The 249,253-nt window shown below is 43.6% G+C and overlaps 6 protein-coding genes, 1 long non-coding RNA gene and 1 pseudogene across 14 annotated transcripts; 3 read left to right on the forward strand and 5 right to left on the reverse strand.

Moving 5' to 3' along the window:
• Positions 1 to 27,216: 27,216 nt before the first annotated feature.
• SYNC (syncoilin, intermediate filament protein) lies at positions 27,217 to 43,927 on the forward strand. 2 transcript variants are annotated; one of them, XM_058718207.1, is made up of 5 exons: positions 27,218 to 27,527; positions 32,817 to 33,957; positions 40,242 to 40,366; positions 40,544 to 40,620; positions 42,188 to 43,927. In XM_058718207.1, exons 1-5 carry the CDS (start codon positions 27,475 to 27,477, stop codon positions 42,196 to 42,198), a joined length of 1,407 nt encoding a protein of 468 aa, XP_058574190.1. In that variant the 5' UTR covers positions 27,218 to 27,474; the 3' UTR covers positions 42,199 to 43,927. The 2 variants fall into 2 exon arrangements, with proteins under 2 accessions (XP_058574191.1, XP_058574190.1); XM_058718208.1 differs by lacking the exon at positions 40,544 to 40,620 and having other exon boundaries at positions 27,217 to 27,527.
• RBBP4 (RB binding protein 4, chromatin remodeling factor) lies at positions 43,376 to 64,761 on the reverse strand. 2 transcript variants are annotated; one of them, XM_058718213.1, is made up of 12 exons: positions 64,599 to 64,761; positions 63,866 to 64,013; positions 59,009 to 59,154; positions 52,184 to 52,357; positions 51,717 to 51,832; positions 51,439 to 51,599; positions 51,216 to 51,342; positions 51,001 to 51,078; positions 49,108 to 49,184; positions 48,944 to 49,001; positions 48,743 to 48,853; positions 43,376 to 44,367 (listed from the first exon to the last, which is right to left on the reverse strand). In XM_058718213.1, exons 1-12 carry the CDS (start codon positions 64,612 to 64,614, stop codon positions 44,302 to 44,304), a joined length of 1,278 nt encoding a protein of 425 aa, XP_058574196.1. In that variant the 5' UTR covers positions 64,615 to 64,761; the 3' UTR covers positions 43,376 to 44,301. The 2 variants fall into 2 exon arrangements, with proteins under 2 accessions (XP_058574196.1, XP_058574197.1); XM_058718214.1 differs by lacking the exon at positions 64,599 to 64,761 and adding an exon at positions 64,155 to 64,173.
• A 226-nt stretch (positions 64,762 to 64,987) lies between these two features.
• On the forward strand, positions 64,988 to 88,339 carry ZBTB8OS (zinc finger and BTB domain containing 8 opposite strand). Of its 4 annotated transcripts, none has more exons than XM_058718216.1 (7): positions 64,994 to 65,497; positions 75,993 to 76,017; positions 76,542 to 76,663; positions 76,886 to 76,968; positions 77,944 to 77,996; positions 79,985 to 80,021; positions 82,974 to 85,062. In XM_058718216.1, the coding sequence occupies exons 1-7, from the start codon at positions 65,365 to 65,367 to the stop codon at positions 83,058 to 83,060; spliced, it is 540 nt and encodes a 179-aa protein (XP_058574199.1). In that variant the 5' UTR covers positions 64,994 to 65,364; the 3' UTR covers positions 83,061 to 85,062. The 4 variants fall into 4 exon arrangements, with proteins under 4 accessions (XP_058574200.1, XP_058574199.1, XP_058574202.1 ...); XM_058718219.1 differs by having other exon boundaries at positions 65,391 to 65,501; XM_058718218.1 differs by having other exon boundaries at positions 65,421 to 65,497; positions 76,521 to 76,663.
• A 7,077-nt stretch (positions 88,340 to 95,416) lies between these two features.
• ZBTB8A (zinc finger and BTB domain containing 8A) lies at positions 95,417 to 166,353 on the reverse strand. Of its 3 annotated transcripts, XM_058718210.1 has the most exons (5): positions 166,239 to 166,339; positions 151,804 to 151,907; positions 109,940 to 110,763; positions 105,802 to 105,971; positions 95,417 to 99,485 (listed from the first exon to the last, which is right to left on the reverse strand). In XM_058718210.1, the coding sequence occupies exons 3-5, from the start codon at positions 110,760 to 110,762 to the stop codon at positions 99,153 to 99,155; spliced, it is 1,326 nt and encodes a 441-aa protein (XP_058574193.1). In that variant the 5' UTR covers position 110,763; positions 151,804 to 151,907; positions 166,239 to 166,339; the 3' UTR covers positions 95,417 to 99,152. The 3 variants fall into 3 exon arrangements, with proteins under 3 accessions (XP_058574193.1, XP_058574195.1, XP_058574192.1); XM_058718212.1 differs by lacking the exon at positions 151,804 to 151,907 and having other exon boundaries at positions 166,239 to 166,353; XM_058718209.1 differs by lacking the exons at positions 151,804 to 151,907; positions 166,239 to 166,339 and adding an exon at positions 114,068 to 114,118.
• LOC131491258 (basic proline-rich protein-like) lies at positions 165,364 to 180,469 on the forward strand. Its single transcript, XM_058693935.1, has 2 exons — positions 165,364 to 166,375; positions 180,301 to 180,469. The coding sequence occupies exons 1-2, from the start codon at positions 165,364 to 165,366 to the stop codon at positions 180,450 to 180,452; spliced, it is 1,164 nt and encodes a 387-aa protein (XP_058549918.1). The 3' UTR covers positions 180,453 to 180,469.
• A 6,762-nt stretch (positions 180,470 to 187,231) lies between these two features.
• On the reverse strand, positions 187,232 to 188,351 carry LOC131505089 (proliferating cell nuclear antigen-like; annotated as a pseudogene).
• A 25,051-nt stretch (positions 188,352 to 213,402) lies between these two features.
• Positions 213,403 to 237,590, reverse strand: ZBTB8B (zinc finger and BTB domain containing 8B). The gene is made up of 4 exons (XM_058718205.1): positions 237,509 to 237,590; positions 230,458 to 231,473; positions 218,546 to 218,724; positions 213,403 to 214,865 (listed from the first exon to the last, which is right to left on the reverse strand). The coding sequence occupies exons 2-4, from the start codon at positions 231,431 to 231,433 to the stop codon at positions 214,548 to 214,550; spliced, it is 1,473 nt and encodes a 490-aa protein (XP_058574188.1). The 5' UTR covers positions 231,434 to 231,473; positions 237,509 to 237,590; the 3' UTR covers positions 213,403 to 214,547.
• A 7,650-nt stretch (positions 237,591 to 245,240) lies between these two features.
• On the reverse strand, positions 245,241 to 245,943 carry LOC131493591 (uncharacterized). The gene is made up of 2 exons (XR_009252773.1): positions 245,772 to 245,943; positions 245,241 to 245,653 (listed from the first exon to the last, which is right to left on the reverse strand). It is a non-coding gene; the product is annotated as an uncharacterized LOC131493591 (long non-coding RNA).
• Between the last annotated feature and the right edge of the window lie 3,310 nt (positions 245,944 to 249,253).

Here is a 249,253-nt window from a genome sequence, read left to right on the forward strand (position 1 = left end):
CTCCGCAGGCTGGCGATTGAGAGTCACCCCATCGCTCCTTCTCCCCAACTCATTGCACCTTCCCCCAGTGTCAACCCTCAACGTGGAGCTGGGATCCATGCTTCGTGGGTTCTCGCCTCACCCTTTGGTGAGGGGAATGAGGACAGTGGTGCCTCAGTGTACCTGTGCCTAGGTTTACCCTTGGACTTCGCTGTCAGGCCCCAGGGCATCCCTGCCTGGGCCTGGATTCCCACGGAGATGCTCAGCACAGAGCAGGGCTGATCTTGGGCTTGATAAACTCACAGTTTCCAAGGTGCTTTGAGATCTGTAAGTAAGAAGTGTGACTAAGGGAGCTCTTAGGGAAGAAAGCCTTTAAGAATCATGAAAATGCTGTGCTCATTTCCTCCAGGCCCCTGGCTCTGGCTCTTTATTATAGCTGACCCAGCACTTTTAAATCATCTGATCCCATAACAAGCTATGAGGGAAACAGAGTGGGGAGTTTTACTCCCAAAGTACAAAAGGGAAACTGAGGCCAGGAGGGGACAGTGATTGCCCAACAGCATAGAGATGGTCAGCAGCAGAGGAGTCAGAACCAGCAATCTAGGTCTTGTCTCTGCCTGGTTCCTAGGACTAGAAATTGCCTGAGGTCCAGCCATGGGTTCAGTGGTCTTGAAGTCCCTCCTTGGGCCTCAAGAAGGGCATTGTGGTGCCTCCACCAGTTAGAATTTGTCTTCATCCACCCAACCTGACTCTGAACACATAGCTTTCTCCTGATCCTAGTCTCCACGAGGGCAGAGATCCATTTGTTTGGGCCACCCACTCCAGTCAGCCCTGGCATGGTGTAGACAGCACTCACTCTAACATTGAAAATAATTAGAGTACAGAGTTTGGCCTCCCTAACCTGCCTTAGCCCCTTGAGTGACCCCAGGGGCTCAGCTGTGGCAAACGTTGAGGCAGATAACTATCATTGCTAGGCCTCAGTTTCTCAACTAGCCACCATTCATTAAGGACCAGCCCACATCCCAGAGCACCCCTTCTGGGTCAGGCACTGGGCCAGGCACAGGGATCACACTGGGCCCTGTCCTCATGTCCTCTCTGCCCAGCCCAACGCTAGCCCTAAGGACCCTTCCCCTCTCTCACTTGGTAAGAATCAAAGGAGAAGTGCTGTAAGCAAGGCTGAGACTCAGAGAAAGAGTGATGCACAGGACCTTGGCCTGTTGGATAGTCTAGAAGCATTGGGAAGCATAGGGAGGGGAGAGGAAGGCAAACATACTCTGGCTTTGGGAAGGGGCAATCAGGAGAGGAACATTGATCAGTCTTGCCCCCCACCAACCCTTTCAGCACCTCCTTCCCGGTGGCCAGGACTGGCAACACAGTTTGTAGGGGCCAGTGCAAAATGAAAATGTGAGACCTTTTGTTAAAAACATTATTAAAAATTTCAAGAAGGCAGGACACCTGGCTGGCTCAGTAAGTGGAGCATATATGTGACTCTTAATCTCAGGATCCTAAATGTGAGCCCCACCTTGGGCCTAGAGCTTACTTTAAAAAAATCTTTTTCAAGAAGGCAACAGCGGGGGCGCCTGGGTGGCGCAGTCGGTTAAGCGTCCGACTTCAGCCAGGTCACGATCTCGCGGTCCGTGAGTTCGAGCCCCGCGTCAGGCTCTGGGCTGATGGCTCGGAGCCTGGAGCCTGTTTCCGATTCTGTGTCTCCTTCTCTCTCTGCCCCTCCCCCGTTCATGCTCTGTCTCTCTCTGTCCCAAAAATAAATAAAAAACGTTGGAAAAAAAAAAAAAAAAAAAAAAGAAGGCAACAGCAGACCATTCAACCAAGTGTGGGGCCTTTCTGACATCAGGGCCAGGTAGCGGGGTATATGAAGTTGGCCCTGCCGGTGGCTCTTGTAATTCCCCAGCAAAGTTTCCCCTCAAACCACAACTTCCCCCAGGGGCGCTGGCTGGCTCAGTTGGAAGAGCATGCAACTCTTAATCTTGGGGTCTTGACTTCAAGCCCATGTTGAGCATAGAGCGTACTTAATTTTTTAAAAAAAAACTTTTTTGAGAAAAAAAAAAACTTAAAAAAATACCCACAATCCCCAGGAGTCCGCTCAGAGATTAAGTCCCCGATTTGGAGGTGGGGAAGGAGAGGGTAGGGAGAGGTCAGGGTTATTTTTCTTTCCCTGCTGTTAACTCCAACAGCCAGACATTCTCCCTTCCCAACTCCAACCTGGGCTGCCCTTGGACCAACAGCCCCAGCTTTCCTTCTTGTCTCCTGGCCTAATGGACAGACATGCTTCCGAGACACCCAGAGAGGACTAGCCTAGGAAGGGCTAGCCTGCAACCCTGGCTTCTAGCTTCATGGCTACTCAGCTCAGCTACATTTCTTTGCTGGCCCTGTTTGCAGCTAAGGAAACAGACTTCCCAGCAGCCCCTGTCAGCAGGGCCCAAAGTCCATCCTGGAGCCAGTCTGTCACCTGACCAGGCAGGAAGCTGCAACCCCAGGGAGGAACCAGCAACAACCAGGCTTGGGCAGCTGCCCCCAAGGCCCTCCAGCTTTGCCCTCTCTGTTTTGGGAAAACCCAGAACCACCCTGATGTTGCCCTCATACCCACCGAAGACTCCCTCACCTCCTCCCCACCGGGAGACCTGCCTCCCTTAGGCTCCAACTCTGTCCCCTGCTGGGCCTGGCCTTCTCACAAACTGGAGACTGGGCAGCCAGGCCAAGGTGTGGCTGAGCCTGCCTCATTTTACAGGGGACACCAGGAAGGAAAAGAGCCTGCAAATCGCACAGCCTAGAATAGGAGCACCTGTGGCTCCCCTCAATCCTTAGACCAATTGGAGGGGCTGAAATTATAGTGCAGGGAGGAGAAATTCTGCAAAGTCAGGATGTTGGGTGGTTCATAATATTTCTATTCCATGGACAAGACAGCCAGAGAAGAGATGGAGTCACTTGCCAACAGTCACACAGTTACCTCTGGGCAGAGGTGGAGTTTAAAACTGGCTTGAGTCCACGTGTGTTTGTTTGCGTGTGTGTTTTCTAACTGAGCACTTGCTTTATGTCAAGCCTCCCTATCCCATGCCAGCTGCTTGCAAGGATAGGCAGCTAAAACCCCTGGAAAAAGAAAAGTACTTATCTTGGGGCCTCCAAAATGTTCAGCTTAACTTTGCCCTTGGATGCGCTTTTCAGGAGAAAGGTCCACAGCTTTAACCAGATTCCCAAAGAGGTTCCTATTTCAGAACGAACTAAGAATCCACCTTTGATGCTTTCCAGTGGGAGGATAAGATAGAAAGAGGCTCCCTGCCTGATGCCCTCATCCCCTCTCCTCCCTAACCTGGGGGTGGGGGTGGGAGGAACCAAGCAGGTCCTGTCCACTGTGGGCATTCCTGTGTCCCCTCCTCTGGCCGCTGGCACCTGAGGCAGCAGAGGTCTTCTTTGATCTTCCCAGGACCTCTTAGAATCGGGTCCTAAGCCGATTTGCACCCATTTCCCCTACTGGCTTGAGAAGCGAAATAACACCCAAGGTGCTTGTGATGGGTGGCTGGAATGAGACAGAGCCTTGTGGGATCCTCCTGGCTCTAAGTTGGTGCCAGCTCCTAGGAGGCTGAGGAGGGAAGAGGGGAGAGAGAAAGAGGAGAAGGAAAAGGAGAGGGAGTAGGGGAACAAGAGAGAAAGGAGAGATAGCTGTTGCTGCTGCCCAGGCTCCAATGTGGAACAAATTCTGATTCCCTTCATTCTTTCAACACACATCTCCTGAGCTCCAGCTGTGTGCTCCAGGCTCCCAGATGTGCCCAGTTAGTCTGTGATCTGATCACCGCTCTCTTTTAGCTTGTCCACAGTGTGGAAAAATGGTTTTCCAACTTTTTCTTTTAGCCTTAAATTTTTATTTTTCCCCTCAAACAAAAGCCACCTGAATTTTGTCTGAGAGATAAAATGGATAAAAGCAATGTTTTGTACGTATAAATTTAGTTTATAAATCAACTTATAACCTTTACTTGCCACGGAGTGAATCAGCGAAAACAGTGATGACATTGTGATGGACTAAAAATTTGAAACCCTAGTTATAAGTGATGATTTTGGTTTTCACTGACAGTATTCAACTTACTCCTGTGGCGGTTTGTTTTAATAAGTAATTAGAAAGTACTGCACCTCAGGGGCACGTGGGTGGCTCAGTCGGTTAAGTGCCCAGCTCTTGATCTCAGCTCAGGTCATGATCTCACAGTTCATGAGTTCAAGCCCCACATGGGGCTCTGGGTTGATGGCAGACCTGCTTGGGGTTCTGTCTCTCCTTCTCTCTGCCTTTCCCCAGCTTGTGTTCTCTCTCTCTGTCAAAATAAATAAACTTTAAAAATTAAAAAAAAGTTGGGGTGCCTGGATGGCTCAGTCGGTTAAGCATCTGACTCTTGATTTTGACTCAGGTCATGATCTCACAGTGCATGGGTTTGAGCCCCCACATCGGGCTCTGCGCTGACAGTGCAGAACCTGCTTGGGATTTTCTCTCTCTCCCTCTCTTTCCGCCCCTCCCCCATGCCCTTTCTCAAAAAAAAAAAAAAAAAAAAAAATTTACCCTAACCTTGTTCTGTTCTCAATCCTGCCACTAACTTGCTGGGAGTCCTCAGGTGAGACACTTGCCCTTTCTGGGCACCAGTTTCCCATCTGAGCGTTCTATTTCACCTAGGAAAGTAGTGTGTGTATGGAGTATTTGAGTGTGTTGGGGTGTGTGCAGGGGTGCTGTGCACATATGCGGAAACTTCATTACTCATCCTCCCTGCCTACCCCCTTCCCAGAGCTGGGCCTGAAGAAGGGTCCACAAAACCACTGAACTGCCCAAGTTCGAAGGCAGAGGCGGGTTGCCATGGAGACGTGCTTTGTTTCCCAACTGTCTGGCTGCATCTGACAAGCACAAAAAGCCAGACCAGATGGACACTGACCTAGGCCAAGAGAGCAGGGATTTCCTGACCCAAGATCCACAGGGCTCACTGCTTTCCAGGGAGAAGGGTTCAGTTCTCAGTTCTCACCCCCACAACGGGGGGATGACCAGCGTGACCTGCCAGCACATGAGGCTTCATGTAGGGGGCTGCTGGGTGGGGCCCTCAAGGTGTTTGCAGACACCCACTCCACCAGTCCTAGGCAGCAAGCCTGGCCCTGTGCCCAAGGGCTGGGCCAGGAGGGAAACACCCACACTTGGGGCCTTCAAGAAGCTGGGAGCAGGGTCAAGATCTGCGGGCAGAGGCTCCCTGCCGGCGATCAGAGGGAAACAGCCGGATGTGGATTCTCCGAGAAACCGCCCACAATCCACAGAGGCCTGCACACACTGAGACACACTGAGACACAAACACAGGTGGACACACCCGCACGCATGCCAGTTCACACCGGCATACCCAGATATATGGACGCACGTACTAAAGCACAAACCCAGACATACATTATCCAATCATCTAGGTACCCATAAACACTCAGGTACACTGCAATAGAACTGATGTCTAAACATACACAGATACAGAGACGTACTGAAACACAAATGGCTACACAGACGTATCACACACGTACACACACACGCACACGCGCGCACACACACACACACACACCCAAACACACAGACATGCCAATTCAGACACACACGGATACACAAATACACACATTCCCAGAAGCACAGACCCTCATACACAGACATCCACTGGCACAAAAACAGAACATTCACAGATGCTCAGGGGCCCATAAACCAGAGAGAGATATCCGGAAGGCCCTGTTATACAAATACAGATATAAAGAGATAAACAGTTACAAGTAGAAACACAGATACACAAATACCCAACACAGATCTAGGCAAGGGGAAGAGAAGGGAACTAATACCTGGTGAGGGTCAATTCTGCACAGGCAGCATGAAAGGAGTTTTATCTGCGGGATCCTTCAAAAATCCTTCTGGGAGCACCTGGGTGGCTCAGTCGTTTAAGCGTCCAACTTTGGCTCCGGTCATGATCTCGCAGTTCATGGGTTCGAGCCCTACATCGGGCTCTGTGCTGACCGCTCAGAGCCTGGAGCCTGCTTCAGATTCTGTGTCTCTCCCTCTCTCTCTGCCCCTCCCCCACTTGCTCTCTGTCTCTGTCTCTCAAAAAGGAATAAAAATGTTAAAAAAAATCCTTCCAACAACCGGTGAGTTTAGTAGCAGTATTCAGGCTCCTTACAAATACGATAATGTAGAATACGTAAGTGTATACAAGGCCCAAACAATGCGGAAGGAAATGGGATAAAATGGGAAACTGGCTCTTCACCCACGTCCCCCAGGCCACCCAAACACTGGCAATGCTAGTGGGCAGTGTATACTTTTTCTATGCACTTACCTACAAGCATGCAAAGATACTACAAGTCTGAACATTTTCCTTAAAACCAACTCAGAGAGGTTAAGAAATTTGACCAAGATCATACAGCTAACTTAGCAGCAGAATCAGGATTTGGATGTAGCTCTGTTTCACTCCAAAATGCTCTTTCTGCTGCCTCAGCCGGCAGACAACCACACGTTCACAGGCAGACAGATTCACAAAGGGGAGGCCCAGGCCCAGGGGCAGGGGGAGGGGTGGCACCTCTGGACTGGGGAGGAAGGGAGGCCCTACAGGCCCTCAGCCCCGGATTGCTCTGGGTCTTTTGGTCGACTCTTCGAGCTATAGGCGTTGTTCCTATAAATTTCTGTTAAGGAGCAGAGACTGGAACCTTTGATTCATTGACCTAGGTGAGCACGAGGCAGGTGACTAAGTGATACAGGGCTCCAACACCCAACACGATCAGATCACCCCAGCTTCCTCCAGTTTCCTGACCCCTGCCTCCAACCTCAGTCCCTTCTCCACATGCCCCCAGAGGAACTTTTCTTTCTTTCTTTCTTTCTTTCTTTCTTTCTTTCTTTCTTTCTTTCTTTCTTTCTTTCTTTCTTTCTTTCTTTCCTTCTTTCTTTCTTTCTTTCTTTTAATGTTTATTTTATTTTTGAGAAACAGAGAGTGGGAGCAGGGGAAGGGCAGAGAGAGAGTGAGACAGAGGATCTGAAGCAGGCTCATCACCAACAGCAGAGAGCCCGATGGGGGGGCTGGAACTCAACAGGTGGTGAGATCTTGACCTGATGCTTAACCAGCTGAGCCACCCAGGCGCCCCCAGGGGAACCTTTTCTAAGGCTAAATCTGGACTTTGTCCTTCCTCTGCTTAAATCCCTTCCTGTTGTCTCCAGAGTAAATCCCAGCCTCTTAGAAACATAGAGCCCTTCAGTTCCAGGACCCAACCTGCCTCTCCCCATTTTGCGATTTGGCAAAGCACTTCTCCTCAGGACCAGCTCAAATGCTGCTCGTGTTGAGCCTTCCCCAATGTCCCCATGCAGAATCCCTCCCTGCCTCCAGTCCCTACACCCACCCCTACTCCCACTCCCAACCCACAGAGTTTGCCCAGCAGACATCACCTCAAGATTTAAAATCATCACCAGTGGGGTGCCAGGGTGACTCAGTCTGTTAAATGACTTAATTCCAGCACAGGTCATGATCTCATGGTTCGTGAGTTGAGCCCTGCATCAGGCTCTGCGCTGGAAGCCTACTTGGGATTCTCTCTCTCCCTCTCTCTCTCTCTGTCCACCACCCCCCCCCCCCGCTTGCACTCTCTCTCTCTCTCTCTCTCTCTCTCTCAAAATAAATAAATAAACATTAAGAAATTTTTAAAAATCATCACTACTGATAGACTGACCAGCTTCCAGGTCTTGCCCTAAGTACTTTATATAATCATCTTCCTTACTCATTACAACAGCCCTAGAGAGATGAGTATTGTCCCCATTTTATAGATGGTTAAATGGAGGCCCAGAGATGTTAAGTCCCTTCCTTCCAGTCTGATTTTCCTGAAAGTCAGTCCTTGATCAAGCCACATACAATCGCATTATGGCAAACATGCTTATCTCTGAATCTCCAGTGCCTGCACAGGCTTGGTTGGCATAGTGAGGAACGGCTCAGTGAATGGATAAGAGACGATAGGAGACAGGTGCCTCAGTTGGTTAAGCATCTGACTTCGGCTCAGGTCTTGATCTCATGATTCATGAGTTCAAACCCCACATCGGGCTCGCTGCTGTCAGTGCAGAGGCTGCTTCGGATCCTCTGTCCCCTTCTCTCTGCCCCTCCCCAGCTCACGCTCTCTCTTTCTCTGTCAAAAATAACTAAGCATTAAAAAAGAGAGAGAAGAGACATGTTAGGGGGCTGGGACACCCAGGGAGGGCCGCTGCTAACTGGGATTCCCCAGGATGTCACTGAAGACAAGAGTTCCCTCAGGATCTAGCGGTGTTGCCCCTGCAGTCCAGGGACATCTGCACAGACCCTGCTGGGGGAGCAGATGTCCTCTGCCTCCTCCACATGTCCCTTCAGTCAGGAGTTTGGAGCCAGCATGTTATTAAATATTTACTGTTTCCCACTCTGCTCAGCTTGGTGCCAGGCCCTGGGCGGGGGGCCAGAGAGCAGGGGATACGGAACTGTTTACAGTTAATGATCACCTACCAGGTGGCACAGAATTCTCCCAACAGCCCTGCAGGTTGGGTTCTTCGGCCCTATTTCTGCAGCTGGAGAGAGAAGTGAGGCTCAGAGAGGGAAGATGCTGGTCCCCTATCACACAGCCAGCGAGCCAGCATCTAGAGTCAGGTGTGTGCCCATGTTCCAGGCATCCTGTACCCCACCCCCAGCAGGGAGGATGTGGGCCCAGCTCAGAGGAGACTCAAGGAGGCCATTTCTGAGGTGGGGCTGTGGCTGGAACACAGCCTGCCTGGCAGATTGTCTACAATAACAACAGCTTGTGTCTGTGCAGCACTTTCCCTTCCATTAGCTCGTTCCGCCCTCCCCAACATCCCCTTGGGTGCCTATTATTGTCTCCTTTGACGGATGAGGAATGTAAACTCAGTTAGGTCAAGTGATTTTCCCAAGGTTGCACAGCCTGTGCGTGGCAAACTTTTGAACACGAAGCCTCCTCGGGGGTCTCCCTGCTACCTCCACTTCTGCCTCCTCCCAGCAGTCCTCCATGCTGCCCCAAGGGAGCTCTCGAACGCAAATGTGAGCTTCTGGCTCTAAAGACACAGCCAGTCCCTGCCCTCTCACACACCACACTGCCACACCTTGGCCAGAAAATGATTCCTCTGCTCTCTTTTGTCTACTTTTCAAGCTCTTACTCAGCCTACAAGTGTCAACTCAAGCGCTACCTTCTCTAGGAAGGCTTCCTGGATTGGCTTCCTTCATACAAACCTCTAATACAGCAATTATCTCATTATATTTAATTGCTCGTCTGTCTCCCTCAGCAGACTGTGAGCTCCTCAAGGGCAAAGACAATGGTTTTTCAAGTCTCTTCACAGCATGGAGCTTTGTAGTCTTAGTAAGCACTTATTGAATGAATGGATTGGCATCCCCGAGGGCTGGGCCTGGGGGAAGCTGGTAGATCATTCATGGAAATAGGGACATCAAGAAGAGAACCTGATGGGATGCCTGGGTGGCTCGGTTGGTCGAGCACCAGACTCTTGGTTTGGGCTCAGGTCATGATCCCAGGGTTGTGGGATCAAGCCCCAAGTTGACCATGGAGCCTGCTTAAGATTCTCTCTCTCTTCCCTGCTCACACATTTTCTCTCTCTCTCTCTAAAAGAAAGAGAGAGAGAGAGAACCTGGTGTTTGGGGAGGAAAAGGAAAGGATGAGAGTTTGCTTGGAACCTGAGGCGTCACTAGGACATGCCTGGCAGTTAGGAGTTGGGAGTGAGGTGGGGACGAAAACTGGCCAGGAAGAAAGGATATTAACAGTAATGGAGGGGCGTCTGGCTGGCTCAGTGGGTAGTGAGTGCCTGTGACTGTTGATTTCAGGGTATTGAGTTGGAGCCCCATGTGGGGTGCGGAGATTACTGAAATAAATAAAACCTAAAACAAAACAAAACAGTACTCAATACTTGCTATGTGCCAGACCCAGTGCTGAATGCATTATGGACATTATCCCATTTGATCCCCAAGACCTAGGTAATACTAAGCCGTTTGTTGGAGGAGAAAATTGAGGCTCAGAGAATTTATCCAAAGTTACACAGCTAGTAAAGGGCAGAGCCAGGAGTGGAGCACAGATCCATATGAAGTCAAAGTCCATTCCTTCTCCATACACTAGACTAGGAAGGACTGAGCTTATACGACACACATGTTCATGGGGGTGGGGGTGGAGTGGGTGGGAGTAGGAAGCCCAAATGAGAGAGGGAACTGTCCAAGAGATAGGGAAACCAGCAGGGTGATGTCTCAGGCTAAGAAAAGAGCTCCAAGAAGGGCCCCAGCAGTGCCTACTGTTGCTGAGAGATCAGGCTGGGCTGGGTGCAAGATTTGGCAACTAAGAGACAACCTTCCAGATTGCTGCTTCCACGTGCTTCGAGGAGTCAGTAAAAGGACCTGCTGAGTGGGAGGTGAGGAAGTGGAGGTGGTTGGCTGGGAAGAGGAAGAGAGAACAGGGAAGGAAGGGAGCACCCTGTGGGTATGTGGATAGGAGGGTAGGGCAAATGGGTTGGGGCTGGCTTGGAAATGTTGGGGAAGGGTTGTGAGCAGGTGGAAGGAGGAGGGGGTGAGCAGGTGAGCATTTCAGGCTGAGCCAGCCACTCTCTACTCAAGGGCACTCTCAACTTCTTCCTCAACATCGTCCCACCCACCCCCATGCCCTCCCCAGCATGGCTTGGCCATGCTATCCTCATTCCTCCTTCTGTCTCCCTCCTCCACTCTGCCCCCACTGCTCCCCTGAGTTTGCTCAGGACCAGCCACCCCGACCTCCAATCTGCTGTCTCACCCTCCCTGGCCCAGCCCGGTGAGGCAGGCAGGGAGGAGTTTCCAGGCAGGAAAGGGCTGAGTCACTGGCCACACATCTGGTCTCAGATCTTGATACCCAGCTGGAAGGGGTAGGAAGGAAGAGGCTCCTCCCTCCCCCTCCCTCCCACAAGCTCTCCTCACGTTGCCTGCTGGGAGGGGCGGGCTGGGAGAGGAGAGCCCCTGGTCTACTAAATGACCAGAATTTGCTGGGCTGCTTTACTCACTCTGGATCCTTTACTTCTGTGACCACCTCTTCTGCACAGAACAGCCCTGAAAAGTAGGGTTTGTTATCTGTGTTTCACAGGTAAGAAGATTCAGAAACAAAGCGGCTTGGGCAGGGCCACACAGATTTGGAGAGCTGGTCTAGCGGTGTCCCCTTCCCATGCTCTGGGCACACAGAAGGGGGTGGTGTTTGGAGACAGTGAAAAAAAGATGCCCAGGGGGTCCGGCACACTAGTGGGTGATCATTGCAAAAGCTAGGCTGGAGGAGGCACTCAGCCCATGCTCCTGCTAAAACGGCCCCTTCCCAAGGGTGCCTGGCTGGCTAAGTGAGATGTGTGTGCAAATCTATATCTTTGGGTTGTGAGTTCGAGCCCCACATTGGGTGTAGAGATTCCCAAAAAAATTGTTTTTAACTTAAAATCAAACAAATAAAATGGCCCTTTCCCAAAGTCCCAGTGGAGGGAAGACCTTCCTTTCTCCCCCAGGCCCGGCTCTGTCCTTGGCTGTTGTTGGCTCAGCTCTGAGCCACCCCTACCTCATTCTTCTGTGTCTTTCCTTCTCTCCTCACTTCATAGGTGGGAGAATCATGCCAGGCCTCTGCACACGTCCCAGGCCGCTCAGAAACCTTCTCTGGGGTGCAGGCTGCTTTTTCACAGCACATTTAGTGTGACCTTGGGCAAGTCATTTCCCCCTAATGGGGCTTCCCACTTCTATTATTCAGAAGAACATGGAAATCAGCACTCTTCCATAGACCCAGACCATCCCTGATATTAACTTTTAATTGATTTAATTGTGTTTACTGTGGCTAGAGTCACAGCTGTGCCACTAGTTATGTGACTTTGGGGCAAATTTTTGGACCTCCCTAAGTCTTGGTTCCTTCCTCCTCTTTTTTTTTTTTTTTTTTTTTTTTTTTAATGTTTTTGAGAGAGAGACAGAGTGTGAGTGAGGGAGGAGCAGAGAGAGAGGGAGACACAGAATCCGAAGCAGGCTCCAGGCTCTGAGCTGTCAGCACAGAGCCCGATGATATGGGGCTCGAACTCACGAACCGTGAGATCATGACCTGCACTGAAGTCGGACGCTTACCGACTGAGCCACCCAGGCGCCCCTGTTCCTTCCTCTTTAAAATGGGAATAACTTGGGGCGCCTGGGTGGCGCAGTCGGTTAAGCGTCCGACTTCAGCCAGGTCACGATCTCGCGGTCTGTGAGTTCGAGCCCCACGTCGGGCTCTGGGCCGATGGCTCGGAGCCTGGAGCCTGTTTCCGATTCTGTGTCTCCCTCTCTCTCTGCCCCTCCCCCGTTCATGCTCTGTCTCTCTCTGTCCCAAAAATAAATAAAAAACGTTGGAAAAAAAAAAATTAAAAAAAAAAAAAAATAAAATGGGAATAACAGCAATAATACTACCTCCTTCCCAGGGTGATTGTCAGGATTGACTTAGATAATGCCTAAGGCAGGAACCGCATGGTGTTTAGGGGAAAAAGGCTATTATTTTTTTTTATTAAAATTTTTTTATATTGGGGCACCTGGGTGGCTCAGTTGCTTGGGCGTCAGATTTCAGCTCAGGTCATGACCTCGCGGTTCCTGAGTTCGAGCCCCGCATCGGGCTCTGTGCCGACAGCTCACAGCCTGGAGCCTGCTTTGGATTCTGTGCCTCCCCCTCTCTCTGCCCCTCCCCTGCTCATTCTCTGTCTCTCCCTCGCTCTCAAAAATAAACATTAAAAAATTTTAAAAAAAAATTTTATATTTATTTTTGAGAGAGACAACGGAGTGCGAACAGAGGAGGGGCAGAAAGAGACACACACACACATGCAGAATCTGAAATAGGCTCCAGGCTCTGAGCTGTCAGCACAGAGCCCCGATGCAGGGCTCGAACTCCAGACCAGAGAGATCATGACCTAGGCCGAAGTCAGACACTTAGCCGACTGAGCCACCCAGATGCCTCAAACTAGTATTATTATTAAGAGACTTCTGATTACAAAATGAATTCATGCTCAAAGAGAATCTGGGAAATGCAGAAAAGCACAAAGTCATTGATAAAAGTCACCTGCAATTCCACCCAGAGCGACCTTTTAGTGATGATTTTCTTACACGGAGGAGAATTGCCCTCCCTCACCCTCCCAGGGGACTGACCCATGTGCTTCTAGGATGGGCAGGTAGCGTCGGGATGGATATAATCTACATTTCCTGCATCCTCTCTGGGCCTCAATTTCCCTATCTGGAAAGGAAAGGGTTGAACTACTCAGGGAAGACAAATTTATTTACTTGTTTGTTTGTTTGTTTGTTTATTCATTCACTCATTCATTCATTTATTAGATGTTTATTTATTACTGAGCCACCCAGGCACCCCAAGGGAAGACGAATTTAATTGCACATGCTAACTGCTGCTCAAATGAGTGCGATGCTCAACTAATCATGTCTGCCATGGACACAGAAGGGGGTGGTAATCTGCAGATCCTGTGTAGCCGCGGTGTAGGGTCCAAGAAATCCCTAAGAATCACTTCAGTTTGGGGGCACCTGGGTGGCTCAGTCGGTTAACCATTCGACTCTTGGTCTTACCTTAGGTCTTGATCTCAAGGCTGTGAGTTCAAGCCCCACATTGGGCGTGAAACCTACTTAAAAAAAAAAATCACTTCAGTTTTTAACATTCCAAGAACATTTCCTCTTCTGGTTCTACTCCCTGCTCTAACTCCTGGCTTCCTCTGGGGAATGGGGAGAAAATCCTGGCCTCTTCTCCCACTCCAGGCCTGGAGGTCTAGTACCCAAATAGCTCCCATGTAACATTCTGCATTGTTGTACCTTCTGTTTAGAGCCCAGCTAGGATTCTCCTCAAGTCAGACTCTGAGCAGGAGAGGGAGGAGAGTTTTGAGTTTTTCCTCACTAAAAAGGAAGTATGCAAAATAGCCATTCCTCACCAGCCCAGGCTTGGACATTTGAATATTGTAAGATCCTGGAGCGCCTGGGTGGCTCAGCTGGTTAAGTGTCAGACTTAACAGCTCAGGTCATGATCTCACCGTTCACCAGCTCAGGCCCCGCGTCAGGCTCTGTGTTGATCAGAGCCTGGAGCCTGCTTTGGACTCTGTGTCTCCCTCTCTCTCTGCCCCAGCCCCTCCCCTGCTTGTGCTATGTCTCTCGGTCTCTCTCAAAAATAAACATAAAAAAATATGTATATATTAAATGATCCTTTAGCAGCCCCTTCAGGTTTTTAGACAATAGAACCCGAATGGATGGGCCCAGGGGTAATCCAGCCCTCCTTGCTGGTGAGAAAGAAAGGACAGTGCCTGAAACACTCATGTGAAAGATTTAAAACTGGCTTTATTTCTGGTATGACAGCTATGTGAGGAGGACCTGAACTCAGTAAGGGGACAGAGACCCAGAAAGAGCTAGGGACTCTCTAGGGATAGGGGCTGACTCAGTCAAGGGGGAGCGCCTCTGTAAAAGGGATGGTGACTCAGGGATGAAGAGGGTGTTGGGGAGGGGGCAGAAGGGAAGGAGTTTCCTGAGAAGTCTCAGGAATCTGCTATGTGGTCCCAGTGCTCATCCTTTTCTTCCCCTCCCAGTTCTGGAAGCTTGCCAAGGGTTGTAACCTGAGGGGCAAGAAGGAGCAGTCCTCGAGATCCCGGGATAGGGCCATCCCAGGATTCCAAATGCCTTGCTAGAAGTTGCTTCCAGCCTACAGAATCCCAGAGGTAGGAGGAAGCTCCCAGGAAGGTCTCCCTTGCCTTCCATGGCCCCAGGCCATTCCTTGCCTCTCTCTGGCTGGCTGCCCAGGGACTCACTCCCAGCCCTGGCTTCCTAGCCCCTACGGCCTCACAGTCTGGTGCTCAGGACTGTGGTATTGCCTGTCTGGGTCCCTTCCTGGCAGACACAGGTCTCCAGCTTTCCTCCAACTGTTCGGAGGAGTGCCTGGCACCAAGGTGCCCAGCCATGTCCCTCACAGTCATGCTGACTATAGACCCCAGGGTAGGCTCGGGGGCCTGAGCCACGTTAAGAAGGGATCATTGAGTTAATTTCCCTAGAGCCTTATGTACCCATTTCTTTTACCTCAAGCCCTCACTGAACTGCTCTCCTCTCACTGAACCCCCATCATCTCACTGGCCCCCACCCCCTCACTGATTCCCTATCTCCCTAACCTAACCTTATTTGTCAACCTCCAGTTCCCAGATGGGACACTGAAAGTGAAGCCCTGGGACCTGTGTCATGCCCACGTGGCCTCTGGCCATAGCCAAACCAGCCACATCCTGTCTTCATGGTCCAGGGTGCAGGTCGTGAGATGGAGGAGCTAGAGGCAAAGGGATCACTAACAGCCTGGAAGGAGAGCCCAGCTAAGGGCCTTCTCGGTCAGCTTCCACAGCGGCTCTGGGCCTGCTCCACCAGCGGAACGAATGCTGAGATGATGCTGTAGGCAGAGAGGCAGTTCACCCTTTGGCTGGCCAGGACCCAAGCCAGGGACTGGAACACAAGAGCAGGCATTGGTCCCTCCCTGATCCCCTGAACAAGAGCTGCACTGTGCACACCCCTCCCATTCCCCTACCCTGCCCCTCAGGCCAGGACAAGGTCAGACAGGGCCACCCATGGAGGCCGGAAACAGGAGGACAGCCAGGCAGCAAGGAACAAGGGAGAGAGGCTTTGAGTTCCAGGATCAGGGATACACAGACAGACCTGTGGGCAGAGAGAGTCTGGGGTGGCAGGGGTGGCCACCAGGTGTTCCAAATGTGTCCAGGACACAGAGGAGCAGACCCATGTGAGAGAGACCCAAGCCCATAGGTGCAGCAACAGGGAGGTTGATTGATTCTGGAGATAAGGACGACCCTGGACAAGGACACGGGATTCACAGGCCCCACTGCACAGCCACAGCCTTCAGCAGAGCCCCAGGGCTCCTTGGCTGACCTCATTCACTTGTCCATCAACTGAGTCATGGCAACTCAACACTGCCAGCCCCATGTTGGGCACTAGGGGGAAAGAAGTGAAAAGGCACTGTCCCCAGCTTCATGCAAGCAGCTGAACCCAGGATCTAGATTTAAGGGGGTTGTTTATGGGGCACCTGGGTGACTCAGTCGGTTAAGCGTCCGACTTTGGCTCAGGTCATGATCTCACAGCTCGTGAGTTCGAGCTCCGCATCAGGGTTTGTGCTCACAGCTCAGAGCAGGGAGTCTGCTTCCGATTCTGTGTCTCCCCCTTTCTCTGCTCCTCCCCTGCTCACACTCTCTCTCTCTCTCAAAAATAAATAAACATAAAAAAAAAAAAAAGGAAGGGAGCTGTTTATGCTTTAAGGGCCTGCCTTGCCCATAGTCGTCTCTAAGGGTCTCTTAGGTCATCACACTCTGAACCAAGTGACCTAACTGCCCTGCCAGTTAAGTGGACCAGAGGTGGCCAGTGGCCCCTGAAGAGGTCTGGCTGAAACTGCCCTCCAGGAATCAGACTCACTGATTTGGGGAGTGAGGGAAAGAAGGCTGGGAACGGGATCGTTTCATCAGGAGCTCAGGAACAAGCACAGCAATGACATGAGGCAGGAAGAACATCAGTGGAGACCCTGGACGATGGAGCCTCTGTGACCAACGGTGTCAAATGTGGGAGTATCGGGCACCTGCAGCCAAGGCAAAGACCAGGTGTCCGGGTCAGTGGACCTGTTCTGCTTCCTGAACACCCGTGGGGACACTGTGAAGCAGGGACATGAGGGGCACCGGCCATGTCCTCCTCAATTCCCCAAATAGCCTTGCCATTGAGCTGTCTCCTCAAGCACTTGCCTAAGCATTTCTCTGGTGCTTGTCATCCAGAGGAGCCAAAGGAGCATCGTCTCTCACATCCCTGCCTCTCTGGCCTCCTCCCAGCCAAGCCAGTCCTGCGATCCAGAGGAAGCCACATCTGGTAGCAAGAGCCCTGGACTTCAGTCCACAGATGAGATTCAAGTCCCGCTTTCACCACATACGCGTCTCTCGGAGCCCCTGCTTCCTCATCAGAAATGGGAGTGGTGCCTGCTGCCCCAGGGGCTGTTGGGAGAATGAAAGGAGATGGTGGATGACAAGAGGCCCCTCCAGCCTCCCCAACCTTCACGCTCCCTCTGGCCCCAGGACTTCCATCCATCTGGGACCTCAAGCTCCAACCAGACTCCCTCAGGCTGGGTTGGGGGCTCTAGCCACCTCTCCTAGAGCCTGGGGTTTTGATCTAGAAGAGAAGCCTCTGGGGGACAAAGGTCAGAGGCATTGTGGCATTTCAAACACTTGTGACCAGCCAGTGGGGAGGCTGCTCAAGTCTGGGTCCGCTTAGTCACATTTTCTGTCACATTTTCTGTCAACCCGGTGCCTCAGTCCAGGGGAAGAGGCCCCAGGCAGGGAGCTGGACTCTGGTTAGAACAGGAAGTCCTATCAGGCTCTTGTTGGGACTCACATGAGACTGTGTCACCTCAGCTCTCGGTGTGATGCTGCATAGGAACTGTCTCGAGCCACCTTTCCTCATTTCTACCCATATCTCATCATCTTTCTGCCTTTCTTGCGAGGACTAGTGGCCAGTCAGCCTGGTTGGCGCCCCCACCCAGTAACATGAGCTCTGGAGCTAGAGAGCTAGAGAGATCTGGGTTCAAACCCTAGCTCAGCTGCTTCCTAACTGTGTGACCGTGGACAAGCTGTCTCGCCTCTCTGAGCAAGACGGGAGTGACCAACATGACAGCATGGGAAGGGCCAAGCAAGTGGCTGGAGGGTTCCCTGAATGTCAGTTCCCTTTCTCCTTCCCAGGTCCAGGGCCCTGGGCTGGGGCCATCGGTGGGGCTGCAGGAGGCCGGGGGCCCCACCCTGAGCTTTAGGAATCATGGGATTAAACACATGTGCCCACTATGTGACCTCCAGCAGGTCACTGCAGTGCTTTGAGCCTGTTCTCATGTCAAGTGAAAGATCACTAGAACATGCGTGGCTAGAACTAGGTCCCCCTTGTCTGGTCGCAGAAGGCTGCCTGGAAGAAAGGACTGAGACTCCCTTTGAGTGGGAGGAGAGCAAACTGGGCAAGAGGGGGACTGCCCTTGAAGGCAGGAGGCCTGGGGCGGGGGCAAGGATAGCAGGGAGGTGAGTCACCAGGAAGTGGGGGGCGGGGGACTGTGCTGTTCTGAAGGTTGGGCAGGCTCTGTGCTTCCATGGGTCAGGGGTCAGCTGGAGGGGTCTGCTAGATGTGGACACAAAGGCTCACACCTATCCCAGAGGACTCTGCTAGCGACACACAGTCACACACACACTTGTCCACGTGGTCACACAAAGGCACTCTGGAAACACTCAAACAGGTCCACACACTCCTGTACACTCAGGGACATCCACAGTCACCCACAGGCACAAAGACACACACAAGAGACATTCACCAACGCATCCACATGCCTTTTACACTCAAGTATATCCACACACACGCACACATTGAGACATATTCACGCACGCTCCTGCACACAACATCCACAGACAGAAGGGCAAACGCACAGGCGCACGCACTTGGACCCCCAGGTGCACTCACACAGACACCGAAAGGGACACACTCAGACACAATCATACTCACTCCTGCACACCCAGGGCCACTCCCACAGGCACAATGGCAGCCACAAAGACGTGCACACCATTCACACACTCTTGCACACCAGCGTGTACACTTGAGTCAAAGGCACGCACCTATTGTGTACCTGCTCCTGTACACTCTGGAACATTCAGACATCATACACACAGGCTAGTACCGTCGGGTAGACTCACGCGGAGCCTCCCTCACCCACCTCTCCAGCCATTTCCCCAATCGGCAGCCAACTGGGCTCAGCCCTCTCTCCCCACCCACTTCCCACCGTCCTCTGGGGCCTCCGGGGCCTCCCTCCGGAACTGGGGGAGGGGACGGGGCGGGGCTCGCCCTGCTGATGTGGCAACTCGCTCACCTGCGTCCGGGCTGCACCCTGGCCAAGAAAGGCTTAATGGAGAGGGAATCCCAAGCGCTGACCCCATCCGGTCTCTGCCCTGGTTCTCAGATGCGGAAAGTGAGGCCCTCAGAGGGGGGGTCAGATGGTGAACAGGACTTGAATCCTGGACTCCAGTGCCAGGAGCCCAGTGGGGAGGGGATGCTCGTGCTGGGCACCGGGACCAGGAAGACTGGGCTCCAGGCCTTCCTCCTGCCTGCCCTGGCTGGCTGCCTGTGGATCCTGCCCCTCCTCGGTGTTCCCAGTCTCCCCAGCTGGCATTCCCGTCCTCTGGTCCTTAGGCGCTGTTTGTCTCCACAGCCGGTACCACGGTCCAAGCCAGAAACCTGGCCACGTGAGGCACACACGGAAAGTCACTGCTTCCTGTCAAATAGATCTCCCCGGTGTTCCTCAAACCTGGACAGGAGGCCGCCCGTGCAAGGGGGAAGGCCAGGTTTGCTACTTCCCAGCTATGTGACTTAGGGCAAGTCACTTGCTGCCTGAGCCTCAGTTTCCTAGCTGTAATATAAATGGGGTGATGGTCTCCCAAGAGTGGATTGGCGAGGGAATTAAGGAACATAATAGAGGCAGCATGTGCCAGGGCCAGGCCCAGGGACTCTGGACAGGTTTGGGGAGTGAATGGAAGACTTCTGATGGGATTACCAGGACAACTGATCCAAGCCCTCTCACTCCCCGCTGGAGCCTCACTGATCCTGCTGATGTGCAGTGTGGTCTGCTGTTAGGTTTGCCGCTGCTTCCAAAGCCCCAGCAGCCCCACCCAGCCCTAATCATTGTACCCTGGTGGGAGGAAGGCCTGGCTGGTGGGCAGGTGGCAGGGGTGGAGAGGGGTCAGGGAGAGTCAGCCATGCTCCTGGGAGCCACCAGTCTGATAGGGGAGATCCAGCTCAGCTCTGCTCCTGCAGCTTAATCAGATCCCATTCTGTCTTTGGGTCTCCAAGCCTCATTAGTGGGGGAGATACTGCCCTTGCCCCAAGGATTCCCAGTTGGCCGTGGGAGACAGACTATTCCAAGAGCTCTCAGGCTGGTGGGGAAGAGACTCCCTGGCCCAGCGCCCCAGACTAGTTGGGGAGATATAACACTTCCCTTGGGATTCCCAGTCTGATGAGGGGCAGGCTACCAGGCTGGTCAAGGAGACACGACATTGTTCTCAGGGACCTCAAGTCACAAAAGAAGAAAGTGAACACATACGTAGGATACAAAGGTACGTAAACACAGAAAAGCAGAAATGAGCAATAGACAAATTCAGCTTTGTGCATATGTCTCTTGTGTACGATTCTTTGTGGCTGTGCGTGCATGTGACTCTGTGTGTGACTGTTGCCTCTGAGTATGTGCTTCTGTTGCCGTGACTGTGCACATACCTCTGAGCTGAGGCTGCTGAGGAGGCTCAGTGAGTGGACCCAGCTGGGCCAAATCACTCATTCCCTGGACATGCATTTACTGAACATGCACTGTGTTCCAGCACTGGGCTAGGCCTTGTCGTACCATGGAGACCCCGACAGGGTTCCTGCTGAACCTTGATAGCTCCTGCTTTCAGGGCATCACTATGTAATGGGGGTAGACGGAACATTTAAACAAGCAGTTCTTTTATGCTGTGACCTGTTTAGAGGAAGTACAGGGGGCAGCAGCAACATAGGGGAGGGGGACTTCCTAGAAGGTGGGATATTTAAGCTGTGCCCTGAGTCACAGGCATTAGGGCTGGGGAAAGGGCTTGCAGGTAGAGGGAACAGCATATGCAAAGGGTGCTGACCTGGGGGGAGAGAACCCAGGAAAGATTTCTTGGAAGAGATGACTGGATGGGTTTTTGGGTTTTAGAAGAGCTAGGCAGGCAAGAGGAGGGCTGTAGCTTCAGTTGGAGGGTTGGGGTGGGGTGTCGTGGGAGTAGCCAGGGGACATTTTCTGGCCAGAATCTGCACCTGGGGATGGAAGGACAGTGTCCAGAGGAGCCTGGGGGTTTGAGGGGAAGGGGCAACTCCAAGGAGAGGAGATGCTGCTGGGTGGTGGGTTTAGGGATGAGCTCCTGGACTGGTCTCTGGGCTGTGCGAGGAGAGAGAGAGAGATAGAGAGAGAGAGAGAGAGAGAGAGAGATGGAGAGGGAGAGAGAGTGCACCAGGGAGGCCAAGGGAGCCTGGTAAAAGCCTCCCTCCTTCCCGTGGACCCTCAGTTTGTAAAGGGAGTGTAACAATAGCTCCTTCACAGGGAAGAGGTAAGGATTACAGTAAATGCACTTGCCCAAGTTGCTCTCAGTGAGCTCTCCAGAAGTTCATTTATTCCTCCCAAGAACTATATTATTATACTTTCCCTTTTGGAAGCTGAGGAAGCAGGTGCAGAGAGGCCCAAGGTTGCGAAGCATAGGGTGAGAGAGAGCGGGCTGGATTGGAACCTGGTCTGAGTCTAAACCTGGCTTGTTCCCTGGAGTCCCACAGCCTCCAGCACGCAAAAACGCCTCTTAAATCGGTAACCACTAGTTACCAGTGGATCTGGTGCTATTACTATTATTGTTGTTTATTGTTACTTATGACCTTGATGCCAAAAACATTTTGATTCAGCTGGGGTTCGGACCTCCCTGCCACCCGCGCGCCCTCATCCCCCAAAGCTCCGGGCCCAGGCGACCCGGCGCGGCCGCTGTGGGAACAGCCACCCCAGAGACCCGGGGTCGGTGTGGTGGCACCCCCTGGAGGCAGCGCTCGGAATCGCCGCAAGAACCCGACCCTTAAGCGCAGGTAGGTCCCTGTGGGCGCTCAGCACCAGACTGAAGACCCCCAGACAGCAGCTCCCGCGCGGGGAGGAAGGAGGAAATAAAGACGACATTTACCAAGCGACTCTTGTGTACTGGGCAAGGTGCTAGGCATTTCCTCTCCATTTTCTTGTGGCACACCCACTCAACCTCATTTCCCAGCAGTGGAAGCTGAGGTTTGGAGAAGTTATAACAACCAGGGATGCAGAACTGGATTTGAATCCAAGTCTGTGCCACACCTGGGCCCCTCCTGGGTCAGTATGAAGAGGAAAAGGCCACCAGACACTCACTGGACTCTAAGATCAGCCTCAGGAAGTCACGCATAGTGACAATGATGATGATAAAAAGTAATTCAAGTCATTAATTGAGGCAGTATACGGAATTGGACTGCCACCTTTTTCTGCCTGTGTGACTTTAGTCAACTAAGCTGCTAACCAATCTGAGCCTCAGATTTACCATTAGTAAATGAGCTTAATTACAGGCCTTCTGTCTGGGGCTGTCATTTTGAGATCCTTTGCAATAATGGAGATAAAATGTTTAGCTTAGCATCTGGCCTGTAGTAGGTGCTCAGGAAAACAACTAATATAATTTACTCATTTGGCCATTATTTACTGAAAACCTAGGGGGCTAAGGGATGCAACAACAAAGAAATATAGAGGGGTGCCTGGGTAGCTCAGTCGATTAAGCGTCCGACTCTTGGTTTCGGCTCAGGTAATGGTCTCATGGTTTGGGAGTTCAAGCCCCACATCAGGCTCTGTGCTGATGGTGCAGAGCCTGCTTGGAATTCTCTCTCTCTCCCTCTCTCTCTGCCCCTCCTACTTTCTCTCTCTTTCTCATTCTCAAAATAAATAAATAAACTTAAAAAAAAGAAAGATATTGTTTTGCTTTATTATTTAAAAAAATTTTTTTTAATGTTTTATTTAGTTTTGACTGAGAGAGAGATAGAGCATGAGCGGGGGAGGGGCAAAGAGAGAGGGAGACACAGAATCCGAAGCAGGCTCCAGGCTCTGAGCTGTCAGCACAGAGCCTGATGTGGGGCTCGAACTCACGGACCACAAGATCATGACCTGAGCCAAAGTCGGACACTCAACAGACTGAGCCACCCAGGTGCCCCAATATTGTTTTGCTTTAATGACTTCCTTGTCTCTATGTTCCTAGGATCTAGAACATTGTCTGGCTTAATAAATGTTGAAATGAATGAATGAATGAATAAAGGAATAAATCAATGAATGAATGAATGACATACTGCAGTAAGTCAGTCCTTGGTTGTAGTTTTGGGGAGAGTAAGAGGGAGAAAGGCGAGTTTTTTAAGACAGAGAGAGAGCATGAACAGGGGAGGGTCAGAGAAAAAGGGAGACACAGAATCTGAAAAGGCTCCAGGCTCTGAGCTGTCAGCACAGAGCCTGACGCGGGGCTTGAACCCACAGACCGCGAGATCATGACCTGAGCCGAAGTCAGACGCTCAACCGACTGAGCCACCCAGACGCCCCGAAAGGCGAGTTTTTTAAATAATAGTTAATATTTCTTGGACACTTAGAATGCATCCAGTACCAGACTAAATGCTTTTTGTGTTCTCAATTCATCTTCACAGCAAACACATCAGGTAAAAAATATTATCTGGTTTTACAGAGACGAAAACAATCTGTGAGGTAGAGTGCCTTTCCTAAGGTCCCACAGTGACTAATTGCAGAGGCAGGTTTTAGGCTTGGATTTGTCCCTGGGCTCCCTTGAAGCAGTGGGCTCCTCCTATCCTCCTCCCACCTCTAGATGGGAGCTCTTGGCACACAGAAACTCAGCAGAATGGCCTCTACCTGCACCAGTAATAATGGGGAATGTGCTACTCTCAGCTTTTGGAGCAAGTTCACTCCACCCGCTCGTGTGTTGAACCTCACATTTGATTGCTTTCCACAACAGTCCTGTGAGGAGGATATTAACTGACCGTTTCACGGACAGAGAACTGAGGTTCAGCCAGGTTGGCTTCCCAAGGTCGCAGAGGCACGCTCTGGAGTGTGGCGGAGGCTGCTGCCAAGACTCCGCCCCCTCTGCGGCCCCCTGGTGCCGCTCTCTACTTCCAAGCTCCTCCCTCTGCCAGGCATGCCTCCTCCCCTTCCTCCACTCTCAGCCCCCTCGCTGCCCCGTCCTCTTGGCCAAGGTAACTACCGGCCTAAGCCTGAGTAAGGTGAGCTAAGAGGGACCTCTTGGGTTAGGCTCCTGCCCAGGGTGGTGGCCAGGAGGTCACTGTTCACCTAGGATGGAATTTTGATCAGTTTACAACTTTTCTGATTCTGGTTTTGGTTGGGAATTTAGAAAGAAGCGCTTCCTGGATTCTCTGCCAAGGAAGGGCTCATCTTCCTTCGGTTTAGTTCTTTTTTTAATTTTTTAATGTTTATTTTTGAGGGAAAGACAGAGCATGAGCGGGGGAGGGGCAGAGAGAGAGAGGGAGACACAGAATCTGAAGCAGGCTCCAGGCTCTGAGCCGTTAGTACAGAGCCCTATGCGAGGCTTGAACTCTTGTGAGGCAAGATCATGACCTGAGCTGAAGTCAGATGCTTAACCTGGTGAGCCACCCAGGTGCCCCGGTTTAGTTCTTACCTTAGGGGTCTCAGCAGGAGAAAGGGAACACAAAACTTCAAATGGAAGAGTGTTTAATGAAGGAACTATTCACAGAGGTGTGGGCAGGAATGGTGAAGCACCCTGGGGCTCACAACTGAGGGGTGGTATCCACCCCCCCCCCCCACACACACACCCCCGCCAAGGACCTGACAGGCAAGAGGAGAGAACCTTGTTAATGAACCTGGTGAGCGCGTTGTACCCATGGGTGCAGGCTGCCGCACAGGAGCTGTGGCTCTCTGTGGAGGAACATAGTAACTGCCAAAATCACAGAGGGAGGTGGATGTTAGAAATATCTCAGTCTAACTCCCCTCCTTCGCACTGATCTTAGACACTGTCAGTGTCTCCTATTAGCCAAACTCCACCTGAAACTGTAAGGCAAGGGGGCCAGGTAAGACTGTCAGCCAGAGTCGGCCGCAGAGCAGAGAGGCATGGAGGGTGGCGGTTAGGCAAAGAGCAGCCAGCCCAGGGCCTTCTCTGCTCTTTCTGGACTTGGCTTTGTAAAGGGGCCGAGAAACAGAGTGGCTATGCCCGTCTTTCAAAGAAGCCTGTGCCGGACATCAGCACCCTTTCTCCTCCTTCCAGGTCCAGGTTACTCTGTTTGTGAGGTTGTCCTACTCCTGGAGTTCATCTGTCCCATCCCTGGCTTCCCTGGTTTTCAGTGCCTAGCACACCACTCAGCAACCTGAGTCGGGCATTATTCTCTGCATGGGTTTGTCTCCCCAGACAACCGTTCTTGCATCCCCTACACTGTGAGCTCTTTGCAGGCAGGGGCCTCGGCCAAATTAGGCCGTTTGCCCTGACACAGGCCCTCGCACAGGCCGAATGCCGCCGTATGCCAAGTGAAGTGAGTCCCGTGTCGTCACATACCTCTCTCAGCCTTAGTATGTGCAATCTGAGCACATGTGAATGTCTGTTTCCCTAAGTACACAGGGGCTTCTTGGTGGTGAGCAGCAGAGGCTTTTTTTTTTTTTTTTTTTTTTTTGAGATCCTATTATGTACCAGGCCCTGTGCTGGGTCTTGGGGACACAGCAGGGGACAAGACAATGCAAAGTCCCTGCTCTCATGGGGCTTCCATTCTAGTGGGGAAAGCGGAAAAGGAAGGAATGGAAAAGAAACAACATTATTTCAGATGTAATCCGTGCTGTACAGAAAATAAGGCAGTGGGATAAATAGTAACTTGATAGACATTTATGCTGGGGGGTGGGGACATCAGGGAAGGGTTTTCTGAGGAGATGGCATGTAAGCAGAGACCCAAAGAAGAGTAGAAGCTGGGATGTGAAGGGCGTTCGACAAGACAAGTGGGAACAGCATAAACTAAGGTATGCAGGTGGAAGTGCTTCTGGGACCCTGAGAGATTTGGGGTTGCAGCCTAAGGAAGGCTTTAGGGAAGGTTAGAAGGGGTGAGGAATTCGGCTTTGGGGACAGCCCAGGGCCAGCTCCTGGGCTGGGCGGGGGCGGGTGTTGGAGGGGAAGGGATAGCCCTTCTTAAGGCCACCCTTGCTGCCTGTTGCCTAGCACCTACAGCAAATAGTGCTGCCGCAGGCCTCACCCTGGCTCCCTCAGCTCCTCTCTGAGTGGCAGCAGCTGTCAAATGACCAGCAGCTGAGGCTTTGCCAACCTCCTCCTCTGGAATATTTTAGGGGTAAGTCAGAAAATGACCAGCCGCCTCCTTAAAACCCGGCTTTTTCTAATGCATGCCTTACAAGGGTGTATTTGGCTACCCTGGGTGTTAATCTCTCACCCCTTGCATTAGACAGAGAGATATAAATACACAGCCACAGGCGGCACCCTCAGATACACAGATTAGTGAACCTGTCGGCAGGCCCCGGGTCACACACAGAGGACACGCCAGGCATGGCCCTGTGAGCACCCACTCCCATACTAACACGCATCAGCCCTAGTCCCTCGAGGGCACACAATCACTCGCAGGCCCATACACGCGCCCCACAACACAGTCACAACAGTCCACAACCGCGGATCCCCACGCCTAACAACCACTCTCTACCCCGCGCCCCAAGATTATACAAGCCCCCAACCCTATGCCCCCACACAGACATGTACCCCACAGTCGTCACAGAGTCACACACGGGCACACAATCGCACCATCTCCCCCTCCACATACACAACCATGTGGTGTTCACACCGCCTGCAGTGGGCACGTTGATCGCAACACACAACCCACACGCATTCAACACCGCGGCACCATTGCCCCACACCCGCCCCACACTCAAGGCCTCTCTGATTAAACACACATCCAGCCCCTCGCTCTTTACAGTACACAGCATTCTTGTGCGGTTGAGTCAAAGACCTCCTCAGACAGAGAGATTAAGTGGAAAAAAGGCATCGGAAGGGAGAATGCCGGAGGCCCAGGTCTGGGAAGGGGCCGGCAGCTTCTGGCTTAGGGAGAAAGACTTCAGTGTTGAAATTTGACCCTGACTCTAATGGGCTAAGGCCTTGGGGGGAGGGGGCACGCCTCGGAGTGGACAGAGGAGCGGCTGGGTCGGGGTGACAGGTGGAGCAAGCGGAGGGACCCCAGGAAACCCCGCAGCGCGGGGGGTGGACATCGGTGTTAAATGTGGACTCGACCTTATAGGCTTAAGCCCCTCCCACGCAGTCCTCCCACCGCCCTTCCCTAGCCCCCGGCAACAGGCTCCCGACTATCCCCAAACGCACCGGGTGTGGCCGTGACCCCTCCTCCCCCAGCCCTTCGGGACAGCTGCGGGGCACCGCGCTCAGGCCTCCCCTCCCCCTCCGCAGGTGGGGCTCGCAGGACGCCGAGCTGCGCGCGCTGGAGTGCCGGGTCCCTCTCAGTCCCCCCACCTCAACCCTCTGCCCCGACCCCAGGCAGGGGAAGTGCTCTTCTGGGGCTGCAGAGCCGCGCCCCCCCCCCCCCCCCCCCCCCTGCAGCTGGGACCCTTGGAAGGAATGAGTGGAGAGAAAGAAGGTTCGGGAAGATCTCAGGGCCCGCGGGGTTGGGAGACGCCGATCGGCCACCCCCCACCTCTGCCCCCGGCCGCGCGGCCCGCTCCCTCCTCCCGCGGGCGGGAGCTGGGGCCAAGTGGGCGCGCCCGGCCCGGGGCGGGCGGGATCCGGTGTCGGCGGCAGCTGCCAGTGCGGCGGGCGCGGGCGCGGAGCGAGCGGCCGGCGGGGCCGGCTATTAATAACGCGGCCGCCCAGCCCGGGGTCGCGCAGCCATGGCCAGCCCGGAGCCCCGGCTCGATGGGGACGGCGCCGCCCAGGCCGCGAGGTAGGACCGCGCAGGGCCCGAGTCGCCGCGCTGGGGGGAGGGGGCCCTGGACGAGTCCCCCGCGATCACCTTTCGCCTCGCTGGGGGTGGTGGGCCAGCCGGGGTGCGGCGCGGGCACTGGGCGGAGCCACCGGCCAAGGGAGATGGGGGAGGCCCGGGGTCCCGGCACCTCCGTTTGTCTGTGGTTTTTTATAGCGCCCCCCCCCCTCCCCTCCGGGGCTGGGTGACGATTAACCCTTTCAGACTGGTGGGCATCCACCGGCAAATGCCACTGGGCCGGAGTGGCCAAGGACGCTACTAGCTTTCTTTCATTCCTCACCCCAAATGCGACTGGAGATGGAGGCCTCCAGTTGCTGAATTCGCTGTGTGGAAGGGACTTGGTGCAAGGTTGGGCAGCTGCCAGCTTGGAGTTAAGAGCCTGTTCTGGCAGCTTGCTCTCTCCGGTCTGAGGCCTGGAATGGGGGGTGGGGAGGGTCTTAGGAGGGCCTTGGTCTTTGGGCCCCCCCCCCCCCCCCCCGGAGAGAAGGCCCGCCCCCAACCATCCACTCTGTCAGCTTACCACTGGTGACGGGGAGAGGGCTGTGGCTCAGGGATTTGGGGCCGGTAGGGAGTATTTCTGCCCCAGGTCAGACCATAGCCCCGAAGAGGTGAAGGTGCAAACACACACACCCCACACCCCTCGCTGTCACACACAGCACAAAGCTGAGTACAGTTTTGCACATACAGTCCCCTGTGCTGCCATATGCATATACAGATACACACAGAGTCAGACACACACCAACTCATGCCTGCAGCATGTCACAGACACTCCTTGCCACAGCCTCGATGTGCAGAGTGGGAGCTGCTGGAGTCCTCTAGGGCCAGGGTCAGAGTGGCAGAGGGAGGCTGCTTGGAGTCCAAGGAAGCCTGAGGTCAGGGGCCCCAGTTGAGCTGGCTCCCTTGCCCCTCGACCTCCCATACGCTATTTTCCTCAGCCCCTTAGAGAGAGGCAGCTGTGTGAGGGCAGCACTGAGCAGAGGCCTGGCACTGTGCAGGGGGGGGGGGGGGGGGGCAACAGAGGCAACAACAGTGTGTGATAAGGGCGCTGCCTGGGAGTCAGGTGGCCGGGGTTCTACTTCCAGCTTTGCCACTTGACTTTGGGCAAAGTTTCCTCCTTGGATCTGAGTCGGTTTCTTGCCTGCCTTCCTTCTACAGAGCCCCACCCTGGGATACACAGAGAATGAGAACTGTACTTGTCCTTAGGAAATGGACTCTCAGGGGACACGGACACGCTCACTGCTGTAATAGCACTAAGTGCAAAGATGAGCTGCACACAAAGTGCCTTGGGAACGCAATAATGGGTTTGTCTGCGAAATGCTTCACAGGGGAGATGAGCGGGGCTTGAAAGACGAATAGAAATTTACGAGTAGGTAAATAAGTATATATATATTTTAACTTTTCATAATTAAAAAATTTTAATGTTTATTTTTGAGAGAGAGAGACAGAGTGTGAGCAGGGAAGGGGCAGAGAGAGAGGGAGACCCAGAATCCGAAGCAGGCTGCAGGCTCCTAGCGGTCAGCACAGAGCCCAATGCGGGGCTCAAACCCACAAACTGTGAGATCATGACCTGAGCTGAATTCAGACACCCAACCGACTGAGCCACCCAGGCACCTCCCCCCCCCTTTTTAAGTTTATTTATTTTTACAGAGAGAAAGAGAGTAGGGAAGGGGCAGAGAGAGAGGGAGACACAGAATCTGAAGCAGGCTCCAGGCTCTGAGCTGGCAGCACAGAGCCCGACGTGGGGCTCGAACTCAGGAACCGTGAGGTCATGACCTGAGCCAAAGTCGGATGCCTCACCAACTGGGGCTTAACCAACCCAGGCACCTCTAAATAAGTATATTTTGAATGCTATGTGCCAAGCTCTGTTGGACCTGCTGTAGCTTTGTACCTGTTTTAGAACTCATGCCTGTTCTGGGAACAGAGTGATAAAAGGAGCACCGTCCAGCTTTGGAGCCAGATGCCATCTTCTCCAGCCTCTACCACTTACAAGTTGTAGAACCTTGAGTGAGTTCTTTACTCAGTGCTCTGGTTTCCTCATCTACAAAATGGGGGTAACAGATGAGCATCATATACATGAGTATTCATGTAAAATACTTGGAATACTGCCTTGAACACAGTTACGTCATTCCAGGGTGGAGAACTCAGCAGGAGCCTGTGAGGGCCGTCTGCTGGGAAAGCAGGGGCTCTGTTGAGGATCAAGGTGGGTCTGGCCGGCTGAGTAGGTGCATCCTTTCTGGTGCTACGAGCTCTACCTTTCCAGGTGGTGCAGGATTGTTCTCTCATCAGATGGTGTACAAGGAGCTGTATTTTCTGAGCTGGATTCTTTAGACATAGTGGGCTAGGAGTAGGAGGTGTAAAAGTGTTAACACATGCTCTGGGTGGGCGGGGGCGGGTAGTGTGAGATGAGCCTGGAAAGGTATGTTGGGGCCACATCTTTAAGGGCTTTGAGTCTATGCTAAGCAGCTGGCTATTTGTGCATGAAGTGATGCGACACGGTTATGTTCTAGTGAGCTGTGGCACTGTAGGCAATAGGCTGGCATGAGAAGGAAGAATGCCCGTTACAAGGCTGGCACATGAGTGCAGGTATGCGATGACTTGGAGTAGGGCCCTGGCAAGGGGATGAGGAGGAGGTGGAGACTGGAGACTTTCTGAGATAGGTCAGTTCTCAGTGAGTTGGCCATGTGGGGGAGGAAAAGAGCTGTTTAAAGATTATTTGCCTCAAAAATAGAACTACCCTACGATGCAGCAATTGCACTGTTAGGTGTTTACCCAAAGGGGACAAAATGTAGATTCAAAGGGGTACATGTTTTTATTGTACAAAGATTCAAAGGGGTACATGCACCCCAATGTTTATAGCAGCATTATCAACAATAGCCAAACGATGGAGAGAGCCCAGATGTCCATCAACTGACGAATGGGTGAAGAAGATGTGGTATATATATATATATATATATATATATATATATGCAACGGAATATTACTCAGCCATCAAAAAGAATGAAATCTTGCCATTTGCAGTGACATGGATGGAGCTAGAATGTATTATGCTAAATGAAATAAGTCCATCAGAGAAAGACAAATACCATATGATTTCACTCATGTGGAATTTAAGAAACAAAACAGATGAACATATGGGAGGCAGGGAACGAAAAGAGAGGGAACAAATCATAAGAGACTCTTAATGATAGAGGACGAACTATGGGCTGATGGAGGGAGGGGGGATGGGCCAGATGGGTGATGGGTATTAAGGAGGGCGCTTGTTGTGATGAGCACTGGCTGTTGTGGGTAAGTGATGAATCACTGAGTTCTACTCCAGAAACCAATAGTGCACTGTATGTTAACTAACTAAAATTTAAATTAAAAAAAAAGGGGGGGTAGATTATTTGCCTCATCAACCTGCTGTATGGGGATGTGCTTCTCTGAGCTGGAGAATACAGGTATAGTGAGCCCAGGGAGAAGGATAATTTGGGAAAAGTTGAGTTTGAGGTGCTAGGTGACACCAGGTGAAAGAGATCAGTCTTTGTGGTAAAGTGATGGGAACAGACAGGGTGATGGTTGAGGCTGCCTTCAAGCTTTTAGATTTCGGTGCAGGTGCTTGGGTTGCATGAAGCCAGTGATGTCTGGGGCCTGGTGAAGCCACACTTGTGGTTTCCAGAGGGCCACCATGAGACACAGAATGGGGAGCCAGGGACTCCTGGGGTGCTAGAGAGGAAGACAGAGTGAGGACACAACGATTTAGAATAAAAGTAATCTGTAGTGGGAACTTGGAGCTGATATCTAGAGCTTAAAACCTGGACACAAGTCGGCCTTTTCAAGACAGATGACTTCACTGATACATGGGGCTTTTCATTTATGCTTTATATCTAAAATAATTTTCTTGTAAGCTACACTCACATTTAACTTGTTTTATAACTGGTGCTCATGGAGTAGGAGTTTCCTTGAGCAAATTACTTAATCTCTTTTCACCTCAGTTTCCTGATCTGTAAAATGGGGATAATAAGTATGACTACCTCATAAAAATGTTATGAGGATTAAATGAATTGGTATACGTAAATCATTCAGAACTGAGCCTGAATGATATTAGATTCAGATATTAGGACCTTTTTAAGTGTAATTTATTGTTATTATTTCCGTGGTATTTTATATTTTCAAAGAATTGCCCAGAGATCCAAGGTAGGTAAGATGAATTGAAACAGGAAGGACCAAAGCCATTTGAAGGCCAGAGAAGCAGGAGAATATTCCTTAACAGGAGCTGGTTAAATTAGCAGGCAACTGGCAGCTGGGTTAAGGAACTTCTCTGTCAGAATCACAGAATCTGAATTCAAGAGCCTTTGACAGGCCAGAGGATGGGCCAATTCTAACAAGATGAATGTTTTTACAGGAACAAGAGATGTGGTTTAAAAGCACTCAGTGTGAGGGGCACCTGGGTAGCTCAGTCGGTTTAGCATCTGACTTCAGCTCAGGTCATGATCTCGCAGTGAGTTCGAGCCCCACGTCGGGCTCTGTGCTGCCAGCTCAGAGCCTGGAGCCTGCTTTGGACTCTGTGTCTCACTCTTTCTCTGCTCCTCCCCTGTTTGTGCTCTGTCTCTCTCAAAAATAAGTAAACATTAAAAAAGTTAGGAAAATAAAAGTACTCAGTATGAGACAGTCTTAAAGGCCTTTAGTCAAACTCAGCATTTGCCAGTATGATTGAGCTGCCCTCTATTGGCAATATTGGCCTTATCAACAGAAACATACTGTCCAGAGCTCAGAACATACCTGGATACTGTTTCCAATACCCACCCCCAAGGGACAGTGACAGTTTGGAGCTGAGTCAGAAAGAAGTGACCCAAACGAGGAGGGCACTGGACACTTTGGCATGCATGGAATAATCGAAAGATGTTAGTTTTCCTTAGGTGTTTAAAGAACTTGGCATGGGAAAGTAGTTAGATTTGTCTGATTCCAGAAAGAGGAACCAAGTCCAGGTAAAAAATTGCAGAGAAGGTTTTACTTCAACACTAGAATTTTCTTATGACAGTGGAACGATGTGAGCTTCCTGGCCTTAAAGGTATGTAAGCAGAGGCTAGACGCTGACGTCATGGGGATGTTGTCAGGGGATCTGAGCCATGGGTGTATGGGGGTAGGCTGACGGAGGGGGAAGTAGACAAGTGCCCTCTGAGATGTGAGAGGCCGAAAAAAGCCCAATGGCTCCCGTCGGGAACCATCCCGGGATTGTGGCTGCCCTCTGACTTTAAGTCATTTCTCTTGCAGAGAAACAAGAACGGAAGCCAGTTCTTCTCTCGAAGAGAACTCTGAATCCCCGCGTGAGGTGGGGACTTTGAACCCAGAAGTTACTCTGTCTTTGGCGGGGACCTTGAACTTAGAGGACATTCTCTACCTGGGGGACACAGGTGACCTCGATGAGACACTCTACGTGGAAGAGACGGAGAAGCCTGAGGAGGCACTGTATATCGAGGAGACCAGGCAACCAGGGGAGGCCCTGGAGATGGACGAGCCTATGAAGCCAGAGGAGATACTATATGTGGACGAGCCCACGCAGCCAGGAAAGACCACAAGCCCAGAGCAGACCAGTTCCGGGGGAGAGACGGTCACGAGCGAGGAGAAACCCAGCCCTGAGGAGAGCCTCCAAGCCGGGCCTAGTCCCAGCACAGACAACCTGAGCATAGAGGACCTGGAATTGCTAGAGGAGCGTTTCCAGCAATGTGTCCAAGCTGTGGCCCAGCTGGAAGAGGAGAGGGATCGGCTCATCCATGAGCTGGTGTTGCTCCGGGAACCAGCCCTGCAGGAGGTGCAGCAGGTCCATCAGGACATCCTGGCCGCCTACAAACTGCACGCCCAAGCAGAGCTGGAGAGGGACGGGCTGAGGGAGGAGATCCGGCTGGTCAAGCAGAAGCTGTTCAAGGTGACGAAGGAATGCGTGGCCTGCCAATACCAGCTCGAGTGCCGCCGGCAGGACGTGGCCCAGTTTGCCGATCTCCGGCAAGCGCTGACCACACGGGCAGCCCAGCTCTCGGAGGAACTGGCCCAGCTCCGGGACGCCTATCAGAAGCAGAAGGAGCAGTTACGGCAACAACTGGAAGCACCTCCCAGCCAGAGGGACGGGCACTTTCTCCAGGAGAGCCGGCGGCTCTCTGCCCAGTTTGAGAACCTCATGGCAGAGAGCCGCCAAGGCCTGGAGGAAGAGTATGAGCCTCAGCTGCTGCGGCTCCTGGAGAGGAAAGAAGCTGCGGCCAAAGCGCTGCAGAAAACCCAGGCCGAGATCCAGGGGATGAAGGAGGCTCTGAGACCCCTGCAAGCAGAGGCCCGGCAGCTCCAGCTGCAGAACAGGAACCTGGAGGACCAGATCTTGCTCGTGAGGCAGAAACGAGATGAGGAGGTGCAGCAGTACAGGGTAGGCCCCCTGGGCACGGACAGTTAGCCTGGGGCAGGAAAAGGTGACCGGAGTCACAGGTCTCGCGGCCACTTTGAAGGAGGCCCTCCTACATGCAGGAGGACCCGCTTACTCCTCGGGGCGGCCGCTCCTTTACTCCACTCTTCATCCCACCAGGTTAGGCCGGCACTCCGGGCTGAGAATGTAGGCGGTGCCCTGACACCAACCGTCACCCGGTCCTCTCGTTAAGCCTCCAAATCAAGTGTTCTCACTTTCATAGATGAGGAAACAGGCTCAGCGAGCTGGTGGTCTATGAACCCTGGCCTGGCCAATTGTGAATGTTTCTGTGCACTTTCCACGGCACAGTTTTCCAATTCTTGGTGAATCATGCTTGGGTGCAGGGAGCAAGAGGGGGATGAGGCGAGGTGGGATTTTCATTCTCTCCCTCCCTGCACATTCACCCTCAAGTCCCACCTAGCTGATCTCTGCCTTGGAGCTTCCCAGTTTTAAAACTGGGACGAGGGGCGCCTGGCTAGCTTGGTTCAGTAGAGCGTGTGACTCTTGATCTCGAGGTCATGAGTTTGAGCCCCATGTTGGGCATAGAGATTACTTAAAACAAAACAAAGCAAAAACTGGGATGAAATCTATGAAGCTCTATTCCTCATTTTCCTTCTTTGTGCATTATCACCATTTCACTTGTATTCCAGTTACTTCTGATTAAGTGTGAGCCAGTTCTAATCCCTTTATAGAACAGGGTGGGATATAAATACAAAGTAAAAACACAATTTTGTCTCTCTCCCACGGACTGTGAGCTTTCAGAAGGAAGGGAGCATTGCTTTACTTTTTTCTGCCACTCGGGCTCAGAGGACATCAGTTAAATGCTGACTGAAGGGCTGCTGGCCACTATGAGGGGACCACGATGTGGTGGTTCCTTTCAGAGCAGTATTTTCATCTTTTGAAATACATGTTCCTTTGGATAAGCTTAAAAAGTTCCAGAGATTCTGATCCATCCTTCAAGGAACATATCCTCTGTTGAAAATGGCTGTATTCACTTCACTCAAAATTTTGTCAAGCTTTCTGTAGTTTGTATTATGAAAGCAATCCCCTCCCCCACTGCAGCTTTTTAATTGGTTCAGTCTAGTGAAAGAGGATCTTTTTATTTTTTTGGCATAAAATGTATCCTTAAGTTGTACTCAGACAGACATTACATTAATAATTGTAATCCAGGGGAAAGAGCAGCATGTGATTTAAAAGAGGTACAGGTAAGAGTGCTATAGGATAATGAAATTATTTTTAGTCATCCATTAAATCAGACAACACTCCATGGAAGAAGTGGTGTTATTTGAGCTAGGTATTAAAATATAGGCAAGATCTAGACCAGTGCTATCCCAAAGAAATATGCAAGACATAATATAATTTAAACCTTTATAGTAGCCATATTAAAAAAATTTAAAAAATAGGTGAGTAGTTTTAATATATATATTAACTCACCATCTGCAACCTGGCTGCATATGACAGGTGAAAAATTGAAAGGTGAGTTGAACTGTAAAGGTAGGTTGGGGCAGATCATATTGGGCTTTTTTTTTTTTTTTTTTTTTTAGAGAGAATGAGTGTGTGAGCTGGGAAGGGGGGCAGAGAAAGAGAATCTTAAGCAAGCTCCACACTCAGTGTGGAGCCAGACGTGGGGCTCAATCCCACAACCCTGGGATCATGACCTGAGCCAAAATGAAGAGTTGGGTACTCAATTGACTGAGCCACCCAGGCGCCCCAGGTCATGTCAGGACTCAGAAATCCAAACTAGGGAGTTTGGATTTCATTCAGTACTCAGTTGCATCAGTAAAGGTATTTAATCAAGCGAGTAACATAATTGCTTCTCTACTTTTAGAAAAAGTACGGGTGGCAGTGTGTAAAATGGGCTGGAGACCTAGAAGCTAGGGGACTAATCAGGAAGCTACTATAGGTAAGAGGAACCAATGTGGGAATACAAGGAAGGGGAAGAATGCAAGAACAAATGCAGGATAATGTGGCCACTGAATGAAGGGGGCAGGGGTGAGAAGTCACAGAGGGTGTCAAGATTTCAGATAAGGCTAACTGGGACAGTGGTACCATCAACAGGAAATCCTCTGGAGGAGTTTTTGGACATAATATTAGGGTTGCAGAATTGCCCCCGCCCCCCACCCGCCCGCGATTTTCATCACTGTGCTGGATTTCAGATTTGCTGATTGGTACAGCTTTCCCAAGATCATTCTATGAAAAATACTCTTGATGGATGTCTCCTATTGCTTTGTCATAAAGTAGCAATCAAGGTCCTAGTAAGCAAATTCTGCTTTGTGAAATGGCTTCCCAGACTTGTTTGCCAAAGGTCACTTACGGCATCTGACTACTTTTCAAGGGTACACTTCACTCTTGCAGTTGTACACTCTGCCTCTTTCATCACCATCATCTATTCATTCAACAAATATTTTCTACGCCTGCTTACCATGTGCCAGGCAGTGAACTATGTGCTGGCAGAAGAGATGAGATGAGAAATGGGGGAGGGGGGTAGTTTCTGACCTCAAATAGTTTATAGTCCAGGAAGGATACCAGATATAATGAACATATTGCGTAAAATCAAAGACACTTGATTTTAAGATGCACCCTGATCTGAAATGTTAAAATGTGAAAGCCATAGAATCAGTGAAATCATTAATATTCTTCAAGTGATAAACACTATAACAGTAGTAGGAATAAGGCACTGTACCAATGAAGTACGTATAATTACCCCTGCCTGGGGACACGGAGGGGAAATTTCACAAGAGTTAACAATAGCTACCATGTACTTGTAGTTTTTTACACGTATTAATACATTTAATCCTTACCTTTCTGTGCGATAGCTATAAATTACTGTCACTGTATGAAAAATGAGAAAACAGAAACCAGACAGACAAGTCAAATCATTTGTTCAGGAAGTGACAGGAGGATTCTGACCCTGTGCAATCTAGCCCAAGTTCACATTCAACTTCCACAAGGTGTTTGAACCAAGCCTTAGAGAATAAATTTGTTGGGTAGACATGGGAAAGAGGCATTCCAGGCAGAGGGAATGACTTACACAAAAGCATGAAAACATAAAAAGACATGTTAAGGGAAGTGCGCTCAGTGTGGCTGGATCCTAAGAATGTGACTAGATAGATGTGGCTGTAGTGGTAGATTGGGACCAGACTGAAGGATTTTCCATAGTCTTCAAGTCAGTGGTTTTCAAAAAAAAGGTTTTCTCCAAAGCCACAGACCCTTTTCCCCAAACACAACTTGATATAGAATGCCAGCATGTAAAACAGGTAAAAGTGAGCTACTTTCTGAGGCAAGGGCACTTCCATATGGCTTTCTCCTGGGGTTTCATGGAAAACAGTTTGAGGACCACTGAAGAGCTCCACAGACAAGACGGCAACAACGCAGTTGTAAAGTATGAGTTTTCTAAGCCAGTGGCAAATCCTGGCTCACTTCCTGTCTGGGAAACTTTGGACCAATGACTTCACCAGTGACTCTGCTCCTTCACTGTAAAATGGGATTAGTAATAATACACATCATAAGGCTGTTGGAAAGAATGAATTAATCTTTGTAAAGTACTTGTGCATAGGCACGTACTTTTAAAAATGGTGGCATGTAGGATGGATTGAAGGAGCCTGGAAAGACCACTTAAGCCTTATGAGGGAGAGATCATGTGAGATATGTGAAGTAAAATATTTGGGTAGGATTTGGGGACTGGTGCAGTGGGTGGTGTGAGGAATTTGCTCAGAATGGTCTCCAAGTTTTTAGATGAAATTGGTAGGTCGTGAGTGCGGAATTATAGAATGTTTACTATCTACGTGCTTCACATCCAGCATTACGTGCAGGGTGCTGGACAGGAACCTACAAGCTGGGAGTTACACAAGAAGAAAAAAGATAAATGGTAATGTAATATAGCAGATGCTGTTTAGGTGACAGAAATGGCAGGAGTAAAGACACAGAGATCTGTGAATTTGTCAGGCTAGAGCAGCAGGCTAGAACCAAGAAACATCATGCAAGCCACAGATGTCATTTACAATTTTCTAGTAGCCACATTAAAAAAAAAAAAGTAAGAAACAGGTGAAACTAGTATTTTATTTAACTCTGCATATAAAAATATTTCAACATTGAGTCAATATCAAAATTTGAGGTATTTTACATTGTTTTATATGCCAAGTCTTAAAAATCTGTGTAGCTTATACTTAGGTACATGTGGATTCAGATTAGCTGAATTTCCAGTACTTACTAGCTACATGTGACTAGTCGTGGCCTCCCTGCTACACAGTGCAGGCTAGAGGAAAATGTCCATCTGAAAGCACAGTGGAGGTTCTAATTAGAGGTAGGGGTCAGACTAAAGGGGGTCTGAATGCCAGACTCAAGAGGTGGGAAGTCTTTGAAAGACAAACACGATAAAGCAGTTTTAGAAAGTTAATCTCGTGGTGCTACATTATTAAGACAGGCTTAATGCCAGTCAGGGTAGCAATATTTGTTTCATTTTGTAACGTTGCTCCTCCTGGTCAGTTTATCATTGATGGTACAGACTGTCTTCCCAAGCGTGTACTTTTAGGTCTCACCAAAATACAGCTTTGCTAGATGTCGAAGGGAGGCTTGGGGAATTGGGGCACAGAGGTTTGCGGGTGCTTCCCTCCAGAAGACAGGCTTAGATGGCAAGACCGCATCTCTGTGTGGCACCAAAGTATGGCTAAGGCACTAAAAAAAGGCCTTTTGACAAGGTTGACCAAAGTCGAAATTCAGCCAGAGTATCAAACGCTGCAGAATGATGTGCCATAGGTATATGAAGGATGACTTAGAGAACAAATTATTTAGATCCTTCTAATAACAGCATGTACCTAAACTAGATTCCTGGCTCATTATTCTTCAAAATCTGAGGTGAAGTCATTACCCCTTTAAAACAGGCCTTTCAGCTGCAACCTTCCCTTCCCATCTCCCTCATGCTTCCTAAGGATCCACGCCAGCTACCAACTATGCCAGAGACGGATTTGCTGACATCTTCCTTACCTCACTCCTCAGGCATTAATCCTGGGCAGAGACAGTTTACAGAATATATCCTGTTTGGTTTGGGCAGAATGGGAAACGGACAATCATCTTAAGGCTCCTGAAGGCCTCTGGGGCATAGCTTCTTCATCTTCCAACTTAGCACTTTGGAACAAATTCAGTCTTTTTGTGTAACAAGTACAGTATAAGGAAATTAACAACTAGGATAGCCAACATCCTAATAAAGCATCTATTTGCATATGATGTTACAGAAGTACCGGGCAGAGCTATTTTGGACTTCAAGGAGGTTCAAATACAAAACTTGTGTTTAGTCTTTCCCGTAAACAACTGGACTTCCAATAGTTTTAACTCTCTTAGAACTACATTTAATAGCCAAGAATAAGTGGGGCGCCTAGGTGGCTCAGTCAGTTAAGTGTCCAACTCTTGACCTTGGCTCAGGCCATGATCTCATAAGTCGTGGGTTCAAGCCCCATGGCAGGCTGTGCTGATGGTGTGAGGCCTGCTTGGGATTGTCTCACCTTCCCTCTGCCCCTCCCCTGCTCGTGCTGTATCTCTCTCAAAATTTTGGCTCAGGCCATTACCTTATGGTTTGTTGGTTTGAGCCCTGCATCAGGCTCCGTGCCGACAGTACAGAGCCCGTTTGGGATTCTCTCTCCCCTTCTCAGTCTGCTCCTCCCACACACTCTCAAAATAAACAAACAAAAAAATAGTTAAGAATAACTGCATACAAAGACTTGATTTTTTTTCCAAACTAGGCTCCACACCCAACGTGGGGCTTGAACTCACAACCCCAAGATCAAGAGTCGCATGCTATACCGACTGAGTCAGCCAGGCACCCCCAAGACTTGGTTTCTTTTAAATTGCTTTAAGTTGCAGGATGATGTAAAAACTGATTATCCTGATAGAAATAAACTTGCACAAAGCCAGAGGTCCATAAAACTCTCAGCACACCGACTAGAGGACCACAATTCTCCCCAACACTTCTTGAAACTGCAAAACAAACAAACAAAAAACCATCTGAGCACCCATCCACCCTTTGTAGGATTCTATTAAGCAGTAGTCTGCCAGTATAGACAAGACTCCTTTCTGGTCACCATTTTCCTAAGCAGGATTACTTTGTCCCAACATTTCTTTGAACCAGTTTCTCAAACTATACTGGCGTGAAGATTAAACAACATCTAAGAAAGTGCTTTATAAACTATAACGGACAATGCCAGTTTTTTTATTGTTCTGCTCACTAGAGATGTTCTTGACCCTCTCACTTGCAGGAACAGCTGGAGGAAATGGAAGAACGACAAAGGCGGTTAAGGAATGGGGTACAACTCCAGCAACAGAAGAACAAAGAGATAGAGCAGCTAAGGATCAGCCTCGCCGAAGAGCTCTCAACTTATAAGTCAGTTTTTGCTGCTATTCAGATCTTCACTGACACCGGCTGAGGGGATGGTGGGGAGGGAGATGTTGCTCAGGGGAAATTTCACTTAACATGGAAAAGCAAAAAAATGACTTGGGAAATGATTTCCAAACTGTGCTCATCCAGGACAAATGGAAAATGGCTTTCTTTTTTTTTAAGGGCTATGCTATCCAAGAGCCTGGGACAGGCTAACGCTCCCACTTCTCAGACAGGTGGAATCGAGACACAGTCTCAAGGTGATCCTTGAGGGTACAAGAGTGGTGTTTGCCTTGTTGCTGCTTTCCTAACTTAACAATACTAATGCCTGAAAAAAAAAAAAAAAAGTGTGTCAAATGACAAGTCAGTTAGGAATAACACATACCTCCAGATTGCCCGATTTAAGCATTCAGCAGTCACTTGGAATGTTTCTGTTTCTAGCAGGACTCAAAATATGCCCTAATTATCACTGGGAATTCTGTAAGAGGATGACACATCTAGGGGCTCTGTGCATCACTTTCCTTGGCCTATTCTACCCCATCAGCTATTCATAAAGTTTCCTTAGAATAGCATGGGGCGCCTGGGTGGCTCAGTCGGTTAAGCGTCCAACTTCGGCTCAGGTCACGATCTCGCGGTCCACGGGTTCGAGCCCTGTGTCGGGCTCTGGGCTGATGGCTCAGAGCCTGGAGCCTGTTTCCAATTGTGTTTCCCTCTCTCTCTGCCCCTCCCCCGTTCATGCTGTGTCTCTCTCTGTCTGAAAAATAAATAAATGTTAAAAAAAAAAAAATTAAAAAAAAAAAAATTTAATAAAAAAAAAAGAATAGCAGAGAAGACAGTTATGCTACCTAATTCAGATTATGACAAAGGAGGCCAGAAGGCTAAATATGGAAGTTAAAAACAACTCAAGTAGGTGTTGTTTTAGCCTGAGGGACAGAATTTATTTTTAAAGTTTATTTTGAGTGACAGACAGCAAGCAGGGGAGGGGCAGAGAGAGAGGGAGAGAGAGAATCCCAAGCAGACTATGCACTGGCAGCACAGTGCTGGACACGGGGCTCAAACTCACTAACTGTTAGATCATGACCTGAGCCAAATCAAGAGTTGTACGCTTAACCGACTGAGCCACCTAGGTGCCCCACGATTATTGCTTAATATGTGAAACAAGCAACATGCCTATCCATTGATTTCTTTATATACTAATATGTTCTTATATTCCTGATAAAATCCTAGAGTCTCTTGGATAAAGACATTAAGGATAAAAAAGGTCTATGTTAAGTTGTATACTAGACAGATGCCCATAAATTTAATTTACTTTCTAGCTAGTCTTGTGTCTTAGATACAAACTCACAAATAACAGTTATAACCAATACTTTTCGTAACTTACTAGCATTTTCTTTTACCATGTTTTACCTAGGAGTAACTGATTACATTTATTGTTTGGGAGATTAGAGAACCTTGTAATTGAGGAAAATGGTATGTTAAACACCTTTGTGTGGATCAGATTAAAAGTACAATAGGGAAGGAGAGGGCAACGACTCATCTTAAGAAACGAGAATTTCAGTCATTGTTAACACCCATGCAAGGTTAACCTGGCTAGTCTGTCCCATCACCACCACATAGGTTACCATTCATTCAGTCTTGCAGGTAAGAGGCACCCTAATAGGCATTTGGAGGGAAATGCATTCCTAATCATATGTAAATCACACTCTAGCAATCTCTCCCCAACTTAGCCCGCACTAAGTAAACTTCGGAAGTTGTGATGAACTTTATGCTGTATTATTTCAAGTTGCACAAAATATAAACTTATTTTTTCTTTTCTCAACTTTACAGGGGCTGTTTAGAAACATACGGCCAAATCTGCAATCCAGAAACAGCAACACAAAACTTCTTAGCAAAGGATCACTAAGTACCCTCTGGACATACTTTTTTTCCAGAGAAGGGAGTGCCAGGGACTTGGCAAGCAATTCACCCTGGGAAAGTTACAAATACTGGCTGACCTGTTTAAAAAGATTCTAAGGCTGGCTGGAGGCAGAACACCATCAGTCAAGGCTTAGGTGGAGTCTATTTCATAGGCTGCTGGTATCAAGCTAAATGCACTTAGCAACGGAAAAAGAAGCCTTCTGTTCTCCAGCAGCAACCCCCATGTGCAGAGTAAAGGATGGATGTATGGACACACTTTAGTGTTGTGAAGAATGTATCTTGCCTTGTGTTGACCCAAAACAAAAACCTTTTTTGGTGCACAGGTAGGGTCAAAAAGGCAGCCGATTTTCATTATATGGGTTTACAATTTGAATTCTTTTGTGCCATGAGTGTTAGACTTTAAAATGAATCCTTTTACAAAGTTTAAGTCTGTGCAGACTCATACAGTTTACTCCTAATTTCTGTGAAGATAATTTTCGCTATACTCTAAAAGAACTACTGACTTGGAAAAAAGGAACCAATCCAGATTTGAACCTAAAGGTTAAGAATACTCAGATTTTCCCAAAGATTGTGTCTCATGAAGATGATTCTGGGTCAGAGTGATCTACTCAGTTCAATTGAGTGCCTGGCAAAGAACCAGGCATTTTATCTGGTTATGGTACTTGGTGATAAAGGCTTTCAAGAGCCTATTATTTCTAACCTCTAAGTACAGACCCCAGTGAAAAATATATTGGGGAGATTCAACCTCTCTATGGGAAAAGGTTCAAACACCTTTTCCAAATTTAAAATTTGCCTTAAATGCTCTCTGCCACATTGCCTTTGACAGTCTTGCAAGTCCATGTAGTTCTCTAGAGAGACTTCAAAAAGATGTGATTTTATCAAAGACTAATCCTGTGCCTCTCGGGTTCAGCGTTTTATGTCTTGCACTTTCCCTGGGAAGGAGTGAACCTCTTTTCTCTAGCTCTGGGTCTATTATATTTAATTCTGCTCTTGATAGTCAAAGACCAGAAACAATTACTGTCCTCTGAACAACCCTTCGAGAAGCCAGACTGGTGTTTGATGAATGTTATGTACTAAATAAAACCCATCAGCATGGGGTTATGTAGAAAAGCAATTTATTCCATTATAAGCACTTACACAGTTAGTCATGGAGAGTAACAGGCCTGCTGGTGAAACAGGTCACCCAAAATAGAGATGGTACCAAACTAGTGGTCAAGGACTAACTCCTTTAAAAACAAAAAAAAAAAAAAAAAAAAAAAAAAGCAACTCTTATCCAGGATTAATTTAATTTTAAAAACAAATACAAGCTATCAATTCACTCTTCTCAACTCAACTGGACAGTCTACCTGTGGTATAACTGTCAGGTAAAAACATACATCTTTACAACTTGGTGGTCCCAAGTTTTTTTAAAAAACCATTTCACAGAAAGGAAAGAAATATGAAAACAGCTCAAGAAATACACTAACAAGCAAAAATATATGGGGAAAGAGGAACACATAGGTTTGACTTAACTGAAGAAACAGGGGAGACTGGTCTACATAGGAAAATGTGCATCCTGGAAAGTCAGGTGTGAAGATTTCAGAAGAGGAATTTATAGGACTTGAATCTCCCCCATTTCCTGAATAAAAATGACATCGTGTGGTATTTATACTCCATGGCTCAGACACCTACCTCACTTGGCTCTATTCCTTCCTCACTTTAGCCTTAACTTAAAGGAGTCTGAAAAACTTGGGGATACAGCCTAAGAAGAAAAATAACCACACACAATATTCCCCTTTCTAGACCTTTGTTACTAGAAAATTCCTGAAGAAAATTTAAATAGAAGTCTGTGGTTTTACTGAATCAAGTCCCCTAGTTAATATTTAGAAAACACCCTCTGTTTGGGCTAGTAACATTGTTGATGGTACCTATCTATCATAGAGGGATAGCCAAACAAAGTCTGTGTCTCAAAACCAGTGTTAAATCAATCTCAGGGTTGAGAGGAAAAACAGGGGAGTCTAAAATCACAAGAAGTGCAGACATATCTAGGACCCTTGTCCTTCTGGATCCACGCTTCCTTCAGGGTCTTCATCATTATAAATGTTCTCTGCCTGCCCAAAAACAAGAAACAGAGAAAGGGCATTTAGTAAACATGAAAGATATTTCTTGAAGTTAAAGTTTCAAAAACAGATCAGGCCAGAGAGAGAGACTGAACCAGAGTCTCTGTAGCAACTATTCAGCTCTGCAGTTGCTGCATGAAAGCAACCATTGACCATCTGAAAATGAATGGGTATGGCTATGTTCCAATACAAACAGGCAGCTGGCCCACAGGCCAAGTAGATTAGGACATTCCCACAAAACTGAAGTATGGTTACTGTTTGTCTTCACACTCAACCTTCAGGAGTCCTTTTACTGGACGTTAGTCACAAGAGTCAAAAAGTAAAAACGACAGGGGCGCCTGGGTGGCTCAGTTGGTTGAGTCAGACTTCGGCTCAGGTCATGATCTCACAGTTTGTGGGTTCAAGCCCCGCATCAGACTCTGTGCTGACAGCTCAGAGCCTGGAGGCTGCTTCAGATTCTGTGTCTCCCTCTCTGTCCCTCCCCTGCTTGCGCTCTCTCTCTCTCAAAAAAAAAATAAAACATTAAAAAAAAATTTACAAAATTAAAAAAAGTAAAAACACCACAAATGCCCATCAAATGATGAATAAATAAAAATGGTATGTGGCGGGGCGCCTGGGTGGCTCAGTAGGTTAAGCGGCCGACTTCGGCTCAGGTCGTGATCTCGCGGTCTGTGAGTTCGAGCCCTGCGTCGGGCTCTGTGCTGACAGCTCAGAGCCTGGAGCCTGTTTCGGATTCTGTGTCTCCCTCTCTCTCTGACCTTCCCCTGTTCATGCTCTGTCTCTCTCTGTCTCAAAAATAAATAAACGTTAAAAAAAAAAATTTAAAAAAAAAAAAAATGGTATGTGGCAATTAAAAAAAAAGGGAGTCACATATTGTATTATTTAGTTTATATTAAGTGTCCAGAACAGGCAAATCCATAAAGTGGACTGGGGATTGCCTACTGCTGGGTGGACTGGAGAAAAATAGGGAGTGATGGCTAATGGGTATGCAGTTTTTCTGAGGGGGTAAATTACCGTGGTGACGGTTGCATAATTCTGTGATTACAGTAAAAAATAAATAAGCATTCATTAAGAGACCGCCTCCCGCAACCATGGGTTTCAAATCTCAATTTATGAATATTTTTAAAAGAAAATTGCTCTAGGGGCGCCTGCGTGGCTCAGATAGTTGGGCGTCCAACTTCGGTTCAGGTCATGATCTTGCAGGTCATGGGTTCGAGCCCCACATCGGGTGCTCTGCTGTCAGCATGGAGCCTGCTTCAGATCCTGTCTCCCTCTTTCTCTCTGCCCCTCCCCTGCTCGCGCATGTGCTCGCTCTCTCTCTCTCAAAAAAAAAAAAAAAAAAAAAAAAGAGAAAAAAGAAAAAAGAAAACTGCTCTAGCATAAAATAAACTCTACTTCTATTATTTGATGAAAAACTTGCAGCCAAAGGCATAATCTTAAATACAGAAAATACTTTTATTTGGGAAAAGTTAACTGTTCTTACTTAGCATCTACTGTGCACAAATCACTAGGCTAGGTGCTGCAGAGGATGGGACAGTCTTATCTTTAAAAAGCCTGTGATCTGACTGCAACAGGAATGTATACGATTTTGTAATGTTTTCTGACAACGAATGTGTAACTGTCTTTTTCACCCAAAGGTATCTAACAATTCAATTCAATCCTGACACTAACTACACCTAGAAGTAGTGTCAGACTCCATCCACAAGACTATAATCCTCACTTCAGAGGCCAGTGTCAAGCCGAGTGCCCAGACTAACCATGTACTTCTGTCCAACTTGCCTACAAAACTTGGGGGTTTCCACAGGCTGCCCTCCCACCCCCTGCCATCTTAGATTTGATAATTTGCTGGAATGTCTCATAAAATCATGAAAACTTTTATTTAGTATCAGCAGTTTACAACTTAAAACTCAGGAATAGTCAAATGGCAGTGATGCCCAGGGCACGGTGAAAAGGGAACACAGAGCGTCCATGCCTTCTCTAGGCAGCATCGATCTATTTAACAACTTGGAAGCTCATTGCATCGAGAAGTTTTATAGAAGCTTTTCAAGAGTCTTTACAGAGCACAATCCCCTCTGCTTGTGGGTAGGAGGGACTGAAAAGTTTTCCAATCAACTGTTCAGTCTTTTGGGAGTCCAGACCTATCCTAAGCCTATCCAGTGGCCCTAAGTTACCTCCTTAGCCTAAACTCAGGCGTGGCCAAAAGGGGCTCTTTATAAATAGGAATAGAGACTTCTACAACTCTGACAATCCCAAAGGTTTTAGGACCTCTGTGCTAGGAACCTGGACAAAGACCAAATATTTATTTTATAATTCTCCTTTTCTTTTACCACAATTCTAAAAGAAACAAGTAAAGGAAATACCTGGCCTGCCTGAAGATAATGTAGTTCAATCTACTACAACAATCCCATGGGAACAACTAAAATATTTTTAATTTACAGGCTATCCAAGGCAGACTATTTCACTTTTCCGTCTTTAATTTTTATATTAATTTTATGTGGGTACAATACAAGGAAAAAGGTGAGCCAGATTTTCTGTTTACACATATTAACACATAATTATTACTAAAAGGAATAAAGAAGAAATAAAAATACTCCCTAAATATACCAACCACATTTTGACAAATAGCCTTCTAAATAGTTACACATAATTTTTAAAAAATGTTTATCTTTGAGAGTGCAGGCATGCAGCCGCACCCAGGCACCCCTAATTAAACACTAGCTACAATAATTTTAACATGAGGGATTACAGCATGCTATTGTTCTACAATCTGCCCTTTTCCTACTTAAAATGTCATGGGTATCTTATAAAAACAAAGCACATTTCTTTTTGATACATAATATTCCAAAGTACAGATACACCATACAATATGTTAATCTCAGGAGCACCTGGGAGCACCTGAGCTGGGTGGCTCAGTCAGTTAAACATTGGACTTCCGCTCAGGTCATGATCTCATGGTTTGTGAGTTCAAGCCCTGTGTCCAGCTCTATGCGAACAGCTGACAGCCTGGAGCCTGCTTTGAATTCTGTGTCTCCCTCTCCTTCTGCCCCTCCCCCACTCACACTATTTTAAAACTAAAATAAACATTTAAAAAAATCTGTGGTAAACACATAAAATTTACCATCTTGGGGCGCCTGGATGGCTAAGGCAGTTAAATATCTGATTCTTCATTCTGACTCAGGTCACGATCCCACAGTTTGCGGGACTGAGCGTCAGGATCAGGGCTGACACCACAGAGCCCGCTTGGGATTCTCATTCTCCCCCTCTCCAAAAAAACTTACGAAAAATATCTTAAATTTACCATCTTAACCACTTTTTAAAAGCATTTCATTTTTGAGACAGTGTGAGTGGGGAAGGGGCAGGGGACACAGCAGATCCAAAGTGGGCTCTGCACTGATAGCAGTGAGCCTGATGCGGGGCTTGAACTCACCTAACCAGGAGATCATGACCTGAGCTGAAGAGAGACACTCGACCGACTGAGTCACCCAGACACCCCCCCATCTGAATCATTATTAAGTGTACGGTTCAGAGGCATTAAGCCCATTCACCTTATGTCTAACTATCAACCACCATCCATCTCCAGAAGGCAAGTGTTTCTAACTCTGCTATATATTAGACATCATAGTTATCTTTTATTAAATTCCAAGCTCTCTGGAAATTCAAAGAATTCACCTCAATCACCTCCAGCTGGGGTATAAAGGGCAGGGATGTTTTCAGCATCTACTAAAATTTCATGGAGAAATGATAGTATTTGATGCTGTGCCACTGTGGTAGGCATGTGCTGGGCATGTTCATAAGCCACTTCAAAGGAATGCCATTCTCAAAGATTCAACTGCCAGCAAAGAGGGGAAAGCAGAAGGCAAGCCAACAGCAAGGAGGTTATTATAGTCTAGAAAGTAGTAGTAAGAATCTGACAAAAACTAGGGTGTGTAGTAGAAACAGGAAAGTAGGTATGTAAGTGTGTATTCTGTAAGAGGAGTATAGATATGACCCTGCAGACAGACAATGTTAAACCTGGTAAGTGAACTAGACTTAGAAGTCTAGTGATAATAGAAAACTCTTGAGTTTTCAAGTTGGAAGACCTGGAGAAGACACTAGAGCCATATAGGAAACAGGAAAATCAGGAGGAAAGGGGAGTAAGGTAAAGGGGGAGAGAAGTTTGGTTTCTTTGAGTTTGAAACACCACTGGGACAAGGAGATAAAGGTAACAAGCAGACACTTGAAAATGATAATGTGCAGCTAAGTGCTAAAGTCATATTCAGGAATAAACTGACCAGAGAGGCCAGTGGTATTCATTAAAGTCTATAAATATGAAGTGACACTACACCTCATTTACCTAACCTCCCCCAAATAAATGATTAACACTTACCATTTGCCAAACCTGCATGATATTATCTTCTGATACAGAACAAATCACCCAAGGTTCATTGGGATTCCAGGAGAAATCAGATATCTTGGCAGTGTGACCACCATGAATAAACTGCAAGAGGGAGAAAAACAAAGATATGAGGAACAGATAGAGGACAATAAATACAGACTATTTCAATACTACTCAGTGTGTGTAACATACCAACAATTCTGGTGGCCCGTCTTCTGCATCTTCTGGGGACTGTTCCTCTCCAATTTTACTAGCACAAGAAAATTTTTCTAAGTTAAAACATTTATCCTGAGTAACTAATTTGGGAAAGTATAAATAAAGTTAACTCCACAAAAAGTAACTAACACAAGATTTACCTTAAATCCCAGACGTTCAGTCTGCGATCAGTACCACTGGAAGCCAAAATAGTCTCATTGTGAGGCGACCACTGAACCTATAGTAAGAATGAAGGAAACAGAAAAGCATTTAGAAAATTCAGGGAGAGGGGCACCTAGGTGGCTCAGTCAGTAAGCGTTCGACTTCAGCTCAGGTTGTGATCTCACGGTTCATGAGTTCGAGCCCCACGTCGGGCTCTGTGCTGACAGCTCAGAGCCTGGAGCCTGCTTCCGATTCTGTGTGTCCTTCTCTCTCTGTTCCTCCCCCACTCACGTTCTGTCTGTCTCTCTCAAAAAACAAATAAACATTAAAAAAAAAATTAAAAATTGAGGAGAAAATACCTAAATTATATTTAACAATTAAAACATTTTGTAAATAAAAGAAGAAATCAACGTATTTTAGATGTTATAAAACTTGACAGCTAGATAATATTGTTTCTTATATGGAAATAATCTATCACTAAACCTAGGAAGTCAGCTTTTGTTCTTTCTCACTTTACATGTAAGTATTTTAAAGATTTTTAAACTTTAAAGTAGGCTCCACACCCAAAGTGGGGCTTGCACACATGACCCCAAGATCAAGAGTTGCATGCTCCACCAACTGAGCCAGCCAGGTGCTCATCTTATATTTTTGAGGACCTGATCTTATCTATTCTTACTAATTCTGGCTTCTGGCTGAATGTAATCCAATTCTGACCTTAGAACCAAAATGCAAAACACATACACACAATATCTATTTTCTCAAATACTTACTATGAATTCAGCACTATAAAACTGATAAAAAATGACTCCTTACAATAATGACTTTATTAAAGTAAGCTACTACACACACAACAAAATCACATATTGTTACACTGTTTGATAAGAAAGTCCTAGGTTCACGGTACGGATAAGAGTGCATTAGTGACCAATCCTTAGGGAGGAATTTAGACATACTCCTGGCAAGAATACCATTACAGGCAAGGACAAAGAGACAGAGTAAAGACAAAATGTTCACTGGACAGGCTGAGAGTAGAAAATAAGGTTAAGTGGGACTAAGTGCATGGGAAAATGGCTCACCTAAAGACTAGTTCAGAGGCCACTTTCACACAACCAAAATTAAATTTGACCACTTTTAGGTTCTTAACACTTGACCATCTTTTATTATGGTGACTCTAAATAGGCCTTTCCTTGCTACGGAATTGTAAGCTCTTTGACAGCAAAGACTAGAACATATTCCTCACAGTTTTCCAGCAATAAGCTTTGAACATAGTGCAACATTTCTTGACTGAGTCAGTTTTTCCAGATTAAGAAAGGAGCTTAAACTCATGAGGCAGGAAACATGGGAGCTAGCACTTTAGGCTTCAACTACAAAATCAACAGACATGGCAAGTTCTGGAAATAAGGTAAGAGACAAGTGTCAGAGACAAGAATAAAATCAGACCCTAATTTTCCTTCTTTTTTTTTTTTTGGTTTAATTTTTTAAGTTTATTTATTTTGAGAGAGAGAGAGAGAGAGAGAGAGAGAGAGAGAAAGAGGGAGGGAGGGAAGGGCAGACAGGGAAGGAGATGGAGAATCCCAAACAGGCATGCAGCCTGACGCGGGGCTTGAACTCACTAACTGGGAAATCATGATCTGAGCCAAAGTCAGACACCTAAACGACTGAGCCACCCAGGCGTCCCCAGGCACTAATTTTCTTAATACCTCAAGAATATAAGTGGCCAATGACCAGTTTGAGGAAGTATAGAAATAACAATCCCAATTCCTACAGAGATTAGCATAGACATGTAGAAGATTTTTATTATTTATAGTAATGGGATAAGCCACAAGTGTGCCTACTCACACATCCAGGTTTTCCTTAAAGAAAAAAAAAAAAAGCATGTTAGTTTCTCTTACTTGGAATATTTCATCCTTATGTGATTCAAAGGAATGCAACTTAAGTTTCAGATTTCTCAGATCCCACAAAGCAACGGTCTACATACAAAAAGGAAAGCAAGAACAATCAATTTTTTTTTAATGAGAAGAAATTCCGTAACTAAAAGATCTCTGTGCATTCAAAGGAAGCCAGAGAAATTCACCCTATGTTTTTTCTTAAAATAAAACAAACTGACCTTGTCAGCTGATCCTGTGGCAAGAATGAACTCACTGTAAGGATTGAAAGATAGGCAGTTCACTTCAGCAGTGTGAGCATCAACTGAGTGGCTTGGTTTGGAAGTATTGTTTGAACGAGTATCCCAGCTTTGATAAAAAAGAAAAAACAGGAAAAAACCTTAAAATAGGTAACAATATAAAACTTAGATAACAAAGAAAAAATTAAAACACAATTCTACTCACATCATAAGTTTCTGATCATCAGCAACTGACCCAAACAGAGACTCATGGAGCAGATGCCAGGAAACGTCTTCTACTACTGCTGTATGCCCTGTAAAGATGGTCTTCGCATCCACAACTTTTCCTTCCTTTGGAACAGCACTGATGTCCCAGAGGCAGATGGTCTTAAATGTAAAATTAACTATTATATAAATGGAAGATTCTCACTTTCCCACACACCCCAGAAAAGAAACCAACTGATAACTAGCCCAGATTTGCTTCAAAATGGGAAGGATACGCACATGGTCATCTGAAGCACTAAGTAAGTGCCCACTGAGATTTGGGTTCCAAGAAAGCCCATAGCCTTCCTTCTGATGTCCACGGAGACGCAGGTCGGGGTTGCACTCACCAGAAGGGTCTGCAAAGTAACAGACATATCAAGACTATCCAGAGCCCACTTCCTCCTTGGGTCTACTAAACATAATGGAATTTTGATCAAGAGTTTGAAGGCTCTTCATATCTACAGCGATACAGACCCATTATGATCAAAGAGAGAATGCTTAAAATTAAAATGAGCGTCACTCTATTCTGTGTAAAAAAGCACTTTTTTCCCCACCTGGGTAAGAAGAATGAAGAATACCACACATACCAGTATAAATCACCAGTATAAATTATACAAAGAATAACAAGCAATTAAATTCCAATTGAGTGGAGCAATGTATTCCCACAGCGACTCATTATCTGTATTTGAACTAAAGAGGGCAGGTACCTGGTTTGGAAGGATGTTTGGTATAGTCAAAAACAAGAACATCGCTGGATGGAGTCTTTGTTGCAATGATGCAAGGGTTCTGGGGCATATAGCGTGCCCTGTTTACTTCTCCTTCATGGTTGATCTTGATCTCTATTTCAATTTTTCCACTAACTGAGCCAAAACCTCCAAATTCTGTAAATAAGAAATTGCAAATGAGGACAAAGCAAGAGATACCCTATGTCACTCAAATGATGACACAGGCCAAGTTTGCTTTTTATCAGCAAACTGATGTAAGAGAAGTAATCTGGACATTTGTCAGCAGTATAAAGTGTTTTCACACCTTTTATTGATTCTTATTGCAATACTACACAGTAGGGAACAGTTAATATCCTCAGAATTTTTACAAAGAAAAACAGAAATCTGGAGTACCTCCATTAATGTGTTCCTAGTGACATGACTTTGGCAGAACCTAATGTGAATCCCCATTTTTTGATTCCCAGTCTAGTATTCTTTCAGCCATAACTACACCAACTCTGGAGAGTTGTATAATTAATAAATATATATGCTATCTAAAAGTAGGAACACTATACCAATTCCACTTCAAAAGTAGGTTCTTGGGGTGCTTTGGTGGCTCAGTTTGTTAAGCATTCAACTTCAAGTCAGGTTATGATCTCACTCACTGCTGTCAGCGCAGAGCCTGCTTCAGATTGTCTCCCTCTCTCTGTCCCTCCCCTGCTGGAGTTCTCCCTCTCCCTCTCTCAAAAATAATAAACAAATCAAAAAGCAGATTCTCAAGCAATTAAAAAATTTTTTTAACCTTTATTTATTGTTTTTGAGAGGCAAAAAGAGACAGTGTGCGAGCAGGGGAGGGGCAGAGAGAGACAGGGAGACAGAATCCGAAGGAGGCTCCAGGCTCTCAGCACACAGCCCGACGTGGGGATCAAACCCACGAACTGTGAGATCATGACCTGTGCTGAAGTTAGACGCTTAACCGAATGAACCACCCAAACACTCGTCAATAATCAATTTTTAAATCTCACTTAAAATACCGAAAGTGCTGAATAAACAGAACCTAAGTTACTATTTTAATGAATATTAGAGTACACAGTATGCCAGGTACTAAAGAGTTCTTCCTATACCATTTATTTGAAGACCTAGTTTGGAATGTCCTTTCTGAAATACCATCACACCATTATCTTTTCCCTATACCATTTCTTTTAGTCCAGTGACAAAACACAGAGCCCAAGAGGTAGTTTCGTTTTCCTAACCCCCACTTACATATGCCAACCATGATCCTTAGCTGAAATAAACCAGGCAAAGAATAGATAAAAACATTTCTTATTCACATTTGACTACTGTATGCACTTAGTTCTCCCAAGGGTCACCATAAAATGTATAACAATATAATTTGTGATTATGTAAATCTTGGCAAAGCAACATATAAACAAACAAAGGTAGTTAACTATCACTCAAAGAATTACAAAAGGCAGAATAAGATATCTAAGTAAGAGTCGGATGTTGGCCTAACTGCCACTTAGCTTAGTGATTTGGGGGAAGACCTTCAATTTCTCTGAGCCTCAAATACTTTATTCATAAAGCAAAGCTGTGAAATTAACTCGTAAATGAAAATGCTGTCAAGAGTACTGTTACTGTGTTACACTTTGAAGGACAAAAAAAAAAAAAAATTTTTTTTTAAGTTTATTTGGGAGGGTGGCAGGGAGAGGGAAAATCCCCAAAAGGCTCTGTGCTGTCAGTGTTGAGCACAACATGGGGCTTGATCTCATGAACAGTGATCACGGCCTGAGCTGAAACCAAGAGTTTAGACAGTTAACCAACTGAACCACCCAGGCACCCCAGGACCAAAATCTTTTTAAAAAGCAAGGATATAGATGGGTAATATGGCTGGCAGATTAGATAACTTTCAACTTCCAAGTTAACTTTTAGACGTTGAAATGCAAATGTTTCATACAGGCTAAAAATCTAAAAATAAAAGCTCAAAATAGACACTAAAAGAGAAAAAAAAACATGTTACATGAATTTTCCCCCAGAACTCTAGACCATGAGCATCTATGATGTAAAAAAAGGCATGATAGGATGTGATTGCAAGGAACTTTCAGTCCAAACACAGAGATAAAATGTAACTACAGATGACTATGACAAAAAAGCAGAACTACCAGAAAACAGATACCAATAACAAGGGAAGAACAACAGCTGGCACAGAGCCTGCAGAGCAAGGGTATTAACTACAGAATGTGGGGTATTTTGGTGTGGGATACATACTAAACAGAGGAACTCTCTAACTGTGGATAAAGTACAGTGATAAGTCAGCTTAGAGGATTCACAATTGAGTTTTTGTGAAGATGATGACTTCTCAATTTAAAAAATAATTAGGGGTTCTCAAGTTAAAGCTGGTATATGAAAGGCCAAAACTGAAATAGGAAAGATTGAGGTATCAATGTACAATAATTAAATGGCTATCAAAGTCCAGTTATATTTCTATTTTGTTTGCTTCTCTTCATATAAAATGGTATTAAAAAAACTTGAGCTATAATGTAGTATAAGTGCCTAGTTTGACAAATTTTTACAAATGTATACACTAGGAAAACCACCACCCAGATCAAAATACAGAAATTTCCAGCCTCCCAGAAGGTACTATCGTGTCCCTCCCAGCCAGTATTTTCCCCAACAAACTAGGTAACCGGCATTGACTTCTACCTCTAAGCCACTCTTTCAGCCCATAAAAACCTTTTCACTATAAAGAGTAAACTCTAATATCCGTTAACTATCTCATCATGATTTAATAATAGTTTATTATGTATAATTCAGACAAAAGACTAAAAGATATCTTAAAAAAAAAATTCCCCAAACAAGTTGCTAGAAATAAACTTGATATTGGACGATCTTGGTAACAGAGTCATTTAAACGTAAATTTTAGAGGCACCTGGGCGGCTCAGTCAGTTGTGACTTGATCTTAGTTAGTAGGTTCAAGCCCCAAGCCCTAAACCCCACAATGGGCTTTGCGCTGAGAGTGGTGTCTGCTTCAGATTGTGTCTCCTTCTCTTTGTCCTTCCTCTGCTTGCTTGTGTGCACTTGCTCTCTCTCAAAAATAAGTATTAATAAAAATTTTTTACATCTAATCTATTTTATAAGGGCTTAAAACGTGACTATAGCCAGGCTGAACCTAATATAAACACAAATTATTTTAACGTCAAAACAAGACTAAGTCAGTTTTTAGTTTTCACTTTGGAAGTTCAATGATCTTTTGAAGCTATCTGACATCAATTACCCAAAACCAAATGGGGTCAAGTGGATGGTAACTCATTACAATAGTTCAATCTGAGAGTCCAGGACATTTCATCTGAGAGTGAGAGAGACTAGTAAGCTATCTACTTCACCACCACCCAAGAGACACTATGATATTATGTACTTCCATCATTGTTAAGACCATATGGAGAGAAGCCTATCCAGTGATCTGAAGATGGGGGGGGGGGGGTAGATAAGCTCTGTAACCTTAGGGCAAGTTACGAAACATCTATGAGTATCAGTTTCCTTGTGAGGATTAAATAGGATGATTTATATAGTGGTACAAATATAATTACTGGTATTTTAAATTGTTTCTCCATAATTAAACATTAATTAAGGGGGATGAAGCAAAAATTGGCTTGATGCTGTTCAAAAAACTCAATTACCAGAAAAAGACTTGAGTATGTATGTTAAAAAATGCCACTTCTAAAACCAGTGAAGAAAACAATTTGCCAGCAAATGGTTTTTAAAAAATTGCTGGGGTGCCTGGGTAGCTCAGTTGGCTAATAAGTTTCCAACTCTTGATTTCGGCTCAGGTCTTGATCTCACAGTGGGATTGAGCCCCTCGTGGGGCTTCGAGCTGACAGTGCAGGGTCTGCTTGGGATTCTCTTTCTCCCTCTCTCTCTGTCCCTCCCCTGCTCAGGCATGGGCTCTCAAAATAAACAAACATTAAAAAAAAAAAAAATTTAAAAAATAAATAAAGTAAGATAAAAAACTGCTAACCACTTAGAAAAATGCTTAGATTCCTACTCCGTACCCAATACCAAAACAAATACCAGGAAGATTATAGTTTTAATGGTTAAAACATCAGTACCAGAAAACAACAGCTAAATATTTTAAAATCTTGGAATGATGAAGGCATTTCAAAGAATGACACAATATCTGAAGGACATCAGAGAAAAGTTGGACAGGTAAATCCAATGTTGCCGAGGGCATGGAGAAACATACAAATACGATTGCTATTGGTGGGATTGAATGTTTTTTGGAAGGCAGTTTTGCTCTGATTGGCCTTCCACTTAGAAAATCTATCCTGTAATGGGGCGCCTGGGTGGCTCAGTTGGTTAAGCATCTGACTTCGGCTCAGGTCATGATCTCACTGTTTGTGAGTTAGAGCCCCATGTCGGGCTCTGTGCTGACAGCTCAGAGCCTGGAGCCTGCTTTGGATTCTGTGTCTCCCTCTTTCTCTGCTTCTGCCCCACTCATGCTGTCTCTCTCAAGAATGAATAAACATTGGGGCGCCTGGGTGGCGCAGTCGGTTAAGCATCCGACTTCAGCCAGGTCACGATCTCGCGGTCCGTGAGTTCGAGCCCCACGTCAGGCTCTGGGCTGATGGCTCAGAGCCTGGAGGCTGTTTCCGATTCTGTGTCTCCCTCTCTCTCTGCCCCTCCCCTGTTCATGCTATGTCTCTCTCTGTCCCAAAAAAAAAAAAAAAAAAAAAAAAAAAAAAAAAAAAATTAAAAAAGAAAAACAAAACTTATTCTATAGTAAAACTATAAAGGACATATGGTACAAGTACTGTTTTTGAAGTCCGAAAATTGGAAACCACCTAAATGTCAAATAAGGGATAGTTAATTATGACACAGTATATAACCATCAAAAGGAAATTATGTCTAAACAAAACAAAACAAAACGAAACGAAACGAAACAAAAAAGGAGCTATGTCTTACACAAAAAGATGTTCATCAGGCCAGAAAAGCCTATTCTATGCTGTATCCCTAGTACCAAGGAAAAACCCTGGCATTCAGTATTTGCTTTGATTTTTAAAATAATTTATTACATTACCCATCAGAATATTGCTTTGTCACTAAACCAAAAATCCTATTTCAAAACAATTTATCTTCATTTTTAAAAAAGATTTTGATTAAATTTTTTCATGTTTATTTAGAGAGAGAGAGAGAGAGAGAGAGAGAGAGAGAGAGAGAGAGAGAACACACGCAAGTGAGGGAGGGGCAGAGAGGGAGATACAGAATTCAAAGCAGCCTCCAGGCTCTGAGCTGTCAGCACAGAGCCTGATGGGCTTGAACTCCCGAACCGTGAGATCATGACCTGAGCTCCAGTCACACGCTTAACCGACTGAGCCACCCAGGCGCCCCACAATTTATCTTCATTTAATAAAAAGGAAATTAATGCTCAGAGAGGCTAAATGATTTATCCAAAACCACACAGCTAGTGAGAGGCATAACAGGATCTCAAGCCAAAATCTTCAGATTCTTAGGTTCAGTGCCCTCCCCCCCCCCCAACACTAATGCTTATCAAGAAAATAACTTCCCAACAATCATATCACATATACTTGGGTCAGTGACACAAAATCATGTTTGCAGATCATTACCTTAAGAACTTACTACTTTGCATTCTGTATCACCCTAAGGCAAATATGGAGTAATCAACAGATTAACTGCACAGAACGATCCTGGCAAATAACTGGAGGGAGCTCAAAAGAACTTAGATAAAAAATGGATTCTGCTAGTCAGGAGAAATCTAAGGAAAGAAACATTAAACATCCTTTTTTTTAAAAAGATCGCAAATCTCAGTAAGAGTGTATCTTTTACCTCTTGGTACTAACTTGCGTTCAAGGGTAACAACAAAGGTAACTCACCCATTTCCACCTCTACTAAAAGGGAAAAAGTATTTAGTTAAACCCTTAGGTCATCTCCTAAAAATAGGATACAATTAAATGGCTCATTTCATTTTTATATACAAATCAAGTGCCATGGTTGTCATTTCTACCACTTCAATCTGAGAAAGTGTTATTTAAGCCAGTGTTTCTTAGTCTTTTTCCTCCAAGAAACAAGATGTTTTATAAAACATCTTTTCTGACACTCTTGATGAAATTTTAATACCATAGATATCCTGTATATTTATGTACACCATGCACATCTGTGCTTTACACATTTAAAGAATTAAGATGGTTTTCACACATCCCACTCTCTGAGAACAAATTTTCATCCCCTTGGGGGCAATTATCTCCCAAGCTGAGAATGCATGCACAAAAACAGAAATGGTAGACTTTTGGGGCACCTGGCTGGCTCAGTCAATAGAGCATGCAACTCTTAATCTTGGGGTTTTGAGTGTGAGCCCCACGTTGGGTGTAGAGATTACTTAAATTAAAAAACAATAAAAAGGGGCACCAGGGTGGCTCAGTTGGTTAAGTGTCCGACTCTTGATTTTGGCTCAGGTCATGATCTCATGGTTCATGAGTTCGAGCCCTGCGTTGGGCTCTGTGCTGGCAGCATGGAGCCTGCTTGGCATGTTCTCCATATCACCTCCCCCCCAAATAAATAAACATAAGGAAAACGACAACAACAAAAACCTCCTTAGGAGAGAGAGGTTTATAGAAAAGGCACAGAACCATGTTATGTGTTAAGTAGCTCTTCTGAGACTTAATATCTGTACTGCAAACCCAGGCTTTCCAAAGCTCAAAATCTTATTACTAACTTGACAGGTTAATTTATCAAACTTAACATTCATTTCATGATACTTCAAAAATATAAAAAATATAACCCACACATTATTCCTTCTTTTGTTTTTAAGAGTCCTACCTCCTTTCTCACTATCGTAGTGGGAAGCATCAAACTGAGCATCATCGTTAGGGAGCTGCACACTGGCTATCACAAGGTGGTTTTGTTCATCCGACGTGTGTGTTCCCAGGACAAGTCGATGAATGCTGAAGTCTTTCCCTTCTGGTCTGTTAACAGCAACATATGGTCACTATTCAAATTAGCAACACTGATAGAGACAATGAAGTAGTGATACACATATACATGCAAAAAGGCACTATTATAACCAGGTTTTGAGAGGACAAAGTCATTATGAGTCACATTTCTAACTCTTAAAAAATTTTTTTAACGTTTATTTACTTTTGAGAGATAGACAGCATGAGCAAAGGAGGGGCAGAGAGAGAGGAAGACACAGAATCCAAAGCAGGCTCCAGGCTCCAAGCTGTCAGCAAAGAGCCCTACGCGGGGCTTGAACTCACGAATTGTGAGATCATGACCTGAGCTGAAGTCGGACACTTAACTGACTGAGCCACCCAGGCACCCCTACACATTTCTGACTTTTAACGTATCTTCCATAGAGAAGACTACATAGCACTTAATAGGACTACATAGCACTTAATTTTAACTTGACAAAAAATTTATAATTACTTTGGGTAAAACATCTAAGAGAATAAAATGTGAATTAATTTCTCACCCTCCACAATGGGTTGGAGGTAAACAAAGTAATTGCTGCGTACACTAACACTTCAGGTTACTTCATTAATTTCATTAAAAGGTATAGGAAAGAAAATAATTATTAGATAAACTAATTGTTCAAATATTTACTAAGTGCCTAATCAGTGACACATTGTGCCAAAAACTACGAAGTACAAAAAATGATTAAGACATGATTCATGCCCTTAAAAAACCAGGGGCAATTAATCACATATACAAATAATTAAAATACAAGTCAATAAATACATGAAACGTACATAAGAATATGAGAATTTAAAAATAAATAAATAGGGGCGCCTGGGTGGCTCAGTTGGTTAAGCAACTGACTTAGGCTCAGGTCATGATCTCACAGTTTGTTGAGTTCGAGCCCTGCGTCGGGCTCTGTGCTGATAGCTCAGAGCCTGGAGCCTGCTTCAGATTCTGTGTCTCCCTCTCTCTGCCCCTCCCCTACTCTCGCTCTGTGACTGTCTCCCAATAAATAAACGTTAAAAAAAATTTAAATAAATACATAAATACATAAATAAATAAATAAGATTGCTTCTGGAATTAAAGAAGTATTCATGAAAGAGGTGATACTTGAGCAGATATCAAAATGAGAGATAAAACCTAGAAGAGACAAGGGTTTTGAAAGACAGTATTCCAAAGAAAGGGAACTGAGCAAAGGGCAGGTCTACAAAATGCCAGATATCATGTTAAACACTTACAAACCATGCATCAAAAGATGAAGATGAACTTGAGGTTTAGGAAAATTAGGCAACTTGCCTAAGATCACACAACTACTAGAGGGGCACCTGGCTGGCTCAGCTGGTAGAGCATATGGCTTTAGATCTTGGGGGTCCTGAGTTTAAACCTCACGTTGGGTGTAGAGATTACTTTAAAAATAAACAAAAGAACTCACACCTACTAGGACCAACATCCCAACTGACTTTGGACATGGCAAAATGGAAAGAGAAGGCTAGAAAGCAGATTCTAGGGTACTGAGTGCCACCTTAAGGAATTCAAGACTCTATACTATAGAGGGAACAAAGGACCATGGAAAATTTCTAAGGACACAGCACCATTTGAATTATCACAGGAGGATTAATCTGACAGTGTAAAGTAGAGGTTCTTCAAGTGTGGTATCAGGACCACCAGCATCAGCATCTAGGAACTTCATCCAGAAAGGCAAATTAAGTTCTCAGATCCACTCCAGACCTACTAAATCAGAAACCTGGAATGCAAGGCACCACAATCTATTTTACAATCCCTCCAGCTGATTACAATGCATGTTAAAGTTTGAGAACCTTTGGTCTAGATAAAAGATATTATACAAATATAATTCATTGAGGCTTATAAATGAACCATCAAGTGGAGAAAGAGAAAAACCTAGGAAATGTCAAACCAAAGTCAAGTATGATAAAGAGAAATAAGAACAATAGCAGAAAGCCGATTGGGACCTCTATGGAAAGAATATACTCAGTTTGGAAAATGTCATGTTGGGGAGCCCAATAAGATAGTTCAGAGAAGACACCAGTAGGCTGCTGAAAATTCAGGAAGAACTCAGAAATTGGGTCTAGAGATAACCAATAGAAATTCCTCTGCACAGAGGCAATAGGCATCTATATGCTACATAGAAAAAGTAGAGGAAAGAAAAGAGAATTGTCAACACAAAACTGGGAATGTCTACATTTAGACGGCTAAACAAAGAACCACAGGAAGTGGGGGGAAAAGATACTACAGAACTACAATAGTATTTTTTTTTAAAAAGGATATGAATAAACACCATCCCCACAAGAAAGAAAAGAAAACAAGAAGAAGACCAACAGACACAAAATATTAAACACTAAGCCAATAGGTATGCTTGCTTCTAAGTAATCCTTGTCTTAAAAAAATTAGCTTTGGGGCGCCTGGGTGGCTCAGTCGGTTAAGCGGTCGACTTCAGCTCAGGTCATGATCTCGCGGTCTGTGAGTTTGAGCCCCGCATTGGGCTCTGTGCTGACAGCTCAGAGCCTGGAGCCTGCTTCAGATTCTGTGTCTCCCTCTCTCTGACCCTCCCCTGTTCATGTTCTGTCTCTCCTTGTCTCAAAAATAAGTAAATGTTAAAAAAAAAAATTAAAAAAAAATTAGCTTTGGGGCTCCTGGGTGGCTCAGTCAGTTAAGTTTACGACTTCAGCTCAGGTCATCATCTCATGGTTTGTGAGTTTGAGCCCTTGCATCGGGCTCTGCACTGACCGGGCACAACTCTCTATCTCCCCTCCCCCACTCAAAATAAATAAACTTTAGTCTAATTCATTGCTTTCTAAATTGAGCTACTAACTACATTATATAGGAAGGTTTTTAAAAATATGGTTCCAGAATGATTTAGTAGGTATGCAGTGGCCAGTATTTGGGATCCACTGTTCCAATATAATGCATGCAGCTCATGATTGTGGTATCACCATTCAACTATTTTTCATCAATTACTCTGCCACCAGCTCCTAAATGGTTTGAACTACCATTGAGAACTCCTGACAGAAATGGCTCCACTTAACCTGAACTTAAGTAATTCTGATGATCAGTTAAACATGGGAATTCCTGGTCATGACAAAGCTTCTGACTCTAAATTTCTAGGTATTTTTTTAGAAGTTTGTTAAACATCATTAGGACAGATCTCCTCATTTTTAATGCCATTGTGAAGATGGCAGCCTTGTTCTTAAGTCATTAGTAAAATTTGTATCAAATTTTATTACTTGTTGAGCTGAAACATGGCCTAATTAACCATATTCTGCAAATATCTTGAATTCTAAAGACATGAATTTTGAAGAAATGGAGTTATTTAATACACAATGTAATTTTTAAATGCTATTCTGAATAGTGAAACAGTTTTATAATAGAAAACCCATTATTCCAACAGGCACACTGGTTTTTATAAAACCTTGTATTATTTAAATTCACCTTCATCTTTGCATTGTTATTTCCTCCTGGGTGACTTTCAGGATACCCTAAATTGAGGTGATTTTTCCTTCCTCTGATAATTTTATCTGTGCCACTCTCATGATAATTATTTTTCACTGTAATATAGTAGCCCCCCCCCCCCCCCTTCAGTTCGGTCAACTACAGTCCCATCCGGAAGCAGATGATCTTCCTTCTGACTTAACATCAGGTCAGTAGTAGCCTAATACTTCATCACAAGGCCCATGTCATTCACCTCACTTTATTTCATCACATGTGCATTTTATCTTCTCAACATCACAAGAAGAAGGGTGAGGACAGTGAGAAATTTTGACAGCAAGAGACCAGCTTTTATTATGGTACATTATTCACTCAGCTTTTGTTATGGTATATTATAATCATCCTGCTTTATCATTAGTCTCTTATTGTGCCTGCATTGTTTAAACTTTGTCAGTTATGCATGTATAGGAAAAAACATTAACACATAGAGTTCAGAACTATCCATGACTTCAGGCATCCACTGGGGATCTTGGGCCATATTCCCTACAAATAAGGTTTGGGGGAGGGGAAATCTACCACACCATATACACAAGGAGTCGAGGTAGGGAAGGTGACTTATCTCAATTTGCACACCCTGATATGTGGCACCTACCAGACCCTCAATAAATGTAAGCTAAATGAAATATTATTTTATCCTCTTAGAGGTAAGCTTCGCACGTGTAAGGCACACAAGTGATGAATCTTTCACTATGTATAATTCCCTTATATAAAAACCATCCCATCCTCAGGTGTTAGTTCTAAATATCCTAAGTATCTCCGTAAAACTGCTCTTAGCACATGTATCTATAATTATTAGTCTACACCAGCCTCTTCAACTAACTAGACATGTGCTTCTTGAAGGCAGGTACCATGTCATACACATCTTTGTATTAACCAGCTACTACCTATACATTCAAACGTTTTCCTGAAAGTACTAGAATGACCCATCATGGCATTTTTGGAAAGCTGACACGTTTTATATTATTTGGCCAACTACAGTTCTAACAGGCTATTCATTTCATATCAGGAAAAGAAAACAAATTTTCCCTTATCAGATAAGTTGCAAAATTATTTTTACATTTTGTTTTATTTATTTTTTGGCCTAGAAAAAAACGTCACCAATAGGCTTTGACCACGTGCCCTCTCCAAGAGACTGGCGGAAAATAGGGAAAATCATTGTGAGAAATCTCCACTGAGGAGGACACAACAAAATAACGTTCAAAAGATTCACGTCACCTGGTTACATCTGGAAGCCACTGTGCAGTTAGGCTAGGCCACTCCAGAGCATGGGTCATCACCAAATCGTAAAGAAAAGGGGTGTTCTTTTTCCATATTTTGTACTCTTCGTTGATCACACGTTCTTCTACTGCGTCATCAAAGGCTGCTAAAAAGTTAAAAACAAATTAAGTTAGCAAACACAAATGGAAACGGAGGAAACACTTCCAAAACTACTGGCACAGCTCGATTCTGAAATGGAGATTTGTCTCAATCTCCCCCAGGCGGAGGTACCGACCCCCCTCCCTACCGTCGCGGGCCCGCAACCACTCTCGGGCCAGTCACTCCATTAGGCGTTAGGGCGACGGCGTCGAGCTCGGGAGCACGCTCCGGTACGCGCTAGGTCCACGGAGCCGGCGAGGAGGCCCGAGCACCGGCCTCTGGGATAGGGAACGGCGTAGGCACTCCCGGGAGAAGCGGGCCGACCGACAGGGAGCGCGGGGAGGGACCAAACAGCCTCCGCCGCCCCCCCACCCCCACCCCGCCACTCCGGCAGCTCCACGCCGCGGCGACAGGCCTCCGCGCCGCTGGAACAGGCGCGCCGTTAGCCCGACCCGCGGGGCGATTTCTCCTCACGCCTTCGATGGTGGAGACAACACTCAAGAGTCGGGCTTGCCTTCACTGCTAGGCCCTGTCGAGGCCGCGGCGCCAGCCCGGCACCCCCGCCCTCCTGGGGCAGCCCCAGCACCCTCACCTTCCTTGTCGGCCATGGCGGGCAGGCAAGCCGGGGGGATCCCGGGGTCGAGCGTTGCGGGAGGGGCGGGGAGGCTACGGGCGCTCGCTCGGCGCGCGCGGCCTCTATTGTTTCCTGCTGCCCCTGCGTGAGGGCCGACTCGCGCACCTTCGCGCCAACACTGGCCAATCCGAGCGCAGCGAACCGCGGGGTGGGCGGGGAAGCCGCGTTCGCAGCCTATCCAGATGCATAAAATCGCTTTCTGCGGGGCCCAGGCGCGCGCCCCTCCCCTGCCCCCACTCGGCCGGGAGCCGACTTCCTTCGATTGCGCGCGCGCGGAGCTGGTGGGAGGGCGCCCGCCGGGTCACGTGAGATGTTTAGTCCGCACTCTACAGGGGGCAGCCATTTTCTTAAAGGCTGTTCCGCTCGCGACAATTTCAGAGCACTGACATGAAAAATCTGGGATGCTTTCGGGTCTAGTTATCAACTCTGGGAATGAGGCAGAAAGAAAACACGTCTACCACTCAGGCATAGGAGTGTCTAGCTCAAGTGTCTTACTACTTCCAGGTCCCCCAATTTACTTGTTTCTTGGGTTCTTAGAAGTGATGAAGCAAACGCAGAAAATAGGGCCTAAGCCTATTAAAGACGTGCTTCCACCGGCGGGTCCTAGGCCGGGAGTCTTAGGGTATAAGTACATCTGGGAGAATGGAGTCCCGGTCCTTTAAGGGTGTGTGCCAAGGGGCGGAGTCTAGAGCGGAAGTTGTAAATCAGGGCTGAAGTCCGGCTAATGAAGGGCGGAAGTGGAGTGTCCAGGGTTGTAATTATGGCGCAGGAAGAGGAAGATATTCGAGATTACAATTTGACTGAAGAGCAGAAGGCAATCAAGGCCAAGTATCCTCCAGTCATTCGGAAGTACGAGTGTGAGTAGGTGGCTCAGTTTTCTCATGCCCTCTTTCCCTGCCCAGGTCTTCTGGCCTCTCCTGCTTTACCCCATTAGGTGCTTCAGGCGTGATCCCATTTCGCCCTGTATTGTAGGTACGAGTCCGGGGGATGCTGGAGGATAAACCCACCTGGTCTGAGAGTCGGGAACTGGGCTGCTGCGTCTACACTCTTTTGAACTCTTTCTACATATACCTAGTCACATTTATCTTGTGGGAATTTTATCAGTGTATTCTAAAGATAACCATATTTCTAAGCGTTTGCGGGGTTGTCTCCCCTACGTATCTCCCAACAGTGGGATGGTTAGAGCAGTGAATATACTTGTGCATCCTTTGTTTTGCACGTGTGCAAGTGTATCTGTAAATTTCCGAAGTTACGTTGCTTTGTCAAAGGATATGTGCATTTTTAAAATTTTTATTTATTTATTTTGGAGGGAGGCAGAGAGAGAATCCCAGGCAGGCTCTGCCCTATCAGCCTCATGTTGGGGCTCAGTCCCATGAACCGCGAGATCATGACCTGCGCCAAAATCAGGAGTCCCACGCTCAATAGACTGAGCCACCCAGGCACCCCAAGATATGTGCATTTTTAACTTTAACAGTTTTTGCTAAATTGATCTCCAGTGATGTTGTAACAGTTTATACTCTCACTGTCATTTTGTGAGCGTGCTTTAGTCCTCACACTTCTGCCCATTTACTGCATTACCATACTTTGTCTTTTCCAATTTAAATATTTTGTGATATTAGTTGCATTTTGATTTTTTTAAACATTTATTTATTTTTTGAGAGACAGAATATGAGCGGTACAGGGGCAGAGAGACAGGCAGACACAGAATCCGAAGCAGGCTCCAGGCTCTGAGCTGTCAGCACAGAGCCAGACATGGGGCTCATATTCAGGAACACAAGATCATGACCTGAGCCAAAGTCAAGATCATGACCTGAGCTGAAGTCGGATGCTCAACCGACTGAACCACCCAGGCGCCCCAGCATTTTTTTATTATAAGTGAAGTTGAACATACTTAAGTATGTTTGGAGCTATTTGTATGTCCTCTTCTGGGATGTGTATATTCATATTTTGAACCCATTTTTCTATTCGATTGTTGGTCTTATTTTACTCTGCAGAAATTTAGTTTTATGTAGTGAAATTTATTAACCCTTTTTATGACTTCTGGGTAGTCATACTTAGGAAGGCTTTGTCCACTCTAAGATTGTAAAACAATTCTGTGTTTTCTTGTACATTTGGAAATGAAAACTTTTTTTTTTTTTTTTAAATTTAAGTAAGCTCTGTGCCCAGTGTGGGGCTTGAACTCACCACACTGAGTTCAAGAGTGGCATGCTCTACCAACTGAGCCAGCCAGGCGCCCCTGGAAATGCAAACTTACATTGAAGTATAATATACAGAAGAATGCACTTACCATAAGTGAATGTTCACACACTGAATACACCTGTATACCTAATAACCATGTGGATAAACAATATTACAGCATCCTGTCTTACGCCCCTTTCCAATCACCACCGCCCTCCCCACTCCTCCCATTATCCTGACTTTTTTTTAAAGATTTTATTTTTAAGAAATCTCTACACCCAACATAGGACTCGAATTCACAACCCTGAGATCAAGAGTTGCCCATGCCACCAATTGAGCCAGCCAGGTGCCCCCCATTAACCTAACTTTTTTAACATCATAGATTAGCTTTGCCTGTTTTTTTTTTTTTTTTTAATGTTTATTTATTTTGAGAGAGAGATAGAGAGAGAGAATCCCAAGTAGGCTCTACACTGGGGCTCAAACTCACAGTGAGATCATGCTGAGGCAAAATCAAGAGTCAGACGCTTAACCGACTAAGCCGCCGAGGTGCCCCTGTTCTATCTTTTAATATGTTGTAGGACACTCTCCCCTCACTACTGGCCCCTTTCCTGCCATTCTTGCTTTTTTTTTTTTTTCTATATGTAGACAAACATCAGCTATGTGTAAATATATACAAAACTAGTATGATGACTTCCATCTGCACATCACCCAGCTTCAGCAATGATCAGTTAATGGTTTACCTTTTTTTATCTGTACCCTTATACCTCTGTAGGGGAGGAAAAAAATCTTTCTCCTATACCCATCATAGGTACATTGGCTGGGGCCCTACAAATCAGAAAAAACAAACTTATAAACACATGTGTTGCACATTCAACTGGAAGTATTTTTTTTTTTAAGTTTATTTATTTTGAGGGGTGCTTGCGTGGTTCAGTCGGTTGAGCGTCTGACTTGTGGTTTCGGCTCAGGTCATGGTCTCACGGTTCATGGGTTTGACCCTGTATCAGGCTCTGCGCTGGCAGTGCAGAGCCTGCTTCGGATTCTCTCTCTCTGCCCCCTTTGCTCTCTCTCTCTCTCAAAATAAATAAACTTAAAAAACATTTTTAAAATTATTTTGAGAGAGTGTGTGAGTGAGTGGAGGAAGGGCAGGGAGAGAGAAAGAATCCCAAGCAGGCTCTGCACGGTCAGCCCAGCCCAAAGTAGGGCTCAAACTCCCAAACAGCTGAAGTCAAGAGTCGGATGCTTAACCGACTGAATCACCCAGGTGCCCCTCACATAGGAGTATTCAGTGATGAGTAACTCAAAGGGCTGGTTAGAACTTGAGCTTATATAGCGTCTTAACAGGAGCAGTAATTTTGTAGAGAAATGACAAGACAAAGGAAAAGCATTTTGTACTTCTGGGGCGGCCAGTTGTGGGATGATAAATATATAGAAAACTAATGGAAGGTGAGGGCTAGTTAGGAAACTTTATTATGTAGATTCCTCTGGTGCTGACTGGGTGGATAAGGGTCTAGAGTTTTCTTTAATGATTGATTTCTGTCCTTGCTGATAGGCAAAGGGGAGCACCTTTATACATTTATGTTTTAGACATATAGTGGGAGGGCAGAGAGTTTTTCTTGTATCTTCTCTCATTTGTCTTCAACTCAAAATAATCTTTATACCTGAGTGGCATATTTCTGGCTACCTTTCACCTCCTTTTCATTTATTTTAAAGTAAACTGCAGATAGGGGCACCTGGCTGGCTCAGTAGGTAGAGCATGTGACTCTTGGTCTTGGTGTTGTGAGTTCTAGCCCCACAATGGATGTAGAGATTACTTAAATAAATAAAAACTTTAAAAAATAAAATAAACCACAGATAAAAAATACTATTGGTATTTTCTCAATCATATTAATTATAAATTTAGGGAGAATTAAAACTTTAATATTTACATTAGGAGTTTTTTTTTTGAGGAATGGTGTATGCCTTTCCATTTTTCAAATCTTGTGTATCCTGAGAAGGTTATTTTAGGTATTTCATCTTTTTTGTTTCTTTTCCTTTTTAAAAAAATATTTATTTATTATGAGAGAGAGAGAGCGAGTGAGTGTGGGTGGGGCAGGGGAAGGAGAGAGAGAATCCCAAGGAGGCTCCATGCTGTCAGTGCAGAGCCTGACATGGGGCTCTATCCCACAAACCAGGAGATCATGACCTGAGCCAAAGTCAAGAGTTGGATGCTTAACTGAATGAGCCACCCAGGCGCCCATCTGTTGTTTTGTTTTGTTTTTTTTTTATTTTTTTTTCAACGTTTTTTATTTATTTTTGGGACAGAGAGAGACAGAGCATGAACGGGGGAGGGGCACAGAGAGAGGGAGACACAGAATCGGAAACAGGCTCCAGGCTCCGAGCCATCAGCCCAGAGCCTGATGCGGGGCTCGAACTCACGGACTGCGAGATCGTGACCTGGCTGAAGTCGGACGCTTAACCGACTGCGCCACCCAGGCGCCCCTGTTGTTTTGTTTTTGTTATTGTTTTTTTTACAGTAATGTCTTTGCCATTGTGGGACTCAAACTCATGACCCTGAGATCAGGAGTCACGTGCTCTACTCACTGAGTCAGCCAGGCCCCCACACCTTTTTTGTTTCTGATGTAAATGATCTTTTCTGCCCTGATATCATCTCTTGTCTATCCTGTTATTGACTATAATTGTGAAAGCTGCTGAGTTGTATAATTAATTTTTTACCCTGCCTCCTTATAGTATTCCCTTATAGTTAGTATAATTTTCTTTTTTTTTAATTTTTTTTTTTTCCAACGTTTTTTATTTATTTTTGGGACAGAGAGAGACAGAGCATGAACGGGGGAGGAGCAGAGAGAGAGGGAGACACAGAATCGGAAACAGGCTCCAGGCTCCGAGCCATCAGCCCAGAGCCCGACGCGGGGCTCGAACTCACGGACCGCGAGATCGTGACCTGGCTGAAGTCGGACGCTTAACCGACTGCACCACCCAGGCGCCCCATAGTTAGTATAATTTTCAGTTGATACCCAAGAGTATCCAAATTTTTTTCGTTGTACACTTTGAATTTTGTGTGTTCAACTGTGTTATAATAATATGTGCATTATAAAACTCTGTTTTCTTTCCTCTAATACCACTTCTGACATCAAGTGTGTGGTTTCTCCACATCAAGCAGTTTTCCAGTTCTCTGATGCCAACTTGGGTATCAGTCAATTCAATTCTGTTCTGATCCTAACTCCCTGGAATTAACCCAGACCCCACAGTTTAAGGGCTGAATTGCACAAGACTGCTTCCACTTCATATGGCAGCCCCAAATGGGGTACCCAAGCTACCCACACTTCTGCCTAACCAGTTGCAAATTCTGGTGTTCCCATGCATTCTCCTCCCACTCCTCCTTGGGCTCAAGTTCAATAATTTGCTAGAACAATTCACAGAACTCAGGTAACCATGCTTTACTTAGGTTTACCAGTTTATTATAGGGGATCCAACTGAGGAATGACCAGACGGATGCCATGCATAGAGCAAGGTATGGGGAGAGGGTCTGGAGCTTCCATGCCCCCTCTGGGCTTGTCGTCCTCCTAGCACATGGATGAGCTCACCAATGGGATGTTCTCCAAATCTCTTTAAGAGTCTATAACTCAGTCTCCTGCTCCACCCTCCACAGGCCAGGCACTCACACCTGGTGGTGAGGGGGTGGGGCTGGAAGTTCCCACTCTTTAATCATGATCTTCCTGGTGACTGCCCCATTCTAAGGCTATCTAGAGACCCTACCCTGAGTCACCACCATAGCATAGATTCAGGTATGGACAGAAGGTAATAATTAATGAATAACAAACACTCTTATCACTCAGGAGAATCCAAGGGTTTTAGGAGCTTTGCCAGAAACCAGGGACAAAGACCAAATATATATTTTTATTACACCACAGAAACATTCAGTAAATATAGCAATTAAGAATGAGAGAGGGGCGCCTGGGTGGCGCAGTCGGTTGAGCGTCCGACTTCAGCCAGGTCACGATCTCGCGGTCCGTGAGTTCGAGCCCCGCGTCAGGCTCTGGGCTGATGGCTCGGAGCCTGGAGCCTGTTTCCGATTCTGTGTCTCCCTCTCTCTGCCCCTCCCCCGTTCATGCTCTGTCTCTCTCTGTCCCAAAAATAAATAAAAAACGTTGAAAAAAAAAAAATTTAAAAAAAAAAAAAAAAGAATGAGAGAGAAGGGGCTCCTAGGTGGCTCAGTTGGTTAAGCGTCCGACTCTTGATTTTGGTTCAGATCATGATCTCCCCATTTGTGGGATGGAGCGCTGTGTTGGGCTCTGTGCTGGGAGCCTGCTTAGGATTCTCTTTCCCTCTCTCTCTGCCCCTCCCCCTCCACACGTCCCCCCCCCCCCCTCTCAAAATAAGCATTAAAAAGGATGAGAGAAGAAAAATAGTTTAACTTTTTAATTTGTTGTACAGAAAAAACTTTTTGCCCAAAAATCCTGTTAATATTTTTATAATATGTTTCATGATTGTATCTATGGAGAGGATCATATATGAATTACATTAATCTATTTCCTAATAACTGAATCCGTGCATTCCAGGAATAAATCCCACTTGGTCATACTGGATTCTACTTGGCAACATTTTGTACAGTCTTTGAATTGATGTCATGTGAGATTAGTCTGTATTTTCTCCCAGCTTCATTTCTTTCCATAGACCACCCCCAAATCTCTCCCCAAGCTTTTCCTGTAGCCCTGTTTTTTCCTTTAAGACTGTGTAGACAACAGTGTAGTTGTCATCTTATTGATTCATTCAGCAGTATGATTGAACACCTGTTGTGTATCATGCATTGAACAAAAATTGGAAATAAGAGAATGAGCAAACACGTACAGAGCACCCCTTAGTCTTTTGGCACTTACAATGTTAAGTCTTGTTTCCTTTGGGAATTCAGTCCAAGTTAAGTTGATTTCCTAGTCTCTCCTATGTTTCAGTTCTCAAAGTGTGACCCTTGGACCCCTGGGGTTCCCCAGACCCTTTCAGAGGATCTGTGATGACTAAAACTACTTTTGCAATAATACTGAGATACTTGCTCTTTCACTGTGTTGGTATTTGTGCTGATGGTGCAAAAGCATTGGTAGGTACACCTGCTGTCCCCTTAGCACAAATTGAGGCAACACCAAACTGTACTGGTAATCACTTTATTCCTTAACCACTATGTACCTAAGGTTAAAAGAAAAAATCATTTTCACTTAGAGATGTCCTTGATGAATCAGTAAGGACTGTCAGTTTAATTAAATCTTGACCAGTGAGTACATGCCTTTTTCATGTTCTGTGAAACAAAATGGGAAATGTGCATACAGTGTTTCTGTTGCTTGTCAAGGTATTGATGATTACCTTGAGGAAAAGAACTTGTGTAATTGAGTTGTGAGCTGGTTTTTGTTTTGGTTTTGTTTTTCATGGAAGACCCCCCCCCCCCCTTTGTTTTCCTCCAAAGAATGACTGAAAGATGTAGTGGTGTTATTCAGTTAGGGGTATTTGGCAGATAATTTCTTTAAAACACTTCAAGGAAAAGAACACAATATTTGTTGGCAATGATAAAATTCAAGTATTTGAGTGAAATTCGAATTTTGGAAAACTTGTGTCTGTCATCATGAGCTTGACAGTTTCCTAGTACTAAAAGATCTTTCTGATGAGATTGGTGGTGATATTAACAAATATACGTATATATGTAATTTCACTTCGTATAATTAAGTGTGTCGACATTACCTGTATAAATCAATGAACTAATATTTTTTCAAAAGACCAGTGCTTTGGTGTTATACCATCAGGCACAGATAAGATCCGTTCTAGGCACAAGATAGAGTTAATGGATTTTAATGTTACAGAGTATGAAAATTCATTATAACAGCTTCAAATTCCATGTTGCATGTTTCTAGTTTCGGTATAGCATCATGGAAGATTATATATAGTTTTGTGAAAAGCTATTAAGATACTCCTCCCTTTTTCTCCTACATATATGTGAGGTTGATTTTATGTACATATTTCAACTAAATCAATATGTTGCAACACATTGAAAGACATTCAAAATACTTACCTAAATGGTGCCACTCTTCTCACTAAAGTTTTGGGGAAATATGGTTATTTTTTATAAAGGTATGCAATTTATGTTTAGTGAAATGGCTTTGTTTTTTATTAATTATTACTATTTTCTAAAGATTTTATTTTTAAGTACTCTCTATACCCAATGTTGGGCTAGAACTCAATCCTGAGATCAAGGGTCACATGTTCTGACTGAGCCAGCCATGTGCCCCAATTTTGTTATTTTTAAATGAATTAACAAGTATTTAAACGTTTTTTCGTTAAAATTTCTAGTATGGTTAACATGGACAGATACAACACATATAAATCAAACCTTTTTGGGATCTTCAATAATATTTGAGTAAAGGGTTCCTAAGACCAAAAATTTGAGAACTACTGGCCTATAGTAATCTGTCATTGTTCTTTCAAATTGTTTTTTAAAATGGAGATATAATTTACATATGGTGGAAGTGCTCAGATCTTAAGTGTAGAGTCTGATAAGTTTTGATAAACATATACATCCATTTATCATTGGAGTGTATTATACGTTGGATAGTAGAAGATTTCCATCACCCTAGAAAGTTCCCTTTTGCTTTTTTTCCTATAAGCCTCCACCCCCCCCCCCCCGCCCCCCGCCATGTCCTTACTTTGAGGCAGTTTGGATTTCTATTACCAGAGCATAATTTTGCCTATTTTAAAGTTTCACACAATATAGATTCTTTTATGCCTGGCTTCTTCACTTAGTATCAAAGATAAACACAGCCTGGGGCGCCTGGGTGGCGCAGTCGGTTAAGCGTCCGACTTCAGCCAGGTCACGATCTCGCGGTCCGTGAGTTCGAGCCCCGCATCAGGCTCTGGGCTGATGGCTCGGAGCCTGGAGCCTGTTTCCGATTCTGTGTCTCCCTCTCTCTCTGCCCCTCCCCCGTTCATGCTCTGTCTCTCTCTGTCCCAAAAATAAAATTAAAAAAAAAAAAAAAAAAAAAACGTTGAAAAAAAGAAAAAAAAAAAAAGATAAACACAGCCGGACATTAAAGTGGTGAGTGACTTTTTTTCAGTAATTATAGTAAAAGAAAGAACTGAACTCCATTCCAAATTTTGCAGAGGTGATGGGGCCTTTTAAAGGGAGAATGGAGAAGAGGGGAGAGCAGGGGCCTCATAGATTCAGAGAAGTGAAAAATTACAAACAGTTAGTCTGCATAAATTCGATTAAGCCTGCAGGATTTGGTAGCAGGCAGTTACGGAAGTTAGGATTCGATCCTCCCACTGAGACCAGGAGTCTTTTATGCTGATTACATTTCAAAGGAGTGGCTCTGGAGTCCTTGAGAAGGACCCTGCTGAGTTGTAAGAGATAAATATTCACAGTTGTAAGCCCTTTATAGTAAATGCTTTAAGAAAGGGAGGTTAAGGGCCTATTGTTAGGTTTTGGTTGGAATGAACAATAAATTCTCCTGTCTGTGTAGCGCTTTCCCCGGCAGGTAATCTAATGCTTTGGGGCCGGGGTGATCCTCGGAACTAGGCTTATGCTGCTAGAAGTCCAGGTGTGCTAAAGTTTGATCACTCTTGTCACAGAGGAGTTTGGATAGAGGTGTTACATGCTGAGAGTTCTGCAGTTTTCACTTAATGTTTTTGAGATTCATGTTAATGCATGAGTCAGTAGATCACACCATTTAAAAAAAATGTTCATTTATTAATTTTTGAGAGAGAGAGAGAGAGTGCAAGCGGAGGGGGGAGGGAGGACAGAGAGAGAGGAAGGGAGAGAATCCTAAAAAGGCTTCTTGCCGTGAGCGCAGGGCCTGTCTTGGAGCTCAGACCCATGAACCATGAGATCATGGCCTGACCCAAAACCAAGAGTTGGATTCTTAAGGAACTGAGCCATCCAGGTGCCCCAGTAAGTCACACCATTTTATCGCTGAGTAGTATTGCATCGCATCTTTATCTGTTCTCTTATCGGTGAACTTTCAGTTTTTCATTTTGGGGAATCCACTGCTGTGAGCATTCTGGACACATGCTTTCATTACTCTAAGGTTAATACCTGTCATTTTCTTTTAACTTCTTTATCATCTCTGCTGGTCATCTCTGGTGCCTAAAACATATTAAGTCCACAGGAATATTTTTGAGTGACTTGGAGAAGAATTTGAGCCTTGAGTGTCACCAGAAAACTATGTGTTATGGTACAAAATCTACTACACTGGCACTCAGGACGTCTCAATTCTAGGCCCAACTTTGACTCTAAACAACAGTAGTCTTTAACAAGTCCTACGATCTCTTTGGATTTCAGGTTTCTTCTTCTTTTTAAAAAATTTTTTAAAGTAATCTCTACACCCAACATGGTCTCAAACTCACAACCCAAGGTCAAGAAGTCATGCGCTCTACAGATTGAGCCAGCCAGGTGCCCCAGTTTTCTTCCTGTCCGTGAGGGAATTATATTAAATGAGCTGCAAGGCTTCCTTCTAGCCTGAATATTCAATGATCTAAGTAGGAAGAACTGACAGAAGTCATGCTACCAGTGAAGAGTAGACTGAAATGTTGGGATAAACAAATCCAGTGGGAGTTTGCTGTAGTAGCAGGTGTTGCTTTCAGGTGTTTCTGTGGGGATAATCAGGAAGAAGCTCATAAACATCGTGTTGAGTTTACTTTTTTTAAATTTTTTAATGTTTGTTTACTCTTGAGAGAGAGAGAGAAAGCACGAATGTAGGGGCACAGAGAGGGAGACAGAGGATCTGAAGCAGGCTCTATGCTGACAGCAGAGAGTCCGACACGGGGCTCCCAACTCAGTGAACCATGAGATCATGATCTGAGCTGAAGTCGGACACTTAACCGACTGAGCCACCCGGGCGCCCCTACTGTTTTGTTTTGTTTTTTTTCAATAATTTATTTATTTTTGAAAGAGAGAGCAAGAAGAGGAGGGGCAGAGAGAGAGGGAGACAGGATCTGAAGCGTGCCTGTGCTGACAGCAGTGAGCCTGAGGGGGGCTCGAACTCTTGAACCCCGTGAGATCATGACCTGAAACAGAGTTGGATGCTCAACTGACTGAGCCATCCAGGCACCACAGAAGGATAATATTCTTAATAATGAACTAGAGTTTCTTGTGACTTGCAAGTCAAGTTCAATGACATATGTGTTTTCCCCTCTCTCCCTCAGATTTGGATCATACGGCAGATGTCCAGTGAGTATACCTGCAATTTATGTCTTTGAAATCATGTTCTTAAATAGGAAGTCCGATGTTTTAATCTCGATGTCCCTAATTTTATTATTTATCTATTTATTTTTTAAAGTGTATTTATTTTGTGAGGGAGGGAGAGAGAATGTGCACACAGATGCACACACAACCCAGGGAGGGACAGACAGCGAGGGAGAGGTAGAATCCTCTCTGTCAGCACAGAGCCTGACGTGGGGCTCAGACCCACAAACTGTGAGATCATGACCTGAGCTGAGAGCAAGAGTTGGACACATAACCAACTGAACCACCTAGATGCTCCTTGATGTCCCTAATTTTAATTTTCTCTTCCTATTTTCGTTCCTTTACACCATGAAAATGATGGTTTAAAAGAACCCAATTCCTGTGCCATTAAATTGATTGCTGCCTTTGGTTTTGTATTTACCATGCTAATTTTATTTTGACTTTGGTGTCAAGTTTTCTCTCTTGCTGTCTTGAATTTTATTACACAGGGCATAAATGTATTTCTTTAGGTTACATGCGTGGGGAGATACTCTGGAGGAAGCATTTGAGCAATGTGCAATGGCCATGTTTGGTTACATGACAGATACTGGGACTGTGGAGCCCCTCCAAACACTAGAAGTAGAAACCCAAGGTAACCAATTTGTTTTCAGGGAAGAAATTGTTATGCAAATGTGCAGTGTTGTACACGATTTCAGTATATTTTCACAGTAAGAACAACTAAATTAATTATGAGCTTGTTCTTCCTCTTTTCGGCTAGCCTAAGAAATTCATTACACTTTTAAATTCAAACAAGTTTTTAGAGAGGAGAATCATTAAACATCATACTGTCACGGTTCTTCTTGATCCTGTGTAGGAGATGACTTAGAGTCTCTTCTGTTTCACTTTTTGGATGAGTGGCTTTATAAGTTCAGTGCTGACGAATTCTTCATACCCCGGGTAAGCAATGGTTTTTCTTTTTTACTGAGCAAACGGGTTCTAGTTCAGATTTTAAGAGAACAAATGATTGAGAATAGAATGTGTGATGCAAAACCAAGCCATACAGATCCTAAGATGATACTGATTTGTAGAAAACAGGGACTCCTTGGTTAATCTGCCTTTGCCTATGTATATGCATCTTGTAATATTTAGATCTCTTACCATATACTCGTCACTAATCAGGATTGTGTGATAAGAATGCACCTGCTGTCTTCACCCACACTTTTTATGTCTCCCTAGTTTGAGCTATATTTATGTCCATCCATATGTTCCTTTGTCCCTTGTGAAATTTAGCAACTCTGCCATGTTGGCCTAAATTTAAAAATTGCTGTCAGTTTTCCTTAACATGAAAAAGGAAAATCAAATGGAGATTGCCTGTTGCCATCAGCCTCTAGAAGGGAATCTATCTCAACATCACTGTTACCTAACACACAGCGCCTTGCTTCCTTGCTTCCATAATCACTCCATTCTCTCCCTTCCCAGCTATGCTACATACACTCTTCTAACTGGTCCCTTGTCCTGCAGAGTTCAAGAGCCTACAGTGTTAGTTAAAAATGGGCCAAGAATGATTGAAATCCTGTATCATTCTATTCTATTTTACAGAGAAAGTTCTTGACTCCTGTTTTTAGAGTGTACATTTTTCAAGAATGTTTCTCTTCACTATATAAGAAAAAAACCTTATTTCCTTGAAATATATTTAGTTTGTTGTTCTACTTTAGTTAACATTTTAATTTTCTTTGCGTCAGGGAAGTTGTACATTGTTATTTTCTAGGAAAGGGGACAACCTAGACATTTTTGTTAATTAAAGTATAACTGACATACAATATTATGTCAGTTTCAGGTATACAACATAGTGTTTTGACAGTTATTAGACATGTTTTAGTAGATGGTCTATTATGAACATTTTTTTAAATTAAATTTTCTTTTCCTCTTTAGGAAGTGAAGGTACTTCATATCGATCAAAGAAATTTCAAATTACGGTCAATTGGGTATGTTTTGAAGATCTTTTTAAGTAACAAGCCATGAAAGATGTTAAAATTATATTCTTCACTGAACGTACTGGGCAGGAAGACAGAAATGTTAAAGTCAGAGGTCCCATTGCAGCCCAGTGGGCCTCTGCAGATTAAGCTTTGTGAACCCTAGGAGCAAGGGCTTTGATCCTCAGCTTTGGAAGACCAGAAATGTGTCAGAACAGAGTTAATTTTGGTTCTTAAACCTGATTCCCAATTTATTGATTTTTTTTTATGTTTATTTATTATTGAGAGAGAGAGAGAGTGCAAGCCCAGGAGGGACAGAAAGAGAGGGAGACACAGAATCTGAAGCAGACTCCAGGCTCTGAGCTGTCAGTACAGCAGAGCCCAGTGCAGGACTCGAACCCACGAACTGTGATCATGACCTAAGCCGAAGTCAGACGCTTAACCAAATGAGCCACCCAGGCACCCCTGGTTTGTTTTGTTTTGTTTTGTTTTGTTTTTATTTAAAAAAAAATTTTTTTTTCAACGTTTTTTGTTTATTTTTGGGACAGAGAGAGACAGAGCATGAACGGGGGAGGGGCAGAGAGAGAGGGAGTCACAGAATCGGAAACAGGCTCCAGGCTCCGAGCCATCAGCCCAGAGCCTGACGCGGGGCTCGAACTCACAGACCGCGAGATAGTGACCTGGCTGAAGTCAGACGCTTAACCGACTGCGCCACCCAGGCGCCCCTGTTTTGTTTTGTTTTTAAGATTTATTTCAGAGAGAGTGTGAGTAGGGTAGAGGGGCAGAGAGAGAGAATCGTAAGCAGGCTCCATGCTCAGTGTGAACCCCATGTAGGGCTCAGTCCCACAGTCGTGTGATCATGAACTGAGCTGAAATTAAGAGCCGTATACTCAACCAGCTGAGCCACCCAGGCTCCCCTCTTTTAGGTTATTTCTACGTAAAGCCTATTTTTTCCACTTCATGTTGAATTTGATTCATTTCTTTTTTTCTTTTTGTAAAGTGACGTCTTTTATCCTTCTCCCTCCTTTTTTTTTTTTTAATGGGTATGGAATCAGCCTTATCCAAGGGTATTTAGCTAATAAATGGTTGAACAGAAATTTAAAACTTTGTTCTTTTTACTACCAATACTGCTTCTCCAACTGTGATCTCTAGCCACATTCATCTTGAAGGGAGAGAAGATACTTATCCCGGGTTCTAGGAAAGTACCCTTCTAGGGCCTTCTATGCACAGACCATGGACATTTTCTCAAAAGTTATAAAATAAGAGCATATTACAGAATGTAGTATTTTGCCTCTGTGATACTCAGGCCTACTTTCTCCAGTGGGAGATAGTATTTAAATCATTGTATAGCCTTGGGTACAGTGAAAATTTTGAACATGCGGCTGTATTTATTTATTAAAAACTTTTTTTTAATGTTTATTTATTTTTGAGAAAGAGACAAAGCATGAGCAGGGGAGGGGCAGAGAGAGAGGGAGACACAAAAGCTGAAGCAGGCTCCAGGCTCTGAGCTGTCAGCACAGAGCCTGATGCGGGGCTTGAACTCACTGACCGTGAGATCATGACCTGAGCCGAAGTTGGCTGCTCAACTGACTGAGCCACCCAGGTGCCCCTATTAAAAACATTTTTTAATGCTTATTTTTGAGAGAGAGTGCAGGTGCATGAGTGGGGGAGGGGCAGAGAGAGGGAGACACAGGGGCAGAGAGGGAGACGCAGAACTACAAACAGTCTCTAGGCTTCATGCTCCGTGCTGTCAGCACAGAGCCAAACGCGCGGCTCTAACTCACGAACCACAAGATCATGACCCGAGTCGAAGTTGGACGCTTAACTGACTGAGCCACCCAGGTGCCCCTCAAACTGAAATTTAAAGCCCCTTATCCCTCCCATCTCTTTTGGCCTTCTCATATCTTAACCACATTTATAAGATTTATTTTAAAATATGTAAAGGGAGAACAGGTATTAAATCCTGGAAGTCTAAATCAGTTTTAATTTTCCTTCTCAAGGTGGGGAGAAGAATTTTCATTGTCCAAGCACCCTCAGGTATGTTTAAATCCAGCCATTAAGAACATTTTCTACTTTCTTACCATAAAGTTAGTATATGCCAATAAACTTTAGTGAGTTCTAATAAATTGGTGTGAAGTAAGTGGTAAGTTTTCCTCAGGCTTCCCTGACCATGTTATGTTTTTTTAAAATTTTTTTTTTTTTCAACGTTTTTTATTTATTTTTGGGACACAGAGAGACAGAGCGTGAACGGGGGAGGGGCAGAGAGAGAGGGAGACACAGAATCGGAAACAGGCTCCAGGCTCCGAGCCGTCAGCCCAGAGCCTGACGCGGGGCTCGAACTCACAGACCGCGAGATCGTGACCTGGCTGAAGTCGGACGCTTAACCGACTGCGCCACCCAGGCGCCCCCTGACCATGTTATGTTTAAGCGCTGATTCCACACATCTGATTTGGTGGATTAGGAGTCAGCACTTGGGCTCCAGGGTCGGGTTTGTTATAGATTTTTATGGGATTTAAAAGTCCCTTTGCCTTTTCAAGCTTCTGTATCTCTTCCTGTGATGAAGGTTTTAGACTGAATGTTCTCTAAAGTACCTTCTACTTTCTGTGCTTCTCCGGATTCTGTATTTGCCAACCTGTATGACTCCACTCTATACCAGTCAAATCTGTATATAGGAATATGGGGAGGCAAATTTTTTCTGTAAAGGGGCTAGATAATGTTTAAAGCTTTGTGGAACAAGAGTGATAGAAGAACAATATTTAGCTCCTTTATTGTATCACTATAGCCACCATAGACAATACATAAACGAATGAATGTGGTTGTATCCCAATAAAACTTCATGGACATTGAAATTTCAATTTCATATCGTTTTCAAATGTCATGAGGTATTCTTTTGTGGTTTTTCCCCCCCAACCATTTAGACATGTAAAAACCATTCTTAGGTGGTAGGACTATACAAAACCAGGTGGCAGCCTGGGTTTGCCCTGTGATTTGCAGGTTGCTGACCCTTGTGTTTAGGCCAAAGAGACCTAAATTAGTTGAGGGTGACTGGGAAGTCCTGGTTGCTTCTAGTAGCTGCAGTATCATTTCTTCAAGCACAACATAATGAAATGAAGCCTGATGAGGGAACTTCGGGAGAGAAGCTTAAAAAGAGAGAAACCGCTAGAAGGGAGCATGTGAATTACAATACAAATGACACGTGGAATTTTCTTTTGAACATCTTATGTGTGAGGTATATATTAGACATCTAAATGGAAATGTCTCATAATAGGCATTTGCCTATAGGATGTCTTGTTCAGGAGATAGCTATCTCCGCAAACATAAATCTGGGAGCCACCACTGAGCAGAGGATATCTATAGCCATAGGATTAGATGAGATTATGTCGGAGGGAGTATAGATAAGAGAGAGTATAGAGGGGACTGAGCCCTGGGGTACTAAGTTTGGAAGAGACAAAGCCAAAAAGTAAAAGACAAGGAAAACCTCATGAAAGGGAGCAAAAGAAGAGGGGGTGCCCTAAAGCCAGATATCTAATGATCTTGAGACCGCTCAGAGGTTGCGTAAGATGAGGATTGAGAATTATCCATGGGTTTACTAATCAGTGGAAAGATACATGGGTCAAAGAGAGAATGAAAGATAGGAAAGTGGAGGCAATGTATTGAGACAGTTCTTTTGAAGAGTTTGAAAAGGGGAACAAATAGAACAGTACTAGCCAGAGGGGAATGCGGTTGGAAAGGGAGGAGTTTGTGTGTGTGTGTGTGTGTGTGTGTGTGTGTGTGTGTGTGTGTGTGTGTCTTGTTTTAGCTACAAGGTTTGTAGCACCAGCGTAGGCTGTGTGGAAGTGATCTAGGAACTTGGGGCAAATTGATCATGCTGGAGAGGAAGAGAATAATTTCAGAACAAAGACCTTACGTTTTGGTAAAGGGGGGTGTGGGGTGGTGTGTTCAGGTACAGGAGCTGATCTTCTGATAGGAGCAGGGACGGGCTGTTCATTGTAATAGGAGGAAAGGCTAATGTGAGTACGGATGGAGAAGATAAGTCACTTCTTGCTGATTGCTCCGGTTTTCTCTAGGAGGCCTGGTGTGAGGGTGAGAATGAGGGAGAAATCCTAGAGGTGAAGATGGAAAGTAATTGTTTCAGAGACTGAGCAAGGGAATTTAGTGGCAAATGTAGGATGACTAGTCAGTGCTGAGTGCCCTTTTGAGATTGTGGATGTGATTTAAAGTGACACCACTTAGTATGGTGTGTGCTGCCGTAGGCAGAAAGTTGAATTTGATTTAGGTTGTGGTTTCACCGGGTGATTGTGGCAGAGGGAAAAAAGCAAAGGTGGGTGCCATTCAGATCCATCTGGGAAACGTTCAGATTTCTTTTGTGCCATAGAGCTAGCAAATGCCAGTTGCCTATTGCTGGCTATGTTTTGTGCTGCAAAGAATTATTGTAGATTCTTTTCTAGAATGGGAAGGAACCAAGAGAACATCTAATCCTGTGGTTTTAAACCAGGGCAGGCGACGGGGGGTTGTCATGTATCAGAAACATGTGGAGAGAGAACCCAGGAAGTAAAGTGAGTTGGCAGCTGAGGAGGAGAGGAGTCTGTGTTCCTAGGCCCCAGGTTAGACTATAAGGAGGAGGTCCCGAGAAGGAGCTCTGAGCCAGACCGTAGGAAAGCTTTGGGCTCCTTGACTCAGTCCACTTGGTAAATGAAAAAGGGGATACTGGAGAGGTCAGCCAGCCTCCTTATCCAGGTGGAAGCAAAGCCAGGATTAGAGCTTCATCTCTTACCTCCCAGTCAGCGCTCTTTCCCTATGCACATGTGGCTTCTCATTTTTACCAGATGACTGTACAATGCTGTACAAATAACTGCTTGTATCATGTGAGTTTTTAGTTTTTCAGAATAATAGTAAAATTTGGCCTTTCTGCCTATTGTTGTAGAGTTACTGATCCTGAGTTTGATTTTCATTTTTTCCTATTTGTTTTTCCCCTAACCCCAACTTTAGGGCACTGAAGTCAAGGCAATAACGTACTCAGCAATGCAGGTCTATAATGAAGAGAAGCCAGAAGTTTTTGTGATCATTGACATTTAAGATGCCAAAAAAACAAGAAAAACCCCCTCCTATGAAGAACTGTTTTTTCTCTTCTTTTTAAGAAGATACCATGATACCATGATATAAATTCTACAGTATCTGTTGATATATGGAGATTTGCAGAACAGAACTTTTTTTTTTTTAATGTTTATTTTTGAACTAGAGAGAGTGTGAGTGGAGAAGGGACAGAGAGAGACAGACAGAAGATCCGAAGTGGGCTCTGCACTGACAGCACAGAGCCCGACGTAGGGCTCAAATTCATGAACCGCAAGATCATGACCTGAGCCAAAGTCACTTAACCAACTCAGGCACCCAGGCGCCCACAGAACAGAACTTTTTAACTTAAAGTGTGACTTTCAGAAATGGAACATCAAGGTGCAGGTTTGGTCCGTGTTACGCAAATACTCAAACTTTAAAGAATTCTTCAGGTGGCAAGTATGGCTTCTCATCTCTTAGTCTCCTGCTGTAGTAGCACCCTTCTAGTGAAATGTCCTGCCTGGTCCCCAGAGGGACCAACGGTGTCAGCAGCAGCCCAGGATACTCTGAACCTTCTGTAGTCTTATCGAATTTAGTTTGAAAAAAAAATAACAATAACTTGAGAAATCCTACAACCAGGACTTTGCTTTTTTCTGAATTGGTTAACACATATATTTTCTATATATACATTAAGAGAGGTTTTGTTTTAGATTTCCTGTGGGACAGAGCCATCCTGTATGCCACTCGGTTTTCTTAGAAGAAATAATTATAGTTGGAACAGTTGGAAGACTTCTCTAGAAAGAGTCCTGAGTTTCTCTCTTTCTCACTATTTTAAAGCACTAATGTATGGACACTTTTCCTATTTTCTCGTAAGAACAAGTCAGTGCCCTTACAAACGAGCCCCTTCCAGGAGTGCCTGGGTGGCTCGGTCAGTTAAGTGTCAGACTTCAGCTCAGATCATGATTCTCGCTGCAGTTCATGGGTTCGAACCTTGTATCGGGCTCTGTGCTGACAGCTTGGAGCCTGGGGCCTGCTTCAGATTGTGTCTCCCTCTGTCTCTGCTCCACCCCTAGTCTCGCTCTCTCTCTTTCTCTCTCTCAAAAAATGAATAAACATTAAAAAAAAATTTAAATAAAAAAATGGGCCCTTCTAACGTGATTTTATATTAAAGCCCATATATTTATACAGTTGGAGAAGAAAACTGTTTTACATTTCTTTGTGTTTTTCTGAGTTCTTCATTGTGGAAAAAAAACACGTTAAAAATGATCTAAACTTTTCAAAGTAGGTAATGTAATGAAACTGCTTCTGTTTGATTTGCAACATTATTCTATTCTCTGTTCATTGATTGAGGTATTTGTTGCCACCACAAGAATTTGCAAAGTTGCTATTTATTCGCACATACAGGAGAAAAGATTGCCACTGGGTGGTGCCAGATACCATTACGGCATGCTAAACTTGACCTAAAACGAAATGGTGAGCTTCCGAAGTGTTCTCAGCACTGTATCTTTTGCTAGCTCTCTAGAAAATAGAGCTAATGGAGACTAGGCCAAGAGCCTACCATTTGAATAGTAGTTCTTGCAATGAATACATAACAGGATCACTGGGGTGGTGTTTCTCCCCCTTCTTTATTTTGAGGTACATTTTGTTCATTTGAATTGTGGCCCTCTAAGCAAAAACTGTCTAGAAGAACCTCTCTGCCTTTTGTCAGGATGAATTTCCAGGCTAACCTAGGTCCCTTTTTTTCATGGACCCCTTTGTATATCATGTGCTATTTGGGACATTGATTGTGAAAATGAGCAGCGGGATATTGTGAGTCCAGTGGAAGAGCTGAATCCAGAATAAGAGCTCTTGGGATGTATTAAGCCAAGTAGGGTATAGTCTTGACTGGGAAAAAAAATGGGTAACCGCACCTCTTACCACCAGTGCTGTGTAATGGGGTTCAGTAAAAGCAAGTCAGTTTTAATTACACAATATGAATTCTATTTCCTTTTATTTATAATAAATTTATAATTTATTAACTATTTTATGTGAATTTTAAAATGCGGTTTGTGGGGTGCCTGGGTGGCTCAGTTGGGTAAGCGTCCCACTTCGGCTCAGGTCATGGTCTCGCGGTCCATGAGTTCGAGCCCTGCGTCGGGCTCTGTACTGACAGCTCAGAGCCTGGAGCCTGTTTCAGATTCTGTGTCTCCCTCTCTCTCTGGCCCTCCCCCGTTCATGCTCTGTCTCTCTCTGTCTCAAAAATAAAATAAACGTTAAAAAAATAAAAATAAAATAAAAGTAAAATAAAATAAAATGCAGTTTGTGTTAGGGGTGCCTGGGGGGCTCAGTCAGTTGAGCATCTGACATCGGCTCAGGTTATGATCTCACAGTTTGTGAGTTTGAGCCCCATGTCGGACTCTGTGCTGACAGCTCAGGGCCTGGAGCCTGCTTCGGATTCTGTCTACCTCTCTCTCTGCTCCTTCCCTGCTCATACTGTCTCTCTCTCAAAAATAAATACTAAAAAAACTTTTTCTTTTAAATGCAGTTTGTGTTCATTTTTAAATATGCCAAAATGAAGATACTCAGTGGAAGGAAAATGAGTATGTTACCTTTGTGTGTGGAGTTGGTATTCTTGACCCAGCAGCAGCACACAATTTATTCATTTTTGTTTTTTTATTGAGACGGTCGTACAGTCTCCCCCCCCGCCCCTGACTCTTTAGTTTCAGCTATGTCTTGGCCTCGGGAGCATATTTTTCTCCTACCGTATAGCATTCCCACTCATTGTCACTTTTGTGTCTTATTCTCCTATCTGGGCTGTCTTGCCCCTTTCCAAAAACATGAACAGCACATCCAGTGCCCAAGGAGTCACAGAAGTAATGAGAGTGAACTGTGGGTGTTTGGCTGAAGATTCATGCAGTAGCTACGGGGGCAGCTGCCTCACAGCTCTTGCCCTTATTGCTACTGTGAATACAGGCCTAGCGCTGCACTTTTCGTGACACCCCACAATTGGGATTTTTATGTGAAAGTCCCAAGTTTGGGGAAAGAAGAAAAAAAAAAACACTACAGATCATCACAATGGGAAAACAAATTGCGGGCTGAATCTCGTCCACAGGTTGCTGGTCGGAAAGTCCTGCTTTAAAGCACAGCTCAAGGGGTGCCTGGGTGGCTTAGTTGGTTAAGCGTCCCAACTGTTGATTTCAGCTCAGGTCATGATCTCACAGTTTGTGAGTTCGAACCCTGCCTCAGGCTCTGCTAAGGAGCCTGCTTGGGATTCTGTCTCCTGATTTCTCTGCCCCGCCCCCGCTCGCACGCGATCTCTCTCAAAATAAAAACATAAACTTCAAAAGAAATATTTAAAAAAAAAAAAAAAAAAAGCTCAAGTCCCATTTTCTTAAGGCCTTCCTAATATTCTAGCCTTCTGTGGTCTTTATGTCTCCCTAGTTAGCTTTAAAGATTTGCAGCCTTAATGTTTTAATTGTTCAGTGTTTGCTAGCCTCATCCCTCTAAACAGAAGGAGTGCTTCCCGATGGCACATAACGGATGGTCCATCACTGCCTGGTGGTCTCTGGGTTAAGCATCTCAGAACTGCATCAAACTCAAGCAGAGCTTGAGCTCTGAGAGATCATCTCCTTGAGCAGATCTACAAAAGCGTAGGATTGCAAGTCACAGGCCTCAATTTCTAGCCCTCACTCTGCTGTCTAACCTTGGACCTGCTTCCCCATCTGCATATTATAAGTGTTAGTGGGGGCACCTGGGTGGCCCAGTTGGTTGAGCTTCTGACTTTGGCTTAGGTCATGATCTCGTAGTTCGTGAGTTTGAGGCCCACATCGGGCTTGTTGATGTCAGTGCACACACTGCTTCGGGTCCTCTGTCAACCTCTGTCTCCCTCCTGCATGGACTCTGTCAAAAATAAACATTTAAAATAAGTAAAACAAATGAAACGGGAGTGTTAGTGATTCCTGAACTTTCCAGTTTTAAGTTTCTGTGATCCTGTATACTGTATTTTAAACAAGTGAGCTGAGAACGAGGTTTCTGCAGTTTCTGTTTGTTTAGGTCCAAAACACACCCATCAGCATCTTCTCATTCACTCTTCTCAGACAGCCTTTGTTGTGAGTACGGCTGGATGTGCTCTGATGGCAGCAATTTGCCGTAGTGGACATTCCATAGTGGCATGGTGACCTTTTCTCACTGGTGTCTCTCCCTCCCAAGTGGGCTAAGTGGTTATCTGTCTCTGTGACCACTTTGCCAATTCTCTTTCCACTTTGTTATTTTGCCACTTGGGCTTTGGAAGAAAATGTTCAAGAAGGGTGGAAAAAGAACAATTTATACCCTCCTCAAGGTGGGGCATTTGCACTGAGTGAACTAGAATTCTGGCCCGTCCCCACCTCTGAAGTCTGAGCTTCAATCAGAAGGCTTTGAGGATTCCAGATTGAGACCGAGGATTCTGTTTCTTCATCTAAGAAACCAGGGAATTGGAAAGGATGTCCTCCAAAAGCTTTCAGAGCAAATATCCACAGAACTTAGTGACTATAGTACTTTATCAATGTTGTTGCCCATTTAATGTACTATAAATAATTTTTATTTTGTTACCTATCAAATGAACGATGTCTAATTCTGGACATGCAAGAAAGTACTCTTAGGAAAAGGGCCAACATATTTATTTTGTCATAAACGCATATCCAGGACTGGTCTGTGTGAAGTATTTTCCCAAGTGCTTTCAATATGTTTCCCATTTGTCCTTACAGTATTTTTTTCTTTTCTTCCTTTTTTTAGAGAGCGTGCACATGAGTCGGGGAGGGGCAGAAGGAGAGAGAGAATCTTAAGCCGGCTCTATGCCCAGCGCATGGGCTTATGACCTGAGCCAAAATCAAGAGTCAGATGCTTAACCGACTGAGCCACATAGGTGTTCCATGTTCTTCCAGTATTTCTATATGTGGTATCTGCATTTTACAAACATGGAAATTAGTAACACCTAGAACCACCTGGCTGTATGACTCTCTTCATTGTCTTCATACCATATCCTTTAATATATAACAAATCACATTTATGTAATGATCCTCTGAGTTAGTATAGCAGCCATCACTCACATTTTATATATAAGGAAACACTTCATGTTTGGGTGATATTTCTAAGGTACAACCCAAAAAGAGATCACTGACAAAGATTGTGCCACTTTCTCTGACATTTATTCCGAAAGTTCAAAAGTTAATGTTATTTAGCAGAGACATTTGAACTATAGAAACGTCTGGTTTCCTAGGACAAGACAGTAAAGAATGGTGGATTTCTACTGTTTCTTCCTACTGTCAAATAAATATACAACTGTGTGTGTGTGTTTTAATTTGTATCTATATATTAAATTTTTAAAACATTTATTCATTTTTCAGAGACAGAGTATGAGTGGGGGAAGAGCAGAGAGAGAGGGAGACACAGAATCCGAAGCAGGCTCCAGGACTGCTATCAGCAGAGCCTGACGTGGGGCTTGAATTCACAGACCGCAAGATCATGACTTTAGCTGAAGTCAGATGTTTAACGGACTGAGCTCCCTAGGCGCCCCTATATCTATGTATTTTTAAATAGACTCCACACCCAATGTGGGGCTCGAACTCATGACCCCAAGATCAAGAGCCGTATGCTTCACTGACTAGGCCAGCCAGGCCCCCGTGTGTGTGTTTTAAACTGCTTCCAAGTATAGCTGTTAAGGTCATTAGAGTCATGGATTCTGATGCTGACTCTGTCATTCATGAACTGTATGACTTCAGGAAATTTCCTTAACCTATCTGAGGCTTAGTCTCCTCAACTCTGAAATGGGGAGGATGACTACTGACAGACCAGGTTGCTGTGCAATACCCCAGCATCGCTGGGGTCATTAAGAATCTTATTTTGTAAATGAAAAAAAAAAGGGGGAGTAATTTTGGAATTACACTTGGAGCTGTGGACTATGCTAGTGTTACTTTGAGGGGTTGGACTGTTGTAAACAGCACAAACCAGAGCCAGATCACTGGGGTCCCTGAACAGTCCTGGTAAGCCACTTACTAACTGTCCACTTTGGACATGTTGCTTTACCTCTCTGCCTTCATTTCTTTATTTGAAGTGATGATAGTACTTGTAGGATTGTTAAGAAGATTAAGAAATATAAAGGACGGCACATGACACATAGTAAATGCTCTGTGAGGGCTAGTATTCTTACTTTGACGAGAATAATAAATGCCAACAGCTCCTTACTTTCCTCCTTATTAAAACAGTCCACAGTGTTTGGTTAGGGGGTGTCATCAGCCTAGAGACAACCCTGGTAGCTGGTGCCATTCTGCGAAGGTCTGTGTTTATGAAGAAGGGCAAAAAAGCCGTTTCTTTCTGCTTCTCCCCTCTCCTGTTTTCTCTTTCGACTTCATTTTCCTTCCTGCTTCTCTACGCCAAGTTTTTCCTGTTTTTCTTTCTTCCATATGTCAGTTGAGCATCCATTTTCAAAAGCTGTGCCCATCTCTTTATGCCAAACCAGTTGCCCTTCTGAGGCGCTCCCTTCCGCTCGTCCCTTCTGGGTTTCCTTGTAGCTCACAGCATTAAACATTCAAGGGTGTATCACAAGGAGAAGGAAGATGAGCCAGTTATTGGGTGACTTTGTTTCTGCCTTTATCATTGTTCCCCTAGGCCCTCCAGAGCCCCTCTCAGGACCAGTGCAACTCACCATCACCAACCAGCTAAGTTTACATAACTCTCCAGTTCTGCCCTTTGATTTTTTACCGATTGTTTTTATAACTACTTTATTGAGATATAACTCTGCCATACAGTTCACCCACTGAAAATGTACAACTCAGTTGTCTTTAGTATATTTGCACAGTTGTGCAACTGTTGCCACAATCAATTTTAGAACATTTTCACCCTCCAAAAAACCCACTACTTTTTTAAGTACACTCCCCACTCTCCTGCCTCCCAGCCCTGGGCAACCACTAATCTACTTCCTGTTCTTAAGCTCTGTGTATTCTGTTGCCCAGATTCTTACCTGCCAATCCTGTCCTTTTTTGAAATAACTGGAAACTCACCTTTTATTTTTTATTTATTTTTTTTTTAAATTTTTTTTTTCAACGTTTTTTATTTATTTTTGGGACAGAGAGAGACAGAGCATGAACGGGGGAGGGGCAGAGAGAGGGAGACACAGAATCGGAAACAGGCTCCAGGCTCCGAGCCATCAGCCCAGAGCCCGACGCGGGGCTCGAACTCACGGACCGCGAGATCGTGACCTGGCTGAAGTCGGCTGCCTAACCAACTGCGCCACCCAGGCGCCCCTGGAAACTCACCTTTTAGAAGCTATTTGGACTCATCCCACCTGCTTGATCCCAACTTTCCTGGGTTCTCTGATTTCCAAAGAAATACTTAGACTGTGTTGTAAATATTTGGATATATTGCTGCATAAAGTCCCTTAAGTAAATATATGTAGTCACAATTCTGCTTTATATACTTTTTTTAAGTTTATTTATTTTGAGAGAGTGGAGGAGGGGAAGGGAGAGAGAGAATCCCAAGCAGACTCCGTGCTGTCAGCACAGAGCCTGACACAGGCCTTGATCCCATGAACAATGAGATCATGACCTGAGCTGAAATCAAGAGCCCACGCTAAACCGACTGGGCCACCCAGGTGCCCATACCTTTTTTAAACCTTCTTTTTTTTTAATGCTTAAAAAAAATTTTTTTAACGTTAATTCATTTTTTTTAATTTTTTTTAAATTTTTTTTTCAACGTTTTTTATTTATTTTTGGGACAGAGAGAGACATAGCATGAACGGGGGAGGGGCAGAGAGAGAGGGAGACACAGAATCAGAAACAGGCTCCAGGCTCTGAGCCATCAGCCCAGAGCCTGACGCGGGGCTCGAACCCACGGACCGCGAGATCGTGACCTGGCTGAAGTCGGACGCTTAACCGACTGCGCCACCCAGGCGCCCCACGTTAATTCATTTTTGAGAGACGGAGACAGAGTGTGAGTGGGGAGGGGCAGAGAGAAGGGGAGACACAGAATCTGAAGGAGGCTCTAGGCTCTGAGCTATCAGCACAGAGCCCGATGCCAGACTCCAACCCATGAACCATGAGATCGTGACTTGAGCCGAAGTCAGATGCTTAGCCAAGTCAGATGCACAGCCACCCAGGTGCCCCTGAACCTTCTATCTTTAGTGGTCTGTTTCAGTGACACTTAATCCAGGTTTTCCTGGATTCCAAAGCTCCTGGCGCCACGCTCCTTAGGAAGAGATCCTTAATGTCATGTTTTCATATCCAAATTCCATATTTCTTATTTCTATCTATAGCACCCTTAGCCTCCCACTCCCCAGACTGCAGCTGTCTTGGATTCCTCTTAGACTTCTATTCCCTGCACTCATTCCGTGGTTATATTGACGTCCTTTCCATTCGAGGCATAGCTCAAAGCCAGCTTTCCTTTTCTTTTTAAATCAGCACGTTATTTGTCTGTTGGGATGAATGGCCATTTTTGTTATCTATATTCGTTTTTGTGTAAAAACAAACGTAATACTCTCCCCACCCAAATAATTTGTCTCAACTCCACCTAGGGATCCGTGTGTTTGGAGGAGGCTGCAAATGGTAGATGTTGAGGTATCTGTTGAACGGACAAATTGATACGATTCTGGCAGTTGGTACTTTTCTACCTCACATCATTATTGGCCGTATGTACGCCTCCCCACCTGGAATGTAGTGTTCCTCCACCCTTTTCATTTCATTCCTCTGCCTTGCACGTGACAGGGTTCCCTGAGTCATTATAAATGCCTAATCTCCCAATATATACTTAGAAGCAGGAGCCAGAGCCCCTGCTTCCAGTTCCGTCTGGAAACTTCCCGACTGTGGTCTTCCCTAAGCCTGTTTCTTCATCTACCATAATAGCACCTACCTCACAGGGCTGGATCGTTAAAACATTTGTTGCTCAATGCTTCTCTTAAAGAGTTATGACCCTCTAAAAATTAAGGGAACGAGGGACGAGGGGCGAAGAAATAGAAAGGGCAGGTACGCCGGATAAACTGGAGAACAGCAGCGAGGTCCTGGCTGAGGCGGACCAGCAGGGCGTTCTGGAGTGGCAGGCGTTTCGGCCAACAGCGGGTCCGGCTCCGCCCCACGTGCCTTTGCCTGGCTGCGATTGGCTTAGCTGCGGAAGCCTAAGACTCTCATTGGTCGCCAAGGCCTGTCTGTCCAAGCCACCTGACCGGCGTGCGCAGCGGCCTCGGTAGACTGTTCCTGTGTGAGGGTCCCGAACTGGCAAGCGGGGAAGCGGCTGGTCGCGGACCTCGCAATAATGTAACCGGAAGTCGGGATCAAATGGACTAGCTGCCCCTGGCGTGGCCACGACTTTCGGCATGCACATGTGGGTGTGCCACCGCGTGGGCTCAAATCCCTGCTGGGACATCAGTCAGCGTGGCTTCGGAGTCAGTCATTCACCTACTCAAGCCTCAATTTCCTCCTGAGACAGGGGTAACTGAAGGACTTCATAAAAACTGCGTTTCGTTCCTTTTCCTGCTCCTATTCTTGCTAGGACCCGCACCCCCACTTTACACATGTCTCATCGTGCAAATAGCATATGTCCTTGTAAGGGACAGGGAGTTCATGATTTCTTTAGAATAAATAACATCTAAGGAAGGACCAGGTGAGAATAACCAGCGGAAGCTATCGTATGCGTATTCCAGACCACTGGCCTCGACAGTTCCAGGTCAACACCCCCTGGCTCCAAAGAATAACTCTTGGGCCCTCCTCTTTGTTCTAGCTGGTTTCTGGATGCCTGCGAGGAGTATACACCAGATCACAATCCTCAATAAAAACCCCAGACCCCCAGCAAAGACGAAGCTCTCTCCTTTCTGAGTCTCCCACTCTACCTGCACTCTTTCCATACCTTCAATAAACTCTTTCACCTCCTGCTGGCTCCTGTTTGATTTCTACCCTTGCGTGCATCCAGGGACCCTCTTGACTGGTTCCCTGGGACCCCCTCTGGGTCCTCACCAGGGCTGCCAGCATCACTTTTCAGTCATAAACAGGGATGGTGCCAATGCCTACCTCAGAGGACTGGGATCCAGTAGACACTCGGGAAATGGGGGCTCTTTAATCTGGTGCCCACTTTGCAGACCTTTACGTTTTCCCCCTAGAATGTAGTCTTGGGGTGTCTGGTAGGTCGCGGGCCTCTCCTGGGGTCTAGCTGCGGGACTCTGTGATAACTTTCCAGGAAAAGCGTTTGTGGGAAAAAAACAGGACTGAAAAGGAAAAGGAAGGTTCGTACTACTCACTGCTGTACTCCTCCCTGAAAAGAAGATATAAAACCAAGCCGTTTACCCACCTGACTGCGAACAAATGTCGCTGATAGTTAGCAAGAAAAAACAGGCTTTCAGTTTTTAACATGGCCCCCAAATGCTGGAGCCTTCTAGTGCTAATGCTTACAGGTGCCGCTTTTCAGGGTTGTGTTCCTCATGGATTTTTTTTCCCCCAGGGAAAAAAAAAAGTTTTAAGTCAATTCAAAAACGCAGCAAAAGGCACAGTTTATCTATTTCTATTTTGTGTTCCAGCATTTAACCTTTTGAACTAAGCAAAAAAGTGCCACTTAGTTATTGGATAACATTCTTTTTTGTAGGGGACCAAGCAAGGGAGTGTGTGTATACTATACTGGTGAAGGGATATACCCATAGTGTTTGAATCGCAAACACAACCTTAAAGGTGGGAATAAGAATGGCATCTACTCAAGTCTTCTCATTAAAGAAAAAAAAAATTTTTTTAATGGTAATACTTGAAGAATAAGGAAGAAAATTACTTTTGTTTCCTAATTTGTCCTCAGCCTTCTTTAAATAACACATCTTAGTATTGAATCCTACCTTTCCAGTATGACATTTAACTTGAATAAAAAAATGATTTAATTCAATTCATTGATGGAATTCTAATGTGTAGCAATTAAGTTCCATAGTGCTTAGAGAGTGTTCTGGTTCCTTCTTCAAAAACAAGACATAATTTCAATATCGTATTTCAGTCACATATTCCTAATGTAGTTTTTATTAATCTGTAAGTACTGGGTGAATTCCCAGAACGCAATACCCATAATCAAATAAAACCCAAATATATCCCAAAGTAAAAATGGACTAGTTTAAGACTACCCAATAATTTAGAGTGTTATTATTTGTCCTAATGAAAACTTTAAGGAAACATATACAGTATCTTGACATTTCACAAAAATTAATATCTTCCTTTCAGATAAGGTTGAGAACCAGTAAGCTGGAAGGTCAAATGGTTCAAATGCCCATTGAGGCAAATATAAGGACAGAGGGAAACCTTGAATAGGGGTCCTATTTTGCACAAAAGACACTGGGAAGATTTTTTAAAAATACCTCATCGAGGTCCCATCTGCCAAAGATTGTGATTTGCTTAGGCATCTGTGTTTTTAAAAGCTTCAGAAGTGGAGCGCCTGGGTGGTGCAGTTGGATAAGCATCCGACTTCAGCTCAGGTCATGATCTCACTGCTCGTGAGTTCAAGCCCCATGTTGGGCTCTGTGCTGACAGCCCGGAGCCTGCTTCAGATTTTGCATCCCCCACTCTCTCTCTGCCCCTCCCGGCTCATACTCTCTCTCTCAAAAATAAATAAACTTAAAAAAATAAATAAATAAAAGCTCCACAAGTGATTCTAATATGCAGCCAAGGCTGAGAACCATGGTCTAGGCAGAAATGTTCCCCTTTCTCCCCTTAAGGGTTGAATAAATATAAATGTAAATGTAAATATAAAGTTACTCTTTAATGAAGAAATTTAAGTGGTTGTAAATAATATCAACAAGGGATTAAAAGATTTTCCCAATGGGAAAATCAAGCAACTATATAATGGATTTGTATATCTAGAAATCTGAAAGAGCAAAGCAGAGTATAATAAATTCCTAGATATACTTTATAAGCTGTATTCCATTTAACAATGTTTGTAAATGATCTATCTAATCAAGTCTAAAGGTAAAGAGATGACTGGCATTACCCTGGTCACTGGTTTCCAATCTCAAGGTGGTAAGTATCCAATGGCTTTTGAAACGGATGTGAAAAAAAATAAAGAGATGGAGAAAAATGTTTATCCTATTTCAGTATTGAAAAGCCTCGAAAAGTTAAGAGGCCCTTGGCTTCTCTTGTGTGTGGTTTATCACTTATTAACATATTTGACTTTTTGTTGGCATCAATACAAATTCCGTAGGGAAAAGACTAACATGTTAGAAGACGAAGTGTATAGATCCTCTGTGGATTTCACTTTTCTGGTCTATTCATGGCTCCATTAGCATGAATAGTTAAGAAACTCCTATATCAAAATAAAATATTAATTATACTTCACAATATATAAAGCCACTGGCTAAACAGTGCTGTTTCTGTGATAACCTGAATTTTATCATTAAAACTCTTATAACTAAAGTCACATCCTTTACATAATATTTATTCTGTATAGGATTTATCCACATACAATGACGTCAACTTTAAGACAATTGACTATTATTTGTAAAAGGCATCTTATAAAATCGAGTAATACACAACACACCTCAGTGAATTAAGCTGATATTCTAGGATTCAGAAAATCTGATCATTCTAGTTCCTATTTTTGCCATTGTTTCACTGGGTTGTCTTAGGGAGGTTGCTTTACTGTTCTGTGCCTCAATTTCTTTACCTTTCATGTGAGAGAACTGTTCATAGATATGTAGAGAATAACATAAAAATTATTAAATACTTTGTAAATATAAAATGCTATATAAATGATAAATAGTAATACTGATCCACTCTAATATAAAATAACATAGAACTTTCCATGTATAATCTAAAGTTTGGTCCTCCAGTACCTATTATTATCAGCCTTCCCAGTTAAATAATCTTACACTATGTCACTTTTAGTGATTTTCCACAGTATTAAATTTCCATAGTATTAATTAATTTAGGATATATATGTATATATAGGATATATATGTATATATAGGATATATATATATATATCCAATATGAGTGGAAGTTTCGATATATCTTAGCATGACTTAGCAAAATAACTTTAATGAATTCAGTCTGAGCTCTTAAGTAACTGACACACCAAACTTTCTTCATCCATTAAGCAATGACTTGGTGGCATAAAAGCAGTAACGGTGCTTGTTTTGATTTCATTAGTCAAAAATACAGTGTAGAAAAATTTGTTCTTCAAAAGACATGCTAACTATAGAAGGAATATTGTACAGATGAAGGCTGTGAGCTGCTGCTCTAGGAGACCCTCTGATTACCAGTTTATCAGCACGGTGAGTAACAGAGGTAATGAAGTAAGACCGCAATGCTCAAAGGGAATTCAAAGAGTTCCCTGGTTCCAAGGTTTTCAGTACCGCACTGCTGAGCTCTGCAGAGGTGTCTGGTGAATGGCTCACAGAGGGCTTTAGCAAGAGCAGCTCTGATTTTAGGGTTTCGCCCACCTTAAATGGTGGGCTTCTCTCTGCAACAATTCATTTGAAGAAAGGGTTTCTTGGGTTAAAAAAAAAATCTTTTAAACCACCGATCTAGTCCATGTTGCCTCCTCCAGCCACTAGGCACGACTGCAGTATTGCTTTATTTTGCAACACTTCTTCCCATCGCCACACACTCTTGAGGACCACACAGTTAGAAAGGCATTCACCAGCTGATAAACAGCATTACTGTAAGAGCAAACTTTGTTCTAACCAACTCCCGCTATTTTGCTAATATGAGAAAAAAAAAAAAAAACCCTTGGCATAAATTAAGCTTACATTAAGAGATTACACCCCTATGTAACATTTCCCCACATTTAAAAGCCAAAGACTTTTGTTTTCTCAGAAACCATTACTGGACAGTCTCACTCTGGGAAAGAACTGGTCTTTAAAGTCTTCGATACATATGATATGATAACTGGAGTTATTATTTACAACTTACAAACATGTCACAAATGTTTTTCTTTTAGGATACTAAAATGGTAGGACAGATGAGCTGTCTAGTTTGATGAGCCTGATGGCTGTTTTGTGGGGATAGCTTGTTGCTTGTTATAAACAATGAGAAAGCATTATTTCAGATAAGGTGCTGGTGGCACCGTGTCCAGTGGACTTTGCTGACATTTATGCTGATGTTCGCATGCAGAAGAGAACAGCATAAAAGAACATTTAGATCACAGACTAAAGTGCATTAGAGCATACACATGCAAGCACTAATCATCCTCATGAATAAAGCTCCCATCACTCATTTTTCCTCTTGGCTCCAAGGACTAAAAAATCAGATAATAATTTTAAAAGATGCTACCATCTGGTGAGACTAGAGGATGACAAGTGTTCCCTCCCTCATTTGGATACAACTTCATTGTTAAGACTCCTGATTCAGGAACAGTCATGTTGGGAGCACAGTGAACTCAGTGCATACCATCCAGTCTTGAAGCGAATGGAAATTTACCGTCAGGGGAATCTTGAAAAAAGTCTCAGCATTAAGTACCATAAAACAAAAACAAATGGTTAGTCATCTATTTATAAAAAATGTTTTAGAAATTAACCATTTTAGCCCTCAACTTGTATCAAAGGACAATCACTAATGAAAGAATGAGAGAAAGAATAAAATGAAAAGGATCATATTGACATATGTTATGACATTTAGAAATACAGTATAATTTGATAGAGAGCCTCTCTCTATCAAAATTAAATCAGATCAAGCTTAATTGTAATAACTTGCAGTGACCTTTAGTAAGGTCAGGTTTTTTTGGCATTTAGATTTTATCTTCAGAACTAAAATAATGCTTCTCCAATTTAACTGTATGTTTAGAATGTTCCCTAATTCATACAGGGGAGGAGTTTAAACTCACCTTTGTTTCCTTGGGGAAAAGTTTGTTTTGAAAAATTACATAAACAAGATAAGTAAAAATGCTTAAAGCATTTAAGAGAAGAATTGGTTCAAATAGTGTTATATATAAAATTTACATATAAATAACCTGACATTAAAAACATGTCAAAAGACACTGTAGGGACATTACTGAGCACTCTTGGATAACTCTAGTCCAAGTTATTATATGTTGTTAGAGATTATTAAATTCTTTCATGCTTTCTGATAGGCTTCTTTTTCTAATTACTGCAGATTGGTGAGGTTTGACTTTAATTCTTTGCCATTTTCCAGAGACAATACAGGGAGAGACAGTTGGAAGAGGGCTGTGTAAAATCAAAACCTGTCTGTCACAAGTCCCAAAGCTTAAACTTTCTGACCTTAATTTCGTCATTTGCAAATCAGAGGCAATTAATATTTACCTTGGTGATTAAGTGAGAAAATGTGTGAGACAGCACTTTAAAAACAATAGAGCAGAAAAATAAATGTTAGAAATCATTCTTAAGAACTGGTAACCTCCAATTTTCTTGTGTATCGTTTTTGGTTGTTTTTTTCTCCTGTAGAGAGGAAGAGGATTACATTGTCAGATCTTCACAAACTGCCTTGACTTTTAGGCAGTATTAGTTCCTGCTTTAGAAAATGAGGTCTGTATGTAATCTCTGGTCTGCCTCTACTTGAGGTTTTTGTTTTTTTAAAACAACACGGACTACGTAAGAGTAATTTTTAACTTCATGACAAAACATTCAAATATGAATCGTTTCAAACATTTTTGATTTGTCTTCTGCCATGATCCTAAAACAATATGTAGCATATTGGGATAATGATAGGTTGCTTTAGATCTGAAATTAATAGAAAGACTTATCAGTTCAGTCAGATTGGGTGCCAGACCCTTAAATGTGCTCTTACCTGGTTCCCTGTGAAAATTCAGTATTCATAGGTTGTGTTTTTGCAACACCTTGAAATTCTCTTACATAAGGTTTGGTTGTGGTAAATTTATTTAAAATATTTTCTTTGAGAAAAGTTTGCTAAGTAGATCTTCCAGTATTAAAAGGGGGAAAAAAAAAAAAGAGGATTAATTGTTCATCCATCATGCCAACTCAAGCTAGGTCTTCCTTTCCGGTGCAGCAACATATTTTAGGGCAACAAAGTTCAGAATGGATACAATGACCTGTTTGGAAAGCATGCAAGTTATATTAGGTCATTACTTTTAAGTCAGTCTGATAAATTTGTTAACCAGACTCTGACCATGGAAAGAGAGAGATACAGGAAGTCAATGTAAGTTGCATACACGCCACAGCTCTGTGGGGTCACACGTCAGCTACCTAATGTTGGGTTTTATTTCCTTTTCTTCTTCTTCTTCACTATCATCAACCTGTTGTATGACCAGATCAGCAGACCCATCCTCTACAATCTCCACGTATGATCTATTCTCATCTTCACTCAAGTGCCATCTGGAATCCTTATCTCCATCTGATGGGGACATAAGATGCTGTTCAGCTTCCAAATCAATGGGGAGGCTGTCTATGCCAACTTCAGCAAGGCACTCGTTACAGAGTCTGTAGCGCCTGGTTCCTTCCTGGACCACTTGCCCTGTTAGATCAGTCACGTGGCGTTTGCATTTTCTGCAGATTAGTTTGCATGCCTGGTGAATCTGTGTAGAGATTTAAATAGCGATAAAAAAAAGATTTTTCAAAAGCGGCATAGTTCGAGATCTCGGTACCAGTGCATAAACTTAAGATGTCCAAAACCAAGCACTAATATTAAAATTAACGTCTAATTATTAGAAAAAGATCACAGGTTTTGATGATAAACTGACGTCACAAATAAATACCAACTTTCTCTAAATGATGGCTATAACATTTTTATGATTAATATCACATGCTTAATAATTTCACATATCCCTTAATCCAACAATATTTTGATATTTAAGGTAACAAGGGACACCTTCCAGAATAATAATAATTGCAAACACTAAATATATCACATGTACTATTCTAAGGACTTTATATACCTTAATTTTGGTGAGGGAGAAACCTCTTGTTTTGTGTGTTAATTTATTATTATCAGCTAGAGAAAGAAAAATACATTGTCCCAAATTTAAGTTTATCGAAACATTTTTTTAAAAAAGATTTTATCTTTGGGGCACCTGGGTGGCTCATTTGCTTGAGCATCTAACTCTTGATTTTGGCTCAGGTCATGACCCCAGGGTTGTGGGATTAAGCCCCACATCAGGCTCCACACTGAGCATGGAGCCTGCTTAAGATTCTTTTTTTCTCTTTCTCTCTCTCTCTCTCTCTCTCTCTCTCTCTCTCATTCTCTTTAAAATAGAATAAAAAATATACAGGGTGCCTGGTGGCTTAGTCGGTTAAGTGTCTGACTCTTGATTTTGGCCTAGGTGATGATCTCACAGTTTGGGAGAGATCAAGCCCCAAGTTGGGCTCTGCACTGACAGCATGGAGCCTGCTTGGGATTCTCTCTCCCTTCCTCTCTCTCTGCCCCTCCCCTGCTCGCTCATGCTCTGTCAAAATAAATAAATAAACTTAAAACAATAAAAAAAATAAAATAAAACTGGAGCACCTGGGTGACTGAGTCAGTTAAGTGTCCGATTTCAGCTCAGGTCACAATCTCAACGTTTGTGAATTCAAGCCCTGCATCAGACTCTCTGCTATCAGTGCAGAGCCCGCTTTGGAGCCTCTGTCTCTCTCTCTTTCTCTGCCCATCCCCCACACTCTCTCAAAAATAAAAAATGAGACATTAAAAAAAATATATATATATATACATATACATACATATATGTGTGTATGTGTGTGTGTGTGTGTGTGTGTATAAATTTTATCTTTAAGTAATCTCTACACCCAACGTGGGGCCCAAATCCACAACCTTGAGACCAAGAGTTGCATCCTCCACTGACTGAGCCAGCCAGGATACATATTTTTAGATAGAAGGATCTCTTGTCACTTCTATTAATGAAAGATCCTGTAGACAGAGGACTAGACCAGGAACTGGAAGGCTTGGGTTCTAGCCCTGCTTTTGTCATTTATTAACCATGTATCTTGAAGCAAGTAACTGAAAACAATATAAACCTGCTTCCAGGGTGATAGTCAAAATATCTAACAACTAGCAAGGTAGAAGTACCACCCAAACAGAACAGAAGCCTGACAATCACAATGGACATTGGTCCAAACGACAACATATGTCAAAACAACACAGGCTGCTCTGTGTCAGCCTATTATTATCCCTGCTTCCTTCCTTAACAACTAGTGGGAATACAACTCGGGTTGTGAGAACCAAATGAGTTAATACGTGTGAAGTGCTTTAGAAAAAAGTTGTAAGATGAGTAATTATATGATTATACTTATTAATAAACAGATTTCTTTCTTTCTTTCTTTTTTCTTTCTTTTTTTCTTTCTTTCTTTCGTTTTTATTAATTTTTGAGAGAGAGAGGGTGCAAGTGAGTGGCAGAGAGAGATGGTGAGAGAATCCCACAAGAGGCAGAGAGGGAGAGAGAGAGAGAGAGAGGGAGAGAGAGAGAAGTGGGGCTCACCTGAAGCAGGACCTGAACTCACGAACCGTGAGATCATGACTTAAGACGAAGTCAGATGCTTAACTGACTAAGCCACCCACATGCCCTAAATAACTTTCTTTAATAGCTGTCAGAGCAGAGATTATGGGTTCTACTCTAAAAATCACTATAATTAATTTCATAATGTTGAGTTAATATTTATGGCATATTCATTTAGATAAAATCAGAACACTATGGAAGTACACCACCAAACACAAATGGCCAAAAACCCCAAGAAAACTAATGCAGTGTGGTAAAATATCTAAGAAAATGTATAGGACTACAACTCAGTATAGTTATTATTTTCTACTTAACTCCTGACATATTAATCAGTAAACATTGAAAGTACACAATTTGAGTGTACCTTTATTTCTCCTGAAATAGTAATGTTATGGGTATCATATGTGGTACTGTTTTTGTTAGAAAGTTCTGGCACAGATTCATGTTCATCCCCCATCCCTTCAATTCCAATATGATTATGAAGTCAAAGAAATTAAATAAAACATTATGTTAAAATTGAATATATCATCATGAATTAATTTTTTTTAACTTTTTTTTTTTAATGTTTTTATTTATTTTTGAGACAGAGAGAGAGACAGAGCACCAGCTGGGAAGGGGCAGAGAGAGAGAGGGAGACACAGAAGACACAGAACCCGAAGCAGGCTCCAGGCTCCGAGCTGTGAGCACAGAGCCCTACGCGGGGCTCAAATCCACGAACTGTGAGATCATGACCTGAGCCGAAGTCGGACACTTAACCGACTGAGCCACCCAGGTGCCCCATGGATTCATTATTTTAAAAACATATATCTTCCAGCTCTGTCCACTGAAATAATCTTTTTTCTAAATGTTTATTTATTTTTGAGAGAGAGAACGAGCAGAGGAGGGGCAGAGGGAGAGGGGGACAGAGGATCTGAAGTGGGCTCTGCGCTGACAGCAGTGAGACCAACATAGGGCTCGAACTCACGTACTGTGAGATCATGACCCAAGCTGAAGTCAGACGCTCAGCCCACTGAGCCACCACAGTGCCCCTGTCCACTGAAATAATCTAAGGGGAATGACACCATAGTAACAATGAGCACCCCAGGTGTCCAAAGTTTCGTTTCTAATTTCATTCCCCATTAAAAGGAACCACAGGTCTTTTGAGAATTGGCTGATTCCAGTTTTATGACAGGGAAAATACAAGGTGAGCCTAGGGAAATTTGGGGGCCAGAGAATAAGGCCACCTTGAATATTTAATGGACTTATGACAAAGGGACACAAGAACCAGTTTCAAGTCGTCCAACTGGACAAAACTGAAAATTTAAGTATCAAAAAGAATAATAATTGTTGTGGTCCCAAACACAATGAACCAATGAAAATTCATGAGACTGTATGTTATTTAGAAAAAAAATAAAGCCAGAAAAAACTCATATTACCATTTGAAACTGCTATTTAATCAACTCTTTATTTTGAAAATTGATAATTAAAGGGAAAGAATTAAATATTTATCCCGTTTCTCCTGTAGTAACTGTATGTCAAAGTAACCAAGTAGTTCCAGGTGATGAGGGAAGGTTTTACTTTATAGAATTCTGGCTAATAATGTAGAAGAAATGATAAAATCAGTAAATCATACCACAAGTAAAATTAATAATTTGGGCAGAGTTTATCAACTGCTGTTAATCTCATTAAATGAATGCTTGATGAAGAAATGGATATAGCATAATGCCAAAATAGTTCCACATAGAGTCCTTTCTAATCACGTGGTGGCATCTTTAACTGCACAACGGTGGGATCATGGTATCATTACCTAGCTTAATGACCAATCTTTTTTTTTTTTTTTTTTTTTAACGTTTATTTATTTTTGAGACAGAGAGAGACAGAGCATGAATGGGGGAGGGGCAGAGAGAGAGGGAGAAACAGAATCGGAAACAGGCTCCAGGCTCCGAGCCATCAGCCCAGAGCCTGACGCGGGGCTCGAACTCACGGACCGGGAGATCGTGACCTGAGCCGAAGTCGGACGCTTAACCAACTGAGCCACCCAGGCGTCCCTCTTTTTTTTTTTTCTAAATTTTTTTTAACGTTTATTTATTTTTGAGACAGAGAGAGACACAGCATGAATGGGGGAGGGGCAGAGAGAGAGGGAGACACAGAATGCGAAGCAGGCTCTAGGCTCCAAGCTGTCAGTACAGAGCCGGACGCGGGGCTCGAACTCACGGACCGCGAGATCATGACCTGAGCTGAAGTCTGACACTCAACCAACTGAGCCACCCAGGTGCCCCGGAAAGTATTTTTCTTGAATCCATTAAGACTTTAGATAAAAATTCTAGTTTATAGAAAATGCAGGGGGGAGAGAGGAACAAACTAAATGACACCATGTGGAAGCAAGCGGAGAAATCAAGAGGTAGGTTATTTTATAAAACAATTATCTTGATATCTCAAGTAAGTCAGTGTTATGGAAATAAAAAGGGTGGCTGAGAGTACTATGCTCTCTTAAAAACATATTTAAGGGACTTAACAGTGAGATCCCTGGGTCCTGAATTGGATACTGGCTTGGAAAAACCAGCTATAAAAGGTATTGGGAGACTACAGGGAAATGCGAAATTGAACTGTCAGATAAAAGTTTACCGAGATGGAAAGGTAGATTATTCACGAAAGAGAGCAGGCTACAAAATATCACAAGTAGTATGATCTAATTTAGTTAGAAACAACCCATATATATGCATGTGATAAAGTGTTAAGAAAGGTATATTTCGGTGGTGAAAATAAAGTATTTTATTTTTCTTATTTTTACTTTGTTTAATACTTTTTCATTGCTTTAAATAATAAAAGGTTGTTTTTAATTTTAAAAAACCAGCTTCATAAGGTTAATGAAGGTAGAGATTTTGTCTGTTTTGTTCACTCACTGCTGGATACCTAGCACTGAGAAAAGGGGCTGGCGCATAGGTGCTCAGTATGTATTTGCTGACTAACTATAAAGCAATGCATGAAGAAATTGCCTTAAGTGACCCACTGTCCTTTATTTATTATTTTTTTTTATTTATTTATTTATTTATTTATTTATTTATTTATTTTAACGTTTATTTAGTTTTGAGACAGAGAGAGCATGAATGGGGGAGGGTCAGAGAGAGAGAGAGGGAGACACAGAATCTGAAGCAGGCTCCAGGTTCTGAGCTGTCAGCACAGAGCCCGACGCGGGGCTTGAACTCACGAACCGCGAGATCATGACCTGAGCCAAAGTCGGTATTTATTATTTTTTAAAGTTTATTTATTTATTTTGAGCGAGGGAGAGAGAGAGTGAGCACAGGGGAGAGGCAGAAAGAGAGGGAGAGAATCCCAAGCAGGGTCTGTGCTGTCAGCCCAGAGCCCAATTTGGGGCTCAATCTCACAAACTGTGAGATCATGACCTGAGCCAAAATCCAGTTGGATACTTAACCAACTGAGGCACTCAGATGCCCCAATCCACTGTCCTTTATTTTTTCCAACGTTTTTTATTTATTTTTGGGACAGAGAGAGACAGAGCATGAACGGGGGAGGGGCAGAGAGAGAGGGAGAAACAGAATCGGAAACAGGCTCCAGGCTCCGAACCATCAGCCCAGAGCCTGACGCGGGGCTCGAACTCACAGACCGCGAGATCGTGACCTGGCTGAAGTCGGACGCTTAACCGACTGCGCCACCCAGGCGCCCCTGTCCTTTAAAGCTAAAAGGAGATCATATAAATGGAATAAAAGTATAAGTAATACAACAGACTTTGGAAAACATTCTTGCCTCAAGATGAACAGCAGAGTAATTTTCCAATGTCCTTACCTTATTAACCCACCAGAGCACTGAACAGCAAATTCCCTGAGATTTCTGACTGCTGACAATCCTGTCCCTGGCTGGAAGTGGCTCAATCTCCCACCTTGCTCCCTTCCTTGAGGAGACTACAGATAAACTAGAGAGAGACTAAAAAGGGAGTATAGTGGACAGAGGTTGAACAGTAGAAACTAGACTGAGATCCTTTCAGAAAAGGATTCGAGAACCACTAGCAGAGGCTGAGTACCTGAAGTAGTGACTCTGACCTAGACATTCAAATATCTTTGGTTTACACTGTCTTCGGCTCTTGAAAAGACCAGTATACAAAAATATATTAGATTTTAAATGAATTATAATATATATTCCAAAAAATAAATAAAAAGCAAAAAAGTAAAATGGATACTCAAAAGAATATCTCTTACTTCAAGGTCTCAAAGGAGAATAAAAAAATGTATATATATTATATATTAAATTATGCATCACGTGTAAAGGAAAACCATTAAGTTGGAAACATTTCCAATATGGTAGAGTTGTATGAAAAGATTTCCCACAGTAAATGAGATTTAGTAAATCCTAAAGCAGATAAATGCACACATTTCTTAAGAAGTAAGATGATGAAAAATTATATACATACTGTTCGGAAATGGCTACTTAGATGGTCCAGCCTGCTAAATCTTTTCCCACAAGCTTGACACGGATAGGGCCTTTCTCCCGTATGGCAGCGAAGGTGGCGCTTGAGGTCTGCTTTCCGCTTCACCACGTGTGTGCAGTACGGGCACTTGAACCGCATCCTGGGCAGATCATCTGTCAGGAGACAGTTTGATTAAATTACTGGAAAGTTCATCATAACAATTGTATAACACGAAGAATCCCTAAGGAGTTGGTGAGTCCCGTCTTCGAAAGGCAGGAGAAAAGGAGAAGGAAGAAATTGCATTTATGTCTTTTATTTATTTTTCCTTTTTTTAATGTTAATTTTTTTATTTTGAGAGAGAGAGAGAGTGCAAGCAAGCAGGGGAGAGGCAGAGGGAGAGGGAGAGAGAGAAACTCAAGCAGGCTCCACACTCAGCAGGGAGCTGGACTCGGGGCTCTATCCCACGACCCTGGGATCGTGACCTGAACGGAAATCAGGAGTCAGTGGGCCGCTTCACTGAACCATCCAGGCGCCCCAAGAAAGAAATTTTATTAAAACTAGATCATTAATGTGATCCTGAGTCCAGAACTGTAACTTCAGTATTTGATATATTTACAAAGTCAGGGTTAACTGACTCTCACCCTTATCTTTCTACTCAGTGTTGTAGAGTCATTAGATTTGAAATGTCAAAAGGTAGTGCTGGATTTTAAAACTGGAGATACAATCCGAAGTAAAGGTATTTAATATTATAGCTTTTAAGTGACTTTTTTATTTACCTATTTTTTTTTAATTTTTTTTTTTAACGTTTATTTATTTTTAAGACAGAGAGAGACAGAGCATGAACGGGGGAGGGGCAGAGAGAGAGGGAGACACAGAATCGGAAGCAGGCTCCAGGCTCCGAGCCATCAGCCCAGAGCCCGACGCGGGGCTCGAACTCACGGAGCGCGAGATCGTGACCTGAGCTGAAGTCGGACGCTTAACCGACTCCGCCACCCAGGCGCCCCATTTATTTACCTATTTTTATCCTCTTGCCTTTTCTTTTCACACACTTGTAGTACTTTTAAAGGTGAAAAAATGACAAGGATATTTAATTTTTTGTTTTAAAACTCATGTATTCAAAAGAAAAACGAAAAAAAGGGCGCCTGGGTGGCTCAGTCGGTTAAGCATCTCACTTCAGCTCAGGTCATGATCTCACAGTTTGTGGGCTTGAGCCCTGTGTTGGGTTCTGTCCTGACGGCTCAGAGCCTGGAGCCTGCTTTGGATTCTGTGTCTCCCCCTCTCTGTCCCTCCCCTGCTGGCACTCTGTCTCTCTCTCTCTCTCTCTCTCTCTCTCTCTCTCTCTCTTAAAAAAAAATAATAAATATTAAAAAAAAATTTTTTTTAATAAAACTGTATTCACGGGGTGCCTGGATGGCTTAGTCAGTAGAGCATGCAACTCTTGATCTCGGGGTCATGAGTTCAAGCCCCATGTGGGGCATAGAGATTACTAAAAGCAAAACAAAACAAAACAAAAACATATATATACATATATATAAACTTAAAAAAAATAAATAAAACTCATATGTATTCAAGATGTTAGTTATGATTGGAGGCAAATTTCATCAATTTAACAGCTGTTAAATTCAGCTGTTCATTACTGAAGTTAGGTTAACATAGCCTAGAATTACAGAAGTACAGAGCATAAACAGAGAAAAGATCAGTCTTTTGCTGTTTTAAAACTCAATAGAGATTTCTCATTTTTGCTCTGTTACCAGTATGCCTTAGTCAATGGTCAGAGCTCAGCAGGACGTTTAGTAAGCTCTGTAATAGGATATAATTTCATGTCTTTTCAGGTTAGTACTACAGAAAAATGTGGTTAGTAAAGATCAATCCGGTTGCCTATTATTTTTTTTAATGTTTCTTTTCGAAAGAAAGAGAGTGAGCAGGGGAGGGGCAGAGAGAAGGGGTCAGAGGATCAGAAGCGGGCTCTGCACTGGCAGCAGTGAGCCCAATGCAGGGCTTGAACTCACGAACCTTGAGATCGTGACCTGAGCCAGTCAGACGTTCAACCAACAGAGCCACCCAGGAGCCCCTTGGTTGCCTATTATTTTAAGGTATCTTATCTACAACTGAATTGTTTTTTTTTTTTTTTTTAAGTTTATGTATTTAGAGAAAGAATGTGCATGTGAGTGAGCATGGGGGAGAGGCAGAGACAAAGGGACAGAGAATCTCAAGCAGGCTCCGTGTTGTCAGCATTGAACCTGATGATGCAGGGCTGGAACCCACAAACCGTGAGAAAATGACCTGAGCTGAAATCAAGAGTCGGATGCTTAACCACTGAGCCACCCAAGCACCCACAACTGAATTATTTTTAAAAATTTATGTGACAACCCAGGAAATGTGAATACTGACTGGCTATTTACTGATGTTAAGAAACTGTTAATTTTGTTTAGGTACAATTATGGTATTGTAGTGGGTTTTTTTAAAAGACTATATTTTAGGGACACTTTCTGAAATATTTACAGATGAAAACTTACGATGTGTTATATTTGCTTAAAAATAATAAAGGGAGGGATGCTTAGGTGGCTTAGTCAGTTAAGTGTCTGGCTCTTGATTTCGGCTCAGGTCATGATCTCATGGTTTGTGAGATCAAGTCCTGCATTAGAGCCTGCTTGAGATTCTCTCTCTCCCTCTCTCTCTGCCTCACCCCCACTCATGCTTTGTCTCTCTCTCGCTCTCAAAATAAATAAACTTAAAAAAATAATAATAAAGGGGGGGGTGAGAAGTAGTGATACAGACGAAACAAGATTGACCATGAGTCGGAAGTTGTTCAAACTGGGTAATGGGGTACATGGAGGTGAATTATGCTATTCTCTTTACTTTTTTATATGTTTGAAATTTTCCTAAATTAAAAAAAATTTTAAATATATAATCTGAATCTTAAAATCAGTAGGAGTTTCATCTTATGATTTTCCTTTAAATTCACATGTAAGGGTCGCCTGGGTGGCTCAGTCGGTTAGGCGTCTGACTTCGGCTCAGGTCATGATCTCGCGGTCCGTGGGTTCGAGCCCCGCGTCGGGCTCTGTGCTGACAGCTCAGAACCTGGAGCCTGTTTCAGATTCTGTGTCTCCCTCTCTCTGACCCTCCCCCGTTCATGCTCTGTCTCTCTCTGTCTCAAAAAAAAAAAATAAACGTTAAAAAAAAAATTAAATTCACATGTAAACTATTAAGCAAATTTGCTACTTGATTAATTAATTTGCTGCCTGATTATGACATGCATTTCTGGGGCACCTGGGTGGTTCAGTCAGTTGAGCTTCTGACTTTGGCTCAGGTCATGATCCCACAGTTCATGGGTTCGAGCCCCACGTCGGGTTCTGTGCTGACAGCTCAGAGCCTGGAACCTGCTTCTGATTCTGTGTCCCTCTCTCTGTGTCCCTCCCTTACTCACAGTCTGTCTCTCTCTCTCAAAAACAAATAAACATAAAAAAAAATGACATGCATTTCTAATCCCTGTTCTCTATGGCAGGGAGGGGAGAATTGCTGAAACCAACAACCTACATAATAATCTTTCTGCATTTTACTACTATCATAAAAATGAGATGTCTCATATTATTGTTGCATATAGGATTACAGTGTCAATGTTATGGGTTGTGTGTTAAGTTTCTTTTTTTAATTATGTATTTATATCTCAATAAAATCAGATGTAGTTTCATTTCTGGTAGGTCTTGGGTCTGTGAACCTTTGTAAGTTCACATGGTTGCTCTGTTTAACTTTTCTCTACAAAAGTACTCCTCCCGAGTGAATACTCAGAAAAAAAATAACCTATTTAAAGTGGCCCCTTAGGGATTTAAACCATTTAGAAGACAGCTTTAAACACTTAACAGTGATCTAATCATCTGTTGACACAGGTTTGGAAATCTTGGGCTTTGCACCTCAGAAGTCTGTTAAGTTTTGACTATTCTCAAATTTAGCCAATATTATTTTTAGTTAGAAATTTAAATTTATGTCTTATACAGTAAATTTCATTAGAGAAGTAGGACTTAAAAAAAATCTCTTGGTATAACTGCCTGCAACACTTCAAAGTAAGGGCATGTTGAGATAGGACTGATTTGTATAGGAGTCTTAGAAACCCATTGAGAGGACTGATGCTTTTTTGGGGTACCTGGAAAGCTTCTGGATGTGACATCAGATCCTGGACCATACGGATAGCCAACAGGAGTAGAGTCCATGTCAGCATCAACTTGTGCTTGTTCTTCCGACTGGGAAATGTGGCCGGAAGAATCCGATGTCCGAGCTTCTCGTTTGCTAGACTTATAATGAGCAACTTCAGAAGGCTGTGACAACCTCCAATGTTTGGACTTTTTAATGGAATCTTTCCTTTGTTCGTGCTTGGCCAAAGGTTGTTGGGTGTTCCTTTGGGAGGCTGGATGGTAATTATACTTGCTCCAAGATTTCCCACTTATTATACCCGTTCCTTGATCTGGGCTTAGGTGAGAATGTGGAGAACCGCTTTCTTCTTGCCAGCTACCACTATAAAAGGAGGAACGTTCTATACCGTTAGAATTAGCATCTTTATCGGAGAGACTGAAATAGCGATCTTTTTCTTTCTCGCTAATGTCTAGTGAAGATTTAATAAAGGTCTTACATACACTAATGACATCAGTCATCTGAAGGAAGCTAGCAGCTGACATCACTTCTATGACATTCTGACCAGTAAGAGAGAGTTTGCCGGAATAGACGAAGTCCAGGATAACCGTAAAAGTGTCGGGGGAGAAAGCCTGAAATGTAGCTGTAGTGGGTTGACTGGTCTCCTTTGAATTCTGAGAAAGAAGCATTTTGAAATAGCCACTGCTAGCAAATAATACATTTCGATGCGCTTTGAAGACCTTCCCTTCAACCAGAATGCTGCAATCACAAAAGACATCTTGCCTGCGCTGCTCGTTCAGTTGTTGAAGGAGGTGGGACTGGTGAGAGGAGATCTCCATGCTGGAGGGAAAAAGACACGTGGTTAACCGAAATGACACAGGCAACTGAAATAGCCATCAGAAACCTCTCTCTTGTTTCCACTGAAAAACACTTTCTTAGAGAATACGGTCTCCAAAACACAGGAGATTACTTAGTACTGTGCTATTAGGTACGTGATTCGGGGACAATTATTTGTTCAGTCACCAACCTTTACTGAGTATCCTCTATAAATCAGGCTTTCTGCTATGTGCTGAACTGAACAGGCTTACTTCCTGGGTTCATGCAGTGTTCAGTCTAGAGGGGGACCAGGAACTAAGCAAACACTCACGTGAAGTCACAAATGACTTGCCAAGGGCAAAGACAGAAACACAATGTTGTGAGTAGAAGAGTAAGTCAGTCGAGATTGGGATGGAGAGGGTTGGGAACACCTCCCTGAGAAGTAATCTTTAGGCTGGGACCTCAAAGGTGAACAGGAATTAGCCAGGGGAAGAATGAGGGGAAAGATTACAGCTTCCAGCAAAATGGTGATCTATGGGCTCGGGTTTTGATAAGTAACAAGTAGGAACCACGACCTCAATGAAGAAAGACTAGTAAACTTTCCCATAAATCCCTGGCAAAAAAACAAAGAAAGTTTGTCTTTGTGGGACTGAGGGGAAAAAAAAAGTACCTAGGTGAGATATCAAACCTTTTGCTTTTTAATTTTTTTTAATGTTTGAGAGACAGAGAGCAGGGGAAGGGAAGAGAGAAAAGACAGACACAGAATCCAAAGCAGGCTCCAGGCTCTGAGGTGTCAGCACAGAGCCCGATGCAGGGCTCAAACTCACGAACCTCGAGATCATGACCTAAATCCAAGTCAGACATTTAACCAACTGAGCCACCCAGGCACCCCCAACCCTTTGCTTTTTGAGGTTCTGGAATCCAAATTGATTTTACCTGTTTGGTGTGGCAAACCACAAGGTGAAATTTTAATGTGAAAATTAGTCCTGGGCTGGTAGGGCCCGTTGGGCGCCTGGCAGAAGTAAATGCAAAACCGCTCAGGAGGGGTGCTCTCAGGAACCAAGCCAGGCGGGAAGTAAGCTCTGCTTATGCTGAACTCAAAGTCATTCCCTTCTTCATATAAAGTGGATAGTTTCCAATCTTGGATCGTCATGGTGCCTAATACCTCTTATCTTAAAAAGAAACAAGCAAACAAAACCTCCCTTGGTTTCACAATCCACCTCTGGCTACTACTCATTTCTCTATAATGGTTTTAAATTTTGTTTTAAGTAAACTCTACACCACACATGGGGCTCGAACCCATGACCCTGCAATCAAGAGTCGTTTGCCCTACTGGCTGAGCCAGCCAGGCGCCCCAGGTTACTACTCATTTCCCTGCTCCCTTCACACAAAATTCATTGAAAGCGTGTTTTCGTTTGCTCTTTTCACTTGCCATCTTCACTTCTGTTCTCTATCAGGTTTCATCCCGATCCATCAAAATCATTTTTAAAAAGCTCATTAGTAACTTGCATGTCAAATCCAATGGTCATTCCTTTGTCCTCATTTTACTGAGGCAGTGGGTCCTTCTCTTCATCCTCAAACACTTTCTTCACTTGATGCTGGGACACCAACTCCTCCGTGGTTCTTCTCCTATCAGCCACTACTTAGTCTCCTTTGCTGGGTGTTCATTTTCCTAATCTCTCAGTGCTGGGGGATTCCCGACATGCTACCCTAAAATATGGCACCTTGGTGTATTGAATATTTTGAACTAAAGAAGTTTGGGAAAACAGCAGAAGCAGAAAGGTCACTCTGACACCCCCCTCCCTTCTCCCCTGCAACTAAAATAACCCTACTGTGAGAGGTGCCCTCCCTATACCCAGAAGAAAGAGATTCCTTATCTCAGAAAACAAAGGGACGCTGAAAAGAATGTGAACAAACAGGCTTTGGTGAGTTCCCCCCCCCCCCCCCCCCCGCCCTTACTAAATTTATCTCCTACTCCTTGACCTACCATATTCCTCTATGACTGTCCTGTCCGCTCTTCAACCTAGCATAAAAATATACTCAGTGTCTGTTTCTTCCGGTCTTCATTTCCTTATGAAGGCTTCTGGGTCATGTAAAACTTATATTAAGTAATTTGTTTGCGTTCCTCGTGTTAATTTGCTTTTGTCCCTTTAACTTCCAGACCCAGCCAGGAAGACGGTCAAGGAAAAATTTTCCTCCCCTACAGCTGGAAGGTCCCAGGCCTCAGGGCTCAGACCTCTTCTCTACTTAACACTATTCCCTGGGTGAGCCCATCTGGTCTCATAGTTTTAAATACCATCTTTGAGCTTATGACTCACAAAAAAGCCTCCAAAGCCCCCCCCCCCCCATCCAGCCTCAAAGTTATGACCTCAAAGGCCCTGCGTGATGGGCACCTCTCGCGTCCAGGTGTCTCTCTGCCCTCATCCGCTCTGCCCTGTCCCTCACATGCCACATTCCAGCTACACAGGCCTCTGCCCATTCCTGAACATTCAAGGCATGTTCCTGCCGTGCAGCCCTTGTCTTGGCCATTCTATCTGCTTGGGAATTCTTCTCCCAGATATACACATAGCTCACATTCTCACATTTTCAGGTCTCTTTTCAAATGTCACCTTATCAGAGATCTTTCCTTTACCATCCTATATAATCACTCCCTTCTGTTCTCTGTCCCCTTGTTTACTGTTTTCTCCTACTAGAATTTAAGGTAAGAGAGCAGAGACTTGGCCTGCTTTACTTATGTATCCCCAGCTCCACATGATACGTGCTCAATCAGTGTTGCTGAATGAATGAATCAAAAATGTTAAAACATACAAGGAAATCATTCTTTATAAAGAAGAATCAGCAGGTGGAACAAACAGGAGAACAGGAACACCAACAATTTTAGAAAATAAAAACCCAAGAGACTATTAAATAAGCACATTTAAGACGGTCGAAGAGATAAAAGAGAATAAAAAGTAGCAAATAGTCATGAACATAGACGCTAGAGCCGGGTAGCTGGATTTGGAATTCTGGCTCCACTTAATAGCTGTATGAACCCAGGCAATTTATTTAACCTCTGTATCCATTTCCTTACCTGTAAAATGGAACAAAAAATAGCACTTCTTTCATAGGATTATTGTGAGGATTGAATTAGCTGAGGTACACAGAGCACTCAAAATTATATGTTGGACATGTAAAAAGTACTTCATAAATGTTAGCCATTCTCCTTTTACTTTATTATTATCCACAAAAAAAGAAACCAGTGCGGGGAGGGGCGGGAAGAAGAGGTAGGTTTGAGGGGGAACCAAATGGATTTAATATATGAAAAATATAATCAATGAAATTAAAACACCTCATGTTGCAAGATAGCGGCTGCCCCATCTCCAGCCTGATGTCCACATTCCTGGCAGGGAGAGGAAAAGACAAAAGACAATTACCAGCCCAGCTTGTCTTCTTTTTTTAATCGGGGCAGGGGCTGTGTGGAATGGCTTTCCTGGATGCCTCACCCAGGGGACTTACACTTGTAACTCAATGGCCAGAGCCCTGTCACTCCCATTAACGGTATATATCAATTACTACTTCTCATTTCTGTCAGAACTTAGTATTATACTTTTTAATTTTGTCAATCTTTCAAATATGCAATGGTATGTCATTGCTCTTATTTGTGTGGATCGTACAATTAATGTTTATTGACTGTGATTCGGAGAATTTCTTGCTCATTACAGTGCTGTTAACTAACACTGTATAACAACTAACTACAAAAAACAATGTCATACGATAAGTATTTATTTAGCTCACATGCCTATGGGTTGGCTAATCTAGGCTGGACTTGTTAGGGCAGCTCTTTGATCTCGCCTGGGTCCACTCACATACCTAGGCAGCTTGTCCAGGTTAGTTGTGTTATTACATGGTCTCATACCTTCCTCCTGGAACCAGTTGGCTGGCTTGGCCAATTTCATCTCGTGATAATGGCAAAGGTACAAAAGACCAAGTGGAAATATATGAGACCTCTTATGGCTTAGGCTTGCAAGTGGCACACTGTTACATCTACCATATTCTAATAGTCTAAAGCAAATGCCATGGCCAAATCTAAAGTCAAGGGAAGAAATATCTCCTGCTGCGTGAGTGGGAAGAACTGTGAAGTCCCACAACAAAGGGTGTGAATATTGGCAGGGGATGATGAACAGGGGCAATAATGCTGTCTACACAATAACCTTTCTTATTTTTCAAGTTGGGTTGTCTTTTTTTAATTTATTTATAGATATCCTTTAAATAGCCAACATACTAATCCTTCATCAGTTATATGCTTTGCAAGTATCTTCTCCCGGTCTGTGGTTTGACTTTTTAACTTCACTTAAGGTGGTTTTCATTAAAAAGAAGCTTTTAGGGGCACCTGGGTGGCTCAGTCAGTTAAGCGTCTCTTAATTTCGGCTCAGGTCATGATCTCACAGCTCATGGGTTCGAGCCCCGAGTCAGGCTCCACGCTGATAGTGCAATCCTGCGTGGGATTCTCTCTCTCTCTTTCTGTCCCTCCCATGCATGCTCTCTCTCAAAAAAAAAAAAAAAAATCCTGTTTCAAGGACTTAAAGATATTTTTTAAAGTTCTGTTTTTCACTTTTAAGGCTTTAATCTACTATTTATTTTGCATGTGGTATTCTAATTTTTTTCATTCAGGTAACCACTTTTTCTGGCACTATTTATTGAATAGTCTATACTTTCCCCATTAATTTGTAATACTATGTCTGTTATACATTTAGTTTACATAAATTCATGGATCTATTTCTGAGCTCTTTGTTCAGTTCAGTTGGTCTATTTGTCTATCTCTGCAGTAATACTTCACAGCATTAATTGCCAAAACTTTAAAATGAATTCCCCCATCTAATTCATCAAATAACATTAAAAAGAAGTGTCTCTTTCTACTTCCATATAAATATTAGGGTAAGTTTATCAAGTTTCACTAAAAAAAAAAATCCTATAGGCATTTATTTTGGAATTGAATTTATAGATTATGGGAAAACTCACATCTTTATGATATTGAGTCTTATCATCCAGGAACATAGTATAATTCTCCATTTATTTAGGCCTTTTTTTGTATTCTTCAGTAATGTTTCCTTCTTTTTTTTTTTTTTAATGTTTATTTATTTTTGAGAGACAGAGAAAGAGAGAGCAAGCAGGGGAGGGGAGGGGAAGAAAGAGAGGGAGACACAGAATCTGAAGCAGGCTCCAGGCTCTGAGCTGTCAGCACAGAGCCCGACTCAGGGCTTGAATTCACGAACCGTGAGATTATGACCTGAGCCAAAGTCGAACACTTAACCGATTGAGTCACCCAGGAGCTCCCCCTTATTTTCTTTATTAAGATCTTGCATATTTTTGTTAGATTTATTTATATTGACGAATGGAAATGCTCCTAAAATTTCAGCATTAAGACTGATGTTTAGTATAGGTGTTTGATGGTTACCCTTTTGTTTCCAACTTGCTAAAAATTTTTATCATAAATGAGTGCTAAATTTTATTAAATGCATATGTGGTATTTACATGCTTTTTTCTTTCTTAATCTGTATAGTAGTTTCCTGGAGCTATTGTAATAAAGTACCATAAACTGGGTGACTTAACACAACAGAAGTTTATTATCTTGCAGTCTGGATGCTGGATATCTAAAACCAGGTGTCAGCAGCGTCATGCTCCCTCTGAAACCTGTGAGGGAGGAATCCTTCTTTGCTTCTTCCTAGTGTCTAGTGACCCCAGGAGTTCTTTGGTTTGTGGCACCAAAACCCTAATCTGTTTCCATCTTCACACGGCTGTCTTTTCCCTGTGTCTCTGTGTCTTCACAAGGAGCTCTCTCCTTGTATCTTCACAATGTCTTCTTATAAGGACATCAGTTATTTTCTTTTTTTTTTTTTTTTTTAACGTTTATTTATTTTTGAGACAGAGAGAGACACAGCACGAACGGGGGAGGGGCAGAGAGAGAGGGGAACACAGAATCAGAAGCAGGCTCCAGGCTCTGAGCCATCAGCCCAGAGCCCGACGCGGGGCTCGAACTCGCGGACCACGAGATCGTGACCTGAGCGAAGTTGGACGCTTAACCGACTGAGCCACCCAGGCGCCCCAACATTAGTTATTTTCTACAGCCATTTAAAAAAAAAAATTTTTTTTTTTAACGTTTATTTATTTTTGAGACAGAGAGAGACAGAGCATGAACAGGGGAGGGGCAGAGAGAGAGGGAGACACAGAATCTGAAACAGGCTCCAGGCTCTGAGCTGTCAGCACAGAGCCCGACGCGGGGCTCGAACTCACGGGCCGTGAGATCATGACCTGAGCCGAAGTCGGACGCTTAACCGACCAAGCCACCCAGGCGCCCCTACAGCCATTTTTTATTTTTTCAACGTTTTTTTTTAATTTATTTATTTTTGGGACAGAGAGAGACATAGCATGAACGGGGGAGGGGCGGAGAGAGAGGGAGACACAGAATGGGAAACAGGCTCCAGGCTCCGAGCCATCAGCCCAGAGCCTGACGCGGGGCTCGAACTCACAGACCGCGAGATCGTGACCTGGCTGAAGTCGGATGCTTAACCGACTGCGCCACCCAGGCGCCCCCAGCCATTTTTTAAAAGTAAGCGCTAGGCTTCACATAGGGTTTGAACTCACAACCCGAGATCAAGAGTCACATGCTCTACCGACTGAGCCAGCCAGGAGCCCCAGACATTAGTCCTTTTTTTTTTTTTATTAAAAAAAAATTTTTTTAATGTTTATTTTTGAGAGAGAGAGACACACACAGAGCATGAGCGGGGAGAGGGGCAGAGAATCTGAAGCAGGCTCCAGGCTCTGATCTGGAGCAAAAGGACACAAAAGGACATTAGTCATTTAGGCTTAAGGGCCCATCCTACTCCAATATGACCTCATCTTAACTGATTACCTGTGCATCAACTGTATTTCCAAGTAAGGTACTGCAGGTTGGCACTGAGACATATCTTTTGGGGGGAACACAATTCAAGCCACAACAATCATTAGTATATTACATTTTCTGGATGTTGAATTATCTTTGCATTCCTGAGATAGTTTAACCCAGCCTTTACTTTTGTTCTTCTACCGAATCAGAGACTTTTGAAAAGACAAATTTTCTGCTTTTTCAGCATAGTCTCCAATAATACTAAGTGAACTTAGTGGGTTGAATACTGTCCCCTCAAAATTCATGTCTACTTGAAAAAAAAAAAACCCAATTCATGTCTACCTGGAACCTCAGAATATAACCTTGTTTGGAAATAGGGTCTTTGCAGAAATAATTGGTTAAGACAAGGTCACTGGATTAGGGTCTCCTGTCCTTATAAGAAGAGGAGAGGACACATAAACACAAAGAAGAAGAAAAAAAACCTTGTGAAATAACGGGTGGAGACTGGAGTCATGCAATACTAGTCAAGAAACACCTCCCCCCCCCCCCAGGGGCGCCTGGGTGGCGCAGTCGGTTAAGCGTCCGACTTCAGCCAGGTCACGATCTCGCGGTCCGTGAGTTCGAGCCCCGCATCAGGCTCTGGGCTGATGGCTCGGAGCCTGGAGCCTGTTTCCGATTCTGTGTCTCCCTCTCTCTCTCTGCCCCTCCCCCGTTCATGCTCTGTCTCTCTCTGTCCCAAAAATAAATAAAAAAAAACGTTGAAAAAAAAAGAAACACCTCCCCCAGAGGCTGGAAGGAGTCTCCTCTAGAGCCTTCAGAGGGAACACCTTGATTTCTGACTTCCAGCCTCCAGAACTGAGAGAATACATTTTGGTTGTTTTAAGCAACCCAGTTTGAGGTACTTCGTTATAGCAGCCCTAGGTAATCAGCACACACTGCATGAAATTGCCAGGATTTAACCATTCTGACCAATAAAAATAGTAATTTCATATAGTGGATCTAAACTCTTGATTTTAAATGAACTGATGAAAGGGAAAATATTTATTTCTGCATTAACAGAAGAAGCTGCAGCCCTTTAAAAGCTGTGATTTTACGCCAGTCAGAGTGGCCAAAATGAACAAATCAGGAGACTACAGATGCTGGAGAGGATGTGGAGAAACGGGAACCCTCTTGCACTGTTGGTGGGAATGCAAATTGGTGCAGCCGCTCTGGAAAGCAGTGTGGAGGTTCCTCAGAAAATTAAAAATAAACCTACCCTATGACCCAGCAATAGCACTGCTAGGAATTTACCCAAGGGATACAGGAGTACTGATGCATAGGGGCACCTGTACCCCAATGTTTATAGCAGCACTCTCAACAATAGCCAAATGATGGAAAGAGCCTAAATGTCCATCAACTGATGAATGGATAAAGAAATTGTGGTTTATATACACAATGGAATACTACGTGGCAATGAGAAAGAATGAAATATGGCCTTTTGTAGCAACGTGGATGGAACTGGAGAGTGTGATGCTAAGTGAAATAAGCCATACAGAGAAAGACAGATACCATATGGTTTCACTCTTATGTGGATCCTGAGAAATTTAACAGAAACGCATGGGGGAGGGGAAGGAAAAAAAAAAGAGGTTAGAGTGGGAGAGAGTCAAAGCATAGGAAACTGTTAAAAACTGAGAACAAACTGAGGGTTGATGGGGGGTGGGAGGGAGGGGAGGGTGGGTGATGGGTATTGAGGAGGGCACCTTTTGGGATGAGCACTGGGTGTTGTATGGAAACCAATTTGACAATAAATTTCATATATTGAAAAAAAAATAAAAAAATAAAAAAATAAAATGAACATTCTACACATTAAAAAAATAAATAAATAAAAAGCCAAAAAAAAAAAAAAAAAAAGCTGTGATTTTAGGGGGGCCCGGGTAGCTCAGTTGGTTAAGCATCTGACTTTGGCTCAGATCGTGATCTCTCAGTCCATGGGTTCGAGACCTGTGTCAGGCTCTGGGCTGACAGCTCAGAGCCTGGAGCCTGCTTCGGATTCTGTGTCTCCCTCGCTCTCAGTCCCTCCCCCACTTGCACTCTGTCTCTCTGTCTCTCAAAAAATGGATGTTAGAAAAAAATTTTTTAATAAAAAAAATTTTAAAGATAAAAGCTGTGATTTTAATTCTTTCAGTGATGTTTTCGTTTACCAGCCTGTTATACAACTTCCTTTCCATTTACTCATTATTCTATTCTGACTTCTCCCTCTTCTCATTTTTCTGGCAATTGCTTCCCACAACTTTTCTTGAGAGGATCACCCCTTCATCTCTTTCAGTTCTTATGGTTTGGGAGATATTGACTTGACTCATCACTCCAGAGCTCAACCTGTGACCTAGACCTGACAAATCAGGGCACTGCATTCCCATGGCCAGTTACTGGCTTGAGGATGGACACACCAAGCAAAGCAAGGAAAGGAGATTCAATCAAAGTGAATCCTAGAATTTTTACTGGAGCAACTGGAAAGAAGACCACTCCCGTGAGGATGTAACCCTGGAGTTATATATTGTAGATGTTCTTTCTGCCACCATGACAGAGCCTCCATGAGAAAGGGCCAACGCTGAGGAAAGCAGAGCAGAGAAACAGAGAAAGGCCAGATCCCACTGACATCATTCTGTTTCCTAGGTTGGTAATTTTTTTTTTTTTTTTCTGTAAAGGGCCAGGCAGGAAATATTTCAGGGTTTGTGGGTATGAAATTATTATTTATAATAAATATATATTTTTGACTTTGCCAATGGTCCCTGGCTCATTGCTTCCCAAACCCTTGTAATTTCCTAAGCAATAAGAGCAATAAAAGCATCTTTTAAAAAAATGTTGATTTATTTATTTTGAGAGAGAGAGAGCACGTACATGAATGGGGAGGGGCAGAGACAGAGGGAGAGAGAATCCCAAGCAGGCTCCACGCTGTCAGTGCAGAGCCAGACGCAGGGCTCGATCTCACAAACCGTGATCATGACCTGAGACGAAATCAAGAGTTGGAGGCTTAACCAACTAAACCACCCAGGCGTCCCCAAGAGCATGTTTTGTTCTCATATTTGGTCTTTTATCCTCAGTTCCCGAAATCACTTCAGAGCCATAAAGGTGCCACGGGTGTCTTGCTATTCACAAAAAAAACCCTTTCAACAACAGCTGAGTTTATGTTAATGAGGTGACTCTTGGAAGTTCCCTAAGATGGTGGGGGGGTTGTGCCAGGAGAACCAACCATTACATTAGATTAATTAGACTAGAGGTTTGGAACTTTCAGTCCCTCCCCATGACTTCTGGGAAAGAGGGGAGGGGCTGGAAATTGAATCAAGCACCAACAGCCAATGATTTAATCAATCACATCTATGTAATGAAGCATCCATAATACCCTGAAAGGACAGGGTTCTGAGAGCTTCCAGGTTGGTGAACCAGAATGCATCCACTTGTTGGCCCCAAGCTCCATGGGAAAGAAGTTCTTGCATTTGGAACCTTTCCCTATGTATCTCTTCATCTGGCTGTTCACCTGTATCCTTTAATATCTTTTGTAATAAACTGGTAATCTGGTGAGTAAACTGGTTTCCTTAGTTCTGTGAGCCACTCTAGCAAACTATTCGAACCCAAGGAGGGGGTCCTCCAGTCAGTCAGAAGCACAGGTAACAACCTGGACTAGTGATGGGCATCTGATGTGGGGGCCATCTTGCGGGACTGAGCCCTTAACCTGTGAATCTGATGCTATCTCCAGGTAGACAGTGTCAGAACGGAGTTGGATTAGTCTCGGAGAATTGCTTGACTTGGGGCAGGAAACCCACACATCATTGTGGGGCTCTCTCTCACAACTCCTCAGCTTCACCACTATATTACTCACTTCTGCCACTGTGGCACAAAAGCAGCCAGAGGCAACAGGAGAAGCAATGGGTAGGGTAGTGTTCTAATAAAGCTTTATTTACAGAAATAGCCACAGGCTGCTTTTTGCCAAACCCAGTCCTAGTCCCAGCAATGCCTTAAGCTATATCTATCCTTGGACTTTCCAGTTACCTGTCTCAATAAATGTCATTTTCCTTAAGCCAGCATGAGTTGGCTTTCCTTTTACTTGTAACCAGAGAATCTCGCTTTATAAGTTATTTCTGAAGGTTCTGAATTCTTTGATCACTTTCTTCTAATTATTAGTGCAGCTTTTCTTTTAAAAAAAATGTTTTTTAACGTTTTATTTATTTTTGAGAGAGAGACAGAGACAGAGACAGAGCAGGAGCAGGGGGAGGAGCAGAGAGAGAGGGAGACACAGAATCCGAAGCAGGCTCCAAACTCTGAGCTGTCAGCATAGAGCCCGATGTGGGGCTCAAACCCACAAACTGCAAAATCATGACCTGAGCCGAAGTCACACGCTTTAACCAACTGAGCCACCCAGGAGCCCCAGTGCAGCTTTTCTTTAAAATCTACTCCTGATTCTGAAAGGAATCAAAATTGATTTCATAGAGGAATGATTAATTGACATCCAACACATTGTCAGTTCTTTTTCAGACATGAAAGTGTTTTATACAGTTTTAGTGAAAAGTTAATTCCGTGGAGGAAAAATGTTTTGTTTGTTTTTTTAGTTTAAATTTCAGTCAGATACTGCTTTCTTTTCTAGGCAACCTGTAGACGTTCTGAGCTTCAGTATTGTTATGTGTTGCAAACGGTAGTCACTCTGTGCAAATTTAAACAGGCTCCTGAGAGTTGATAGGGAGTGAGAAGATGTTTAACAGTGAAAGCAAAGTAGAAAACTGTCTCCTGACTGGAGACATCTGAACACTGCCTTTGACAAGTGGAAGGAGTAACAGAGGACCTCTGAGGGAGAAGGCTGAGGCCTGGCAGAATGACCAGCAGCAGACTGTGTCAAAGGGCAGTCATAAGACTATTCCCTAAAGTGAAATATCCCACGTTGGCGGCTGAATTCCCAGTGCCATGTTCTCCCGTCTTGAAAGGAGGCTCTAATTCCAAGATAGGATTAAGAATAAGTTTAAGAACCTTAATGAAAAGACTCCGATAGATCAAAGGGAAAAGGCAATTCACACGCATGTGCGCGCGCACACACACACACACACACACACACACACACACACAGGACCACAACCAGGTAACACACATATGGCAGGGAGAGCAAGAGAACAATCAAGGGTGACCCCGAGGCCGATGGCGTGGTACTGGCAGAGTAGAGTTACTGTTTACTGAAATGGGGAAGACTAGGAAAGGAACCTGTGGGGGCTGGTCTCTGCAGCTCAAGTTTGGACATGGTAAGTTTAACATGTCCTGTTATCCATCCAACAAGAGAGAAAGGGTGGGCGGTTGGACATACGAGCAGAGTTGAGGAAATAGGTCCAGGCTGGGGATGGGAACTGGGAATCAGCATTTGAATGGTATTTAAAGTCATGAAACTAGATGTGATTACCAAAGGAGGCAGGCCACATAGAATAGAGGTGAGCCCCTGGCCCTCTGACATTTAGGGAATAGAAGGATAAGGATCAAGCAAAGATACCAGAGAAAAACCAGAAAGCCAGGAAGACATCCTGGAAGTGAAGAAACTGCTTCAAGGAGAAGCACTGGATGGATCAGTAGTGTGTGTGTGTGTGTGTGTGTGTACACATGCACATGTGTGCATGTGTGCATATGTGGTGTGTGTGTGTGTATGATGTGCATGTTTGCATATGTTGTATGTGCCTGTGTGTGTCTATGTGTGTGCACGTGTGTATCTGTGTCCCTGTGTTGGGGTGAGTTTCACAGAGAATGGGATGGAGGAGAGAGTACATACAACTCTTTCCGCAGACTTTTGCTGTGAAGTGAACGGATAAGGCAGATAGTGATAGAAAGGGGAGGTGTCATCAAGACTGAAGAAGAATTTGAGTATTCTGGAAAGAAAAAATTCACTGAAGAAATAAATTTCCAGATAAGGCAGGGAGGAATGAGATTGAGAACACATTAAAAGGGTTATTGTTGAAAAGGATTAGTGAGGGGTAGGAGGACAGGATACCTTCTTCTTTGCAACAGAAAGAGATAATGAAAAAGTGTACAGATCTCTAACGGAAGATGATATCGGGGCTCATTTCCAATGCCTTTGATCTCTAAGTAAAATAGCATTATTTGTGAAAACGATGAGGATATGGGAAATTTGGTAGAATTACAGTAGTTAATATAAAAATGTATATCTGATGTTTAATCTACTCTGATTTATACTTTCCACTTAAATCACAAGATTAAAGTATAACAGCCTGAGCCCAGCTTACAGCATAGTAATACTCAGCAAATATTTAAGGGATTTCTACTGGTGAAACTGTTCCATGGATAGACTACAGCAACTGACAGGCAGGAGAAGCTGACATTTTTCTTTAAGCTACCCATCTATGGCTGAATACATTTGTTCTTTGCCCTTCTAAGTAACCAGGGCCTTCATAACTAAGGCAACGGATTTTGGTTTCTGTACTGGTTATCTACCTATTGTTTTTAAGCCCCCAAACTGCCTTTTTATATTCTGCTCTGTTTTTTTTTTTTTTTAACTTTTTAAAAATTTATTTCTCAGAAACAGAGAGAGACAGAGAACGAGCAGGGGAGGAACAGAGATACAGGGAGACACAGAATCCGAAGCAGGCTCCAGGCTCTGAGCTGTCAGCACAGAGCCCGACGCAGGGCTCGAACCCACGAACCGTGAGATCATGACCTGAGCCAAAGTCAGTTGCTTAACTGACTGAGCCACCCAGGTGCCCCTGTTTTTTTTTTTTTTTTTTTTAATGTTTATTTATTCTTGAGAGAGAGAGACAGAGCATGAGCAGGGGAGGGGCAGAGAGAGAGGGAGACACAGAATCTGAAGCAGGCTCTGCACTTGCTCTCCCTGCCATATGTCTGTGCTGATGGCTCAGTAGGTTCTGAGCCATCAGTACAGAGCCTGATACAGGGCTCAAACTCACACATCATGAGATCATGACCTGAGCCAAAGTCAGATGCTTAACTGCCTGAGCCATCCAGGAACCCCATATTCTGCTCTGTTCTGATGGGGCTGAGAGTCTGCAAACTACATTACCCAGTATCTCTCACCAGCTGGCTTCCTGCAGGATATGTACAATGGGACTTGGAGGGCTGGAGGAAGAGGGGAACTCCCTGCTCTAGCTCTCACAGTTGCTGATGGTTGCTGTAGTAGCAGCTGGGTGGCAGGATTCTGGACTACAGCAGCTCAGGCAGATGTGGAATCTTTCTGGTGGTTCCAGCTCTCATCGAAGTGTTACCTCTTCAGCAGATCCTGGACTGTGTCTCCAAAAGTGCAGCAGCAGGTATATGCTCAAGGGCTCCAGCAAGGGTATATGCTTCAAGGGACATTAGCAGCTTGTGATCCCTGAGTATCATTTCCTTCTTTTTGTTCTCCCAGCCCCCATCCTCATTTGTGCTCTCCCACACCTTCCCACACCTGTATCTTCCACACAAAGTATCTTTGTCTGGAATATCTAGAATGGCATCTGTTTTCTGGATAGGACTCTTACTTTATAACCTGGGTAACAGAAAAGGTCCCAGGAAACAGAATCTCTAAAATAGGGTTTGGGGGTTGGTTTGCTGTTTTGAGCTTGAACAGAATAATGGCCTTATTGCCAATGAAAAATGGAAATACTGGTAATCCATGTCCTGTAGTGGCATTCTGATTACTTATCATCATTTGCTTCGGGTGAAGTCCTACTGAAGCCAACACTTTGGGAGACTAAGTGGCTGCTCTATCTCACCATGACATTAGTAATGATGACTACAAGGACACATCAGGTGAGCTGCTTCTGACTGTACTGGAGCACTTACAGAAAGGAAATGACAAGCTCCAAGCTTTAAACTCAGCTTAGGGCGCCTGGGTGGGTCAGTTGGTTAAGCATCTGACTTCAGCTCAGGTCATGTTCTCACGGTTTGTGGGTTTGAGCCCCACATTGGGCTCTCTGCTGTCAGCACGGAGCCCACATCAGATCCTCTGTCCCCTTCTCTCTCGCCTTCTCTCAAAAATAAATAAACATTTAATGGGGTGCCTGGGTAGCTCAGTTGGTTAAGCATCGGACTTCAGCTCAGATCATGATCAGGAGTTTGAGCCCCGTGTTCGGCTCTGTGCTGACAGCTCTGAGCCTGGAGTCTGTTTTGGATTCTGTCTCTCTCTCTCTCTCTCTCTCTCTCCAAAATAAATAGAAGCATTAAAAAATTTTTTTAAATAAACATTAAAAAAAATTTAAAACTCAGCTCAGGTCAACCATTAGAAAACCAGAGAACTTTGACAGGGACCTTAAAGGAACCTCTGTGAAGCCACAGGGTAGATACAGCTAAAAATCAGACACTAAATGTAATTGTGTGGGTTGTAAAATTGCAGCCTAAGTTGATTTTACATCTGACCAACTCTCTTATATGATGGGTGCTGATTGTGAAGGAGACCCTGGGACTGGGAACATTTGAATAGATTCAGACACTCTGAAAACCTTGAACTTGTAAATTCCCATGAGTCTCCCTTGTCAGGAAGCAGCCTCTCCTTTGTCTGAGGAGACTAGCCTTCCCTTTCTCGAAGACTCTGTAATAACACACCAGAGGGAATTACCTTACAAGAGGATGCCAATTTTCCTCCAAACACACCTCACCACCCCTTATTGCCACGGACCATAACCAGAATCAGCATTTCTCCCGGGGAATAATGAAAAAATTATCATATGGGAGGAGATAATTTATAAAACCAAAACTATTGCAAGGTTTTTCTAATTTACCTTGGCAAACACGGGAATATGTTTAGTGATGGATTCTGAGGGTTACCATGTTGAAACAGGCTGGATTTATTCATAAGGCCACACTGGATTTTATGTGTTAGTTCAAACACTTAGGAATGGCTCTAAAAATGTGTGTCAAGGGCAGACCACAACTTGAACTCAAGGGTGGACTATTTTCAATGAAGCTGAGATGCCAGAACTCCTGCCATAATGTGGAGGAAGAAACCCAGAGATCCAGATGACACTTCCTTCACTAAGAGAATGCAGCTGTCACCTATAGGATGGAAATGACAAAGGGAGATGTCTTCACTGAAATGGGGATGACGAGATCCCAGAGTGGCAAAGGCCAAGTGACAGTGGTTAAATGCCAGAGACAATGTGTACACAATTACCATATACACTGAAATGGGGATGACGAGATCCCAGAGTGGCAAAGGCCAAGTGACAGTGGTTAAATGCCAGAGACAATGTGTACACAATTACCATATACACTGAAATGGGGATGACGAGATCCCAGAGTGGCAAAGGCCAAGTGACAGTGGTTAAATGCCAGAGACAATGTGTACACAATTACCATATACACAGCAGGAGTGGGTCTTTGGTGATGGCTAGTTGACCATGTTGTCTCTAAGAATTATCCAGATGAACAGCTTCCTAAAGTGTTAAACTGACCTCTATCACCAAAAAGCCAACAAACAAAAGTAAAAACAAATAAACAGAAATGCTAGGTCTCTTGAGCAAGAATCTGACCTGGTTTGCCTTACTGGGGCATGACAGCCTGTCATGTATACCACAGACCTAAACCAATGTACAGAACTGGATTTGTTGAACCTTTGATCAGAGAAGGATACTACACTACCACGAGTACATACTGGAACATTTCCTCCATGTCTTCCTCAAAGAGACCTGAAATAATGTCCTGGTAAATGATGTCCTACTAAATGAATGTAAGTGAAACCATGTACTAGGATGACTGAAGACTCAGAAAGAGTAATATCTAGAGCTCCGAGGGATTGCTAGATATTGGTTCTGAATTGATGTTAATCTCTGGGTACCCAGAACAACATCGTGACCCACCAGTGTAGGCAGGGGCTTATCAAGGTCAAGCGTTTGTGATCTTTCCACTGCAACAAACTGGCATAGTAACCAGCACCTGGGATACAGCTATTGACTTGGAGAGATGTTTTCGTCTCTACATGGATTAGCAAGAACATGAGCTGCAGTTTGCTCCTACCTGTCAGGGACAACAGTTCACACACCGACAATGTTGTCCTGACTGGACATGATGAGCAGAAAGTAGCAACTATCCTAGGTATCTTAGTAGGACAGATGCATGCCAGAAGGTAGGAGACAAAGACTCTGAAGATTGAGGGTCCCGCCTCCTTGCTGAAATTTTTAGGGGTCATATGATCTGCGACAAGTTGGGATTAGCCCAATATAAAGTGAAAGACAAACTGTTCTACCTTATGCCACCCACCACAGAAAGAGAGGCAAGTTGCAGGAATCTTTTGGTTTGGGAGCAACATTATGCCTCAATCCAGGAGCTATTCCAACCTGTATCTCCTGAGTAACTCACAAGATGGACAGTTTTAATTGTGGCCCAGAGCAAGGAAAGATTCTGCAGAAGGTCCAGGCTACAGTGCAAGTTGCTCTGTTACATAGGCCTTATGACACAGCAACTCCAGTGGTGTTAGAGGATGCTTTATGGCACCAATGGCCATCCCCGGTAGAGGAATTATGGCCCTTAGAATTTGGGAGAAAATTCAATACTTCTTGTATTAGTTAAGGTTCTCCAGAAAAAGAGAACCAATAGAATGCATACACACATACATACACATACACACACATATATAAACATACACACACACACACATATGTATATATAAGATTTATTATAAGGAATTGGCTCAAATGAGTCTAGAGGGTAACAAGTCCAAAAATCTGCAGTTGGCAAGCTGGATGGAGTAGTTCCAGTCCAAGACTGAAGGCCTGAGAACCAGGGGAGCCAATGACGCAAGTTCCAGTTCAAAGGCTGGCAGGCTTGAGACCCAGGAAGAGCCAATGTTTCAGTTTGAGTCCAAAGGCAGGAAAAAACCCAGTGTACCAGCTCAAAGTAGTCAGGCAGGAAGAAATACTTTCTTATGTGGGAGAAGATCAGTCCTTTGATCTATTCAGGCCTTCCACTGACTGGATGAGGCTGACTCACATTAGGGAGGGCAAACTGCTTTCCTATCAATTTCAATGTTAAATGCATCCAAAATCATTCTCACAGAATCACCCAGAATAATGTTTGACCAAATTACTGGGTACACTGTAGACCAGTCCAGCTGACACGTAAAATTAACCATCATACCTCTCCACCAAATAACTATTCTCCTTTTGAAAAAGAGCTTTTGGAATGCCACCAGGCCCTCTTATTAGAGCTTGATGCCTGACCATGGACATCAAGTGGGTATCCCTGAGTTGCCTATCATGGGTGTTCCTGACGTACCAAATTATACATTTGGGCATGTGCAGCAGCACTTCATACCAAGGTCAAATGTTACGTACAAGATTGAACTGAGCAGGTCCTGAATCCAGAAATAAGTTCATGAGCAGGGGGCCCATGCCACAGTTCCTACTCCTAGTACACTGCTGCTTTTCCACCACTCACACATATGGTTGTTGGGTTCCTAAACTAGCTGACTTAGGAAGAAAAAGTTGAAGCGTGATTTGTAGATGGTTCTGTGTAATATGCTGGCACCAGCTGGAAGTGGGTGGCAGAAACATCATAACTCCAATCAGGAGTGCCCCTGAAAGACACTGGTAAGGAAAGTCTCCCCAGTGAGCATCTGGTGGTCCACTTTGCATGGCCAAAGAGACAGACACAGGCACAGGTTTTACCTTGATCCATGGACAATGGCTAACAAGTTGGCCAAACAATCAAGGATTTAGAAAGAATTGGATAGAAGGATTGGTGGCCATGTGAGGAAGAGGCATGGGGAAAAGGCAGGTGGATATACCTCTTGGAGCGGGCACAGAGTATAAAGTTTTAGAGCTCAGGTGAATGTTTACTAAAGGGTACCCACTTCAGAGGAGGCTTTCAGAAATCAAGTGGACAAGACGACCTGTTCTGTGGCTGTCAGCTGGCCTCTTTCCCTGGCCGCCATGAAGCTTGCCATCTACTCTGCCACCCAGAAGCAGCTCGCCTGATAAAATAGCAGAATAACCAAGTGAATATTCCATTATGACCCCATCTGAGGGATGACAGCCTGAGAGATAGGGGTGCTATCCAAATGGATGTGGTTGGGGCGTCTGGGTGGTCCAGTCAGTTAAGCAGCTGACCCTTGATTTCAGTTCAGGTCATCATCTCATGGTTGGTGAGATCAAGCCCTAAGTCAGGTTAGGGCTCCATGCTGACAGCTCAGGGTCTGCTTGGGATTCTCTCTCTCCCTCTCTCTCTGCCTCTCCCCCATTTGTGCGTGTGCACTCGCTTTCTCTCTCAAAATAAATAAATAAACTAAAAAAAAAAAAAAAACAACTGCAAACGGATGTGGAATATGCTCTTAACCACTGACCAATATATATATAATGCTATGTTTTTCCATGGCTAGAAATCAAGGGATGGGAGTGCTTTCACTTTTATCTCTAATAACCCATTTACAGAATTTTTGCTTTCTGTCCCTGCCAAGGTCTTAGCTCCCAAGACAGGAACCCTTCCAGCAGGGAAACATCACATGATTCTGATAAATTTGATTATGACTGACCTAGAAAAGGAATTAACATCACCCATTTTGGAAGTGAGTGAGGACTTTTTTTTTTTTTTTTTTTTTGGTATGAAGGATAGTTACATATTGTAAAACAGACTCATGAATTTATTTAGAATTTTAAAGATGGGAAGAGTGATGTATATAGATGCCAAGTTGCCCAGAGGGCGGACTGTGCTGGTCATTTACATGTTGTCTCTCAGCTCAACACGTGCCCTGCTCTACTCTACTCTCTGATGGAATTGGAATTCTGCAAATGACATTTCCTGGGCTTCCTTCCTTGCAGCTGGCTTCCGGTTCAATTCTTTCAATAGGAAGCACGATAGGAGGTCAGTAAAAGGAAAAGAAGTTTCCTGTTTTACACTTGATCTTAGCCAAAAGGCCGAGAGGCAACAGAAATGTCCTGTTTGGGGGCAGTGGAAAGGCAGCAATGGCTAGTGGCTGCTGGCTGGTGTAGTGGCATAGGGTTGGGTGATTCTGGACTCCACAGCCTTTCTATCCTTTGGTCTTTCCATCGCTGATAAAAGTGGCACCTGTTTGGCAGATCCAGAACTGACTGTGACAGCATCAACTACACAGCAGCCAGCACAGGCTCGTGGGCTCCAGGTCAGGGACACAGCAGCTTCTGATGTATGATTAGAATCCTTCTTGCTCCCTCTGGGCCCTCCTTTCCATTTTGCTGTTCTAGCCCTTCTAAGACTTTTGGAACCAATTTCATATATTAAATTCACTCTCTCTGAAATACCCAGAGTGGTTTCTGTTTTCCTGAGTAGACTCTGACTGATAACATTTCTAGGACCAAAAATAGATAAATCAGCTGTCTAAGGAAAGGATCTATCCCAAGACTTTCCCTTCTGGACAAGTGACATATAATCTCTCCTCTCAGTGTCTCTCTTACCTTTTATTTCTTAGAAACAATTGTAGCCAATTAGAAACTGCATTTTTTTTTTTTTGTTCTTAACTTCTTTAAGCAAAATTTTAAACGCTCTCCAAAGCAGAACAGATAATACAAGGGGAGCCTGGGTGGCTCAGTCGGTTAAGCATCCGACTTCAGCTCAGGTCATGATCTCACAGTTCGTGAGTTCGAGCCCCATGTCGGGCTCTGTGCTGACCGCTCAGAGCCTGGAGCCTGCTTCAGATTCTGTGTCTTTGTCTCTCTCTGACCCTTCCTACTTGCACGCGCTCTGTCTCTGTCTAAAAAATAAATAAACATTAAAAAAGTTAAAAAAAAAAAAGAATAGATAATAAAAGGAGTGCTCATATATGTACTATCCATCTTTAACACTGATCAGTTTTTCTAACTTTCTGTCTTCCCTCTGCCTCCACTCCCCCCCTCCCACCAATAGTTAAAAATAACATCACAGGCATTAAGTCATGTCACCCATAACTTTTCAGGTGTACTTTTTTACATGATCCTCCTTCCATGTCTGTTATTATACTCGGACTTCTGCCATCTTCTGTGTGCACAGCATGCCTCTCTTCCTCAGCGACCCCCTGAATGCATGACCAGACTGGTCAGTCTGAGTCCTCCTTTGGTTGTGTCATGGAAATTAGAGAATGAAGTTCTCACTAGAGGCCTTAAGAATCATAAAAACCTAGGATTACAGGGGCGCCTGGGTGGCGCAGTCGGTTAAGCGTCCGACTTCAGCCAGGTCACGATCTCGCGGTCCGTGAGTTCGAGCCCCGCGTCAGGCTCTGGGCTGATGGCTCGGAGCCTGGAGCCTGTTTCCGATTCTGTGTCTCCCTCTCTCTCTGCCCCTGCCCCGTTCATGCTTTGTCTCTCTCTGTCCCAAAAATAAATAAAAAAAAAAACGTTGAAAAAAAAAAAAATTTTTTAAAAAACCTAGGATTACAAAAAGTTACCTTCAAGAAGTGAGAAACCCACCTGAGAGTGATGCTAACACAGAGGAAAGCCAGACAAAACTGTTTTGGAGACAGTCCTGGTAACATTATTCTAACTCCTAGACCCAGCTATGCCTAAAGCCAATACTCTATCTAGATTTTTAGTTACAAGAGTCAATAAATTTCCTTATCTACTGAAATTTGAGTTTTTAATAATGTGACCAAGAATCATTTATTCCTAATTTGTGACACTTTCCAAGGCTGCAACTGTATCCCATTCAAGAACAGTCTATTTAGGGGTGCCTGGGTGGCTCAGTCGGGTAAGCATCCAATTTCGGTTCAGGTCATGATCTCACGGTTCATGAATTCGAGCCCCGTGTCAGGCTCTGCACTGACAGTGTGGAGCCTGGAACCTGCTTCTGGTTCTGTGTCTCCCATTCTCTCTGTCCCTCTCCCCTCACACTCTGTCTCTGTCTCTGTCTCTCAAAAATAAATAAACATTAAAAAAAAAAAAAAAAGAATAGTCTATTTAGCAGAGAGAGGGGAGCCTGGCTGGCTCAGTTGATTAAGCATCAGATTCGGCTCAAGTCCTGATCTCAAGGTTTGTGGGATCGAGCCCTGCAGCGGGCCCTGCACTGAACATGGAACCTACTTGGGATTCTCTCTGCCCCTCACTCACTCACACGCTCTCTGTCTCTCTCGAAATAAATAAACATTAAAAAAAATTATCAGGGGTGCCTGGGTGGCTCAGTCGGTTAAGTGTTCAACTTCAGCTCAGGTCATGATCTCATGGTTCATGAGTTCAAGCCCCCACATCGGCTCTGTGCTGACAGCTCAGAGCCTGGAGCCTGCTTCAGATTCTATGTCTCCCTCTCTCTCCCTGCCCCTCCCCACTCATGCTCTGTCTCTATCTCTCAAAAATGAATAAACATTAAAATTTAAAAATAAATAAATAAATAAGCATTTAAAAAATGTTTTGTTTTTCCCTTCATACTCGCTGAAGTCCTGCTATCTCTACAGAAAGAGTTTCCTTCAGCTTGGTTCATTCATAGCTGTGAATCATTTCTTTGCAGGCCACAATAACTTTTATGATGCCTTCCATGATGTCAGAAGTCTTCCACCAATCTCTAATTAACAGCTGACAAGTTTTTTGAGGGTGTTTCCCTAACTCAAGCCACTGTAAAATATCCATTTCAAATCCCAAGTAATATTTGTGTTGAAAGTAACCTTAACCTTAACACTTGCAGACCTGTGATAAGTCATTATGGGTCAAAATCATTCAGCAACACATGAAATAATGACAGAAGGTGAGACCATGGCCTAGGAACACAAACAGATTAGTGAGGTCTCTCAGACTCAGGAACAGTCTGTTAAATCAGCTCTCATCAGTGCTACCTGTATTGAGCAGACTGAGCAGTTATTTTAAAAACGCATTACCTACAAAAAAAAAAAAAACAAATAAAAATAAAAACACATTAACTACAATCCAGTACTGTATCAAATTTATAAATACGAATGTATTTAGAGGTGAAGAGCACTCTAATAAATTAATGTTCAAGGAGTTATGTCTCTAATGAAGTTTCTTCCACGTTTAATGTAATCCAGATTCTAGCTAATAGTGGGCTTCAAAATCCAGAAATTACTTTATAAAAAACAATGAATCACTTGGTTAGAGATTGGGGACTTTGCAGTCTCATTATATGCCCAAAGACCCAGCTGTTTCGGAGTTCTCGTATGACCGTGTCTCCAGAGCACAGGCAAACGAGAGCTACTAGGCTGAAAGAAACGGAACATACTTGGGGCTATGGCATACAACTGCCAAAACAAGACACCTGGGAATATTGCTAGAAAAGCATCAAATCAATACCCAATTTTTCACTATCATATCCTGTCGGTTAAAATCTAATAAGTCCTCCATTCTCATCTGAAATGTGGTCATGGGGCATGACTTTACAACTTTTCGCTATTATAAATGATGCCACAGCAAATACGCTTGCACACAGATCCTTGAGCACTTGTGAAATAATTCGGTTTCCAGAAGTGGAGTTGCTGAGTGGGTACAGAGTACCTTCCCAAAACATTTTATCAATTTATATCTTCCCCAACACCATTTGACAGTGTCTGTTTCCTCCAACACTTTCATTAACTCCAGATATTGTCCTTTTAAAGTCCTTTCCCATCTACCCTTGGGGACAAATACCAGGAAAATATTAATAACATTATTTAACATTGGCCTGGAAGTACTAGCCAATGAATTAGGCAAGATAATTAAATATACAGTATGAATACTGGAAAGGATGAAACAGTTATTGATATTGCAGGTAATATTATGTATCTTCAGTGCAAAAGTGGGGCACCTGGAAGGCTCAGTCCATTAAGAGTCCGACTCTTGATTTCAGCTCAGGTCATGATCTCAGGGTCATGGGATTGAGACCTGCATCAGGCTCCACACTGACTGCAGAGCCTGCTTAGGATTCTCTCTCTTCCTCTTTCTCTGCCCCTACCCCACTCATTCTCTCTCTTTCTAAAATTAAAAAAAATTAATGCAAAAGTAAAATTGGAAAACTATTTTCATGGATTCTTTTTTTTATTTTAGAGAGAGAGAAATAACATGAGCGGAGGAGAGGGGCAGAGGGAGAGAGAGAGAATCTTAAGCAGGCTCCACATTGAATGCAGAGTCCAATGTGGGGCTTGATGCCACAGTCCTGGGATCATGACCTGAGCCAAAATCTAGAGTCAGATGCTCAACTAACTGAGTCATCTAGGTGCCTCCAGAAAACTATTTTCTAGAGTAAAATTCTTGGGCTTTTGCCATGTTGGAGTAACTGGTACTACACTTGGCATTTTGCTATAAACAATTAGAAAACTGAATGAAACACATGAGAAAAATGTTTGCAGGCAATAAAAAACGGCAAAGTGGGACTATGATCCCTGAAAGAAGGGAATCACATAAGGTCAGCTAATCACTTTGGCTCTCTGGATTGTGATACAGGGAAGGGAAATCAAAATGGACTGAACAGAGGTGTCTGGCTGGCTCGTTGGTAGAGCATGTGACTCCTGATCTCAGGGTTGTGAGTTGGAGCCCCATGTTGGGCATGGAGCCTATTCAATTAAAAAAAAAAGTGGGGGGGCAGGGAGGGAAGGGCAGGGCACAGACTGAACAGAGTTAGTGTTCAGGAGGGCTGTGGTACCTGGAAATTATAGGGTAAAGTGACAGAGGAGGCAACTACACAGGCAAAAAGGTCAATAAATCTATACAGGAATATTCTACCTCTGTGCTGAACACTAATCCGTGCAGGTGTAGTGTGAAACTTCAGGAGTCTGAGTAAAGAACTACTGTGGGCAGAAAAATGCCCAGAGCTCACAAGGAGTTAGGAAACAATTGAGTTTTGACCAGCCCAAGTAAGAATTCCCTGCTGAACACCCAGGGCATTAAGTAGAGACCCCAGAACAGTAACAGCTTAGTAGAAGAAATAACTTAACAGTATTGTAGAACTGCCCCCAAAGCTCAAAAACAGGCCTCAAATCATCAGGCTGATCCCTTAACAACTAAACTATCAAGTAAACCAAAATTCGTAAGTCTTTAAAGACAACGAAATTCAGACACTCAAAAAACATTTACTTTATTCATCATTCCACCAAAAATTACTAGACATATGAGAAAGAAAAAAAAAAAGAAGAAGAAGAAGAAAAATCATGCTAAACTCAGAAGAAATGTATGGCCAACTAATCTTTGACAAAGCAGGAAATAATGTCCAATGGAATACAGACAGTCTCTTCAGTAAATGGTGCTGGGAAAACTGTACAGCAACATGCAGAAAAATGAACCTGGACCACTTTCTTACACCATACACAAAAATAAACTCAAAATGGATGAAAGACCTAAACGTAAGACAGGAAGCCATCAAAATCCTAGAGGAGAAAGCAGGCAAAAACCTCTTTGACCTCAGCTGCAGCAACGTCTTACTCAACACGTCTCTGGAGGCAAGGGAACAAAAGCAAAAATGAACTATTGGGACCTCATCAAAATAAAAAGCTTCTGCACAGCAAAGGAAACAATCAGCAAAACTAAAAGGCAACCGACAGAATGGGAGAAGATATTTGCAAATGACATATCAGATAAAGAGTTAATATCCAAAATCTATAAAGAACTTATCAAACTCAACACCCAAAAAACAAATAATCCAGTGAAGAAATGGGCAAAAGACATGAATAGACACTTCTCCAAAGAAGACATCCAGATGGCCAACCGACACATGAAAAAATGCTCAACCTCACTCATCATCAGGGAAATAAAATCAAAACCACAATGAGATACCACCTCATGCCTGTCAGAATGGCTAACATTAACATAACAACTCAGGCAACAATAGATGTTGGTGAGGATGCAGAGAAAGAGAATCTCTTTTGCACTGCTGGTGAGAATGCAAACTGTGCAGCCACTCTGGAAAACAGTTATGGAGATTCCTCAAAAAATTAAAAATAGAACTATCCTACAACCCAGCAATTGCACTATTAGGTATTTACCCAAAGAATACAGGTATGCTGTTTCGAAGGGGCACATGCACCCCAATGTTCATAGCAGCCCTATCAACAATAGCCAAAGTATGGAAAGAGTCCAAATGCCCATCGATGGATGAATGGATAAAGAAGATGTAGCATATATATACAATGGAGCATTCCTCGGCAATCAAAAAGAATGAAATCTTGCCATTTGCAACTACGTGGATGGAACTAAAGGGTATTATGCTAAGCAAAATTAGTCAGAGAAAGACAAATATCATATGACTTCACTTATATGAAGACTTTAAGAGACAAAACAGATGAACATAAGGGAAGGGAAGAAAAATAATATAAAAACAGGGAGGGGGACAAAACATAAGGGACTGTTAAATATAGCAAACAAACAGAGGGTTGCTGGAGGAGTTGTGGAAGGGGGGATGGGCTAAATGGGTAAGGGGCATTAAGGAATTTCCTCCTGAAATCATTGTTGCACTATATGCTAACTAACTTGGATGTAAATTAAAAGAAATAGTAATAGCAGGTTATGAATGGCAGAATAATCCATGAATGTGAAGACATAACAACAGGAATTATCAGATGTTTAAAAAAAAAAAAAGAGAGAGAAATTGACAAAAAATGAACAGATCCTTAGTGACATGCGGAACAATATCAAATGGTCTAACATGTAATTGAAGTTCGGAAAAAGGTGGAGGCAGAAAAAATACTTGAAGAAAAGATGAGAAACAGAAATATACTTTATTGTACATCAGAAGTTGGCAAACAAGTAAATATTTTTTGCCAAAAGGCAAAAAAGACAAGATAGTAAATATTTTAGGTTTAGAGGCTAATGGTTTTTGTTGCAACAACTGAACTCTGCCACTGTAGCACAAAATATGCCACAAACAACATGTACATGAATGGCTGTAGTTTTACTTATAAAAGGAGACAGGGATCCAAACTTGACCCTAAGGCTGTAGTTTGCCAACCCGTGCTATATATGAAGTAGTGTAATACGAGATGAGTAATAAGTAAAATGCATACTGTGATGAGGGAAAATGCATATACTGTAACCCCTAGAGCAACCACTAAATGTAAAACAAAGAGATTAAGCTAATAAATTAATGTGAAGATAAAACAGAATACAAAAATTACTCAATATTCTTTATTGAGGCAGGATAAGGAAAAGTCAGGAAAATACAGGAAAGAAACAAAGACAGATCACATAAACAGAAAACAGAAGGATGGTGTATTTAAATCCAACTATGTTGATAATTATATTAAATGTAAATATTCTGAACTACACTTAAAAACATTATCAGACTGGATGAAAAATGACCAAATATATGCTGTCTACAGAAAATGCACTTTAAATATAAAGATACAGATGTTAAAAGTAAATAAATGTAGGGGTGCCTGGGTGGCTCAGTCGGTTAAGTGTCTGACTTTGGCTCAGGTCATGATCTCGCAGTCCATAGGTTCGAGCCCCACATCAGGCTCTGTGCTGACAGCCCAGAGCCGGAAGCCTGCTTTGGATTCTGTGTCTCCCTCTCTCCCTCTCTCCCCCTGCCTTGCTTGCACTCTGTCTCTCTCTCTCTCAAAAATAAATAAACATTAAAAAAATTTTTTTAAGTAATCAATTGTTAAAAAAAAAAGTAAATAACTGTAAAAAAGTATACCATAAACACACTAATTATAAGAGAGCTGGAATGGTTATACTAATATCAGACAAAGTAGACTCAAGAAAATACCAGAGCTAAAAAGAAATTTTATAATTTAAAAAAATTAATGCATTGAGAAAATATAACCAAAAGTATGTATGCACCTAATAACAGGAGTTCAAAATATGGAAAGCAAAAACTGGCAGAAGTGAAGAGAAGTGTTGAAATTCATATTTATTATTGTATATTTCAACACTACTCTCTCAGTAATTGATAGAAGGAATAGCTGGAAACACTGATAAGGATATAAAATACCTGACCAACACTATCAACCAACTTGACCAAACTGACATTTATAGAACACTCTACAGAACAGCAGCAAAATACACATTCTTTTTAAGTGCATTTTGAACATTTACCAAATAGACTACAGACTTGGCCATAAAACAATTTTTTAATATATTTAAAGATTGCAATCATACAGAGTATATTCTCTCCCAACATGGAATTAAATTAGACATCAATAGCAAATGAAAATCTCCCAAATTTTGGAAATTGAAGATTAAACTTTCAAATAACCTAGGGGTAAAAGAAATCATAAGCAATATTAGAAACTGTTTTGAACTGCATGAAAACACAACATATGAAAATTTCTCATTCGTAGTTAAAGCAGTGTTTAGAGGGAAATGTATAGCTTCAAATGCTTATATTAAAAAAGAAAAAAGATCTAATACCCAATGAGTTAAGTTTCTACCTAAGAAGCTAGAAAAGGGAGATCAAATTAAACCTAACATAAGGAGAAGGAAGAAAATTAAATAAAGACAAGATCAGAAATAAATGAAATAGAAATTGAGTAAATGACAGAAGAAAATCAATGAAACCAAAAGCTAGTTCTCTATATCAATATCAATAAATTGATCACTAGCAATAAAACTGATACCAATATTAATTAAATTTATCAACTTCTAGTTTGACCAATTAAGAAAAAAAAGAGGGGTGCCAGGGTGGCTCAGTCAGTTAAGCATCCAGCTTTGGCCCAGGTCATGATCTCACAGTTTGTGAGTTCGAGCTCCCCATCAGGCTCTCTGATATCAGCGAAGAGCCCGGTTCAGATCCTCTCTCCCCGCTGCTCTGCTACCTCCCCACTCACATGCTTTCTCTCTCCCTCCCTCCCTCTCCCTCCCTCTCCCTCCCTCTCTCTCTCTCTCTCTCTCTCTCTCTCTCTCTCTCAAAAACAATTGAAAAAAAAAAAGAAAAAAATTACCAATAGCAGCAATAAAAAAAGGAAACACCATTAAAGATCCTACAGACATTAAAAGAACAAAAACAAAATACTATGAACAACTCTGTCAATAAATCCAACAATTTAGATAAAATGAAAAACACATTTTTTTTTAATGTTTATCTTTGCGAGAGAGAGCGCACACACAAGTGAGCAGGGGAGGGGCAGGAGGGAGAATCTCAAGCAGGCTTTGCACTATCAGCACAGAGCCCAATGAGGGGCTCAAACTCACAAAGGGTGAGATCATGACCTGAGCTGAAATCAAGAGTAGGACACTCAACCAACTGAGCCACCTATGTGCTCCATGAACACATTTCTTAAGAGATATAAATATTCAAAACTGATACAGGAAAAAAAATCTGAGTAGCCACGTATCAGTTAAAGAAACTGAACATATATGGGAATGCCAGCTGGTGCAGCCACTCTGGAAAACAGCATAGAGGTTCCTCAAAAAACTAAAAATAGAACTACCCTACAACCCAGCAATTGCACTACTAGGCATTTATCCAAGGGATACAGGTGTGCTATTTCGAAGGGACACAGGCACCCCCGTGTTTATAGCAGCACTATCAACAGTAGCCAAAGTATGGAAAGAGCCCGAATGTCCATCGATGGATGAATGGATAAAGAAGATGTGGTATATATATGTATGTATGTATACACACACACACACACACACACACACACACACACACACACACACACACAATGGAGTATTACTCGGCAATCAAAAAGAATGAAATCTTGCCATTTGCAACTACATGGATGGAACTGGAGGGTATTACGCTAAGTGAAATTAGTCAGAGAAAGACAAAAATCATATGACTTCACTTATATGAGGACTTTAAGAGACAAAACAGATGAACATAAGGGAAGGGAAACAAAAATAATATAAAACAGGGAGGGGGACAAAACAGAAGAGACTCATAAATATGGAGAATAAACTGAGGGTTACTGGAGGGGTTGTGGGAGGGGGGATGGGCTGAATGGGTAAGGGGCACTAAGAAATCTACTCCTGAAATCATTGTTGCACTATATGCTAACTAATTTGGATGTATTTTTATTTTAAAAAAGAAAAAAGAAAATTAAAAAAAAAAAGAAAAAAGTCAACACATTAAAAAAAAAAAGAAACTGAACATATAATATTAAAGAAATTAAATGTAATTGTAAAATATGCCTACATAAAATAAACTGCAGGCCCACATGTCTTCATTGTTAAATTCTATTAGACATTTAAGTAAGACATAATACCCATCCTATACAAACACTCAGAAAGTATGGCGAGAGGAAAACTTTCCAACTCACTTTATGAGGTCAGTATTACTGGTACCTAAACCAAGACACCATAAGAAAAGAAAACTAGAAAACTACAGAATAATATCCTTTGTAAACAGAGACACAAAAAATCCTTAACATTATATTAGCAAATCAAATATATAAAAAGACTGTAGCAACTAAGGGTTACTCCAGGAAGCCAATATAGTTAAACAGTTGAAAATCAATCAGCAAAATGCACCATATTAACAGAATAGATTATAAGCAGATGTAGAAAAAGCATTTGAAAAATTCAACACACACTCATGATAAAAACTCTAGTAAAACAAGAATAGAAGGGAACTTCCCCAGCCTAGTAAAAAGCATTTACAAAAAGCTAAAGACCAAATAAATGCTTTCTCCTCTAAGACAGGGAACAGGGCAAAGATTTGTGCTCTCACCACTTCTATTCAACATTGACCTGGAGGTCTTGGTCAACGTAATAAGATGAAAAAGAAATAAAAGAAGATGAAAAGGAAGAAAAAAACTGTTAGTGTTTACTCATTGTACAAATGAGTAAATCCCAAGAGCAATAATGTACACAGAAAATCCCCAGAGATCTGGGGTGTCTGAGTGGCTCAGCTGAGCATCCAACTCTTGATTTCAGCTCAGGTCATGATCTCACTGTTCATAAGTTCAAGACCCATGAGGGGTTCTGCACTGACAGCATGGGTCCTGTTTGGAATTCTCCCTCTCTCTCTGCCTCTCCCCTTCCCCTGCTTGTGCACATGTGCTCTCTCTCTCAAAATAAATAAAATAAACTTAAAAAAAAAAAAAAGATCTGCAAGAGTCTTCTAGAACTAATAACTGAATTTAACAAGGTCACTGTATATAAGGTCAACATATAAAAATCATTTCTACTTCTATAAGTTAGTAATGAACAATTAGAAACTGAAATTTAAAAAAACAATGCATTCATAAGAACATCAAAAACATGAAACACTTAGGGATCAATTTAATAAAATATATGCACACTGGAAATTACAAAATGGGTGAGAGAAATGTCAAAGATCTAAATAAATGGAGAGACAGGCTGTGCATATGAATTAGAAGACCAAGACATTAAATATGTCAATTTATTCAAATTAACCTATGGAATCAATGTAATCTCAATCAAAATCCAAAAAGGTTCTTTTTGTGGAAATTACCAAGCTCATTCTAAAACTAATAGAACATGAAATGGACCTAGAATAGCCAAAACAATGTTAAAAAGAGTAAAAGAGAACTTGCCTTACCAGATTTTAAGATTTAATATAACTATCCTGTAGTTACATTAAAGAGAATTATATTAAATTTAATTAAGAAGACAGTGTAATATTAACATTAGGATACACACAAAGATCAATGGAATAGCATAGAGTACAGAAATATGCACACAAATATATTACCAATTAAGTTTTTTAGTCAAGTTCATTTTATCAAAAATTTTAAAAGGCACCACAGTAATTCAATGAGGAAATAATACTTTCAAACAAATGGTGCCAGAATAACTGAGAATACATTACAGGAAAAAATGAAACTTGACCCTTACTTAACACCACAGACAAAATTTTCTTTAATGTTTATTTATTTTTGAGACAGAGACAGAATGCGAGCAGGGGAGGGGCAGAGAGAGAGAGAGGGAGACCCAGAATCCACAGCGGGCTCCAGGCTCTGAGCTGTCAGCACAGAGCCTGATGCAGGGCTTGAACCCAAGTCGGACACTTAACCGACGGAGCCACCCAGGCGCTCCATAAATTTTAACTCAAAATGGATCACAAAACTAAATGTAAAGTTAAATTTCTAGAAGAAAACAAGGGAGGAAAAGTTCAGGACCTTGGGGTAGGCAAAGATTTCTTAGCTCACAAAAAGCATGGGCCATAATGAAAAACTTGATGAATTCTGCTCTTTGAAAGTTACTATTAAGGAAATGAGAAGCCAAGCCAGGAATTAGGATAAAGTATTTGCAATACATATATCTGACAAAAGACATGTATCCAAAATATACAAAGACCTCAAAAAAAAAAAAAAAGGGGGGGGGGGGAGGCACCTGGGTGGCTCAGTCCGTTGAGCTTCTGACTTTGGCTCAGGTCATGATCTCACGGTCTGTGAGTTCGAGCCCCGCATCGGGCTCTGTGCTGACAGCTCAGAGCCTGGAGCCTGCTCAGATTCTGTGTCTCCCTCTCTCTCGGCCCCTCCCCCATTCATTCTCTGTCTCTCTCTGTCTCAAAAATAAATAAACATTAAAAAAAAATAATAACTCAGTAAGACAAACTACATACATTTCCCAAAAGAAGATATACAAATTAGTACATGAAAAGATGTTTAACATCACTCTTCATACAGGAAATGCAAATTAAAACCACAATTAAATATCATTACACACATACTACAATGGCTAAAACTAAAAAGATGGACAGTACCAAGTGTTGACAAGAATGTGGAGAAATTGGATCTCACCGCTGCCGGTGGGAATATGAAATGAGATAGTCACTGTTGGTTTTTGTTTTTTTGTTTGTTTGTTTGTTTGTTTTAATTTTAGAGAGAGAGAGTATATGCACAAGTAGGGGAGAGGGGGAGAGGGAGAGAGAGAGAGAGAGAGAGAGAGAGAGAGAGAGAGAGAGAAACAGAATCCTAAGCAGGCTCCATACTCAGCGTGAACCCTGACTCGGGGCTCAATCCCACAGCTCTAGGGTCATAACCTGAGGCGAAATCAAGAGTTGGACACTCAACTGACTGAGCCACCCAGGCGCCTTGGGACAGTCACTTTGAAAAACTGCTTAGCAGTTCTAATAAAGTTATACCTACTTTTGAGCCAATGATTTCATTCTTACGTATTTACCCACAAGAAATGAAAACATACATCCACAAAGAGACCTGTCCAAGAACTGTCATAGCAGCTTCATTCATACAAGTCCCCAAACTAGAAAGAAAACGTCCATCACTTGGTGAATAGCTAAATTGTGGTTCACCCGTACCATGGAATAGTACTGAGCAATAGAAAGGAACAAACCTCTGATACACACAATGGCATGAATGAATCTCAAAAGCATTAGCCTCAACAAAAGAAGCCAGACACAAAGGAGTACATATTGTGCAATTCCTGTTACATGAAAGTCTAGAACAGGCAAAACTAATCCAGAGTGACAGAATTAGGAGATTAATAGTTGCCTGGGGTTGGGAGTGAGACAGACAGGAGGGTTTAACTACAAAAAGGCATAAGGGGGGGTGGGGAAAGACATGAGGGAAATTTTGTGCGATAGAAATGTTCTTTCTCTATCTTACTTATGGGGACTGTTACACGTGAATATATGTCAAAGCTCATTGAACTGTACCCTTCAAATGGGTGCATTTTATTGTATGTAAATTACACCTTAATAAAGTCAATTGAACACAAAAATCCCAGAAACCAAAGAATTTGGTAAGATGACTAGTTATAATATTAATACAGAAAAGTAAATAGCTAGTTTGCAGATACAATGGAAGATCCCTTTCACGAAAATAATTGAAACTAAATATTTTAATCAGAAGCATGCAGGAAGTTTGTCACAAAAATGGCAAAACCCTACCAAGGATTGTAAGTGAACACTTGAGTAAACAGACTACTGTATTCACTTCCTTGCTGGTCTCTGCTTTTTCCAAAGGGATCTACTCAAACCTAAGTCAGAGCATAGCATTCTTCTACTCAAAACCTCCGAAGGCTTCTATCTTACTAGGAAAGGAATCCAAAATCTTTACCCTGATCTAAAAGGGTTGCAAGATGTCTTTTCCTCCTACCTCCATCCCCACCCCCAGCACCAACCTCATTGGTTTTGATGTTTCCCAATGTGCCAGTTCACTTCTGGTGGCCCTTATCTCAGGAACACTCCTCACCTGGATCTTCACATAACTTGTTCCCCAACTTTATGCAAGTCTTTGCTTCAATGTCATGTTATCAGAGGTTATCTTAACAAGCCCATCTGCCGTATGGGGAGGAGTTCTACTGTATCACTATAGCTAACCATAGCTCAATGGCTGGTATCAGAGAAACTATGTCCTAGGAGGCATGGTTTAGAAACCAGGGGAAAGGATGCAAAGGGAACATGATGGCTGTCTTCCAATACTGAAGGCCAGTTATGTGGAAGAAGCAGAATTATTCTTTTAGTCACTCCAATAGACAAGTCCTCTGGACCAATCGCTAGAATGCGCTCCCCTAAAGGGTGGAGACTCTGTTTTGTTCACCGAGCATCCCTAGTACAGAGCATAATGTCTGGCACACAGGTGTTCAATCAGTGTTTATTGAGTGAACGTTCAGTGTGGTTCTGAAAGCCGAAGTGGACCAAGGATGGGACTAAAGGGAGCCAGAGTTTAGCTCAATGTGAAGAACAGCTTTTGAAAAATGAGAACTTAATGGGATTTGTTGAGCTCAGGTATCCTGATCTAGTGCCTTCATACCTATATGCCAGCAAACTGAGGTTTGGTTAAGTACTAAGCCCACGGTTATCATATTGCTTGTCTGAATCCATTAGTGGGTTTTGAAATCAATTTAGGATTTTAAAGAACACAGAATAGAATTTAAAATATTAGGGCTTACTTCAAGTAGTAAGAATTCTTTCATGAGTTTTTTTGTTTCAGATAGAGAGAGAGAGTAACACGCAGAATCACAAATACGTGTGTACTGGGTCATGATGTAAAATACATTTCCTCCTGCGGGTTTGGCAAAACAAATAGAGAAGTAGTGGATTAAGCTATTCAACAACAGAATTTGCCCCCTTGCAAAGTAATGAGTTCTATATTTCTGCTGTAGTAGAGGCTGAGTGTCCCTGATTTAGGATGAATGCACTTGGGGAGAGGTGAGACTGCATAATTTCAGGAATTTATATTTTTTCTTTGTATTTGTCCACATTTTCTGAAGTGATTATCTATCTTTTTTAAAAAAAAATGTTTTTAACGTTTTTATTTTTGAGACAGAGAGAGACAAAGCATGAACGGGGGAGGGTCAGAGAGAGGGAGACACAGAATCCGAAACAGGCTCCAGGCTCTGAGCTGTCAGCACAGAGCCCGACGCGGGGCTTGAACTCACGGACCGCGAGATCATGACCTGAGCCGAAGTCGGCCGCTTAACCGACTGAGCCACCCAGGCGCCCCATTAAAAGCAATTGCAAGTAGTTTTAAATAAAATATATATACAACATATTTGAAAACAGAAATTAGACATGTAAAGGAAATGAGATGATTTCTATACACTTAAATTTAACATTTGTTCTGGAATCCAGGGCAGAAACAAACAACAGGGAAAACAAATAATTTATCTAGTGTTCACATCACCTCCCCAGTAAAAATGAGCATTTTTCTGCCACTGACTTCTAGGAGGAATTTGTCACATGAATCCTTATATAAGGACACTAAATGTCATCATAGAGAATATTTGGACTAATACAATAAACTTCCTAATTGGTCTCCTTGCCTTTTATCTTTCTCCCTTCAATCCACCCTGAAGTATGTTATCTTTCTGGATTCTGCTGCTTAAAATTCTTTAATAGCTCCTTCCTGCCTGCTGGATAAAATCCCTATTTCTATGAATGGATTTAATACTCTTTGGGACCCAGCTTCTGTCAATCTCGGCATGCTTATCTCCTACCACCTACCTTGCCTCCCATCCTTGAGCTACATGCCAATTCCCAGACACACAGTACCCTTCAGGCCGCCAAGCTTTTGTACATATTGTTCCTGTGCTACAATAAAACCATCCTTCTCAATCTGAGAAGCTCTCATTCCTCCTTCAGAGTCAGCTCAAACAGAGCCTCCCTTGGGGGCTTTCCTGGACTTCCCTGGGCTGATGTTAATTTCAACTTCCTCCACACTCCCTCCAATGTACCTTATACATGTACTTCGTGGCAAGTGCTGGATTGTATTGGTCTATCTTTTTTTTTTTAATTTTTTTTTAACGTTTATTTATTTTTGAGACAGAGAGAGACAGAGCATGAACAGGGGAGGGGCAGAGAGAGAGGGAGACACAGAATCTGAAACAGGCTCCAGGCTCTGAGCTGTCAGCACAGAGCCCGACGCGGGGCTCAAACTCACGGGCCGTGAGATCATGACCTGAGCTGAAGTCAGATGCTTAATCGACCAAGCCACCCAGGCACCCCTATTGGTCTATCTTAAGGTGCTTCCCTGCTACACTGTAACATCCATATGAGCAGAGATCATGTCTGTGTGTATGCCTGGCCTTAGTTTAATGTTTGTTATATTGGAGGCATTTGATAAATATTCTCACCAGTGTCCTTACTGAACTAACAAAGATTCTTCACGCGACTTTCCCTATACGTTGCCTCCGAAGTCAAGGACATCTTATAATGAATTTAATGAAAACATTTCAATGCAAACTAAGCTAGTATGTTTTAGTACCTTGTTCTTTGGAATTTTATCTTGACATGGGGCTTAAGCTGATCAGCTATCACCCTTTTTTGTGTCTCCACTGTATACTCTATATAACTTTGTTGTGACATCCATAACATGGATGGATACACAGATGCTGCAGAGACCAGCAAGGAAGTTAATACAGTTAATACACTAATTTGTGTATCTGTCTTTCCCTGTAAACTCTTTGAAGCCAGGTAGAGTCATACTCATTTTCTTTTCTTTTTAATTTTTTTAAATGTTTATTTATTTTTGAGAGACAGAGCGTGAGTGGGTGAGGGGCAGAGAGAGAGAGTGGGAGACCCAGAATCCAAAGCAGGCTCCAGGCTCTGAGCTGTCAGCACAGAGCCCGACACGAGGCTCAAACCCCCGAGCTGTAAGACCATGACCTGAGCGGAAGTCAGACACTCAACTGACTGAGCCACCCAGGTGCCCCCTCATTTTCTTTTTTTTTTTTTAATCTCTATTTTATGGTACAGCATCTGGTCCATAATCTGTACTCAGTAAAAGCTTGTGGTGATAAAATATATCTATCTGTTTCAGTCTAAAACCTAGCATCTGAATAGAACGTTCCAGTAAAGCCAGCAAAAGAACAAGGATACCCACTAATACCACTATTATTTAACACTGTTCTGAAGGTGTTAGCCAAGGCATTTAACTTGAGAAAGAAACTAGAGAAAGGACCACTGGCAAGTAGGAGGTAAAATTATCATTATTTGCAGATATTATTACTGTATACCTGGGAAATACAACAGTCTCAACTGCAAAATGATCAAAAACAAGTAGAAGGGAAAGAGATTATAAAATTAATATTAGAAATCACTAACTTTCATATATACAAAAAGACACCCACATTAGGTAAGAGATATAATGGAATAAAAGACTCCCATTTACAATAGCATCAAAAATACGAAATACTAGGAATAAATTTAACAAGTGCACAAGACTCATAATATGAAGAAAACACAGGGACACAAAAGAAGACTATCGAAAGCCAAGCCTTTTGAATTGGAAGAGTCGACATGTTAAGATGTCAGTTCTTCCTAAGACATTTTATAATAACATGAGCATCATAAAAACACCACCAGGTTAGTTTAAGATCAATGCAAGTTGATGCTAAAGTTTTATGGAAAAATAAACACACAGGAATAGCTAGTTAAAATTCTGAAAAAAGAAGAACAAAGAGGGGGTGCCTGGGTGGCTCAGTTGTTTTAAGCATCCAACTTTAGCTCAGGTCATGATCTCACGGTTTGTGGGTTCAAGCCCCGCATCAGGCTCTGTGCTGACAGCTCAGAACCTGGAGCCTGCTTCAGATTCTGTGTCTCCCTCTCTCTCTGCCCTTGCCCCACTCACGCTCTGTCTCTCTCTCAAAAATAAATAAACATTACAAAAAAAGAACAAAGAGAAGTTAGCACCAACATCTATTCAATTATATTATACTTCCTCGGTAAAGAAAACTGTGGTGAGGGAGATAAAGCAAAAGACCAGTGGAGTATATTTGGAACTCCAGAGTAACTGGCTGGCTCAGTCGGTAGAGTGCGACTCTGGATCTCGGGGCTGTGAGTTCGAGCCCCACACTGGGTGTGGAGATTAGTAAAAGAATAAAATCTTTAAAAATTTAAAAAATCCAGACATACACCCTACTTCAGGTGGGAATTTAATAGACGATAAGCCTGTCATAAAAAAACTGAGCAATTTAATAAATGGCACTGGGGCAATTTTAGATTTCCAGAAAAAAAAATTAAAGTGGATTTACAATTCCCATCTCATACAAGGATAAATTCCATATGGATCAAACATTTAAGTGTGAAAACAAAGCCATAAAAGTTCTAAGAGAAAATATGGAAGACTACACAGTGGGAAGGGCCTCTGATTCAAAATACAAAAGCCACAAAGACTGATAAAAAAAAAATTTTTTTAAGTTTCATTTATTTATTTTGAGACAGAGATAGCATGAGTGGGGGAGAGGTAGAGAGAGAGGAAGAGAGAGAATCTCAAGCAGGCTCTCTACTGTCAGCACAGAGCCCAACGCAGGGCTCAAACCCATGAAACCACGAAATCATGACCTGAGCCGAAACTGAGAGTTGGACGCTTAATTGACTGAGCCACCCAGGTGCTCCCTCCCCCCCCACCCCGGCAAAATTTTTTTTAAATAAAAGATTGATACATTTGATTACATAAAGATGAAACATGAATAGGAAAAAAAATCATAAAAAAATACCACAAGCAAAGGCATAAGGCATATGACAACATGGTAAAAGAGTCTATCAGAGAAAAGGGTCATCTCAATACACACCAAGCTTCTAAGAAATTGGCAAGTAAAAGAACAATAACCATGAGACAAAATGAGACAAAGGACAGTCCCCAGGAAAAGAAATATGAATGTCCCTTATCATATGAAAAGTATATTTAACCTTGGTTATAAAATATAAATGCACATTAAAACCACACTGATGTATCATTTTTTCCCCTCTCAAGGCAGCAATCCAATCCAAAAATGTGATAATATTTATAAAAATGTGGGAAAACAGGTACCCTCAATCATTACTGGTGGGAATGTAAATTAGTATGACCCCTTGGAGGTCAGTTTGGCAATAGCTCTCAAAATTACGAATGCGTATCTTTTCTGACCAAGCAATTTCACTTCTGGGGATTTATGCTACGGGGCCACTGGTACATAATCAGAAAGACACATGTATATGGTTATTCACTGAAGAACCAACTGTGACAGTGAAGGGTTAGAAAAATATCCACGAATAAGGGATAGCTATATGGAAAGATGGCTATGACACATGGTTAAGTTTTGTAAAAAGTATAGTTAAGTTATGTACGTATACACACACACACACACACACACACACACGGGAAAAAAATTAGCAGAGATTCTAAACAGATTAACAAGAAACGTAGAACAGTGGTTGCCAGTTGGAGTGCAAATGGGATCTGGGAGACAGGAAACAAGAATGGGAGGGAGATTTTATATGGTAAGCTTTTAAATATTTTGAGGTTTGAGTATTAAAAATATATTCAAAAATAAAAAATTTTAAAGTTTGTCAAACATATGGGTGAAATATTAAGCATGAGTCTTACTTTTAGCCAGATCTAGGTTGTAATTCAAGATTAAGATATTTTGGAAGTTCTCAGAGTAAGGATATTCTGTGTCTGTACTTAAGTCAAAATGCATGTGCTAAATGAACAAGCATGGAAAGTCAAGAGGCTGTATTTCTAGGGGAGAGAGAGAAAAAGAACCCAGCCATTTCCAAGTGAAAGAACAGCTACTTTATTGGCAACTGTGGATCTGGTTAATGGCTTGAACACCGTGATGATGGCAGGAATGGGAAGGAAGGAAAAGATGAAAAATGCTTCAATGGGAAATAAATCCACGGGTCTTAATGGCTGATTGAAAAATCCTACTACAAATGTTCACTGCAGCCACCCAGATATTTTGTAACTTATTCAATTTGCCAGATTGTACCAGAGGGTACCACAATTTGTCATTGGCTGTGGAAGGCTAGAAAGCTATCAAGAGAACATGGGGATTCTTTAAAATTTTTTTTTTTAACGTTTATTTATTTTTGAGACAGAGAGAGACAGAGCATGAATGGGGGAGGGTCAGAGAGAGGGAGACACAGAATCTGAAACAGGCTCCAGGCTCTGAGCTGTCAGCACAGAGCCCGACGCAGGGATCGAACTCACGGACCGTGAGATCATGACCTGAGCCGAACTCAGCCGCTTAACCAACTGAGCCACCCAGGCGCCCCGAGAACGTGGGGATTCTTAAAGCCTGGGTGTTTGGTAGTATCACTAACAGAAATTAGGAAGTCAGTTAGAAGAACTTATTTACGGGAAAAGGAATGGCTTTGGTTTTAAGTTCATCATGTTTGAGGTGAATGGGAAATCGGGAAGTGACGGCCATGGGGCCACTGGAAATGCCGATCTGAAGCTCAGGGGGTAAGTCAGACTTGAAGACAGAGAAGTGGAAGATCTCGGCAAACAGGGATGGAGGGGCTCACAGGAAACATGGGCTGAGATGAGAGCCTGGAGGGCTGCCCTCGTCTGTGGAGTAAGATGGGGAAGAGAAGCCAGTGTCACAGAGAATTACAGGGAGAATCAGGACAGCATTGCGACCGTGAACCAAGGTGTGGAGTTTCAAGAAGCAGTGAAGGGGTCAACCCAACGGGAAGTAAAAAGGGCCACAGACAATAATAGCAGAAGCACAATATATTGTCTTCTTTAATCCTCACACACAACAACCCATCAGGTAGGTGGTATTATTCTCCCCACAGAAAAGGGTATTAACCCAGACAGTGACTCCAGAGCTGCGGGATGTAGTTTCTGAGCTATACTCCTGCCCAAGTGTTGGGGGAAGAGCTGAGAGATCTGACACTAGCTCTACTACTCAATTGGCTCTGTGTCCGTGGACTCTACCTTCGCCTTTCTAGGTTTCATTTCCTTCTCTGCAAATTGAGGGGATGGGCCTACATAATCTCCAGCTCTAATATAATATGAATCTTTGATTAAGGCAGAATGGAAGGTATACATACACAAGAGAGGCAATGGATTAAAAATTTAGCAATAAGTGAACAGGGAGACCCGGCCAAGAAAATCAGAATGCTGAATGTTTTATACAGTGACTTTTCAAGCAATAAATCCATCCTCTGATATATAAAATCTATAGTTACGAAATTCTACTTTCTGTCTATATATTTAAGTTAGATACAATATCAAGAATTAAAATTGTTCATACCTGCAAATTTATGAACGCTGCTCTTGAAACCCTGCTAAGTCAATTGAGTGGAGTAAAAAAGGGAAGGTTCCAAGTCAAAAACACTCTGTATATGAAGGTTTGTCCTGTAGAGAGAGCAAATAGCTATTTACAATGTACTTTTACATTATAAGAGACAGAAACATCTGCTAAGGTCCTTAAAAGATACTTATTGAAATAAATTACATGGCAGCCCTTATCAGGTATCACTTTTGAGCACGTAAAAATAGATAATCGGCACAGATGATTAATTAATGGAAATAAATAAATTTATATTTCTAACGGAAACCTTAATATTCAAATCGGCAAGAAGAGAGCTCTGATATTAAAATGTATTATGGCAAATTGAAAGCAGACACACTTTTTAACTGTGACAATAAAATAAACTTCTTTAGACAACAGCTGTTCGAAGGCAGGCCAGCAGATGAGATGCTAAAACAGCAACACATGTCTTGTTACCCTTTGCCTCCAAGTGGCCTAATATGATTTGCAAGAAAACCACACGGAAGAGCTTTAAAGATTCAACTTGAAAAACGCAACATTTCTGGAAAACTGTATGGTTGCGGGAAGTGGGGGGAAAAAATACGTTCAGAAAGCCCTGCTACAGTCACCAGATCTTTTGTAACTTACTCAATTTGCCAGATTATACCAGAGTGTAACACAATTTTTTTTTCCTGCCCCGCCGGGTTCCCTGAGTGTACCGTAATTTGTAATATCAGTTGTAACAATGTTATAAAATGTTCAGTTTTTATTCTATTCCAAACCTTTTTCATTACCAAAAAAAAAAAAAATTTTTTTTAATCGGTTTGATTATGTTTTTCATTGACCATGAAGTTTTGTTAATCAAAGAGAGTGTCAGGCTTGGTGTCCACAGGCAGTGGAAAATGAATTTGATGCTTTCTAAACCAATCAGATAAGAATTCTTGCCAAAAAATTTTTGCCTAAAGTAATGGAATCACTTTTTAAGGTAATATGTCTTTTTTTTTCTGATTATAAAGGTATTATATAATTACAGAAAATTTAGAAAATATAGGCCAGTAGAAAGAAGGAAACAAACTGAAATAATTTTTCTTTAATATTTTTATTTATTTTTGAGACAGACAGAGACAGAGCATGAGCAGGGAAGGGGGGCAGAGACAGGGAGACACAGAATCCGAAGCAGGCTCCAGGCTCTGAGCTGTCAGCACACAGCCCGATGCGGGGCTCGAACTCACAAGCTGCGAGATCATGACCTGAGCCAAAGTCGGATGCTCAACCGACTGAGCCACCCAGGCGCCCCTGAAATAATTTTTAAATGAGTATCCTGAAAACACCACCAGAGAAAGAAGAACCGTTCAAATATATTTAAATTAGTAAAGCGATTGCACGTCAACTACCCACTCATGAGGAGGTCTGAATTCTGGCAACTTAAACCATTCAAAACATTGCTGCCTCGAGGCTTACAAAAATCTTTGAGGAGAAAACTGTAGTTGGGGGAACAAAATTATTAATTTTTGAAAACAATTCCTTCCTACACTAAAAGCTCATCTATCACCCAGTCCAGTGAGCTAGGAGGACACTCAGTAAAGGGACTTCCTGTGATAGCTTTACTATTTCAACAAAGGTACTTAACAGCACACTAACCAGTACTGGGTCTGTATGGTGGAAAGCAAAAGTTGATTCTGTAGCTTTTAAAGAGCGCTGATTTCTTTTTTTTCTCTTAAAAAAAATTTTTTTTAGATTCTTTATGTATTTTTGAGAGAGAGAGAGAGAGAGAGAGAGAGAGAAACAGCACGAGCGGGGGAAGGGCAGAAAGAGAGGGAGACACAGAATCGGAGGCAGGCTCCGGGCCCTGAGCTGTCAGCACAGAGCCCGATGTGGGGCTTGAACTCACAAACCGTGGGATCACGACCTGAGCCGAAGTTGGACGCTTAACTGACTCAGCCACCCAGGCGCCCCAAAGAGCACTGATTTCTGAATATAGTCTGTGCCTGAAACAGTTTTTACATACGGATAAAATATCGTTTTTAGGGCTAACCACCACGTTCTACCCTAACAGATATATATATATATGTATATGCCCAACATGGGGCTTGAACTCACAACCCTGATATCAAGAGTCACATGCTCTACCGATTGAGTCACCCAAATGCCCCTACCCTAGCAGATATTAGTTTGTGTATTAACCTTCAGCATCCTTTATTACTTCCTTTTGGTAAATGAAAAAGTACATTTCCCAGACTCCTTTACGGTTGTTTCCCCATGTGAAATAGGGTCCATCCATCAGATGTTCTTCTATGAGATTTGGAAGGCAGAAATGAGGCGGGGACCATCTTTCTGCTGCTTAGGCATTAATGCTGGCAAGCACATTTATGGAAACACTGGATTTTCCTGCAGCAGCCTTCCAGTCTCCAGAGCATCACTCATGGCTGTTTAGACGTAAGTTGGGTGGAGACAACCGTCACCAGTTGGTGGGTGCTAAGGGGCAGTTTGGGGATAGCAATTTCTTGACCCTTGAACTGCAGCTAGCAATGTCATCTGGAACTTAGCAGTGCTGTGGCGGCCTCCTGATGCCCTCCCCTAAGGGACCTGGTTGGCAGTCTGGTTCTGGGAATGATTTCTGCAGGCCCAGCCTGGAGCCCATTCCTCCCAGCCTTTCCAGGGATTTTGTAAGCACTCAATTCCCTTTAGTAAATGAATTAAAACACTGGTGTGGTGTCTTTTTCCTGCAAAAGGGCCCAGATGGCATATTAGGACATCGCTTGCCTCAAAATTTAAGCAGAAGGGTGAGTAGTCCTGTCTGTGAGCAGCAGTACGGCGTAGTGTGCTCAGGGGTACAGGCTCTGGAATCAGACTATCCAGGTGCAAATTCTGGCTCTGCCACACACAACTAGATAACACAGGAACTTAACTTCCTAGAGCCTCAGTTTCTCATTCTATAAAATGGAATAATAATAATAATACCTTCTACAGTTACAGGACAGAGTAAATGAGAAGATCATCTAAGTAAAGTGCTTACAACAGTGCCTGGCTTATAACAAGCCCTTGGCAGATGTTAGCTATGATTATAGTGATAATAATAAAATCACTATTATTAATTATGCAGACCACTTTAAAACACTTTTTTAACTGAGTTGAAAAAGTAAACAGTTTATAATTTTCCTACCATACATTTTCTTGTGGCCCGTAAAATGCTAACTTATACAAAGGTGGACACAGAAAAAAATGTGACTGAGTCCATCATATTTGTACCCAAAGAAAGTGATCTTCCCAAAACCCCAGGGTACATGAAGATAGCAAAACTCCATTCTCACTGGGCAACTAGTTAATTTCTTTTTTTTAACGTTTATTTATTTTTGAGACAGAGAGGGACAGAGCATGAACGGGGGAGGGGCAGAGAGAGAGGGAGACACAGAATCGGAAGCAGGCTCCAAGCTCTGAGCCAGCAGCCCAGAGCCCGACGCGGGGCTCGAACTCACGGACCGCGAGATCGTGACCTGAGCTGAAGTCGGACGCTTAACCGACTGAGCCACCCAGGCGCCCCTCTGGGCAACTAGTTAAAGCTACTCTAACTAGCTGTTGTAGACCTCGCCCTAAGGAAGAACTATTCTTTAAAAACAATTGTTGCCATTTTCCCTTTCAAACGTTACCTCATTAATTATGCTCTAGGAACCTGGGTGTTTGCTATTCAGATTTTCTTGGCTTCAGTTAACGGATCATTGACAAACTAAGATATTTAAAGTTACACCCTGGTGATTTCATATACATATACACTGTGAAAGGATTCCCTCCATCTAGTTAATTAACAAATCTGTCACCTCACATATCTGTCATTGATTTTGGGGAGTGTTGGGGTTTGTTTTTGGTTTTGCTTTTGCTTTTTGGTGAGAACATTTAAGTTCTACTGTCACAGCAAATTTCAATTAGGCAATACAGCGTTATCAAGTATAGTCACCACATTACACTACAGATCTTCAGACCTTATTCACCTTAGAGCTGAAAGTTCCTGCCCTCTTACCAACCTCTCCCTATCTTCTCTACCCTCCAGCCCCTCACAACCGCTTTTCTAGTCCATTTGTACAAGTTTCACTTTTTTTTTTTTTTTTTGAGATTCCACATTTAAGGGATAACATATAGGGGCGCCTGGATGGCTCAGTCGGTTGGGCATCTGACTTCAGCTCAGGTCATGATCTCATGGTCCATGAGTTTGAGCCCCGCGTCGGCTCTCTGCCGAGAGCTCAGAGCCTAGAGCCTGCTTCCGATTCTGTGTCTCCCTCTCTCTGACCATCCCCCACTCACACTCTGTCTCACTCTCTCTCTCAAAAATAAATAAACATTAAAAAAAAAAAAACCTTTAAGTGATAACATGTAGCATTAGTCTTTCTCTATCTGGCTTATTTTACTTACCATTAATGCCCTCTGGGTCCATCCATGCTGTTGCAAATGACAGGATTTCTTTCTTTTTCATGGCTGAATGTTATTCCATTTTACGTATCTGTATCTGTATCTATATCTATATCTACATGTATATCTCACATCTTCATACCCATACATTTGTTAACACTGAGCTTGTTTTGTTATTTTGATTTTTAAACTATTACAGAGATTTCATGAGAATAGGATCTATACTCTCCATAAGATTTACAATCTGAAAGTTAAAATTTTAGTGTTTGGCTCAGTCAGTTAAGCGTCTGACTTTGGCTTAGGTCATGATCTCATAGTTCGTGGGTTCGAGCCCTGCGTCGGGCTCCATGCTGACAGCTCAGAGCCTGGAGCCTGTTTCGGATTCTGTGTCTCCCTCTCTCTACCCCTCGCCCACTCAAACTGTCTCTCTCTCTCTCGAAAATAAACATTAAAATTTTTTTTTCTAATTTTAGTGTTTAGGGTTAGGATACTATTTTAATGTACATATTAAGAAAGTCTTAAAAAATTAAAAAAAAGGCCTTAGATAAAATTATGGCCTTGTTTGGTTTGCTAGTATCTTCTTTTTTTCTTTTTTTCAGAGAGAGAGAGAGTGTGTGTGTGCGAGTGGGGGAGAGGGGCAGAGAGAGAGAAATAATCTTTTTTTAAACATATTTCTTTCAATGTTTATTTATTTTTGAGAGAGAGAGAGAGAGAGAAAGAGAGTGCAAGCAGGGCAGGGGCAGAGAGAGAGGGAGACACAGAAGCCGAAGCAGGCTCCAGGCTCTGAGCTGTCAGCACAGAGCCCCACGTGGGGCTCGAACTCGCGGACTGTGAGATCATGACCTGAGCTGAAGTTGGATGCTTAGCCGACTGAGTCCCCAGGCACCCCAAAAGATAGATAATCTTAAGCAGGGCCCCACGCTTAGTGTGAAGCCCCGCGCAGGGCTTGATGCAGTGCTCGATTCCACAACACTGCCAGGATCATGACCTGAGCCAAAATCAAGAGTCCCATGCTCAACTGACTGAACCACTCAGGCATCCCCCTCCCCACCTTTTTTTTTTTTTTTTTTTTTTTTTTTTTTTTTGGTTTGCTGGTATCTTCTGTTGATGGAAACTACATTGTAGATGTAGATCTTGAAATAAAGCTTCTCCCAAATATCCTGGAACCATAAAAACCTTATGTTGCACCTTATCCAACAGAACGAGTGAGACAGAGGGAACTGAAGCAGACACAAAGGTATTTGCTGTACCCTCGATGGTTCAGATGCTGCTGAGATCCAAGGAAGGATTCAACAGCAGTGGAGACTTTCTGACGGGTTAGGGAAAAAAAAAAATGGAAAGAGAGCAACTTCAACCTTTGATTGAATACTTTCACCCTGTTCTGAACTCCACATAGCTCTATATGCTTTCTTCTCTAATTTTCTTAAAGCAAAACTCTTTTATTCTATTTTTATGAGAAGGAAAGATCCTCAAACCGAAACGATAAATGTATTTATTCAATACATATTTATTGAGCACCAACTCTTTGGCAGTCTCTCTCTGACTCTGGGAGTACAAAGATGATGACACATCAAAGGTCAGTGCTCTGGAACACCACACTATCTATGGAGACAGAGAGTCAGAGAAAGAGAGAGACAGCGAGGAAGAAAGAAACTTTTTTTCATGTTTATTTATTTTTGAGAGAGACAGAGACAGAATGCGAGTGGGTTGGGGCAAAGAGAGAGGGAGGCACAGAATCTGAAGCAGGCTCCGGGCTCCCAGCTGTCCGCACAGAGCCCGACGCGGGGCTCGAACTCACAGACTGCGAGATCATGACCTGAGCCGAAGTTGGACGCTTAACCGACTGAGCCACCCAGGTGCCCCTTAAATTTTTTTTTTAATGTTTGTATTTATTTTTGAGACACAGCAAGACAGAGCATTGAGCGGGGGAGGGGCAGAGAGAGAGGGAGACCCAGAATCCAAAGCAGGCTCCAGGCTCCGAGCTGTCCGCACAGAGCCCGACGCGGGGCTCTAACTCACAAGCTGTGAGATCATGACCTGAGCCAAAGTCGGACGCTCAACCGACTGAGCCACCCAGGCACCCCAAGAAAGAAACTTTTAAATAAAGTCACAACACAATGGAAAAAATACCATAAAACCTTGGATTGCGAGTAACTTGTTCTGCTGGTGTTCTGCAAGACGAACAAACATTTCTAATAAATGTTAACTTGATAAGCGAGCGATGTCTTGCAATACAAGCAGTACCTGACGCTGAACATCCCATGATCACAACCAAATCAATGGTTCTCATCTCTCTCTTGGACACTCTCTCTCTCTCACTGTGGGATTGTGGGTGATCATCTCCCATGCTCAGATGATTGGTCTCAGGCCGCAGTGTTTGACAGCAATCAGTGATTTTTCAGAACGTTGGGAGGTGTCCACAACAGGCACTAGTGTATTTTTTGTCACTTCAAAGCACCTCTGGACAACAGTCCTCTGCTTTTCCATACAAAAGTAAGCTTAGGAATGCTTTGCTTCATTCTAGGTCAGGCTGCCTGCCGATATAGACCCTCTCCTCTGCTGCCTTATTGCCAGTTACATTAAATACAGTAGATGACAAGAGTTTATTAATACTGTACTGTAGTCAGCATCCGTGTGAGCGTATACAATGGCCCCCATGCAGAAGAAGGGTGAAAAGAAAGGCGGTGAGAAGAAGATGATTATGGTGGAAGTGAAGAAGGAAATCACTGAGAAGTACGAACGAGGCATGTGAGTGGCCAAAATTGCAAGATTTGATGTCTACGGCTGCATCTTCTCTGCAGAAGAGGAGGAGAAAAAGGAGGAGGAATCCCTCACTTCAAATGAGATTAGGGAGATGTGTAAAACGTGGGAAACAGTGCAAAATTTTGTAGGAAAGCACGACCTGAATAAGGCAGTAGCAGTGGCAGTGATGAATCCGTTTAAAGATGACGCAATGTCACATTTCTGTGAAATCCTCAAACGGAGGCAAAAGCAAGTGTCACTGGATAGGTTCCTCGTTAAAGTGCGTGAAAAGAAAAAGATTCCATGGAGCCAATAGATAGCAGTGATTCCGTCAGTGATAGTGAAAGTCGTCCTCCACAATAACCCTCCTCTCTCTTGTCTCTCTCACACCAGCCCTGAAGGTTTTCAGAGGTAAGTGCAGGTTAATTTGTTTTTCTTTATATTTTGTACTTTCTTTATTATTTGGAGGAGGAGTAAAAGTTCATTCATGAAAAAGAGGACACAAAGGACATTCCAGATACAGCACCAAGGGCAAAAGCACAGGCAGGTATTCAACAGCATGCCTTCTTCGGGGATGATAAAAATGTTGCTGTGGCTACAGACTTAAGGCCTGTGGAGGGATAGTGGAAGATAAAAAGAGAAAAGCATGTAAGCACCAGAGCCTGAAGCGCCTCCACTTTTGCAGGTTCGGGGCACTTTTGAAGGATTTTAAGAAGAGTGACATGATCATAGGTCTACCAGTGACTGTGTGACTTACACATCAGTTTCTTCTTTGTAAAATGAGGATATTGACTGTTAAGAGGCTCTAAGGAAGTCTGTTAAGAGGATTAAATAAGATAATAGCTAAGATAAATAAGATTCATAGAATAAGAAATAAATTAAGACAAATAGTAACAAGCACATAAAGATATGTTTAACATCATTGGCCATTAGGGAAATGCAAATCAAAATCACAGTGAGATACCACTTCACATCCACTAGGATCGCTACAATACACACACACACACACACACACACACACACACACACACCACACAAGTGTTGGCCAGGATGTGGAGAAATCAGAACCTTCAGACACTAATGTGGGAATGTGAAATGATGCAGCCATTTTGGAAAGCAGTCTGGCAGTTCCTCAAATGATGAAACATAGGGTTACCATGGGACCCTGCAATCCCACGCCTAGGTATGTATCCGAGAGAAATAAAAACATATGTCCCCACAGAAATCTGTATACAAATGTTTATAGCAGCATTATTCAGAATAGCTACAAGGTGGAAACCCAAATGTCCACCAAGGGGAAAATGGAATATGCATACAATGGAATGTCATTCAGCCTTAACAAGGTTTGGAGTATGGGTACATGCTTCCAATAGGGATGAACCTTGAAAACATGGGGTGCCTGGGTGGCTCAGTTGGTTAAGCCTCCGACTTCAGGTCAGGTCATGATCTCACGCTCTGTGGGTTAGTCCTGCATAAGGCTCTGTGCTGACAGCTCGGAGCCTGGAGCCTGGAGCCTGCTTTGAATTGTGTCTCCCTCTCTCTCTGCCCCACCCCAGCTCACACTCTAGCTCTCTATCAAAAATAAATAAACATGAATGAATGAATGAATGAATGAATGAATGAATAAGGGGTGCCTGGGGGGCTCTGTCAGTTGAGCATCCCACTTCAGCTAAGGTCATGATCTCATAGTTCTCGTGGAACCAGGCCTTGGGCTCTGTGCTGACGACTCAGAGCCTGGAGCCTGTCTCAGATTGTCTCCCTCTCTCTCTCTCTCTCTCTCTCTCTCTCTCTGTCCCTCCCCCCACTCATGCTTGTGTGTGCGCGTGCGCGCGCGCGCGCGCGCGCGCGCGCGCTCTCTCTCTCTCTCTCTCTCTCTCTCTCAAAAATAAATAAACATTAAAAAAAAGAAAACATTATGCTAAATTAAAGAAGCCAATCACAAAAGACCACCTACTAGAGGATTCAATTCCTATGCAAGTCCAGAATGGGAAGATCTAGAAGACAGAGAGTAGATAAGTGGTTGCCTGGGGCTAGGAGGAAGGGTTGTGGGGAGGAGGATGGGCTGAGTGGCCTTAGAGCTAAAGGGTAGAGGGTTTCCTTCTGAGGTGAAGAAAATGTTCTAAAATGGACTATGGTGGCAGTTGTACATATCTATGAAGAGATGAAAAATCATTGAATTTTACCCTTTAAATAGGTGAATTTTATGGTATACAAATTGAATTTCAATAAAGCTATTTTTAAAAATTACTTAATCCAATGACTCCACTCCTAGATATACACCCAAGATAAATACAAACATTTGTCCTCAAAAAAGCTTGTACACAGATGTTCACAGAGGCATTATTCATAATAGCTCAGACATAGAAACAACTCAAATGTCCATCAGCTGGTGAATGGATAAGCAGAACGTGACACATCCATACAATAGAACATTATTAGGCCAAGAAAAGGAACAGAAGCACTGATACTTGCTACAACATCGGTGAACCTTAAAACCCTCTAGCCAAGTGAAAGGAGCTAGTCACAAAAGACCATATATTTTATGATTATATTTAAATGAAATGTCCAGGGGAGCCTGGGTGGCTCTGTCCGCTATCCTTCGGCTGGGGTCATGATCTTGCAGTCTGAGATTGAGCCCCATGTCAGGCTCTGTGCTGACAGCTCAGAGCCTGGAACCTGCTTCGGCTTCTGTGTCTCCCTCTCTCTGCCCCTCCCTCTCTCCCTCTCTCTCTCTCAAAAATAAATAAACGTTAAAAAAATTTAATAAACGAAACGTCCAGAATGGGCAGATAGGGACAGGCCAGGTTAGTGGTTGTCACAGGACTAGGGAGATACAGCAATGGAGAGTGATGGTTAATGGGTATGAGGTTTCTTTATATTATGGTGAAAATGTTCTGGAATTTGAGGGTGGCAACGGTTGTGCAACTCTATGAATACACTACAAACCGCTGAATTACATACACTTTAAAGGGTGAATTTTATGGCCTGTAAGTTATACTTCAATAAAAATAGCTTGCGAGAGAGAGAGAGAGAGAGACAGAGAGACAGAGAGAGAGACTCAAGCAGGCTCTTAGAGAGAGAGAGACAGAGAGAGACAGAAAGAGTGAGCGCAAGCAGGGGAGAGGGGCAGAGGAAGAGGGAATGAGAGAGGGAGGGAGGGAGGGAGGGAGGGAGGGAGGGAGAGAGAGAGAGAGAGAGAGAGAGAGAGAGAGAGGGAGAGAGAGAGACTCTCAAGCAGGCTCCATGCTCAGCGCAGAGCCCAACTTGGGACTCAACCCGGGGCTCAATCCCACTACCATGGGATCATGACCTGAGCCAAAAGCAAGAGTCCGACGCTCAACTGACTGAGACACCCAGGCACCCCCAAATGGCTAATATTTGAATGTTTACTTGGCACTGTGCTAAACACTGTACACATCTTATTCTGGTCCTCACAACAGCCTCAAGCTGAGATCCATGATGCACACTGTATAAAGAAACCGAGGCATGTGGAAAATTTTTAAAAACTTCCAACTGGGGCGCCTGGGTGGCTCAGTCGGTTGAGCATCCGACTTCAGCTCAGGTCATGATCTCACGGTGTGTGGGTTCGAGCCCCGCGTCGGGCTCTGGGCTGATGGTTCAGAGCCTGGAGCCTGCTTCCAATTCTGTGTCTCCCTCTCTCTCTGCCCCTCCCCCATTCATGCTCTGTCTCTCTCTCTGTCTCAAAAATAAATAAACGTTAAAAAAAAAAATAAAAAAAATAAAAAAACTTTCAAGATTGCACAGAATCAAGTGAACAGAGACTGGAATTCTGGCTGACTGACCCCAAACCAAGAACCCTGAGTTTTGCACTCTTCTGTCCAGAGAGTATGCACAAGACCCAGCCTGCAGCTGGGGCTCAAAAAATATCAGGTATTATTGTTACAATGATTCCATTTGTATTACCAGAAGAAAACTTGAGAGGGCATGGAAGAGAAAAGGTGGGAGAGGCAGGCCCAGGGAGACCAATTTAAAAGCTTAACGCAATGGTCAAAGCAAGACATGGTAAAGGGACTACACTAAGACAGGCAGTAGAGACATAGGCAGGAGCAAAAACAGCAACTTTTACAGGAAAATAGGAATTGTCCTATAAATTGGGTTCAGTTACAACTTGGTAATATTTACCTCCACAGGACATTAACATAACCTACATTCATAACCGTACTCACATCATTAAGAAAGCTTTAAGTTACTTTCAAAATATGTGATTCAGTCATGGAAATGGGTAATATGTTTCAAATTTTCTTCTCTTGGTAGATTGACCCTATAAATTGAAACAGCAAATTACATTAATTCATGTGGGACATCCAAAATTCAACTGGAAATATTTTAGATATCTATAAAAGAGATAGAGTTAAATATCATACAATCTTAAGAATATTAAAGAAATCTAGATTCCCATTCAGTTGAAAGATCTTTAAACAGGTGAATGGAAAAGTCAATTACATGTTTTAGGAACCAAAGTTCAAATGTCCTTGGAATAGAAGGAAAAAACACATATTTTATGACTGAAGATTTAGGTAACAAGTACAGTGAATTAAGACTGTGGGCTAGAAGACCATCTCTTTTAAGATATATAACCATCAATCTAGAATTTAGTGTGTCCATCAGGGTCACCAAAATAAATCTCATTAGCCTCCCTAGCAAAAATCCCGGAGTCAAAGAATTTGGGCTAACTAGCATGTTAATTGTATTCTTTGGCGAATGAACATCTTTTAACCCTGGTAAGATTTAGAATGAAGTATTAAAATGTTTAAGAAAATCAAAACCATAGCTGGAAAAGTCTCATTGAGAAGTTGGCATTTGAGTCTAAAGGAGGTGAGATAGTCATGTGGTATCTAAGGGAAGAGTGTTCCAGGCAGATGAAGGGCGAAGGCTCTAAGAAGGAGCAGGCAAGGAGGACTGGAGGAACATTAAGGAGGGATGGAGAGAGCAATGAGAAATGGAGTCAGAAAGGAAGGGGAGGGGTGCCTGGGTGGCGCAGTCGGTTAAGCGTCCGACTTCAGCCAGGTCACGATCTCGCGGTCCGTGAGTTCGAGCCCCGCGTCAGGCTCTGGGCTGATGGCTCGGAGCCTGGAGCCTGTTTCCGATTCTGTGTCTCCCTCTCTCTCTGCCCCTCCCCCGTTCATGCTCTGTCTCTCTCTGTCCCAAAAATAAAATAAAAACGTTGAAAAAAAATTAAAAAAAAAAAAAAGAAAGGAAGGGGAGATTGTGCGGCTGGAAAGACATCACGGGACCAACTTTTACAAGGTCTTGGCTTTTACTATGAGTAAGATGGGGAACCACTGAAAATGGGGAGGCACTGACCAATTCTGAACAAAGAAGTGACAAAAACTTCCCTCGAGAGGATCAAAAACTTACACCAAATCCTTTAAATATTATAAACATATAATTATATCACTGAAAGGGCTAAACCTATTAAACAGAAACCCAGTTTTATTATAGGAAATAAGACTAAAATTATATAGGATGAATCAAGTATCAAGGGGTCAGAAATTAACATGACCTGGAAAGAGCCCAGGTTTTCGGGATGCCTTCTGCTGACATCTTAGAGTCTAACCTACCCATGCCTATTTGCCCAAGGGCTGGGGGTTAGATTCTCCCTTCCCGTTTACCACTGGTGTGGCCAGGGAGATTCCCAGAAATAGATACCTGATCACCGGTTATCAGTGAAGAGCTCTTGCTTCAGGGGTGCCACAAACCCACCCATATTTGCAGCTTAGGGAAGATAACCCTAGAGAGGAACTTTGAGCCTTGGTTCTTCTGCTGAGGATTTTGGAGTTTTTTTTCTGATAAAGATCAATTAAGGTTTTTAGAGCAGGAGAGCAAAGTGACTGACTTGCTTTCCAGAAGACTCTGGAGGTGCCTTTAGGAGGGAATGAAGAACAAGAACAGGAGGCAAGGGCGTTGGGAGGCTGCCATCGTTCACCTTCTGGTTTAACGGTTACATTCTGCGCATAACGCATTTCCTCATCTGGAAAGTATAATAACCATCGACCTAACTGGGTTGCTGTTTTATGTGAAATTAAGTGAAATAATTCATATAGGTGAAGGCACTCCATTTACTAAATAAAGTTCCACAAATAGAAACGTTTATTGAGAACAGAATACTGACGTGTGTAGTTAGAAGCCCACTAGGTGGGAATCTACTGCTTCCAAAGACGTCTTAAATGAAAACTAACACAAAATGTTACATATCGATTACATCTTTTTTTTTTTTTTTTAAGAGAGAACGAAAACCTAACACTTCTTGGAAAGATGTGGAGTCTGCCTAGGAGCACAATCAATGCTAAACAAGCGCATTTGAAGGGGAAGGGGCCAAACCGCTAACTTACAAAAGAGGCAGTCTACACATGGGTAGAAGGTGCGTTTGTGCGGTTCCGTCATAAGCCAATAATTATGGCTCAATATGTGTTAGGTGTAGCAAGTCTGCCTTCGGTTCTGAGCCCGGATCTGTTGCATCACGACATAAAACCAAAGGATGGAAGCTGGAGGAGAAACTCGGTCTACTGCCTAGGGAGCCACCTTCCCGAGGAAGCGCCCGGGACGCGGGGGAGCAGCTCCGGGACCCCGGCCCGCCCGCACCCCGCCGCCCCATTGGGCGGGCCGCCCGTCACTCGCCCCGCAGCCCGAGTCCGGCCGGCCGCCGACCCTCCGGGAGTCCGCGGCGCCCGACGGCTCCACACACGCCGGGCACCGTCCCCGCGCCGCCTTCCCGCCGCCGCCGCCGCCGCCGCCGCCAGGAGGCTCCGCGCGCCTTCCCGCCTTTCCCCGCGCCGCGGTCGGGCCGGGCCCGGGCGGGCGGGCGGCGACGGCGCGGCCATTGTCCCGCAGCCCCTCCCGGGCGCGCAGGAGGGGCTGGCCGGGCGGGGCGGCCGGGCGGCCGCGGAGAAGAGCGGCCTCGGGGTCCCGAGCCGGTGCGCCCCGGCGCCGCCCGCCTCTCCTCGCGGGCCGCCGCCCCGAGGCCGGGGGGCCCCCGCCGCCAGCCGCCCGCGCCGCCTTTGTGACCGTCCCCAGCCCCTCGGAACCGGCGCGCCGCCGCCGCCGCCGCCGCCGCCGCCGCCGCCGCCGCCGCCGCTGCGCCCGGGGCTGCAAATGGCGCCCGCCCGCCTCTGCGCCTCCCGCCGCTCTCCCGGCCCGGGGACGTCTGGGGGCGCCGCGCCCGGGCCGCATCCCGCCGCCGCCCGCCCTCCGCCCGCAGCGAGGCTCGCGGCCCGTCCCGGCAGCCCCGACGCCCCGCCCGCCCTCCGCCCGCGCCGCGCGCAGCCACTTACCGCGGGCCGCGGCGCACCGGCGGGTCGCGCGCGCGGGCTCGGGGAGGATTCCTGGTCTTCGGCAGGGGAAATACCCACTTTCGAAGCCGCTCCTTTGCGCCCTAAAACAAGTAGCCCCAACGTGAGAGAAACAAAAGGTATTTGCTGACGTGGGCGTTGGACAGAAACGCCCGAGGGCTGGGGACACAATTAAAGGGGCAACGCACAGATTTCAGGCACCAACCAGCAGCTTCGCCCACTCCCCCTGCCCTAGCCTACACCCCGCTGCACCCTCCAGAGGCTCTGGGGTGCCCAGGTTCCCTGGCAGTTGACTACAGAACCATTATTCAGGCAGGAGCTTAAATTTTAAAATTGTACTTTACGTTGAGAAAGGCGCCTCCGGAGGGCAGAAGGGCTGGATTTCTAGGATCTGGAGAATTTGGTTTAGGAAAGAGGGAGGGATTTAGGCGTGCCCACAATTACTGTATAAGTACATGTGACATTATTGTACTTAAGTTTAGCAACGTCAAATATAAGCGATTTCCACGGAATTTTGCCCTTTATTGAGGCACTTGTCTTGGTCGGGGATAACCTTTTCTAAACCTCTACAGGTCGCAAGCATTTTATTTGAAGAGGAAAACCCAGAGAGTCTGAGATATGAGAAAATAATTCTCGCTTAAGTTCAGAGAAAATATAAAAGTAGTAAAAATAGCAGGTTTTGTGTTTTCGAATACAAAGATTCATTGGACATCAAGACTTTCCGAGGACGTATTTATGACCCTAAGTACAAACAGGTTAAATATTTGCTAAAAATCTTAAATCACTGAATTTTCACTGCAACTGCAGAAACATGATTTCTGCAGAAACATGAATTCTGTAGATTAGTTTCTAGTTCCTTATGCTGGGTCAGGTACTGAAAAGCACCATGATGTAATAAAACTGGGGGGGGGGGGGAATGTCAAAACCTTTAGTTTTTCAATGGCTTCCTCTCCTACGTGATAGTCATATCAGGCAAAGTTTATTGCCTTGGTTCCAACAACAATTAGCTATGCATTTTGAGGATCATATGTTCTATGAGAGGGATACAGAATATCCACAACCAACTCTTAACGTCACTAACCTATTACTCTAGAGGTGTTTTGCTATTTAGCTGCATATCCTCACATTCTGAACAGGTAAACGGAAACATGTTCAAAAAGCACTATAAGTTATTAGGAGGGTTGGATGTACTCAAAGTACTCTGCAAGCATCCCCAATGAAAACTCGCCAAGAAAGACCTGGGCATTTTTATAGCAAAAGGTTTTATTTCAGCCTTCGTTCATTAAAACATGCAAAGGCATTCTACAAACTTGTTCCTCAAGAGAGCACGTCAGGTGGGTGATAAACTCTTTGTTCCAAGGAAGAAGTAATGGGAAATTTTTTCCCCTCACCTTCTTTCCCCCTCCTAGCTTCTGAAACTTGTTTATATATTTGGAGAATTCCTTACGTTATGATTCATTGGTGAGAGGTAGATTCTGCCTTCTGCAATAGAATCTGGAAGTGCCAGTGTCTTGCTCTCCCAGAATCCCTGCAGCTAGGACAATGCCCATGGACTACACTTTGATAATCAGATGCATGCACCAGGGACTTTGAAGAGGGAGCTATGACACCAAGAAGCAGGAACCTCAAAGAAGCTTTTCGTGCAGTGGTAACAGCTACAGCAAGGTAGTATCTCCAGGTGCTGTCGCGGCAGGACTGTTAGTGGCAGCATCCACATTATCCAAGGTTAGTGCTATCAATGGTGCCAGCTGCCATGTCTCCGCTTGCTGAGAGCAGTTGTTGGTATCCTCACCAGGCCAGCCCTGTGGTATGATTTGGCTATTGTTTCTGCCTGCTTAGTGTAGACTCCAGCCCCTGTGCTCTGCTCTGCCTGGAACTCTGGGAACTTTTAATCCATTCATTTCTGCTTAAATCAGCCAAGGCCAGTCTGTGTGCAACTAAGAACCCTGACTGGTACAAAATGTTAAGAAGGCATCTGGACCTATGGCATAGAGCTTACTAGATACAATAGTTAGGGATAAAGTGTTGTCACTGATGTCACATGGATGGGAATTAGAACCATGGACCTGGATAGAGAGAGAATACACAGTGAGAAGAGAAGAAGAAGACTTAGAACCAACCTGCAGCCGCTTCATCACCCAATGGTTGGTTAGAGGAAGATGAAATTGCAAACGACACCAAGAAGCAACTAGAAAGGAAGGAAAAGGCCTGGGATAGGGTGGTGTCATAGAAACTAGGAGAAGAGCAACTCAAAAATGAAGAACTAAACAATAGTGTTAAATACTTCTCTTAACAGTCTAAGAGAGGGGCGCCTGGGTGGCTCAGTCGCATAGGCGTCCAACTCTTGATCTCGGCTCAGGTCGCGATCTCCCGGTTTGTGAGTTTGGGCCCCAAGTCAGACTCTGCGCTGACAGTGTGGAGCCTGCTTGGAAGTCTGTCTCCTTCTTTCTCTGCCCCTACCCCCCTTGTGCTCTGTCTCTCTCAAAATAAATAAATGAGCTTAAAAAAAAAAAAAAACCTGTCTAAGAAAGTGTCTATTAGATTTAATAACTTGGAGATCATTGACTTCAGAGACTTAAGAAAGGACTAAAATCCAGATAAGAGGAATAAGTAGGGGATTAAAAAAATTAGAGATGATGAGAATAGACAACTCTAGAGAGAGCTGGGTAGAAAGGGTATGTTCCAGTGCCGTGTAACAAGCCAACCCAAAACTCAATGGAATAAAAGAAAGCTATATCATCATGCTTACGGACGGATTCCGCGGATCAAGAATTGGACAAGTGACAGCAAGGATAACCGGTCTGTGTTTCACGGTGTCTGGAGTCTCAGCTGGGAAGACACAAATGGCTAGGCGTGACTCGAACTGCTGGGAACTGGAATCATCTGGAGGGTTCTTCACGCACAGGCCTGGCACCAAGATTGGGATCACTTGAAAACTGGCTCTGCTAGGACTGCTACCTGGAGCACCTACACATGGCCTCTCCATGCGGCTTGGGCTTTTCGAAGCATGGCGTCTGGGTTCTGAGAGGAAGTGTTCTCAAAAGAGAGCCTACCAACATGGAGTATCCAAGAGAACTAGGAAGGAGCTGGGTGATCTTTTATACCTATCAACAGAAGTTACATTGCCTCACTTGCCATATTTCATTAGGAAAAGTAGTCACAACCTACCAAGATTCAAGCGGAAAGGGACATAGCTGCTATCTCTTAACAGGAAGAATCTCAGAGAATTTGGGGACATGTTTTGAAACTACTGCAGGCAGGGGCTCCTGGGTGGCTCAATCGGTTAAGTGTCCAACTCTTTTTTTTTTTTAAGTTTTTTAAATGTTTATTTTATTTGAGAGAGAGAGAAAGCATGAGCAGGGGAGAGGCAGAGAAAGGGAGACACAGAATCTGAAGCAGGCTCCAGGCTCTGAGCTGTCAGCACAGAGCCCAACGTGGGGCTTGAACTCACGAACTGTGAGCTCATCGCCTGAGCAACCCAGGCACCCATAAGTGTCCAACTCTTGATCTTGGCTCAGGTCATGAGTTCACAGTTCATGAGATTGAGCCCTGTGTTGGGCTGTGCGCTGACGTCCCAGAGCGTGCTTCGGATTCTGTGTCTCCCTCTCTCTCTGGTCCTTCCCAGCTTATACTCGGTCTCTCTCAAAATAAATAAACATTATATATAAAAAAAAAAAACTATTATAGGGGCACCTGGGTGGCTCAGTCAGTTGAGCATCTGCCTTCTGCCCAGATCATGCATGATCTTATGGTTCGTGAGTTTGAGCCCTGCATCAGGTAAACGTGAGCCCTCATCGGATGAACGCGAGCCCTGCTTCAGGTGAGCAAGAGCCCCGTTTCGGGTGAGCCCCACTTCTCCCTCTCTCTCTCTCAAATAAGTTAAGTAAGTAAGTAAGTAAGTAAGTAAATAAATAAACAAATAAAACTATTAGCAAAGAGAGAGGGTATTAGCTAGAAGGCAATATGGTAAAAGACTTAAAAATAAATGTGTTTAAATGCTAATGGAAAGCGTGAAAACAAAAGAGATTAAATATACAAGAAGAATAATAGTGGCTGAATTTGTGTAACTGAGGGAGAAAGAGATCAAAATCTCAAACAGAGGAACAGCGCCTAGATAGGAAAAGTGAAAACTCCACTATCTCCATTGGAGCTAGAGGGCAAGGACAAGAACATGGATAGTCATGGTGGTTTAAAAATTTTTTTTTATGTTTATTTTTGAGACAGAGAGAACAGAGCATGAGCAAGGGAGGGCAGAGAGAGAGGGAACACAGATCAGAAGCAGGTTCCAGGCTCTGAGCTGTCAGCACAGAGCCCAACACAGGGCTTGAGCTCACAGACCGTGAGATCATGACCTGAGCCAAAGTAAGACACTTAACTAACTGAGCCACCCAGGTGCCCCTAGTCATGGTGATTTTTGAATGCTTACATATTCTTTGGCACTGTTCCCTTCAAGACGTTAATCCTAATTCCCCTCTGCATGAGTGTGAGCTGGACTTAGTGACTCACTTCTATAGAATAGAATAAAGTAGAAATGATAGTGTGTGATTTCAGAGTCTTGGTGATAAAAGCAAAACAGCTTCCTGCTTGTTCTTTCTCTGTCTTGGATCTGTTGTTCTGGGAGAAGCCAGTATCCTCAGGTGTCCATGGAGATGAACTGAGGCTTTCTGCCAACAGCCATGAGAGTATGCCACCTTGGAATGGATCCTCCAGCCCCAGACAAGCCTTCAGCAGACTGCAGTCCCAGCTAACAACTTGAGTGAAACCTTGCAAGAGACCCTGAGCCGGACGAACCAGCTAACCTGCTTCCAGATTCCTGACCCTCAGAAATCTGGTGAAGTAATTAATATTCGTCCTTTTAAGCCATTAAGTTGTGGGGGCAATTTGTTATGCAGCAACAGATAACTTATACACATTGTCGTACCTAAAAATGCTACCATAACAAAAACCTAAAAAAATGTGACTTTGGAACTGGGCATTGGGGGAAAATGGAAGGACTTTGAAAGATGAGTGTTAATGAAACTTGACTCTTTCAAAAAATATTAGAGTCCTGATGGCCTTTGAGGAAGCTGCCAATGAGGGCTTAAAGGAAAGCCATACAAATCTGATTGGACACTGAAAGAAAAGGGGTCCTTGTGATGTGTTGGCAGAAATTTAGCAGCACTATTGCCTGCAGTAGGGTGAAAAGTGGAAAATGTACCTAATAAATCAGGTAATCTAGCTAAGGAGATTCCCAAGCAGAATGTTGAAGGGGCTGCCTGGTCTCTTCTTGCTACTTGTAGTAAAATATGAAAGGAAAGAGATAAGGTAAAGGAAGGACTATTTGACAAAAGGAAGCCAGAACTTTCTGGTTTCCAGAACTTTCTGGAAAATTCCTAGCCTCTCCAGGTGGCAAATGGTGCTAAAAGTAAGAAATGGCTTCTGAGAAAATATTAAATCCAGGAAAACACAGTCCAAAGGTGAAGTGAAGGGAGTAGCATTAAAATCCTTTGCCAAGATCTAAGAAAGATTGAAGGTATTACCTCAGAGTATTGTTCATTTAGATAAAAAGCCCTTTAAAGATTTAAGGGTGTTGGGGCGCCTGGGTGGCTCAGTCGGTTAAGCGGCTGACTTTGGCTCAGGTCACAATCTCGTGGTCCGTGAGTTCGAGCCCCGCGTCGGGCTCTGTGCTGACAGCTCAGAGCCTGGATCCTGTTTCGGATTCTGTGTCTCCCTCTCTCTGACCCTCCCCCGTTCATGCTCTGTCTCTCTCTGTCTCAAAAATAAATAAACGTTAAAAAAAATTAAAAAAATAAAAAGATTTAAGGGTGCGACTCAGGGACCCTCATTTAAAGAGTTGGATTCCTTTTTAAGTTTAGTTATTTATTTATTGAAAGAGAGAGAGAGAGCAAGCAGGGTAGGGGCAGAGAGAGAGAGAGGGAGAGAGAGAAACCCAAGCAGGCTGTGTTCTCAGTGCAGGAGCCCAACTCAGGGCTCAGTCCCACGAACCATGAGCTCATGACCTGAGCCCCTCAAACAGTAGAATTCTAAGAAACTTAAGCTTATTGTTCCTCAACAGAAGCTCAAGGCAGAGAAGGGTTTATCTTGAAGAGCTTTGTGAGGATACCTTTTCTCTAATGGAGTGAACCTCAAGAAGATTAGCGAGAGCCCCATGTTTTTCAGAAGTGTTTGGAAGAACGCTGCCCACTTGGACTGAAAGGATCAGAGGCAATACAAAATGAAAAGACACCTTCTGACCCCCAAAATTCTGCTGGTAGAATGCAATCTGTGAAAACTACATAGTTGCGGGGCGCCTGGGTGGCTCAGTCTGTTGGGCAGCCGACTTAGGCTCAGGTCATGATCTCGTGGTCGGTGAGTTCGAGCCCCGCGTCGGGCTCTGTGCTGATAGCTCGGAGCCTGGAGCCTGTTTCAGATTCTGTGTCTCCCTCTCTCTGACCCTCCCCCGTTCATGCTCTGTCTCTCTCTGTCTCAAAAATAAATAAACGTTAAAAAAAAATTTAAAGAAAACTACATAGTTGCAAATTGGAATTGTTTTCCATGCAAAAGGAAGGATGACTCAGAGGGCAGAATCAAGAGCCCAGAGAGTGGAACCAAGAGCCATGGATGATTAACCCCAGGCCTTGAGTTCTAATCAAGGAATTTCCAACATTTGTCCAGATAGATTTCAGAATTACTATGGACCAGTGATTGATCTGTGCCTGCATTTTCATCCCTTTTGAACAGGAATGTCCATAGTACTTATCCCATATGTACCACGACTGCCAGTTGGGTAAGCATGAAACAGATAACTTTTCTCTTTGGTTCCTGGGTCTTCAGATCAAGAGGGACCATCCTCAAGGAGCTGTATTTAAGGAACTATACCCTTGGGAGTTACTGTAAGATGTGGATTCACATGAGAGACTGGATGACATGAAAATTTTAACTAATCCCTAAATATGAACAAGGGATTAATGGGCAGAAAGGAAGGGTATATATTTTCTGAATTGGGGTGATGGTTTATTGGTCATTGATTCATTGAATTAGATTTGGCTGAGAGTGACAATCTAAAATAACAATGGCTTCAACAAGACATGAGTTTATTTTTCTCTCACATGAAAAACCTGAAGGTGGATGATTCAAGGCTAGTATAGGAGCTCCATTCTCTGAAGCCTTCAGGGAACCAAGCCTGTTACCAAGTTTCTGTTCCACCATACCTAGCATGTGGCCCTAATGCTCCTATTCTAAAATGGACCGCCAACTCTCAAAGAAGATAGAGAAAAGGAGAAGAATGGGTAAAAGGCATATATTTGCTGTCACTTAAGGAAGATTGCTGGGATCTGCCACATCACACTTTCATTTACATCCCATTGGTCAGCAGTTAGTCACGTGGTCACATCTAGCTGCAAGAGAATCTGGGAAATACGGTCTTTACATGGGGTAGTAATATGTATAGTTAAACATTCTCTTACTAAGGAAGAAAGAGAGAAAAGATGTTGAGGGACCACTAACAGTCTCCTAGAGTCAGTATTGTTACTTGTGGAGAATAGAATCCACGCAGGGTACTTTAAACTGAAAGAGCTTTTTATTAGACAACATTGTGTGATTTATGAATATCCCGGTGGGCCAGAGAATCATGCTTAGATGCTGAAAGTTCAGGACAACATCAACATGAGAAACTCCCAACCACACCACGTGACTATTGTCATAGGATCCCAAATGCTGCCACCACCTAATACTATGACATTAGGAATAGACATTGAAATCTCTGCCAAGCTGCCCCAGAAGAACCAGCCCCTTCAATCTAGGCTTGCAAGAATAGCTAATATACCCAGAGCCATGGCTTTTGCCTCACATTTCTCCTTTCCTCCATTTCAGTCTCACGAGGATGCATCTATTTGAAAAATAACTTCAGGGGAGTCTGGGAAATGTAGTTTTTAGCTTTCCAGCCTATGCAGTATAGGAAGGAATACAAGAAGGGGATTGGAGAGTGTGTTAAATGAGCCAATACACAGTATATGCCACAGTCCATCATTTTGTATACTAGTTATCCGTACAAACTTACCATACTTAAATTTAAAAAAAAAGTAACAAAATATTCCCGCCTAATATAATTCAACTGTCATAGAAAAAAAAAATTCTCATTATCTCAGTGAAAGGGAATACCCAATGACTCATGAAGAACTACATCATTCTCTGAGAAATATTCATGTCTTATCCATTAAATCATAATATGATATTCTGTAACCAAGAAAGAAAATGTGTATAGTTACTACAGTCCTTGTTTCTAAAACTGGTCACAGGGAATAGTTGGTATTTATAATTTCCTTCCTCTCCTTCCTGTGTTATGTCCCATAATATGTTTTGTCTTTTATGATTTGTTTTTTACTTTAAGTCCTATTTTATTACATATTAGGATTATTGCCTTCTAGATTCTTTTGATTTGTATATGCCTGGCATAGCTTTTTCTTTTTTAATATATTTTGGAGAGAGAGAGAGAGAGAGAGGGAGGGAGAGCAGGGGAGGGGCAGAGAGAGAGGGAGACACAGAATCCAAAGCAGACTCCAGGCTCTGAGCTGTCAACACAGAGCCCAATGCAGGGTTTGAACTCACAAACCATAAGATCATGACCTGAGCCAAAATTGGATGCTTAACCTACTGAGCCACCCAGGCACCCCTGGCATAGCTTTTTCTATCCTATTTTCAACCTCTCCATTTCTTTTAAGTATATGCTTTGATAAATTATATTGTTGGATTTTTAAAAGTTAGTCTGAGAATTTCAGCCTTTTAGTTTTGAATTTAATGCAATTATTGTATTTGCAGTTAAGATTTACTTCTGTCATATTTTACATTTGCTTTATGTTTTATTCCTTTTATTCTATTTTTACTGTTCTCTTTAGTCTATTGGTTAGATTGAGTTTTCTTCTCCTGATTTAAAAGTTATATATTTATATTTTGTTCATGTTGTGGTTGTCTTTAATTTATTACCTATATTCATGTTTTTTACTCCTGTGAATAATTAAATGTATCAATATTTATTTCTTCACCTTAATAAGAAAGTACTTAAGCATATGCTCAGCTCTCTCTTGTTTTTCAGAGAATTGATATTATTTGTTATAGATGTGTTTTCTCTTTTCACCTTATTTGATACAACCCCTTTTCTTTAAAAACAAAGATAAACTTTACAAAAGTATTTGAATACTCTCTCTCTCTCTCTCTCTCTTTTTAAGTAAACTCTAGGCCCAACATGGGGCTTGAACTCAGGACCCCAAGATCGAGAGCCACATGCTGTACCGACTGAGCCAGCCAGGCACCCCAAAGCCCTTGAACACTCATATTGCTCCAATCTCCTGGAGCATCTCTGGGATTTGTATCTCATCTCAAGTTCTTTCTCCAATACTGTTTTCAATGTTTGTGTGGCAAAGCTTCCAAAGCATTGTGTACCGGGAAATATTTTTATCATGCTCTAACATTTGAATGACAATTTTACTGAACATAAAATTCTAGAATCAAAGTTCTCTTCCTTTGATACTATAAAACATATCGCTCTATTCTTATCTTGCATCCAGTGTTGCTGTTAGGTAGTATGATACCAACTCACTCTTTATCTTCCCATAGAATTATTTTTTGTTTAACTTTTTAAAAAGTTTATTCATTTCTAAGAGACAGTGAGTGGGGGAGGGGCAGAGAGAGGGAGACACAGAATTCAAAGCAGGCTCCAGACTCTGAGCTGTCAGCACAGAGCCTGATGCATCATGATGATTAACCAACTGAGCCACCCAGGCACCCCTCTTCCCATAGAATTCTTCTTTTACAATTCCCTTACAATTTTCTCTTGTCTTTGATATTCTTGCATTTTACATTTGATAGTCTTATATTTTGTTATAATGTGTCTGAGTGTCGATTTTTGTCTTAATGCTCCTGTTTGGCACTCTATGGGTCCTTTTAGTCTAAGACCTTTCATCCTTCTTTAATTCTGGGAAGGTTACCTTCACTATTCAAAAAATAATTTATTCCTCTCCATGTTTTTTCGCCTGCCTTCTGGAACCCCTAATTTTTCAGATGTTGGCATTTTTATTCCTGTTCTCCATGTCTCTTGACTTCTTTTTATATTCCTTATCTTTTTGTCCTTTCTTGCTATCTTATGGAAAGTTCCTCAATATGATCTTGAAATTTACTAATTTTTCTTCAGTCACATCTATCCCTCTATTCTATCTTTTGTGTTCTTTCTATTTTCAATTCTCATATTTCTTCTTGGTTCTTTTTTATGATTTCTCATTACCTCATATGTTAATATAATCTGTTCTCTAAGTATTTTTATCATCCTTATTTTAAATTTTTTATTTTATTCCAATAGTTCTTAGATTGTGTGTGTGTGTGTGTGTGTGTGTGTGTGTGTGTGTGTGAAAGAGAGAGAGAGAGACAGAGACAGAGAGATTCAGTTTATTGTTTCTCTCATACTGGTTGTATATTGGCTCATGAATTCATGTCCCCTGAAAGTATTGGCTATTGTGTCTGCTAATGAAGTGCTTCTCAAACTGTGTTGAAGAACCAGATTGTTTTTGTTTGTAGGCATCTTTATTGTATAAAACTTCTTACATTTTTTCACTTACTTTCACTTTCTGTACTTATTACAGACTGGGGACATCAGTCTGTGAACCACACATTGACCAGTATTGTCCTAATGCACAGTGGAAATGGGTATTGGTTCAGAGTGATATATTGTATTAGCCTTTCCAACTATTCCCTTCTCTCATTCTGAGAGGATTATATGTCACCACCCATTGCTGTGTGATGTTCACTGCCTCTCTGGAGACAGAGTGCAGTTCCCGAACCCATTGTCTAGTTTGGTTTTGTGACTTGCCTGGGCCAACGGAGTATGAACAGTGACAGCATGCCAGTTCTGAGCAGGAGCTTTAGGGCACATCATATGTTTCCACCAGTGCTCTTGTTCTTCTTCTCTGCCACATAAATATGTGATCCAGGGGTGCCTGGATGTCTCAGTCAGTTGGGCGTCCGACTCTTGGTTTCAGCTCAAGTCATGATCTCACAGTTTGTGGGTTCAAGCCCCGCATCAGTCTCTGCACTAGCAGCACAAATCCTACTTGGAATTCTCTCTCTCCCTCTTTCTCTCTGCTCCTCCCCTGCTCACATGCTCTCTCTCTCTTTCTCTAAATAAATAAATAAATATTTTAAAAAATAGTGTGAGCCAAATAGGGGCTGCTTTTACAGCCCAACCTGGGTCCCAGAGTGAGGTACTTTGAGCCATGGAAGCTGACCTATAATCACCAACTTGTAAAGACAGCAAAAAATATATGTTGGTGGTTGTAAACCAAGGGTTCGCAAACTACAGCCCATGGGCCAAATCCAATCTACTGTCTGTTTCTGTAAGGTCCATAAGCTAAGAATTTTTTTCATTTTTGAAAAGTTGAAAAGTAATATATGGTCCGTAAGTCATATATTAACGAGACTTACACCAAAGGAACCAAGAACACACAATGGAGAAAGGGCCATCTCTTCAATAAATGGTGTTAGGAAAACTAGACGGCAAAAGATTGAAACTGGACCATTATCTTCTATCATACACAAAAATTAACTCAAAATGAATTAAAGACTTCAGTGTAAGACCTAAAACCATAACACTTCTAGATGAAACTGTAGGCTGTAAGCTCCTTGACGTGGGACTTGGCAATGACTTTTTGGATTTGACCCCAAAGCCAAGGTGTCAAAAGCAAAAATAAACAACTGGGACAACATCAAACTAAAAAACTTCTACACAGCAAAGAAAATGCTCAACAAAATAAAGGCAACCTACTGAATGGGAGAAAATATTTGCAAATCATATATCTGATAAGGAATTAATATCCAAAATATATAATGAATTCATATAACTCAATAGCAAAAACAAAAACCAAAAACCAAAAATCAAAACTGGTCTGACAAAACCAAACCAATGGGCAGAGGATCTGAATAGAAATTTTTCCTAAAAAGGCACATGGGTGGCCAACGAGCACATGAAAAGGTGCTGAACATCCGTCACCACCAGAGAAATGCAAATCAAAAAACCACAATGAGACATCACCTCACTCCTGTTAGAATGGCTGTTACCAGAAAGATAAGAAAACAGGTGTTGCTGAGGATGTGGAGACCAGGGAAAGTTTGTGCACGGCTGGTAGGAACGTAAACTGGTGCAGGCACTGTGGAAAACAGTATGGATGTTCCTCAAAAAAACTAAAAATAGAACTACCATATGATCCAGCAATTCCACTTTAGGATATTTATCCAAGGAAAACAAAAACACTAACTTGAGGAGACATATGCACCTCACGTTCATTATAGCATTATTTACAATAGCCAAGACATGGAATCAACCTAAGTGTGTCCATGCACGGATGAATGGATAAAGAAAATGTGATGTGATACACACACACACACACACACACACACACACACACACACACTGGAATATTATTCAGCCATAAAAAAAGAAGGAAGTTTTGCCATTTGCAACAATCCGGATGGGCGTTGAGGACATAATGCTAAGTGAAATAAGTCAGAGAAAGACAAATACTATATGACCTCACCTATATGTGGAATCTAACAAAACAAAACAAATTCATAGATACAGAAAACAGATCGGTGGTTGCCAGAGGTGGGAGGTGGGGTGGGGGGCAAATGGGTGAAAGGGGTCAAAGGTTACGAACTTCAAGTTATGAAATAAGTCATGGGACTGTAGTGAACATGTGGTGACTGTTGTTAATCATATTGTGTATTTGAAAGTTGCTAAAAGCATAAACCTTAAAAGTTCTCAGCATGAGGAAAAAAAATGTTTAACAGTGTGGTGATGGGTATTAACCAGACTTACTGAGGTGATCATTTTGAAATATACACAAATATCAAATCCTTATGTTATACACCTGAAACTAATATAATGTTACATGTGAAGTATATCTCAATAAAACATGATCAAAAGAAGGATAAGATTTGGGACATAAAAACCATATGAAGTTCAAGTTTTAGTATTCATAAAGTTTCATCAGAACGTAGGCACACTTGCTTGTTTGCATATTGTCTACTGCTGCTTCATTGCTCTAAGGGCATAACTGAGTCGCTGCAACAGACACCATATGTCCCACAAAGCCCAAAATATTTACTATCTGGCCCTTCACAGAAGAAGTTTGCCAGCCTCTGTTGGAAGCCACAGCGATTTTGAGGTTGGTTGTTACTGGAGCAAAAATGACTAATGTAGTCGAAATGAGTTTAAGGAGAGGGAAGGGAGTAGCTTCAGAGAAGGGAGTGCCAGGCACCACCAAACTGCTCTGGATCCTTCCCATTTGCTGTCACTGTGGACCGGCAACCCTTCTGAGCTTTTACCTTTCAACTCCTTAGCAGAAGCAGCATTGGGATAAGGTATCCTCTTAGCTTGTAATTTCTTGGCCTTGAGTATTTGGAGGAGAGGCTGGCAGAGAGAATGCTCACGTGCTGTAGTGGGTTCACCCCCATCTTTAATCCCCCAGCAGGAGTTGGCAGCGCCCCCATATTAGTCTTTCAGTACTGGCAGCCTGGGTTTTTGCTCTCCGCACTGCAGCCTGAACCTGTTGGAAATATTTTTATTTCTTTGGGCCCTACTCAAAGTTGTCAATCCTTTGGATTACTTGGTAGGTGGATCAGAGCAGTTGGAGAAGGTAGAGGGGAACACATGCATTCTGCTATGTTTTCCTAAATGGAAGAGAAAGAGTTGGGGTAAGAGCCAGGAAGTTTGTGTACCCCACAGCCTATTTTATCTATGCTGTAGACAGTAAGGAGCAAGCATTACCAATGTTCCATTTTTGGATGCAGCAACTATAAATTACAGATGCTTTGTTACACCCTTGAACTAGGGGAGGGGTGTTGCAGCAAAAACCTGGCTCAGGTATGGAATTGTTATGAATATGAATATTATCTGCGGTGGGTGTCTTGATGCAAACTAGGTTGAAAATCTCTGGCCTGGAACTCTAAATGCAAACTACTTCAAGTGGCTCACGATATCTTTCATGTTCCTCACCATTCTCTCCTGCCTCCTGTTCCCCAGCTTCAGGAAGCTACCAGTATGTAATGTGCTTCCTCTTGCCTCTGGACATGCTTTCTCCCCTACATCTGGATTATGCTACTCTGTACCTTCCTTCATTTGCCTGGGAAACTATTTTCCTTCAACATTCAGTTCAGACATCATCCATCCTGTGAAGCCTTATGATATATCCCATGAGGTAGGTGTTCCTTCCTCTCTGCTTCTGCATGGCCCTAACAAGCATGTCCATCATTGTTCTTATGTGATGTTTTCATAGCTTTTCCTTTGTCCATTTCTTTCAACTACTGAAAGAAGGTACTATGATCATCTTCATGTGTGTGGCCTGATATCAGCTGGTATCAATCAAGGTCTCGTCAGGAGACAGAAAGCACGCCATGAATTTAAGCATGGAAACTTTAGTATAGAGAATTCTATTTTTTTGAGAGAGAGTGAGAGAGTGGAGAAGAGAGGCAGAGGGAGAGAGAGAATCACAAGCAGGCTCCATGCCTGGTGTGGAGCCTGACACAGGGCTTGATCTCACAACTGTGAGATCATGACCTGAGCCGAAATCAAGAGTCAGACGCTTAACTGACTGAGCCATCCAGGCACCCCACTATAAAGAATTATTAATTGGGGAAAGGTATATGTATGTATGTGTATATATATATGTATATACACATATATATATACACATACATACATATACATATGTATGTATGTGTATATATGTACATATGTACATATACATATATATATTTACACACAAAAAAATATTTATTTACTTATATAAAGAGATTTATGATAAGGAGTTGGCTTACATGATTATGAAGGTTGTCAAGTCCAAATCTGCACTGCAGGTCAGAAGGTTCAAGACCCTGGGGCTCCTGGGTGGCTCGGTCAGTTAAGCGACCTACTCTTGATTTTGACTCAGGTCATAATCTTGCAGTTCGTGGGTTCGAGCCCCATGTTGGGCTCTGTGCTGATGGTGCAGAGCCTGCTTTGGATTCTCTCTCCCCCCACCCCTCTCTCAAAAATAAATAAGCCTAAACAAAAGAAGAAGGAGGAGGAGCAGGAGGAGGTTTGAGACCTAGAAGAGCCAATGTTCCATTTCCAGTTCAAAGGCAGTCTGCTGGTAAAGTCCTTGTTACTCAGAAAGGCCAGTCTTTTTGTTCTTCAACTGATTGGACAAGCCCCACCTACATTATGGAGGGTAATCTGCTTTACCCAAAGTTCACCAATTTAAATGTTACTCTCATCAAAAAATACCCTCTAAGTTGATTCAACACATAAAATTAACTATCACAGGTGACTATGTACTAAAAGGGTAAAAGAGAACTTCAAAGAAAACAGGAATAACTAGTGGCAAAACAACAGACAAACAAAAAACAAGAGCGCTAGCAAGGAACAAAATTACAAGACCCTCCCATCTCTCCTGCCAAGAAGGAGATTTAGATGACTGATGATTTCTCTGCAGCTCACTGGATGATAAAGTTCACTGAGGTGCCACAGGCCTGAACTGGAGGGTCAGAGACCACCCACCTACAGGCCAGTATAACTTGCTGAAATGTAAGCACCACTCCCCTGGTTTAGGATCAAGAACAAAGATAAATCAGAGCCAGACCCCCTGCCTCTGCTATTGCAGTGTCTCTCCAGTGCCCTCTATTAACAAGGACTAACATTGTTCCAGCTGACAAAGAAGACATGCTTACAGGGTCCTTCTCTTTTCACCAAAAAAGGGCAAAGAAGGGTAGACTTAGACAATAATGTGATAAATTGCTACACTTAAGGAACAAATGCGTGTTTTCTTTTTTAATTTTTTTTAACGTTTATTCATTTTTGAGAGGGAGAGAGACAGAGCATGAGCGGGGGAGGGGCCGAGAGAGAGGGAGACACAGAATTCAAAGCAGGCTCCAGGCTCTGAGCTGACGGCACAGAGCCCCACATGAGGCTTGAACCCACAACCATGAGATCATGACCTGAGCTGAAGTCAGACGCTTAACTGACTGAGTCACCCAGGAGCCCCCAAATGAATGTTTTAATCACCAAGAACTGTAACTAAGTAGGAGGATCATGTGTTATCTGAGATAATCAAATGAGAAAAACTTACCAAAATTTAATAAGGAGGGATGTGGGGCTTGTTACTGGAAGAAAAAGGGGAAATAGGCTGTAAGACTCGTGGTGACCAGGGAGATCAGAGACTAACAGAGAGCTAAGAGGACAAGATGGGCCGATTCCTGTGATGTTTTACTAACTCTTTAACAAATGTGATTATGTTGCCCTTATCCCAGAAGTAGAAACCTGTACTTCGTATGCTTATTATTCCAGTGACCATAAATCCATACCCATGCCACAATTCAGAATACATCATCACAATGAACTATTTTCCCAGTTTTGAATTTATTTCCCTAAGACTATTTACAAAGGAAATAAAAATTAAATCTCACTTTGTTTCATTTAATGTATTACTCCACCTAAAATAATATCTTATTTAAACGTATTGGTTCGGGGCGCCTGGGTGGCGCAGTCGGTTAAGCGTCCGACTTCAGCCAGGTCACGATCTCGCGGTCCGTGAGTTCGAGCCCCGCGTCAGGCTCTGGGCTGATGGCTCGGAGCCTGGAGCCTGTTTCCGATTCTGTGTCTCCCTCTCTCTCTGCCCCTCCCCCGTTCATGCTCTGTCTCTCTCTGTCCCAAAAATAAATAAAAAACATTAAAAAAATAAAAAAAAAATTTAAAAAAAATAAACGTATTGGTTCAGGTAATATTAAGCTAGCATTTCCCTTTTTTATGTTTATTTATTTATTTTGAGAGAGGGAGCATGAGTGAATGAGCAGGGAGGGGCAGAGAGAGACTGAGATGGGGGGGCGGGGGGGCTCGATCTCAGGAACCGTGAGATCATGACCTGAGCCGAAATCAAGAGTCAGTGGCTTGGCCAACAGGCACATGAAAAGATGTTCAACGTCGCTCCTCATCAGGGAAATACAAATCAAAACCACACTCAGATACCACCTCACGCCAGTCAGAGTGGCCAAAATGAACAAATCAGGAGACTATAGATGCTGGAGAGGATGTGGAGAGACGGGAACCCTCTTGCACTGTTGGTGGGAATGCAAATTGGTGCAGCCGCTCTGGAAAGCAGTGTGGAGGTTCCTCAAAAAATTAAAAATAGACCTACCCTATGACCCAGCAATAGCACTGCTAGGAATTTATCCAAGGGATACAGGAGTACTGATGCATAGGGGCACTTGTACCCCAATGTTTATAGCAGCACTCTCAACAATCGCCAAATTATGGAAAGAGCCTAAATGTCCATCAACTGATGAATGGATAAAGAAATTGTGGTTTATATACACAATGGAATACTACGTGGCAATGAGAAAGAATGAAATATGGCCTTTTGTAGCAACGTGGATGGAACTGGAGAGTGTGATGCTAAGTGAAATAAGCCATACAGAGAAAGACAGATACCATATGGTTTCACTCTTATGTGGATCCTGAGAAACGTAACAGAAACCCATGGGGGAGGGGAAGGGGAAAAAAAAAAAAAAAAGAGGTTAGAGTGGGAGAGAGCCAAAGCATAAGAGACTGTTAAAAACTGAGAACAAACTGAGGGTTGATGGGGGGTGGGAGGGAGGGCAGGGTGGGTGATGGGTATTGAGGAGGGCACCTTTTGGGATGAGCACTGGGTGTTGTATGGAAACCAATTTGACAGTAAATTTCATATATTAAAAAAAAAAAAATCAAAAAAAAAAAAAAAAAAAAAAAAAAAAAAAGAGTCAGTGGCTTAATTGGCTGAGCCACCCAGACACCCCTAGGCTAACATTTCCATAATTCATTCTGTTTATCTCCCTACTATATTTGGCTACAAAATATTACACAAAGACTATCACATTTTGATTTTGTTGTTTTTTTTTAAATTACACAAGCAATTTGTGAATGCAGTCTTGTAAAAGATTTAAGCAATGCAGAAGTATACATGGCTAAAAGTGAAAGTCTTCGCTTACCAATATCGGTTGTGCTGGATCCCAATTATGCATTTCCCCAGATGTGCTCAGTGGTCTTTTCTCTCACCGTTATTGAAGGCCCCTGAAACGATTGCCTGGTAGTAAGTACATTCCTCTAGTCTGCAGGGAGGAGGCCTGTCACGCTCCTAAGGCAGAGGAGAAATCGCCTTGGTGCTCTACTGGTTTATCCTGGAGGGCTTACCATGGGGACTACTCCTGGCCCCCCATGTTGCTCACGGGCATGACCCATTCTTGCCTTGGGCCTCAAAATCACCTTTGGGGCTTATCTGTTGCTGCTAAGACACAATATTCCATACAACCTACTCAACACCCATGCTTGCCGACTGGCTGGCCAGGCTGGTTCCAGAAATGGGGGGAGAGTTGATGCCTTTGGGGGTGAATGCTTTGTCTAGTGAAATACAGCAATGAGCAGATAAATTCTTCTCCCTTCCTCCCCACCATGGACAGTTGAAAGATGCAGTAGGTTTATACAGCATCTCTGATGACCTCTCCTGAGACCAAATAATCACTGGTGCTTGCTATAAAGCTGGGCCAGCTCAGTGATTGATACAGCTACATCTTTATTGTCTCCCTTCCCTGCCTTACTCTCTTTTGCCCCTCACTCCTGCTTCCTTAGAACTGCACTATCCCCGAAAGTGTTAGCACATAAGCTTTTGCCCTAGGCTTTGCTTTCTAGGGAACCAAGTTAGGATTCCAACCCGCTCATGCTACTCTCTTCCCCAAAGGTCACCATTGTTAATAGTTTAATACGTATCCTCTATTAATTTACTCACAGAAGTGAAGTTTTGTTTTGCTTAGTTGTTTTACGTGCATATCATACTATACATCTCCTCTGAGGCTTGTTTTTTAACAATATGTTTTGGATATCTCTAATATTAGTATACACGTGTTCAATCTCATTTTTTCCAAATGTTATAAACATTTTCAATCATGCAACAAAGTTGGAAGAACTTTACAGTGAATGCCTGTGTACTCATGACCTAGACCCTACCATTAACGTTTTCTTAGATTTGCTTTATTTCATATCTGTCCATCCCTCACTTCCTTCACCCATTCATTTTCCTTTTTGATGGATGCAAAGTAAATTGCAGACATCAGTACACTTTCCCCTAAAAAAGCAGCATACATATAATTAATTAGCATTTAAAGTTTGCATACACATTTTCATTCAAGGTAAAATATATGTACAATGAGATGTACAAATCTTAAAGTCTACTTTTGCTGAGATTTTAAGATTTCATACATTTGTGTAATCAAACCCTCTGTGAAGACATAGAACATTATCATCACCCCAGCAAGTTCCCTCTTGCTCCCTTCCAGGTCAATTCCTGACCCTAATCTTCTATAGGCAGATAAGAAGAAATAAAATTTCTTCCAATTTTATTCCATAAAAGTTTAGTTTTACCTGTTGTAAAATTTCATATAAGTGGAATTATAAAACATGTGTTCTTTTGTGTAAGGGTTGTTTCATTTGGCATAACGTTTTTGAGATTCACCCATATTGTTACATGTAGTAGTGATTCCTTTGTATCATTGAATGATATTCCACTGCATGAATATAGAAGAGTTTATATATTTGTTCTCCTATTGATGGGCCCTTGATCTGTCTCCAGGTTGTGGCTATTATGAATATGCACATTTTTGTATATCTTTTTATGTACATAACTTTTTTTTATCTCAGTTTTTTTTTGTTGTTGTTTTTTTATGTTTATTCTTGACACAAAGAGAAGGAGCAGGGGAGGAGTAGAGAGAGAGGGAGACACAGAATCCAAAGCAGGCTCCAGGCTCTGAGCTGTCAGCCCAGAGCCTGACACAGGGCTTGAACCCACGACCTGTGAGATCCTGACCTGAGCCGAAGTCGGATGCTTAACTGACGGAGCCACCCGGGTGCCCCTGCACATAACTTTTTTGATGTTTGAAATTCAAATAACTTATTTAAATTGAAAACAATTCTTTTTAAAAAAAATATTTATTCTGAGAGGGGCCCCTGGGTGGCTCAGTTGGTTAAGCAACCAACTTCGGCTCAGGTCATGATCTCCCAGTTTGTGAGTTTGAGCCCCGCTTCGGGCTCTGTGCTGACAGCTCAGAGCCTGGAGCCTACTTCAGATTCTGTGTTTCCCCCTCTCTCTACCCCTCCCCTGCTCATGCTCTGTGTCTCTCTGTCTCTCAATAATAAATAAACGTTAAAAAAAATTTTTTACAAATATTTATTCTGAGAGAGAGGAGAGGGAGAGCAGACACACATGTGAGTGGGGGAGAGGCAGATAGAGAGAATCCTAAGTAGGCTCTGTGCTGTCTGCACAGAGCCCCACACAGGGCTGGATCTCACGAACCCTGAGATCATGACCTGAGGTGAAATCAAGTGTTGGATACTTAACCGACTGAGCCACCCAGGTGACCCTAAATTGGAAAAAAAATTCTTAAAACTGCATTTAGAGTCAAAACCCTTTTGCTATGAAAATCATGAGTATTTCTAGGTAAGACAGAAATATCTCTAGGTTAACAAGATCAGATTTGACTTTGGAATTTGGACTGTTCTTTATTTTTTTTTTTAATTTTTTTTTAACGTTTATTTTTGAGACAGAGAGAGACAAAGCATGAACGGGGGAGGGTCAGAGAGAGGGAGACACAGAATCTGAAACAGGCTCCAGGCTCTGAGCTGTCAGCACAGAGCCTGACGCGGGGCTTGAACTCACGGACCACGAGATCATGACCTGAGCCGAAGTCGGCCGCTTAACCGACTGAGCCACCCAGGCGCCCCTTTGGACTGTTCTTTAAACAGATCATAAGGAATGGAAGAAAAATAGGGTATTTACAGAAAATATCTACATATGCGCTCAGCAGTACAAATATGGTGACAGAAGAGACTTAAGTACATGTTGGCATCTAAGAAGTAATTTGCAAAGTGCTTAATTTCATTTTCTTAGATTTTAAGAATGCCTAAGATCCTTCTCCATCCTTGATCTTGGGACCCAAATAGTACTTTAAATGTCCCATATCAGCAATGTTACATTCTACACCAAGGGATACATCTGCAGACATACTGGGTGTCACTGTAGGAGAGAGTGGAATGGCTTTGTAAAGAAGTTCAGGTACCAGTGCAAAAAGAAGTTAGCCAAACTAGCTCATTCATCTCTATGGTAACAGCTTCCTCCTCTTTATCGACATTACTTGTTTGTGAAAACTTAGTATTTCTACTTCCTAGTACTCCATCTTTTGCACAGGAAATTATGACAGCATCTCCAATATGACTGAGATCTCCCTATATACATGCACATTCACCAGAAGGCATATTTACTACAAAGCTATACTCCTGTTCTAGAATTCCAAGTTGTTCAACACCTAAAGCCATTACCTTCATTTCAGAATCTGAAACCTTTTCTTTTCTTTTTTAATTTTTTTAATGTCTGTTTATTTTTGAGAGAGAAAGAGAGAGACAGAGTGTGAGCCAGGGAGGGGCAGAGAGAGAGGGAGACACAGAATCCGAAGCAGGCTCCAGGCTCTCAGTGTCAGCACAGAGCCTGACGCGGGGCTGGAACTCACCAACCATGAGATCACGACCTGAGCCGAAGTCAGACGCCCAACCAACTGAACCACCCAGGCACCCCTGAAACCTTTTCTTGATTTGGAGTTTCAAATACTAGTGCCAGGGTGTCCGCATGATCTTCAGCTCTTAGTGAAATGATGTCTTCGTTGCCGGCACATTTTAGTATTTTGGACATGCTGGTGAGGTTCATGTCCATGGTCAAGTTGCGGTGGCAGCGACACATGTGGAAGCCCACAGGCAGGGTGAGCTGCACCAGGGAGACGTGGGAGGAATCTGTGCTCGGCAGGTTTACGCCGCTCCTGCTTCTGTCCCAGGGGGCCTCCTTGATGAGATCCTTAAGCACCCCCAGCACCTTCTGCAGGTTGGAGCCCTGAACCAGGCGCTCCTGGAACATGGTGTCAGAGTCTCAAGGACACAGCTACAGGCGGAGGTAAGGGAGGAAGTCATAGCAGGCTTTGTCGTCACGGGATAGGAGCGAGCTGGCAGACACAGGAGCGAAAGCCTGAGACCCAGGAAGATCACTGCACATAAATTCCTATTTCTCTTTGAGTAGATACCTAAGAACAGAATTGCTGGTTCATGGGGTAGGTGTATGTTTAGTTTCATAAGCAAATATCACACTATTTTCCAAAGTGGCTGTACCATTTTACACTTCCACAAACAACGTACAGAGTGCCCATTACTACCCATTCTTGTCAACACTTAGTATTGTCAGTTTTATTCCTGTTAGGCATTGTGGTGGGTGTGTAGTGGCATGTCATTGTGGTGATCCCATTGTTTTTTACTTTTTTTAGTGTTTACTTTTGAGAGAAACAGAGAGTGAGCAGGGGAGGGGCAGAGAGAGAGAGAGGGAGACACAGAATCCGAAGCAGGCTCCAGGCTCAGAGCTGTCAGCACAGGGCCCAATGTGGGCCGGAACTCATGAGCTGTGAGATCAGGACCTGAATGGAAGCCAGAGGCTTAACCAACTGAGCCACACAGACATTCCCCTCCCCGCCTTTTTTTGGTCTCATTGTTTTTAAGTGCTGCATAGTATTTCATGGTATATGTACACCATAACTTTATTGCCCATTCCCCTAACAAAGGTCATTAAAGTTGTTTCCAATTTTTCCTGATACAAACAATGATGCACCGACAGGTATCCGCTCACTCGCTCGTATGTCCAATTTGTAATGTGTCCACTTGGCTGGGCTGAATTATACTTCCCAGAATGTGCTTTCTTCTGTTTCCTTTAGAGCGGGCCATAGGGGAGATATGGGGGGATATTTGGAGGGCGGAAGGAAAGCAGCTGCCATTTTCTAGTTCATATACATAGTTGCTGATCTGCTGACTTACCTCCTTGGAGTTGAAGCAGCAGCTGGACTTGAACTTCTCAACCTTCCCCTGGGTCCTCCATCAGCTTCTGCAACCCCTGAGCCAAGCGCTTGTGTTTTGCTCTGTGACAAAGGGCCCCAGCTTCTGCAGGACACCTACATCAGCAAGACTGGAAGCAGTGAAAAGCTGGTGTGGGTTCCAGCCCATCTCCATGGGGTGCTAGCTCTTCCTTGCGGTTCAGCCTGCTTCTGATCTCCCCGTTTACATCCATCTCCCTTCCCCATGGCTTTCCCACATTCCTCTAAAAGAGATTTCCTAGAATAAGAGGTGCTAGGTCAAAGGGTGTGCATATTTAAATTGCTAACATAGTGACAAATTGCCCTCCAAAAAATTACCAATTTGCACTCTCATAAATAGTGCATGAGGGTGCTCATTTTCCTGCAACTTCATCAGAACTGGATATTATGAATCATTTTAATTGTGGCCAATCTGGTTGGTTAGAAAAATAATAACCATCTATGGTTTTGATTTGTATCCCTGTTTACCAGTGAGGCTGAACATCTTTGCATATGCCATTGGGTGTGTTATTTATTTCTTCTTCTAGAAGTTCCCCCACAGCCTTTTATTTTTTATTGAGATATTTGGGCTTCTTTTAAGGAGTTCTTTATGTGTTTTTGATATTCATCTTTTCTCTTTTCTTTGCCAAATATGTGACTCCATTCATTCTTATCTTTTAACTTTGTTTATAATATCTTTCACTCTACAAAAGATTTAATTTGATGTGGTGAAACCTATCCATCCTTTTCTTTTATGGTCTCTGGGTTTTATCCTCTTCCTTAGAAAAGACTTCCTCACATCAAGATTATAAAATATCATCCTTTATTTTCCTTTAATACTTTCATAACTATCTCATTATGTTTGGAATTCTAATTCATCTACATTTTATTTTAATGTGTAGGGTCTAATTTTTTCCCAATAAGTTATCCAGTTGTCCCAATGATGTTTATGTAATAAATCATCTTTACCTTCTGGGTTTAAAAAAAACCACTTTTATCATACATTAAACTTACATACAGTCAAGAGTCTTTTTCTGGTTATGGTATTCTGTTCCGTTCATCTATTATCCACTGATGTGCTAATACCATACTGCTTTTAATGACTGTAGCTTTGTATTATACTTTACAGCGTTAATTTTATTTGATTTTTTTGAGAGAGAGAGAGAGAGGGTGCAAGTGATCGAGGGGCAGAGAGAGAGAGGGAAAGAGAAAGAATCCCATGAGGGACAAAAAGGGAGAAAGAATCCTAAGAGGGCCAGAGAGAGAGACAGAGAGAGAAGTGGAGCTCACCAGAAGTGGGGCTCATGTTTTTGTTTATGTTTTTGTTTTTGTTTTTTTGTTTTATCTGAAGCAAGGCTTGAGCTCACCCAAAGCGGGGCTTGAATTCATGAACTGTGAGATCATAATCTGAGCTGAAGTCAGATGCTTAACCAACTGAGCCACCCAGGCTCCCTACAGCATTAATTTTAAATGGAATAACCTTTTTATTAAGGCTCAATAAGGTACATTTCTTTCTCTACCCATTTTGGCACTCGTTGTTACACTGAAATTAAAATGTATAATTTCAGCGGCGCCTGGTTGGCTCAGCGGTGCCTTGGTTAAGCGTCATGATCTCACGGTCTGTGAGATTGAGCCCCGCATCCGGCTCCACGCTGGCAGCATGGATTCTCTCGCTCTCCCTCTCAATACATAAATAAATAAACATTTTTTAAAAATTACAATTTCAGCAAAGTAACCTTGTACAAAAGCACCAAGAAAATGTTTACTATTGTCATTACTTCTTTGCATCAATCGTCTTTGGTTTATTGCCAGAATTGTGTGTTTTCCTACCAGTCTACAGTGAATGGGCTTAGGACTAAAGTCCCTTATGGGTTGGGTTTTCTAGGAAGCAGATGCTGAGACAAAATTGGGAACATAAAAGAATTGGTGGGGAGTAACGCCTATGGAGGAAAGGAAGCAGAAGCATTGGGAACCTCCAGAGCGGTCATTGCCCGGTGGAGGAGTCCCGTGTTTTGGCCAGGCTTCTGGAAAGCTGAAGCAGTTGAAGGCACTAACAATCAGAGGCTGTCAGCCAGTTCTTTCATGAAGGGGGACTTCTGTAGCACATCTCTCCCTGTCTGACATCACCTTGCTCAGCTCCATGGTGGTGAACTTGGGAGGCCTTGTAGTCATTCAACAAACATTGAGTAAGCACCGCCTATGTACCAGGCACTAAGCTAGATACTAAGTGCTACAGAGATGACTGGAATATTCTCAGTGAGCTCTTTTTCTCAAATGAATCTCATTCCCTGCAGAGACAGCTCACCATCCAGCAAAAGAAAAGCTAGCGCTACATGTGGAGTATTTTTTAAATTCATGAACTTTTATTCATCCATAATATAAGATGAAATATGCTAAGTACAAAACATTCAAAAGCTCTAGAACCTAGCACCAGATCTGGCAAATAGCAGGCATTGAACAAGTATTGTTGACTGAAAGCCTGTGAGAATTCAGAGGAGGAGAAACTCTTTTTTTTTTTTTTTCTGGGGAGCAGGTGTTTGTCACCTCTCAACCAGTCAACAATACAATGTTTAAAAATAAGTTACAATTGGGGCACCTGGGTGGCTCATTCAGTTGGGCATTCACTCCCAGTCTCAAGCTCAGGTCATGATCTTAGGATCATGAGTTCAAGCCCTGTTTTGGGCTCTGTGCTGGGCGTAAAGCCTACTTAAACAAATAGGTAAAAATAAAAATAAGCTAAAATCGATTTGCTGCCGCAAAGATTCAATAAAACTCAGGAAGTAGACAAAGATTGCGTTTTTAATAAAGTCCTCCCATTCTCCTGCCTCCTCCAAGCCCACCCACCCTTAATTTTCTTTCCTTCCTCCTAATCATCATTGAAGCTCCTTCCCTAACTCAGGGTATCAGTCTCACTATTTCACTCTAACACTTCACAGTGATTTAAGAATGATTTTTAGAGGTGTCTGGATGGCTCGGTCCGTTATGTGTCTGACTCTTGATTTTGGCTCAGGTCATGATCTCATGGTTTGTGAGTTCGAGCGCCATGTCTGGCTGTGTGTTGACAGTGCAGAGCCTGCTTGGGATTCTCTCTCTCCCTCTCTCTCTCTCGTGCCCCTCACCTGCTCATGCACGCGCACTCTCTCTCAAAATAAATAAATTTTTAAAAAAAGAATGACTTTTAAATTTCTGCAAATTTATCTGCACTTGAAAACAGGAGGTGTTCAAACACAAATCATTCTGTGACTGGTAGAAAGGGATGGAATCAGCACCCTTGCCAACCACTGGCACTGTCACCAACACCACCTCCTCCCTCCTGCAGAAATGTCCTTTCTTCCTTAGAAGTGAGAAATAGAGTATGTGCAATAAGCCTTACATTCTCCTCTTATTGCCCTTCCCCACTGGGGGCTCGAGACAGCTGGCTTCTGTGTACATTGTTGGACGAGTGGCTCAGCCCTCAGAGGATTGGTAGATGAGGTTGCTCACCCAACGACAAGGCCCCCTGGATTCCACTGTGGGACAATTGTTTCTTTAAAGTGGTACAGGCAGGGGTTTCCAAGGGAGGTGGCTGCTGGTGAGTTTTCACCAGGGAATGAGTCTGGTGGGAATGTATCCACATTTTAATATTAGCATAGAGACAAAGCAATCTCACCTCCGTGGTCGCTCTCCCAGTGATCTCCACTGAAGTGCCCCTCCCCCCCCCCATAAGACTCAGCTGGCTGAGGCTGAGTAGGCATGGGGACTCATGGCAAGGCCCACCCTGTGCTGACTTCCACAGTGACCTCTTAAAGGAAAAAGGAGAGAGACTGACTGCCTCAGAGGTTGTGTAGGAAAGGCTGGCTTCCCCACAGCACCGTGCTTTGGCACTTAGCAAACTGTAGTCGAGTCCTTTTTTAATTTGTCTGTCCTTCCCACCAGACCGCAAGATACTTGGGGGCAGGGCTGTATGTCTTTCACCCAGTATCTCTAGCACGGAGAGGGACTCAGTAAACATTGGAAGAAAGAAGAGCGTTGAGGGCCCACCATGTAGAAAAATAAGGCATGGTTCCTGCCCTCATGGAGCAGGGATTTGGGGGACAGACAGTCCACTGGGACTGGGCTGTAAAGGGGAAGTAAGTCTTCACCAGGGTGGAGAAGTGTATATATGGGTGTGTGGAGTGAGGAAGAGATAAGCGAGCAGAAGAAAACGTAAGCAAATGCAACATGAAAGGGAATGGCATTTTCAGGGAGTTTTCCAGAAGATGCAAGTGAGAGGGCAAGGTCACTTTGAAGATGATGCCAGTTTGGCTGCATCAGCAAGACTATGACTCCCTTGAGTCAATATTTATAACTTTATGTTTACCTTTTCACTATGATTGTTTTAAGATTTTTTAAAAGTCTGACCATTTTAAGCAGCGTATGCTACTTGGTGGAAATATTCTATTTATTTGATGATAGCTGCTTGAGGGTGGAAACACTACCCTTACTTTTTTTTTCAGATCATGCTGTAGGGGCACCTGGTTGGCTCAGTCAGTGGAGCATGCGACTCTTGACCTTGGCGTTGTGAGTTCGAGCCCCATGTTGGGTGCAGAGATTACTTAAAAATAAAGTCTTTATTTTATTTTTTTTTTCAACGTTTTTTATTTATTTTTGGGACAGAGAGAGACAGACCATGAACGGGGGAGGGGCAGAGAGAGAGGGAGACACAGAATCGGAAACAGGCTCCAGGCTCCGAGCCATCAGCCCAGAGCCTGACGCGGGGCTCGAACTCACGGACCGCGAGATCGTGACCTGGCTGAAGTCGGACGCTTAACCGACTGCGCCACCCAGGCGCCCCAAAAAATAAAGTCTTTATAAAAAAAAAAAAATCATGATCTTCACCGGTGCTGTCTGATATGGTGGTCTCGAGCCACATGTGGCTGCTGAGCACTTGAAATGTGGCTGGTCCAAACTAACGTGGCTTGTATGTGCAACACATACCAAATCCCTGAGCCTTAGTACAAAAAATGTAAAATATCTTATTAAGAATTTCTTATATTGATTACATATTGAGATTATATTTTTAGCCCATTGAGTTAAATAAAATGGTAAACTAATAACATTGATTTTAATATTGATAATATCTAATCATTTTTGAATTAGTCTGCTAGAAATTTAATTTTTTTATTTTTTAATTAACATAGAATAAAATTCACTTTTTCTGGTGTACCGTTCCATGAGTTTTTTTTTTTTTTAATTTTTTCTTAACGTTTATTTTATTTTTGAGACAGAGACAGGCAGAGCATGAACAGGGGAGGGTCAGAGAGAGGGAGACACAGAATCTGAAACAGGCTCCAGGCTCCGAGCTGTCAGCACAGAGCCCGACGCGGGGCTCGAGCTCACGGACCCCGAGATCATGACCTGAGCCAAAGTCGGCCGCTTAACCGACTGAGCCACCCAGGCGCCCCCCGTTCCGTGAGGTTTTTTTTTTTTTTTTTAATTTTTTTTTCAACGTTTTTTTATTTATTTTTGGGACAGAGAGAGACAGAGCATGAACGGGGGAGGGGCAGAGAGAGAGGGAGACACAGAAGCGGAAACAGGCTCCAGGCTCTGAGCCATCAGCCCAGAGCCTGACGCGGGGCTCGAACTCACGGACCGCGAGATCGTGACCTGGCTGAAGTCGGACGCTTAACCGACTGCGCCACCCAGGCGCCCCCCGTTCCGTGAGTTTTTTAAAAAAATTTTTTTTTCAATGTTTTTTATTTATTTTTTGGGACAGAGAGAGACAGAGCATGAACGGGGGAGGGGCAGAGAGAGAGGGAGACACAGAATCCGTTCCGTGAGTTTTGACAAAGGTGTAGAGTCATGGAACTAGCACCACAATCAAGATACAGAACAATTCTCACACACCCCCAAGAAAACTCCCTTACGCTGAACCTTAGTAGTTAACCTTCCTCCTTCCCTGCCCCTGCCCCCTGGCAACCACTGATCTGTTTTCCATCTCTCTAGCTTTTTTTTTTCCAGAATGGCACACAAATGGAATCCTATACTATGTAGTGTGTGTGTGTGTGTGTGTGTGTGTGTGAAAATATGAATATAGCATTAAATTTGCCATAAAACCGTTGGGTGGTAGCTTTTTGAGTCTGGTTTCTCTCAACATAATGAATCTCAACATAATTTGAGATTCATCCATGTTGTTGCATGTATGCGCTTCCTTTTTTACTGCTGAGCAGTATTCCATTGTATGAATATACCACCCATTTATCTATCCATAAGACAAAGAACATTGGGATTGTTTCCAGTTTGGGGTACTTATGCAAAAACCTGCTCTAAACATTCACATATGGATTTTTGTTTAAATGTTAAGTGCTTATTTTTCTTGGGTAAATACTTAGGAGTATTTACTCGGGGTAAATACGTGGGAGGATTTCTGGGTCATATGCTAGGTGTCCTTTCTGCGTTACAAAATACTGCCAAACTGTTTCCCAAAGTAGCTGCACCCATGTTGCATTCCCACCAGCAACAGATGAGAGTTCCAGCGCTCTGTGTCCTTGCCAGTGCATGGTATTACCAGGTTTTGTTTGGGTTTGGGTTTTTGGCTTTGATTTTAGCCTTTCTAATAAGTGTGTGGTATGGTTTTACTTTGTATTGTGGTTTTAATTTGCATTTCCCTAATGACTAATACTGTTGAGCATCTTTTCCTGTGCTTATTTGCCATCCATATGTCTTTTTAGGTGACGTTCACATCTTTTGCTCGTCTTAAAAAATTGAATTGTTTTTTTTCGGATGAGTTTCCAAGACAGCTCTAGCCCTGCCTCCAGTCTATAGCGCCACCTCCGTGTTGAGATGTTATAGGTGTTGCCACCTTCTTTTTTGTGTGTTTTAAATCATGCAAGGGACTACCTGCAGTCAACATCACAGAATTCCCGTGATCCAGTTTTTCACCAGAATACACATTTTTTATTAAAAAAAAAATTTTTTTTTAATGTTTATTTTTAAGATGGCAGGGGGGAGGGTCAGAGAGAGAGGGAGACACAGAATCTGAAGTAGGCTCCAAGCTTTGAGCTGTCAGCACAGAGCCTGACGTGGGGTTTGAACCCACCAAATGTGAGATCAGGACCCGAGCCGAAGTCCGACGCTTAACCAACTGAGCCACCCAGGCGCCTCTGGATTACGTATTTTTTAATTAATTGGATGCTGACAAGCCTTGCTGAAAGCCTGGTTGATATAATTGCTCAGAGGGTCAAAAGAATGTGCTAATCACTTGGTCCTCTGGATTTTATAAGCTCTGTCTCTGAATCAAACTACACACTTAGACAATATGAGTATATGACTTAGTGTCGTGTACTTGGACTTTATTAATGGTCCATATTTGAAACAGCCCTTGTGAATTCTATAAAACTGATGATAAAGAAGTTACCCCTTATTTTTTAAAATTTACTTATTTTGAGATAGTGAGCATGTGCGAGAGCAGGCAGGGGAGGGGCAGAGAGAGGGAGAGGGAGAGAGAATCTCAAGTCACCAACCGTGAGATCATGACCCGAGCTGAAGTCAGACGCTTAACCGACTGAGCCACCCAGGCGCCCCTAAATTTATTTTTTTTAATGTTTTTTTTAATATTTATTTTTGAGACAGAGCATGAGTGGGGGAGGGGCAGAGAGAGCGTGAGACACAGAATCTGAAGCAGGTTGCAGGCTCCAAGCTGTCGGCACAGAGCCCGATGCAGGGCTTGAACTCATGGACTGTGAGATCATGACCTGAACCGAAGTTGGACGCTCAACCAACTGAGCCACCCAGGTGCCCCATTAATATTCAGTTATACTAACTACCTTTACCCTTAATTATCCCTCTGCTCTCCGTGGCTTTTGTTATTTACATTGACTTAACGATCATATGTAAGGGCCTTTACTGAGAAGGTAGTGTTCCAGTTACCACTGCTGCACAACACCCATCTCAAATGTAGTGGTATAAAACAATCACTTTATCATGCCGACTGATTCTGTGCATCAGGAATTCTGAAAGAGCACACAGTAGGGGCTGCTCTTCTGCGCTCCACCCTATCCTGAGCTTTGGCTGGGAGCTAGAAGGGGTGGGGCTGCAGGAATCCTTCTAAAGTGGCTTCTTCATTCACTTGGCTGAGCCTGGGCTGGAAAGGCTGAAGGCTAGGCTCAACTGGAACTGTCATTGCAGAGCACCTGTACACAGCCTCTCCATGTGGCTGGGCTTCTCATTGCATGGTGGCTGGGTTCCACGGGGGAGCAAACCCAGAAGGCATGTCTCAGGAATCAGCATTCCTAGACCGCTAAGTGGAAGGCGCGTGGCCTCTCTCCTAACCTCAGAAATCACACATCACTCTTGCCATACCCTATAGGGTGTAGCAGTCACAAACCCACCCAGATTCAAGGACAGAGTCCAAAGACCCATCTCTGGGTGGGAGAAGGATTAAAATAATTCCTTGCCACTTGCAAAAACTACAGACATAAATAATAAAAACAACAAACTCGTGGCTGTGTTTTGGTCAAAGAGCTCCACATAGGCGGTTTCTCAGCATTTATCCCTGCTCAGACCCCATGGCTGGGGGTTGGCAGGGTGTGGAGGACAATGGTAGGAGAGGTCTCTTCAGCTCCCTAGGATCTTTCCACATTTGTTATGGAGCCCTTTTAAAAATTCACCAAAGTTTCTGCAAAGCTAAGGGGAAAAGCTGGCTAAAATTAGATATATTACTAACTCGGTAGCAACAAGATCATTTTGGCCCTCAGTAAGTTTTTAAAAGGGCATTTAAAAAGGTATTATCTTAGCCATGAAAGACATCTTTCTTTTAAATGACTAGTGAGAAGACACCTTTTCCACTGGTTGGAATTATAAATTCTGCAGATACCTGAAAACAGACACATCTAAAAACCGTCCCTCTTCCTCTTCCTCTTCTTCCTCCTATTCCCTTCCCTTCCTGGATTCTTTAGAGGAAATTCCTTTATTAAGCACCTAAAATATGCTAAGTATTGTCACTCCCATAACATTTCAAAGCACAGATTTAGCAGCCAATTTAATAATATGACTAAGATGCAATATTTCAGGGGTTGGCAAACTTTTTCTGGAAAGGACCAAATAATATTTTATGCTTGGGTGGGCAATACAGTCTCTTTTACAACTATTTATGCTGTTGCAGCAAAAAGTAGCTATAGGCAATATATAAATGAATATGCATGACTGCGTTCCAATGAAACTTAATTTATGGACACTTAAATTTGAATTTCATACCAGGGCGCCTGGGGGGTTAGTGGGTTGGGGATCCAACTTCAGCTCAGGTCATGATCTTGTAGTTTGTGAGTTCGCGCCCCGCGTCAGACTCTATGCTGACAGCTCAGAGCCTGGAGCCTGCTTCTGATTCTGTGTCTCCTTCTCTCTCTGCCCCTTCCCCGCTCATGCTCTGTCTCTGTCTCTGTCTCTCTCTCAAAGATAAATAAACATTATTAATTTCAAAACCAATTTTAGGGATGCCTGGGTGGCTCATTAGGTTGAGCATCCCACTTCGGCTCAGGTTATGATCTCACAGTTTGTTGAGTTTGAGGTCTGTGTCGAGCTCTATGCTGACATTGCAGAGCCTGGAGTCTGCTTCAGACTCCGTCTCCCTCTCTCTCTGCCCCTCCCCTGCTTGCACTCTGTCTCTCTGTCAAAAATAAATAAACATTTTTTTAAATTAAAATAAATACATAATAAAAACCAGTTTTAGGGGTGCCTGGCTGGCTCAGTCAGTAGAGCATATGATTTCTTTATCTCAGAGTTGTGAGTTCAAGCCCCACCTTGGGGATAGAGTTTACTTAAAAAAATATATTATAAATAAATAAATAAATAAATAAATAAATAAAATGTAAAAACCAATTTTAGCTTGTAGACAAAAACAAACAGTGGACCAGGTTTGGCCTGTGGCTGACTTGCCTACCCATACAAAACTGAGTGAAAAACAGGATGCAAAATTGTATTTGTAGTATGATTTCCATAACTCAAAAAAGGAGACTGACACATAAAGAAAAGACTGAGAGTAAATCTACAAAACATGGTTGTATTTTTATGCCAAATTATGGTTGATTTTCCTCTCTTTATTTTTCGGTACTTTCAAATCTTAGTGAAGGGAACATTTTACTTTAATAATGAAAATAACAATTTTTGAAAGAAAAAATGTGGTAGTACCAGAAATAATGAAGAAGGAGAAAATTACAGGCACACCTTGATTTATTGCACTTCACTTTATTGCACTTTCCAGGTATAGCATTTGTTACAAATTGAAGGTTTGTGGCAATCCTGCTTTGAGCAAGTCTATCCCCCCATATTTCCAACAGCATTTGCTTACTTTGTGCTCTGTGTCACATTTTGGTAATTCTTGCAATATTTCAAACTTTCATTATTATTATATTTGTTATGGTGATCTGTGATCAGTGATTAGACCTGCTGAAAGAGATGATGGTTAGCATTTCTTAGCAATAAAGTATTGTACACTTTTCAGACTTAATGCTATTGCACACTTACTAGACTACAGCATAGTATAGACATAATTTTTTTTAACTTTTTTAATGTTTATTTATTTTGGAGACAGAGCATGAGCAGGGAAGGGGCAGAGAAAGAGGGAGACACAGAAACAGAAAACAGGCTCCAGGCTCAGAGCTGTCAGCACAGAACCCGATGCGGGGCTCGAACCCATGAACCGTGAGATCATGACCTGAGCCGAAGCTGGTTGCTCAACCAACTGAGCCACGCAGGCGCCCCAGACATAATTTTTATATGCACTGGGAAACCAATAAATAAATAAATAAATAAATAAATAAATAAAAATTCATTTAACTTGATTTATCGTGATACTTTATTGCAGTGGTTTAGAAATGAACCTGCAATATCTCTGTGGTATACCTGTAGAATGAATCCTGTGGTATTGGACTGGACCTAGAATTACTTATGTATATATCAATCTGTATCTGTGTATCTACACCTAGGTATCAATCTAGCTATCACACTCTCTATGTAAATGTCCACTGAGAGATCATGAAAGCAACAACATTTCAAAAGCAATGAGCATACCCAACATGATGATATCCATTTCTAAGTAAGAGCTCTCCACTAAAAGAACCAAAGCTACTTGGAGAAGTATCTGATTCCAGGACTGGGGCAAGGATAAAACACAAGGCGAGCCTGGAACATCTTGTGGGAGAAAGGAAGCGTTCAAGTAGACATGTCAAGTAGACACAGAAGCTGGGACATGTCAAGTAGACACAGAAGCTGGCTGAATGGGCTTCCACTGGCCAAATCTGGAACTGAAGCATTAAAATAAATGACAGCAACAGATTCTAGCCCAATGGCTAAAACAGGAAACCGCGAGTCCATGTGGTATAAAAAAATAAATGAATATTAAAAGGTTTGATGAAAAATGGGTGATTGCTACAGTTTCAAATACCTCTGTATATAACACTTCATAATTTCAAAAGGGAAAAGTGTCACTGTACAGTGGGGAAGCATGTGGGACATCATCCTAATCAAGCATCCAAGTGAACAGCATCGGTAATGAGACAAATTGACGAAGCTGAAATTGAGTGCCACTTGATACGACGCGCTGAGAAGGACGCAGCATCACTTCTGTGATGGTCCTGCCAGAAATGCATAGCCTGGATGCAGGCAAGACTGGACACACAAAAGCAAACAGAGGGACAATCTCCACCTTAGCTGGGACCCCGTCACTCGCCGCGCAGCCGGAGCCCGGCCGGCCGCCGACCCTCTGGGAGTCCGCGGCGCCCGACGGCTCCACACACGCCGGGCACCGTCCCCGCGCCGCCGCCAGGAGGCTCCGCGCGCCTTCCCACCTTTCCCCGCGCCGCGGTTGGGCCGGGCCCGGGCGGCGCGGCGGGCGCGGGCGGCGACGGCGCGGCCATTGTCTCGCAGCCCCTCCCGGGCGCATAGGAGGGGCGGCCGGGCGGCCGCGGAGAAGGGCGGCCTCCGGGTCCCGAGCCGGTGCGCCCCGGTGCTGCCCGCCTCTCCCCGCGGGCCGCCGCCCCGAGGCCGGGGCCCCCGCCGCCAGCCGCCGGCACCGCCTCTGTGACCGTCCCTAGCCCCTCGGAACCGGCGCGCTGCCGCCGCCGCCGCCGCTGCGCCCGGGGCTGCAAATGGCGCCCGCCCGCCTCTGCGCCTCCCGCCGCTCTCCCGGCCCGGGGACGTCTGGGGGCGCCGCGCCCGGGCCGCATCCCGCCGCCCGCCAGCAGCCAGCAGCCAGGAGCGCGGCCCGTCCTGGCAGCCCCGACGCCCCGCCCGCCCTCCGCGCGAACACCTCCGGGAACCCCAGAAACGCTAAGTAAATAGACGTTTTAAAAAAGATTGTGGTGAAGTACCCATAAAACCTATCATTTTAAGGACAACTCCTTGGTATTAAATGCATTCACAGTGTTGTGCAACTATCACCATTTAGTTCCAGAACTTTTCCCTCCACCTCAAAGGGAAACCTGCATTGTCTCCCGCCCAGCCCCTGGCAACCCCCACTGTTTTTTATTTATTTATTTATTTATTTATTTATCTCTGTGGATTTGTCTATTCCAGCCATTTTATGTAAGTGGAATTATACAATATGATGCCCTTTGTGGCTGGTTTCTCTCACCTAGCATAATGTTTTCAAGATTCATCCATGTTGTAGAGTGTATGAGAACCTCATTCCTTTTGATGGCTGAAGAATATCCCACCACTTGCATATGCCACATTTTGTTTATCCATTCATCAGTTGATGGACATTTGGGTGTTTCCACCTTCTGGCTATCCTGAATAGAGCTGCTGTGATCGTTTGCATGTCCGTACAAGTTGTTGTATGAACACCTGTTTCCAAATTCAGTTCTTCTGAGTATGTATAACTGAATTGACTTTTGCTGTCCTAATGGAAAAAACTGTCCAGCCACCTGCAGGTTTCTCCCCATTGATTCTGGGAACTCCTGGAGGTATACAATGCCTGCTCTAGTAAAATTTCCTGTCTGCCTTGATTTTGTTCATATAGGAGACATGTGGGCCAGGAGCACCTGGATGGCTCAGTTGGTTAAGCATCCAACTTTTGCTCAGGTCATGATCTCACAGTCGGTGAGTTCAAGTCTGGCATCTGAGCTGAGCCTGGAGCTTTCTTTGGATTCTGTGTCTCCCTCTCTCTCTGCCCCTCCCCTGCTCACACTCTGGCTCACTCTCAGGAAATGAATAAAACACTAAAAAAAAAATTTTTTTTTTAAAAAGGAGACACATGGGACAATATTTCTGCTCTCTCCAACGCCCCTTCCCAGAGAATCTGTCCCCTGTACTATCACCCAGCCCCAGCTTCCAAATAACACACTCCCCATCCCACCCTAACCTCTTGATTAGAAGAACCCCCTGCTGCCTGGCCCACGGTGCCATGTGACCCCATAGAACCCAGCTTTGCTGAGCAGAAATGGAGGTGTTTTCCTTTGGAGAATTTTACCTGAAGGACAGAGCAGTGGTCAGGTCAGGGCTGGGACAGCCATTTAGAGCTCAATGAATGGACAGAAGAAAGCTAATCCTCTAAGAGTGGCTGGGGAACTTCACGCTGGCAGAGAGAAGCAGCCAAGGAGTATAGACAAGGACCATGGGAGACCAGGAGCAGTCTCAGTCCTTACTTGCTAATTCCAGGTGATCTGCTGACTTCTTCCCCTAGGATGTTCATAAAATCCCTCATTTGAATCTTGAAACAAATCCTTTTAAAACTGCTTTCAAATTTTAGTTTACACCAGAACGCCCCTGGGATGATGCTGATGCTGATGCTGATGGTTCTGGGACCACACATTGAGAACCATTACCTTCAGCTTGCTTGAATGCCTGTTCCTTGAAGCCAAAAGCACTCTGATGTCTGCTGCTGAATCTGTAGGGGCTTGGAAAAGCTGAAATCCTGGCTGCCTGCAGTGCTCACCAATAGGGCCCATCCAGCTGGATTTAACCTCTCTTGCCTTAGCTGTGCTAAGGATACACAAGGATAGAGGATGTGCAGAGTTGCGAAATACAGGGCAGTCAGTGCCCCCACCCTCCTGCTCTGCCTCATGCTTTTGGCAGGTGTTCCAAGCAGTGCAGTCTGAGCTCCCAGCATCTCACCAAGATTTAAGATCATGCTCCTTTAGTTTCTGCCTATAGCTCTCGCGCTGCAGGCTCAGGCATACTTCCCTGGAGCTGAGCCAAGTGACCATCTTTTCTCCTGGTCAGATATTTCCAGAGACTTCCCCCCCAGAAAACTTCATATGGATCAGCTGTGTCCCTTCCCTGACCCTCATACATATTAGATATGTTTAAATCTTAGTGATGTTCACAGATTGGTCCATACATACCAGATAGGTTTAATCCTAGTGATGCCCACTATCCTATATAAGGTATAATAGATCTATCTCTTGTGCCAACCAACATTTTAGATCACTGGTAGGCACACTCTGTAAAGTACCAGATAGTAACTATTTGGGGCTTTGCACATGAAAGATATCTGTCACAACCACTCAACTTTGCCACCATAGCACAAAAGCTGGCTTATACAATGCAGAAAGGAATGGGCGTGCCTGTGTTCCAATAAAACTTTATTTTGTTTGCAAAAAACAGGCGGCAAGCAGGATTCGGCCCAACTTCTGTTTTAGATAGTACTTTTTTTTCTATTATTAAATGAAGTTAATGAGTCTTCAAACAGATGGAAAGTGTATTTACTGTTAGCAGTTATATATTGTTATGGGGACTCTTAAAAACTATAGGTTTTCTCAAGAGCTGGCAGTAAGCCCAGCCAATCTTAAACAAACCCAGCCTAAACATTTTCAAAAAATGTAAAATTATACCAATAGATAGCTAAAACTGAACCAACTTCCTATCTTTAAAGGATAAATAGTCTGTTGTTGACTATGTTGTTTGACACTGTTGTTTAAGCAGAAATAATTTTCAAAACAAAAATAGGCACGTCTTAAAGGTTTACATTAAAAATGGAATGTCGAGACAACAGAAACAAGAAGTTAGATCTATATCATATAGATTATATCCACCAATGTATTACTTTATTCTCTCTTATTTTTAGTTCTTTATATATAAAAAGTAAAAATAGCAAATCAACACATAACCCAGACAATAATGAATCATATAAACAGACTTTGTACATAGCCATTTTAACATAAAGACCAACTTGGTTCCAAAAAGCAGGTTTCCCACTCCTTAAAAAAGATCTCAGTTGCTGTTGTTTTAATGGTCAGAATCATTTCCAACTTCATCTTCTCTCTCAATTTTTTTTTTTTTGACAGCAGTTTTGACAAGTGCCTTTGTAAGACTTGACAGCCAAAGATCAAGTCAGTTTTTATTTTCCTTCTAAGAGTTGTTGCAAAGTGTGTGACTGTAGAGCTCAGGGCTTAGAATGGTTGTGTCTTCTCTGATTTTTGTGTTGTCTGCCATTAGTTTTCCCTCTTATTGCGTTCTGCATTACTCACTCATCAAACAGTGGGCAGTCTTCTGCCACAGAATCTAGGTGTCCTGGCTTGGGATTCTCTGCCCAGAAACTGTCTCTTTTGAGGAAGTAATTGGTCCTATCACCAAGGGACAGAAAGGTGTGAAAAGATGTTTGATGGGAGCTGCTTCTGTTTAGAGTTCTATTTAACAGCTTTCTTTGTTTTCTTAACTAATATCTTATTCATAGAATTCCTCATTAGAATTTCACGTAAAATATTTGCACTGAGAAAAAGTTAACTAACTTTAAATTACGACGGTTTATTAACTCATTCATGTGAGGGGATCAATCCTCGATTCATTTCATTCATTCTACAACTGCCTTAACCATTTCAAACTTAGTCATTCCAACATTCCCAGTTATCTAACTTAGGTCAATTTTTTTTTTAATTTTTTTTAAATGTTTATTTATTTTTGAGACAGAGAGAGACAGAGCATGAATGGGGGAGGGGCAGAGAGAGAGGGAGACACAGAATTGGAAGCAGGCTCCAGGCTCCGAGCCATCAGCCCAGAGCCCGACGCAGGGCTCGAACTCACGGACCGCGAGATCGTGACCTGAGCTGAAGTCGGACGCTCAACCGACTGAGCCACCCAGGCGCCCCTAACTTAGGTCAATTTTAAATTCTCCAAGTATAGAAAATAGTTAAATTACATTGGTTTCTGAAGACAAAATGAGCAATGAAGAAAACAAACAAACAAACCTTTTTCCTGAACCAGGATAAGGCTGTTTCTATTATAAACTTGTCACTAGGGTGTCTCAATCTGATTTCACATAAATCCAAAGAAAAATTTAGTTTCAGTCTATTTCCTACTTAGTCTCAGGTTGATTTAACCAAGTCACAGATGATTTGCACTAATTTTAACCCCAAACTTGATAAATATTTCATTAATAACCAAGATCACCGGTTCTACATATTTTTAGATCATAAAGTGGCTAATCTATTTTACAAATAACTATTATATATTGTCATGGACCTTTAAATAAAATTTGCTTTTGCAGAAAGTTTATTAAAATCCACTAAATCAGGGCACCTGGGTGGCTCAGTCAGTTGAACAACAGACTCTTGATCTCGGCTCAGGTCATGATCTCACAGTTCATGGGTTCAAGCCCCGAGATGGGGCTCTGCAGTAATGTTGTGGAGACTGCTTGGGATTCTGTTTCTCCTATTCTCTGCCCCTCCACTTAGTGTGTGTGTGTCTCTCTCTTTCTCAAAATAAATAAATAAACATTAAAAATTTTTAATGTTTATTTATTTTTGAGAGAGAGAGGGAGAGTGTGAGCAAGGGAAGGGCAGAGAGAAAGGGAAACAGGATACAAAACGGGCTTTGTGCTGAGAGCAGAGAGCCCGATGTGGGGCTTCAACTCATGGACCATGAGATCATGACCTGAGCCAAAGTCAGGTGCTTAACCCCAACTGAGCCACCCAGGTGTCCCTAAATAAATAAACTTAAAAAAAATTTGGGGGGGGGGTGGTGCACCCGAGTGGCTCAGTTGGTTAAGCATCTGACTTCAGCTCAGGTCATGATCTCATGGTTTGTGAGTTCAAGCCCCACGTTGGGCTCTGTGTTCACAGCTCAGAGCCTGGAGCCTGCTTCAGATTCTGTGTCTCCCTCTCTCTCTCTGCCCCCACCCTCAAAAATAAATAAACATGAAAAAAATTAAAAAAAATTTTTTAATACGCTAAATCAAGAAATACCCAAGTTCATTTTGTGTATACCATAATATTATATTATATGTGCTGCTGATTTAAAATATGTGGTTTGTGTTTCAGATAAGATTGTTCTTGTGGGGGCTCCTGGGTGGCTCAGTCAGCTAAGCATCTGGCTCTTGATTTCAGCTCAGGATCGTGATCTCATGGTTTTATGAGTTTGAACCCATGCTGACAGTGCAGAACCTATTTGGGATTCTGTGTCTCCTTCTCTCTCTCTGCCCCTCCCTCACTTGTGCTGTCTCTCTCTCAAAATAAATAAATAAACTTAAAAAATATCTTTAATAAAAAACCTCTATTTAAAAAATCAAATACATGATACATATTAAATAAGTGAGCAATAAAGATTTTGATTTGCCCTGTGTGTGTGTGTGTGTGTGTGTGTGTGTGTGTGTGTTGATGGTGGTTTATGTTGTTCAGATATGTGTAGGTATTACATGCACAGAAATTAAAGTAACTTCCCCATTCTCAGCATGTGATTTGCCCTCTTCCTGTCTAAGCATTACAAGAATGTAAGCCATGATCACACAGAGTCAGAGCATTTTCCTCTTCTGTGATTTTAGTCTGATGGGCATCCAAGGAACTAATGCTATCTATGGATGGTCTTTGCTGCCTGCCCCAACATGTTTATTATCAGCATTGGCCTGGCAGGAACTGGTCTCTGACCCTAACTAGCTGTGTGGGAACTAGGGACTAGTCATTTCATCTCTCTGTAAAATAGAGTTAGATTAGACTATCCCTAAAGTCCCTTCTATTTTTCTAATTCTTTGATTGAATGGTTCTGTTCCATATCTATCTGGTTTCCGGGGTATTAACTAGTTAACATGGCCAGCTGAGACCCAATCCAGACACAATGGGGCTCCTCCACGTCTGTCACAGTGACAATACCTTGTTCTATCTTATCACACGGGATGAGGATAATGGGAAGTTATTTAGTGGTGGTGGTGGTGGGAATGGTGGGAGTGGTGTTTGAATACGAAAACCGTAGCATCTGATGCATATTTTCTAAAGAGTAGGATATTCTGAAATGGTTACAATATTTGTGCATCCCTTAATAAAACAAGTAATCTAAACATTGTTGATGTCTAAAGCCACCATGTTTGGAAAAGGCAGGAAGTGTCAGAAACTATTTAAAGTGTTGGGGTGCCTGGGGGACTCAATCGGTTCAGCATCTGACTTTGGCTCAGGTCATGATCCCATGGTTTGTGAGTTTGAGCCCCATGTCAGGCTCTGTGCTGACAGCTCAGAGCCTGGAGCCTGCTTCAGATTCTGTGTCTCCCTGTCTCTCTGCCCCTCCCCCACTCATGCTCTGTCTCTCGGTCTCAAAAACAGGTAAACATTAAAAAAAATTTTGTAGTGCTTATAAATTATATCCCAGAGACAGAAGTTTACCGGATGAGAAGGACCACAATAACAGTTGCTTAGATGGGGCAGGTGTTGTACCCAAGCTCTCTCAGAGCCCCCATTGCATCCTTGCCCCACTGTCACACCTAGACCTATGTTGTAGCTGCTTAATTGCTAGTCCCCCTGACCACACACTGCAAATTCCTTGAGGTCAGGGAGTTTGTTCACTGGTGTACCCTTAGTGCCTGACATACAGCAAGGACTCCATGAATAACTATTGCATAAATAGCCAGCTATCTCCACTTACTGATCTTCCAGAAGCAACAGAAGCAAGCAAGAGTAGTACCGCGTGGCAGCAATAAGAGACATTGTTACCAAGAGCCTAGTGTTTGTGGTTGCCCGGAGGACATAGATTCCCATCAATGTGTGACTCATGGAATCCCCACAAACGTCCATTCAATAATGTCCTTTTGGAATGTCCTACTATACCTGCCTACTATGAGTAATACCAAAGGATGTATGGCCTTTCCGTGGGACCATTTTGACAATTTATCCAACTCTTACTCATTCCTCAGAAAATTTGCCAACTGCGTGTTCACCACAAGCTGCTAAACACAAAGAACGAATACCCTTCAAGAGAAGAAAATGAGTTGGTGATGGCTATATTTTAATAGGACATTCCTCTGGCTGCATGTTATAGGAACTAGGTGGGGTATCTGCTGTGCAATTGCTCAGCATACTGCTTGGTAATGGATTAACAGGACCTTTTCCCCTTCTATATGAGAACCTGACCTTTCGTTAACTTTCTAGCTCTGTTCCCCTGGCAGCCTAATAATAGTGCATCACCTATATTGCTGGAATCATTACATATGGTAGAGCTGACCCCTAATTGGTAAACTGCATCCAGACTGGGAGAACTATAAATGCCTGAGAGGAAGCCACAGCTCTGGGCTTCCCTGAGCACAGTGACTCTTGGAACAGACATATCTCTTGAGGGGACCCTGGAAAATATGTCTATGGTTATAACCGACACTTGCTCCCACGAGACAAGAGGCTTTTAGCCAGGATAGGTTCCATACGTGCCTGATGTGGGTCTGTCTCCTTGCACTGAAGCTACGACACACAGAGAGTTGTAGGGACTCCTGTAGAAGAGCATCATCTAGTTCTGCCCTGCTGCTGAGCTGTGCTCCTCATCCCACATCCTTCTAAGTGACTCCGATGATACCAAGTGTAGCAGTTTCAGAGTATGAATGTTTCTAAATGCTCAGTTGAGCCTAAGTAGACCCCCGGAGGGCATTGTATACTACTTGCTTCGTGTTTTGTTTTGTTTTGTTTCGTTTCGTTTTGTTTCGAGGTGGATGCTCCACAGGGACTACGAGAGATGTGACACTGTGTGGCATGGTTTTCTGCTTCCAAAAGACTCGTGATCGTACCCTTCACTGTCTGCAGGATGGACAATCCATCTCCATTACGTCACCAAGAAATATATCTCAACTTGATGCCTTCCCTTAAAATCCCCAAGCTTGTTCCTACTGAACCTTCTCTGCCCAAGCACACGGTCCCCACCCTAACCCCCCAATTTTTAACATGCTACTGACAAAGGTCCAAAAATCAAATGATGGATATAAAATTGTTCCCTCAAACCAGAGTTGTGAATGAAGAATTGGGGGTAGTAAAATAATCTACCTGGAGGTCAGAGCAGGTGCTAGAAGTCCTCCAGTTATGAAGGTTCCATATCCTCTGATCACAACAGTGTGAGTTACTGTCACCTTTTAAAACTAGGGCATGTTAGGAACCAACCAAATTCCTCCTGCCAAAAAAAAAAAAAAAAAAAAAAAAAAAAACCAAAAAACCTTTTCATTTCTCCCTCTAGAAGCATTATCTAAAGAAAAGAATTCAATCTTTCCACACTACAATGAAACGTTTGAGGAGCACAGTCATATGTAGCAGAAATACTGAACAAAAATCCATGAAAACATTGTCCATCATAAGCAACTGAATCAAGTGCCCCTTTTTGGACTTGGAAGACAGCACAGCCACATGAAAGCACAAAGCAAGCTACAAGAGACGAACAACGACAGGAAGTACAGTGGTGCTGCTCAAAACAGAGCGCCATAGGAACTTCTCACACACCCCAACCCTTTGCCCCCCCCACCCCATGACACTAGACTTCACAGAGGTCATTCTATTATCAATGCACAAGAAACACATAAAAAAAACTTATAAGTCCAATGAACTCAGTTGACCAAAGGCCACTCCAGTCTTCCCACTGCCCTCAGAATCAGCACATGCAGCCATACACGTGGCTTTTTCCCCCAAGCAGTTTATCACAACATCAATTAATGACAACAACAAAAACCCATCGTGTATTCTGAACCCCCAGAATACTCAATTTCACAATATTTTGCAAACCACCAGGTCAGTAGTTTTCTCAAGGAATATTCCAACTGTACTGACCACCAAAATATTTACATCAAAATGGCATCTATCTACCAAATGACCAGAAGTCCCATTGCTCTATGTCATTTCTTAGTCTATTACAGATACAGGCCTCATTTACATTCCTTTCCAACCCTTGCTATGAAGGTCTGTCCCTTTCCCCCAAAAGAAACAACTTCCCATGGATGCCATTTTTAAGTTCCATTACCAATAAGAATTCTGTTACTGTCCACGCAATGTATCTAACGTAAGACAAATAATCTCTTTGCGAACTTGGATTGAATGTGCCAGAAAGACACTTGTTGGGATGAGAACTGGGTGTTGTATGGAAACCAATTTGACAATAAATTATATTAAAAAAAAGAAGGAGGAGGAGGGGGAGGAGGGGAAGAAGAGGGTGCCAGAAAGATGCCAGATATAAAATAAATCATTAATGGTCTGTGTTGGACCCAACTATTAATTTACTTATAGAGATGTCACCAGCCCCATTCATTACACCCCAAAGACACTGTGCAATTATAAATATTGACCGCTAACTGTGAACATAAATTTAAAACAGAGGATAGTTTATGATTCGATAGTCTAAATAAAGGGATTATCTCCATTAAAAGTGATAGAATTCAGTGGTCCAGTTAGTACTAAAGTCAGCATACAAACTCGAAACAGCCAATTGGAAATGCAACAATCTGAGACATTACAGAAAGAATAATTTAAATATTAAGCTTCATGTTCCATTTTCCTCCCAGTAATTTTGCTACTGTAAAATGTAATAAGGGGCACCTGGGTGGCTCAGTAGGTTAAGCGTTCCACTCTGGATTTCGGCTCAGGTCATGATCTCACAGTTTGTCTGTGCTGACAGTACAGAGCCTGCTTGGGATTCTCTCTACCTCTCTCTGCCCCTTCCCCGCTCATGTGCATGCGTGCACTCGTCTCAAAATAAATAAATAAACTTTTAAAAAAATAATAAAATAGGGGCACCTGGGTGGCTCAGTTGGTTAAGCGTCTGACTTCAGCTCAGGTCATGATTTCGCAGTCTGTGAGTTCAAGCCCCACATCAGGCTCTGTGATGACAGTTCAGAGCCTGGAGCCTGCTTCAGATTCTATGTCTCCCTCTCTCTCTGCCCTTCCTCTGCTCATGCTCAGTCTCTCTCTCTCGCAAAAAATAAATAAACATTAAAAAAATAATAATAAAATAAAATGTGCTAAAATGACGAGAACCTAGTAATGGTTCTGGGAGTATGAATCAGATCAGAGTTTCTTCCTTTCTTTCTTCCTTTTCTTCCTTCCTTCCTTCCTACCTTCCTTCATTTCTGTTTCAACGTTTACTTTTGAGAGACAGAGCTCTGTCAGCACAGAGCCTGACATGGGACTTGAACGCATGAACCATGAGATCATGACCTGAGCCAAAGTTGGACGCTTAACCAACTGAGCCTCCCAGGTGCTCCTAGAATTTCTAAGTTTCTACATCACAAACCTAATCAGAGCTTAGGCAAGTTATGAACAATTTAGCCTCAGCTCCTGATTTTACTAATTCCACTCTTTTCCAAGACTCGTGGGAGCATGAGGGCCTACGAAATATTATGAAGGTAAAAGGTAACCTAAAACATAACACAAAATTAAGTTCACTCATTAAAGGTCATTTTAAAAATCCAACTTTATCTGATGGTAAGGTTCCTCAGCCTTGGTACTCCTGACATTTTGGAGTAGAAAATCCTTTGTTATAAGGGGCCATCCTATGCGTTTTAGGATGTTGAACACGAACCTCATCCGGCTGCCGGCAGTACCCTGCCCTGAGTTGTAACAGTTGAGGATGCCTCCAGACATTGCCAAAAGTCCTCTGGGGGACAAAATCACCCGCAGTTGAAAGTCACTGTCCTAAAGTGAAATTGCTAGTGTAAATGTGTTTACTTTGGACCCAGCCATATGATTAAGTCATGGAGTCACTGAAGAGGTTGCTCTACCAAAGAAAGTGGGCACAGAAGTTGAACTGGGAGGTAGAAAAGTCACATTAAAACACCAGAGATAATTTAGGTGTGCCTGGCTGGCTCAGTTGGTGAGACATGCAACTCTCGATCTCAGAGTTGTGAGTTTGAGCCCCATGTTGGGTGCGGAGATTACTTATAAATAAAATCTTAAAAAAAAAAAAACCATCAGAAATAACTTAAACAGAGCAAAAATATCAAACCTAACTCCTTGCAAAGTACACTTCTACACAATCGATTAGGTTTCCCATTTGCGAAGATCCCTCCTTTTAAACAACAGCTAATATTTCCATTTCAGGGAAGAAAAGTGTTTCTGGTCCTTGATAATTTCTAGTCTTCAACTCTTGATCTAGAACAATAATTTTCAAACTATCTGTGGTAAAAGACCAGTTTTGAGGTTTCCAACCTACTACAGGCCAACACATGGTCCTGCTGTGTAGATTGGTATCGAAGAATTCACAGACCAGCTGTCTGGGGGCCACAGTTTGAGTAATACCATTCTGGAGTTCTAATCTCTATTGAGAAGATGATTTAAGCACATTTTGAACTCTTCAATGACTAACATTCACAAGCCAATTTATAATGGTTTTATTATTATTATTATTATTATTATTATTATTGCTCAAGAGGCAGAAAGGTGATTTCACTACCTTTGGAAACACAACTAGACTAAAATTAAAGGAAGAAAAAGGGATTTCTTTTAAAAATCCATTTTGGAGGGCGTCTGGCTGGCTCTCAGGGTCATGAGTTCAAGCCCCACGTGGGGTGTGGAATCTAATTAAAATAAATAAATACTTTTTAAAAATCTATCTTTATGTCTTTATCTTTTTGTCTTATGTCTTTAATATAAGACAAAATTATGAAAGTGCCTTGAATATCCCTTAATCCCTAATATTTCCTGCTCTTCAGCCTTTTATTTATTTTTTTTCTTCAGCCTTTTAAAGAAGTATACCCTCTTCTGTTAGAATAACTGTGTTGGCTGCAAAGATTTTAAAAACCTGTTCTTCTACCAATCTTCTCTTTCCCTCCAGAGGATCTTTTAAAAGGTAAAAGATGTGTCTGACTCTTGATCTCAGCGCAGGTAATGATCCCATGGTTTGTGAGATCGAGCCCTGCATCAGGCTCTGGGCTAATATCCCGGAGCCTGCTTGGGATCCTTTCTCCCCTCTTTCTCTGTCCCTTCCCTCTACTCTCTCTCTCTCTCTCTCTCTCTCTCTCTCTCTCTCTCTCTCTCTCTCTCTCAAAATAAATAAATCAACTTTAAAAGGCAAATGATTTAGAAATATAACTTGTTTATACAGGCTCACACTTTCCCTCCAATTAAAGTTCTATTCATAATCGAAGTAGAAGGCCGTCAGCAGGGGCTACATTTCCACATTACACAGCAGCGGCTCTTGAAAATGGCAGGAAAACACAGGGAAGGGGTTTGAGTTTCATCCAAATGACTTGTTTTATGATCACAAAACAGGTTATCTGTGTGTGCAGACCGGTCAGATCCCAAACTAAACAGGGAAACCACCCAGACTTGGGCTCACAGTCTCCTTTCTCAGGACTAACTTAAAGTTGAACTTAGCTGGGCAAGTCAGAGTGCCCAGGAGTCTCTCAGCTCATTTCCATGCTTGCGTGCACATAAATACTCCCAGCCATTAAAACTGAAGTCTTAGAAGTATCTTTACACTCATGGAGCCAAACAGCCCTGCCTGCCTTATATCAGTGAAGCTTTGTCTTTAAGACTTCACCAGAGGGGCTCCTGGGTGGCTCAGTTGTTTAAGCGTCCAACTTCGGTTCATGGGTTCAAGCCCCATGTGGGGCTCCGTGCTGACAGCTCGGAGCCTGGAGCCTGCTTCGGATTCTGTGTCTACCTCTCTCTCTGCCCCTCCCCAACTTGTGCTCTCTCCTTCTGTCTCTCAAAAATAAATAAATGTTAAAAAAAAAAAAAAACTTCACCAGAAAATTAAAATATGGAATCCATCAGGAGAAGCTTGGCAAAGGTAAGACTGATGTCAAAATATTTTTGCCTACATTTCCAGAGAAAAAGGGTGACAAAAAAAAAAAAAAAAAAAGGAATCTGGAGGAATGAGACAATTAAATGTCTCAAGCATGGAGACTTTCTTGTCTTTCTCCTAACCAGAGTTTGGGTGCACGACAGGAAAAATGGGAAGCCTTGGGGCAAGCATTAATTCACTCAGAATTAACTCAACAAGGTCCTCAGAAAGCAAGGGCATTCCAGTAAGAAGTCATCAGTCCTTTGAGTCACAAAATCCAACCTTCACCGTGTAATGTAACAAAAATGTAACGATAGTATGAAAACATGTTCCTCTCGGGGTTCCACAAAATTGGACAAATGGTGGCTTTTGAACATAGAATGAGCAACAACAAATTCTAAAACCTCTCCCCCTACCCACCCCCAGAATTTTCCGCTACGTAAGTGTCTCTTGATCTGACAAGTTGGGCCGAATCTGCTGTCTGCCATCAGAATCATCTCCAGCGGGGTCATTTTCCTCACCAGACTCCACATAGATTGGCCAGTCATTGTCTGTGTCACTCTTTTCTTGGCTTTCGGACGAGGCCTCCACCAGGCTAAGATTGATGGGCATCAAATCGTCTTCATCATCGTGTGTGTCTGTAACACAGGTGCAGCTGTCACACAGCCCGAAGCGCCGCAGTCCCTGGGACAGGTGACTCGTGAAGGTTCTTCTGCAGCCCTTGCAGATGATTGGACGGTTGGATCTATGGACCTAAAATTACAAGCAGACACAGTAAACGTTCTCCTGCTTGCTCTCTCTGCCACAGCCTCAGCCTCACGACGACGGTGTTTCCACCCCCAAGGCCATTGGATATGCGAGGAACGTGCCCACCCCCCATTGCCAAGGCCTCCCCTACTACTAATACCTTTGAAGGAACTCTTCGCTGATGCTCTGGGTCAGGTTAGGTCCCCAGCTATATATTCCCACCTATACTCCTTCCTTTGTTGATTTTCTAACAAATTATTGGTAAATTCACTAGACTATAAGCTCCAAGAAGGCAGGGACCATTCTCATTCATGTTCTCTGTCACATTTGTTACTATATCCCTATGTCCAGCATATAAAGAGCATTCAGGAAACTGATGGGGATTTTAAGCATGGCTTTTTCTGTACCTGGGACTATCTAGTTATTAGGGAGGCAGACTTGTTAGATGGTATCTTCTCCATATGTGGCAGATGTCTCATTCTTAACTCTTCATTGATAAATACATTCCTTACCTAGGAGAAGCACTTTGCATACTAGAAAAAGGAACCTGATCTCCTACCCCATGCAGCAACTCCTCAGGGCAGCAGCCCCAGGGCCCCCCTCCATATAAGGGACTATCTAATGTGTGCGCTATTCAGGAGCTCCAGCCTAAAGGAGCTCTGTGAACCAAAGCCTCTCCTGTAGAGACTCTGGATGCAGGATAGACACAAGAGGTAGAGACAGAGAGAAATGGTGGAGGACAAGGGCCAACAGCACTATACTCAGCTTGCTGGAGCTGCCACTACATCCTGGCCAATGTCCCTGTCTTCCATGGGGTCTTCTGGGCTTCCTACACTAACCCCACAGCACTTGAGCCAACCAGAATATGTACATGACCTTTGCAACCTGATGGTGCCTTTGAATACCACCTCTTTAGGCTTAAGTAGACTGGACTTTGTATAATGTGGAAAGATAGAGGGAATGAGGATTCCAATCAATGAAACATCTTAGGGGCACCAGGGACCTGTTGCTGCCAAGACAGACTGGAGATATAAATTGAGGAGGAAAAAAGACAAACAAAAACTTAAGACCATGGAATGAAGCTACTTTCAGACAAGTGTGCTGGGGCCAGCCCTGAGAGCAGAGGCAGTCAGTAACTTTGTACTTATCTTAAGTCTGGATTCTTTCAAACCCATAATTCACATTCTATAAAATTCACCTTTTTTTTTTTTTTTCTGAGAGAGAGAGAGAGGAGCAGGGAAGAGGGCAGAGGGAGAGTGAAAAAGAAGCTTAATCAGGCTCCATGCACAGCATGGATCCCAACGTGGGACTCGATCCTATGACCCTAGGATCATGACCTGAGTCAAAGTTAAGAGTCGGACACTCAACCAACTGAGCCACCCAGGTGCCCTGAAATTCACCTTTTTAAAGCAAACAATTCAATGGGTTTTAGTACGCTCACAAGGTTGTGCAACTATCACCACCATCTAATTCCAGAACATTTTTTTTAATGTTTATTTATTTTTGAGAGAGAGAGCATGAGCTGGGGAAGGGCAGGTGGGATGGGCAGAGGGATGGGGTGGGCAGAGGATCCAAACCAGGCTCTGTGCTAACAGCAGAGAGCCCAATGCGGGGCTCGAACTCACAAACCATGACCTGAACTGAAGTCGATGCCTAACCAACAGAGCCACCCAGGCACCGCTAATTCCAGAACATTTTCCTCACCCCAGAAAGAAACCGTGTGCCCATTAACTGTCACCCCGCTACCATCCGACACCCCTCTAGCCCCTACTAACCACTAATCTACTCTATATGCATGAGTCTGCACATTTTGTATATTTCATATAAATGAAATCATATAATACGTGGCCTTTTGTGACTGGCCTCTTTCAAGCAGCATAATGCTTTTAAGGTTCATCCATGTTGTAGCTGTATCAGAACTTCATTCCATTTTATGGCTGAATTAAGGGTCCATTGTATGGATAGGCCACAATTTCTTTATTCATTCATCAGTTGATGGACACTTGGGTTGTTTTCACTTTTTGGCTACTGTGAATCATGCTGTTGTGAACATTTGTGGGCATGTACTTTTTTGTGTGAATGCATGCTTTCAGTTCTCTTGGGTATATACCTTGATGTAGAATTGCTGGGACCTATGGCAATTTTATGCTTAACTTTTTAAAGAACCACCAAATTGTTTTGCACATTGGTTACACCATTTTACATTCCTATCCGCAGTGTATGAACATTCCAATTCCTCCACATCCTTGCCAACACTTTTTTTTTTTTTATAACAATTCTAGTATGTTTGAAGTGGTATCTTACCGTGGCTCTGATTTGCATTTCCCTAATGACTAATGATGTTGAGCATCTTTTCATGTTCTTATTGGCCATTTGTATCTCTTCTTTGGAGAAATGTCTATTCACATCCATTGTTTAATCTGGTTATTTGTTTTTTATTGTTAAATTGAAAGTGTTCTTTATATATTCTGGTTACTAGATTTTTAGCAGATAAGCGGTTCACAAGTATTTTCTCCCTTTCTGTGGGTTATCATATTCTTGATAGTGTCCTTTGAAGTCCAAACCCATTTTTATGTTTGATTTCCCAAAGACTGATTGCCTTGCTCAAAGATGATCTTAAATACATGCCTTCCTAAATGGCCTGAGTGCCTTTTAGCTGGTGGGAATTAACCACTCACCTGGGAGATGGGCTCCCGGGGAGTAGCCAGTGGGAGGGGAGGTCACCTTGGTCTGGAGCCCTGTTTGCTGCCCACAGGTGGCCTTATGAAGGGCGGCATGTACTTTCCCTATGTCCAGGTACTGGCATTAGGTGGGAAACTGAGGATACAGCTTTCTCACCTTTAGTATCACACTGGTGAGAACAGACCCACAATCCCCTGTCCAAGCCCCGCTGTTCTCTGCCTTATGACAACCATCCCTAACTAGGATCTAAACTTTCTTGAGTCTAAGAAAACTGGTCTGTAATCATATAAGTTTTAACTTTCTCTAAGTGCTACCAACCCAGCTTTAATTTAGTAGAAACATATGTTTAAAATTCTCTGAAAATAGTCCAGTGGACAAAGACACAGAAGACAAACTGTTTTGTTCGTTTTTTAAGGTTTTGTTTGTTGTTTTTTGTTTTTGTTTTTGTTTTTTTTTATTTTTAAAAAAAAATTTTTTTTTCAACGTTTATTTATTTTTGGGACAGAGAGAGACAGAGCATGAACGGGGGAGGGACAGAGAGAGAGGGAGACACAGAATCGGAAGCAGGCTCCAGGCTCTGAGCCATCAGCCCAGAGCCTGACGCGGGGCTCGAACTCACAGACCGTGAGATCGTGACCTGGCTGAAGTCGGACGCTTAACCGACTGCGCCACCCAGGCGCCCCTTGTTTTTGTTTTTAAGAGAGAAACAGAGACAGCGCCAGCAGGGGAGGGGCAGAGAGAGAGAGAGAGAGAGAGAGAGAGAGAGAGAGAATCCCAAGCAGGCTCTACACTATCAGCTCAGAGCCTGATGCAGGGCTCAAACTCACGAACTGTGAGATCATGACCCGAGCCGAAATCAAGAGTTGGACACTTAACTGACTGAGCCACCTCGGCGCCCCAAAAGACAGGCTGGTTTACCCTTACATCAGACAGATGTCGGGAACCCCCTCCCCTGTGTCCCCCGACGCCCTCACCACAGGAGACCTGCCAGTCCAGACACTTACGCTTAGGGCGTGACTCCGCAGGTGCTCCTGTCGAGTGAACCGCTTGCCGCACGTCTCGCAGGGGTAGGGCCGCTCGCCTGTGTGTGAGCGGATGTGCCGCTTAAGGATGCCCTTCTGTTTGGCAGTGTAAGGGCAGAAAGGACACTTGTGGAGCTTGATGGGGACCACCAGCACATCACCTGGGGAACCAAATGGGTTGATTTAGCTGCACTGTAAGCAACAATGACACTGGCCACCCTCCGACAGGTGATCAGGAGCTGGGGAATTCCTCCAGCCCAGATTGAGAGGGAGGACATCAACTCTACCACCAGCCAACGGCAAGACACTGCAAATTCCAAGTCTTTGTCCGGCTCCCCATCAGCCGGAGGGTAAAGGGTTGCAAGGAATGCCATACAGTTCTTACTGGCTTTCAACCTCTGTGGCTCAGTTAGAGATACAGCTTACATCACCACCTCAGTGGTGTCTTCCAGTGGATAAGTGGAAAAGCTTCCCAAAATAACAGTCAATCTGACGGTATCTATTTTGTTTGATTTCATTTTAAGACAACGCTGATTGAGACTTTGTCATGAACCATATTGCATCCCCCCCAATTCATACATTGAAGCCCTAAACTACAGTGTGATTATATTTGGAGATAGGGAGGCAATTAAAGTTAAATAAGGTCATAAGGGTGGAGCCCTACCCTGATAGGACTGGTGTCCTTATAATTAGAGGAAGAGACACCAGAGATCTCACTCTCTCTCTGTTCATGCACAGAGGGAAGGCCACGTGAGGACCAGCAAGAAGGCAGCTGTCCGCCAGCCAGGAAGAAAAAACCCTGCCAGCACCTTGATCTTGGGCTCTGAGCCTCCAGAACTGTGAGAAAACAAATTTCTGTTGTTTAAGCCACTCAGCCTGTCATATTCTGCTGTGGCAGCCTGAACTGACTAACACAGACCTTCTCAATTGATCTCATGACCCCCAAAAGTTTGGAAACCTCTGTTATTGATGGATCACACCCCTGGATCAGGATCCAGGTTCTCTCCCCCTGTCTCTCTCTGTCTCTCTCTCCCCTAGGATCCATGCTCTCTTTGACAGGAGCTCCTAAGAACAGCTTCCAGGCACATGCAGAAATGGTATGCTATGGCACAGACCGTAAACTAGAATTCGTATTAACTCTATATACCTGAGATCATCAACTATCCAGGGATTCACTTAAATCGTTTTCCAACTTTTTTTTCCCCATCTTACATGTACAACCATTATGATTGGCAACACAATTAATCCACAGGTATAAAAACTGTTCAAGTTTCCCGAGTTACCCTTACTACAGTATTCCAAGATGTGTCCCCTCTATCCACGCCCTTCAGGACTTTTTGTAGACCTTGGCCATATCACGTCACATAGGAAGGCACTAGTGACTCAAGCTTTCCAGGCACTGAAGCCTGGGTTCAGGCCCCAGCTGTACCACTTACCAGACGTGTTACCTTGGACATCTCACGTAACTTCTCTGTGCCTTACTTTACTCATATGTAAAATACGGATGATAATAGTCCCCACCTTAAAGGATTATGGTAAGAATGAAATGAAGTAACACTTAAAGCACGGCACCTGGGACAGGGTAAAGGCTCATAAATATCAGCCATTTTTGTCACCATCATCACACAAACACCAAGTCCTTGGTGTCCTTACTGATGAAGTAGGCCAGGCTTCTGTGGTTTCTTTCAACACTGGAGTAACTCCTTTTCTCTGGGACCTTCTCGGGATACCGAGCTGGGCTTGGTCTCTTCCAAGGTGCTGCCAAAAGTATGGCAAGCTGAACCGCAGGTGAGAACCCCACATCATTCTACATAAGGGTGGAGATTTTCTCTGGTTTCTAGTTCCCGTCCGATAATGCCTAACACTCTTCATAATCTATAGTGAGTCCAAAGGGGTTTCCTAGAATAAAAGCAGCAGCTCGTGGCTCATCACTATATACATATGTTAGATTATTTTAGTTCTCATTGGTCACACTGGGGCTGAGATGCCAGTTTCCTGCTCCCTCCTCAGGGGTTGTGGAACCTTCTGGCCATCTATCCTCACCAGCCTGGTGTTATACTTTACCTTTCTTCTCAATTATCTACAAAAACATTAAGTAAAATGGGTCCAGTATTAGTAGTTGGAAAGACCAATTGTTAACTATTTCTCCACCAGAAAAGTAAGAATTAGCACACTCCCCTTCCCCTCTCATGATCTGATTTTACCAACACAAACGTTCATCTGAATGCCCAACACTGCGTTAACAAGGTCCATCATTACCAAGACACCGGTTTCCTCCCTCAAGAAGTTAAGTTTAGCAGGACAGAAAGACATGTGAACAAATTCATACAATGTAATGTAGCACATGCAAATTTCAAAGTGACGAAGAAGTATAGACAGGAAAGTAATGAATTCTCTCTAGGAGTTCAGAAAAGGATTTCACAGAAGAGTGATCTTTGAGCAAGATTTAAAAGAATTTTTTTTCATGTTTATTTATTTTTGAGAGAGAGACAGACAGAGCATGAGTGAGGGAAGGGCAGAGAGAGACGGAGACACAGAATCCGAAGCAGGCTTCAGGCTTCGCGCTGTCAGCACGGAGCCCGACGCGGGGCTCGAACTCACCAACCTTGAGATTGTGACCTGAGCCAAAGTTGGATGTTTAACCAACTAAGCCACCGAGGCATCCCTCTTGGACTTTATTCTTTAAGCAGCTAGAATCTTAAGGAGGGGGAGTACATGGTCAGATCTGAGTTTTAAAAGCTCCCTCAGAGGGCAATGCAGGGGAAGGATTTAAGAGAGGCAAGATGAAAGGCAGGAAGAGAGGGGGAGAGGATGAGAGATGTCATGAATTAAAGCAAAGAAGTAAAGTTAACAGCATGCGGTGACCACATGGGGGAGGGGAGAGAAGGGAAAGAGAAGATTCAAAATGACACAGATTGTGGGTCCGTTGATTTGGTAGATGACAGTGGAATAAACTGAGGCAGGGAACACAGGAGAAAAAGCAGGTACTGGGACAATGAGGGGTTCAGTTTGGATTTTACTGTGTTTGGGGCAGCCCCATAGCATCCATGGGGGAGTATCTGGGTTAGACAGATACATCTGGAACTTAGGGAAAGAAGGGAAGAATACAGTTTTGCAAATCTTCAGCAAGTTGGACCTGTTGCTTTCATTGAGACCTGGCTCTCCCCTGAACACCCTGCTTCCCTTACCCCATAACCCTGACACCTCTGGGTCGGAGGTGAGTAGGATCCTCCTTGTGCTTCACTGTCATCTCCAGACCACTGTCCCTCCCTCCATCTTCAAAAACCTTAAGATCTTTTGAAGCTCACACCATCGAATGACAGTGATGAGAGAGCATGAGGTGGGCTAAGGACAAAATGCAAGCTAGCACACCCTCCTCCCCAGGTGGGACGTGTGTGATAGTCCTTAGGCACTCCTGGCTGCCTAAGGACAAAGGAAATGGCCAACTGACAGAGATCACAGTCTTATAGGACATGGGTTTACAAATATCTTAGTAAATTGCAAGAAAAAGGCAATCTTATCCACAGCCTAATCTCCAGAAACCTATAGACTCCATTTCCTGGAGCCCCAACATCACCCCTCAATAGTGATGTGGGAAACAAAGGCAAGAAGGAAATGGCAGGTAAAATTACATTCCTTATAACCTGCAGCCCATTGACAAATACTTGAGGCAAATACAGAGTATAACATTTCTCCAGGAAACCCTTACTGTCCTAATGTTAATGCCTTACTTAGAGGGAAAACAACCTTGGCTTGACGATAGCAAGGCCTCAGGTGTCTTAGGAGTCTACTTTAGCATGTCAAAGTCCCTCTGGAAGCCTCCTCCCAAACTCCATACTATAAAACCAGCCATTCTTCACAACCCCAGTGCAGCTCTTTCTGCCCACGGGTCCTGTCCCCAAGCTTTAATAAAATCACCTTTTGCACCAAAGACGTCTTCAAGACTTCCTTCTTGGCCATCAGCTCCAGACCACCCTACCATCACCCCAAAACCTCATCAGTAGCATACCAACCTCTCCTTATCATAGTCATCTAGGAGCCCCGACGTCACCTCATCATTCCATGGAGATTTGAGCACATTGCCTTCACAACATAACTCCTAGCGTAATTCTTGGTGTGAATACTGAAAATGACCCAACACCCTGGCCTCTCTGTTCCATGACCTCCTTTACTCCTTGTCTTCTACCCCATGTCAGCTACCCGGTCCTAGACCAAGAGTTCTTAACTTGATCTGCATATCAGAATCACCTGGGAAAGGGGTGCTCGGGTGGCTCAGTCAGTTAAGCATTCAACTCTTGATTTCAGCTCAGGTCACAATCTCAACAGTTTATGCGTTTGAGACCCATGTCGGGCTCCACGCTGACAGTGTGGAGCCTGCTTGGGATTCTCTGTCTCTCCCTCTCTCTCTGCCCTTCCCTCATTCATGCTCTCTCTCAAATTAAATAAATAAACTTAAAAAAAAAGAATCACCTGGGAAACTTAAAAAATGCTGATGCCCAATCTATGTCCCAAGCATATCTTTTCAGTTTTTTTAATGTTTATTTATTTTTGGGAGAGACAGAGCACGAGTTGGGGAGGGGCAGGAAGAGAGAGACACACAGAATCCAAGCTCCAGGCTCCAGGCTCTGAGCTGTCAGCACAGAGCCAGATGTGGGCTCAAACTCACCAACCCTGAGATCATGACCTGGCCAAAGTCTGATGCTTAACTGACTGAGCTACCCAAGTGCCTCCCAAGCATATTTTTAAAGCACCCTGCTAGTGTATAGTTGGGAGCGGAATCATGGCCCCATACCAAGATATTGCCAGTAACTGCATTTGCTCCATAGTCCACATTTCAAGCACCCCACTTCCCAGTCACCATCTCATATCTTTCCAGCTCACCCCCTAAGTGTCCTTTCTTGGCTGGGACCAAGCCATGGACTATGCTGCCATTTTACTGTCCTTCACCTCCTTGGATCCTCATGCCTCTCCTTCCCCAGTTTAGTACCCACAATCCATCACTGAAATCACTCCTTCACATCCACCCTCAACTGCCTGAGTCCTGTCTCTCCCTCTATCTGTATTCCCCTGGTTAAACCTAAATTCTGGGTAAATCTATGCCTATTCCATACCTGAAACAAGGCAAGCTAACATCACTGGTGAAAAATAACACAACTGTGTGTTCTAGTCTCACTTCAAATCCATCTAACCATCACTCTCTGAGCACTAATATCAGAGCCCTTGGTTCTTCAGGGACGATTCCACACCCTCCCTCTGCTCAGCTCTCCACCCCCGCTGCCCCTTCCTTCCTTTCAGCCACCATCCTTGCTGCTTTAACTGAGGAGAAGCAATCAGAAGAGAACCTCTACATGCTCCCAGCTACCCCAAACTCTCCTATGAACACATGTGGTCTGCTTTCACTCCTGTTCCTACGAACGAACTGTCCTTCCTCACATGCAGAGCCACACTGTCCCTGCCATTTGTACAGGGACCTTGTCTGCCCTCGATCTATCAACTGCCCCTCTCTTCCACCATCAATTATCCTCCCCTCTCCTGGACTATTCCCATCAGCAAACGAACATGCTTTTAGATCCTCCACCTTAATAAAAACCTAGACCTCATATGGCCCTTTGGCTACTGATGCATTTCTCTGTCCCCTTCACAACAAAACTGCTTGAAAGAAGCATCGATACTCATTGTCTTCCCGCCTATATTCCCCAGCTCTGTTTCAGGCCGTTTGGTCTCTTGCTCCACTACTTCATCGACACTACTCTTGTCAAACCCACCAAAGACCTCCCCAGTGATCAGTTTTCAATCCGCCTACGCACAGTACTATACATAGTCAATTTCTCCTTTTTCCTGAAACGCTTTCTCCTCCTGGCATCCATCACTCTCGATTTTCCTCCCACCTCACTGCCTGCCCCCTCTCGGTCTCCTTTACTGGTTTCTCCCTATTTTTCTGACCTTGACATGCTGGCGTTCCCCAGGGCTCAGTCCTTAAATCTCTTATCTTCTCCTTCTACACCTATAAGTTCACGGGATATATAGGTTTCAAATCCCATGGACCCATTAATGACTCCCAAATTTATATCTCAGCTCTGACTGCACCCCCCAACCCGGAACTCCAGACATACAGATGCAACTGCTTACTGAGCATCTCCACTTGGATATCTGAGAGGCGTCACAAACATAACATGTCTAAATCAACTGCTCAAGCTAAAAACCTTAGGGTCATCCTTGACTTCTGTCTTTCTCATACCACTCACATAAGCCATCAGCACATCCGGTTCGTTCTACCTTGAGAGACAGTCCAGTCTTATCCAAGAAGACCACTACCCAAAGGGATCCTTTTTAAAACAATTTTTTTAAATGTTTATTCATTTTTGAAAGACAGAGAGACAGAGCACAAGCAGGGGTACGGCGGAGAGAGAGGGGGACACAGAATCTGAAGCAGGCTCCAGGCTCTGAGCTGTCAGCACAGAGCCTGACGCAGGGCTTGAACTCACAAACTGCGAGATCGTGACCTGAGTCGAAGTTGGACGCTCAACCGACTGAGCCACCCGAGCGCCCCGGATCCTTTTAATATATGTCATTTCAAGTCACTCTTGGCTGAGAACTTCTAGTGGTATCCCTTCTTGGAGTAAGACCCAAAGGTCTTCCCATGGCCCTCAGGGCCCTAGCTGATCCGTGCTCACCCAAATTCTCTGACCTCATCCTCTAGCACCTTCTGCCTCGCCCACTCCACTCCAGCCTCCACAGCACCCTGCTGTTCACCCGACAAGTGTGACCTGCGCTTTGCACCTTGCTCTTCCCTCTGCCCAGAATGTTCTTCTCCCTGATTTACCTGCACAATTTGCTCTCTTCCTCCTTCGTGGCTTCTGCTCAAAAGCAACTTGTTAGAAAGGCCTTCCTTGTCAACACTAAACAAAATAGCATCCCCTTCACTCTCTGTCAACTTTTCCCCTGCTTTTGTTCTCTTCATATTATACACTTATTTATATGTTTGTTGTCTGTCTCCCTGCATTGGAACATCAGCTCCATGAGGACAAGGACTACCTTTTGTTCATGCTGATGAACAGTGTCTGGCGTATAGTCAGTGCTCAATAAATATCTGTTAAATGATTGAATGAATGGACACACAGATCAGTGGGACAGAATAGAGAGCCCAGAAATAAACCTACGCTTACATGGTCAATTAATCTAGGAAAAAGGAGGCAAGAATATACGAATGGGGGAAAGACAGTCTCTTCAATAAACAATGCTGGGGAAACTGGACAGCTACATGCACAAGAATGAAACCAGACCACTTTCTTATACCATACACAAATGTAAACTCAAAATGGATTGAAGACCTAAATGTAAAACCTGAAACCATAAAAATTCTAGAAGCAAGCACAAGCAGTAATTTCTCTGACATCGGCCACAGCAACATTTTTCTAGATATGTCTCCTAAGGCAAGAGGAAAAAAAGCAAAAATACACTATTGGCACTACATAAAAATAACAAGCTTTTGCACAGCAAAGGAATCCATCAGCAAAACAAAAAGGCAACCTACTGAATGGAAGAAGATATTTGCAACTGATAAATCCGAGAAGGGGTTAATATCCAAAATATATGAAGAACTTACACAATTCAACACCATAAAAACAGTATGATTTAAAAAACAGGCAGAGAAAAAAAAAAAAAAACAGGCAGAGGACCTGAATAGACATTTTTCTACAGAAGACATACAGATGGCCAAGAGACACATGAAAGATGCTTAACGTCACTAATCATCAGGGAAATGCAAATCAAAATCACAACGAGATATCACCTTTATGTATACTTGTCAGAATGGCTAGAATCAAAAAGAAATAACAAGCACTGAAAAGGATGTGGAGAAAAAGGAACTCGTGTGCACTGTTGGTGGGAATATAAATTGGTACAGCCACTGTGGAAAACAGTATGGAGGTCTCTCAAATTCCACTACTGGGTATTTACCCAAAGGAAACAAAAACACTAATTTGAGGGCACCTGGGTGGCTCAGTCAGTTAAGCATTTGACTCTTGATTTCGGCTCAGGTCATGATCTCCCGGTTGGTGAGTTTGAGCCCTGCATCAGGCTCTATGCTGACAGCACGGAGACTGCTTGGGATTCGCGCGCTCTCTCTCTCTCTCACTCTCTCTCTCCCTGTTCCTCCCTTGCTCGTGTTTTCTCTCTCTCTCAGAATAAATAAGCTTAAGAAAACCATTAATTTGAAAAGATGCATGCACCCCTATGTTTATTGCAGCATTATTTACAATAGCCAAGATATGGAAACAACCTGTGTCCATCAATAGATGAATGGATAAAGAAGATGTGACATAAACGTGGTGCATATGCACACTTGCGTGTGCACACGTGCGCGCGCGCGCACACACACACACACACACACACACTGGGATATTCCTCAGCCACAGAAAAGAATAAGATCATGTCATTTGCCACTACATACATGGACCTAGAGAGTATAATGCTAAGTGAAATAAGTCAGACTGAGAAACACAAACACCATATTATTTCACTCATCCATGGAACCTAAAAAACCAAATAAATGAATAAGCAAACAAAAAGCAGAATCAGACCTATAAATACAGAGAACAAACAGATGAGTTAGTTAATTAATTAGTTAGCAGCAATGATAAGATGTTGAAGAAGCAAGCCAATGATGGAGAACTGGACACACTGGCATTAAATGACCCTGTGATGAGACTGGAAAGCAATGGGCAGAGGCTAAGAGCAATGGGTACCCATAGTGTCAGAAACCAGAGGAAGAAAGAATTTCAAGAAGGAAAGAAAGGGCAGAGTCAACTACTGAGAGAGGCCAAGTAAGGTAACACTTGAAAATCGCTCACTGGATTGACTCTAGCAAATCTATGACTGACCTCATGGCAACAGTGTCAGTGGTGTGGAGGGGGCAGAACCCAGACCACAGTGAGCGGAGAAAAGAGTAGGAAGTAAAACAGTGGAGGTGACCAATGTAGATGAACTTTCCAAGAAGCAATGGCAGGTGCTGGAACTGGGGTTGGGAGGTCTGGGGGGAGAAGACTTTACAGGAGGACCTTATGATCTGGCAGTGTCTGCTAACGTCAGATATAAGCAATGTGGCTACAGAATTATCGCAACACCCTCCTGACTGTCTCCCTGCCCTTGTCTCCCATCTCCACACCATCGGGTGCTGAGGCCAAATTAATGTCCCACAAGCACAGATCCTGTCCACTTCCAAGCTCAGTAACTATCAAAAATTCCCCTATGCCTACAGACAAAACCTTACCTCTTAGCATTTAAGGTTTTCCATAATCCGACTCCAATCAATTTCTTCCTATGTCTCTTCTTACCCTCAGATGCCACTTTCATAATGCCTCCCTGATCTCCCACGAGGAATCCGGTTCTCCTGCTTCTGGACTACTGTGAAAATCACACCTCCACCTGTCTTCCAGCCCTGGTGACTTTACATCATGTGATGCCAATTACACACATCCCATCTCCTCTAAGACACCATCAGTTCTTTGAGGGCTGGATCCATGTCTGACTTATCTTCGAATCTTCACCAGGAAGGTACTCAAAATATTTGAGCAAATAAATGAATGACCAAACAAATCAGTCCTACTCTGCGCCTTGGCATTTGGAATAAATTTACCCAGGAGCCATGTGAATGGAATAGAAACCTGGCAGACAACAGGCATGGCCAGGGCCAGGGGGGGCTGCCTTCCAACTACCTTGTAGTTGGAAACCTGACTTTACAGACTGAGGGACTGGACTTGAATGAAGATGGCGTAGAGCTGAAGACTATTTCTTGATACGTGTGCTTATGGGCAGAGGGCTTGAAAGATAAAACCATGGCACTGAAATCCATGTGCTGCCTTCAGAGTTTGTTTCAATGAAATGAAGCCAGCCCGGGTTGCTAGGTTTAGCCCTGCCACTTACCAGCTCTGCATTCTCAGGAAATTCACCAAACCCTGTGGGTCTCGGTTTCTCCACACTCATCTGCCAAACTCATGAGGGTCTAATGGATGTGAAAGGGTGGTCACCGTCTGTGAAGTGCTATTATGCACGGAAATGAGATTTCAACCCGTTCCCACAGTGTGTTCACTGAAAACAGCCACTACCTTCTAAATGCTGGTTAAGCCAGTGTCCCTGAGGATCAGAAAGAGCATTTTCAAGTTTCCAAGCCTAATTTTAATCAGACATACAGAGCGTTCTTGCTTTAAAAAATGAAATTAGGGGGGCGCCTGGGTGGCGCAGTCGGTTAAGCGTCCGACTTCAGCCAGGTCACGATCTCGCGGTCCGTGAGTTCGAGCCCCGCGTCAGGCTCTGGGCTGACGGCTCGGAGCCTGGAGCCTGTTTCCGATTCTGTGTCTCCCTCTCTCTCTGCCCCTCCCCCGTTCATGCTCTGTCTCTCTCTGTCCCAAAAATAAATTTAAAAAAAAAAAAAACATTAAAAAATGAAATTAGGGGCGCCTGGGTGGCTCAGTCGGTTAAGCGTCCGACTTCGGCTCAGGTCACGATCTCGCGGTCCGTGAGTTCGAGCCCCGCGTCGGGCTCTGGGCTGATGGCTCAGAGCCTGGAGCCTGCTTCCGATTCTGTGTCTCCCTCTCTCTCTGCCCCTCCCCCGTTCATGTTCTGTCTCTCTCTGTCTCGAAAATAAATAAACTTAAAAAAAAATTTTTTTTTAATGAAATTAAACATCTCAAGACAGCCACTTAGTAACAAATAAAAGCAGCTGATCTCCCTTATCTAAAATACTTTCACTGCTCAGTATTGAAGGCTGAATTTAAATTGGGATTCATTAATTTCTTGGCTTGAGGTTCTGGAAGCTATAGGGTACTTTCATCAGTAAGGTAGCGGCCAAATCTATTTCTCTCTCCAAGACGCTTTACAACACAATTACCCCACCTGTTCAGGAGAGTTAGTCATGTTAACTCATCTCTCAGAATGTTCAGGGGAACAACCAAGTTCTCTTAAAACACAAAAGCCTACAGAAGTAAAATATTTGATATAAAAGCTAGTTTAAGGTTGATGATTTAATTAAAACACACACATCTTTAGATGTATCAACATTAAATTTGTTTTAATTTTTTTTTAATATTTATTTGTTTTTGAGAGAGACAGAGACAGAGTGCAAAGAGGGGAGGGGCAGAGAGAGGGAGACACAGAATCCGAAACAGGCTCCAGGCTCTGAGCTGTCAGCACAGAGCCCAAGTCAGGGCTCAAACCCACAAACTGTGAGGTCATGACCTGAGCCGAAGCCGGACGCTTAACCGACTGAGCCACCCAGGCGCCCCTTAAATAGTTTTTTAAAAGCCTACCAAAGGATATAAGAAATTTACTCACATAAAGCCAAATGCCGACTCATTTTAGATATTCTCAAGTAGATGCACCATCGACCAAAACTGCCTGTCTGCTATGTGCCAGGCACCAAGGTTAACACAGAGAAGAATAAATTTCTTAGAATATGTTCTCGTACATGAGGAAAAAATTCTGAAAACCTTCTCATTTGGTCCTCAATGCTGTGAGAAAGGCAAGGGAGGGATGATTATCTCCAGAACAAAATGGGTTCAAAGAGATTTACTGATTTAACTGAAGCCCCACTGCTGGTTAGTAAAAGACAGTAGATTTTGTCCCACGTCTTCAAACTGCCCTCAACACCCTTATACTCCAGTTGTAGAGGTAAAATAGTAACATACAGGAAGAGACAATGCCCTGCACACAGCAGGTGCTCGACTAACACCCACTGGTGGTGGTGGTGATAATGTGGTGGTGATGACGGTGGTGGAGACGGTGGTGATGACAGCAGTGACAATGGCAATGCTGACGATCATGGTGATGGGAGCCAGTAAGGCACAGGTGTGCGTGCTAAGTGACCGGCAGAGATGCTGAAGGCGAATGGAGCTCACCTGAGTCCTCACCATACCAGTCGGTCTGGACATCCATCACGGCACTCATGGCTCCTCCCGCACCCTCTGGTCTTCCCTCCAAACTTCGAGAAAAGTGATGGTCCACGTCACCTTTGCTCTGGACGGCACCGTTGCGCAGGAGTGCCTCCAGGAACTGCTTCACGTGGTAGTTACCGTAAGCCAAGTCGATGGCCTGGCCACCGGGCAAACCCTCGTCCACGTGGGCCAGGCTGAGTGGGGTGGCATACGGCTGCAGCTGTTCGCCCAACTCCACCTCCACCTCGTCGGCATCAAACTCCACCTTGGGCTCTATCTGTTTGGGCAGAACAGAGAGGTCACTGTCAGCTGGGCCACTGCCCTGGCCGTCCTTCGCCGCCAGTTCCAGTGGGTGGCAGCCTCTGCAGTCACTGCGAGGGGGCTCTCTTGGACAGTCCACCCTCTCCTCTCCCTCGGCCGGAGAGGGGACCACGTTCTTGGTGTCACAGGAGGTCCCTTCCCTGCCTGAACTGGGGCTTCCGCTGTCCACCTGATGAGCCGCCACCGCCGCTGCCGCCGCCGCCGCCACCGCTGCAGCCACGGCAGCCTCCTTCTCCATCTTCCGGCAGATATCAAGGGACGACCTGATGTAGGCCTTGCAGAAGTTCACCACGTCGTTCATCTGCAGGTAGCTGGCCGCCGACATGACTTCAATCACGTTGTCCCCGCACAAATCCAGCTTCCCAGAGTACAGGAAGTCTAAGATGGTGGAGAAGGCATCGGAGGTGACTATGTCCAGGGAGGCGGTGCTGTGCCGCCCGCTGTCCTGGATGTAGTGAATGAGCAGGGCTCGGAAGTAGCCGCTGTTGGCAAACAAAATGTTCCTGTGGGCCTTGAAGATCCGCCCTTCCACAATGATGCTGCAGTCACAGAAAAAGTCCCTCTTTCGCTGTTCATTCAACTCCCCCAAGAGCTTGGCATGATAGGACTGCATCTCCATGTCTCCACCAGCTGCTGCTGCTCTGGAGTCGCCTGGATCTCTGCCAAGATTGGTTTTTTGAAGTTAATTTACCAATTAATTTTTCCTTTCGTTTTCAAGTTTATTTTTGAGAGAGAGAGAGTGAGAAAGCATGAATGGGGAGGGGCAGAAAGAGAGGGAGAGAGAGAATCCCAACTGTGCTGACAGCACAGAGGGGGGCTCGATCTCATGAATCATGAGATCAGGACCTGAGTCAATATTAAGAGTCAGACACTGGGGCGCCTGGGTGGCTCAGTTGGTTGAGCGCCCGACTTCGGCCCAGGTCATGAACTTGTGGTTTGTGGGTTTGAGCCCCACATCGGGCTCTATACTGACGGTTTAGAGCCTGGAGCCTGTTTCAAGTTCTGTGTCCCCCATCTCTCCCTGCCCCTCCCCCCCAAAATAAAATAAAAATTTAAAAAAAATTTTAAAGACTCAAAATATAGATAACACCCAAATCTAAGACTTATAGTTCAGTCCTGATACGGAACTCAGAGACCATACTTACAAGTCTGGGCACACACCTATTATTAATTTATGGAAGCATTTGGTGGGCTAGCCAGCATACATTCATCATTCTTATGGTTTTGGTAGTTTTTCTGGCTTTGATAGAACCACCCTTCCCCCATTCTTCGCCAATGTGTTTTGAAATTTTTTTAATTTTTTAATCTTTATTTATTTTTGAGAGAGAGAGAGAGCGTGCGATTGGAAGAGGGGCCCAGAGAGAGGGAGACACAGAATCCAAAGCAGGCTCTAGGCTCTGAGCCATCAGCACAGAGCCTGATGTGGGGCTCGAACTCATGAGTGGTGGGATCATGATCTGAGCCAACGTCAGATGCTTAACTGACTGAGGCACCCAGGTACTCCATTGGCCAATGTGTTTTGCATCAAGCTGGCCCCATCCCCAGGCTCTAGATATAATAAAGGCCACCACAATCAACGTGTCCCACCTTCTGACCACAGTGATTAGCTGAGAGATGGCCATGTGGCTTGGGTCAGAGCAATGAAAAGCAATGAAATGTTTACTGGGGCACCCAAAGAAGAGCACTCTCTACTCGGTGGGCATGTGGATGTCAAAGATGCTGCCTCACAGGGGTGCCTGGGTGGCTCAGTCGGTTGAGCGTCCCCGACTTCAGCTCAGGTCATGATCTCACGGTTTGTGAGTTCAAGCCCCGCGTCGGGCTCTGTGCTGACAGCTCGGAGCCTGAAGCCTGCTTCCTGAGTCTGTGTCTCCCTCTCTCTCTGCCCCTCTCCTGCTCATGCTCTGTCTCTCTCTGTCTCAAAAATAAATAAGAACATTTAAAAAAAAAATTTTTTTAAGATGCTGCCTCATCACCAAGGGAACCGCCCAACAAAGATGACAGCTCAGTTCAGACAGGAGCAACAGGTGCCCCGGGGACACCATCTGGGCCCCAACTCATGCTGTGCCAGAGGCCAGTTAAGTCCCTTTTTGCCTTAGCTGGTCTGAGTTGGGTTTTCTATCTCTTGCAACTGAGAGACTCTTAACGGATTGACTCCACTATCCTTGGTCCACTCCTCCAAACTTTAGGTCCTAGCCCTCATTGGTCAGGGGACTAAAAGCCTTGGAAGGTACAAGCCACATCTTACTTCATTTGCTATCCCCCATAGCACCTGGCAGAGTGCTTTGGACAAAGTAGGTTCGGTAAGTAGAAAGGAATACTCCTTTCTTAACTGCTAAGTAGAGCAGGTATAAATCAAGTTTACAATCCTTCTGCTACTGAGAAAGACAGATGCTGACCTTCCCCGATCTCCCTCTCTTCCATCTTTTCCCATCACACAAACCACAGAGCCAACCTGTAACAGCACTCCAGCCTGGTCTTAAGGGTCAACCTACTTCAAGTTAACACACTCCTTGCTTGCTGACTTAAGGCCCTTGATCTGTAACAGAACTAATTTACTTTCTTTTAAGACTTGCGGACCACTGGCCTTGGGGAATGAAGGACCAGAACTTTCCTAGGCCACAAGGCCAGCAAGTCTGTTTGAAGCCACCTCAGCTTTCTGATTAGCCCAGAAACATTGAGCAAAATGTTTTTCTTTTTTAAGGTCACGCAAATGACTTTGCTGACCTCCCTTTACACATCTGCAAACCTTGCCCTCCTTTGCAGAAAGAACAGAGTGCTCTTGCACAACCCCCAGGTAACCAGGAACCAGACGTTCTTGCACAACCTCTGAGCACTGAGATAATTCTGTAGCTGGCATCATCAAGTCCTCACACAATCAAGAAATGTCAAAGACCATGGTACTCCCTTAACTGATTAAATCGCTTTAAAAATCCCTGGGTCAGGCAGAAACCTCGGTGTTGGCTTTTGGACAAGAGTCCGCCTTCTCCCCAGGACCCTGGGCTTCTGAACAAAACTCACATTCTTTTTCAATCAAAACTCATCTCTTGAGTATTGGCCTTTAGAGCGACAAGCAGCAGAACTTCGGTTTCCATAACAATCCATTGACTACCCCTTTTCCGTATTGACCCACTGAGCACAGGGAAGTTTCTAGAACCAAGTCCATCATCCCTCTACTGGAATCACAAAAGGCCTGGTTAGAGCTGCCAACCACAACTCACAACTCCTTAGTGCTCTTCCTTTCTACAAATGCAATGCCACAATACCCTAACCAGCCAAAAACCAGGCACTTTCTCCCCACAAAAAGGGCTCTTCCATCGGCAAAATTGATTCCCCATAGTCTGTGTACTAACTACACGGACTATACTCATTAAAGACCCACAAGAACTTTATTAACTGGCAGTTCACACTTACTTTATACATATTTATAACAAGTGATGCATTTCACTTGTTTCAGTTTAGAAACTAGACAACCAATTAGGGAGAGAAGTAGAGAGGATCCTCTATAAGATAGTAAACTGACAAAAGTGAGAGTTGACAGCTAGGAAAAGGTAAAAAATGTTTCTTAAAAAAATAGACCCAGGAATTTTTTCAAAACATCAGCCTGAGGCCATTTAGCTAAGCAACATTAAATGCTCCTACATATTCAAAATGGCCTTAGGACAGCACTAAATTATAGCCCAGGGCTATAAGTGATGGGCTTAAGTCCTCAAGAAGATTCTTATCTGTTTATATTCATTTTAAAGTCAAGGAAGTTATATCATAATTTCTGGAATTTTTTCATCCAAAGTAGTTAAAATTAACATTTGCTTCAGAAAGGAAGAAAAACGTTAGATATCTGCAAAATTCTACGATTCCCAAATAAATCAACCCTGAAAGTTGTCACAGGACTAAGGCTTCACTGTCATTCCCACCTCTTCTGACTTTTCCAACCAAGCCTTCCCAGCAGTTCCTGCTGCTGCCTTTGGCAATCAAAATACGAAGGGAGGGGCACCTGGGTGGCTCAGGTCTTGATTTCACAAGGTTCATGAGTTTGAGCCCTGAATCGGGCTCTGCGCTGACAGTGCAGAGCCTGCTTTGGATCCTCTGTCTCCCTCTCCCTGTCCCTTCCTGACTCACACGCATTGGTGCACACTCTCTTTCTCTCTCTCTCAAAATAAATTAAAAAAAAAAAACTTAAAAAAAATATAAACGGGGTGCCTGGGTGGCTCAGCTGGTTAAGGGTCCAACTCTTGATCTCAGCTCAGGTCATCAGGTCATGATCTCATGGGTTCATGAGATCGAGCCCAGCCTCAGGCTCTGCCACAGCTCAGGGCCTGCTGGGATTCTCTCTCCCTCTCTTTCTGCTCCTCCCCTGCTCATGCTCTCTCTCTCTCTCTCTCTCTCTGTCTCTCAAAATAAATAAATCAACTTTAAAGAAAAAGAAAAAATATGAAGGGAAAATCAAGATATAGGAAAATACAACATTTCAATACCATAGTTTACTCCCTTCCTCAGAACTGAAAGAAAACCTATCAGACTGGTAAAATCACATTTTTCAACTGTCATGTGCTAATATCGACTGGTGATGCAGATGTAACTTGGAACACCATTCTAGAGAGGAATTTTGCAATATTTATTAAAACTTAAAATGCACACTTCTTTTGTCCCAGAAATATCAATATAAAAATTTACCCTTTTGGATGGGTTGCCCAAAAATATCAAATTACAAGTTCAGAGATGTCCATTCACCAGGCTTTTATACGAGCACAAAAGTATAAAGAATGTCCAACAGGGGACAAGTTAAATAAATGAGGTGCAATCACACAGGGGAATACTATGCAGCCACGTTTTTAATGAGCCAGAGTTGTGTGTGTTCGTTATGGATAGGTCATCAAGGTATATTGTGAGAAAGAGACAAGAAGCAAAACAAAATATACCATATGATTCCATCTGTATAAGCATGATTTTTTTCAATGTAGGGTTACACAAGCAAGAGTTAATAGCAGACACCCTTGAGAAGAGAGATTAAGGGTAAGAAGTACGTGAAGGGATCTCCACTTTTCATTTTCAACCTGTTAGAATGTTTCACTAAGTGCATGTACTGCTTTCATTTTTTCTTTTTCAACAAAGGGGGTAAAGGAGGAAGGGCAGAGGAATAAGGAGTTGGCCAATCAGGGAGATAAACCGGTGTAGGCCCAACACTTCTTAGCCGAAGAACAGTTTTATCTACAGGGCACTTCCATCTTTCACTGGAAGATGCTCCTTTCCAGTGACAGTACCCCAAACCCATTTCCTTTGGCTTTCTCTCTGCAAATAATCCAGATTCTGTCGGGTCATGTCAATACTCCTTAACTTGGCAAAAGTCTGTCCACAACCCTTTCCCCAGCCCTGTATTTGGCATATACTGTGGAAATCCTTATTCATATCACTTGCTTTTGGTGCCCTGCAACCGTGGGACAGGCTGAGGATCACTACTTCTCCTTGGAAAGAAGCTCTCTGGATCTACTGCTCTCAGAAGTACATTTAGCCTCACCGGTTAGGGGAACCCCCAGCCCTCTGACTGTTGCAATTCAATTCAACAGTTACTGGTTACATACAAGGAAGGTGCCAGGAATAGAAAAATGAGCCAAGTACATCGTGCATGTCCTCCGGGAGAGAGCAGATGCCAACACTACTCTCTACAGCACACTCCCACGTTCCCCTAGGGAATGCTACCCAGATCACATGACTGCCTTCATGCTGGCACCAAAACCAGCCTTGAATTCCACCCGCCGACTCTGCCAAGACTCCTTCAGTCTCACCAACCTGAGAATAATGAAAACCTGCTCATCCATTGCTAGCATTTACTGAACACCACTCTTCATGAAGCACTGTAGACAGTACTTTACCAGCATTAATTAACTTTTACCTCACACTAACCCAATGCAGTAGATATCATTGTTATACCCTCTTTTTTAGGGGAGGAAATTGAAGTTCAGATTTATAGCTAACATGTGCAAGTCAGGACTGAAACCAAAATTGGTTTGATTCCAGGGTTGACATTCTTAACCGCTATGCCAACCTGACTCCGCATAGGGTTGAGGAAGTCACTCCTCTCCCAACGCATGGAGTGAGGGGGAAGGACACGGGAGAAGAGTTTCCATTTTCACAGAAAAAATTTCAGAGTCAACTGCACCTTGGGTTCACCTGCTAAATTGTTCCCAAGACAAGGGGATCTCCACCCCTTCCCCACCTTCCAAAGACAGACGACCCTGCGGAGATCACCGGAACCAGTTCCTGGACCGGTCTTTGGCTCCTGAGGGTGGGAAACAGGGGCCTTACCCGTCTCGTTGCCTCGTGCAGACAAAGTGACCATCGCTGCGGTGGGCATTGCCCCAACCTGGCCGAGCCCTCGCGTCCCAGCACCATCGCAATGGGCGGGCGCCAGGACCACCCGGCTGGACGACGCGGCGAGACAGCCCAATACCAAGGAAAGGGGGACAGCTACCGCCGCGCCGACACTCCCCACTCTGGAGGGAGGGAAGGGTCGGTCATCCAGCTCAGGTTTGGGTGGCGGGAGGTCTCGGGAGCAGCCAGGGCCGGGAGGTCCGAGGGAGGCCGACCAAGAGTGGAGCTCTCTGCCCGCTCCCTCCACCCAAGGCGGACCTCCTGGGGCGCCCCGAACGTTCCCCAAACCAATGAAAGAGGTAGCGCGAACCCGCTTCTCGACTCTCACCTTTCAGCGGGATCCAGCCTTGCGGCCGAGCTACCGCACACCGACACGCCCCTCTTTCATTCACCTGTCGCCCCCTCCGTGAGAAGCGAGGCAGCTGACCAATCACAGGGGCTCCTAGGCTCAGGAAGGCGGACCCTTCGACCAGCGGGTTAGTCAATGGCGCCCGTGCCCCCTCCTGAGGCTGCGCTCTGATGGCGCCAGTCCTCGCGCGGTGACGGGAGTTGTGGTCTCAGCGTTCGTTTCTCCAGCAAAGATATAGTGGACAAAACTACAAGTCCCGAGATGCCAAAAGGGGCAAGAACGGACACTAGCAGAAGGCTGGAGCTCTGTTCGGTCTTCTGAGTCCCACTCGAGGGACCTGCGAAGTGTCGGCGTCTTTGTCCGGAGAGCTGAAAGCACGACGTGCATATTAAAGTCGCCCGGAGAATGAGAGCTCTGACCTATCAGTCCGCACACATTTTACTTGCCAGCGCTTCGCAGAAATTCTGGAAAGAGTGAAATGGTTTCATGTACTCAACAGGTTTTTAACGAACACCCCGACACCCTCTTCCCTTGAAAAGCTTTCAGGGTCATGTATGCAAGTGAAACAGTTAAATAGCGGTACCCGGTGCTCAGGAACAGTACTGACATGTTGAGGGACAGCTGTGAACAAGACAAACCAGCTTGCCATTCTCGCGGAGCTCAGTTCTCATAGTGGGTGTATCAGTTTGTGAGCGCTGCTGTGTCAAAACACTACAGGCCGCCTTAAACAGCAGAAATTCATTGTCTCGAATTTCTGGAGGCTGGAAGTCAAGGTGTGGGCAGGGTTGGTTCCTTCCGAAGGTTCTGAAGGAAGGATCTGTCCCAGGCCTCTCTCCTGGACTTGTAGCTGGCCCTCTTCATGTTCACCCCCGCTCTCCCTGTATACATCTCTGTGTGTAGATTTCCCCTTTATATAAAGTCACTAGCCATAGTGAATTAGGGGTTCACTCTACCCCAGTACAATTTCGACTCAACAAATGAGTGCATTTGCAATAACCCTGTTTTCCAAATAAGGTCATATTCTGAGGTGCTGGGGGTTAGGACTTCAGCACACCAAAGGGGGGGGGGGGGGGAGTGCAGGCATAACAAGGGGAGATGGCTAATAAACAAAAAAACAACTAAAAAAAGGAAATATATGAAGTGCATGGCAAAGAATTAAAACAGGTAGACGATCTAACAAAGTGATTTGCTGGCTATGAGGGGCTGAAGGTCAAGGATGGCCTCTCAGTTGGCAACCTTCCAGCTGCCATGCTCAGGTTAAACAGATGAGCATTGCAGGCAGGGAAAGAGCTAGTAGGAAGGTTCTAAAAACAGATTGGGATGTGCCTAAGAAATAGGAGGACAGCCACCGGGGTAAGGGAGTGAGAGATAGGCAAACCAGCTTAACCGGTGTACCAACTGTGCAGGTCACACAGAACTCTGCACTCAGAAAGCTCTACACTTGAAACTAGAAATAGGTGGTGGTTGTACAGCGTTGTGAATACACTAAATGCCACTGACTTGTATACTTTTAAATGACTGAAGGTATATTGGGTGGATTTTACCTTAATTAAAAAAAAAAAAGTGTGGAGGGGACACCTGGGTGGCTCAGTTAGTTAAGCGTCTGACTTTGACTCTTGATCTTGGCTCAGGTCATGATCTCCTGGCTCATGGGTTCGAGCCCTGCATCAGGCTGTGCACTCTGCACTGATAGTGGAGCCTGCTTGAGATTTTCTCTCCCCCCACCTCTCTCTGCCCTTCCCATTTTCGGACTCTCTTTCTCTCTCTCAAAATAAATCGATAAACTTTTTTTTAAAAAATGTGGAGAGAAAGTGATCATGGGGATTATCAGTTAATTCAGTAAATCAGTTAAGTGTAGGTTAATTAAGAGAAGTTCTTCTAATAAATTTAATCTAGATTATGAGACGGGATTGAATTTCTTAGCAAGAACATAGTATCGTCTGCTGAGCTCCAAGGAAGTGTTCCCTCCTCCTTTACATGAAAAATTCCATCCTTCCTTAATTGATAAGATTGAACCTTCATTGCTAAAGAAAACTTAAGTTCCTTCTTGCCCCTTGGCCAGAACCAAAGCTCGAGCATAACACGTCCTGGAGGATGAAAAGCAGACAAAAACTAGGGAAAGGGAGGCCTGCCCAAAGAAAACAATCGCAAGAATCTGCTATTTTATTTGATGAAAAAGCAAGGGACTATTTATGGAGGTGAATTTGGAGGCTACTTAAATAAGGAAAGCCTGAATATGATTTCAGATCAAAATGAATTTATTGGTTTGAATATATTCACTGGAGATTCTGCATCCAGGGAGCTTCCTCTGATGGCTGGCAGCTGTTATTCTAACAATTGAAGTGTTGGTTTATGCAAAACTGGATACAATACTGACCTGTCACTCATTTGTATGACAGTGGAAATCTTTTGCCATAAACCAGAGGAGTAAATTCAAAGATCTCAGGAGTCAGGATGATTTATTGAATCTGTCTGTGCATCTTGCTGATCAACCCAATAATTATATTCCTTGAAAAGACCCAGAATTCACCTCCTTTACCAAAGCCAGAGGATAATTGATGAAGGAAGTGCCAAAGTCATTAAAAGGCACTTTACTGACCATCCTCTCTAAGCCAGGAATGATGGCGGATGGGTCTATAATTGAAATGTACTCTCATTTCAGGAGGAGGAGTCTGCAATGATACAGCCCAAGTGGTGGCAGTTACCCAACAAATACAAAATGGGAAGTGTTACTAATAAGCATCAGGGTTGGCATGAAATCAGAGTGGTTTGATCCACAGAGATTTTTGGAAACAACTAACGAATCAGGGACAGTCTACTAAATTCCCATTTAATTTTTATAACAGTAACAGAAAAAAAAAATACTTCCATGCCCAGTGAACAAAGGCCTATCTTGATGCAATAGACAATTTCGTTCTAATTATTTTTTTGAGATAGAGATAAAGTGAGATAGAGAGAAGGAGAGAGAGAATCCCAAGGCGGCTCCACACTGTTAGTGCAGACCCGATGCAGGGCTCAAACTCATAAACCGTGAGATCATGACCTGAGCCAAAGTTGGACATTTAACCGGCTGAGCCACCCAGGCACCCCAAAAGACAGTTTTGATTTTTCATCCAATGTCCATACTTGAGTAGGTTCAGGTGTGTCGACCACTGAATAAAAAGAAAGTTAGGGGCGCCTGGGTGGCTCAGTTGGTTAGGCAACTGACTTCGGCTCAGGTCATGATCTCACAGTTTGTGAGTTCGAGCCCCGTGTCAGGCTCTGTGCTGACTGCTTGCTCAGAGCCTAGAGCTTACTTCGGAGTCTGTGTCTTCACCTCTCTCTACCCCTGCCCTGCTCATGCTCTGTGTTTCTCTGTCTCTCAATAATAAATGAGCGTTTAAAAAAAATTTTTTTTTAAAGAAAGTTAAAGACCCTTAAGGAAAGACCCAATAATAACCTGCAGGACCATACCATGAGTCTTTCTCCAAAGAACTTGTGCTCAAATATTCAAACCTTTTGGGAACAATCAGACAATGGCCATGCAAATTCCTAGACACCCAGGATGCTTCTGTGCTGCACTAGAGTGTGGGCTTTACAGAAATGTATGAATCAATGTCTAATCAGGAAAACAGATACCACCCTACATATATCAAGCAGAGAAGACTTTAATGCAGGGGTTGGTCACAAAGACATTGGATATACTGAAGAATGAGGGAGAGAGATAGCATTATCCAGAGCCCAGGAAATTGCTACTGCCCTTGGGCTGTAGCCTACAACCCCACGCTCCATACCGACAATGCTGGAGGACCCAGTGCTGTCAAAGCCAAGGTACCTCCTGAAGCAGAAAGGTTTCTCCCTTCCTCCCACCTTTAAATATAACCAAGTGCTGGGGCACCTGGGTGGCTCGGTCGGTTGAGCGTCCGTATTCAGCTCAGGTCATGATCTCGCGGTTTGTGAGTTCGAGCCCCGTGTCAGGCTCTGGGCTGACAGCTCCGGAACCTGGAGCCTGCTTCAGATTCTGTGTTTCCCTGTCTCTTGGTGCCTCCCCTGCTCATGCTCTGTCTCTCTCTGTCTCTCAATAATAAATAAACGTTAAAAAAAAAAATTAAATATAACCAAGTGCCTCCCATTGGCACAACCTAACTGGGACACAGCTATCAATGGAGTTTGGGAATTTGGGAAATGTAGTTTGCAAGATTCTGGCCCTGGCAGTCCAAGGGAGATCACAGTGGGACAGGTAAGAGGCTAGGCACCTAGAGAAAATCTGAAGTATAGAGAGCCTGGTTATAAATGGAGTTTTGACCAAAATCCACTCAAGGATAGATCTAGCCCCTAAATCCATCTGCTAGTTTTTTCCTCATTTGTATAATTAGACTAAATATCTTAAAGGGGCACCTAGGTAGCTCAGTCAGTTGAGCAACCGACTTCAGCTCAGGTCATGATCTCATCATTTGTGAGTTCGAGCCCCACATTGGGCTTGCTGCTGTTAGGGCAGAGCCTGCTTCAGATTCTCTATCCCTCTCTCTCTCTGCCCCTCCCCCACTTGCACTTTCTCAAGCAAATAAATAAACATTTTTAAAAAAAGAATAAATATATTAAACTACTGGCAGAATCCTGCATTGGCACTCAGGCCATAGGTTGGTTAACAGCTTTTATTACTGGCAAAACAAAGTGCAAGTCATTGAAGTTCCTGATTCCCATAAAATGTAAATTAAAATAGGGGCGCCTGGGTGGCTCAGTCGGTTAAGCGTCCGACTTTCAGCTCAGGTTACGATCTTGCGGTCTGTGAGTTCGAGCCCCGCGTCGGGCTCTGGGCTGATGGCTCAGAGCCTGGAGCCTGCTTCCGATTTTGTGTCTCCCTCTCTCTCTGCCCCTCCCCCGTTCATGCTCTGTCTCTCTCTGTCTCAAAAATAAATAAGCATTAAAAAAAAATTTAAAAAATGTAAATTAAAATAAAAGATCTTGAGAGCATCACAAAGATTAATGCCACCATTAAAGACTTAAAATATGCGGAGGTGGTGATTTCTGTCACATTTATATCGGTGTCCTGGGGCGCCTGGGTGGCTCAGTCGGTTAAGCATCCGACTTCGGCTCAGGTCATGATCTTGTGGTCTGTGAGTTCGAGTCCCGGGTCGGGCTCTGTGCTGACAACTCAGAGCCTGGAGCCTGTTTCAGATTCTGTGTCTTCCTCTCTCTCTGACCCTCCCCCATTCATGCTCTGTCTCTCCCTGTCTCAAAAATAAATAAACATTAAAAAAAATATGTATATATATATAAAACAAAGACACAGATATATATATAAACATTAAACATATATATATATGTTTATATATATATTGTTGTTGTTATATATATATATATATATATATACAACAAAGACACAGATATATACAAACATTAATATATATATATATATATATACAACAAAGACACATATATATATATAAACATTAAAATATATATATATATATATATATATATATATATATATAACAAAGACACAGATATATATATATATATCTATCTCTGTGTCTTTGTTTGGGAACTGGAAAAGTCAGATAGTCTTGAAGAAGGCAGAAGAATATTGTAAACTTAATCAAATGGTGACCCCAATTGCAAATGCTGTTTCAGATGTGGCTTTGGGGAGGACAGATATAAGTACAACCCCCAGAACTTGATCAGGCCAATGCATTTTTCTCCACTATGACAAAGAATATACGAGAAACAATTAGCTTTATAGTCCTGCCTCAGAGAAAAGCCCACCTGCTGGTCTATGCCCTAATTTAGTCTGCAGGAGCCTTGACCCTACCGTATTCAGTCAGTCCCGTGCGAAAAACCAGAAGCTGCTCCTGGTCTTTCAAACAGATCTCGCTTGCCAGCAGCCCCAGCTGCAGAGAGATGATTTCTGCCTTACTTCTGCTTTCCCAAGTCTCCTGTGGGTGCATCTACTTGAAGGAATTGGATTTACATCAGAACCTCCGCTGTAAGGGAGCCTGGGAAGTGTTTTTAGCTTTACACCTCCTCAGATAGAAGGAGGACAGAATAGAGGTCAAGATTCCATTCCAAGTTTCTGTCACTTCATCCCACAGGCTCTCATACTGGTGGCCCGATACTGATAGCACCAAAAAAAAAAAAAAGAGAGAGAGAAAGTAGCAGGTGCCAAAGGGTGGAAGATAAATCCAGTGAAAATATAGCGTCCTGCCACTTCATTAAAATTCTGGGTGTCACAAGTTTTGAGACACTTCAGGACATTCCCTCCAAAGCAAAGGACAGGTTGCTGCACTTTGGACTTCCCACCTCTTAGACGGAGCCCTAGGGTTTGATGGGTCATTTGGGATTTTGGAAGCACCACCTGGTGCACTGACTGCTCCTACCCATTTGCCAGTCTCCAGCTGTGAGTAAGGCACAGAGGGGGAGAGGGCAGAAGAGGCCTCCCGACCTGGTCCAGGCCATGCAGTGCACATAGTTCAGGTTTTCAGCCCTGATCTTTCGGAGTGCCTGAGGCAAATCAGAGTGCTCCCTGAGGCCTACCGCAGACACTGATGGTCGCTGTAAACAGGCCCTCAGGGCTTGGAGGCAAAGCCATGCTTCATTCATAAGTGAGTATTTTTCTTTTGAGAAATAGCTCCTGGGTTTTCGCTGGGCTCCGGCAGACTGCACACTTGACTGTACACCTGCACCCCAGGTGACCTTGTAACCTGAGCTGCCTCCCAATGAACTGCCATCTGACCCCTCTGCCCAGCAGTTCCCTCGGGGAAAGGGTCCATATAGAAGCAGGTTGTTCTCAAGGAGATTGCTTGAGAGACTTGGGAACAAAAGGTTGGGGACAGAGGAGCAAGGATAGACCTTCTGGAGTGGGCCCAGACCAGTAGAATGTTCCCAGCTATGTGAGTGAGTACAACAAGGCTCCACTGTGAATGGGGAAATTATTAGAGCCTGGTTTTCTGATGACAGATTCTGAAACAGCAAGAAGTGGCCCCGAGGGAGAGTGGAGAAGGAGATCCCTCAGCAGGGCAGGACCGTAAGCAGCATGTCTCATTACCTACTTTGCCTGGAAGAAAAGATGGCCCGAGGTGAGGACCTGTACCAGTTCATGGGCAATGACTAATGATTTGAACAGCTGAAAGTCTTACAAGATTGGAAGTTCATGACAAAGAGGCTTGGGAAAGATGAATTTCTTAGAATGGTCCCAGATCATGAGACAGAAGGTATGCCATACAAATAGTCACCATGGGCCTCAACTATGGGGGAAGCTTTGAATAGCAAATAGAATGTTCTGTGGATGTTAACCAGATGGCCTTTTCCCCCAGCCAGTGCAGCTCTTGTTCAATAGGTTCATTGAAAAAGGACCATGATGACAGGAGTGGAGACTAACTGCATGGGCTAAAGAAGACGGACATCTCCTCACAAAGGCCAACCTGACAGCCACCATTACTGACACAAAGTTTGCCCACAGCCGCAATCGGCCCTGGACCTTTTATTTGGTGTCATACCTCGAGGAACCCAGCCAATTACACGGTGGCAGATGGGAGTACATAGGACCATGTTCCTCGTGGGGAATTTGTCTCACTAGAAGAGGTGCTTGCTTTGGATTTGGATTTGCTTTTCCTGCCTCACACGCCTCTGCCAGAACCTCCATCTGTGGACTTAATACGCAGTCTTGTTATCTCACAAAGTATTGTTTCTAACCATGGAAATCACTTTGCAAGACAAGAAGTCGGAGACTGAGCAGGGGACACCCGCAGGATTCATTGGTCTTACCACGTGCTCCATTAGTCAGCATTCTACCATGACGGAGAGGCCTCCTGAAGGTCCACGTAAGGTCCCAGCTGTAGACACTTCATGAACTAGAGAGCCATCCACAGGATACAGTAATGCTCTGAATCAGGGTACGTACTGTTTCTCCTTTAGCCAGAGAGCAGTTCAAGAACCAAGGGGCTGGATGTAGGAGTGGCTCTCTCACAATGAAACCGTTTTACACACTCAAACATTCTTTGCCTCTTGGCCTCATGACTATACGGAGGAGAGGTATGTTAAAAGCCTGTAGTGTCTGAGGGACGAATGCCTCCACCAAGTGACACAGTTTTCCCACCAAACTGGAAGTTGAAACTGCCACCCAACCATTTTGAACGCCTCATGCTCCTGAACAGACAAGCAAAAAAGAAATCAAGGTATTTTCTGGGGTGACAATGTCTGGCTATCAAGGGGAAATAGGTTGTTACCACACAGAGGGGGCAAGGAGGCTTAGTGAAAGACTTACCTGTATTCTCGAATGATCCTATTCCTAGTACAAATCCTGTGATCAGAGTCACAGCAAGACTGCTGCAGTTCCATACAAGAGGGTCCCCCAGGGCACAGATCTCTCGGGAATCAAAGCTTGAGTCTCTTCTGTGAGCTAAGAACCTGTCTGTCCCTTGCTGACTGAAAGCAGAAGAAACCTGAAATAGATATAGTGAAGAAGCAAAGCCATAAATATAACATCAGCCTTCAAATGGGTTATGGAGGCGACAATTATGGCCTCTGCTTGAACTTCCCTCCTTGATGGGTCTATTTACACATTTTAGATATTTTGTCTTCTCCCTTTCCCCTACTATTGTCTCCAGGTGGTTGTGTAGGGAATATTCACTTCACCATTAGTCACAGAGTGCAGATTTTTGAGAAGGGAATTTGAGAAAGCTAGAGAAGGAACATCAAGGCATTGGGGTTCCTTCCTTGGGGAGTAAGGTTGTGTGTTTTTTTAATTTTTAAAAAATGTTTATTCATTTTTGAGAGAGAGAGACAGAGCGGGACTGGGGGAAGGACGGTGGTGGGAGGGACACAGAATCCAAAGCAGGCTCCAGGCTCTGAGTTGTCAGCACAGAGCCTGACATGGGCTCAAACCTACGAACTGTGAGAACTGTCAGCAGATGTCAGATGCTTAACCAACTGAGCCACCCAGGCACTCAGGGTGTTTTTAATTACAGGAGTGATAGCTGCTTTCTGCTAATCGGGAAGCAAGTGTAATTTGGGACACAGGGTATATGTATTTGGCTGCAAGTGGGGTATATAGGACAGTTAATGTTTGGGCCCCCCACACTGCAGGGGAGGAAAAACTTTCCCTCAGCCATCCTAGGTTCCATAGTTGGGTCTATGAAATTGACTGATAACAGTCAGATTAATAGGAGAAAAGGAATACATATTTATTCACTTTTAATATTACATGCAAGTGGGGATCACAGTGGGAGGAAAAAGGAAATACTCCAAAAAAGCAGTAGGATTGGGAGCTTATATGCCATCTTAACAGGGGAAGGAGAGGGGAGGTATAGGCCACTTAGGGGAGAGAATAAATGAAGGGCCCTTAGAAGAAAACAGGGGAGAGATGATGGTTTGCCACAAAGTGTGTCTGGATGTCACTTCTAAAAGTGGTGTCAACTTCTAGTCTCTCCTGTAAAAAAGTCAATCTTTCCTGGTTGATGAAACTCCAGGGGAGGGGATTTAAGACAACTGAGTTCCTTTTGAAGGATCTGTCATTGAGCGGAGAGTGGGAATTCAGAGAAAGCCTGTCCCCAGATTTGTTGTTTTTTTCAGGTGCAAGGTTCAAAATAATCAGTACACCAAAGCATCATATTTTGTGCTGGCATTTCCTGAATTCCTAAAGGATCCAACCCCAGTCTCCCTTTTGGGAAAAATTCTCACTGTCTGTTGTTATAGTAAGAAAGAAATGCCAGTTTTCACCTCTTACAGCTGTGACCTACAGGAGCAGAAAGGGCTAGATCTTTCCTCTTTCTACTCTTACGGTACAGCTAGGGAGCAGGCTTCTGATGTACAAGTCCCAAAAACAACACTGAAGATGACTGGAAAGACCACTATTATATTTATTATTATTATTATTATTATTATTATTATTATTATTATTTTCTCAATGAGGGACAGAGGCACAGAAAGGGAATGTGGCTGGCTTCCCTGAGTCAAACCACAGTGCCACCTTCGGGAGTCCTGGGGACAGCCATCCCAGGAGTCAAAGTCATCAACTCCTCTGTGGCAACATCCTTTGTTCTTTGTACCACAATAATCTACCTCCTGGGTGGTTGTAAGAGTTACACAAGGGGTGCCTGGATGGCTCAGTCAGTTGACCATCTGACTCTTGATTTCGCCTCCAGTCATGATCTTGTGGTTCATGGCATTGAGCCCCATGTTGGGCTCTGCACTGCAGCTTGGGGGCTTCTTGGGATTCTCTCCCTCTCTCTGTCCCTCCTCTGCTTGTGCATGCTCTCTCTCTCTCTCTCTCTCTCAAATAAATAAACATTTAAAAACACACCAAAAAAACTTAAAAAAAAAAAGTTACATGGGACAACAGTGCCCAGCACACAAAGAATGTCCCTTTTTTGTAAATTATAAAGTGATACACTAAGTATGGGAGGATGGAGAGAAGAGAGCTTTGCTCAAGACCATATGGCACAGCACATTAGGAGTCCAACCAGGGTGTACTGGTAAAAATTTGACTGGCTTCAGCTGGGGAGTGGGGGACGAACATGATTTGTGGTGTTTGTAGATTTTGATGACATGAACACTCTGACCTTCGTCAATTTTTTTTAAGTTTATTTATTTATTTTGAGAGAGAGAGAGAGAGAGAGAGTGTGTGTGTGTGTGTGTGTGTGTGTGTGTGCATGCAAGTGGGGTGGGGCAGAGAGAGAGAGAGAGAATCTGTCAGTGCAGAATCTGATGTGTGGCTCAAACTCACAAACCGTGAGATCATGACCTGAGCCGAAGTCAGATGCTTAATACACTGAGCCACCCAGGCACCCCTGACTTTTGTCAATTTTTAACTACCAGTGTGACATCACTGAATGCAAAGTTGGCAAGCAACCTGAACCAAGAAGCACACCACTATATAGTATTTTCACCATATAGGCACAATAAACATAAGTCACTTCAAAAGCATAAGTGTTCATGAAATAACTATAATTAAATATATATAAGTTATATATAAATCTAAATATATATAAAAATATAAATATATTTGAAGAAGACACCAAAAAATGGAAAAATATTCCATGTTCATGGATTGGAAGAACAAATATTGTTAAAATGTCGATACTACCCAAAGCAATCTACGTATTCAATGCAATATCTATCAAAATAACACTAGCATCCTTCACAGAGTTAGAACAAACAATCCTAAAATATATATGGAACCAGAAAAGACCCCAAATAGCCCAAGCAATCCTGAAAAAGAAAACCAAAGAGGGAGGCATCACAATCCCAGACTTCAAGGTGTGTTACAAAGCTGTAATCATCAAGACAGTATGGTACTGACACAAAAACAGACACTTGGATCAATGGACCAGAATAGAGAACCCGGAAATGGACCCACAAATGTTATGGCCATCTAATCTTTGACAAACCAGGAAAGAATATCCAATGGAATAAAGACAGTCTCTTCAGCAAATGGTGCTGGGGAAACTAGACAGCGACATGCAGAAAAATGAATCTGGACCACTTTCTTACACCACACACAAAAATAAACTCAAAATGGATGAAAGACCTAAACATACGACTGGAAGCCGTCACAAAAGACATGAATAGACACTTCTCCAAAGAAGACATCCAGATGGCCAACTGACACATGAAAAAATGCTCAACATCACTCATCATCAGGGAAATAAAATCAAAACCACAATGAGACACCACCTCACACCTGTCAGAATGGCTAACATTAACAACTCAGGCAACAACAGATTGCCTGATTGGCGAGGATGCAGA

This window comes from Neofelis nebulosa, chromosome 2 (genome assembly GCF_028018385.1).
Source record: "Neofelis nebulosa isolate mNeoNeb1 chromosome 2, mNeoNeb1.pri, whole genome shotgun sequence".
NCBI lineage: Eukaryota > Metazoa > Chordata > Mammalia > Carnivora > Felidae > Neofelis > Neofelis nebulosa.

Coding starts and splice junctions, on each gene's coding strand:
- SYNC (XM_058718207.1), top strand. CDS start 27,475: ATGGCCAGCCCGGAGCCCCGGCTCGATGGGGACGGCGCCGCCCAGGCC. Junction 27,528..32,816: donor GGCGCCGCCCAGGCCGCGAG/GTAGGACCGCGC, acceptor TTTCTCTTGCAG/AGAAACAAGAACGGAAGCCA. Junction 33,958..40,241: donor AGGAGGTGCAGCAGTACAGG/GTAGGCCCCCTG, acceptor TCTCACTTGCAG/GAACAGCTGGAGGAAATGGA.
- RBBP4 (XM_058718213.1), bottom strand. Junction 51,343..51,438: donor GATGATCAGAAACTTATGAT/GTGAGTAGAATT, acceptor TTTTTATCAAAG/CTGGGATACTCGTTCAAACA. Junction 49,185..51,000: donor ATAAGGATGAAATATTCCAA/GTAAGAGAAACT, acceptor TTCTTACTATAG/GTTCAGTGGTCGCCTCACAA.
- ZBTB8OS (XM_058718216.1), top strand. CDS start 65,365: ATGAAGGGCGGAAGTGGAGTGTCCAGGGTTGTAATTATGGCGCAGGAA. Junction 76,969..77,943: donor ACGAATTCTTCATACCCCGG/GTAAGCAATGGT, acceptor TTTCCTCTTTAG/GAAGTGAAGGTACTTCATAT. Junction 77,997..79,984: donor TTCAAATTACGGTCAATTGG/GTATGTTTTGAA, acceptor TTCCTTCTCAAG/GTGGGGAGAAGAATTTTCAT.
- ZBTB8A (XM_058718209.1), bottom strand. CDS start 114,096: ATGGGGCAGCCGCTATCTTGCAACATGAG. Junction 110,764..114,067: donor CCGCTATCTTGCAACATGAG/GTGTTTTAATTT, acceptor TTTTCCCTCCAG/CATGGAGATCTCCTCTCACC. Junction 99,486..105,801: donor TAAGTAGCCATTTCCGAACA/GTATGTATATAA, acceptor ATCTCTACACAG/ATTCACCAGGCATGCAAACT.
- LOC131491258 (XM_058693935.1), top strand. CDS start 165,364: ATGGCTCAATATGTGTTAGGTGTAGCAAGTCTGCCTTCGGTTCTGAGC. Junction 166,376..180,300: donor CAACGTGAGAGAAACAAAAG/GTATTTGCTGAC, acceptor CCTGTTCCCCAG/CTTCAGGAAGCTACCAGTAT.
- ZBTB8B (XM_058718205.1), bottom strand. CDS start 231,433: ATGGAGATGCAGTCCTATCATGCCAAGCTCTTGGGGGAGTTGAATGAA. Junction 218,725..230,457: donor CTGGTATGGTGAGGACTCAG/GTGAGCTCCATT, acceptor TTGGTTCCCCAG/GTGATGTGCTGGTGGTCCCC. Junction 214,866..218,545: donor TGCGGAGTCACGCCCTAAGC/GTAAGTGTCTGG, acceptor TTGTAATTTTAG/GTCCATAGATCCAACCGTCC.